General features: G+C 38.0%; 2 protein-coding genes, 1 long non-coding RNA gene and 2 pseudogenes across 8 annotated transcripts; 3 read left to right on the top strand and 2 right to left on the bottom strand.

The window, feature by feature from the left end:
• The first annotated feature begins 20,578 nt into the window (after window positions 1–20,578).
• Window positions 20,579–28,618, top strand: Degs1 (delta 4-desaturase, sphingolipid 1). Its single transcript, XM_071600034.1, has 3 exons — window positions 20,579–20,767; window positions 24,979–25,721; window positions 27,764–28,618. The coding sequence occupies exons 1-3, from the start codon at window positions 20,686–20,688 to the stop codon at window positions 27,908–27,910; spliced, it is 972 nt and encodes a 323-aa protein (XP_071456135.1). The 5' UTR covers window positions 20,579–20,685; the 3' UTR covers window positions 27,911–28,618.
• Window positions 28,619–59,555: 30,937 nt separating this feature from the next.
• LOC139707834 (uncharacterized) lies at window positions 59,556–66,921 on the bottom strand. Its single transcript, XR_011709260.1, has 3 exons — window positions 66,569–66,921; window positions 62,755–62,902; window positions 59,556–59,841 (listed from the first exon to the last, which is right to left on the bottom strand). It is a non-coding gene; the product is annotated as an uncharacterized lncRNA (long non-coding RNA).
• Window positions 66,922–67,502: 581 nt separating this feature from the next.
• Window positions 67,503–78,014, top strand: LOC139707794 (cytochrome b-c1 complex subunit Rieske, mitochondrial pseudogene; annotated as a pseudogene).
• A 30,993-nt stretch (window positions 78,015–109,007) lies between these two features.
• On the top strand, window positions 109,008–112,774 carry LOC139707833 (sphingolipid delta(4)-desaturase DES1-like; annotated as a pseudogene).
• Window positions 112,775–116,548: 3,774 nt separating this feature from the next.
• Window positions 116,549–252,987, bottom strand: Nvl (nuclear VCP like). 6 transcript variants are annotated; one of them, XM_071600028.1, is made up of 26 exons: window positions 252,880–252,987; window positions 248,862–248,935; window positions 237,632–237,684; window positions 237,454–237,553; window positions 232,302–232,359; window positions 231,267–231,536; window positions 228,109–228,241; window positions 227,836–227,912; window positions 227,160–227,294; window positions 225,215–225,316; window positions 221,921–222,038; window positions 220,164–220,308; window positions 197,133–197,382; window positions 195,567–195,785; window positions 194,190–194,294; window positions 192,587–192,667; window positions 187,736–187,798; window positions 185,649–185,768; window positions 180,568–180,667; window positions 155,740–155,846; window positions 143,487–143,563; window positions 140,115–140,203; window positions 137,332–137,402; window positions 128,220–130,558; window positions 126,178–126,351; window positions 116,549–120,782 (listed from the first exon to the last, which is right to left on the bottom strand). In XM_071600028.1, exons 1-24 carry the CDS (start codon window positions 252,934–252,936, stop codon window positions 130,514–130,516), a joined length of 2,649 nt encoding a protein of 882 aa, XP_071456129.1. In that variant the 5' UTR covers window positions 252,937–252,987; the 3' UTR covers window positions 116,549–120,782; window positions 126,178–126,351; window positions 128,220–130,513. The 6 variants fall into 6 exon arrangements, with proteins under 6 accessions (XP_071456129.1, XP_071456128.1, XP_071456130.1 ...); XM_071600027.1 differs by having other exon boundaries at window positions 126,193–126,351; XM_071600029.1 differs by having other exon boundaries at window positions 126,193–126,351; window positions 130,413–130,558.
• Window positions 252,988–273,301: the final 20,314 nt, after the last annotated feature.

The raw sequence follows: 273,301 nt of genomic DNA, 5'->3' as shown, positions 1-273,301 counted from the left end.
ATTCTTAGTCTCAGGGTTGGTGGAAGCTAGGTTTACCTAAGAATGGCAAGAACATTAAGTCAAAGGATAAAAGTAAATGGCTATCTTTCTAAAGGGCCTAAGATATCCCAAGATCATTTTGGCTCTTGACCTGCAGTACTCCACCTCTCTACAATCACCATGTTCTACCCAGCCAGAGTGAAACTGTCCTCAGGATCTTTAATATCCATGTGGCTTCTTAAGAGAACTTAAGCTTTACACTGTTTATTAAGGAATGCAGTAATATGATATGCATCCATTTTTAATCAACAGTTCTTTAAGTTTTACAAATGTCATCTACCCATGTCACCATCAGCATGATCAGGAAACAGAATGCTCTCAACTAATAGAGTCACTCTGATCCTTCCTAGTGGATCTCCAGGCCCGCCCCACCCCCACCCCAGCCTCAGACAACCACTGAACTGCTTTTCATCACTATAGATTAGACTTGCTTTTCTTCATGTGCATATGAAAGAAGTCAGATAGCCTGTATTCTCTGGAGTAAATTGTTCCTTTTGTTCCATATATTTTTTGAGATTCAAGCATGTGGATGCATCTCATCACTAAGTAGTTTTCTATCAGATGGATACGATGGATCAGAATTTGTTTAACCCCATCACCTACTGATAGACACCTATGTTGCTGCTAGCTTTGGTATATAAATACATAAATATTATAAATAGTATACAAATAAATCTGCCATGAACAGTCACATACAAATATTTGCACAAACATTGTTTTCATTTCTCTAAGGAAAATACCTTGAAGGGGAATGGCTGTGCCCCCTCACATGGGAAGTAAGTATATGCTAACCTTCATAAGAAACAGCACCAGACTCTTTTCTAAAATGATTAATAACATTTTACCATCCTGTCACACATGTATGAGCGTTCCAGTTATTCCACATTCTCACCAATATTTAATATTTAATCAGGTTTTTGTTGGTTTTTTTTTGTTGTTGTTGTTTGTTTTTCAAATGAGGTGATTTATTTTCCCCCCCTCAGAAACAAGTGCATTTTTTATTTTTATTTTTTTGCAGTACTGGGTTCCACAATGCTCTCCACTGAACTACATTCCCAGTCCTTTTTATTGTGAGACATAATCTTGATAAGTTGCCCAGGCTGGCCTTGAACTTGGATCCTCCAGTCTCAGCCTCCTGAGTTGCTGGGGTGACTGGCGTGCACCACCGTTCGCCAGGAGTCTATCTGGTACTTGGTTCAACACTGGCTTGGCAATCACAGCAAACACGGAGCCATCTCAATAGTGTTGATCTGGAGGACAGTCTGTGGGACCACAGTGATTCTTTTCCTCCTGAAGTTTTTCCTTTTCTAGAATTTCATGTTGACTTTAGGCCATGATTCTCTTCTCAATGACGGTGGCTTCCACTTGAACGAGAACTTTTCCAAGGAGTGGCTCGCCAACAAGTGGGAAGCTGTCCACCCCAACCAGCAGGACCCGTGTGGTGTCTGGACTCCTCAACTGGGTCTGGCAGAACGTCTTCTGGCCATGGTGGTGAACTCAGAGACGTTTCAGGAACGTACCCTCATGTCAGGATGGGCCTATGCCAGCCGCCCCAGGGGGCCGTGAGGCTGTGGCTACTACATCTTCGCGTCTCAAATGAATGACTTATTAACCCAGCAAGGTTTGTTCTAATGTTTGTTATCAGCAGCTGCCTCTTGTCTGCCTTTCTGTACACATTTCTTTGTCCCTGGGTATCCATTTGTGGTCCCCATGTTGGTCCTTTCCCACTATTTCCAGGAGTATCTGGCAGACCACAATTTTCTCTCTCTCTCTCTCTCTCTCTCTCTCTCACACACACACACACACACACACACACACACACACTCTTACTCTCTCTTCTTTTTATTCCATTACAATACTTTTTTGAAAACCAGTAGACCATATGCCTGCAATCTATTTATAGACTGTTTTGTTCCACTGATGTATCTACTTTTTTTTTCCTTGTGGTAAAATACACAAAAAACACAAAACATAACATTTACCATCTTAACCATTTTGAAGCATACAATGCAGTAGTTTTGAGTACATTCACATTGTTGTGCAGCCATCACGACCAGGCCACATTCTTGATGACTTGGCTGAAGTGGCTGGGCGTGATGCCATTTCTCTGATCTTTCCTTTAGAATGTAGTCATGGAGCCAACTCTTGCACCACCCCCAGAGGTCCAGGTGTCCTGATATGGAAACAGCTGATGTGAAGAACCAATTCTTATTATAGGGAACAAGTTGTTTGTGCTTGGCCAGCTGGACTCTGTCCACCCACTCGAGGACCTTCAGCTTCCTGGATTTTTAAAGAAAGGCTGCCAGAACTCTGATGAACTCTTGCTGGTTTACATCTTTTACAGGAATTCTAAGTTTCACGTGCTTTCTGGACTACTGACCAGGGGAAAGGGCATCAACTTTTGTTTTTTTTTAAGCCAGTATAGAGGATATAAGATAGTATTTCATTGTGGTTTAAATTTGCACTTCTCTGATGACAAATGATGCTAAGCAGCTTCTCGTGTGCTTGCTAGATACTTTCATATCTTCTTTAGTGGAGTATCTTCAAATCTTTAGTTTATATTTGGAAATTATATCTTTTTATTGAACAGGAGTTCTATCTATATTCTACATATAAGGCCTTTGTCATATATATACATTGAAAATAATTTCCCACAATCTACAGCTTCCTTTATTTTCATAACAGTGTGTTTTGAAAAGTAGCAGTACTTAATTTTGATAAAGTTCAGTCTTTCAAGTTTTTTTCTTTTTTTAATATTTTTTTTAGTTGTAGTTGGACACAATACCTTTATTTTATTTATTTATTTTTATGTGGTGCTGAGGATTGAACCCAGCCCCTAGCACAAGTTAGGTGAGCACTCTACTGCTGAGCCATAATCCCATTCCCTCGTTTTTCTTTTATAATTTCTATTTTTCTTCATTCTAAGAAATCTTACCCCAAGATCACCAAGGTTTTTCTCTTAGGCCTTCTACTAATAATTTCATAGGGTTTGAATCATATTTTCTAAGGTTTAAACATGCTTTGATCAATTTTTTGTGTATTGTGTAAGAAATAATAGGTTTTATTGTTTTTCTATATAAATGTCCATTTGTTCCAGAAACATCATTGAAAAACACCTTTTTTCTATTCAATTTCATTGTCCGTTTGTCAAAAACAAATGGGCCACTTACAAATTCTATTCTGTTCAGTTGATCTGTGTGTCTATATTTACACTATACCATTCTGTCAAATTACATTAGCTTTTAAAAGATTTATTATAATTTAAAAATTTAGCATGATACATCTTCCAACTTCTTTCTCAAAACTGTCTTGTCTAGTTTAGATCCTTTGCATTCCTTTCCAATTTTTAGAATCAGTTTGACAGTTTCTGGAATGTTCAGTGGAATCACATTCAATCTAAGTGCATTTGATATTTAATATCTTAATAATTCCATGAGCAATGGTATATCTTCCCATCTATTTAGGTCTTCTTTAATTTATTCCAACTATACTATGAATTTTCACATACAGGTCTTGCACATATTGCGTTAGACTTACGACTAAGCATTTCATGCTTTTGATGCTGTCATAAATGGCTTTTAACTTCAATTTCCAATGGCTTGTTGCTACCTTTGACTGTTGCCATTGATTTTTGTATTTTGGCCTTTTATTCAATGACCTTGCCAAACTCATTTACATTTACAGAGTAGGAGTCTTTATAGATTCCTTACAATTTCTAAGTCATTTTAACATAACATTTTACAATTTCCTTTCCCATCTGTATACTTTTATGTGTCTTTTTCCTTACTGCACTGGCTAAAATTCCTATACAATGTTGAATGGAAATAGAGTGAACTTTCTTGCGTTGTTCTTGATTTTTAAGGGAATGCATTCATTCTTTCCTGCTAGCTGGTGGGGGGGGGGAGTGCGGAACACTGTATTATTGCCTTACTGTGTGACAGGAAAACCTCTTGTCATCATCCGGTTTCCTCCCTATTTTGTTTATTTTATAAATTCTGAGCTCCAAGTCTGTGAGCCTATTGCTCAAAATATTTAAAGGCAACCCTCAAAAATATCCTTAACATTTAGATGACATACTGGTGGAAAACATCCCATTTATAATAGCAAAATAATAATAAAATTTGGTAAAGGGAATTTTCAGGTGAGCTTTCCACATCTGAGGATTAGTATTTATTTCAGACCAGCAGAAAACGTGGACCAGAACCCAGGTCACAGCCTCCCAGTATGCTGTCAGAAGTCACCATTATCCAGACCCTGGTCCTTTGCAGGCTGGCTGCCCTGATGTGGTCTTATCTGAGACTACTTTGGGGGCATCAGCCTAGTTCCATTTTCTGGTCTCTTTCTGTCTCCCCACATTACCAAAACCCATTTTAGCTTCCATATTATCAGGTAGAGGTTCTTTATGGGTACTGTGAAAAGTTAATATTTTCCTACAATTAAAAGAGAAAGAGGAGCACTGAGGGTTTAGCTCAGTGGTAGAACATATGCTAGCTTGCCCTGGGTTCAGTCTCCAGAACAACAACAACAAAAAAGAATCCATGTGCTGCTCTGAAATTTTAGCAATTGTCATGAAAACATTACCCTTAAGTGCTGTCCTTTCCACCTTGATTATAGATTAAGGGCTCTTTCTACATAGCTATCCATTTTGCCTGAGCCAATCACATTCCTGGTAAACATTTAGACCCTATCAGAATCCCTTCTGCTTCGAGGAAGAAGTTTCACTTTTTAAGACATTCTTATCAACAAATGTGAACAATACAGTGTTCTCCTCTCCACCTCCGGCCTTCATCCTGGATATCTGCCCAGAACATTCAGAGAATCCTATTGAACTCTTTCAAATTCAGTCTTCTGTCCCAGTTTTCTACTGCTTTAAAATCAGCAAAGACCTCAGAAAGCTTTTAGCACTTTCCCACAAGGTTAAGGCCTTAGCTGCAAGATGGTTTGATTTTCTAATTTCAGTCTAGGAATTTTTTTAGTGAGCCAATAGTGCAGACATTTATTGTACAAAATAAAATTTTTATAAAATTTATTCTTTTTAAATGTATTGTGAAATATAGTATAGCATATATAATATTATTTCCTCTCATACTAATTTTTACAAAGGTATTTTTTTTAGTTGTTGATAGACCTTTATTTATTTATATGTGGTGCTGAAAATCGAACCCAGTGCCTCACACATGCCAGGCAAGTGTGCTACCACTGAGCCACAGACTCAGCCCTCATACTAATTTTTTAAAAAAACTTTTTACTTAGTTGTAGTTGGACACAATAACTTTATTTTATTTATTTATTTTTATATGGTGTTGAGGATCGAACCCAGCGCCTTGCACGTGCTAGACAAGTGCTCTACCGCTGAGCCACAACCCCAGCCCCTCATAGTAATTTTTACATTTAATTAATTGTGAAAGGTAGCAAAGTAGTGTATGAAAATTTATATTTACAGAGTAAAAAATAACAAGTAAAACAAACACTGCATGCTAAAGAAGAAACCAACCCTTTATACATAATAAAACTCAGCTTAAAGGTTAAAATGCTGATAACAATAACAAAATCTTTATCTACAACCATCATGACCCTTTCATCCTTTGCCTTCTTCTGATTGAATAGTGTGACTTCCCTTGTTGATATATATATGTTTGAATATATTCTCAAATGTTCTGGCCCTTTGAACTTTGTTAATGATGAGCACAAGGCCCTCCCTGTTGTGTGGATCCCAAAGCAGTTCTAGGAAGAGGTATGTATAGTTAGGGGAAGGAATTGTAGGTGGTTAAAGGAAGAAACTGATGTCCAGCCTTGAGATGTTCTGGTCCCTGGACTTACTGGTTGGTCCCCTCATTTCTTTCTGCATACAGATCTCTAATAAGTGACAAACACACATTTCAAAAATGTGAGTTTGTGGTCTTTTGTACAACTGCATGTACTGCTCTGTCCACGGAGGAGAAATGATTAACCCCAGAAGCCCTGTGTGTTCCTCAGAAATTATGTCCCTTCCAGTGGCCCTATGGTTTGCATCTATCCCCCAAATTTCATGTGTTGGAAACTCAATCTCCCAATTCAAATTTTAATGGTATTTGGAGGTGAGCCTTTGGGGAGGTGATTGGGTCATGATGGCACTGCCCACATTAGTGAATTCACTGACATATGGATTAATGGGTTACTGAGAGAGAGAAAGCAATCACTTTCTGACTTGGTGGCTCTGTTCCACCAGGTGATGCCCTCTACCATGTTATGATGCAGAAAGAAAGACTCTCACCAGATGCTGAGTATATACCTGTGCCATGCTCTTGGACTTCCCAGCCTCACAACTGTGAGCTAAATAAACATATATTCTTTATAAATTATCCAGTCTATAGTATTCAGTTATAGTAACAGAAATTGAAGTAAGACAAGTGGTAACCAATATTCTGAGTTTGGTATAGTCATTTCCACATTTTTCTTTAGATCTTTTCCTATCTACGTGCTAGACAGATATACATTCAATGGTGGGCTGGCAAATGTTCTACAACAAACTTGCATGGGAGGAAGAAGCCATGATGTATAGTAACTGCAGATTTCTATGCTTAAATACTCCTATGGTGGTCAATTTCAAGGGACCAATGTGACATCAACTGACTCACAAGTTTGTAATGATTTAACTTTCAGTACTTGCATACTGGCCCTAATACATCACTGTTAATGGCTTCAAGATGATATATAATCCATTGTCTATATATACCACATTAAGTAGTCATATTTTGATGGACACATAGGCTGAATCCATAGTTTGACTATTGTGAAAGTGCTGCTATAAACATGAGTGTGCATGTATTGCTCTAGTATGATGACTTTCATTCGTTAGGATAAATACTGAAGAGTATTACAGCTGGGTCACATAGTCGTTCCATGCCTGGCCTTTTGAAGAACTTCCATGTTGATTTCCACAGTGGTTGTACTCATTTACAATCCCACCAACAGTGTAAAAATGTTCCTTTTTCTCTATATCCTTTCCAGCATTTATTATTATTTGTTTTCTTGATATTCTTGATGACTGCCATTCTGACTGTGTGAGATGAAATCTCAGTGTAGTTTTTTTTTTTTTGGAGGGGGTACCAGGGATTGAACCCAGGGGTACTCAATCACTGAGCCTCGTCCCCAGCCCTATTTTGCATTTTATTTAAAAACAGAGTCTCACTGAGTTGTTTAGGGCCTCACTTTTGCTGAGGCTGGCTTTAAACTTGTGATCCTCCTGTCTCAGCCTCCAAGCCCCTGGGATTACAGAAGTGCCTGGCAATCTCAGTGTAGTTTTGACTTGAATTTCCCTCATTGCTAATGGTTTGAACATTTTTTTCATATATTTGTTGGCCATTTGTATTTCTTCTTTTGAGAAGCATCTGTTTAGTTCATTTGTCCATTTATTTATAGGCTTAATAGGGTTGTTTGTTTGGGTTTTTTGGTGTTAAGATTTTATATATTCTAAATATTAATTCTCTGCCAGAAGAATAGCTAGCAAAAATTCTCTCCCATTCTGTAGGTTCTCTCTTCAAATTCCTAATTGTTTCCTTTGGTGCATAAATGTTTTTAATTTGATGCTATCTCACTTATTAACTCTCGACATTATTTCCTGAGCTTCAGGGGTCCTGTTGAGAAAGTTGTTTCCTGTGCCTATATGCTGCAGTGTTGACCCTACATTTTTTTCTAGAAGTTGCATAGTTCTGATCTAATTCCTAGGTCTCTGATCTATTTTGAGTTGAATTTTGTACATGGTGAATAATGATCTAGTCTCATTCTGAATCTATGAATAACCAGTTTTCCCGGTACCATTTGCTAAAAGGGCTGTCTTTTCTTCAAGATATATTTTTGGCAGCTTTGTCAAGAATCAGATGATTGTAGATGTCTAGGATTTGTCTCTGTGTCTTATTCTGTATCATTGGTCTATGTGTCTGTTTTTATGCTGGTATCATGCAATTTCTGTTACTATAGCTCTGTAGTATTTGAAGTGAGGTATTGTGTTGCCTCCAGCGTTGCTTTTTTTGGCTTAGAATTGTTTTGGTTATTTTATTCTTCCAAATGAATTTTAGGACTGTTTTGTCTAATTCTGTGAAGAATGCCAATTGGTATCTTGATGGAGATTGGTAGAATGACCAGCTTAACAATATTAATTCTGCCTATCCATGAACATGGGAGGTCTTTCCATTTTCTGAGATCTTTTTCAATGTCTCTTCAATGTTCTATAGTTTTCATTGTAGAGGACTTTCACCTCCTTAGTTGATGGTGTAGCCAGAACCACAGAAGACCAGGTTCCTGCTAGGAGGTGTGAGCTGCCTGGGAAAATAAAAAGTCTGAAATAATCAGTAAGAAAGACAAATCCAAAGATTAGATTTAGGAAGTGGGGCACCTGATGGGTCTTCTAGCCTTGACAGCAACTGGAACTGAAGGACTGAAAAAGGCCCCAATTCTTTATTTAAGGGGAGGTACATCAAAGCCAGGGATAAGGTTTCAGTTTGGGAGGAGTCTTGTTTACATGCTTGGCAGGTTACTCCTATCTCTGGGCGGCTGTGAGGTAAGGCAGGGTGCCTGCATGATCTGGGCTTTCTCAAACCCAAGAGTATTTCCCAAGAGTTCCCAGAAAAGCAGCTTCCCTGCCTTATGTTTGCTCAAACAAACCCAAAATTCATATATGGTTCCAACACTTAGTTAAGATTTATTCCTAGGTGGTTTCCTAGGCAGCATACAGATGGTTGCCTCCTTGTATGCTCACATAGACTTTCTTCACTCTGTGTGTGGGGGGCGGGTGTGGATAGAGCTCTTATAACTCTTCTTTTTCTGATGAGGACACTAATTCCATTGAGGTGGCTTCACCCTCATGACCTCATCTAATCCTAATTACTTTTCAAAGACCTCACCACCAAGCCTGGCTAGATATAAAATTCTTGATTGACAAGGTTTTATTTCAGCACATTTAATTGCCTATTGTCTGCTGATAATGACACAATACAACACATTGGGTAAATTACAAAGAAAGGGGTTTAATTTGGCTCATGCTTCTAGTTGAAGGTCTAAGAGCTTTGTGTGAATCAGCTTTCTGTTACTGTAACAAATAAACTGATAAGGAGGAAAGTTTTATTTGGGCTCACTGTTTTGGAGATTTCATTCCACGGTCAGTTGGCTGATTGCATTTGGACCTGTGGCAAGGCAGCACATTCTGGTGGGAGCATGTGATGGAAGAAGTTGCTCACCTCTTGGTGGTCAGGAAGCAAAGATAGAAGAAGAGAAAGGACTGTAATTCTACTGTCTTCTTCAAGGGCTCACCCCTGTGATCTAACTTCTTTCCACTAGGCCCCATCTCCTAAAGTTTCCACCACATCTCAGTAGCACCACAGGGTGGGGACAAAGCCTTTAACAGATAGACCTTGGCGGACATTCAAGATCCAAACTATAGCAGGCCACATCCAGTAATGGCCTTCTTATTGTGAGGCAGCACAGGGCTTTGTATGGTGAGAAACAGGGAGCACATGTGTATGTGCCTCCTTTAGTCCATTTCCTTCTTTTTAATTAGCCGCCATGGGGGATACGTCCTGGTGACATTACCTAATCCTAATCTCCTCCCAGAGGGACCACCCATAAATCCTATAGTCAGATTGGATTTCTACCCTCTTAATACCTTGCAATGGGGTAAGTTTTGGAGGAGTCAAATCATATTTAAACCATAGTACTGTATCACTGCCTTCTAGCCTTCATTGTTTCTGATGAGTCAGCTGTGAATCTTATTGGGGTCTTCTTATCAGTGGTGTAATTTTTTTCCCCTTGGTGCTTTAAGATTTCATCTTGGTCTTTGGCCTTCAGCCTTTGATTATGTTGTGTCTGGGTACAGACCTCTCTTTTGTGTTCATCATACTTGGAGTTCACTGAATTTGTGAGATGTACAGATTAATGTTTTTAATCAAATATAGTTTACACCTACTTTTTCTTTCAATTTTTGTTCTGCTCCTTCTGTCCTCCATGTCTGGTACTCTCATTACATGTATGTTGATGAGCCTGATGAAGTTCCACACTTCTTTAAGGTGTTATTTTTGTTGTTTAGTTTTGCCAACACAGGATTTTACTATGTTGCCCAGGCTGGCCCCAAACTCATGGGCTCAAGCAGTCTTCCTATCAGTAGCTAAGACTACAAGCATGTACCACCACACCTGGCTCATTTTTTTTAAATTGTGGCAAAATATATATAACAAAGTTTACCATTTTGACCATTTTTAAGCACAGGAGTCAGTGGCACTAGGTGTATTCACAAAGTTGCACAATGTCACCATCTATTTCCAGAATTTCTTCATAATCCCAACAGAAACTCTGTATCCATTAAAAAAAAAAACCCTCATCACTCCCCTCATCTAGTTCCTATTAACATTTATTATTCTTTCTGTCTCTACATCTGGTCAATTTTTATATTTTAATCACAAGAATTCTCTTTCTATCAGGTTTTCATAGAGTATAGAAGGGAAAATTCTTTGGTTTAAAATATAATTTGAAGAAAATAGGTGCTTAGGAGAAAGAAAAGAAAGTCCTTCCACAGGTGAGGATAGAGAGGGTGATGATTCCTTATGTTTTTATTGTCATTAATGGGATTAGTACCCTTTAAAATAGCTCCTAGAGAGGTGACTACCTGCTTCCACCATGTGTAAGGACACAGTGAGAAGATGCCCATCCATGAAGCAGGAAATAGGTCCTCACCAGACTTTGAATCTGCCAGTAGTTTGATTTTGGACTTTCCAGCTTCCAGAAATGTGACAAACAAATGTTACCTAGTTAATGGTATTTTGTTATACCAGCCCAAACAGACTAAGACACCTAGCATGCTCTACATAAACCATCTTGCTCCTGCTGTTCAATTTTTGGAGCCTCTGATCAAACTTCAGAACAAAAAGAAAAATCAAGCTTCTATCCAGTTGTGATATAATTAGTTTTGTACTTTCATGCTTGCCACCTGAAATTTTTCTCATGAAACCATACATTCCACAAGTTTGAATTCCTTTTGATATCCTATGTGCAAATAAACAAATAAGATTAACACTGCTTCCTGCATACACTAAAAATGCATCTGTAGTTTTGTGAGATCAGACCAATGAGAAGCATAGGTGTCTGGCTCCTCAGCAGAAGGAAGTGAAAGATCACTCACCACATTGTCCACTACAGTAGGAGTCAGAATTATGCCCCCAGACCCTTCTCCGAAGACTGCCTCCTGACTCAGATATTTTGCTTTGGTTTATAAGCTGGATGTCTTTAATTCATCTAGGAGTAATTGAAATACATGTGGGAAATATAAGAATGGCCTTTTCTACCATTCGGCTTTGTCAACAATTTTACAACATGAATGGCTTCTTTCAAAAGTATTTTTCCACAGAGAAGTATAACTTAAACTCTATTTAACAAATGGTGATACATTAAAAGATGATGCACACAAATCTGTTTTACATCTTCTGTACTACGCATGGACTCATCACGGGCAAGTATTTTTTGTTCACTATACTATCACTTCAAAGATGGCAACTGCTGCCACCCCGGCCCCAAATTGGATGTCCTATTACCTGAGTTCAGAATTCCTGTTTATTGCTGAATCAAGTTTTATGTTAAAAAATTTTCAGACTTATTTGGAAATCCTAGCAGCTGATGACAAATGGGTGCATACATTCGTTTTCTGGGGGCAAACCCATAAACTGGGTAGCTTAAATAACAGAAATTTACTGTTTCACAGTTCTAGAACCTAGGAGTTTGAAATCAAGGGGTTAGTGACTTGTGGATGGCTGTGACTTGTGGACGGCTATCTTCATGTCCATATGACATTTTCCTTGTATGTGCTCATTTATGTTTCTTTGTATTTTAAAACTATTCTTTAATGAGTTGCATCATCTCTGAGTTTGACAGTGTGTCAGGTCAAATCCACTATGGAGCCTCCCTAGTGAGTTTGGCATTTCAGTTATTGTACTTTTCAACTCCAGAATGTCCCTCTGGTTCTTTCTTTTCTTTTTTTTTAAGAATTTTCTTTTTATTGACATTCTCTATTTGATGAGAGATGTGAACATAACTTCCTTTATTCCTTTTGCCTGGTTTTCTTTAAACGTATTTAAACTGGCTGCTCTAGAGACTTTTTAAAATCTGAAATCAGGGCCTTCTCAGAGTGTTCTACCACCTCTTCCCACTCCTGCTGCCCAATTTCTTTGGATGTCTGCTATTTTTTTTCTCAGTACACAACTTAGATAACATATTGTAGCAATCTTCACCTCCAGTTTGTGTGATTTCAGATAGCTTGATTTTTCAGTGCAGGGGCACTCTACCACTGAGCTACATCTCTATTACCTCCCCCTTAATTTGAGAGGGGGGTCTCACTAAGTTGCTAAGACTGGCCTTTGAATTTGTGATCCTCCTGTCTTAGCGTCTTGGGTCGTTGGAATTATAGGCATATGCCACTATACCTGGCACTTGATTATTTTTATTAGGTGACTTGCCTGGACTATTTTAGTGAATCCTGTATCCCCCTCAATGTGACCTCTCAGACACTGCTCCCCAGGGGGCCTTGGCCATGCTCCAAGTAATCCTGAGATAACAGTAGGCTCTTCGATTACTCCTTCCCTTGGTCTGTTAAGAGGGCTTTTTCTGCAGGTATAACACTGAGTTAGTTGGGCTCCTCTAATTGCAGGCTAATTGCTCTATTGTTTTTGACAATATTCTGGATCATAAATTGTCCCACAATCCGATCCAATAAATTTGAGCTATTTTCCAGGAATACTTTTTGAGGCCAGTCTTTGAAATTTGTTCTGACCCTTGGAGGGCTCTTTATTGTTATTACTGGAAATTGAATCTAGGAGGTACATCCCCACCCTCTTTTAATTATGAGACAGGATCTTGGTAAATTGCTGAGGCCCCAAACTTTAGATCCTCCTGCCTCACCCTCCTGAGTCACTGGGATTAAAAGCATGCACCACTGTGCACAGCCCCTGGAGGACTTCTCTTAGCAGACTCTTTCCCTAGTTTTCTATGGTAACCTAGTTGGTGCAGGGTTTAGTTTGTTGCTCTTATGGATCTGCCAACTCCTTCTTTATTGCCTACCACGATATGCCCATTAATTTTTCATGCATCCTTAGGCTTGAATTTCCCCACCTTCTGTCCTAAATAGGACCAGTTCCATAGGGACAGCGTAGGAGCTCTCTTTTCTTGTGGCCTCCCTCTTCCATTCTCCACTGGCAAATCACTCCAGAATTGAAGACTGGACAGTTGCTTGCTTCACTCTTTAAGGACACCCTGGCTTTATAAGCAAGGTGCTAAGCCAGGCTGGCCACCTCTGGTCTTCTTGGCATGGCATTTCTATTGTGAAACATCCCTTTATAGAAAGTGAGGTGAAGGTAATGGTGTAGGAGCCTCCACTTTTGAATGAGTCAGAAATGGGAAGGTGAACGAAGCCCTTGACTATGTGGCTTCACTCCCCTGTAATTTAACCTCTGTGACACAGAGCATGTAGACTGGATGAAAAATGCTGGCAACCCATCCCGTTAGGGAGACTCTGTGGTCCCTGATAGGGAGCTGAGGAGATAAGGAGCTTTATCTTTTAGGTCACACCTGCCTGGTGTCATGCCAAGCTGGAGTTGAGGGGAGAGACAGCAGCTAATCTGGGGCTGAGGGACAGAGAGAGCCATAGACCTTGCTGCTGTTACCAAAATTTAGGTTTTCTTGGATAAAATTTTTTTTTAAAGATAGACTTTATTCAGAGAGAGAGAGAGAGAGAGAGAGAGAGAGAGAGAATTTTTCAATATTTATTTTTTAGTTTTCGGTGGACACAACATCTTTATTTTTATGTGGTGCTGAGGATCGAACCCAGAGCCCCGTGCATGCCAGGCAAGCGCGTTACCGTTTGAGCCATATCCCCAGCCCAATAAATATTTCTTTATTTGCTATATACCCTTAGGACAAATTATAGAGACTTTAAGTAGTTGTTGTAGCAGTTTTGTAAAGTATTCACCAGTTAAGATGGGTCCACAAAGCTACTCACTCCTCCATTCTGGAAGTGAGAATTTCTGTAATAGTATTATATTGTGGATTTTATTTACATGTCTGCTATAATTTGAATCTCGAATGTAACACAAAGGCACATGTGGCTTGGTCTCCCAGCCTGTGGTACTGTTGTGAGGTGGTGGAACCTTCTGGAGGTTTTGCCTAGTTGGAAGAAGTTAGGTCACGGGGGGGGGGGGGGGGGGTGCTTTGGAAGGGGATATGGGACATTGGCTTCTTACTCTCTTTTTGCTTTCTGGCTAATGAAGTGAACGATCCTCCACCATGCACTCCCACTATAATGTACTGAGATGCCACAAACCCAAAGCACCAAGGTCAACCAGGGACTACAACCTCTGATATCATGAGTCAAACATTTCCTCCTTTTAAGTAGCTTTATCTCAGATATTTGTAAAATAACAGAAAGTTGACTAACACAGTGTTCTTGATAAGTAACACTTTTCCCCACTACACCATCCTGGGCCATTTGCACCAGTTCACACCTATTTTCCCTCCCTGCACTGTCCCCTGTGAGTTATTTTCTAGGCTCTTATGCTAGCTGGATTCTGGCTGACTCTGGCCAATGGGAGATACTGAAGGAAGAAGAAAGGGAGAAGTCAGTGATTTCTCCCTTCCTTTGTCTACCTTAGGCTTCACCAATTGCAGTTTCTGCTCCAGTTCTGGCCAGGCCAGGCCAGGCCAAGCCTCTATGGCTTCCACTTTCACTGGGTAATGCAGTACATTCTCCTACCTGAGAAGGCCTTCCAACTGAGGGATTAAGAGTGGCTTCCCACATTGTCCTTCCTGTCCCTATTACCTCTCAACTCTTGTCCCCTATCTAACCAGTGCCCTGCAATAAACTCCTTCTGTTACAAATACCTAGAATGGTGTCTATTTTCTGGTTAGACCTTGACCAAGACACCATAGTACTTCCTTTTCTCTTCAATCCTTTATTTATTCTGCTATTTTCTATTTTTCCTTTTTGGGGGGGATCGGGGGGTGGGGATGGAACCCAGTACCTCTTAGCTACATATATCTCCAGCCTCTTTTTCTTCTTATTCTAAAGTTCTTCATATCCTTTAAGCACTAACCCTTTATTAATTTTTTTTTGGTAGTTGTAGATGGGCATCATGCTTTTATTTATTTATTTTTGCAGGCGGTGCTAAGGATTGAACCCAGTGTCTCACACATGTTAGGCAGGTGCTCTGCCACTGAGCCACAACTCCAGCCCATAACCCTTTATTGATTTTATGTCCTGGGAATATCTTCTCTTAAGTTTGTTATTTGTCTTTTCATTCTTCTTTATGTTGCATTTTGATGAACAGTCCTTTAATTACATAATTTAGTTTTCAAATTCTCTTTCTTGATGGTTTGTGCTCTTTACACCTTAAGAAATCCTCCCCTGAACTTCCCTCAAGAACATATTCTCCTAAATTCAAAAGTTTCTTAGTTTCATCTTATACATTTAAGTCATAAAATAACTTGAATTTACACAAGGTAGGTCCAATTTCATGTGAAAAGTCTTCCTTCTCTTTATAGATCTTCTAGTTCTACAGACTTACAGGCTTTATTTCTGGACCCTATTCTGTCCTATTACTATATTCTTTGTTCCTGAATTACTGTTTTGCTAGCTGCTATAGACTAAGAGTTTGTGCTGCCACCACAATTCATGTGTTGAAGTCTAATTCCTAATGTGATGGTATTAGGAAGTGGAATGCTTAAGAAGTGATTACATCATGAGGGTAGAACCCCCATGCATAGGTGGTGAAGGCATTCCTCTACCCACTGTCTGAAAGGGTCACAGCATGGGGGATGCTGTGGCAGGGCCGCACAATCTGGAAACCAGAACCATGGGGAATGTTAAGTGTTTTGTTTATGATACTCATGATATGGATAATAGGGCATATGTCAATCAATAATAAGAGTACGTATTGCCTGAGATTGCAGGAAAATTCCCAGAATGAAACTAAGGATACAATTAAGACATGCCACAAGGTGTGTTTCAATATCTCTCAGGATACAATCAATAGTGTTATTCCTCAAGAAATTTACGGGAAAAAGATTGCAAATCGAGGTTCCTGAGGAAAGCTTAACAATTTACATTAAGCCCCCAATTCTAAAGCCACAACCTCTGCAACATACACCCCCCCCCCCAAGACGGTCCTTTGCTTTACACAGGAATTTATGATGAAAATGGGAAACACACAGTTAATATAAATAACAAATGGGTTGAGGTGCAAAGCCTGCCCTTTAGTTAAAGATTACAAAGACATAAGAATTGGTGTGCTTTGACCAAGGATCAAGGAAACTCGGTAAGAAAGCAGTAAAATAGGTCATATGAAAAAAGGAAATTACCTTGGAAATTAAAAATAAAATAATGTAAAATTAACATAGATATATTTTAGAGGCACTTCAGAATAGTAGGCTTTTAAAGTAATAGACTTTCACTATTTTAAGTGTGTTTTACTGGGATTTTAGTTTAGAAGTAAGAAAGTTTACCAACAATCATAAGTATGTTTTAAAGTTAAAGGTTAATGAAACAAAGTATGCTTAAAGTGAATAATAGGTCAGGAGACATGTAGTCTTGTTGCCTAGTCTAACACCTAGTGATTGAGGTAAAAACGTAAAAGCTTAATCATGATTGGCTAAGATTATAGAAAAATATTTTGAGGGGCTAGGGTTGTGGCTCAGTGGTGGAGTGCTTGCCTAGCATGCTCGGGGCACTGGGTTCTATCCTTAGCACCACATAAATGTAAAATAAAGATACTGTGTCCACCTAAAACTAAAAAATAAATATTTTTTAAAAAGAAAAATATTTTGAACAATGTACTCACTATCAATGTATGTCAGAAAAGATTGTAACTCTTGAAAATTATGTAAATCAAATAAGTTTAGGGCTTTGAAGGTCTTCATTAAAAAAAAACACTTGTAAAAAAGATATAAAAATATATTCTTCTTTCGCCAACGTCACTCCTCCTTCAGGACCCCTGGATCCCCCGCCGGGGCTGGACCCTGGCACATAGGATTAGTGCCCTTATGAAAGAGACTACACAGAGATGTCTCCTGCATTCCACCTCAGGAGGACAGGGTAAGAAAATGCCAGGAAGAGTCTTACCAGACACAGAAACTGCCAGTGCCTTCATCACACACTTGTTGGCTTCCAGAACTGTAAGAATACATTTCTTTTGTCTATCAGCCACCCCCAGTCTATGGCAATGTATTAGAAGAGCCTGGACAGACTAAGACACTGTCTATATTATAAATTAAAGCTCTACACAAACCTTAGTATTTGGCAGGGTAAACCCTCTTACCTTGTTTTGTCCTAGATTTGTCTTAGGGGTTCTTGATCCTTTCATTCTTCCATATCTGCCCTGATACGTGTGTGTGTGTGTGTGTGTGTGTGTGTGTGTGTATACACATTTATATATATAATTTGATCTTGAAGGTCTCATATATCTTAGATTTGTTTCTAGGTACATTTTTATGTTATTATAAGTGCCTTCTTTCTAATTAAATCTTTGAACTGGTTGTTGCTGGTATATTAAATTACAAATTTTTTGTACATTAATTTTCCAGCTAACAACCTTGTGAAATTCTCTCATTTTATTCCAAGACTTCAGTTCTACTGGATCTTCTACCCAGTTGTTGCCAATAGACATTAAATTTTATCAAACCTTTTTCCTGCTTCTTTTGAGACCACCACACAATTTCCTCCTGCCACCTGTGCTTCTACCAATATTGCATTCCTGGTAAGTTGAGACACAGGCAGGCAAAAGGTATGGTTGCCTGCCTGGCTCTCTTGGTATAACCAGAGAGCATAAAGTCTCAAAGGGTAGCCCTGTTTGCAGTGCATTTAAGCAGTACATTAACAATCAATAAGGGAAATGTCTAACTGATAAGCCTGAGGACAATCCCACAGAATCCTGCAGAACCCCTCATGGATAAGGAACTCAGCTGAGGGTGAGTATCCCTCCAAAGAAGGGAGGCCCAGAGTCCTGAGAAGGCCGTGTACTGGAAGGACAGGGACCTCGAGGAGACAGGCCCAGATTAGACTCTGAGAGTAAAGACCACATGGGACTAAAGATGCTAGCAGTAAGTGGGAGTACACAATGTCCCCTGCTACAGAGTGAGACCAGCAGGACAGAGAACAGACAGGCAAGGTGGAGTGTATTTCCTATTACACTAACTCCACTTTAGTTAAAAACAAATCTGTGAATGTTTTAATTGCAAAATCAAATGTGCTAATTTTATAATCCAATAATACATTTTAAAATATGTAAGAAAAGATATAAGTTGGCAACTAACTGCTGACTGGGTTACTTGATGTCCAGAAAAAGATGATATATTATTATTGTGGTTCAGGTTTGTTCATAGTGAATAAAGGATGTTTAATTTCTCTTCTATAAATATGACAAAGCTTCCTGTGGCTACTACCTTTCAACATCATTACTAGATCTCAATTAAATCATTATTGAAATGGTCATAAAGATTATTTGCGTATTCAAAGATTAAGCAAATGGAAAAGAAAACAACTGTGTAGAAAAATGTGTCAATTTCAAAAGTGTGTTGCTCTCATCTGAAATTTCCTAATGTCATCTGAAACTATTCAGATTTACCACAGCTTTGAAAAGTAGACTGGACAGTTCTTTCCAGAATAACTGGTATGATTGCCTCACTGAAAATTACTTGACAAAAGTAAGGAAAAGATGTGAGAGCCAGATAATGTATTAAAAATCTTAAAACTCCAAAGCATTGTATTTGTATTCAGTTACCTTTTTGATTGTGCTTACACATTAAGAAATTTTAAAAATGAAAACTAAAGCATGCCTAGATGTTAAGTAACTGTCAATCCCTACAACAATTCTATAGCTCAAAATCTCTCCTTTTTCTACGAATGTCAAAAATCCACATTATTTTTTCACTTCAAATGTGACAAAGTATTCAGTGGGGAAAAAATCCCTTCCACACTCTCTCCCCTACTTACTTACTCTACCACAAAGTAATCATTTCTTGTTTGTCCTGATAAACATTTTATGCATATCAAAGGAAACACGTATTATATATACACACCCCTCCCTTCATACCTGCTGTTTTGCAATTTAACAGTATATTTTGTAGCTCAATTCATATAAATATATAAAGAAATGGTACATAGTCGTGTCTTGCATTACATTGTATGGTTAATTACATGTACCATAATTCAGTTGTAGTTTAGTTTTTCTTTTCTGGTATGAATCTGTAAGCAATAAAAGCTCTTTAAAGATGCAATAACCATAATGCTATCATCACGCTTAAAAGTTAATAATTTCTTAATTCACCTATCCAATTGATATTCAATGTTTGCATATCAAACTTTTAAAAATGATTATTTGAGTCAGAATCTAAGTGAAGTCAACATATTGCAATGGGTTGATTCATCTTTTAAGTCCCAGTTAATTTGTAGGTTTCCTTTCTTTTATTTATTTAAAAACCAAGGAGTCTTGCTATAGGGTTCCCCAGTCAGATCTTGCTGATTTGGATTCCTGTGGTGTGGTTTAACATGTTCATCGGTTCTTTCCAGCTTCTATACATTAACAGTCCAATTTAGGGACCTGATCAGATTTGGATTGTATATGCTCTGGTATGTGTATGGGTGGGGCGTGAGTGTGGTTTGTACGTGTGTTATGTGTTCACAGTGTGTTCTTTAATTAGGAGGCACACCACGTCTGGTTATCTTTGTAATCTTAGTACAATATTTTTTTCCTTGTTTTCTTTTCTTTCTTTCTTTTTTTAAGTGCTGGGGCTTGAAGGTTTGAACACAGGGCTTTTCGCTGTGCTAATGCGAAAAGCCCCCAAAGTTTCTTTTTTGATGGAGAAGTGGTAACTAATTTTAAAACAGAATGTCCTGTCTTTCAGGAAGAGGTTGTGGTTGATGACTTCAGTGATACACAGGTGCAAGGTTGAGCAATTACTTTGTAATGGAAATAACATTAGAATGACAAATTCCATACCCTTTTCCCCCTCAAAAATTGAACTTTCTACTCGATCAATTTCTAATTGCCACACACTTCACATTTCCCTCGACGTATCATTTCCAGAACGCAACAACAACAACAAAAACACACACACACACACACACCTCAGTGGATAATTTAGTATTAAATATCAAACAAAACTTGTCCCAGCAGCCAATTATTAACGCCAAAGGGCCTCAGGTCGCGGTGGAGCTGCAGCACCTTGGGGTACTTACCCACCCCCACCCCCACCGGCGCTAAAGCAGCAGCCTCGTCTAACTGGAGCTTTATTCTTCCTTTTTCACCTTTTCCTGAGTGCGGACGTGGGCACCTGCAGGGATTCGAAGTGCTCCGCGAGTCCCAGAACCTCAGAAGCCGGCGGCCAAGAACCGTGGAATCCCGGTTCCGCGTAGGGGCCTCGGAGTACGGCGCCCGGAGGCAGCCTCTCCCCGAGAGGCCGGGGTCGGGCCGGGGCGGGCCGGGGCGGGGTCTCGGGGCTCCGCCCCTGGTCGCGTCTTGGACGCTGCGCCTGCCGCCCTCAGACACAAGCCTAGGAGCTGCCGCCAGCGCAGTCGCTTCGACAGATCCCGGCGGGGAGCGAGAGCCGAGACCGGGCCCGTGAGTCGCCGCTGCCGCCGCCATGGGGAGCCGCGTGTCCCGGGAAGACTTCGAGTGGGTCTACACCGACCAGCCCCACGCTGACCGGCGCCAGGAGATCCTGGGTGAGGACCCGGCGCCCCGTTATGTGCGTGCACGGCCTTCCGCGCGGGCCCTGCGCGGCCGAGGGCGCCCGAGGCCCGTTACCAGCCCGCTTCCCGCGCGTCCCGCCGAAGCTCCGGCTTCCTGCTCTTCCGCTCGCGCTGGAGAGGCCGGGGTGAGGCGCCGGGCCGGGCTGCGGGCCCGGGAGCGCCGGGAGGCAGGGGGTCCCGCGCGTCGCCGGTGCCTTTCCGAGAAGAGGCGCGGGCGCGTCCCCGAGCGCAGGCGCCCACGCGGGACCCCAGCGGACCCGTTGGGGCCAAGGGCCCCAGGGCCACCCCTGGCCATCCCTCCAGCGTGAAGATCATGTGCCCTCTGTGGGCGCCGTTGCTGCCGCTTGCTCCCGGGCGAAGCCGGCGTGTGCGGTGTAGGGCGTGGTCCTGCGGCATCCCGGGGCCACTTGAACCAAGTCACGTGGTCCAGTGCCGAGGGCCGTCAGGGCGAGGGACCGGCACCTGACCCTATCACCCAGGGTCTTCTCGGATCGCATGGGACCCCTTGTGCTTTTCCCGCAAGAAGGGTAGAATTCATAAGACGTTTTTCATGCATCCCGATTTTGTGGATGAAAAGACTGAAATATGGAAGACTTGCCAAATAAACAAGATGTGCAGCTTATCCTGCTGGTTTCCCAAATGATTGCTAATTTAGGCCTTTTAGGCCAAACTAACTAGGCCTTACCCAACTCTCTGGAGTATTTGGGCCTTCTGTGTAAACATTTTTTCTTATCCCTTGCAGGCTGCTCTTAATGATATGTTAGGCACTGGGTTAAATGCTTTACAAAAATGAAAAACTGGAGTTTAATCCTCTCTCAGAAATTTGGCTAGGTCTGTAGTTTAAGTGATGAGTTAATGCAAAAAGGAGGATTCTAATCCGGTTTAGATTACCTCCAAAGAATATGTTTTTTAATTTTTAATAATTCTTGAACTAATGGTTGGAGAATTCTCTCATATATACATATTTCTCTCGTTTTACTTTTGCCCAGTGAAAAGAAAAAAATCAAGATCCTTATTTTTGCAGGAGTATCTGAAGTTAGATATTTGAGGTTTTCACAGATAAGTGTTGGTAAATCCCATTGAAATGGTTTTTGTTTTTCCCCCCTTCCCTTCCTGGTAATCAGACTCAGCTAGGCAAGCACTACCACTAAGCTACAGCCCCAGCCCCTACAATAGATTTTAAAAATTGAGTCACTGATTAGGAGCTGAACTTTTGAATTTTTTTGTAGTTATAGATGGACAGCATGCCTTTATTATATTTGTTTTTTTATGTGGTACTAAGGATCGAACCAAGTGCTTCACACATGCTAATCAAGCGCTCTACCACTGTGCTATAGCCTCACTCTGGGAGCTGAATTTTTACAGTTGCTTATTAAGGGTAGTTCTTTAAGTAACTGAGTTTTTAGATTTCTTTCTTTTTTTTAAATTAAAATGTATATTTCTCAAATAACTTACAATACTTGATATGAGAATGCATATGTTACATTTTTTCTGTGCCTTATCTAAATGTCTCATAGGAATTAAAAAAAAAAAAAGGACGGTGGCTGTGGCTCAGTGATAGAGCACTTGCCTTGCATGTGGGGCACTGGGTTCTCCACTCAGTATTGCATAAAAATAAAATAATGGTCCATCAACAACTAAAAAAATATTTTTTAAAAATGACTCCCAAATACTGGAATTTAGTTATCTATTCAATAGTCAGAAAATCAAGGAAGCAAGAAGGTGCAAGTTGATGCAAATTTCAACCAAAAGCTTTTTTTGTTCCCCACAAAATTACTATCATTTGAATCTTTTCAGTTGAAAGGACTACATATTTCTCAATGAAAATTCATTTCCAAGCAGGTGATTGGAAATTCTTCAAGGGTGGGAGATGGAATAAGCTTAGGAAAAATAAGAATCTGGGGATTAGTTTAAACTTTTGTTTAAATGAAAAGAGATATTTCTACAATTTCAGGGTTTGAGGGGGTAGGGAAAAGCATATTAGACCATAGACATATTTAACAATCACCTCTCTATAGTTTAAATTTATATTTAGAGGGCTGAAGATGTTACCTCAGTGGTAGAGTACTTGCCTAGCTTGCAAGAGGCCCTGGGTTCAGTTTCTAATACCTCAAAAACAAAACAAAATCCTGAAGGCTCGGGACTAGATCATTATCAGTGGGTCAAATAAGAATAAGTCACAAGTAATGCCTTCTTTACTTTTTGTACTTTCATAGGGAAGCAATTTTTTAACAAATTTATTGAAATATAAATCACATAAATTCACCCATTTAAAGAATAAAATTCATTTTTTTAGTATACAGTTATGAAATTCTCCCTGTCATCTAATTTTAGAACATTTCATTATCCCAGAAGAGGCTCTGAACCCATAAGCAGTCCACATCTGTTTCTACTCCTTTCTCCAGTAGAAAGCAATTTACTTCTGTCTTGATTGATTTACCTAATTGGGACCTTTCTTATAAATGAAATCATACAATGCTTGATCTTCTCTGAGTGACTTCTTTCACTTCCTTTAATATTTTTGGACAGTACATCATCCTCTTTGTAGCTAAATAATTGTCTTTTTAGGGATATACCACTTTTTACTTAAGTTGCTAGGTGTTTGGGCTGTTTCCCTTCTTCAGCTATTTCATATAATGCTGTGAACATTGATGTGCAAGTTATTGAATGGATATGTTTTCATTTCTTTGGGGTAGATATGTAGGACTGGAGTTGCTGGGCCATTAGTCATTTTGAAAACTGCCAAAAGGTTCTCCAATTTACACCATTTTATATTCCCACCAGGAGTGTATGAAATTTCTAGTTATGGGCTGGGATTGTGGCTCAGTGGTAGAGTGCTTGCCTAGCATGTGTGCGGTACTGTGTTCCATCCTCAGCACCACATAAAAATAAATAAATAAATAAAGGTATTTTGTCCATTTGCAACTAAAAAAAGAAAAACTTAAAAAAAAATAGTTCCAGTTTCTCCATATCCTCATTATTGCCTCTTTTTATTTTAACCATTCTAGTGGGTGTGAAGTTGAATTCTGTAGTTTGTTTCTGTTTTTCCTACTAATTATGTTAAAATCTTTCACCTGCTTATTAGCCTTTTGCATGTTTTTTAATTTTGTTTGGTTGCCATGCTGGGGATCAAACCCAACGCCTTGCCCATGGCAGGCAAGCACTGTAGCACTGAGCTATACCCCTAGCCAAGTTTTTTTATATTCTGAATACAGTTCACCTATGAGATAAATGATTTGCAAACATGATTTCCCATTCTGTGGCTTGTCTTATCATTTTTTTGATGATATCATTTTCAACAGAAGCGATTTTGATATAGTCCAGTGTATCTATTTTTTTCTTTTGTCACTTGTGCTTTTGTTTTAGTATGTAAGAAACCATGAAAGTTGAGAAGATTTACTTCAACGACTTCTTTTGAGTTTGACCGTTTTCTTATAGTTAGATCTGTGATCCACTTTTAGCTAATTGTTACGTATGGCCTAAGGAAGGGTCCAACTTCATTCTCTTGCGTGTTGATTCCAGTTGTTCCACCATCATCTGTTGAAAAGATTATTCTTTCTCTCCATTTCCTTATTTGGCTTCCTTATACTACTTTTTTTTTAAAAAAAATATTCTTAGTTGGAGATGGATACAATACCTTTATTTTTTTTATTTTTTTATGTGGTGCTGGGGATTGAACCCAGTGCCTCACACATGCTAGGCAAGTGTTCTACCACTGAGCATAATCCCAGCCCAGAACTAACTGACTTTTATATACTATTACAGCTTTGTGAAATTTCATTACAGAATTACTTGGGGTTATTTGAGAGAAATGTGAAACTAAGTTTCATGGTTTTAAAATACCTACAGAATGTATATTATGTTCTATCCTTTGTCAAATGTTGATTTATTTTATAAGGTTAAGATGCTGAAGATCTGTATAACATAGATAAAATATTTAATACAAATGAATACATCTATATTTAGGAGTAATTTTTCTTGCATGAATATTAAGTTGTTGTGTCAGTATTTTAAACTTTACTATCAGAATATACTCTTTCCTTGTAGTAGGTAAACATTTGGTAAAGTCTTGAATAGAGGGAATATTATCATTTGGAAGTGAAAATGTCTAGTTAATGTGTTAATTATAATTCATGAGTAACTAGGTACTTTTCTACATTCCTGATTTTTTTTTTTTCTTACAGCAAAGTATCCAGAGATAAAATCCTTGATGAAACCTGATTCCAACTTGATATGGATTATAATTATGATGGTTCTCACCCAGTTGGTTGCATTTTACTTAGTAAAAGACTTGGACTGGAAATGGGTCATATTTTGGGCCTACGTCTTTGGCAGCTGCATTAACCACTCAATGACTCTGGCTATTCATGAGATTTCCCACAATTTTGCCTTTGGCCACCACAAGGCACTGTGGAATCGCTGGTTTGGAATGTTTGCCAATCTTCCTATTGGGGTTCCATATTCGATTTCCTTTAAGAGGTATCACATGGATCATCATCGATATCTTGGAGCTGACGGTATCGATGTGGATATTCCTACTGATTTTGAGGGCTGGTTCTTCTGTACCACTTTCAGAAAGTTTCTATGGGTTATTCTTCAGCCTCTCTTTTATGCTTTTCGACCTCTGCTCATCAACCCCAAACCAATTTCTCATCTGGAAATTATCAATACTGTGGCCCAGATCATTTTTGACATTATAGTTTACTACATTTTTGGAATTAAATCTTTAGTCTACATGTTGGCAGCATCCCTGCTTGGTCTGGGTTTGCACCCAATTTCTGGACATTTCATAGCTGAACATTACATGTTCTTAAAGGGACATGAAACTTACTCATATTATGGGCCTCTGAATTTACTCACCTTCAATGTGGGTTACCACAATGAACATCATGACTTTCCCAATGTTCCTGGAAAAAACCTCCCACTGGTAAGTAAAGGACTTGATGCATATTCTGATTTCTGATTAGTGTGTAAGAAAATCAGTTTGACTTGCTTATTTTAAAGAGTCCACTATATTTTATCAATCTAAGCTGCTCATCAAAGAAGGGGGAGAAAAGGGAAAGATGTAAATCCTGTGTCTGCCAGCTTAATTCTACAAAGAGTTAACTATCCTAATGCTTAATTTCTGAATTTAGGGTTCAGAAATGTTGAAAGATATATACATATATATAAAAAAGTAATTTGGAGATAGAAAACTAAGTCCCTTGTGATCATGATCACCATTATACCAGTGCTAAGACTTATTTAATTTATGATGAACAGATAATCTGCATAATTGGTCTGCAAAATTAATGAACAACAGTTTCCAATACCATAATCTTTCTTAATCAGGAACTCTTTCTTTTGACCAAAGATTTTGTATAATGTATTTTTACTGTAATACTGTGGTTTTGTAGGAAAATGTCGATTGGTGATACATGTTGAAATATCTAGGGATGATAATATTAGGGCTAAGTTGTCACATAATTTCTCCACCTTACAAAAAGTTCAGAAAAGAACAAAGTGTGTAGGTTTATTAGATATAATACAGTTTTCATAGTACACAGAGAGAAAGCAGATTCATAGAGTTAATCAGTGGTAAAATAGGTGAGGGCACATTAGTGTTCATTTTATACTTTTTGACTTTTGAATAGGTTTTACATTTTCAGAATAAAATGCATGGGAAAAAAATTAGCACACAACTGCCTGAAGACAGTTTGAGCCTGTGCTGCGATGCAGTGTCATGCAGATGTCATGCTGACCATATGGTGGCCTGAACAGAGTGTGCAGCCTTTGTTTGCCTTTTCTGTGACTAAGAAAGTGATTATTATATAACTTGTTAAAAGGAATGTGGTTTAAGAAGAAAGCCAGTCACCCTTTGAATAGAGGGGGTTTTTTTCAACATAACTGATAACTTTCATTTTTCTAGAACAGTTCCAGAATTGAAAACTTAGTTCAGTCATCTCTTGACTTAAGGCCCAAAGTACATCTCTGACTATTTACTTCCCTCTCCCTTCCATGTTGTCTTCTTATTCAGTTATCCCTAGAGTTCCCTTGTCTTGCCTTTCCTATTCTATGCTGTGTATTGAGGAATATCTTCTTTCCTCAATAACTACCTGATATTTGCTACATAAATTATAGTAGTTACACTATATATAACTATTGTATGGTTAGTAAGTATGCAATATGGAGTGTTTTTTTTTTTTTAACATCTATATTAAAATCACTCATATCATTTCCCCCACTTAAAGTATACATTTCAGAGATTTTTAGTATAATCAGAGTTGTGCAGCTATCACTATAATTAATTTTTAAAAGTTGTTATAGTAAGATTTTTAATTTAATATCTTCATTTTTTTTAAGTTTAATTTTCCCTTATTTTTGGTGAGCTTTGCATGTTTTTCCATTCTCTCACAACTCTGTAGAACACATACATAGAAAGACATCCAGAGATTTATTTTGTTAGCATTTGAATATAACTAGACACATTGGCTAATAAATTCTCAGGTTTTTTAACTCCTAATATTAAAGAATTTATTGATTTTTCTCTTCATGTCTTTGAAACATTTACAAATTATCAACTTTTTATTTTCATTATAATCATAATATTTCAATATGATTTGTTTGATTGCAGTGTTTGTATTCAGAGTCTAAATTGGCAGTCATTTTACATTTTTGGAAAGATGGTATCTTTCTGTTCTATTTGATGGTATCTTTCTGATCTAGCCAGTAGTGATCACTAAAATTTATTGACATAAATTCACTGTGGATTATGATCAAGGTTTATTTATACATATGTGTGGACTGTAGATCATCCTTGTTTATGAAAGAATTTTAGGAAGTTTGGAAGGACTAGGATCAAAGTTACCTCCCCTTGGAGGGGGATTTGATATTTCATCCTTTTCTGTTTGTGTCAGACATTCACCAATCATCCTTGATAGGCCCTAGTGTAACACTTGCTATCATCTTGCTGTATTTTGTCCCTTCCAGGTGAGGAAAATAGCAGCTGAATACTATGACAATCTCCCCCAGTACAATTCCTGGGTGAGAGTACTGTACGATTTTGTGATGGATGATACAATAAGTCCCTACTCAAGAATGAAGAGGCATCCAAAAGGGAAGGAGATACTGGAGTAAATATCACCACAGCCAAAGGAATTCCTCTCTGAAGCTTTAAATAGCTGACAAAGTGGAATTTTCGCTGAAAACTGAAGATCAGTGATGCTTAGAAGCTGTCATGACACAATTTCAAACTAGGATCTTCCTGCTGTTAAGAAACTAATCTGGGGCTGGGGATGTATCTCAGTGATGGAGCACTTGCCTGCAACATGCCTGAGGCCCTGGGTTCAGTCCCTGCCATCAAGAGACAATAGAAGCAGCAGCAGCAGCAGCAGCAGCGACTCAGGCTTCAACAGGCAGCCTTACCCCTTCATGCTCAGCTTTGCTCACTCACTGTATTGTCGTACCTGGAGGATCTTCACCCATTTCTGTCATTTTGTAAACATATCATAAAGAGTATTTCTAGTATATTATTTTCACTGTAAGGTTTTATTTTATTAAAATAGCTAATGAACTGAGCTATTAATCACAGTATATTAGTATTTGTTGCATTTTTGTATTTTTCTGTCTTTATAATATGGTTACCTGGGTATTAGGGGCAACTTTCTTTAAAATTTCACTCCAAAAATAATAATTTAAAAAGGCTGCAAGTTAATACAGTATAAATGATTGAGACAGAAATGTTGCCAAACTACTTAAATTTTTTACTGTTGTACATGAGACCTCAGTTAGATTCTGCTGAATTCTGTACAGCCTACTCATGAATAAAGTACTTACTGAACTTAATCATGACCAGCATCCAACTTCCTTTCAGATGTACTGACACTCTCACACATTAGTAACGGCTTAACTGATAGTCTTCCATGATCTTCATTCCAGGGGAAACTGATTGTAGGCTGATGGCAGGTATTTAGTATAAGGAGCCAGTATCATGGGCTATTAGACCAGCAGTCCTGGTTTTCTCAGATGGGTCACTTGGGGTGAATATGGTATAATATGGGAAACTATTATTAAAATATATCAGCTAATTATGGTTTCATGTAGTGGCAGGCAAATCCCAGGCAGCTAAGTGTGAAGAGCAGAATCTTCCAGGGACTGGCAAATGTGCTTTACAGTTTCAGCCCACAGTGCTTTGCTTTGCTTTCCTTTCCTGAGTCCCTAGCAAGGGAAATTCCTAGTAACATTGAATCTGCTGCTTAAATAACCATTGATCTAAAGTATAGAAGGATAATAGAACCAATTTTGCAAATCAGATTTATTCTGTCACTAAAAAGGTATTTGTGAAATATATCCATGGATTTACTACTACTTTTAAACAGACTGTATTTTTTTGCCCCTTTGATTCCTCTCACCTGTAGAACTCTAGCCTAAAACTCCCAAATCTCCTCTGAATTCCACTACCTACTAGATATAAAGTACATGATCATCCCTCCCCATAATTTCTGTTTCCTGCTGGGAGCCATTAGCCAAGTAGGTATGACAATTTCCTTGCCAGCGTACCCCATGTTGCTGACATGTTGCAGCGACATTGAATGTAGGTGACCTTGCTCAAGGACCAAGGCAGATTAGGGTGTTCCCGGTTTTAAGATAATCGTGTTTAGGGCGTTCCCAGTTTAGGTTCCAGGTTTAAGGTTTAAGATTATTCCTGCTGGGAATAGGGCGTATCCTGCTGCCTGAGTTCCCCTTGAGTTCTCACGGGATTCAGACAGTATATTTTGGAGATAGAAGCCCAGTGGGTGTGGATTTGGGCAGAGAACGTGGATTTGGGCAGAGAACGTGGATTTCCCCAGAACGTGATTGTAGACGGCTGGTGTGAGTTCGGGAATAAAGAGTTGCTGTTTGAATCTACAAGCTGTGTGGTGGCTCGTGATTTTGTGCCCAGCCAGACTGTGGCATTTGGCGGCTCGTACGGGGAACTTCTAAAGCTTGGAGGTAAGTGAAATTGCTCGCCGCTGAGGAAGAGCGAAAGAATGGGTGACCAATTCAAAAAACAATGTGTTATTGTTTTAATTTATCTTGTTTTTGTTTCAAGCTGCCTATCCCTAGAAATTTCTCAGGCAAACTGGAAAAAATGGTTGACTAAAGGTTTGAAGTTTGTCGGCCCTGAGGAAGAGAAAATTGATACAATGATTTTTTATTCCGTTTTTGTTTCATTCAGTTTCGGTTTTGTTTTGTGTTATCTTATTGGGTTGCGTTATCTTTATAGTAGATTAGAAATTAGTAAAAAACAAACCGAAAAGATGTTAAGTAAATTGTTAGAGGTTCAGACCATGGAGAAAGACATTTTAGATCAAGCAAAAGAGAAGGTCTCTCGAGCTAGTCAGACAGAGGAAGAAAATTTAAAGGAAAAGGGGTTGTTAGGAAAAAGGCCACAACAGGAGGCTGTTACTAACTCCGTTTTATCACAAGAGGGCGTAATTCAACCAACAGCCCCGCCGATGGAGACAGCTGAGTGGCCCTCAAACCCCGTAGTTGATAAATGGGATCCTGAGACAGGACCTCAAAGATTAGCATGCCCTGTACTTGAACAGGCAGGAGGGCAGCGAATTCACCGTGCTTTAGATTTTAAAACAGTGAAGCAGTTAAAGGAGGCTGTAACAACCTATGGCCCCCAAGCTCCCTTCACGGTAAGCATGGTCGAGTCCATTACTAACTTGGACATGACGCCAGCAGATTGGGCTAGCATGTGTAAATCTGTACTAAATGGAGGACAATATTTGTTATGGAAGGTTGCCAATGAGGAATTTTGCGCGGAGACAGCTAGGCGAAATGCAGCAGCCGGTTACCCTCAAAGAAATCTAGATATGTTGTTAGGAAAAGGACCTTATGAGGGTCAACGGCAACAAATTGAATATGATCCTGCTATATATGCACAAATTGCTGCAGACGCAGTTAGGGCATGGAAGACTTTACAAGGACATGGAGATTTACAAGGTCAGCTATCTAAGGTAATACAGAGAGCTAATGAACCTTACGCTGACTTTGTAGATAGGCTAATTCAAACGGCTGCCAAAATTTTTGGGGATACAGAACAAGCAATGCCATTAATAAAACAACTGGCTTATGACCAAGCAAATCGTTGCTGCAGAGAGGTTATTAGACCATGGAGACATGAAGATTTAAACACATATATTAAATTATGTAGAGATATTAATGAACAAGGGCAGGTCTTGGCAGCTGCAGTACAACAGGCTTTAGATGCCAGGCCAAAAACATGCTATGATTGTGAACAAACAGGACATTTTAAAAGGAATTGCCCCATAGGAGGAGGGTTTAACAAAAGTAGGTATCAAAGGTATAGAATACCGGGTATTTGCCCACGATGCCGTAGAGGGAGACATTGGGCTAATGAATGCCGTTCTCAAACCACCATAGAAGGTACTCCCTTATCAAAAAACGGACAAAGAACAGGTATTTATCCACGATATCGTGGAGAAAGGCATCAGGCTCCATTGCCAAAAAACGGACAGGGGGGCCCAATGCTCCGGGGCCCACAAGCACAAATCTACGGGGCAGTGGAGGAACCCAGCAACACCATCAGGCTAGTGCCCAGGACACATTGTCCATTAAATCCCTCATCAGACAAACCCGAGGGAGCGCAGGGTTGGACATCTGCACCTCTGCCAGAGCAGTATTAACTCCAGAGATGGGAGTTCAAATCATTCCCACAGGAGTAAAAGGACCTCTTCCCCAAGGAACAGTAGGCTTATTATTGGGACGTAGTTCATCTACATTAAAAGGACTTATGATAAGTCCTGGGGTAATTGATCCCGATTATGTAGGTGAAATAAAAATTATAGCTAGTTCTCCAAGAGGTATATCAGTAATTTCACCTGGAGATAGAATAGCACAGTTGTTAATAATACCCAGCCTACATAATAAATTTCCTAGTCATAGTGTAGAAAGAGGTTCCAGGGGATTAGGCTCCACAGGTGTAGATTGGGCTATGTTGTCTTTAAATTTAGATTCTCGCCCAATGCTAAAACTAAATATTCAAGGTCATGAGTTTAATGGGCTACTGGACACAGGAGCTGACCTTAGCATCATATCTCGTCAAGAATGGCCAAAACATTGGCCATTACAACAAGCCACTCAAACGCTTCGAGGCCTAGGAGTGGCGACTAATCCCCATAGAAGTTCTATGATATTAGATTGGAAGGATCCTGAAGGATGTGAAGGAACTATACATCTTCCTATAAATTTATGGGGACGAGATGTCCTAGATCAATTAGGTTTGACGTTAACAAATAACATCAATCCTAATGCGCCCACTACTAGGGCTAGACAAGGCTTTAGGAAAGAAAAAAGATTAGGAAAACAAGGGCAAGGTATAGCAGCACCAGTACAAATAGATCAAGGAACAGACAGACATGGGTTGGATTTTCAGAAAGGGCCACTGAGACAATCAAAATTACTTGGAAATCAGAAAGACCAGTGTGGGTTCCTCAGTGGCCCCTGACTAAAGAAAAGAAACAGGTAGCCCATGATCTGGTCAAACAACAATTAGCGGAAGGACATATACAACCTTCCATATCTCCCCATAATACTCCCATTTTTGTCATCAAAAAGAAATCTGGTAAATGGAGATTATTGCAAGATTTAAGAGCCATTAATAATGAGATGGTTATTATGGGACCTGCTCAATCAGGGATTCCTCAATTGTCTGCTTTGCCAAAAACCTGGCATGTTTTAGCTATAGATATTAAAGATTGTTTTTTTTCAATTCCAATTCATCCCGAGGATAGTCCACGTTTTGCATTTACTATCCCTGCATTAAATCATGAAGGTCCTGATCAGAGATATGAATGGAAAGTACTCCCTCAAGGGATGGCTAACAGTCCAACTATGTGTCAAATATATGTTAACAAAGCAATCCAGCCACTTAGAAATCAAAATCCTGAACTACAAATATTTCACTATATGGATGATGTATTATTGGCACATAAAGATAAAAACATATTGCTGGAATGTTATGCCACACTTACAAACTTATTAAAAAATTATAATCTAGAGATAGCAATAGATAAAGTACAATTAAATTTTCCAATTAATTATTTAGGAGTTCTATTATCCTCAACCATGGTCTGTCCACCAAAAATTCAAATACGAGTAGATCAACTCAAATCACTTAACGACTTTCAAAAGTTATTGGGAGACATAAATTGGATAAGGCCTTATCTAGGTATACCAACAGGAGAGTTGGGACCTTTATTTGATATTCTAAAAGGTCCATCAGATCCAAATTCACCCCGCATGTTAACTCCTAAAGCAAGAAAGGCATTAAAAATTATTGAAACATATATGGAAAATATGCATTTGGATAGAATTGATATAAGTTTGCCTTTATTATTTATTGTACTACCAACAAAAAATATTCCTACAGGAGTATTTTGGCAAGAAGGTCCATTATTATGGATACATTTATCTTATTCTCCTAACACTATTCTTACTAGGTATCCTGAGGCTGTAGGACAATTAATACTCAAAGGAATAAAAGCAGCGAAGGGAGTGTTTGGAATTTCTCCCAATAAAATTATTACTCCATATACTATGGATCAAATTGATGAGTTAGCTAATGAGTTAAATACTTGGGCAATAATCATGTGTAAATCTAATGTTTCATTTGATAATCATTTACCATCTAATCCTTTGTTGTCTTTTTGGTCTAAGCATCCTGTAGTTTTTCCTAAAATGACAAGAAAAACACCTATCATGAATGCTCCAAATATATTCACTGATGGGTCAAATAATGGTACAGCAGCAGTAGTTACCCCAGATCGAACTTTTACATTTTTAGTACCGAAACAATCAGCTCAAAAGGTAGAGCTTAATGCAGTTTTACAAGCTTTTTTGATGTTTAAAGATTCTGTATTTAATTTATTTTCTGATAGTCAGTATGTAGTTAATGCTATAGTATCTCTTGAAGATGCTGGTAGGATTTCCCCTTCTTCTACTGTTTTCTCTTTGTTTTCCACTATACAAAGTCTAATCTGGGACAGAAAAGATCCATTCTTCATAGGACATATTAGGGCACATACAGGATTGCCTGGAGCCCTTAGTTTAGGCAATGATTTAGCAGATAAAACTACACATGACATACATATTTTCTCTACATTTGAAGAAGCTACAAATTTTCATAAAAGGTTTCATGTTAATGCTAATACTTTACAAAAGCGTTTTAAAATAACTAAGGAACAAGCCAGACATATAATAAAACAATGTCAAAATTGTGTGACATTTTTACCACAAGTTAATCTTGGAGTCAATCCTAGAGGACTGATACCTAACCATATTTGGCAGATGGACGTCACACACTTGCCACAATTTGGAAAATTAAAATATTTACACGTTACAGTCGATACTTCTTCTGGATTTTTGATGGGCTCCCTTCATGCCGGAGAAAAAACTAAAGATGTTATAGCTCATTGCTTACAAAATTTTGCCACTGTGGGCGTTCCTAAACAGTTAAAAACCGATAATGGTCCTGGCTATACCTCTACCTCTTTTAAACAATTTTGCTCATCATTTGGTATTACTCATATAACAGGAATCCCATACAATCCACAGGGATAAGGCATAGTTGAAAGAGCTCATCAAACTATTAAAACATACTTATTAAAGCAAAAAGAGGGAATTGGAAGGGGGTATATATCCCCCAAAGATAAACTTAAAATAACGCTTTTTACTCTAAACTTTTTAAATTTGGATTCATCAGGACTTAGTGCTGCGGAAAGGCATATGTATCCAAAAAATGTACATAAGCCTAAAGTACTTTGGAAAGATATTCTAACAGGACAATGGAAAGGTCCTGACCCAGTGATTGTCTGGAGTCGGGGGTCTGTTTGTGTTTTTCCACAGGGAGAACAGCAGCCCATTTGGATTCCAGAGAGATTAACTAAAACAGTTTCTACAGATCGAAAAGAAGATGATTTGACTCAAATCCATAACAGCTGATATCCAGAACTCCAGCTTGGCCATTCTTACATCTGCGACAGTGATTAACCAGGATGCTTTTTTCAATAGCTATTTTATTATTGCATTTTTCCACATCATAAGGTTCTATTTTATTTTTTGAGCTCATACAAACCTAGGTTAATGTTTTTCTGATCAGTTTTATTTTTTAACTGTGGAGTTTTTAAACATTGCAATGGAGATTTCACCCAGGTAAAGCTACAAGGCCTTTACTATTTTCTTATGTGTTGTACGTTTGTGTACACTCTTGTGTTTTGTGTTGTATGTCTGTATGTGCGTATGTCCATATTTCTTATATGAGGAGCGCTCATGAAAAAATGGATCCGAATTATTATTATTTTTTTTTATTCACGTGATTTAAATGGTTTAATTTAAATTAGGTAAACAGCTGTTAAAGATTGTTTTTAAAGTAGGTTAACAGATCTGTTTGTTTACTTTCACCTTTCCTTTTCATTATATTTAATAATTCTTTTCAGGATAATGTCTCTTTAGCATCATTGCCAGAATTCCTATCTCCATCCCAGTGCCGGTGAAGAACTCAACAAGTAATGCTCAATCAAAGAGTCAACTTACTTTGGGAGGAAACGGATTTTGGAAGGAAATGGACATATTGATAGATTCCTCTGCTTTGAACTGCTTGCAGAACTTGCCTGGACTATGTAACTATCGTTTGGTGCAGCGAATTGTGGTAATGCTGGCATATCTTTGCTGATGGTGTCACTAGTGATGCAATTTTTATTTCCTTGCCAGCGCACCCCATGTTAATTGTGGTAGTGCTGACATATCTTTGCTGATGGTGTCACCAGTGATGCAATTTTTTCCCAAGGAGCCGTCAATTGGCTTGGTGTCGTGGCATTTCTGTATCCTCCTCCCTTCTGCTAGTGATGGTCTAAAATTTGGGGGCCAATGGCTTATGCTGGACCGGTAGTCAGTGACGGGTATGATCCAATTGCAGTGGTATCAACCTAAGACAGGAGGCTGACGCCTAAAGGTCAGTTTTCCGATGACGGGTAAGAACCATATGTTGAATTGGACAACCTACCAGGCACGGTCCATAAGCCACATTAACCTCACTCCCCCACTGGCACCAAGGCCAAATTTGGGGGCCAAAAGAGGTGAGGCAAAGAACCTCACCCCCCCACTGGTGCATAGACCTATCCACAAGTATGGCTGTATGCTGGACCGGTAGTCAGTGACGGGTATGATTCAATTGCAGTGGTATCAACCTAAGACAGGAGGCTGACGCCTAAAGGTCAGTTTTCCGATGACGGGTAAGAACCATATGTTGAATTGGACAACCTACCAGGCACGGTCCTTAAGCCACATTGCTTGTTGTTTAATTAATCAGAAGGGGGGAGATGCTGGGAGCCATTAGCCAAGTAGGTATGACAATTTCCTTGCCAGCGTACCCCATGTTGCTGACATGTTGCAGCGACATTGAATGTAGGTGACCTTGCTCAAGGACCAAGGCAGATTAGGGTGTTCCCGGTTTTAAGATAATCGTGTTTAGGGCGTTCCCAGTTTAGGTTCCAGGTTTAAGGTTTAAGATTATTCCTGCTGGGAATAGGGCGTATCCTGCTGCCTGAGTTCCCCTTGCGTTCTCACGGGATTCAGACAGTATATTTTGGAGATAGAAGCCCAGTGGGTGTGGATTTGGGCAGAGAACATGGATTTGGGCAGAGAACGTGGATTTCCCCAGAACGTGATTGTAGACGGCTGGTGTGAGTTCGGGAATAAAGAGTTGCTGTTTGAATCTACAAGCTGTGTGGTGGCTCGTGATTTTGTGCCCAGCCAGACTGTGGCATTTGTGCCCAGCCAGACTGTGGAAGTTTCCCTTACATTATCACTTTTTGCTGGTTAGACATTTCACAGTTGTAGCAGGCCTACCTAGTCTGGCTCCCATGCCAGCTCATCCATTCTTTAAGAGATCTGCCATTTGGGGCAGCAGGAAGGTTAAGTCCTGAAACCTTCAAGAAAGTAAGCTTGAGGAATCATGCTTTCACATGCTTCACACTAGCTCGCAGTTCTGTCTCATATTCCTTCACTTTTCTGGTCTGATAATCTTGTCTCAAGGCTCCAAGGCCTTCCCTGGACCATCTCCACCCTAGAGCAGGTACCACTTTTTTGGACCCTGAGGACCAATGATTACCTCCTCCTCATCTTGTCTCCAACCACACTGTTTTGTAAATAGACAGTTTGTTTTCCGCCCCCCTGAGGTTTCAACTCTTCAAGGGCTGAGGGATCTTCTGTAGTTATGTTCTTAAAGCTCACATGATCAGTGCTGGCCTTGGAGTAATTGCTTGATAAAGGAATAAGACCAGCAGAGAATCTTTGAACTTGAGAAGCTTTATCTAAAACAGCCAAAACAGGGTTTGTAAAACCTTCAGGTAAGTATGATATTTTAAAAACAACAGACATTTCTTGGGAATTCTTACTTTTCACCTACACCAAGTGTTTACCTGCATAATCTTATTGAAGTCTCAACAATTCTATGATGTATTAATATCTTCATTTTGTAGATGAGAAAACCAAGGCTAAGAGAGATTATGTAACTGGTCCAAGGTCACACTGAGTACATTGCAGAAACAGAATCTAAAAATCACACCGTGACTCCAAAATCAAAACTCTTGACCAGGCTCCCCATGGCTTGTGTGGCGAGCCTGCCCAGGGAGTAGCAAAGACAATCTAAAACATGTGTTCCATTACCAAATAGGTGCTCAGTCCACTTTTATGTTCGGGAGAGATGTCTCTGGTTTTAACAATGTTTACTAAATCCTAATATGAAACATTCATGTTTAAATCCATAGCAAAGTTGCATTTATTCATTTTGTAGATTCTTTATCAAATGTTGCATTAGAAAATGAGGACTCAAAGTAGGATCCCAAACCAAGGAGCTGGGCAATGCATATCCCATTCAGCAGAATTCAGTAATAAGGGACTTCACAAAATAGGATTGAAACATGGCTGGAACCAGTGCTTTGTCAGTCAGTACGTACAGAATGATAGATAGTATTCTAATCCTCCAGCCTGACAAGCTAGCTATTACCTCCACACTTTCTATGTGGAGATATTGCTGAAAACTCAGTCCTTGTCCCTAATGCCAATCCAATAACGAGAACACACTATTGTCATGTATGAAAAAGAAAAGTTTCATTGCTAGCAAAGGAGAAACACAGAGGACTCCTGTTCCAAAGACTGATTCTGCCCATCAGCAGGAAGGGGTCAAAGAGATGATTAAGAGAAAATGAGGTTAGGGAGGAGAGATCAGGAATAGAAGATTAGGGAAAAGAAGATCAAGGAGGAGAAGGTTAGGGAAAAGATGAGGCAGAAGAAGTTTGGGAAAAAGAAAAAAAAGTTTCAAAGCCACAAGTGGACCCCTATTATGGAGGAACTGAATGTCCATGTACTGGGGATTAACCTGAAGCCACCTCTGTCAAAGCTTACTCTGTTTTGCTATAATACTTGTCCCACTGACTTGAGCTTTCACTGGACAAGAAAATGTGCTGTTTCTTATTAGGCAAATCTTCCTGGAGCGTCAGTCATTTGGAATGAAGCAAGAACAGTCTGATGACCTAAGGCTGGGAAGGCCCTGAGAAAACTACCCTCAGAAACCCAAGAGTGTTAAGGTACTTTCCATACTCAGTTCTGAGGACCAGCATGGCTAAAGCCTGTAGAGGAAAGAGCAGGCAGTGAACCATCAGGAGGTGAGGCCTGAGGCTGACGAGCTGAAAGCCCTGAAGTGGCTACAGTGTCAGCAGTGAGTGAATGGATAATTATTCCACTATTGCCATGTATCAAATAAATAAATAAAAAGAATCTGGGACATCATCCAAAAGGGACACCTTTGCTTCTGCCAAGTTTCATCTGTATTGACAGATGGCTCAGGAAGCCAGTAACTGGACTCCACCCAGGGGAAGTTTCAGGTGGCACTGAGTGGACACCTCATTGTATTTCTGAAGGCAGTGGCTCTCACAAACGTGAATTGACGAAAAGACCCAATGCGAAGGCAAAGTTCAGTTAGGGCATCCTGGGGAACTGTGGCTGGGTGGGGCTGCTTGTATAAACAGCACCTTCTAGGAAGGAAGGTGGAACCCAAGGAAACACAAGGTGCCCTTATATCACAAGCAGACCACTGGTTAGTAAGCACACATCTCTATCCTTGCAGTTCCTGGGGGAAAGGACTGAATGGATGCTGTGTGAAAGATGGAGGAATCCAACTGCCAACAGTGAGATGATAAATCCTTGTGGAGCTGCAATCTCCAATCTAAGCAGGGCCTCTGTAATCCCCTCCCCTGTGAGCTTATTCTCAAAGGCTGCCCCAACAGACCTTTGGGGAGAGTTTCATAAGACCCAGAATGACCCTTCATTTGTCCAGGTAGTGGTGTGAGCCTCAAATGAGCAGCCGAGAATTCTTTTGGCTTAAGAGGGTGTCACCCTCTCCACCCCACCCCCTTTTCCCTTCCCACGCTGAACAGTAATCCCGCTCTTGGCCATAACCACACACTGAGAAACCTGTTTCCCCTCCAGGCTGGGCATTCCATAAGCCAGAAAGTGGGTTCCTTTCTATCTTCTTCAGAAGAAACACACTCATGTGATCTCTCCTATTTTTAAGCTCATGTCTGCTTCAGCACCAATAAGGAGAAGGCCCTGCCTACTCACACAGCCCTATTAGAGGCCTCCCTGTCCACACTCACTGAACTCTGAATCCCCACCTCTCAGGGCTGAGTTCTTCCCTCTGCACCCACCTCTGCCTCCCAGAGTGGGGTCCCTGGGGAATTTTCCTTACACCTTCACTATCCAAGGATTCTCAACCCAAGGGGTCAGAGGCCTCAGGGAAGTACCCGGGATCATGAGGGGATTACTTTACAGAGACATGATCATACATCAGTCTGGCATCTCCTCACAATACCCGCCACATACACTTTGAAGACCCTTTTCAAGTGAAAAGAACAACTTCAGATTCTAATTTAATTCTACCACCTTCAATTTTGTAATAGCAATTCTTTATTTCCTGTTACCTTCTCAAAAATACATATGTGAAAACAAGTCAGGTCATCAAAAATCAAGACCAAATGACAAACTCAACCCATGTGAACATTGCCACTCAGGCCTCATATCCCTGATGTTTTCTGTGTGCACAGGTTTGCTTTCCCTTAGAGCACCTGTTTCTGTCCTTGCTCAGTCCCATCCCAGCCCTGGGGCCATCAGGGGAGATCTCTTTGACTGCTTAAAGCAGTCTGCAGCCCTTTGTTTCCACTAGGAGTCGGGGTGGGGCAGAGGAGAGGGTTAAAGGAAAATTTCAGAAACCTCAGTCCTTTGGGAAGTGAGTTGGCCATTAGCTCCTCAGCCTGGACACCCAGGAAAGCCCCTAAGCACTTTGTATTAAAACATCCATATTCCTTTGATTCCTGTGTTACTTTTTCACAGGCTCAGGAACAAGATGTCTTAGGAAAATAACCTTCCTATTTCAATCCAATTTAGTATCTTTATCTCCTTTTAAAATGCACAAGGTTAAGTACATAATCATATTACCATTTAAAGGAAGAGAAAACTGAGACTCCAAGATGTTAGGTTACTTGCCTTGAGTTGACCAGCTTGATCTCAGGTGGAGGCCTAAGCAAAACCTGAACTGAACCACCCCTATCCTAAGTCTAAGCACTGGCCACCACCCCCTTACAGCATCTTCAATTTGTGGTCCACAAAGAACTTCTATTTATATATGCAGTGTGGGGTTGGGCAATAATGTGTCCAGGTGGGAATTAAGAAGTCTAAAGTTTCAGTCAGAGATGGTATAATTGGGAAAATATTTTGTGGTGAGGGCTGGGCCCCTTCACTCCTGTTGTCTCCCCACTGTCCAGGAGACACAGTGAGCTATTTCTTGCAACCAGCTGAAGCTCATGGCTGCAATAGAGGAGAAGCAGTGACATTGCTCCAGGCCTGTTTAGACTTGGCTGCCCTGAGGTTACCTTGGCTTTGGAAAAGTTTGCTGAGTAAATTAATAACATAAGCAAGGGTGTAGAGAGAACTTTAACCTACCTCACAGACTTATACAATTAAGAAGACAGACTATTTTAGGACTAAAAGACTATGTACACAAGTGTGCCAGCTTATCCTCAGAGAACCGTAACGGGGGACTAATGAGCCTGATGGGGTTGCTGCCCTGTGTCAGGCACTGTGCTAGTCTTCTTTAACTTTTCAAGCTTTATTTTTTTTAATTTTTGTATTTTTTATAAAGAACAGAAATTTATTCCCTCATAGCTCAGGAGACTGAGAAGTCAAGCTTTATTTAAGTGCAATGATCCAGGAAGGATATTAGATCTCATTAAAGACAGCCACCTCTGTGGGCAACACATAGTCCTCAAAAGGTGTGATCTGCTCCAACTTCATCATTTTCACCATCTCCTTCTGAACCACTCCCAGGAATAAGGGCAGCAGGCCAGCCATGGCTCTCAGCAAGGGTGAGAGTGTGTCACGGGGTATGCAGTCAACTCCCCAAGCTCTTTCCACACTCAATTGCTCAGAAAATGCTGAATCAGAAGCTAGGTCAGGAGCTTGTGGCCTGGAGCTCACATTTAACTAAACATTTTCAGATCTAGCCTAGACACATGGGTTTTCCAAACTCCACAGGTCTGCAAAGCCAAGTTTCCATCATCCAATTGCCATGCTAGGAAAAGAGGCCAAACCAGGGAGGCCCAGGTTGTCAGCAAGAAAGAAAGGTGGACATCTGTACATTGTGAGATCCTAAATCAGATGACTCCTTATGACCAGGAGGATGATTAGCTGCTGTTTAACAAGCCTCAGCAGTCAAACCCAGTCACAGGGCACAGGAAGAGCTCTGGTCTGTGAGTGCAGTCGGAGGCAGAGCAGCCATGGGGATGAAAGACAGGATCTGCATGGCCTGTGTGACTGGAGCAGGTAGGTTCTCTGAGTTTATCTGCCAGCCTACTCCCAGGCTGTGCCTGGCTTGGAGATCACAGGAGAAAGACACAGTTCTTTCTCCCCTGGGTGGGCTTTAGTTGTGCTGGTTCTCATTGCCAGGGGATATTGGAGCTGTCATTTGGGACAGGTCCAGCAGCAAGTGGTTAGGTCACAATAGTTCCAAACTATAGCAGTTAATGCTTAATGTCCAAACTTTGGTCTGAGTTTTTTTGCGGTGTGTCATTTTTTTTACTTTTTAAATTTTTTTATTTTTAATTTTTTTATTTTTTAAATAAAATTGTGGTAGAATATTCAAAGCATAAATTATACCATTGCCACACTTTTTTGTTTTTTTATATATAGATGACAGTAGAGTCTATTTTGACATATCATTCACACATGGAGTATAACTTATTCTAAATAGGATCCCATTCTTGTGATTATACATGATGTGGGGTTTCACTGGTCATATATTCACAAATGAACACAGGTAAGTTATGCCCAATTCATTTTACTGTCTTTCCTATTCCCATCCTCTCTCCTTTCCCTTCATTCCCCTTTGACTAATTCAGTGAACTTCTATTCTTCTCTCCCCTTCTCCCCATTGTGTGTTAGCATTCATATATCAGAATATTCAGCCTTTACTTTTTTGGGGGACTGATAGTCTCCAATTCCATTCATTTACCAGCAAATGCCAAAAATCCATTCTTATTTATGGATAAGTAATATTCCATTGTGTTTATATACCACTTTATGGATAAGTAATATTCCATTATGTTTATATACCACATTTTCTTTACCCCTTCTTCTGTTGAAGGGCACCTAGGTTGATTGCATAACTTAGCTATTGTAAGTTGAAGGACTATAAACATTGAAGTGGCAGCAACACTATAGAATGCTGATTTTAAGTCCTTTGGGTATACATCAAGGAGTGGAATAAATGGGTCAAATGGTGGTTCCATTCCAAGTTTTCTGAGGAATCTCCATACTACTTTCCAGAGTGGTTGTTCCAATTTGCAGTCCCACCAGAAATGTATGAGTAGAACTTTTTCCCCACATCCTCACCAATATTTATTGTTACTTGTATTCTTGATATCTGCCATTCTGACTGAAGTAAGATGGGATCTTAGAGTAGTTTTGATTTACATTTCTCTAATTGCTAGAGATGTTGAACATTTTTTCATATATTTGTTGACCATTTGTATCTCTTCTGTGAAGTGCCTGTTCAATTCTTTTGACTATTTGTTGATTGGGTTATTTGTGGCTTTTTGGTATTAAGTTTTTTAAGTCTTTATATATCCTGGAGATATATTTCTCCCATTCTGTAGGTTCTCTCTTCACATTCCAGAAGATTTCTTTGTTGTAAAGAAGCTTTTTAGTTTGATACTATCCCATTTATTAATTCTTGATTTTACTTTTTGCATTTTAGGAATCTTATTGAGGAAGTCAGTTCCTAAGCCAAAATGATGAAGAGTTGGGTCTACATTTTTTTCTAGTAGGTGCAGGGTCTCTAGTCTAATGCCTAGTTCTTGATCCACTTTGAGTTGAGTTTAGTGCAGGGTGAGAGAGAAGGATTTAATTTCATTTTGCTACATATGGATTTCCAGTTTTCCCAGTACCATTCGTTGAAGAGGCTATTTTCAATGTATGCTTATGGTGCTTTTGTCTAGTATGAGATAACTGTATCTATGTGGATTTGTCTCTGTGTCTTCTATTCTGTTCCATTGTTCTTCATGTCTGTTCTTATGCCAACACCATAGCATTTTTGTTACTGTAGGTCTGTAGTATAGTTTAAGGTCTGGTATTGTGATGCTTTCTGTTTCACTTATCTCACTAAGGATTGTTTTTGCTATTCGGGGCCTCTGATTTTTCCAAATGAATTTAATGACTGCTTTTTCTATTTCCATGAAGAATGAAATTAGAATTTCACTAGAAATTGCATTAAATCTACATAATACTTTTGGTAGTATGGCCATTTTGACAATATTAATTCTGCCTATCCAAGAACATGGGAGATCTTTCCATCTTCTAAGGTCTTCTTCAATTTCTTTCTTTAGTGTTCTGTAGTTCTTATTATAGAGATTTTTCATCTCTTCTGTTAGATTGATTCCCAAGTATTTTATTTTTTGAGGCTACTGTGAATGGGATTGTTTTTCTAACTTCTCTTTCAGTTGCTTCATCTTGGCATATAAGAACACAACTGATTTATGATGTTAATTTTATATCCTGCTACTCTGCCATTGCTAGACCTCAAAGTGTAATAGAGTAGTATTAAAGGTACTCACACTATTGTGCAACCAATCACCAAGACATTTTCATGCTGTAAATTTGAAACTTTGTACCCGTAAGTATTTCTCCATCCCCTCCACCAGCACCTGGAAACCATTTAACTTTTTTTTTTTTTTTTGACATTTTCAGAAACTCTGTTTCTATATATTTCCATGAATTTGACTACAGGATTTTTTTAAAAAAATACATATTTATTTTTTATTTGTAGTTGGACGCAATACCTTTATTTTATTTATTTATATGTGGTGCTGATGATCGAACCCAGGGCCTCGCACATGCTAGGCAAGTGCTCTACTGCTGAGCCACAACCCCGGCCCTCACTAGAGGATTTTTAATCTGGCAAAACTCTTTTAATTTTTCCCATCAATATACACTTCAGAGCGGCCTGCCGGCAGGGTAGACACGTCACCCCAATTGGAGTAGGCGCAGAGCAGAGCCGCTGCCCGCGCCCACAAGGTAGGCAGACCACGCGACCTGGAGAAGGGGCCCAGTGGCCCGCCGGCATGATAGACAGATCACCCCAATTGGAAGAGGAGCACAGCCGCCGCCCGCCCCTGCAAGGGAGACTTTGCAACTATACAAGAGCAATATAAATATATAGGGGGAAAATTCAATAACACAACAGTTTCACCAAGCAGAAAGAAACGCGAGCAGTATGAAAAGACAAGGAAAGAAAGGACCACAAGCAATGCAGGTCAACTCAACTTTAGAAGAGGTAATAGCTGCAGCAGATGGAATGTCAGATAAAGAATTCAGGATTTACATGCTTCAGATGATCTGGAGTATCAAGGAAGACATTAGACAGCAAAATTAGACAATGAAAGATCACTTTGACAATGAATTACATAAACAAAACCAAGAAGCAAAAGATCAACTAAACAGGGAGATAGAGGTTATAAAAAACAAACAGAAATCCTAGAAATGCAGGAAGCAATAAACCAACTTAAAACCTCAAATGAGAATATTACCAGCAGAGTAGAACACTTAGAAGATAGAACATCAGACAATGAAGACAAAGTATTTCAACTTAAAAAGAACATAGACAGCTCAGCGAGACTCTTTAAGAAACCATGAGCAGAACATCCAAGAAATATGGGATAACATAAAGAGACCAAACTTAAGAGTCATTGGGATACAGGAAGGATAGAGGTCCAAACCAAAGGAATGAGCAATCTGTTCAACGAAATAATACAAGAAAACTTCCCAGACATGAAGAATGAGACAGAATCCCAAATCCTAGAAGCCTACAGGACGCCGAATGTGCAAAATCATAAGAGACCCACACCTAGACACATTATAATGAAGATGCCCAACATACAGAATAAGGAGAGAATTTTAAAAGCTTCAAGAGAAAGGAAGCAGATTACATTTAGGGGTAAACCAATCAGGATAACAGCTGATCTTTCAACACAGACTCTGAAAGTTAGAAGATCCTGGAACAACATATTTCAAATGCTGAAAGAAAATGGGTTCCAACCAAGAATTGTGTATCCAGCGAAATTAAGCTTCAGGATGGAAGACGAAATTAAAACCTTCCACGATAAACAAAAGCTAAAAGAATTTGCAGCTAGAAAACCATCTCTTCAAAACATCCTTGGGAAAACATTACAGGAAGAGGAAATGGAAAATAACAATGAAAACCAACAGTGGGAGGTAGTACAGTAAAGGGAAAAAATAATCAAAGAGGAAAAACAAACCATGTTAAGTAACATAAATAAACAAATATGGCTGGAAGAACAATCCATATCTCAATAATAACCCTAAATGTTAATGGCTTAAACTCACCAATTAAGAGACACAGGCTAGTAGAATGGATCAAAAAAAAGATCCAACAATATGCTGCCTACAGGAGACACATTTGATAGGAAAAGACATACATAGACTGAAGGTGAAATGTTGGGAAAAATCATATCACTCATATGGACTTCGGAAACAAGCAGGAGTGTCCATACTCATATCAAATAAAATAGATTTCAAGCCAAAGTTAATCAAAAGGGATACAGAGGGACACTACATACTGCTCAAGGGAACCATACACCAACAAGACATAACAATCATAAATATATATGCCCCAAACAATGGTGCAGCTATGTTCATCAAACAAACTCTTCTCAAGTTCAAGAGTCTAATAGACCACCATACAATAATTATGGGAGACTTCAACACACCTCTCTCACCACTGGACAGATCTTCCAAACAAAAGTTGAATAAAGAAACTATAGAACTCAATAATACAATTAATAACCTAGACTTAATTGACATATATAGAATATACCACCCAACATCAAGCAGTTACACTTTTTTCTCAGCAGCACATGGATCCTTCTCAAAAATAGATCATATATTATGTCACAGGACAACTCTTAGACATTATAAAGGAGTAGAGATAATACCATGCATCTTATCTGATCATAATGGAATGAAACTGGAAATCAACAATAAAAGAAGGAAGGAAAAATCATGCATCACTTGGAGAATGAACAATAGGTTACTGAATGATCAATGGGTTATAGAAGACATCAAGGAGGAAATTTAAAAATTCTTAGAGATAAATGAAAACACAGACACAACATATCGGAATCTATGGGACACAATGAAAGCAGTGCTAAGAGGAAAATTCATTGCCTGGAGTTCATTCCTTAAAAAAAGGAAAAACCAACAAATAAATGATCTCACACTTCATCTCAAAATCCTAGAAAAAGAAGAGCAAAACAACAGCAAAAGAAGTAGAAGGCAAGAAATAATTAAAATCAGAGCTGAAATTAATGAAATCAAAACAAAAGAAACAATTGAAAAAATTGACAAAACTAAAAGTTGGTTCTTTGAAAAAATAAATAAGATCGACAGACCCTTAGCCATGCTAACGAAGAGAAGAAGAGAGAGAACTCAAATTACTAGCATACAGGATGAAAAAGGCAATATCACAACAGACACTTCAGAAATACAGAAGATAATTAGAAATTATTTTGAATCCTTATACTCCAATAAAATAGAAGATAGTGAAGGCATCGATAAATTTCTTAAGTCATATGATCTACCCAGATTGAGTCAGAAGGATATACACAACCTAAACAGACCAATATCAATTGAGGAAATAGAAGAAACCATCAAAAGACTACCAACTAAGAAAAGCCCAGGACCGGATGGGTATACAGCAGAGTTTTACAAAACCTTTAAAGAAGAACTAATACCAATACTTTTCAAGCTATTCTAGGAAATAGAAAAAGAGGGAGAACTTCCAAATTCATTCTACAAGGCCAACATCACCCTGATTCCTTAACCAGACAAAGACAATTCAAAGAAAGAAAACTACAGACCAATATCTCTAATGAATCTAGATGCAAAAATCCTCAATAAAATTCTGGCGAATCGGATACAAAAACATCAAAAAAATTGTGCACCACGATCAAGTAGGATTCATCCCGGGATGCAAGGCTGGTTCAATATACGGAAATCAATAAATGTTATTCACCACATCAATAGACTTAAAGATAAGAACCATATGATCATCTCGATAGATGCAGAAAAAGCATTCGACAAAGTACAGCATCCCTTTATGTTCAAAACTCAAGAAAAACTAGGGATAACAGGAACATACCTCAATATTGTAAAAGCTATCTATGCTAAGCCTCAGGCTAGCATCATTCTGAATGGAGAAAAATTGAAGGCATTCCCTCTAAAATCTGGAACAAGACAGGGATGCCCTCTCTCACCACTTCTGTTCAACATAGTTCTCGAAACACTGGCCAGAGCAATTAGACAGACGAAAGAAATTAAAGGCATAAAAATAGGAAAAGAAGAACTTAAATTATCACTATTTGCAGAAGACATGATTATATACCTAGCAGACCCAAAAGGGTCTACAAAGAAACTATTAGAGCTAATAAATGAATTCAGCAAAGTGGCAGGATATAAAATCAACACGCATAAATCAAAGGCATTCCTGCATATCAGCGACAAATCTTCTGAAATGGAAATGAGGACAACCACTCCATTCACAAGATCCCCCCAAAAAATAAAATACTTGGGAATCAACCTAACAAAAGAGGTGAAAGACTTATACAATGAAAACTACAGAACCCTAAAGAGAGAAATAGAAGATCTTAGAAGATGGAAAAATATACCCTGTTCATGGATAGGCAGAACTAACATCATCAAAATGGCGATATTACCAAAAGTTCTCTATAGGTTTAATGCAATGCCAATCAAAATCCCAAAGGCATTTCTTGTAGAAATAGATGAAGCAATCATGAAATTCATATGGAAAAATAAAAGACCCAGAATAGCAAAAACAACTCTAAGCAGGAAGTGTGAATCAGGCGGTATAGCGATACCAGACTTCAAACTATACTACAGAGCAATAGTAACAAAAACAGCATGGTACTGGTACCAAAACAGGTGGGTGGACCAATGGTGCAGAATAGAGGACACAGAAACCAATCCACAATATTAAAGCTATCTTATATTTGATAAAGGGGCTAAAAGCATGCAATGGAGGAAGGATAGCATCTTCAACAAATGGTGCTGGGAAAACAGGAAATCCATATGCAACAAAATGAAACTGAATCCCTTTCTCTCGCTATGCACAAAAGTTAACTCAAAATGGATCAAGGAGCTTGATATCAAATCAGAGACACGCCGTCTGATAGAAGAAAAACTTGGCTACGATCTACATACTGTGGGGTCGGGCTCCAAATTCCTCAATAGGACACCCATAGAACAAGAGTTAATAATTAGAATCAACAAATGGGACTTACTCAAACTAAAAAGTTTTTTCTCAGCAAAAGAAACAATAAGAGAGGTAAATAGGGAGCCTACATTCTGGGAACAAATCTTTACTCCTCACACTTCAGATAAAACCCTAATATCCAGAGTATACAAAGAACTCAAAAAATTAAACAATAAGAAAACAAATAACCCAATCAACAAATGGGCCAAGGACCTGAACAGACACTTCTCAGAGGAGGACATACAATCAATCCACAAGTACATGAAAAAATGCTCACCATCTCTAGCAGTCAGAGAAATGCAAATCAAAACCACCCTAAGATACCATCTCACTCCAGTAAGATTGGCAGCCATTATGAAGTCAAACAACAACAAGTGCTGGCGAGGATGTGGGGAAAAGGGTACACTTGTACATTGCTGGTGGGACTGCAAATTGGTGCAGCCAATTTGGAAAGCAGTATGGAGATTTCTTGGAAAGCTGGGAATGGTACCACCATTTGACCCAGCTATTCCCCTTCTCCATCTATTCCCTAAAGACCTAAAAAGAGCATGCTACAGGGACACTGCTACATCGATGTTCATAGCAGCACAATTCACAATAGCAAGACTGTGGAACCAACCTAGATGCCCTTCAATAGATGAATGGATAAAAAAATGTGGCATTTATACACAATGGAATATCACTCTGCATTAAAAAAAATGACAAAATCATAGAATTTGCAGGGAAATGGATGGCATTAGAGCAGATTATGCTAAGTGAAGCTAGTCCTAAAAAACAAATGCCAAATGTCTTCTTTGATATAAGGAGAGTAACTAAGAACAGAGTAGGGACGAAAAGCATGAGAAGAAGATTAACATTAAACAGGGATGAGAGGTGGGAGGGAAAGGGATAGAGAAGGGAAACTGCATGGAAATGGAAGGAGACCCTCAGGGTTTTATAAAATTACATACAAGAGGAAGTGAGGGGAAAGGGAAAAAAAACAAGGGGGAGAAATGATTTACAGTAGATGGGGTAGAGAGAGAAGAGGGGATGGGAGGGGAGGGGGGATAGTAGAGGATAGGAAAGGCAGCAGAATACAACAGACACTAGTATGGCAATAGGTAAATCAATGGATGTGTAACCGATGTGATTCTGCAATCTGTATACAGGGTAAAAATGGGAGTTCATAACCCACTTGAATCAAAGTGTGAAATGATATATCAAGAACTATGTAATGTTTTGAACAACCAACAATAAAAATTAAAAAAAAATATATACACTTCAGTCCATAGAAGGCCTATTTCACACACACACAGTAGCAAAGACAAATATTACTCATGGGTGGAGTCACAGACTCCCCTGCCTTAGACGGGCTCCGTTGAACACCCTGATTCACCATCTGCTGGAAGTTGGAGAGACCTGTGGGCTGGCTGCAGGTGCTGCTGATGGGGTTGGCAGGAGGCGCTCAGCTCACAGGGCCCTACTCTGCAGCTACACCCACCCTCCCCATGCCTCCCTTTCAGTGGAGCTTCAGGCCATGAGCTTTGGCAATGGGAGCTGGGCTTCCATAATCAGCCAACATGACAGTCATTAGAGCTGGATCCAGGCAATTCAACCTGCGCATTTCCTGGAGCCCATGTGGACAGGATTTGGTCTTTTAACTGCTTGATCTGCACAGACACTTGTCCAGGACTGGAATGGCCACATGAAATGGGTTTTCAAAACTGAACCTCCCATGAGTGAGAGGGCGATGTGTCAGGAGGCAGTGGGGTGGTGAGAAGGAAAGAGGAAGAGAGGCCTTTCCTGCCACGTCCCACAGGATGGGAAGCCATGAGGACCTGGCTCCTGCCTGTCTCTCCCATGTGCCTGCCCCTCCCCACACAGTGTCCTAGCAAGGCAGGCTGCTTTTCTGTTGTGTACACACTCAAGACCACTGAGAGTCAGGAACTCCACAGCTCCCTCCATGAGGACCCCTGCACAGCAGCTCCGTCCCCACACTCAGCTCTCAACACCTATCTTTGTCCTCAGCAACTGGCTGAATTTCAGCTTTACCAGAAAGTGTTCACTTAGACAACCACTGGGTAGTGACTTCTTTGGAAGATATCCCAAGACAAGGGTTAAGGAGTGGGAAGAAGTCAGAAGAGGTGGGTCTGTAAAGGAGCAGGTAACCATGGGACAACCAGTCATCTAGACACCAAGTCCTGGAACAAGACACCCTGTCAGCAAGGGGGGACACTGAGGGGAATGCACCTCACAACAGTCCCACCAATGGTTATGCAAGTGTCACCTTAGAGTACTTCATGGGGCTGCACATTTGCTTTGTGTATTATCGTGTATCAGCACTTTACAAGATTCTTTAAAAAGTCCTGAGGAGTGACGAAGGCTAGGTGTATACTCACCAACCCTGTCCATCTTTGTTAAGAGCCACTGTGGGGACACTTCTGGTCTGCTGGGTGGGGGTACAGGGAAATCCCTTAGGCAAGGAGACCCAGGAAGGCCTTTGCACAAAGAGTCACTATCCTTCGAGGAGAGAAAGCCCTGCAGATCTGCTGTGCCACTTCCTGGTGTCACACCCACCTCTCCTGTGCCTTTCTGTGAGTCCTAGAGGCCTAAGCTTCAGGGTCCCTCACTGTCCCTGGGATGGAGGTGTCACTAACCTCCTGTTTGCCCACTGACAAAGTGATACTAAGCAGTGAAAGGAACCTGCCCAGAGCTAGAGAGGCAGAGTAAGTACGGCTAGTCCTACCCCTGAAGCCCTTTCTTTAAGGAAACAGAGCACAATGATGAAAAGGTTAGAGGTTTAAGTCTTACACAATACCCCCTGTGTGGCACAAGGCAGAAGTGGGTGTCCCTTGAAAGGAGAGAGGACTTAAATGCTCTTAATGACAGGTTTTGGTTAGTACAGAAAGAAGTGCAAGGAGCCAGGGACAGGTTGCCAGTTTAGGTTCTAGAAAACAGTCTGTTAGTCTGCTCGGGAGCAAGGGTTCACTTCATTTTTCAGTTGCTAAAGTAACTCGTCAAATTCACAGAAAGGTAGCAAACAGGTGTACAGGTCATTGAGAATCCCACGGCTGCAAGACCACGACTCTGAATGCTTTTGTAACATTTGCCTTGAAGCTTTTCACAGGTCAGATCCTTTGGTGTTTTTTTTTTTTTTTAAAAACACAGGGCTTCACTCTGCTGCCCAGTCTGGCCCTCTATATCTGGACTCAAGCCATCTTCTGGCCTCAGCCTCCCAGTTAGCTGTGCCCCACTGCACTCTGCTCAGCTGGGGTGACTTTCGTCTGTCATCAAAGGTGGTGGTGAAGGAGGTCTTTCTGGAACCCCTCTCTTGGCCCCCGCTCCCAGGTGCTCACTCTGATTGTAAAATCACCACCTCATGAGGAGAAAGGGCACCAAGGTGGAAAGCTCTGGACAGATGCCAACGGCTGGATCCCCTCCCAGCTGTGCCACTTTCCCTTAGCCTTCCCACCAGCTGCTTCATCAGAACCACATAAAAAATACTGGTACCTGGCCCGCCCCCACCTTGTGCAAGGGTGACATGCAGCTCCCTGACCTTCCTTTCAAGCCTGTCACAGGCCAGCATGGTGGTCTATAACTGCAGCTCTGTCCTCTTCACTGTACTGGAGACATCTCCCTGGTGGGACCTTGCCACTCACTGCCCAGCATTCAAGTTCTTGGCTCCTGTGGGTCACAGTGAAGGGCAGATGAGGGATGGTGGCTGAATGATACTCCATGTGTCAGTCACCTAGGGGTTACTGTAACCAAGGGAGAGAAATAAACCCTCATCTTCTCTTGCTTTTATTTGTTTTACTTCCAATTTTAGAGGTCACATGGCTAAGCAATGTACTCTCATTAAAGCTTTGCTGTAGATAGCACTTCTGAAGTGTTGGTCAGGAAGGTAACAGCTGCCTGAGTTGCTTTTCAGGAACTTGGAGGTAGCTCAAGCCAGTTGAAACCACCCACCTCTCACACAGGTGTCCAAAGAGTCACTTGTGAAATTAAAGGGCTGGAAACTCCATCATCAGAGCCCACAAGGCGCCATCTTCTGTTCAGGTGTTCAAGGAAAACAGCTGAGCTTGACCATGCATGCGCAGAACACTTTCTGCCAATCATTTCCCCAACAAATTCTCCACAGTTCCCTAATGCTTCATTCCAAAAATGCTGGAGATTGGATTTTCAGGGAGGTGTTTTGAAACCTGGGGCTCCCATCTTCTCACGTTTGATCACCTGCTGAATAAACCCTTTCTCTTTGCAAAATTTGCTCCTTCAGAGTATAGGTCTCATCACAGCAGGCCTGCCCAGCCTCCTTTAGTAACATTACTTTAACAAATGCCTGAGATAAATCAACTTGAAAAAAGGAAAGGTGTATTTTTGAGAGTGCTGGGTATTTCAGGGCTCCACTGATCTACCCCATTGCATTGGGCCTTGGCTCTACAGTACAGCATCGGGGTGGTGCTCCAGGGGCTCCAGGCGCTAGGCGCCCATTCACCTCACTGCTATCCTCCCCCTTGAAAAAGGAGAGAGGATGGAACGGGGGTCCCACAATCCCCTTTGAGGGCATGTCCCCAGTGACCTAACCTCTTCCCATGGGGCCCCATCTCCCAGGGTTCCACCATCTCCCAGTAGTGCCATGGGATGGGGAAAATGCCTCCAAAAACATGAGCTTTGGGGGGCCTTTCAGATCCATATTATGGCACCCCATATCTGTGTCTGTGCAGAGTGTCTAGTGGTTAGCCCTTGCTGTTTCCTCTGCCCAGTACACTCAGCCACAAGAGTTGCATAATATTCTTCCACTTCCTTCAGATATCATCTTGCCAGAGGACTGTCCTGACCACTCTCTGTAAAATAACCACCACTACTCACACACGCAGCCCTCTCCAAAGCCTAAGCACATGTCCTACATATGGTTATAATGACTCACCCTTCTCCTTCTCTCTCCTCCCACAAGGAAGGGACTTTGGTTTGGCACATAGCTCAATTGCCACCAACCAGCTCAGGTGCCAGTCAATAAATATTTGTTGAACAGATTAATGAAATTTCTCCTCCCACGTACAATAATGTTCTTCCAGTTTCTAATTTCAAGGTACAGGTGGACGCTGAACTGTAAATTACCATACTGTGACCTGATGCTAATTTTAAAAATCACTAGAACCACTTGAAATGAATACTGCTTAATTTTAACTGCTACCAAACACATTCCAGGTTCCAGGGGGAAGCAAATACAGAATTCTTCAAGATTGAGACCTTAAGTAATTCCTAAGTAGTTTTTTCTCCACATTTATTACATGCTAAGCAGAAGTAAGGAGGGTTCCTGGAATTTGTTCCTTATCCTCTTGAGTCTTAATCACACAATGCTTCCTATTCAGGCCAATCCCCATTGCTGCCCGACTTCAACCTTCAAAATATCTCAATCCAGTCCTTCTGTGAGTGGGGGTGGGGTCCATGTGAACAACACTGGAGAAAAGTTTAATTTTAGCGTGCTGACTCACCAAATAGCCAGCTGATTGCATGTAGCTAAAGGGCAAGGAAAAGGAGAAGGAAGGAAAGGTGCAAAGCGTGGGGACAAAGGCTTCTGTTTTCAGATTTTCTTTCTTACCTCTGACAAGTCTTAGAATGCATTTTGGGTTGAGACGGACGTGAGCACAAATGCTTGTCTGAATTATACATACCATGAAGGTGGAGTCATTTGCTCAGTGAGTCAAGTTTGGCAGGAATCCAAGGCCTGGCATTTGCTTTCTGCTAGATGAGCTGAAGCTGTCAGCCACTCACATAAAACCATCTAGACAATTCAGAACATAACCACTTCTGCCTCAGCCAATTATTTCAGTAAAAAAGCACTTCCCAACTTTTAAAAAAACTTATTGTGAAATATAAATACAGAAAAGAGTACTAAATACATATGTACAGCTTAGAAGATAAATAAAGTGAACCCCGTTTGCCTATCATGGATTAAGAAAAAGAACAAGCACTTTCAAATGAAGACCCCTGGGTGCACTCCATCATATGCCTTTTCCCACCAGACACAAGTGACCACTATCCGGACCTTGGTGTTACTTCCTTGATTTCTTCTTAATTATCTTCCTTATAAGCAAATCTCCAAAAACATTATTTAGTTCTGAGAAGCTGAACAGGAAGCATAGACCTAGCTTGTTCAAAGAAGGGCAATTGCGCCCTGCTAGGTACAAGCTCCCAGCAGATGAGCTGAGCAGAGGTAGGGGCTCCAGCTCTTCTCAGTTCTCCAGAGGCCCTCTGGGGAGTGGGCAACAGGGAGGATGTGAATGAGGTGCTGCTTGTCCAGCAAAAGCAGTCAAAGGGCAATGGCTGCTGTGGAGTTTTTGCCTTGATTCACAACAGTGGCAGTAGAATGAAGCTATATGCCCAGAAGGGACACAAGTGTCCCTAGGTGCTCTGAGAAGCAGGATGTGTAGTGGGCTGGGTGCACCTGAGCATTTTGTCTTCACATACCAATAAAGCTGGTTGCTCTGTGGTCATAATTTGAGTTATGTCTGTCTCCGGATTCAGCCCCAGCTGCCCTCTGTGGGGGAGCACAGCCATTCTCTCCCAGGTTCCTGTAACCCCTCTCTGGAGATATCTTCCTTTTTCCTTGGTTGACTTCCTCATTTTGATGAGACACATCCTCCCTTAGTTTCCTGAGAATGGGTGGAAGGATGTAGACAGACAAGGCTGCCTAGAGGCTATCAGCTGGGATTCCAGGTGTCTCAGAGAAGCCACTAAAGGCCTCTGGACTCAGCAGAAACCATCAAAGTGGATGGAGTCTAAGAAAACTAGAAGAGTCACGAATTGATCCTGTATGAACTTAGGTCAGCAATGGCCTGCCCTTGGGATGCCCCCAGGAAGGCAGGAATGGGAAGCCTGCAGGCCCTGCAGCGCAGACACAGATATAGGGAGTCCATCTAATGCTAGTGGCAAGCATCCAGGACTAGAATCTGTACATTATGCCTGGGCTGGGTGCTCCCCAGTGTGGGAGACCAACCTAGCATGTGACTTGAGTTAACTCCCCTGCTGCTAGACTGCCCAGCTCTTCTAGGGTTTGAGTGACTTGTGTCTTCCTGCCCAGGCTTCCTACAGCCCCATGGGTGGAGCTACGCTCACCTGTTCCTTTGTAATATAACCTCTTGCTCTGTTTAGGATAGAATCTTCCATGGAAGTGCCTTCTGTATGTCCCCTTCTCTTACTGTATCCTTGGGTGTGGCCTACCTAGATGTCAGTCAACCTGCTGACAGTGGACATCATGAAGATAGACTCAGCCCCCTGAAATCTGACCCCTTGCCTCATTTGAATAGCTTCTCCTCAATAAAAGGGGTCAGTGTGCGTGTGTGCATGAGCTCGCGCCCTCTCTCTCTCTCTCTCTCTCTCTCTCTCTCCTCTCTCTCTCTCTCTCTCTCTCTCTCTCTCTCTCTCTCTCTCTCTCTCTCTCTCTCTCTTCCTGTGGACCCTTAAGGTCAGAGAAGCCATCACAGCGACCCCAAAGAAAAAGGTATTTGTGTCTCTTGTGTGTTACTTTGCGCAGCCCAGTCAGCCCAGTTTACCTGGAGTGACCCCTGAGCCTTTTAGTTGCGAGAACAGAATCCCGGCACCCCAGCAGGAATATCAGAGCCTCACATGGTCTTGTAAGATGTTTCTGAGTGCTAAGGACACTGAGGAGAGGAGAGGCAGCAATCCCACACCACTGCTCCCCACCTGGCAATCTTCTCCCTGTCCACTGGCTAAAAGACACGGCTCTCTGGCAGTCAGTGTGTGAGATTTGAGGGGGGCATCAGGAGTCACACCCCACGTATCTGGATTCATCATGGGCACTACCCACTTGTTCCTTTGGGAGGACAACAAAGCAAAAGCAATCTGAAATTGAATCCAAGTCATCATATGCCCCCCTATTCACCCCTGTCCTGAGATCCAAGGCAGGTTATTGTTGGGCCCTGGGTAAAGATCCTTATCTCTAAACTGGACGAGTGGATCCTCTGGAATTCTCTGTCATGGGACATGGGAATCTCATGAGGAGACCAAAAATGCTGAGGCCACACTGCCCCAGCTGGAGACTCTAATATAAGGTTCTGCAGCAAGGTGCAGGGAGTGTCGTTTTGAACCCTAGCTAAATCCTGTATCATCCAGTTAAGACAGATGTTTAAGGCCTTTTGTGGCATTCAATCATCAGTTTAAGGAGATAGCCAGAGGTAATATTTTGCAAAATAAACTCTAATGGTAACTAACTTGGGGCATGTAGTCTTGTGAAAGAAATATTCGTTGTTCTCTAGAATCTATAAGATTAGAAACTACAAAGCCAGCTCTGGCTACTAACTATGCCTGAGAAGAGATGTGAGCATTTACTACTGTCCCTAGAATTACAGATTTGCCCATTTTGTAAAATTTTTTACTCCTGAGACTGAACAATAGGATTAGGTTATTTCTTCACCTTCCACCCTACACATTTAAAAATAACTTGTTTAAAATACATGAGTTAGGGAAGGGAGGTAGAAGTGCTGGGAAATATATTGGCCAAATTATACTGTTATAATGTGTATTGTGTGCAAGTATGAATATGTAACAACAAATCCCATGGGTGTGTATAACTATAATGTATCAATTTTAAAAATGGGGAAAAAGAATTTTAAATACACGCACACACACAGAGAGAGAGAGAGAGAACTTTGCATGTAGTGGGATGCATAAAACCTGTGGGGGCATGATAGCCCTTTGAAGAAAGCCTAGAATAAATATCCACATTATTCTTCAAAAATAAAATAATATGGATTAAGCAATACCTTGTCTGGGATTTGCTTCCAAACAAGCCAGGATGAGGTGTAGTAAGGAAGAAAGAGATGAAACAAGAGATGTGTGTAAGATGAAACAAGATGTGTGTAAGGTGGTCATTGGTAAAGCTGGGTGACAAGGCACATGGGGGAATCATATTTAGCTGAACCTGACACTGATCTTTTTTTTTTTTTTTGGAACTGAGGATTGAATACAGGGGTGCTTAACCACTGGGCAACATACCCCAGCCTTTTTGTTTGTTTGTTTTTTTGAGATAGGGTCTCATTTAGCAGAATAGTGTTTTATATATATTTGAAAACATCGGTAATAGTTAAATCATGCATTCAGTTTTGGTGTACTTTTAAGTTGATGTTCACAAATCCAGTTTTGACAATGATAAGCTAGAAAAACCTCCTGAAGTTTGAAAAGATGACCTATTATCTGCTTACAAGGCTCAGGATCAGCCAGAGTAGAAGAGCAGGTTTTGCTGTCTGTACAAAAGAAGTTAGTTAGAATGTCAGTTGTAATAAATATCTACAATTTTCTCTTTCAAGCTGTCTGTTTTACAGAATGCTTATGTAGGTAAGGATCTTAGAAACACTTTCTTTTGAATATTCTGACCATCACAGGCCCATAGACCCCACAGCACAATAGAATTGCTACTGCTGTTCCAACCGGCAATGACTAACATCAGAGGAAGCTTCTCCAAAATCTGGCTAGCTTCTCTTCAGGCAGCCTTAAGATGCCAGTTTCATCAAATCTCTCCAATATTAACCACTTTGTGCCTCAGGATTAACTGATTCTGTTTTCTAATTAAAAAACAACTTCATTCTATTGTCAACTGCTACAGATATACAAAAACGCAGGGACCCTGCCAATAAGAGTCTCAATCTTGTGCTTAAAATAGCCGACATATAGGAGTGGTGAGGTCAGCACAAAATGCAGATTGCGCAGAAAGCAGAGGGACAGGGCAAAGTTTCTCAGGTGATGATATTTTAGTGAAAGCTGGCCCTGTGGCTGGTAAGGAGGAGGCATTCTGGGAAGAGGAAACTTAATGAGCAAAAGCCCAGATGTGAAAGAACATGGTGTTTTAAAGGAAAGGCAATAAATCTAGTCAAGGAAGGAGGAGGGACAGGTGCCAAAGGTGGGCTGATGGCGGTTACAAAGTCCATGTGCCATCAGATGATGAACTCAAGACGCTGAGGGCTATTCAGGAGACAGTGACATCATCCGTTTATATTTAGGAAAGGCAACCTGATGTCAGTGTGCAGGAGACTGGCTGAGATGAGCTGGGAGCCACAGTGGGAGTCGTGAAAGGTGGTGACAGCCTATGCTAGGGTGGTGCTGTGAGAACCAAGGGGATGGATTTCAGGAACATTTCTAAATAATCGGTGACTGAGGACCAATCAATAGTACTGAAGATCTCTACCTGGGTGACGTGGATGTGAAAGCAGAGCAGCTGTGCAGATGGAGGTGGAGGAAAGCTCCTGAAGTCCATCTGGTTTTCCCATCCTGACACTGTGGACTTGGAAGACTGAATGACTGTGATGTCACATGGATTTTTTAGTTTCACTTCTAAGGAAGAGTTCTCTGGAACAAACCTTGCTGTGTCATTCCTTTTTCCCGTCAGGGGCAAGGCTTACTTGGAAGACGGAGCAGATTGCACATTGTCACATGCTATCTAAAGAACATTCCAGAAGGTGACATTTACCCAGGTAACCTTGCAGGATGCATAAGTCTTTGAAGTTCATGTTCACAAATGGAGTTTGCCCATGAAGAGAGAATGGCATTTGAAGCAGGCCAATCCAATTAACAACATCCAACCACTGCTTGCTCCCCCGACCTCATTTTCTCACTGCTATCAAGGTGCAGGATAATATAATAGCATGCCTGACACTGGGGGTGGAGGGAAGGGGGAGGAATGCTGCCTAGTTTAGCCTCTAACGTGCTTTGTAGTGTTCTTTACTTTTAAGAAACCTAAAATTTCAACTCGGACATTCCTGTCACTTTTGACTCTTTTTTCAAAATCAGTGGAAGAATCAAGAGTTGTACATACTACCATACCTGGCTTCAGTTTTTTACCTTTTTTTAAATGCTACAGAACATACTTGCAGAAAAGAGCACAGATGAGCCTCTGGCACCAAGAACTCTCATGAAGGAAGCATGCAAGTCCAACCATCACTGATCAGGAAAGTGCAGCCAGTACTCCAGGAGCCATTTCACATGTGCTCCCTTCCAAAAATAACCATCCACCTGGTTTCTAATGGTGATGATTAGTTTTCTGCCTTCTTGGAATGTATACAGATGATGTTCTTTCACTTATGATGGGGTTTTATCCCAAGAAATACACCTGAAATTGAAAATAGAGATAGGAAATACATTTAATACACTTAACTTACTAAACATGTTGGCTTAGCAGGATAGGACACTGTAGAGTACTGCTTGTTTACTTTGGTGATAGCTGGCCTGACTGGGAGCTGTGGCTCACTGCTGCTTCCAGCATCCTAGGAGAGTACTGTCCACTATCGGTTGGCCAAGAAGAGATTAAAATTCAAAAATCGAAGTATGGTTTCTATTGAATGTGTGTCATTTTCACAGCATGGAAAATTTGAAAAATCTTAAGCTGGGGACCGTCTGTATTATTAAGTAGACTCATACAGGATGATCCTGGGGTCTGGCTTCTTTTCAGCACTGGTGAGCATCAACTCTGATGTTGCGTACAGTCTGTCATTGCTGGGTCATATTCTAGGGCAGGAAAACATCACATTGATCCATCCCACTTTTGATGGATGTTTGGGTTAGGTTGAGTCCAGTTTTGCTCTGTGACTTTTTAACAACACACTCAGAGCCTTTGCTTATGGGTTATGATCGATGAGTGCTGCTCCACGTTAATGACTCTGATTTATAGTCCAACTCTATTTTTGTAGGCACTGGGGATTGAGACCAGGGGTGTCTACCACTGAGCTGCATTCCCAGATCTCTCTCTTTTTTAAGACAAGGTTTCATCAAGTTGACCCAGCTGGCCTTAAACTTGTGATCCTCCTGCCTCAGCCTCCCAAGTCGCTGGAATTACCAGCATAATGAGCCACTGGCCCAGTCAATTCTCCTCAACAGACTTTAAGCACATGACCAAAAGCTTCATGCATTGCGCCTGTGCGCATCACACCAGCCAGACCTTCATTACTCTTCTAGCAATCAAATCCCTTCACACCAAAAGGGAGAAGGAAGAATGGGTATTGTGGGACAATTAGTTGTGTCTGCCACACATACCAAACTTGGCAGGAAGTTCTGAGTTCATTTACCATTATATCAGAGGTGCTTGCACACACACACACACACACACAAATGCTTTGATAATGAAGCTTTGATAATGCTAGAATAGCAGATATAGTTCCAGATATTTCTGAACACAGGATTGGGTCTTTTTCACAAGAGAAAGGTTAAACAGCTGAAGACTAGAATTTAGATTGCTCTTGGATTAGCAAGTCACCTTGAACTAGCTCAACCTTGTGTTTTTGATAAAACGCAGATGATGCTGTATGATCCTTTATATGAGTCGGGAGCATTACATAAAACACGTAACAGTGTCTAGTAGCACACAGAGCATGCTCAAAAATTATCTTCTCTTGAATTTGGAAAAGTGCTGGCAATATCCATTGTGACATTAACTGGTCCTTTTTCTGCCCAATAACTGCCTGCGGTTCAAGCTGCACAACTGCTGATTTGCAGAACTGTTGGACATGAAAATTAGGTAATCCAACGCATTTAATCCCTTATGCACTCTACATCTATGTCTAGACTAAGCAAAACTACCAGAAATTTGCTACTTAGACCTAACATTCACTTGTCAGGAAGATTTTGGCTTTATCTTTGGTAAGCCAGTCTGTATTTTGATCTGGATGATACCAACCACAGAGTAAAATTTGTTATTCAAATTTAATACTACTTAAGACATTCTGGCATGTACTTCTGATTTTCCCTTCAGTCTTTTTTTTTTTTTTCCCGGTACCAGGGATTGAATCCAGGGGCGCTTCACCACTGAGCCACATCCCCAGCCCTTTTTAATATTTTATTTAGAGACAGGGTCTCACTGAGTTGCTTAGGGCCTCACTTATTTGCTGAGGCTGGCTTTGAACTCACTATCCTCCTGCCTCAGCCTTCTGTGCCACTGGGATTACAGGCGTGCGCCTCCACACCCAGCTCCCTTCATTCTTAATCATCTATCTCTTTTACATGATCCTGGTTTCCTGGCTTATTCGTTTTTTTCTTTCTGGTGCTGTTTCTTCTGGGGTTCTATAGTACCCTTTCATTGAGTATTGAATACTCTGTCTAGATATCTGTATTCTTCATCCTCAAAAAAAGGACTGTTCCTTATTGACCTTTGTAACCCTGATTTGCTTTTCTTTATTCATATTTTCTCCATTTTAGCAATTATGTTCTTAAAAGTTGCCTAAAATGTTTTGTAGAATGAAGTGGAATAAAAACTCAGAAGAAAATTAGTTATCCCAACCCATATGTATTACAGCCTCAGAATATATTGTAAGCAACACTAAATGGGTAAAATATAACCCTATAGTATAAGAAATCTGGCAGAAGCACCTGAATCAATGGATCAGAGTGCAGGAACAGATCAAGTCACCTGACAAGACACAGGAAACACGCATTACTTCAAAATAATCCTCATAAAGATGCATAATTTGAGTCCAATCAGGAGAAAACATCACAGAAGTGCACACTGCAGGCATTCTGCAAAGTAATTGGCCTATGACCTTCAAAAGTCATAGGCCAAAAGAGAATCCAGAAGAATTCTTCCACATCACAAGGGGCCCGAACAGCCTCAGCAACTCACTGGAATGGCTAATTTTAATTCTAAACTGGATTCTTTTGCTATATGGCTTCTCATTAGGACAGCTGGAGAAACTCGAATGGGGCCCGAAAATGAGATAGCAAGGTGTCAATGTTAATTTCCTGAATTTGATGGTTGGTTATGCAGAATATCCTGGTGTGTAGGAAATCTACATGAATGTATTTGGGAATGAGGGGACATGAGATTGGCCACTTACTCTCAAGGAAAAAATTTCTTTGTAACTTTTGTGTATGGTCAAGATGGTTTAAAATAAAAAATTTATTTGAATAAAGTATTATTTTGGCAGTTTTAAAAATTTCTTTGTCTTAAAGTAGGGAATTTTCCCACAAGGTCATCCAGATGAGAAGAATCTTCAGCTCTAGATTGACTTCATTAATTTCAAAATCAAATGCTTACATGAGACCACATCTGTGTCAAGCTGAAACTGAACACCTCAGGGCAGGTGGTCTTTTCTGCTGGCTTGATGGCTGGACTTCTCCAAGCCAGCTGCTGGATATGTCACTGGCTGAGGGAGCGATGCAGAGCTTCCCTACATAATTTGACCCTGAGAGAAGGGGAGAAAACAGAATATAGACCTGATCACAGTTGGTTGTATTTTGAGGAGTGTTCCCCTCAGATGTGTAGGTTGAAATCCTAACCCCAAGACCTCAGAGTGTGTCTGTATTTGGAGACAGGGTCCTTAAGGGGGTTATTAAGGTAAAATAAGTTTACATAGGCAGGCCCTAACACAAATGACTGGTGTCTTTGTAAGAAAAAGGAAGTTAAGACATAGATGTGCACAGAGGGAAGTCCACATGAAGACACAGGAGAAGAAGCCATCTGCAAGGGCAGAGGCCACAGCAAAACCAATTCTGATAACATCTTGACCTCAGACATGGTCTCCAGAATTGTGAGAATATACAAATTCTGTTGTTCAAGCCCCTTAGTCTGTGAGAGCCCAACTCACCTCCCTGTATCTAGATCCTACATGGGCTCCACCTCAGGGAATGTCCATGCCTCTCACTGTTGTCCACTAAACTTTGCCTTGAAAAAATCAACCAAGAGATTCTTATGCCTATATCTAATTAGTAAAGCAAGCACAATCTAAACTATCATGATTCCAGATGGAAACACAGGCAAAAGCAAAGGCTTCTTAATGTATATTTACATTTCCAAGACATTGCCAGAATGTTTTCCATTGTACTTGTACCATTTGTGTTTATAAGCAATGATGTATGAGACTTCTAGTTACTTCATATCCTTACCACTGTCTGGTGCTGCCACTCTTTTCAATTTTGGTCATTCTGGCAGGTGTGTAGCAAAATTTCACTGAGGTTACATTGACCTTTAAATGCTGGGTGGCAATTCCCCTCCAATATATTTATCCCAAGGAAATAACTGCAGTATGATTTGTTTGTTTTCAGGCCCTTTAAAAATCTGTATTAAAAATAAAATTCCACTTCAGACATGGTAGCACACACTTGTAAATGTGTTTTTAATAACCAGCAGCTCGGGAGGCTGAGGCAGGAGGATTGCAAATTAAGGAAAGCCCCAGCAATTTAACCTTAATCTTGGCCTTCTTAGACTCCAGAAGAAATAAATGTGTGTTGTTTATAAGCCATCTAGCTATGGTATTTTTGATATAGCAGCCCTGACAAACTGAGAGCAGGGAAAAAGCCCATACAAAACACAAAATCATTTCCTGGAAGAGGTAAACTTAAACTTTTCAAGTACCTTTCAGCTTCAAAAGCGGACATAAAACGTATTAGTGAAACACTGAACTAACTCTGAAATAAAATAAAATAGGGCCTCTGTTTCTTACCATCAAAGCTAGATGACAAAGTAAAGATAGCTTAAGCATGTTTTGTTTATGGTATGCCAAGAAAGGAAAAAAGTCTCTTGACCTTGACATTATTCCTTATTTTTTGAAAGATCTAACACAGAGTCAGCTTGGTAGTCTGCTTTATAATATTTATTAAAAATTAGCAGCCACATCGATGTAGCAGCTCAATTCACAATAGCTAAACTATGGAACCAACCTAGATGCCCTTCAACAGATGAATGGATAAAGAAAACATGGTTCATATACACAATGGAATATCACTTAGCCTTTAAGAGGAATGAAATTGTGGCATTTGTAGGTGAATGGATGGAACTAGAGAATATCATGCTAAGTGAAATAAAGCCAATCCCAAAACACCAAAAGCTGAATGTTGTCTCTGATTAGCAGATGCTGATCCATAGTGGGATGGGGGATAGGGAAGAATGAAAGAACTTTGGTTTGTGTAGAGGTGAGTGAGGGAGGGGTGGGGCTGTGGGGATAGGAAGGGTAGAATGAGACAGACACTATTACCCTATATACATGTATGATTACATTACTGGAGTGACTCTGCACCATGTACAGCCACAGGAATGAGAAGCTGTGATCCATTTGTGTACAATATGTCAAAATGCATTGTACTGTAAATAAATTTTAAAAATTAGTATTATGTCATTACCAAAAAACCAAATAATAGCTCCTTATTCATATTTTTTTCAGAAATTAAATATGTAAAGTGTAAAGACATGACCCTCAAAGATATTACAAAAATATAATGGAATAAAGTTGTTTCCCTAGGACATACATGTATCCTTCCAAGGGGATGTTCCTAAATTCTGCCACATGACCTACAGGGTCAATGCAATCCCAGTCAAGAGTCCATCACCCACCAGACCTACCCTCCACCCCAGTACTAAGGATTGAATTCTACCACTGAGCTACATCCCAGATCTTCTTTTAAATTTTATTTTAAGACATGTTCGTGATAAATTGCCCAGGCCAGCCTCCTGTATCAGCCTTCCAAGTAGCTGGGACTACAAGTGTTCATTATATGACCAAAACAGCAGGCTTTTTTCTGTATTAATTGATATGCTGATTGTAAATGTTTAATTAAATGTTTAATGAAAATGCAAAGGGCCAAAAATAAAATAAACAAAACAAAACAAAAAAAAAACAGGAGGGGGATACAAATTTAGAGCACTTATGTTATCTGATTCTGTAATCATCAGCATAATGGCAAAAGGACACAGTAGCATTAAGAATAGATATAAAGATGAATGAACAGAATAGAGTGATAAAAATTCATGCACATACAATCAATTGTCTTTCAAGAGGATAGAAACTTTTTAATAACCAGAGCCAGAGTAAATACTGCATGGATAAAAAATAACTACAATCCCTACTTGACATCAAACAAACAAAAAAATTATGCCCCATCTCTTTTCCTTAGATTCCTCATCCATGGATTCAACCAACTGAAGATAAAAAATATTCTAGAAAAAAAAGTGCATCTATACTGAACATGTACAAACATTTTCTCCTTTCATTAGTCCCTAAATGATACAGTTTAACAATTATTTACATTGACATGTGTGTTGTATTAGTTAATATGTATAATCTAAAACCAAGTTAGAATATATGGAAGGACTTGAATGAGTTATATGCAAAGACTATGCCAATTCATAAGACATAAGTATCCATGATTTTGGTATCCATGGGGGTCCTGAAACCAATTCCCCACACATAATGAGAGAGGACTGTAAAATGGATCACAGACTCCAATATGAAAGCTAAAACTACAATACTTACAAAGAAGAATGAAGGAAAACACAGTAAAAAAAATTGCAAGCTTGGGATAGGCAAAATTTCTTATGACAAAAATACACAAAACAGTAAAAATAAACAATAGTCAGGCATAGTGGTGCATGCCTGTAATCCCAGCAACTCAGGAGGCTGAGGCAGTAAGATAGGAAGTTCAAGGCCAACCTTGGCAGTTTAGCAAGACTCTAAGCAATTTAGTGAGACCCTGTCTCAAACTAAAAATTATAAAGGGCTATGGATGTAGCTCAGTGGTAAAGCACCCCTGGCATCAATCCCTGGTACCAAAAAAAAAAAGTGGAGGGTGGGGAGACAGAAACATAAATGATAAATTGACTATATGTCAATTTATCATTTTAAAAAAAACACCTGTTTTTAAAAATTTAAAAAAAAACACCTGTTCTTCAAAAGGTGCTTTTAATGTATAAAATACTAAATCACAGATTAGGAGGACATATCCTCAATATGTATATTTGATAAAAGAAATTCAATCTAGGAACAAATAAGAATTTATATTAAAATTCAATAATAAGGGAAGAAGCAATTTTTTAAAAATTTAAAAAGAGCAAAAGATGAGGACATAAAATAAGATACCTGTTTCAGTCAGCTTTTTCACTGCTGTGATGAAAAGACTCTACCAGAACAACTGTAGAGGAGGAAAAGTTGATTTGGGGGCTCACAGTATTAGAGGTATCAGTCCATAGGCAGCTGGCTTCATTCCTTAGGGCTTGAGATGAGGCAGAACATAATGGCAGAAGGGTGTGGTAGAGAGAAGCAGCTCACGATGATGATCAGGAAGCAGAGAGAAAGACTTTTACTCTCCAGATACAAATATATACCCTACAGGCGCACCTCTAATGACCCACCTCCTCCAGCCACACTCCACCCGCCTTCAGCTCCCACTTGGTTAATCCCATCAGGGGAGCTATTCACTGATTGAGTTAAGGTTCTCATAATGCAATCATTTCTTCTCTATACCATCTTACATTGTCTCATGCATGTCTCACACCTCACATCTAAACCACAACAATATCCAAGTGATCAATAAGCATGTGAAAATATGCTCCACATTTCAATCAAGAGGGAAATGGAATTTTAAACCACAATGTAATACTAGATATTTCCATTCAGTAGAATGGCTAAATGGCTAAAATTAAAGACTCACTGTATCCAAGTGTTAGTGAGAAAGGGGAACAACTAGAATGCTTGAAAAATGTAAAATGGAACAGCCACTGTGGAATACAGGCCATCAGTTTACTTTAAAGGGTATGTATAAAAACATACACTCACGACATGACCTAGCAATTCCTCGCCTACTTTTATACTTGAAGAAAATAAAAGCATGTGTTCACACAAAGAGGGAGTGTGTGTGTGTGTGTGTGTGTGTGTGCGCCCGCGCGCACAGAATATCCACAGCAACTTTATTCATAAAAGCCACATCTGGAAACAACCCAAGCGTCCACTAGTAGGTGAAAGGATAAGAAAACTTGAGGCATATTTATACAAAGGCATACTTCTCAGCAGCAGAATGGACTCAACTACTGAAAAACAGAACAACAAAGAAGAATCTCAGAACATCACACTGAGTGAAAGAAGCCAGACAGGACTATTGGCTGTTGGGGATGCAAATCAAGTCAAGATGGGGCCTGGCATTTTGCCAGAAGGAGTGGTTTGTGAAGTAACGCCATCGAGCCATTAAGATGATGAGGATTCCTTATTGGCTGACTGCTGTATCTAGATGATGTTAATTAAGTTAAGCTGTGTGTAATTAGTTGAGTATATGTACCTCTGCTGTCCGGCAGAGAGGCGGCTCCTGCTACCTTGGGTGCCTGCTACTTTGAGTTCTCGCTCAGTTCCCGCTGAGTTCACTCGCAATAAAGTAGTTCCCATTTCAACCTTCAAGTCGCTTGTCACCTCCCAGTTATTTGTGCCCAGCCGGACTGCGGCAATTGGCTTTACGATCCCATCTATAAAATGTCTAAGACAGGCAAAGTGAGAGTATGGTGGCAGAATCAGATCAGTGGTTGGTTATGGAGTTGGGTTTTGTCTACAAAAGAACACAGAAGTTTCTGCACTGATGGAAATGTTCTGTACTTTGACACTAGTGCTGGTAACAATGTCCAAGACTCAAGGAATGGTACAATTAAGCTTGTACACTATTGTATATGAATTAAATTTCAATGTAAAAAGTAAGGCTAGAGCTGAAGAGTGACAAATGTGGAGCTAAGTCATATGTCCTAACAATTTGACAACTAAAACTCAGTTCCAAAGTAAAAAATAATTTCCACTAAAATAAAAAAAAAATTATACCATCAAATCTTCTCAAGGACAATTATATCCCTAGTCTTGAGGGAGATGCAGAAGGGCTTAGGCAGCCAGGGAAGGATGGAAAGTGAGGAGGTTGGGGGCAGAGCCAGACAAAGGAGCATGGAGAGGGTCTTCTGATGAGGTCAACTTCCTACTTGATGAAAGCACTCGTGGACACAAGCGAGGACCCAGTCAGACAGACACTTCTGTACTAGTGCTCCTAAGTAGGGGATCCGGTAGAAATACTAAAACACACACGTAGACAGAGGGGACACCAAACAGTAATACTGAGGAGAATATGGACAGGGGAGGAGAGAAGGAAAGGAGGCATTCCAGAGACCATAAAAAGAACAGGCCAAAACTTCCCCACTGGATTCCCAGCTCTGGGGCTCCTTCTCTTCAGGGAAATCTATTTCTGTTGATTTTGCAATAAACCTGATGCTCGCTTGCTATTTCTGTGTTCTGTTCTTCAATTCTTTGCTGGATGGAGACAAAGAAACGAGTATCCCTAGACAATAACAGTCACTTGTTGATCAGAATGTAAAGGGCCAACAGTATTACCAGCAAAACTGATTCTGATTAAAATTAATAAGACTATATTTTACTCAAGGAATTACAGTTAAAAAACAAATTCCCTAGTACACAAGATGCTGAGAATTCAAGGCAGACTTGCTTTCCAGACATGGTGAAAGACTAGTCCAGGTGAAGCCTGTTCTTCCTTATTCCAGCTGAAAAAGTCATGTGCCCACAAGATACCACACCAGCCCAAACCCTTAACAGGCTACTCACTATAGTAAAGTGATAAGAAGGTCAACTAACACAACACGTGGACCACAGGGCACTGAAACACAGCATCTCAATTCATGCAACTGCTTTGACTCAATAATCATAATGAGAATGGCTAAACTTGGTGATAAATAGTTAATGATTTAAAAGAAGTTAACAGCCAGCAAACAGGTTTTCATGGCTAAAGCAGATTCCGGAAACAGTTATGAATCCCAAGTAAACAAATAATAATAGGGTTAGATATTTTTATTTCAACCCTCAGTAGTCACCACAATAATCTAATTTCATTTATAGCAACCATTTTAACTTATTGTAAATAGAAAGCCTGATTACAGTAGGAGATATGTATAACCTGGCATTTATGTAAGGAAAAATCAGAGTGTTTATTTTTAAACTCTCTTCCTACCTTCTAGTGAAAGTATTTTACTCCCTTTAAATGTATAGCTAAATCTCTACATCTTAGTTTTAGTACAGTCTAGCTCCAAGAACATAAGAAACCATCTGTCAAAAAGGGTGGAGTAGGTCAAATAATACTTGAATGAGATTGATTAATAATTCTGAGATTGCGGCCAGGTGTGTGTGTGCAGACTGTAATCCCAACGATCTGGGAGGCTGAGTCGGGGACGGCAAATTCCAGGTCAGCCTCAGCAACTTAATGAGACCCAGTCTCAAAATTAAATAAATAAATAAAAAAGACTACGGATGAGGCTCAGTGACAAAACACCCAATACTCAAAATAAAGCAACAACAACAACAAAGATAGATTGTGAAAACACACACAAGTAACTGTTCTACCAGTGCCCAAGACACATGCAAAATTAAAATCTCAAGAACACTCTCATGAAGGACAAATGTGGCTTATTTTCAGGTCAAAACATACCAGGAAATTTCTTTAGAAAGTAGAAATGGTTTAGAAGACACTATCTGTAAAATTGAATTTTATGGTTCATGAATAGCTGTCACTTCTAATGCCCTTTTCTAGGTGCTAAAGAGTGTTCCTTACCTTTCCTGACATAGATGGTTTCACTTTCTTGAAAGCTTCTACAAAGTATGACTAATCTTGAGTTGACCTGTGGAGAAATTCACAAATAGACACACCTCAATAGAGTCCATTGACCATAGATTATTAGTTTGTCTTGAAGGGTGTTCAAGGCTTCAAGGGAAAACTGAGGAGATGAGTAACGAAATGAGCTCTTTTCCAGAAGAATATTCAAGCATGATATATTCTGCTCATCAATTTTTTGTTTGTTTTTTTTTCAGTACTAGGCCTCGTACATGCTAGGCAAGTGCTCTACCACTGAGCTACATCCCTATCCCTGCTTATTAGATTTTAATCCAGTGCTGACCAAGGAGAGTTACCATACAAAAACAGTTAACACTTTGTAGGACTTTCTTGTGCTGTTTAATTCAACTCAATAATGATGTTTATGAAGAATCTGAACTTTTTTTTTTTTAGGATACTTCAAATAAATTTAACTGGGGATGGATAGTAGAATCCCATTTAAGACTGCATAACATAATTAGATACTAAGAAGTTAAAATATTATGACATATTTTATATTATATAAAATAGCACAATACTGGATCAGATGAGGATTATATTTCTTTATAAGTTTAGGGGCCATTCACAAGTAACTGAAATAAAGGAGCTAAACGTTAAACATGGCTTAGTTTAGAATGTTAATATGACAATTTACATGATAACAAGTTATACTTAAAATATAAAACTTTCTATTCAGATACTACAGTATATTTACCTAAAAGTAAAATAAAATACATTGTTGAATATATCAAATGAATCTGGATAATATTATTGATTTTGGCTTCATAAGATACTAGTACAAAGTCCCTAAAGGCCAGGTAGCTAGAAATGAAAACTGTAGCAAAACAGGGATGTCAGAATTTGTTATATGTAAGACAACACCCAAACAAAATTATTAATAGAAACCCAATATATATGCTGGGGTCTGTTAATTTTATTTACTAAACATACATCAGAAAGGCAATTCAGCTCTTGGGTAGTATACCTGATTTTTATTTTACAAGATATTCTTATTTTGCTTATTAATATATCACCTACTTCTAAAAGGCATGGAATGTAGCTTATAATAAATGAAGTTCAGATCAGTGAAACGTAAAGTTAACCACAAAACAAAACACCTGGGGACTTCATAATGAAGATGTGTGTTGACACATCTAGGCAAAGCATGTGTTGCTATAACTGTAAACAAACTTAGCTCTAAGATTTTTGGTAGCCAAAGAAAAATGGAAAGAACAGTACAAATATAAAAGGACATCTTTTGAATAAAAGGAGAGCACTACAGAATTAAAGTGCACATAAATACATGTATTTTGGTTTGTTTATGTTTTTGTGGTGCTGGGATGGACCTCAGGGCCTTATGCATGCTAGCCAGCCCATTTTTGTATTTTGAAAAGAAAGACTCAATATATGGAAAGTTACTCAATTTTCACTTCTTGCATGTGTTTCTAACCTCTCTAATTTAGGTTGCTTTTTAACAGGCAAGAAGATAACACTTTAGATGAGTGCTTCCAGAATGGATAAGTGGAACAATCATGATGGAGACAGTGAATGGACCTATCTGCCCCTACTTAATCACTTGTGTATGATAAGATATAATTCTGTTGATTTTAGAGAGGCACTGATTAACTTTGCTATTATTATACTGTCAATAACATAGGTTATATAATATTCCAGAACAGCTTCTAAAGGTCTCATTTTAAAACGTAAGCTTTATTATCACAGAAAATAGATCCTAGAAAATAGTCATTTTCCAGTACACTTGTGGTTTTAACTATTCAAAGTGATACATTAAATTAAGAGATTGTGGAGAGAATTGTACCTTTTCCATTTCCCTCATCAGTCTTGCTAGTTCCAATCTCAGTGCAGAGAGAAGCTTCTTCTACCAAAGCAGAGAGGTCTGCACTCCTGAAATGAAATAAGTGTTCTTGTTTTATTTATTCTTAGATACTGCAAAAGCCCAGGAAGAAATCAGGTGGCAATTTTATATTGTCATATATTAAACAATCAGGAACCAAACTGATGACCAATAAAGTTGGGACAAACTGATGAGGACCAGTAAGAAAGAACATTTAGCTTTCACTTAAAATGTTTCTAATCTTTAGAAAAAGGAGAAGCATGCAGGAAGCAATGCAATGAGAAATAAACCTTTTCATCCTAAGTGCCACAGAAACTAAGGTTCATATAAACTTTCCACTAGAAGGACTGGAAATGTGATGGCTGGAGCCTCTTGGACTAAACATGGAAATCAAATATATGGATGTTTGAGCAACGATAGAGAAAAAGCCAGAATTTCTGACACCCAACAGCAGTATTTTCCATGGACTGCTTATATCTGGACTATTATACAAGGGAGAAATAAACTGCTATCTTCTTTAATATACTGTTGTTGTTGTTACTAAGCTGTGTTTTTACTAATGAAATTTGGATAGTTTAGGGATGAATAAGCCTATGTTGAACCTATGCCATGTGCCCCTACTGTATATAACCTGCAAGAAACGAGCATCTCCTCCTCTCTTCCCAGTACACTAATCTGTTTGCAGAGCACAGTGAGAATCTAAAGCCCAGGACATGAAGGATAATTAGTTTTTCAGGAGAAAAATCTATGCTGACACAGATTGATATTAAGTTTTGTTTGTTTGTTTTTGGTACTGGGTATTGAACCCAGGGGTGCTTTACCACCAAATTACATCTCTCAGTTCCTTTTATTTATTTTTTTGTTTTGAGACAGGGTCTCACTGAGTTGCTGAGACTGACCTCAAACTTACGATCTTCCTGCTTCAGCCTCCGAAATCACTGGGATTACAGACGTTGCATCACGGCACCCAGCAGTATTAAGTTATTATCTGTCGAGTTAAAGGGCTTTGCTTGTGCTATTGGCAAATATGGGAAAATGAGATGCTATGTAATGATAATTATAAATGGAAGAATGCCAGTTTCTCAGCAAAACATAATAAAAAAGTAAAAAATCCAGCCAATAAAAACTTACATGCAATTTATTGTAGCATTTTCCCTTATAAGAGCTGTGCTAAAGTGATGAGTAGCACCTTTGTATGTTACATAATGCCTAAAGTAAGGTTATATAAAAAATCATTGAGATGGCTCCAAGTGGAAAAGGGGAAAACAAAGCCTAGAAAGTCTTTGAAGCACTTGATTCAGCTCAAGTTTCATGGAAACACCATAACAGGCCTTCATTTATGTAATTAATTCACGTAACAGCAGCGAGTCAGCACAGCATGAGGTCAATGAAAAACATTGGTGTTGATAGGTTTTGCAACATTACAGCTTTAAAATGATTCATAAAGGTTCTTTGAGAGAGAGTTTGAATTTTGCAATTAAAAACATTTCATTTCTGGACACTGAACTTATTTATTATACAATTCACACAATATATAACGTTCGAGACTAATAGAGCTTAACTTACTAACCAAATACAACATTTCCGTTGGCTAATGCTGGGAGCCATTAGCCAAGTAGGTATGACAATTTCCTTGCCAGCGTACCCCATGTTGCAGTGACATTGAATGCAGGTGACCTTGCTCAAGGACCAAGGCGGATTAGGGCGTTCCCGGTTTAGGTTCCAGGTTTAAGGTTTAAGATTATTCCTGCTGGGAATAGGGCGTATCCTGCTGCCTGAGTTCCCCCTTGAGTTCTCACGGGATTCAGACAGTATATTTTGGAGATAGAAGCCCAGTGGAGGTGGATTTGGGCAGAGAACGTGGATTTCCCCAGAACGTGTTTGTAGATGGCTGGTGTGAGTTCGGGAATAAAGAGTTGCTGTTTGAATCTACAAGCTGTGTGGTGGCTCGTGATTGTGTGCCCAGCCAGACTGCGGCATTTGGCGTCCCGTGCGGGGAACTTCTGAAGCTTAGAGGTAAGTGAAATTTCTCACCCTTGAAGTAGAGCGAAAGAATGGGTGACCAATTCAAAAAACAATATGCTCTTGTTTTGATTTATTTTGTTTTTATTTCAAGTTGCCTGTTCCTAGAACTTTCTCAGGCAAACCGGGGAAAATGGTTGACTCAAGGTTTGAAGTTATTCGCCTCCGAGCAAGAGAAATTGTTAGAGGAAGGAGGCACCCCAGTGAGACCAAGAACAATTAGGGCATATGTTGATACAATACAAAAATGTAGCCCATGGCTTTTTAAAGACGAGTTATTAAGTATATCAATGGGACCATCATGGTATCCTGTAGAAGGATTTTTCTTCAAGAAAGAGATGGCTAGTTCTGTTTACTACATTTGTCTAAGATCTTGGTATTTACAGACATCTAATTAATTTACAAAGCTAAAGTGTTAAAATATCAACCACTAAATATAAGATCAAGTACTCTTTACTTATTAAGTTCCATAAGGTAATATATTTAAACATTATGTGTGTTTTCATAAATTGGTAAATGGAAAAAAGGTTTAATATTGCTTTGTGTCCGTCTTTGCTAAAACAAGGTTACTAAGTGTTAAGATTCTATCATGTGTAATTTATATACAAAGAGTAGAAAAATTTTCAGTTGGGTTTCAATTATAGTATTATAGTATCATAAAAAACATGAAAGTCTTTCATCTTATTAAAGTGGAGTAATTTGTCTAAATCAGAAATTTTATAAGAGTTGTTTCAGAATGTAAATTTATAAAAAGGGTTAACAGTTAAAAAAGATATAAAAAGATTCAAGATGTGGAAATATATTTTAATATGAAAGGTTAAAGGAGAAAGAAATGTTTCTAGATGAGATAATCTCTGTGTGGTAAAGTAAAAAGTTGTAAAATGCCATTTAAAAAGATTTTGAGGAAACTAGACTTACTTTAAAAGCTTGAGAAAGGAAGAAAGAAGAAAAAGGTATTTGTACATGGCAGATTGAGACAAAGCTTCTCAATGGAGTTAAAAAAAAAAAAAGCCTTTGGTTGAAGGGCAGCCATGTAAACTAACATTGAAGCGATTTAAACAAAATCTAAGCCTCATTTAAAAGAGTGAAGTTGTAGGTGGTGAAAAAGTACATTTAAAAGTACAGTATAGATGATAATTAAAAGGCTTTAAAAGGTTAAATTGAAGGTGGTCGAGATACCTTCATGGCGGAAAAAAGATTGCTTTATTGCATCATTCGAAGCCTAGTTAATCTTAAAGGCATTACTTTAAAAAAAATGGGAAGATAATAGGATAAAAGATACTTAGATAAAGAAGATTAAAAATTTAAAGTGAAAAACTTTAAAGACAGAAGTATAGAAAGTTAAAAAGAAAAAAGATAAAGAAGATGTAGAAAGATAAAAAAAATGTAGGAAGACAATAATTTTAAACCCACAAAATAGGAAACAAGAAAACAAAGAGGAAAAAAAAGCAACTAAGGGTAAATATACAAACCTTAGAAAAAAAACTAGAAGATAGAAATAAGATAGAAAATGGTTGAAAATGTCAAGTAAAGGTATTTCAGATAGAAAATGCAAGAAGCTAAGACAACTATTAGATACAGACATATACTTATTAAAGCAAAAAAGAGGGAATTGGAAAGGGGTATATATCCCCCAAAGATAAACTTAAAATAACCCTTTTTACTCTAAACTTTTTAAATTTGGATTCATCAGGACTTAGTGCTGCGGAAAGACATATGTATCCAAAAAATGTACATAAGCCTAAGGTACTTTGGAAAGATATTCTAACAGGACAATGGAAAGGTCCTGACCCAGTGATTGTCTGGAGTCGGGGCTCTGTTTGTGTTTTTCCACAGGGAGAACAGCAGCCCATTTGGATTCCAGAGAGACTAACTAAAACAATTTCTACAGATCCAAAAGAAGATGATTTGACTCAAATCCATAACAGCTGATATCCAGAGCTCCAGCTTGGCCATTCTTACATCTGCGACAGTGATTAACCAGTGATGCAATTTTTATTTCCTTGCCAGCGCACCCCATGTTAATTGTGGTAGTGCTGACATATCTTTGCTGATGGTGTCACCAGTGATGCAATTTTTCCCAAGGAGCCGTCAATTGGCTTGGTGTCATGGCATTTCTGTATCCTCCTCCCTTCTGCTAGTGATGGTCTAAAATTTGGGGGCCAATGAATGGCTTATGCTGGACCGGTAGTCAGTGACGGGTATGATCCAATTGCAGTGGTATCAACCTAAGACAGGAGGCTGACGCCTAAAGGTCAGTTTTCCGATGACGGGTAAGAACCATATGTTGAATTGGACAACCTACCAGGCACGGTCCTTAAGCCACAGTAACCTCACTCCCCCACTGGCACCAAGGCCAAATTTGGGGGCCAACAGAGGTGAGGCAAAGAACCTCACCACCCCCCCCCCACTGGTACATAGACCTATCCACAAGTATGGCTGTATGCTGGACCGGTAGTCAGTGACGGGTATGATTCAATTGCAGTGGTATCAACCTAAGACAGGAGGCTGACGCCTAAAGGTCAGTTTTCCGATGACGGGTAAGAACCATATGTTGAATTGGACAACCTACCAGGCACGGTCCTTAAGCCACATTGCTTGTTGTTTAATTAATCAGAAGGGGGGAGATGCTGGGAGCCATTAGCCAAGTAGGTATGACAATTTCCTTGCCAGCGTACCCCATGTTGCAGTGACATTGAATGTAGGTGACCTTGCTCAAGGACCAAGGCGGATTAGGGCGTTCCCGGTTTAGGTTCCAGGTTTAAGGTTTAAGATTATTCCTGCTGGGAATAGGGCGATCCTGCTGCCTGAGTTCTCCTTGAGTTCTCACGGGATTCAGACAGTATATTTTGGAGATAGAAGCCCAGTGGAGGTGGATTTGGGCAGAGAACGTGGATTTGGGCAGAGAACGTGGATTTCCCCAGAACGTGTTTGTAGATGGCTGGTGTGAGTTCGGGAATAAAGAGTTGCTGTTTGAATCTACAAGCTGTGTGGTGGCTCGTGATTTTGTGCCCAGCCAGACTGCGGCATTTGTGCCCAGCCAGACTGCGGCAGGCTAAGTGTGAGATTATTATATTATTGAAGAATTATGACCAGATAGTGCACAGGGGTTCATGCCTGTAATCCCACTACCTAGGGAGCTGAGGCAAGAGGATCACAAGTTTTAGGTCAGCTTCAGCAACTTAGTGAGACCCTAAGCAACTTAGCAAGACTCTCTTAAAATGAAAAAATAAGGCTCAGGTTCGGTCCTGTCGCCCATGTCCCGCAGGGTGGTGGGTGCACTGCGACCTCTGGTGCAGACCGCAATGCCCACCATCCCCTGAGCCGCCTGAGCTGGACGTGAAGCAACCCTTCCTGTTCCAGGAGTCGCTGAGTGGCCAGGCCTTGGGCCGACCTTTGGTCGCCTGCGTGGGCCTCAATGTACCTGCTTCTGTTTGTTATTCCCACACGGATGTCAAAGTGCCTGATTTCTCTATCATCACTCCGAAGTGTTAGATAGCACAAAGTCTTCAAAAGAGAGCAGCCAGGCTAGAAAAGGTTTCTCCTATTTGGTGACTGCAACAGCTACTGTGGGTGTTGCATATGCCGCCAAGAATGTTGTCTCCCAGTTTGTTTCCAGCATGAGTGCTTCTGCTGATGGATTGGCCATGTAGAAAATTGAAATCAAGTTATCCGATATTACAGAAGCCAAGGACATGGCTTTCAACTGGAGAGGCAAACCCCTCTTTGTGCGCCACAGAACCAAGAAGGAGATTGACCAGGAAGCTGCTATTGAAGTGTCCCAATGGCGGGACCCACAGCAGGATTTGGATGCAGTGAAGAAACCTGAATGGGTTATCCTAATAGGCGTTTGTACTCATCTTGGTTATGTACCCATTGCAAATGCAGGAGATTTTGGTGGTTATTACTGCCCTTGCCATGGGTCACACTATGATGCATCAGGCAGGATCAGGAAGGGGCCTGCGCCTCTCAGCCTTGAAGTTCTCTCCTATGAGTTCACCAGTGATGATATAGTGATTGTTGGTTAGAGATTTTGAACTAAAGTCCTAGGCTGCCTTCATTTTTCACATCACCTCAGAAGAGTTGAGGGCAAGCTTCCTGTACTTCTAAGTTGGTTGATTTGAAATATTTAAGAATTGTTAATAGTGTACTTGCAAATATGAAGTAAATTGAATTTAATATTGAATGCTTACAAGCATTCACTTAATAAAGCTACTGTTAAACATTGTTAAAAAAATAAAATATAAAAAGGGCTGTGGCTGTGTGCTTCAGGTTTCAATCCTTAGTACCTTCCCCCCCCAAAAAAATCATCCTGGGGTATTTGTACCTCCCGTAATATTAAAGTTAATATTGGTGCAGACACTATTAACTAAGGCAAACAGGTAGCTGAAGCCTGTGGTAGTAAAATGCCTCTCAAAGAGTGATGACAATAATAGTAAAATTCAAAATTTGTATCATCAACTTTAACCCTACCCTCTTTATGAACTGACACCCCATTTGGTATAATCCTCAAGACTTGGCACAGGGTAATTTCTGACATCAAAACTGCCTCAGTCACTCACAGAAAACTACAAACAACTCGTTTAAATCTTCTCCTACTCAAAGAAGTGAGATCATTTAATCAAAGACTGCTATTGTAACAAGGACTTAGAGGCTGCTTTTGCTAAAAGCACTGACTCCTGAATTTATTTGGATGCCTGATGGTTAACTGGAAACAGGATACAAACTTGGCATCTCTGCCTCCATTTTGCATCTGTCTCCTTTTCTCTGAGTCATTCTCTCCCACAGTAACTTTGGCTTCCAGGAATAACAGGTCTGCTGGATAAATATCTTGTGACAAGAGTTTAAACTACCTCTAGGCAAGAGCAATTTTTCTACCTCAGACAAGGCCCCACTGACCAATCCTGAGATAATAATCAACCAGACCAAGTTTGCTTGATTATATACTTCTGCCTACTCCCTGCCCCCCACTATCCCAGTCTTGCCATATAACCTGGCAGCTCCTGGGATGCCTACTTCTGCTTGTCTTCCTGATAGAGCTACACTGATAACAGTCCTTTCCTGACTTGCACTGCTTGTCTCTTCCATTGGCATCTTGGTACAGATGGTAGAACCTAGTCCATGGGGACCCCAGAAGCAGTGCATTCATTCTAAAACTCCCATAACAATTAGGGAGTGGGAAAGTGGGCATGGTGATACAAGCCTGTTAATTCCAGCAACTCTGCAGTCTGAGGCAGGAGAATTGTGAGTTCAAGGCCGCTTCAGCAACTGAGCAAGGCTCTAAGCAACTTAGTGAGACTCTGTGACAAAATAAAAACAAAAGGGCTGGGGATGGTGCTCAGTGGTTAAGCACCCTGGGGTTCAATCCCCAGTACCAAAAAAGAAAAAAGAAAGAAAGCAAAATAAAACAACTAAGGGGTGAGATGTATTCTCCTTCATTTACATAAACCCCACACAACCCCTGCCGGAGAACTTACCATTTCCCATTCATTGGATGAATGGATAAAAAAAATGTGGCATTTATACACAATGGAGTATTACTCTGCATTAAAAAATGACAAAATCATAGAATTTACAGGGAAATGGATGGCATTAGAGCAGATTATGCTAAGTGAAGCTAGCCAATCCCTAAAAAACAAATGCCAAATGTCTTCTTTGATATAAGGAGAGTAACTAAGAACAGAGTAGGGTCGAAGAGCATGAGAAGAAGATTAACATTAAACAGGGATGAGAGGTGGGAGGGAAAGGGAGAGAGAAGGGAAAATGCATGGAAATGGAAGGAGACCCTCAGAGTTATACAAAAGTACATACAAGAGGAAGTGAGGGGAAGGGGAAAAATAATACAAGGGGGACAAACGAATGTCAGTAGAGGGGGCAGAGAGAGAAGAGGGGAGGGGAGGGGAGGGGAGGGGGGATAGTAGAGGATAGGAAAGGCAGCAGAATACAACAGACACTATTATGGCAATATGTAAATCAATGGATGTGTAACTGATGTGATTCTGCAATATGTATATGGGGTAAAAATGGGAGCTCATAACCCACTTGAATCAAATTGTGAAATATGATATATCAAGTACTATGTAATGTTTTGAACAGCCAACAATAAAAAATTAAGAACAAAAAAAAAAAGAAAATTGCTCACTGCCTTTTACCAAGACATGACTGCTGGCCACCATGTATTATGTCTCTCAGGATCATTGGGGTGGCAGAACCACTGAGATTCCCTATTCTAGACGACCATATATAAAAGAAGTGGAGATTAAATTTTGTATCCTACCACATTTCCCCCAAATCATCTGCATGTTCTCAAGTGGAAATATCTGAATAAGAGAGGGTTAGATGAAATTCCACAATAGGAACAGAAATAACTCGGAACCTTAATTACTACTAGTGGATATGCCATTCGATTCAAATTTACGCTGCTGAAAAACAGATCCCCCAAAACTCTCAAAGATAAAGACATAGACTACTGGCTTGCCTTGCCCTAGAGGTATAACCTGAAACCAACATATCAGGGACAATCAATGGGCTGGGCTGGGGGGGGGGGAATGTCTTTGTTAAAACATGTCTTCCACTTCCTTCATTGTGTCCCCAAATTGGGAAAGTTAACAAACAAATTTACTTAAAAATATATGAAGAGGCCTGGGGTTGTGGCTCAGAGGTAGAGGGCTTACCTAGCATGCGTGAGGCACTGGATGTATGATCCTCAGCACCACATAAAAATAAAATAAAGATATTGTGTTCACCTATAACTAGAAAATAAATATTTAAAAAACAATATATGAAGAGCTGGGTACAGTGGCACACACCTGTAACCTCAGCAGCTCAGGTGGCTGAGGCAGATGGATCACAAGTTCAAGGCTAGCATCAGTATCTTAATGAAGCCCTAAGCAACTTAGCCAGACTCTGTCTCAAAAGGTCAAGGAGACAGGCAAGGATGTAGCTTAGCGATTTAGGGGGCAAGAAAGTGCTCCTTATGTTTAATTCCTATTTCTCCAAACACAGAAAGATACATATTTGTCTGTTCCCCAAACTACAACAACCATATGAAAGCTGAGGCACATGTGTCAGATTTCCTGCTGTGACTGCAGGCTGTGTGGCTGTGAGAGGTGTGTTGACAAAATGCATTCTGTGGTTGTGCAGAATGGAGAATGTAGCACTTATATATTAGTCACTTCCAAAGGCACCTGGATAATTTGGCAGCCAGTCATGAGTATAATATCTGTTCAAATAGTCTTAAAGCACAATGTATGACGGACAGCAATGTGGTTGGGGAAGTTTCAGTACCAAGAGGCAACATGTGACCTGAATACCCCATTCCCAGGAATTCTATGAAGAAGAAGCAAGACCAGCCAGACCCTACATCAGAAGCTTCAGAGGACATGTCATTAACCTTCCCAATAACCTGGGAGATGGGCATCATTCCCCTCCTTCTGCACGTGAAGAAACTGAGCCCCACAGAGTTACTGACTTGAGATTTAAATACTTACGTATAGCAATCACAGCGAAGATCACCAGCAATTGCTTCCAAATTTACATCTGCATCCAGGGGAGGTTTGGTGCCATCTGAAGAAGACAGAAACAAGAGCTTTCATTGGGGCTTTAAAGACCCTTATGCATCCACATCACAGGCTCTTATGGAAGAGGAGTAGCTGCTGAACTCAATGAAGATAGTCAATTCCCAAACCAATTTTACTCCCAAACCAGTGTGCCACAAGTTTCAATTCTGAGAAATGAAGGTAAGGAGCAGACTCCAAATGTGGGAAAGCTAGAGGAAAGCCATTTATGCTTATGAAGTTTCAAGAGTTCATGTGCACTCCTAGTAAAACCACCTCCCAAACAAGAAGAAGAAAACCCAGCAACTCAACCTCTCCACAGGTAAAGTAGTACTTCCGTTCCCTGATTAACCGTGGTGGTCGCTGGAGCAGTGCTGAATTCCGGTCTGAGGCTGGCTGTGATGGGAGAATAATACTGAACCCAGGCAGGTGGGAATGATCACTAACCCACCTGCTCTCCACTGAAAGCCCCAAGGCCTCTGTGCCCAATACACTCTTTCTTGATCCTGTATCATAAACAACCCTGACTTTGGAGCCAATTCCCATTCAGCCCTTATCAAGAACTTCTAGAAATGACATGGATCAGAACATCTCAGCATTAACACTTAGCAAAGCACCATGTTACACAACATATTCAAAAACATTGTTTGTAGCTTACACAACAAAGTAAACAAAACACAGTTTTAAATGACTTATAATGTATAACAGCTAGATGATATGCTCCTCAGTGTTGGCTCATTGTTCTGATAACATCTATATTGTACACTTTCTTTCCTTTCTAGCATATATTAACTCGTGAAATAAATATTGTGAGACGAATCATACACCCAAGTGCATTAATATGACATTAAGTTATCTTAGTGTGAAATATCAGCCCTGCTGGGGATTCTGTCAGAAAGCCAGGTCAGGGGTGGAGTCATCACCTTGTCCAATCACCAGCCTTTCAGGGCCCCCCAGCAGGGCCTGTTCAAGACCTGCATGGCACACCTATCCACTGCTATGTGAGGCCTCATCTATATCAGGAAAGTGTTCGTTGCCCACTCAATCCCTTTTGGGAAACAAACTCTCTCTGTACTGAGGTGAAGGATGCTGTGCTAAAGGGTCAAACCACATGAGCCCTAAGCATTTTTTTAGTGTAAATGATTTCCAGTTTAGTCAGGCTAGAGAGTAACCCTGCAAAGGGTAGGGGTGTAATAGTGATGGAAGGAAGCAAAAGGGAGCTTTTGTGGATCTGGTAATGCTTTCTATTTTTTAATATGTGGTCAATGTACATAACATACAATTGTACCATCTAACCATTTTAAGCATTCCATTCAGTGGCATTTGATATGCCCACATTGGTGAGCAACCATCAACACTCTCCATTTCCAGAACTTTTTTCTGTCTTCCATAAATGAAATTTTGTCCCTATTAAACACTAGGTCACCTCTCACTCTGGCCCCTGTCCCCAGTCCCTGGCAACCACCATTCTACTGTGTCTTTCCATGAACATCCTTTCTTGATCTAGAGGCTTCCTTTGTAACAATTTATAAAGCTGGACACTTAATGTTCACTTTTCCCCATGTCCATTGTGCCTCAATAAAGAAGACCTAAAATGCAGAAATTATATTGGACTTGGCATCAGAAATTTGAGTTCTGAGTTTCAGCTGAATGCATCTTTGGTAAATCCCTTAATTTTTATTATTTTTAAAATGTTTTGATTGTTGAAGGAGATAGTACTTTATCTCCAATCGAGTGCATATAATTTCATGTTATATTTTGGGGAGACGTGGGGAACTGCTTTGAACAGTGATGGTGAACATATCACAGGGATTATTGCAGTGGAGAAGAGCTGAGACCTTCCAAGCAATTACTGAGATAGAAAGTTCTGCTTTGCTGGAAAACAACTCATTGATCATCTCCAGCCACCACTGGAGGAGGTGTGGAGTGAGGGGGTGGGTGCTATCTAGGAAGGCATGAGCTGTTATGAGGGGTTTAATGTTCATAAAATCTTTCAGCCTTACCTTGACTATCACATAGCACACGGTTCTTTCCAATGCATATTCCATGTGCTGTCTGCTGCCTTATTTAATCAAAAGTTCAATCACAAGAAATAAGTTCACCAGGGATAATTCTTCTGTTCTCCTCAATATAAATTCTACTCCTAGGTTGAGCACTAAACTTTCACAAAGCCTTGTGTCCCTTCAGAGAGCATTTCTCTGGCCTTTCATAACATTGTTGTGTACGAACTGGCTTTGGGTCATGTCTTCACAGTTTACATAAGAGAATGATCCGGCTCAATCCGAGGGATTGAGGATCTTCAGAGATATTGTCAAAGACACTGTACATAGCATTTTCACATGCTCTTCAGGAAAATCCAGAGGAGGAATTTTTCTTTACCATTTGCATACTGAGAGCAGCTATGAGTTTTCAATACTTAGGGTACCCTTTGTTTAAGTAAAATATTTTTCCAAAGAAAGCTCAATATATAAAGAGACATCATAAATAAATGAGATGGGTTTTGAACTTTTTAAGAAAACTACTTATCAATTTAGACATTCTTGGAATTTTTCTAATTCATAGCAAATTAATCATTTAGACAAACAAATAGTTTGAAAAATACCCTCACTTAAAAGAAAGTAACAAACTGCCCTATCTTGGAAGCATGAGGGATGGTCTACATGCCACACCTCCAAAAGTTTCCAAAGCAACATTATTTTCTCGTTAGTAGAAATAAGGGCTGGAAATCTTTTTTTTTTTTTTGTACCAGGATTGAACGGGTGCTTATCCATATCCCCAGACATTTTTATGTTTTATTTTTGAGACAGGGTCTCAATAAATTGCTGAGGGCCTCACTAAATTGCTGAGGCTGGCTTTGAACTTAAAATCCTCCAGCCTCAGCCTCCTGAGTTGCTGGGATTACAGGCATGAATCACCATGAAGTGCTGAAGAATCTTTGTGTCATTAAAATCTAAATAATCTTAATTGAAATGTGGCAATGTTTCCAAACTGTAATAAGAAGGAATAAAACAAATGAATTCTACTTATTCTCCAGTGAGGGCAATCAGAAAAAATTTTAACGTCATATTTAAAAGTTTATAGGGCTAGTGCCTAAAATCCCAGCAGCTCAAGAGGCTGGGGCAGGAGGATCACAAGTTCAAAGCCAATCTTAACAATTTAGCAAGTCCCTAAGCAACTCAGTGAGACCCTGTCTCTAAATAAAATATAAAAAAGAGCTAGGGATGTGGCTCAGTGGTTAAGCACCCCTGGGTTCAATCCCCAGTACCAAAATTTTTTTAATTTTTTTTAAGTTTGTAAGTATTTTGGGGAAATAGTTATGGTATTAGAATATGAAATATTAAGAACTTTTTGTGATAACTTGGTTTTCCTTCACTATTTGTTTTACTATATATATTTTAATAAAGGCTCTAATGACATTTCAAGTTGGGGACTACATAAAGCTGAGCCAAAGGAATTGTAAGAAGAAGAAAATAGTCTTTTGGTAAGTATGGTCCAAAAATATTATATGAGTCTACTTGTCTGGGGTGCATTGAGAAGGCAAATTCAGAGACACAAATGCCAAATAAAATATCTGAAAGAGTAGAAATGTCACCCTTGTTCTTCTTGAAGAAAGTTAGATTCAAAACATACTCTCACCCATAGGTCTTTCAGACTTTAAAGACTGAATCTTGGTGGGACTGCAAATTGGTGCAACCAATCTGGAAAGCAGTGTGGAGATTCCTTAGAAAACTTGGAAAGGAACCACCATTTGACCCAGCTATCCCACTCCTCGGTTTATATCCAAAGATCTTAAAATCAGCATAGTACAGTGACACAGCCACATCAATGTTTATACCAACACAATTCACAAAAGCTAAACTGTGGAACCAACCTAGATGCCCTTCAGTAGATGAATGGATAAAGAAACTGTGGTATATATACACAATGGGATATTAGTCAGCAAATAAAAGAGAATAAAATCATGGCATTTGCAGGTAAATAGATGGAGTTGAAGAATATCATGCTAAGTGAAGTAAGCCAATCCCCCAAAAAACCAAAGGCTGAATGTTTTCTCTGATAAGTGGATACTGATCCATAGTGGGCGGGGGTTGGGGGTGGGGAGGGGACCTGTAGGAATGGAGGGAGGAACTTTGGATGGGGCAAAGGGGAGGGAGGGGAAGGGAGAGGACCTGGGGGTAAGAAAGATGGTGGAATAAGATGGACATCATTATCCTACGTACATGTATGAAGACACTAATGGTATGACTCTACTTTGTGTACAACTAGAGAAATGAAAAATTATGCTTCATATGTTTACTATGAATCAAAATTCATTCTGCTGTCATGTATAACAAATTAGAATAAATAAATTAATAAGAATTTTATTCTACTCCCTCTGTAATATTTTAGATATTAATAGAAAAAGGGAAAATAACATAAAATAATGTGGGGAGTGTTAACATAAAAAGATGGAAAACATTGAAACCAAAGGGTTTAAACATTGAAAAGGCCAATTCTTCTCATTTTTGTTTGATTCACAAAGAATGTACATGAACAGAAACCTGACTTATGGGCTGTCCCCTTGGAATGACATCTTCTCTTTCCTCTACCTGTGCCATGCTTTAGCCATCAGAGATCTTTAAACAAAAGCATTTGTGGCCTCTGGAGGGAGGAGGGTAGATGAGAATGTAGCTGCAGTGTAAGCCACTCTCCTCAGAGGCACCAGGGCCAGGTAGGGCAGGAGGTGTGGCTAGGTATGTGTCCTGTGCCTCCTGAGCAGTTCTGTCTAGTGGGGTCCTAAGGGTAAAAACATCTGGATTTTTTTTTTCTTGAATAGGGATTGAACCCAGGGGCATCCTACCACTGAGCTACATTTCTAGTTCTTTTTATTTTGAGACAGAGTCTTGCTAGGTTGCCCAGGCTGACCTTGAACTGTGCTCCTCCTGCCTCAGCCTCCCAAGTATCTGGAATTACAGGTGTGTACCACTGTGCCTGGCTACACATGGAATTTAAGCATTAAAACAACAACAACAACAAAAACACTCTAAAGTAAAAGAGAAAAAATTCTCCAGAACCCACACGTGGTTATCACACACAGATGTTGAGACTGAGAAGGGCCTAAGCCACAATGCTACAGAAGTTGCTTTCAAAGCCAAATTGATTTTCTATGAAAATGTCTCTTTGGGGTTTTTCCTTCCTTCATATTCAAAACTCTGTGGTTGGAGGCTGTAGGCCTTTTCCATCTAATTCTCAGCTCCTCTCTAACCTCCACATTTATGCCAGGTGATTCTTCTTGCAAACAAACAGAATATGCACATACATGCTCAGGATAGAAAATCTAGAAACATAAAGCAGCTGAGAAAGAGAAAAGCAGCCCCCAACATCCAGCAAATGGCCTGAGATGATCAGGTGGGCCCTGCTGGTGCTCTAGGCTGGCTGTGCCCTCACAGGCAAACTGTGGCATCCCACTGACTGGAAATAATCCCTCAAAACATGACTTCAGACAAGGCCACCATGTGACCCTGATGGATCAAGACAACAAGACCACTCTGTAATGTCTGAGCATGGACACAAAAGATAGAAATGACCAAACAATCCCCCACCGTAGCCAACAGAAAGAACTGCTCTTTCTTTACCAATCACAGGTCTTTCTCCCTTCTAGGTAACTTAAGAGGATACCAACCCACAGAATGACAGCTGCTTTCTGACAACAATTCAGAGCAAGGCCCCATAATAAACCCTCCCCAAATCTAACATAAACCCCAACCATTTAAGTCCTTTCTAACATGCTCTTACTCAAATGCCTCTTCCCCGGTTCTCTTGGAGTGTGTTCACCCTCTTGTAACAATAGGCCTCACATGCTCAACTATGTTCCTAGTGCTCATTGGTTGGACAACACGGACACAGCCAAAAACAAAAACAAAAACAAAAACAAAAAACGCCTATAATCCCATCCAAACAGCAAGCACAATTAATATTTCAGTGTATTTTCTTCTTGACTTTTTTCTTTATACTTCTACAATAGAATTGAAATTTCCTATATTAATCCATGTTTACTATGAATTAATATGTCTGCTGTTGTTTCATTCATATGATTTTTTTTCATCTGAAAGCAAGCTCCTTATTGCTAAGGACTATGTCTTATGTTTCTTGGTCTGCTCAATGGTACACACAGAATCAAGGATATACTGAATTTTTAGTGAGCACTTGTTGATTGACTAAAACAGTACTCATATTAGATAAGTATTCTATTATCTTTTTTTTTCATTTTATCTTTTTTTTAATCTTTATTTTTTTTATGTGGTGCTGAGAATCGAACCCAGTACCTCATGCATGCTAGGCGAGTGTGCTACCACTTGAGCCACATCCCCACCCCCTCATTTTATCTTTGATGTACATACTTTGTGCATTCACCCCTTGTGTGAGGACTGACAATTTTGGCAAGTAGCACTGAAATATCCTTACAGATGAACGAAGTATAAAGTTGCTTCATGGGGTGAGTACTACTGAGGAAATGAAATGTATTTGTAAGTATGAGATGATCATACTTTGGGGTCCAAATCTGTACGGCTTGAAATAGCACAGGCCTCTCCTTTGGCATGTGTAGAAATGGACAGCACTCTATTGGTTCTCTTTAACTGGTGATGTCCTGCAGGCAAGTGTGTCATCTTCATTATGTTATCATGACTACAGGAATTTCATAGGAACAAACTGGGAGTGTGTGTTTGTGTGCTTACTTGTATAAGCATGCATTATATACACATACATTAACCAATGCAAACAAAATCTCATTACCAAAGTTCCCAATGACAGAGCCAGGGAAAGGGAGAGAGGAATGCCAGGATGCATTGCTCATCAAACTTGCTTGATACAGAGAAACAAGTATGCACAAGAAAAGCAGGCTTTGTTGAACTTGGCATTATTAGCACTTTGGATTGAGTCATTCTGTGGGTTGTGTTGGCTCTCCTATGCATTATAGGATGATTCAAAGCAGTACCACTCCCCTTTCTAGTGACAAACTAATATCCCCGGACAGAACCAAATGTTTCCGAGCATGTGAAGTGGGATGATATTACAGTTTGAATCTAGAGATTCCAAAAGTTCTCATGTTTTGAAAAGTTCTCCTGTTTTAAAAACATATTCTCTAATACAGAAAGGTTCAAAGGTAGGTTTTTAGGTAATGATTAAGTCAGAAGCGCTGTTATCTTTGCAGTGGATTAATCCATTTGATGGGTCAATAATTTGAATGGATTACTGGGTGATAACTGTAGGCAAATGGGGCATGGTTGGAGGAAGAAAGTCATGGGGGGGGGGTGGCGGGTGTGCCTTGGAGATTATATTTTGTCTCTGGCTCTCCTCTCCCTCATTCCCTCTTTCCCTCTCCCTCTCTCTCTCTGGTTCCTGGCTGCTATTAGCTGATCAGTTTTCCTGTGCCATGCCCTTTTACCATGATTTTTTGTCTCATCTTAGGCTCAGAGCAACAGAGTTGGACTGAAACCACAGAGCCCAAATACACTTTTCCTCCCTAAGTTTTTCTTCTCAGATACTTTGGTCACAGTGATGCAAAGCTGACTAACACAGACGGTGATAAACTGTCCTGACAAATAGTGAATAAAGCAACCTGTTCTTATGGCTTAGACTACCTACCAGCAATGTGGTGATGACAGGAAAAATTATAATCCAACCAGAGGACTCTCCCGATCTTTTAGCCATGGAGCCAACCTCCTGTTAGACATCATCACTTGGGTAATATTCATGCTTCTGAAACTCCAGTAGCTTATCTTGCAGATCTCTGATCCTGGTGGACACAACTCTCAGTCATCCAAGCTGAGAATTTACCTGCCTTCTTCTCCTCCTTCAACTCAACACTTTATCCAATGTCCTATTAATCAAAACCTTTAAACAGTTTCCGTCTGAGTCCCTTTTGCTAATCTCTGACACTGCCTTAGTTCTGATATGCTGAATTTCAGTTTGGGGTTGCACCATCTTGTCCTCCATTAGTGGGAGCTTTTTAACCCACAAAGCTGATCAGCCTTCTCATCTGTCCTCCCTTCTCTTGGAGATTGTTATGAACACGATTACATGCAGTTTTAGGTTATGATGGCCCATGAAAATTGGATCATAGTCTTCCCTTGCCAACACCCAAAGAACTAAAAAGTTAAAAAAAAAAATTTACCCCAAGCAACCAAATAAAGAAAGGGGAAAATCTACATGTTGCAAATGTTGAAAGAGGAGGGGAATAAAAAGAGAAACTTAGGGGATGGCTCATAACCAAGCCTCCATCCCTGGAAAGAACACTGTGGAAAGAGAGTAAAGTAGCAAAATCTTGTGACTGTCCACTGATATTCAAATATGAAGAGAAGCAGCCTGAGGAGAAGATATCCCTAGGAAGGTTAAAGAAAGTTCTCAGACACACCCATCACGGGATTTCAACAGAATCAGGAGGAATTACCAAGTTATAACATTCCCCATGGCGTTGTGCAACCATGGAGCACAGTGCCAGATGAGTGAGATCACCAGAGTGGGGCAGGCATAAGACCTCTGTAACATGGGCAATGGCCAGCCTCTCATTGGGGGGTTCTTCTTCCTGCCCAGGAAGATGTAAGCCACCCTAAAATTTAAAGTCTCAAGTAATTAGTGAATAACACATATAGCCAGGAATATATTTACAAAAGGCGAAGCCCCTGAATAGATCTAGTCCACATGGGGGCTGGAACTTGGAAAGATGGCTCAGATGGTTTATTGAAGGGGATACATCAAAGACAAGGGTAAGGTTTCAAGCGTAGAGTCTTGCTCCACGATGTCTAGTAGTGAGCAAGTTGATTGGCATCTTCTCAGGTCCCACCCATCTCAGGTGCTTTGTGGGATCTTTGGCAGAGCTTGAGGGGGATGTTCCCCTGCATCACGCAGTCAATCCCTGTGGGGGGTTCCACGGGAAGTTCCCAATGCCAGACTTATCCCTCACGAGGCTACAATGCATAACATAGTCCACACACAGCCCATGGACATCTCATGACACCTCTCAAGGGGTATCTCTCAGAAGACAATAAGCTCAGGCCTCTTCCAAAGGGGTTACCTGAGCAGCTGTGCTCCCTTTCCTGTCCCAAGCCTATAAAGATGAGGATGAAAAGCAGTTAGCCAGGCCTTAAACCATAATGTCTGAGCAATAGGAAAACTATTTCCAAACAGTGATGAATGGGACCAGAGAACTCATTCACTCCCTATTAGGACAAAGAAGGTCTGAATGGAGTAACTGCAAAGATAAAAAGGGAATGGGAAAACCCATTAACAGAAAGAAGCATGGCAATGGAAGGAAGGAAGGAAGAAAGGGAGGGAGGGACGGGTGGAAGAAGACCAGCTGTTCATAATGCAGTAGGAAAGGACAAAAATTAAAACCTATAGACAAAAAACGTAGAGCGTCAACAGGATCTAATATAAGAACAACTGGTGACCTTGCACAAGTAAACTCAGTATATGAGTAAAAGAACATTCAATTCAGAAAATTTTCCCTGGTACGAAGGAAGAATCAAATCTACAAAATAAAAAGAAGCACCAGATGTTAGCTCCCCACCACTCTAAATAAAACACCACCACCAGAAACAACAACATAAAGTACCTGGCACTGACATGTCTTTCTTTAGTCATTACACTTCAAATATAAGAATATTGTGGGGATCTCAGTAGAAAAAGCAAGTCACTGACCAAGAGGAAAAGAAAGCTCAGACTGGCCTCAGACATCTTTATAGACACAAAATCCAAAAATAACACTGCAATATTCACAAAGGCAATAGGAAAGATTGTGTGACCAAACAAAAATTATTCCCAACTAATCTGTTGTTCAAGTATAAAAACAACAGACAGATGTGTTTAATCATGGAAAGAACTCAAGTAATAAAATTGAATACACTTTTTTTTTTTTTTTTTTTTTTGTACTGAGGATTTAACCCAGGAGCACTTTACTACTGAGCTACATCTCCACCTTCTTCTTCGTGACACAGGGTCTTGCTAAGTTGCTTTTGGCCTCACTAAATTGCTAAGGTTGGCTTTGAACTTGGTGTCCTCCTTCCTCAGCCTCCTGAGTAGACTGGGATTACAGGCATTTGCCACCATACCAGGATGAATACACTGTTCATAAACAGAATAAATCTAATGAGCAAATAGAACCAGAAGTTGAACCAAAATAAAGAAAATAGAAAAAAATTAAAACTATGCAAAAGAGCTACCAAGGGTACAGGATCTATTCAAATATGAAGTTAAGATTATTGCAACAGACCAAAAAACAAATGTGACTAACTGGAAATATATATATATATATATATGTGTGTGTGTGTGTGTGTGTGTATATGTTATATATGTATGTTATATATATACATTACATGTATGTATACATGTGTGTATATATATGTACACATGAGATCATGTGTATATACATATATGTCCATGTAATATATACACATATGTATATGTGTTGATGCATGTATATACATGTATATATGCAAATATTATACATATATATGTTATATATATATATATATATATATATATATATATACACACATGGAACAAAATCTGGGCACTGGAAGAAGTGAAGTACAAGAATGCTGATTATCTGATTAATTGAACTAATGTCCATTAAAAAAATATGTGCCAAAAAATTATGTCTTTATCTGTTCATTGGCTTTCTTAATTTTTTTTAAAGAGAGAGAGAGAGAGAGAGAGAATTTTTTAATATTTATTTTTCAGTTCTGGGCGGACACAACATCTTTGTTTGTATGTGGTGCTGAGGATCGAACCCGGGCCGCACGCATGCCAGGCGAGCGCGCCACCGCCTGAGCCACATCCTCAGCCCTCTTAATTTTTTTTTAATCTTTAGAGTGTTACTTTAGAAATGTGAATCTGTTGGGGCTGGAGTTGTGGCTCAGTGGTAGAGCACTTGCCTAGCATGTGTGAGGCACTGGGTTCAATTCACAGCACCATATATAAAAAAATGAATAAAATAAAGGTCCACCAACATCTAAAAAAATATATTAAAAAAAGAAATGTGAATCTGTTGTTGAAAAGAGACATTTACCAGAAGTTTAATAATCTCTTTCATTTTGTTCTTTTAATTTTCAAATCAAATTAACTTTATTTAAATAATGTGTTTAAGTTTATTCCCCCTCCTCACTCACTCAGCCATCCCCATCCACTAACCCTGCTCATGGAGATGTTTACAAAGGTGTTGTCCTAAATATCGAGATACATTATTTTGCAGTGTTGCAATCTAGGGTGCTTTGCTTCCTTCTTTGTATCTTGCATGCATTGCTTATTATTTTTTTAAACCAAACCTGTATAGGCATCTTCAAAATTGGCATATGGCAAATTAGAGAATAGAATTCAACATGGGGGTTTCAAAATTCAGTTTTTCCTCTGATGCTTTTAATGGGCCTATATCTATTTACTTTCCAGCTGCAAAAGTTTGTATTCAATTTCAAATATTATCTGGTGATAATTCTTCTAAAGCAACAAATATTAAAGGAATATGTGATCAGAATGATCTTTCAAATATAGTAGTTGAGTATTTAATTTCAAATATCCTTCTGCTAGGGGTTTAGATCTGGAATGCCTCCCATCAGCCAAAGCTCATATGTTAGGCAATACAGCAATGTTCACAGATGAAAAGATTAGACTATGAGAGTTCTGACCTCATTAGTGGATTAATAATTTGAATAGACTACTGGGTGGTATCTATAAGTGTGTGAGGCATGACTGGAAGAAGTAGGGCACTGGGGGAATGGCCTTGTGGACTGAATCTGTACCTAGCCCCTTCCTCCCTGGTTTTCTCTCTTCCCCTGCTCTCCATCTGCCATGAGCTGAGCATCTTTTCCCCACCACATCCTTCCACCATGATGCTCTGCCTTGACTCAGGTCTAGATCAGGGATGGAGATCTCTGAAACCATGAAACTTTTCTTCCTCTAAGTTGTTCTTGTCAGGTATTTTGGTCATAGTGATGAAAAGCTGACTAACACACCTTCATTTAATTTACCTTTTTATTGACTAAACAAAGATAAAAATGGACAGTGTCTTCACAACAGTTCATCTTCATTGGGAGATATAAATATTGGATTTGGCCAAGGATGAGTCTGTCAACCTCTCCCTAGACTTTTTTTTTTTTTTTTTTTTTGTGCTAGGGATTGAACCCAAGGCCTTGTGCATGCAAGGCAAGCACTCAACCAACTGAGCTATATCCCCAGCCCCTAAATTGGATAAATATTAAGAACTACAGAAAAGAAAGAATTTACTTATCTGAATTCCTACCTGTTATAACTGTAGCTATCTAGAGAAACATATCTGAAAATATGCCCTCTCCTTTACTCACTTTTGTGTTTTAAGATGGCAAGACAGTCTGCTAGGGATAGCAAACCCACAAAGAGTGTTTTAACCAGCTGATCTAGGCACAGAATGCCAGAATCAACGACATCTGGTGAATGGAGGGGAAAAAACTTATATAAATGAAATAGAATAGTTTTAAAATGTAATTAACATGAGATGGGAAGAGCCCTTTTTTAAAAAAAAATAAAAAATTGACAAAGTGGATGTTATTAAAATTCCAAGCTTTTTGCTCATGAAAAGTTCTAGCCTCAAACCTGCTCTTCCTCCAGGATTCCCAGTTTCAAAATCCCAACCCCACCCCAAAACAGCAGACTGGTTTCTCCCTTCCCTCTAAACAGGTACAAGTTCCATCAAGTCTGTCTCTGATTACCTCAACCATCCGTTCAAGAAAACGCAAGTCCTTTAACTGGTCCAGCTTGTAAACCTCCCCTATCTGGGTCCCCTTATAATGCTGCCAAGGTTATCTGCCTAAAGCACAAGTCCATTCTTTCAACTCCTGCTCCTTCCTGCAAAATGGACGCTACATTTCTAACCAGGGCAGGAAAGCCCTTAGGACCTCACCATCTTCCTTTCTAGTTTGATTTCTCCCCAAAACACTAGTTATCAGATGTCTTGCTGTTCCCTAAAAGATCCAGAAGCTTCAAGCCTCCTTCTCTGTGCTCTCAGTTCTGTCTTCCTCTGAAATGCCCTCCCCCATTCATATCTATTGCAGTTCTCAAAGGACACTGCCTTCTTTCCTGAGGCTCCTCAAAGAAAGTCTCCTGCCTTCTTTTGTGCTTGGTCTCTGGGTGCCAGCAGCACTGCAAGCCTCACACCATGCCTGACAAGAGGCTCCTTATGAACATTCCTGACTTCTCTACAGAGACTCCATTTTTTAGCTAAATCATTTCCAACAGTTAATTTAAGCGTGAAATTGAGAGCTCTTATAAGACACAAAGGTAAAACCACTGTTCATATACAAACCTAACTAGAAATAATGAAATTCATGTTTCTAATAAATATATTGCAACTTAAACAATAATTTCCTCCTCCACAAAGAGATAAATTAGTACTTTTTTGATCTGAAATTCCAGGGTAATGTGGATCGAACCCAGGGGTTCTTAACCACTAAGCCCTATCTCCAGTCCTTTTTATTTTGAGCCTGGGTCTCACTAAGTTGCTGAGGGCCTTGCTGAATTCCTGAGGCTGGCTTTGAACTTGCAATCCTCCTGTCTCCACCTTCAGAGCTCCTGGGATTACAGGTGTTCACCACCACACTCCGCAAGATAATGAATTCTTATCAAAGTGGAAAAACATTTCTAGCAGAGAAAAAAAAAAAGGGCAAAGTAATGAAGAGATTAGAGAGGGGTGACACATAGGAATTAGGACGAGCTTAAATTTGAAAATGTAAAGTTTAAAATGTTCTGGATTATTGGTCCATCTTCCCTTTACCCTTGACTCTCTTATTTTACATATCAATCAAATGTAAGAAACTGCTTTTGAGAACCTCCAGGGTTGGCAAATTTTGATGGAGGGTGCAAATAAAAAACCCAAACAACTTTTGTTTCTTAGCATTGACATCGATTCATAAAAGAAACCAGCCAGGGGCTGGGGATGTGGCTCAAGCGGTAGCGCGCTCGCCTGGCATGCGTGGGGCCCCAGTTCGATCCTCAGCACCACATACAAACAAAGATGTTGTGTCCACCGAAAACTAAAAAAAAAATAAAATAAATATTAAAAAAATTCTCTCTCTCGCTCTCTCTAAAAAAAAAAAAAAAAGAAAGAAAAAGAAACCAGCCATATCATCCTGTGCTATAGTTTGGATCTGAAGTGTCCCCCAAAGACCCAGGTGTTAAAGGCTTTTCCTCAGCCTGGTGCTATTATTAGTAGGTGGTAGGACCTTTAACAGGCGTGGCCTAGTGGGAGGTCTTAGTTCATTGGGGGTGTGGCCTGAAAGGGCCTATGAGACCCTAGTCTCTTTCTCCCTGTTTTGCTTTCCCGCCCTGAGCCCTGATGTAAATAGTTCTGCTGTGCCACCCTCTCCTGCCAGGATGTGTGGCTCCCAGAACTCCCCGCTCCACTGGCCATCAGCAGCCTAAAAACAATAGATCAGGCCAGCAATGGACTGGAAACTCCAAAATGGTGAATAAAAATAAACCTTTACCTTCCGAAGTTGATTATTTCAGGTGTTTGTGACAGTAATAGAAAGATGATAAACTCTGGTATAAATTGAAAGATATACTGTATTAAATGGAAGGTCTACACATATAAATCCTATTTCGTAATTTTTGAGTCTAGGAGCCAAAGATAACAGTTGAAGAGAGGTTCCTCCCAACCACCTGCTTGTAGCATCTTGCATTTAAGACTGTGTGAAACAAACATGAGGTTGTTGAGCTTCCCAACCATCGTAGGCCTTCTAGAGTACCTATTTTCTCTCGTGTTTTCCTCTCCTATGAAACATCTGCACTTTCAACATACACCTCAAGTGCTGAAACCTCAGGAAAGCCTTCTATGTTTCTTACCTAAGTTCCCTTTGCATCATTATTGTACTTAACGATATTGGAATTATTTTTGGAAGAGCTTATACACCTTCTTTCATCATGAATCCTTAAGGCCTTAGTAGTCTGTGGTACAATGTAAGCACTTTATCTGTTGAATGAATGAAAGTTCTTAAAACAGTTCACTCCTCTAAGTATACAATAGAAAATACATTATGGTAAAATGAAAGTGTTTTCTGTAAAAATTATAATAGTGCTGAAAATTGGTGCTTATTATTTACCTTTGAGATTAGAAAGTTTTTTTAATTTTTAAGTTTTTTAATTGATTTTTTTAAAAAAATAAATGATAGCACAATGCATTACAATTCTTACTACACATCTACAGCACAATTTTTCATATCTCTGGTTGTATATAAAGTATGTTGATTCCAATTCGTGTCTTCCTACATGTACTTTGGATAATGATGTCTATCACATTCCACCGTCCCTGCCCCCTCCCTTTACCTCCCACCCTTCTGCTCTATCTAGAATTCATCTATTCCTCCCATTCTTCCCATGCTCCCCCTCCCAACCCCACTATGAATCAGCCTCCTTATATCAGAGAAAACATTTGGCATTTGGTTTTTGGGGATTGGCTAACTTCACTTAGCATTATCTTCTCTAACTCCATCCATTTACCTGCAAATGCCATGATTTTATTCTCTTTTATTGCTGAGTAAAATTCCATTGTGTATATATGCCACTTTTTTTTTTATCCATTCATCCACTGAGGGGCTTCTAGGTTGGCTTCACAATTTAGCTATTGTGAATTGTGCTGCTATAAACATTGATGTGGCTGTGTCCCTGTGGTATGCTGTTTTTAAGTCTTTTGGGTATAGACTGAGGAGAGGGATAGCTGGGTCAAATGGTGGTTCCATTCCCAGATTTCCAAGGAATCTCCACACTGCTTTCCATATTGGCTGCACCAATTTGCATCCCACCAGCAATGTATGAGTGTACCTTTTCCCCCACATCCTCGCCAACACTTATTGTTGTTTGTCTTCATAATAGTTGCCATTCTGACTGGAGTGAGATAATATCTTAGAGTCATTTTGATTTGCAGTTCTCTAATTGCTAGAGATGATGAGCATTTTTCATATATTTATTGATAGATTGTACATCCTCTTCTAAGAAGTGTCTGTTCAGGTCCTTGGCCCATTTTTGATTGGGTTATTTGTTTTTTTGGTGCTTAGCTTTTTGAGTTCTTTATGTACTCTAGAGATTAGTGCTCTCTGATGTGTGAAGGGTAAAAATCTGCTCCCAGGATATAGGCTCTCTATTCACCTCACAGATTGTTTCTTTTGCTGAGAAGAAACTTTTTAGTTTGATTCCATCCCATTTATTGATTCTTAGCTTTAATTCTTGCACTACAGGAGTCTTATAAAGGAAGTTGGGGCTTAATCCCACATGATGAAGATTAGGGCCTACTTTTTCTTCTATTAGACACAGAGTCCCTGGTTTAATTCCTAGGTCCTTGATCCACTTTGAGTTGAGTTTTGTGCATGGTGAGAGATAGGGGTTTAATTTCATTTTGTTGCATATGGATTTCCAGTTTTACTAGCACCATTTGTTGAAGAAGCTATCTTTTCTCCAATGCATATTTTTGGCACCTTTGTCTAATATAAGATAATTATAATTTTGTGGGTTAGTCTCTGTGTCCTCTATTCTATACTATTGGTTTACCAGTCTGTTTTGGTGCCAATACCATGCTGTTTTGTTACTATTGCTCTGTAGTATAATTTAAGGTCTGGTATAGTGATGCCACCTGCTTCACTCTTCCTGCTAAGGATTGCTTTAGCTATTCTGGGTCTATTATTTTTCCAGATAAATTTCATGATTGCTTTTTCTATTTCTATGAGGAATGCCATTGGGATTTTGATTGGAATTGCATTAAATCTGTATAGTGCTTTTGGTAGTGTGGTCATTTTGAGAATATTAATTCTGCCTATCCAAGTGCAAGATAGATCTTTCTATCTTCTAAGGTCTTCTTTGATTTCTTTCTTTAGAGTTCTGTAGTTTTCATTGTATAGATCTTTCACCTCTTTTGTTTTTTGATTTCCAAGTATCTTATTTTTTTTTTGAGGTTATTGTAAATGGGGTAGTTTTCCTTATTTACTTCTCAGAGCATTTGCCACTGATATACAGAAATGCCTTTGATTTATGGGTATTGATTTTATATACTGCTACTTTGCTGAATTCATTTAGCAGTTTTAGAAGTTTTCTGGTGGAGCTTTTTGAGTCTTCTCGGTATAGAATCATATTCATCAGCAAATAGGGCTAATTTGAGTTCTTCTTTTCCTATCTATGTCCCTTTAATTTCTTTCATCTGTCTAATTGACAAAACAAAAAGTTGGTTCTTTGAAAAAATAAATAAAGTTGACAGACCCTTAGCTTCGCTAATGAACAGAAGGAGAGAGAGAAAATTCAAATTACCATATGTGATGAAAAAGGTAATATCACAACAGACACTAGAGAAATAAAGAGGATAATTAGAAATTATTTTGAAAACTTATACTCCAATAAAATAGAAGACATTGAAGGCATCGACAGATTTCTTAAGTCATATGATTTGCCCAGATGCCATCAGAAGCTTACCAGCCAAGAAAAGTCTAGGACCAGATGGATACACAGCTGAGTTCTACAAGACCTTTAAAGAAGAACTAATACCAATACTCTACAATTTATTTTCAGGAAATATAAAAAGAGGCAGCACTTCCAAACTCATTCTATGAGGCCAATATCACCCTGATCCCAAAACCAGGCAAAGACACATCAAAGAAAGAATACTTCAGACCAATATCTCTAATAAACATATATGCAAAAATTCTCAATAAATCAAATACAAAAATATATCACAAAGACTATGCACCATGATCAAGAGGGATTCATCCCAGGGATGCAAGGTTGGTTCAACATATGGAAATCAATAAATGTAACTGATCACATCAATAGACTCAAAGAGAAGAATCATATGATCATCTCAATAGATGCATTTGACGAAATACAGCACCTTTACATGTTCAAAACACTAGAAAAACTTGGGATAATAGGAACGTATCTCAACATCAAAAAGGCTATCTATGCTAAGACTCAGGCCAACATCATTCTAGATGGAGAAAATTTAAAGTCATTCCCTCTAAAAACTGGAACAAGACAGGGATGCCCTCTTTCACCACTTCTATTCAACATAGTTCTTGAAACACTAGCCAGAGCAATTAAACAGATGAAAGAAATTAAAGGGATATGTATAGGAAAAGAAAACCTTAAATTAGCACTATTTGCTGATGATGATTCTATACCTAGAAGACCCAAAAAGCTCCACCAGAAAACTTTTAAGTTTTTAGTTCACCTCATGTCTTTTACAGATTATAAGGACATTTTAAGAAAATGAGTGATTCAAGAAAACTCTTAAAAATTGATAAAATGATCTGAAGTAAGCATATGATGAACCAGGATAACTATTTATAATAGAGCATCAGGTCTTCTTCATTTTAATCAACATTCAATCTCTATATTAATGAGGAAAATAATAATGCAAATAATAAAAAACACAATAATCAAAATAGTTATTCTCTTTATAGGGTGCATTACAGGAGTTCCGGGAACAGACTTTTCTTTCTGTTTTTCTCAGGCTAATGTTAAATGAATTTATGTTTTTTTCCCAAGAAAATATCCTGGTCAGATACACAAAGAATGTAAAATTTGTTGTAATTGTACCTGCAGATAATTGAAGATTACATATACACACCCACAATATAGTAACAAACTAATCTTAGTTATCCATACAAGGTAGATAGAATTTTTTATGAAGCATTAAAGTATTCTTACGCAAGGGCTGGAGTTGTGGCTCAGTAGTAGAGCACTTGCCTAGCACATGTGAAGCACTGGCAAGTGCCTCAGCACCATATAATTAATTAATTAATTAAGAAAGAAAGAAAGAAAGGCATTATGTCCATCTACAACTGAAAAAAAATTGTTTTTTAAAATTATTCTTATGTAAGAGGTGGCAAAGTACGATGTTAAAATCTGGGTAAATGTATCTATCTCCTCAAATTGTCACCATAAGGGGTTTGAGGTCCCTCTCAAGGCAGAAAATACCTCTCCTGGGAACTTTCAGGCTTTTCAAATGTCACAGCAAAGAATATAAGGATGAGTCAGGCTTTAGCAAAGAAGGACTTAGAAAGTGAGAGGTGAAGATATATTTTCAGGGCAGAATGTGGTCTATATGGAGAGCACAAAGCAGCACTTTTGGGGTCCCAATCTCTTCTTTTAAAGGAGAATTTGTAAGGGGTGGGCCTGGGAAGGATTGTGGGGATGGCATCAGCCTGGTGATCACAAGGCAGTGTGTGCAGGTCTGATCTTCTTCCTGGATCATCAGGTTGACATGTCTCATCCATCTAGATAACGTCTGGAATGTGCCTGTTACAATAGATTTTGTAAAATTCATCCCCCTTTGCTTTATCTAATCTGAAAACACATTGTATAAGCGAACTAACTGGGCTCATAAGCATTAAAACAAGGTAATTTCCCATAGATGAGAGAACTTACAGAAACTTTTAAGATTTATAGATTTCTCAAGAATTTGGGAGTGACTGGGCAGGAAGGAGGACAGGCCTGGGGAGTAAAGGTGTGAGTACCCTTGATCCTGGGGCTTCTAGATTTACAGCTGCAGTCTCTCTTCCTTCCCTTTGTCTTCCTTCTACACATCTTTTATTTCTTTTCTACCTCAAAACTTTCATCATTTCTATATAACGAAAAGATTTCAAATAATTTCTGGCCATTTTTTTGAAATGTACAGTACATTATTGTTACTGATATTTACGCTACTGTGCAATAGCATCCCAAACATTCGTTCTCCAGCTGTAATTTGGTGCCCACTGATAACCTTTTCCCATTTCTCCTTGCTTTTTCTCTCCCCAGCTCCGCTTAGCACCATTGTGAGCCCTGATAGTTTTTTACAGCCATCATCTTTATTACCAAGCTCTGGATTTTTATCTTACCATCTTGAGTAAACTGTCAAATTGCCAGGATGTTTGTTTTGTTTTAACAACCAGAGAAATAAGATCTCTTCCCACTAGCCTTGAGGATTTATTTTAAAATACCCTTAAACTTAAAACTGACCATTAAATGGGATATTTTTGAGTTGCAAGTTATCATACATCTCCAGCACTGGTTACTAATTGTTGGGGAAATTCAGTGGATTTCTATTCCTGTGGTCACTTTCTTTTTGAATCCTAAACAAACTCTTTTGAGTCTTTGTGTTTGTGCTGTCAATCAGTGTTTCCTGAACATCCATGAAAGGAGGAGGACCACAGTGAAAGCTGTGTTTGTTTGACAGTATTGACTGTTGCTTTGCATATTTTATATTGGCCTTTGGGACGCTATTTTAATTGTCTTTGGGACCTTCTCTTTTCTGGTTTGCTTTGAACTGGTTTCAAAAATGAGAGCAAAAATAAACAAAATAGAGCCTAACAGAATAGAATACTAAAGATCAATGGAAGGTTGAGGGATATAACTCAGTAGTAAGATGGCTATGCAAGCCTCAGGTTAGAATCTTTGTACTCTCAAAAAAAATCACTGGAACAAAAAGTTTATATATTGAAAGGTGACAAAACATTAGCTAAACTAACCAAGAAACAGACAAGACCCAAATAAATAAAATCAGAAATAAAACAGGAGACATCATAGCTGATACCACAGAAATGCACAGGATCATTAAGGATCATTAAGGATTACTATGAAAAACTATATACTAACAAACTAGAAACCTAGAAGAAATTGATAAATTTCTGGACACATGTGATCTAGCAAATTGAATAAGGATATAAAGACCTGGATAGACCAATTACAAGTAATGAGATTGAATCAGTAACATAAAGTCTCCCAACAGAGAAAAACCTCAGTATCAGATGACTTCATTGCTGAATTTTACTAAACTTCTAAAAAAGAACTAATGCCAATTTTTAAAAACTATTTCAAAGAATTGAAAAGGAAGGAACCCTTCCAAACTCATTCTGTAAGGCCAGCATTACCCTATTATGAAAACAAGAAAAGGATACAACAACAACAAAATAAAACTGGAGACCAATATCCCTAATGAACATAGATATAAAACTCTCAACAAAACTAAATCCTAGGGAGTCTAATTCAACATGCATCAAAAAGATCATTCACAGGCTGGGGATATAGCTCAGTTGGTAGAGTGCTTGCCTGGCATGCATAAGGCTCTGGGTACAATCCCCAGCACCACACACACACACACACAAAAAAAAAAAAAAAGATCACCATGATTGAGATGATTTCATCCTAGTAATGAAAAGGTGGTTTGACATATGCAAATCAGTAAACACAATGCATCACATCAAAAGAATGGGGGGATAGTAGAGGATAGGAAAGGCAGCAGAATACAACAGACACTAGTATGGCAATATGTAAATCAATGGATGTGTAACTGATGTGATTCTGCAATCTGTATACGGGGTAAAAATGGGAGTTCATAACCCACTTGAATCAAAGTGTGAAATATGATATATCGAGAACTATGTAATGTTTTGAACAACCAACAATAAAAATTAAAAAAAAAAATGAAGGACAAAAAAAAAAAAAAAAACAAGAGTATCCCAACAGAGGCAGAGAAAGCATTTGATAAAATTCAGCATCCCTTCATGATAAAAGGCCTAAACAAATGAGGTATAGAAGAGTCAGACCTTAACATAATAAGGGAATACATGACAAACACATAGCCTTTGTCGTATTGAATGGGGAAAAGCTAAAAAAATTTCCTTTAAGATCAGAAACAAGATAAGAGTGTTACTGTCACTGCTCTTGTTCAATAAAGTACTAAAAAACTGGTCAAAAATAAAGAAAAAGAAATACAATATAAACAAATAAGAACAGTAGAAGTCAAATTATCCCTATTTGCCAGTGGTAGGATTCTATACATAGAACAGCCTAAAGACTCCAAAGACTGTTAGAACCCATCGACAAATGCAGTAAAGTAGCAGGATACAAAATCATATTTAAAAAAATCAGGAGTTGGGAGCTGGGGTTGTGGCTCAGTGGTAGAGCACTTCCTACCTCGTGTGAGGCACTGAGTTCAAGGCACCACATAAAATAAATAAATAAAATAAAGGTATTCGGATTGGAGTGAGATGAAATCTTAAAGTAGTTTTGATTTGCATTTCTCTAATTTCTAGAGATGTTCAACATTTTTTCATATATTTGTTAATTATTTTTATATTTTCTTCTGAGAAGTGTCTGTTCATTTCCCTAGCTTATTTATTGATTGGGTTATTATTATTATTTTTTTTTGGTGTTAAGTTTTTTGGGTTCTTTATATATTCTGGAAATTAGTGCTGTATGTGATGTGTGTGTGTAGAAAAGATGTTCTCCCACTACATGGGCACTCTCTTCACATTATTGATCATTTCTTTTGCTAAGAAGAAGTTTTTTTAGTTTGAATCCATCCCATTTATTGATACTTTTTTTTGTCATCTCACTCTAGTCCGAATGACAGTTATCAAGAATACAAGCAACAATAAGTGTTGGTGAGGATGCGGGGAAAAAGGGACACTCACACATAGTTGGTGGCACTGCAAATTGGTACAACCACTCTGGAAAGCAGTATGGAGATTCCTTAGAACACTTAGAATGGAACCACCATTTGACCCAACTATCCTGCTCCTCATGTACAATTGCTCCTCAGTCTATACCCACAGGACTTAAAATCAGCATACTATAGTGATACAGCCTCATCAATATTTATAGCAGCTCAATTCACAATAGCTAAACTGTGGAACCAACCTAGATGAATGGATAAAGAAACTGTTGTGTATATACACAATGGAATATTACTCAGCATTAAAACAGAATAAAATTATGGCATTTGCAGGTAAATGGAGAATATCATGCTTAAGCAAAGTAAGCCAATTCCCAAAAACCGAAGGCCGAATGTTCTTTCTGATAAGAAGATACTGATCCATAATGGAGGGTGGGGGCAAGGGAAGAATGGAGGAACTTTGGATTTGACAAAGGGGAGGGGGAGGAGGGGGCATGTGGGTAGGAAAGATAGTGGAATGAGAAGGACATTATTACTCTAAGGTACATGTACAATTGCACAAATGGTGCGATTCTACATTGTGTACAACCAGAGAAATGAAAAGTTGTGCTCCATTTGTGTAGAATGAAACAAATGCATTCTGCTGTCATGTATAACTAATTTAAACAAAATAATAAAATTTTAAAAATAATAAAATAAAATAAAGGTATTGTGTCCATCTACAACTATTTTTTTTTTTAATCAGGAGCTTTTTAGCTGGGTGTGATGGCTCATGAGTATAGTGGCTGGAGGCTCTAAAGTCTGAGTCAGAAGGATCAAGAACAGCTTGGGCAACATAACAAAAAAAATCAGTAGCTTTTTTATATACCAACAATGAATTTGATAAGAAAGAAAATATGAAAGCAATTCTATTCATCTTGCTATAAAAAGTTAAATACTTAATAATAAAATTAACCAGGGAAATAAAAGACCTCAACAGTGAAAATTACAAAACACTGATATAAGAAATTTAAGAAGATACCAAAAAAAATGAAAAGACCAAAAAGGAAAAAAGCCTAAAATGAGACCCATCTTACTTGTTAGACTTGCTATTATAAAAATATATATATGCTATTTTTAAAAAAAATTCTGGCAAGGATATGGAAAAAAGGAAATCTTATACACTGCTGTCGAGATTGTAAATTAGTACAGGTATTATGGAGGATAGTATGGAGATGTCTTAAAGAACTAAAACTAGATCTAGCATAGGATCCAACTATCTCACTGAGTATATATCCAAAGGAAATGAAATCAGCATACCAAAGAGATACCTGTACACCACGATTATCATGATATTATTCACAATAGCTAAGATATGGAATTAATTTAGGTTCCCATCAACAGATGAATGAATAAAGAAAATGTGGAATATATGCACAATAGAATATTCTTCAGCCACAAGCAAGAAAGAATCTGTGCCATTTGTATAAAATGGATGGAATTGGAGAATTAGATTAAGTGAAATTGGTAGCTGTAGAAAGAGAAGTGTGGGGGTATGTGTAAGTATACACATGTGTGTATGTGTATGTTTTACTTATTTTTTCAATGAAATATCAAAACTACCACTCAGAACCATCAGTTTTATACTTAGAAATTTCATTTAATTTGTCTATACTTAATTAATTCTTAGGTTGTGAGAATGTTTAGGTATACCTTTCATGCTTTGTGTTTTTGTTTCCCCTCATTACATGTCTTAGTCCATGCATAGGTAATTACAAGTTTTTTTTTAAATAATCTACATGACACTATGCATTTCTTTTTATAGTTCTGTACTAGTTTCATACATTGATATCTCATGTACATTGTCTCTTTTTGCTCAAGGATAGAGGTGTCACCTAAAAGATACTCAAGAACATTTTGTAAATGAATAAACTAATTATACGCCTTCATTATACCACACAGTGCCTCACATATTATAAGACTCAATAAATATTTACTGACTGATAAATTGGCAAAAGGTGAGTCGTCTTCTCAAGAGATGCACACTTAATCTCTCAGGTATTATTACATCCTTGTATCATTTGAAAATACTGAGCTGTTTTGCAATGGCTATAAATGTCAGCAGTAAACTAGGATGGGAGGGGAAAAAGAACTCAAAGGGCATTTGTTTGATAATAGTAAGGGCTAGGGACTAGACCATTATTAGTGGGTAAAAGAAGAATAAATCATAAGAGAGCTGGGGATGTGACTCAGTGGTAAAGTGCTTGCCTGGCATGTAGATGTAAGACGCTGAGTTCAATTCCCCAGTAACCCGCCCCCCCAAAAAAAGAATGAATCACAATATTTCCCTTACTGCTATACTTTCACAGAGAAATAGAATGTTTTTAACAGCCTTATTGAAATATAAGTCACGTATAAAATTCACCTACTTAAAAGTTTACAATTTGCTGGGTTTTAGTATAGTCACAGAATTTTTAGAGTATCACCACCATCTAATTTTATTTATACTTTTTCCATCTTTTTGTTGATTCATTTTAGTTAAACATAACATTAGGCTTTATTGTGGTATAATTATAAAAGCATGGACTATAATTTGCTCTAATTTCAGTCCCCAGTATGTCCTTTTCCCCTCCCTTTATTCTCTTCTAGAAGGTAGGTTTTCTCTATTTTGCACAGGTTGTCCCTGAACTCCTGGGCTGAAGTGATCCCCCTGCTTCAGTCTTCAAAGCAAGTGGGAATTCTGGCATGCACCACAGCACCAGGCCAAAATGTGTTCTTAAACAATTGATTTGCATTTTAATTCTCTTCCATTGAATTTTAGAACATTTTGTTATCTTTAAAAAAAAAAAAAAAACTTCTGAACCCATTAGCAGTTCTCATATCCCTCTACTACCACTTGCCAGCCTTAGGGAACAACAAATCTACTTTCTCTCTATGGATTTGCCTGTTGTAGACATATAAACAAAATCATACAATATGTAGTCTAAGTTTCATTTGTGTTCTAGTATGTGTCAGGATGTCATCCATTTTGTGGTCAAATATTAATTCTTTTGTATGGCTGTACACATTTCACTTATTCTCAGACATTTGGGTTGTTTGCTCTCTGAGGCTACTATGAACATTCATGTGGAAGGTATTGAATGGATGTATGTTCTCATTTTTCTTGGGTAGGTATCTAGGAGTGGAATTACTGAGCAATTGGTAATTCTATGCTTAACATTTTAAAGAACTGCCAAATTATGTTCCAAAGCAGCTGTATTTCCAATTTTCAATTTTTGTTGTAGTGCTGGATCAAACCCAAGGCCTTGTGCTACAGAAGTGCTCTACTACTGACATTTAACCCCAATCCAGCTGCACCACTTTACATTCTTACGGGCAATTGGGAAGGTTCCAGTTTCTCCCCATCCTTGTTATTGCCTGTCTTCTTTTTATTCTAGCCATTCTAATGGGTGTGAAATTGAATCTGTGGTTTCAATTTCTGTTTTCCTAATGACTAATGATGTTAAATATCTTTCATGTGATTATGAACCATGTATATGGCTTTTATGGAGAAATGTCATTTGGATACTTTGCATGTTTTTAAGCTGGTTTATTAATTGTAAAATTTTAAGACTACTTTGTATATTCTGGACACAATTCCCTTGTGAGATAAATGATTATTCAAGCAAAATCTCTTATTCTGTGGATTGTATTTTCAGTTTTAGGATGTATGTGTTTATGTTTGTGTGTGGGGGGGGGGGCGGTACTGGGGACTGAATCCAAGGATACTCTACCACTTGGTTATATCCCCAGCCCTTTTTTATTTCAAATTGTGTGTGTGTGTGTGTGTGTGTGTGTGTGTGTGTGTAGTGTATACCAGGGATTGAACTCAGGGGCACTCAACCACTGAGCCACATCTTCAGCCTACTTTGTATTTTATTTAGAGACAGGGTCTCACCGAGTTGCTTAGTGCCTCTTTTTTGCTGAGGCTGGCTTTGAACTTGCGATCCTCCTGCCTCAGCCTCCAGAGCTGCTGGGATTGCAAGCATGCACCACCATGCCCGGCCTTATTTTAAATTTTGAGATAGGCCCTCTCTAAATTGCCCTGGCTGGACTCAAACTTGGAATCCCCCTGCCTCAGCCTCCTGAGTACTGGGATTACAGGTGTGTGCCACCCACTACACCCAGCTGGCCCCATTCTTTAAAATTCTTTACCGGGCATTTCATCCTTATTGATTTCTTTGGAATCTGTTGCTAGAAAACTGCATTATTTTGGAGATATTATATTACCTGATACCTGACTCTCTTCACTTTTTTGATGGTATCATTTATAACAGCAGAGATTTTGATACACTTTATCTACTTTTCTATTTCATCACTTGTGTTTTTGATATAATATATAAGAAACCATGAAAGCTATGAAGATGTACTTCAATGTTTTCTTTAGAGATTTATAGCTTTCTTCAGTTTAGGTCTATGATTCATTTTGAGTAATTGTTTCATATGATCTAAGGAAGGCATCCAACTTCATTCTCTTGCAATGTTCATAACCAGTTGTTCCAGCATCATTTGTTGAAAAGATTGTTCTTTCTCCATTTCATTATAATGGCTTCCTTGTACTACTGACTTTTATATACTGTTATTGCTTGTGAAATTTCACTACAGAATTGCTTGGGGTGATTTGTCTGAGAGAACTATAAAAATATAAGTTTCATAGTCTTAAAAATACCTGTAGAATATATATTGTGTTCTATCCTTTGTCACATGTGTTGATTTAATCATGTTTTACATAAGATAAATATGCTGGAGATATAACCAAAGGTAAGACGTGTTTTAATACATTAGAATGTAGCACTTCTATATTTGGGGGCTAATTTTTCTTGCATGAATATCAAGTTGTGATGTCATAGTATTTTACAAACCTTACTATCAGAATACAATCCTTCCCTGTAGTAGGTAAACATAGAGGGAATATTGTCATTTGGAGATGAAAAAGCCTAGTTAATGTGTTATTATAATTCATGAGTAACTAGGTACTTTTCTACATTCCTGATTTTTTTTTTCTTACAGCAAAGTATCCAGAGATAAAATCCTTGATGAAACCTGATTCCAACTTGATATGGATTATAATTATAATGGTTCTCACCCAGCTGGTTGCATTTTACTTAGTAAAAGACTTGGATTGGAAATGGGTCATATTTTGGGCCTACGTCTTTGGCAGTGACTCTGGCTATTCATGAGATTTCCCACAATTTTGCCTTTGGCCACCACAAGGCACTGTGGAATCGCTGGTTTGGAATGTTTATCAATCTTCCTGTTGGGGTTCCATATTCGATTTCCTTTAAGAGGTATCACATGGATCATCATCGATATCTTGGAGCTGACGGCATCGATGTGGATATTCCTACTGATTTTGAGGGCTGGTTCTTCTGTACCACTTTCAGAAAGTTTCTATGGGTTATTCTTCAGCCTCTCTTTTATGCTTTTCGACCTCTGCTCATCAACCCCGAACCAATTTCTCATCTGGAAATTATCAATACTGTGGCCCAGATCACTTTTGACATTATAGTTTACTACGTTTTTGGAATTAAATCTTTAGTCTACATGTTGGCAGCATCCCTGCTTGGTCTGGGTTTGTACCCAATTTCTGGACATTTCATAGCTTAACATTACATGTTCTTAAAGGGGCATGAAACTTACTTCTATTATGGGCCTCTGAATTCACTCACCTTCAATGTGGGTTACCACAATGAACATCATGACTTCCCCAATGTTCCTGGAAAAATCCTCCCACCGGTAAATAAAAGATTTGATGCATATTTTGATTTCTGATGGGTATGTAAGAAAATTAGTTTTGACTGACTCATTTTAAAGAATCTAGTGTATTTTGTCAGTTTAAACTACTGGTCTACAAAAAAGAAAAAAAGGGGAGTTGGGCTGGTATGTAGCTCATTGGCAAAGCACTTCCCTAGCATGTGTGAGACCCTAGGTTCAATCCGCAATACTGCAAAGATAAACAAATAAAAAGTAAAAACATAAATCCTGTGTCTGGGGCTGTGGCTGTGGCTCACTGGCAGAGAGCTTGCCTAGCATGTGTGAGGCACTGGATTCGATCCTCAGCACCACATATAAATAAATAAAATAAAGGTCCACTGACAACTAAAAAGGAAAAATATTAAAAAAATAATCCTGTGTCTGAGCTGGGCATAGTGGCACACACCTGTAATCCCAGCAGCTTGGGAGGCTGAGGCAGGAGGATTACAAGTTCAAAGCCAGCCTCAGCAATGGTGAGGTGCTAAGTAACTCAGTGAGACCCTGTCTCTAAATAAAATACAAAATAAGGCTGGAGATGTGGCTCAGTGGTTGAGTGCCCCTGAGTTCAATCCCTGGTACACCCCCTCCCCCGCAAAAAAAATCCTGGGTCTGCCAGCCTAATGTTTTTTTAACATTTTTTAGTTGGTCCCAATATCTTTGTTTTATTTATCTATATTTTTTATGTGGTGCTAAGGGTCGAACCCAGTGCCTCACGCATGCGAGGCAAGCGCCAACCACTGAGCTACAACCCTAGCCCCGCCAGCCTAATTTTACAAAGGCTTCACTCTCATGGATCCTTAAAATTCATGGTACAAAAATGTTGAAGGATATATAAAATCTATTATCTGGTAAAATAATTCAGAAAACCTCTTCAAAGTAGGCACAGTTCATGGAACCTTCATTGCTATTAATCCTATATGCTTTGCTAAGAGTTATATATTGGTTTATGATAAAGTACAGAAACCTGTCTGGCATGGTTGCACATGCCTATAATCCCAGCAGCTCAGGAGGCCGAGGCAAGAGAATCATGAGTTCAAAGCCAGCCTCAACAACTTAGCGAGGTCCTAAGCAACTCAGGGAGACCCTATATTAAATAAAATAATAAAAAGGGTTGGTGATGTGGCTCAGTGGTTGAGAGCCCCTGGGTTAAAACCACAGTACCAAAGGGGAAAAAAAGTACAGTTATTCTGCATAATTGATCTGCAAAATTAATCGATAGCAGTTTCCAATACTATAAATTTCCCCAGGCAGGGACTATCTCTTTACCTTGACAACAGACTTAGTATATTGTACTTTTATTGTAATGGTGTTTGTTGTGCTTTTTTGGAGAATGCTATTAGGGATACATGTTGAAATATTTAGGGGTGAAATATTAGAGGTAAGTTGTCACATAATGTCTGCAATTTACCTTCAAAAGATTTAGAAAGGAGGAAAAAGTGTGTGTGTTTTTATAAATGATATAGTATACATAGAGAGAAAGCATGTCACCAGGTTAATCATTAGTAAAATGGGTGAGGGCATATGAGTTCATTATACTATTCTTTAAACTTTTCAGTAGGTTTTATATTTTCAGAATAAAAATGGAAAAAAACAGCACCCTACTGTCTGAAATGATGATGGCAGCTCCCAGCTCCTGGGTATCATTTTGCTCTGAAGTGAGAATGTAGCCTTTGTTTGCCTCCTCTGTGACTGGAGAAGTGAATTTTTTTTATCATTTTTTCAGGGGATCATGGTTTAAAGAGAAGGCCAGTAACCCTTAAAACAAAACAATTTTTTTCCATTATAAACCACATACTCTTACTTGTAATTTCTGGAACATTCCCAAAAGCAAAAACTTAGTTCCATCCACATCACTTGGCTTAAGTTACATGGTACATCAATGAAGACTTCCCTACCTCTTCCATGGTCTCTTATTCCTTTGTTAGTTTATAACAAACAGTGGTAAAGTTGCTAATTCTGCCTTTCCAGATCTTTCTGTGCAGTGTTTCAAGGAACATCTTGTTTTGTTTCCTCAGTTACTGCCCTGTGTTTATTGCATAGTTAAATTATAGTAGTCACATTGTATATAGCTATTACATCATTAATAGATACACATAATAAAGTGGTTTCTTAACAGGTATACTGAATTATAACTGAGTATTATAACAATCTACCCATTAATAGTATATAATTCAGTGGTTTTTAGCATATGCAAACTTAAGCAAATATTACTTATCAATTGTGGAACATTTTTATCACTGTCTTTCATTTAATATTCTCATTTTTAAAGTTAATTTTTTTGCTTATTTTTACTGAGCATTGCTATTCACAAAACATTCTAAGTGTTTATCTTCCCATTTTCTCACAATTTTGTGAAGTACAGAAACAGGAATTTATTATCAATGTTTAAATTCTATACATGGCAGATAAATTCCTTAGGGTTTCTAACTCTTAGTATTAGTATTTATTGATTTTTCACTTCATGTCTTTGAAATACAAACTATCAAATTTTAATTTTCATTATGATCATAGTATTGCAGTATGATTTTAGTGTTCAGGAGTATCTCGACTAGTGTTTATTCAGGGTCTAAACTGTCACTGTCATTTTACATTTTTGGAAAAATGGTATCTTTCTGTTCTAGCATTTAAACTGATCACTTATGGCTTTGACATAAGTTCACTATGGATTATGATCAAAGTGTTCTTATATGTGTATGGACTGTAGATCATCCTTATTTATAAAAGAATTTTAGGAAGTTTGGAAGGAATAGGATCAAAGTTACCTCCCCTTGGAGGGGGGTTTGATATTTCATCCTTTTCTGTTTGTGTCAGACATTCACCAATAATCCTTGATAGGCCCCAGTGTAATACTTGCTATTATCTGGCTGTATTTTGTCCCTTCCAGGTGAGGAAAATAGCAGCTGAATACTACGACACCCCCCCCCCCCAGTACAATTCCTGAGTGAGAGTACTGTACGATTTTGTGATGGATGATACAATAAGTCTCCACTCAAGAATGAAGAAGCATCCAAAAGGGAAGGAGGTACTGGAGTAAATATCAACACAGCCCAAGGAATTCCTCTCTGAAGCTTTAAAATAGCTGACAGAGTGGAATTTTTTGCTGAAAACTGAAGATCAGTGATGCTTAGAAGCTATCATGACACAATTTCAAACTAGGATCTTCTATTGTTCAGAAACTAATCTGGGGCTGGGGATGTATCTCAGTGATGGAGCACTTGCCTGCAGCATGCCTGAGGCCCTGGGTTCAGACCCTGCCATCAAGAGACAAAAGCAGCAGCAGCAGCAGCAGCAGCAGCTACTCAGGCTTCAACAGGCAGCCTTACCCCTTCATGCTCAGCTTTACTCACTCACTGTATTGTCGTACCTGGAGGGTCTTCACCCATTTTTGTCATTTTGTAAACATATCATAAAGAGTATTTCTAGTATGTTATTTTCACTATAAAGTTTTACTTTATTAAAACAGCGAATGAATTATTAATCACAGTATATTAGTATTTGTTGCATTTTTGTATTTCAGTGTCTTTATAAAATGGTTACCTGGGTATTAGGGGAAACTTTCTTTAAAATTTCACTCCAGAGAAATTATACCTCAATTGATTCAAATGTATGAACTGCCAAGATCATTGTAATGTCATGTGTAGCTAATAAAAAAAAATTTCACTCCAAAAAGAAAAAAGCAATAATTTCAGAAAGGCCCAAGTTAATATAGTATAAAAGATTGAGATGGAAATGTCTTAAGCAATAAGATGAGCTACTTATTTTTTATTGATTTTTTAAAAATGACAGCAGAATGCATTACAATTACATTACAATGTATGCAGCACAATTTTCATATCTCTCTATATAAAGTATGTTGAAACTAATTCGTTTCTTCATACATGTACTTTGGATAATGATGTCTATCATATTCCACCATCCTTGCTAATCCCCTTCTCCCTCCCTTTCCCTCCCACCCCTCTGCTCTGTCTAGAATTCATCTATTCCTTTCTGCTCCCCCTCCCCACCCCACTATGAGTCAGCTTCCTTATATCAGAGAAAACATTTGGCATTTGTTTTTTTGGGGATTGGCTAACTTCACTTAGCTTTATCTTCTCCAATGCCATCCATTTACCTGAAAATGCCATGATTTTATTCTTTTTTATCGCTGAGTAAAATTCCATTGTGTATTATGCCACACTTTTTTAATCCATTCATCCACTGAAGGACCTGAACAGACACTTCTCAGAAAAGGATATACAATCAATCAACAAATATATGAAAAAGTGTTCATCATCTCTAGCAATTAGAGAAATGCAAACCAAAACTACTCTAAGATATCATCTCATTCCAGTCAGAATGGCAGCTATTATGAAGACAAACAATAATAAGTGTTGGCGAGGATGCAGGGGGTGGGGGGAAAGGTGCACTCATACATTGCTGGTGGGACTGCAAATTGGTGCAGCCAATATGGAAAGCAGTATGGAGATTCCTTGGAAATCTGGGAATGGAACCACCATTTGACCCAGCTATCCCACTCTTCGGTCTATCCCAAAGGACTTAAAAACAGCATACTACAGGGACACAGTCACATCAATGTTTAGAGCAGCACAATTCACAATACCTAAACTATGGAGCCAACCTAGATGAGCTACTTATTTTAAATTTTTCACTGTTGTACATGAAACCTAAGTTAGATTCTGCTGAATTCTGCACAGTCTAACTCATGAATAAAGTACTTACTGAACTTAATCATGGCTAGCATCCAACTTCCTTTCAGATGTACCGACACTCTTACACATTAGTAACGGCTTAACTGATAGAATTCCATGATCTTCATTCCAGAGGAAACTGATTGTAGGCTGATGGCAGGTATTTAGTTTAAGGAGCCAGTATCATGGGCTATTAGACCAGCAGTCCTGGTTTTCTCAGATGGGTCACTTGGGTAAATATAGTAAATATGGGAAACTATTGTTAAAATATATCAGCTAGGGCTGAGATTGTGGCTCATGATAGAGCACTTACCTAGCATGTGCAAGGCCCTGGGTTCAATCCTCAACACCACATAAAAGTAAATAAAATAAAGGTATTTTGTCCAACTACAACTAAAAAGTAAATATTAAGAAAAAAAATATATATATATCAGCTAATTGTGGTTTCCTGTAGTGGCAGACAACTCCCAGGCAGCTGAGTGTGAAGAGTAGAATCCTCCAGGGACTAGCAAACCTGCTTTACATGACCAGTTTCAGCCCAAGTGCTTTGCTTTCCTTTCCTGACTCCCTAGCCTAGGGAAATTCCTAGCAACACTGAGTCTTAAATAACCATTGATCTAAAGTATAGAAGATTAATAGAACCAACTTTGCAATTCAGATTTACTCTGTCACTAAAAAGGTATCTGTGAAACATATCCATGGATTTACTACTACATTTAAACAGATCGTATTCTCCCCTACCCCTCAATTCCCCTCAACTATAAAACTCTAGTCAATGGCAACAACTGCCGTATTTCTGTGTGCTGAAAACTCCCAAATCTCTCTGAATTCCACCACCTGCTAGGTACATAGTGTACGTTAGAATACCTGCTCATAATTTCTTTTCCCCTTACATTATCACTCTTGATGGGTGGAAGTTTCAGAGTTCCTCCCAGGTCTAACTAGTTTGGATCCCATGCCAACTCAAGTCTGCCAGTTGGGGCAGTGAGAAGGCTGGGCCCTGACACCTTTAAGGAACAAGGCTTGAGAAATCATGCAGTGGCTGTACACTAGTGCTCCCTTCTGTCTCAGCTTCATTCCCCATTTCTGGTTTGATTATCTTGTCTCAAGCCTCAAGGCCTTCCCTGGTCCATCTCCACCATACAGCAGGTGCCACTTTTTTGGACCCTGAGGACAATGTTTACATCCCTTTTGTCTTGTCTTCAACCCCACTTTCTGTAAATAGACATTGTTTGTTTTCCCCTGAGGTTGTAACTCCTCAAGGGCAGGAAGGATCTTCTGTTTCTCTATTTCGAAACCTCACAAGGTCAGTGCTGGATTTGGAGTAATTGCTTGATAAATGATTGAGACCACCAGAGAGAGTCCTTGAACTTGAGAAGCTCTATCTAAAACAGTCCAAACAGAGGGTATATGTATATATTAAAAACAACAGAGATTTCTGGAGAATCCTTACTTTTCACCTATACCAAGTGATTACCTGCATAATCTTATTGAAGTCTCAACAATTCTATGATGAATTAATATTTTCATTTTGTAGATGTGAAAAACCAAGGCTAAGAGAGATTAATAAGTAACTGGTCCAAGGTCACACTGAGTACATCAGATTCTGCAGAAACAGAATCTGAAAAATCACACTGAGACCCAGAATTAAAACTGTTGACCAGGCTCCCCATGGCTTGTCTGGTTAGCCCAGGGAATGGAAAAGAGAATCAAAACCTCATGTTCTGTTACTAAATAGGTGCTCACTCCCACTGCCTTGCTGACCACTGTAATCCCAGCAAGTATGAGATAGGAAGATCAAATTTTCGAGGCCAGCCTCAGTGACTTAGCTATGTTCTCAGCAACTTAATGAGACCCTGTCTCAAAATAAAAAAGGCTGAGGATGTAGCTCAGTGATAGAGAACCCCTGGGTTCAATTCTAAGCCCCAAACAAAAGAGAAAGACGATCAAACACATTCCCCACTATCAAACAGGTACTCAGTCCACTGACTTCCCATAGAAAAACATTTCTGTATAGATGTCTGTTTTTTTCCCCAATGCTTAACAATGTTGTAAGCAAAAATAACCAAAACAGTTTCGATACCATAATGAAAGCACAAATAACCAAGACAGGAGCAGACTTCATGGATCAGCAATGCCTTTTATTCATCAGCAGAGTCAGACATCAGAGGGGCTCACTTTCTGGGTAGAAAATGGCCCCTGGTTACAGAAGGGGTCTGGGTTTTCATGGGTTACACTGAGAGTTAATCTTAGCAGATTTAGTTACACTAAACAGTGTAACTTAATCATTAGAGACTGCAGACATGCAATTAGGCAGTCAGGAATAGTTGTGCAGATTAAAAATTTAACTCAGGAAAACAACTATAAAAGCTTGAAATTTATTGTCCCTGGGGTAAAAATTTAGAGCCCAGAGTTCATTTGTTTGCCTTCCCTTCAGGACTCAATGTTACTGGGAAAGAATAAAAGCCCAGAGCATGAAGCTCATTGCTTATCTTCTTCCTTTGGGATCCATTGTTACCCAGAGCTTCACTATTTGGTTTTCTCCTTCCAGGACTCATCAGCAATGGGAAAGGGTGAGAGTTCAGGGCCCAGTGTTCAATATTCACCTCCTTCCTTCAGGACTCATCGTCAATGGGAAGGGATGAATATTTGTGTTCACCACCCCCCCTCCTCCCAGGCCACAATGTCCTCCTTTCTCTCTGGGAGTTGTCTTTGGGGATGTTATTTTAATATCCTTCAAATATAAAATTCAACTATGAAATAGTCATGTTTGAATCCATAGTAAAAGCACATCCATCCATTCATTCATTTTGTATATTCCTCACCAAATATTGCACTAGAGAATGAGAACATAAAGGGGGTGCCAAACAAAGGAGCTGGGAAATGCATGTCCTGTTCAGAATTCAGCAATAAGGGACTTCACGAAAAAGGGAGAGATGACATGTGGCTATGATGGGGTGGAGGGTGCATATCTGGACCTAGTTCTCTGCCAGCCAGTACATATAGATTAACATTCTAACTCCTGTCAGACTAATAAGCTAACTCCACACTTTCCATTTAAAGAAACTGAAGCTCTATGGACAGGTGATTAGCCTGAGGACACAGGATGACAGCCAGGGCAAGAACCCATGTCCGGCAAACCTTACACTCCTCTTCTATGCTACCTGCCCTGCTGACTTGGAAGGACTTTCATTGTACAAGGAAATGTGCTGTTTCTTGTTAGGCAAATCTTCCTGGAGCTTCAATAATTTGTAATGAAGCAAGAACAGTCTGATGACCTAAGGCTGGGAAGAAACCCATAAGTGCTACGATCACCTTAGATCCTTTCTGTATTCAGTTCTGAGACTAAGGACCAGCCTGCAGAAGCCTGTAGAGGGAAGAGAGGGCACTGAACCACCTGGAGGTGAGGCCTGAGGCTGATTAGCTAAGAGCCCTGCAGTGGCTATAGTGTCAGCAGTGAGTGGGGAGCATTAGCAATGGAAAATTAGGACAGCTGGGGATTCCTGACTAGGGAAGAGGTGTAGGACTGGACAATATGTGGATATACAGGTCAGATCAGGGAGGTACTGTTTGCTTGGAAAGCTACTAATAACACAGGAACAAGAATTGGGAGTATCATCCAAAAAGGGACAGCTTTAATTCTGCCAAGTTTCAACTGTTTTGACAGATGGCTCAGGAAGCCAGTAACTGGACTCCACCAACGGGAGGTTTCAGGTGGCACTGAGTGGACACCTCACTGTAGTTTTGAAGGCAGTGGCTCTCACAAACGTGAATTGGCGACAAGACCCAATGCGAAGGCTAAGTACAATTAGGAGATCCTCGGGAACTGTGGCTGGGTGGGGCTGCTAGTATAAACAGCACCTTCTGGGAAGGAAGGTGGAACTCAAGGAAACACAAGGTGCCCTTATATCACAAGCAGACCACTGGTTAGTAGGCACACATCTCTATCCTTGCAGTTCCTGGGGGAAAGGACTGAATGGATGCTGTGTGAAAGATGGAGGAATCCAACTGCCAACAGTGAGATGATAAATCCTTGTGGAGCTGCAATCTCCAATCTAAGCAGGGCCTCTGTAATCCCCTCCCCTGTGAGCTTATTCTCAAAGGCTGCCCCAACAGACCTTTGGGGAGAGTTTCATAAGACCCAGAATGACCCTTCATTTGTCCAGGTAGTGGTGTGAGCCTCACATGAGCAGCCGAGAATTCTTTTGGCATAAGAGGGTGTCACCCTCTCCACCCCACCCCCTTTTCCCTTCCCATGCTGAACAGTAATCCCCCTCTTGGCCATAACCACACACTGAGAAACCTATTTCCCCTCCAGGCTGGGCATTCCATATGCCAGAAAGTGGGTTCCTTTCTATCTTCTTCAGAAGAAACACACTCATGTGATCTCTCCTATTTTTAAGCTCATGTCTGCTTCAGCACCAATAAGGAGAAGGCCCTGCCTACTCACACAGCCCTATTAGAGGCCTCCCTGTCCACACTCACTGAACTCTGAATCCCCACCTCTCAGGGCTGAGTTCTTCCCTCTGCACCCACCTCTGCTTCCCAGAGTGGAGTCCCTGGGGAATCTTCCTTACACTTCACTATCCAAGGATTCTCAACCCAAGGGGTCAGAGGCCTCAGGGAAGTACCCCAGATCATGAGGGGATTACTTTACAGAGACATGATCATACATCAGTCTGGCATCTCCTCACAATCCCTGCCACAAACACTTTGAGAACTCTTTTCGAGTGAAAAGAACAACTTCAGATTCTAATTCAATTCTAACACCCTTCAATTTTATAATAGCAATTCTTTATTTCCTGTTACCTTCTCAAAAGTACATATGTGAAAACAAGTCAGGTCATCAAAAATCAAGACCAAATGACAAACTCAACCCACATGAACATTGCCCCTCAGGCCTCATATCCCTGCTGCATGATGTTTTCTGTGTGCCCAGGTATGCTTTCCCTCAGAGCACCTGCTTCTGTTCTTCCTCAGCTCCAGCCCAGCCCTGGGACCATCAGGGGAGATTTTGACTGCTTAAAGCAGTCTGCAGCCCTTTGTTTCCATTAGGAGTTGGGGCTGGGCAGAGGAGAGGGTTATAGGAAAATCTCAGAAACCTCAGTCCTTTGGGAAGTGAGTTGGCTCTTAGCAAATCAGCTTGGAGTTACCTGACTATGTGTTTCTGGACACACTCAAGCCATAACCCCCTGGACACTTTGGAAAAGCTCCCTGAGTTGACCATAGGAGAACCATATGGATACATCCCTTTGATTCCTCTGTTGTCTCCTTTTTCACAGATTCAGACAGGTGTAATCATATATAGGAAAATGACCATCCTATTTCAATCCAATTTAGCACCATTATGTCCTTTTAATTTACATAATAGAAAATAAATTATCTTATCCCCTTTTAAAGAAAGAATCCAAGAATTTGTTACTTGCCAAAAGGTGACTAGTTTGATCTGACGCTGGAGGCAGAATCCTAACATGAAGTGAACCACCCTGTTCTAAGCCCAAGCCCTTGCCAATACTCTCTTATATCCCCCTTCAACTGCATCTACAAAGAACCTCTGTCTGTTCATGTATGCAGTGAGGAGTTGGGCAATACTGTATCCATGTGGGAATCCATAAGTTTCAGTCAGAAATGGTACAATTGGGAGAATATTCTGTAGTGAGGGCTGGGCCCCTTCACTCCTGTTTGTCTTCCCACAGTCCAGGAGATACAGTGAGCTATTCCCTGTAACCAGCTCAAGCTCATGGCTGCAATGGAGGAAAAACAGTGACATTGCTCCAGGCCTGTTTGGACTTGGCTGCCCTGAAGGTTACCTTGGCTCTGGGAAACTTTGCTGAGTAAATTCATACATAAACAAGGGTGTAGAGAGAACTTTAGCCTACCTCACAGAATTATATATTAAGGATCCAAACTATTTTAACTAAAGCACTAGGTACAGAAATGTGCAGCTTATCTTCAAAGAACTGGGAACTCAAGTACCTCACTTCTACCCTGTGCCAACCACTGTGTCAAGTCTACCTATGGTCTGTTTAACCCTCACACAGGTATTATCCTCATTATGCAGCAGAAGAAAATAATAGGAAAGAATAAGCAACCTGTCTAAAGCAAAACAGCTAAAATTCAAATTCAGGGTCAAAATTTTAACTCCGTTAATTTGCAGAAAGGATCCGACAATGAACATTTTCCTCAAATTCAGAGTATTCTTCCTAAAAACTCCAGCACATGTGAATTTTGTAGTCATAGTATCAGTTCCACCATTCCCAGGAATAAGGGCAGCAGGCCATCCATGGCTCTCAGCAAGGGTGAGAGTGTATCACGGGTTGTGCAGTCAACTCCCCAAGCTCTTTCCACACTCAACTGCAAGAAAATACAGAATCAGAAGTCAGATCAGGAGCTTGTGGCCTGGAGCTCACATTTAACTAAACATTTTCAGATCTAGCCTAGACACATGGGTTTTCCAAACTCCACAGGTCTGCAAAGCCAAGTTTCCATCATCCAATTGCCATGCTAGGAAAAGAGGCCAAACCAGGGAGGCCCAGGTTGTCAGCAAGAAAGAAAGGTGGACATCTGTACATTGTGAGATCCTAAATCAGATGACTCCTTATGACCAGGAGGATGACTAGCTGCTGTTTAACAAGCCTCAGCAGTCAAACCCAGTCACAGGGCACAGGAAGAGCTCTGGTCTGTGAGTGCAGTCGGAGGCAGAGCAGCCATGGAGATGAAAGACGGGATCTACATGGCCTGTGTGACTGGAGCAGGTAGGTTCTCTGAGTTTATCTGCCAGCCTACTCCCAGGCTGTGTCCTGGCTTGGAGATCACAGGAGAAAGACACAGTTCTTTCTCCCCTGGGTGGGCTTTAGTTGTGCTGGTTCTCATTGCCAGGGGATATTGGAGCTGTCATTTGGGACAGTCCAGCAGCAAGTGGTTAGGTCACAATGGTTCCAAACTATAGCAGTTAATGCTTGATGTCCAAACTTTGATCTGAATAATTTTGGAGGTTTTTTTTCTTTTTTTATAATATTGTGGTAGAATACACGAAACATAAATTATACCATTGCTACACTTTACTTATTTTCATTTTTTTTAAAGATATAGATGACAGTAGAGTGCATTTTGATACATTATTGATACATGGACTATAACTTGTTCTAATTAGAATCCCATTCTTGTGATTGTACATGATGTGGAGTTTCACTGGTCATGTATTCATATATAAACATATATATGTCCAATCATTCTATTGTCATTCCTATTCTCATTCCCCCTCCTTCCCTTTGACTAATTCAATTAACTTCTGTTCTTCCCTCCCCTTTCCCCCATTGTGTGTTAGCATCCACATATCGGAAAGAACATTTGGCATTCAGATTTTTGGGACTGGCTTATTTCACTTAGCATGATAGTCCCCAGTTCCATCCATTTACAGGCAAATGGCATAATTTCATTCTTCTTTATGGATGAGTAATATTCCATTTGTATATATACCACATTTTCTATACCCATTCATCTGTTGATAGGCATCTAGGTTGGTTTCATAGTTTACCTAATGTGAATTGAGCTATTATAAACATTGATGTGGAAGCAATATTGTAGTATGCTACTTTTAAGTCCCTTGGGTGGGGCTGGGGCTATAGCTCAGCGATAGAGTACTTACCTAGCACATGTAAGGCCCTGGGTTTGATCCTCAGCACCACATACAAATGAATAAATAGAATAAAGGTGTTTTTTTAAAAAGTCTCTTGGGTATATACCAAGGAGTGCAATAAATGGGTAAAATAGTGGTTCCATTCCAAGTTTTCTGAGGAATTTCCATATTGCTTTCCAGAGTGACTGTACCAATTTGCAGACCCAGCAGCAATATATGAGTGTGCCTTTTCTCTGACATCCTCTCCAACATTATTGTTACTTGTATTCTTTTTTAAATATGTATATTTCTTAGTTGTGGAAGAACCTTATTTTTAATTTCTTATTTGTATGTGATGCTGAGAATCAAACCCAGTGCCTCACACATGACAGGCAAGCGCTCTACCACTGAGCCACAACCACAGGCCTGTTACTTGTATTCTTGATAACTTCCATTCTGACTGGAGTGTGATGAAATCTCAGTGTAGTTTCCATTTGCATTTCTCTAATTGCTAGAGATATTGAAATTTTTTTCACATATTTCTTGACCATTTGTATCTATTCTGTGAAGTGTCTGTTCAGTTTCTTTTGCCTATATATTGATTGGGCTATTTGGATTTTTTTGGTATTAAATTTTTTGAGTTTTTTATATATCTTGGAGATTAATGCTCTATGTGAGGTGAAGGCAGCAAAGATTTTCTCCCATTCTGTAGACTTTCTCTTTACGTTCATGATTGTTTCCTTTGCTGTGAAGAAGCTTTTTAGTTTGATACCATCCTATTTATTGAGTCTTGATTTTACTTCTTGCACTTTAGGAGTCTTATTGAAAAAGTCAGTTCCTAAGTCAATATGATGAAGAGTAGGGCCTATATTTTCTTCTAGTAGGCACAGGGTCTCTGGTTTAATGCCTAGATCCTAGACCCACTTTGAGTTTTGTGCAGAGTGAGATATATGGGTTCAATTTCATTCATATGGATTTCCAGTTTTCCCAGCACCATTTGTTAAAGAGGGATCTTTTCTCCAATGTATTTTCACGGCACCTTTGTCTAGTATGATACCTGCGTTTATGTGTTTGTCTCGGTGTCTTCTATTTTGTTCCATTAGTCTTCATGTCTTTTTATACCAATAGCATGCCATTTCTGTTACAATAGCTCCGTAGTATAATTTAAGTGGATGCCTCCTGCTCCACTTTTCTCACTGAGGATTTCTTTAGCTATTCTGGGCCTCTTATTTTTCCAAATGAATTTCATGACTGCTTTTTTATTTCCATGAAGAATGACATCAGAATTCCACTAGAAATTGCATCATATCTGCATAGTGCTTTTGGCAGGATGGCCATTTGGCAATATTAATGCTGCCCACCCAAGAATGGGAGGTCTTTCCATTTTCTAAGATCTTCTTCAATTTCTTTCTTTAGTGTTCTGTAGCTTTTATTATAGAGGTCTTTCACCTCTTTAGTTAGATTGATTCCCAAGTATTTTATTTTTTGAGGCTACCATGAATGGGATAGTTTTCCTAATTTGTTTTTCAGTTGCTTCATCATTGGCATATGGGAACAAAACTGATTTACTGGTGTTAATTTTATATCCTGCTACTCTGCCACTGCTACAGTTTATAGTGTACAGCTCAGTAGTATTAAATGTATTCACACTATTGTACAACCAATCACTGAGTTTTTCATGCTGTAAATCTGAAACTTTGTACCCATTAAATACTTCTCCGTCCCCTCCCCCAGCACCTAGAAACCATTTCACTTTTTTTTTTTTTTTTACATTTACAGAAATGTATTTCCCATAAATTCGACTAGAGGATTTTTAATACGGTAAAACTCTCTAATTTTTCCTATTAATATACACAACAAACAGTCCATAGAAGGCCTATTTCACACACACACAGTAGCAAAGACAAATATTACTCATGGGTGGAGTCACAGCCTCCCCTGCCTTAGACGGGCTCACGTTCAACACCCTGATTCACTGTTTGCTGGAAGTTGGAGAGACCTGTGGGCTGGCTACAGGTGCTGCTGAGGGGGCTGGCAGGAGGCGCTCAGCTCACAGGGCCCTACTCTGCAGCTACACCCACCCTCCCCATGCCTCCCCTCAGTGGAGCTTCAGGCCATGAGCTTTGGCAATGGGAGCTGGGCTTCCATGATCAGCCAACATGACAGACATTAGAGCTGGATCCAGGCAATTCAACCTGCGCATTTACTGAAGCCCATGTGGACAGGATTTGGTCTTTTCACTGCTTGATCTGCACAGACACTTGTCCAGGACTGGAATGGCCACATGAAATGAGTTTCCAAAACTGAACCTTCTGGGTGGTGAGAAGGAAAGAGGAAGAGAGGCCTTTCCTGCCACAGGATGCACACATCCCACAGGATGGGAAGCCCCAAGGACCTGGCTCCTGCCTGCCTCTCCCATGTGCCTGCCCCTCCCCACACAGTGTTCTAGCAAGGAAGGCTTCTTTTTCTGTTGTGTACACACTCAAGACCACTGAGAGTCAGGAACTCCACAGCTCCCTCCCCACACTCAGCTCTCAACATCTATCTTTGAAAGACGGTTTGAACTTCAGCTTTACCAGAAAGTGTTCACTGAGACAACCACTGGGTACAGTGACTTCTTTGGAAGATATCCCAAGACAAGGGTTAGGGAGTGGGAAGAAGTCAGAAGAGGTGGGTCAGTAAAGGAGCAGGTAACCATGGGGCAACCAGTCATCTAGACACCAAGTCCTAGAACAAGACACCCTGTCGGCAAGGGGGGATACTGAGGGGAATGCACCTCACAACAGTCCCACCAATGGTTATGCAAGTGTCACCTTAGAGTACTTCATGGGGCTGCACATTTGCTTTGTGTATTATCGTGTATCAGCACTTTACAAGATTCTTAAAAAAGTCCTGAGGAGTGAGGAAGGCTAGGTGCACACTCACCAACTCCTGTCCATCTTTGTTGAGAGCCACTGTGGGGACACTTCTGGCAGGGAAAGTCCTTAGGCAACAAGACCCAGGAAGGCCTCTGCACAAGGGTCACTATCCTAGATGGACAGAAGGCCCTGTAGATCTGCTGTGCCACTCCCGGATGTCACACCCACCTCTCTTGTGCCTTTCTGAGAGTCCTAGGGGCCTAAACTTCAGGGTCCCTCACTGTCCCAGGGACGGAGGTGTCACTAACCTCCTGTTTGCCCACTGACAAAGTGACATGTAAGCAATGAAAGGAACCTGCCCAGAGCTAGAGAGACAGAGTAGGGCTAGTCCTACCACTGAAGCCCTTTCTTTAAGGAAACAGAGCACAATGATGAAAAGGTTAGAGGTTTAAGTCTTACACAATACCCCCTGTGTGGCCCAAGGCAGAAGTGGGTGACCCTTGAAAGGAGAGAGGACTTAAATGCATATATATATTTTATTTATCTATGTGGTGCTCAGTATTAAACTCAGGGCCTCTCACATTCGAGTCGAGCACTCTACCGCTGAGCCACAACCCCAGCCCCCAGACTTAAATGCGCTTAATGACAGGTTTTGGTTAGTACAGAAAGAAGTGCAAGGAGCCAGGGACAGGTTGCCAATTTAGGTTCCAGAGAACAGTCTGTTAGTCTCCTCAGGAGCAAGGGTTCACTTCATTTTTAAGTTACTAAAGTAACTCATCATATTCACAGAAAGGTAGCAAACAGGTGTACAAGTCATTGAGAATCCCACGGCTGCAAGACCACCACTCTGAATGCTTTTGTAACATTTGCCTTGAAGCTTTTCAGAGGTCAGATGCTTTGAGTGTTTTTTTTTAAAACAAAAAAAACACAGGGCTTCACTCTGCTGCCCAGTCTGGCCCTCTATATCTGGACTCAAGCCATCTTCCGGCCTCAGCCTGCCAGTTAGCTGTGCCCCACTGCACTCTGCTCAGCTGGGGTGACTTTTGTCTGTCATCAAAGTTGGCGGTGAAGGAGGTCTTTCTGGAACCCCTCTCTTGTCCCCCGCTCCCAGGTGCTCACTCTGATTGCAAAATCACCACCTCATGAGGAGAAAGGGCACCAAGGTGGAAAGCTCTGGACAGATGCCAACGGCTGGATCCCCTCCCAGCTGTGCCACTTTCCCTTAGCCTTCCCACCAGCTGCTTCATCAGAACCACATAAAAAATACTGGTACCTGGCCTGCCCCCACCTTGTGCAAGGGTGACGTGCAGCTCCCTGACCTTCCTTTCAAGCCTGTCACAGGCCAGCATGTTGGTCTATAACTGCAGCTCTGTCCTCCTCACTGTACTGGAGACATCTCCCTGGTGGGACCTTGCCACTCACTGCCCAGCATTCAAGTTCTTGGCTCCTGTGGGTCACAGTGAAGGGCAGATGAGGAATGGTGGCTGAATGATACTGCATATGTCAGTCACCTAGGTGATACTGTAAATGAAGGGAAAAAATCAGAAATTCTTAAGCTTCATTTGCTTTTAGTTATTTGCTTTGTTGTCAAGTTTAGAGGTCAGACAGTTATGCAACGTAGTCCCACTGCTTTACTACAGACAATATCTTTCATGGGTCAAGATGGTAACAGTTGTCCAACTTTTTATCAGGAACTTAGAAGTATCTCAAACTGACTGAAACCACCCACCTCTCACACAGGTGTCCAAAGGGTCACTTTTGAAGTTAGAAACTGAATATTCCACCCTGAAAGCACATAAACACACCATTTTCTGTGGATGTGTCCCAGGAAGATGCCCACACTTGATTACTCATATGCAGAACACTGATTACATCACTTTCCCCTATTGCCAATCACTTCTCTCCACAACTCAGACCACCCTGCTGCTTTATATCACAAATACCTGAAACTGTATCCTTGGGAGGTGTTTTGGAAACCTGGGACTACCATCTTCTAACATTTGACCACCTTGTGAATAAATATTCTATTCTTACTGTATCAGGGTAGAGCATACAACATACAAAAGGGATTCCATTCCTTAATAGTATAACAAATACCTAAGATATAGCAATTTGAAAAGAGGAAAGGTAGTTTTTTTTGCTTGTTTTGCCCTGTTGCTTTCAGTCTGTGGAGGCTCAGTACATCATAGGTTGAATTGACATACATCCATTCACTCCATGGCTGCTATGAAAGTAAAGAGGAAAGGGTAGGATCCCACAATCCCTTTTAAGGACCTCCCCTATATCTGACTTTTTCCAGGTAGGCCCACATCTTACAAGTTTTACCATTTCCTAATAGCCAAACATATGTACATGTGTGTATATATTACATACATATATATAGACTGTACATGCTGAGGCAATTTATGTGACTAACACAGAAGAAATTCTTAGTGTGCTGACTCATCAAACAGCCAGCTAATTGGACTTGATTACAGGGGAAGAAGGAAACATGCAAAGCATGGGGACAAAAGGTATCAGTTTTTAGTTTTTCTTTTGTACTTCTTACATTTACCAAATGTATTTCATATTGAAATTGAGGTGAGCACAAATGCTTGTCTGAACTGCACTTGGGGGTGGGGGCTGGAGTACTGAGGATTGAATCCAGGGGATACATTACCACTGAGCTACATCTTCAGACCTCTTTTTCTTTCTTTCTCTCTCTCTCTTTTTCTTTTAATTAAGACAGGGTATTGCTAAATTACTGAGGCTGGCCTCAAACTTGTGATCCTCTTGCCTCGGCCTCCAAGGTGTGTGCCATGCCTGACTAAACTGCACATATTCCTGAAGGCAAATTCATTTGCTCAGTGAGTCAACAGTGGCAGAAATCCAAGGCTTACAGGACTGATGACTGCTTTCTGCTAGTTGAGCTGAGCTAAAGCTGTCAGAGGCTCACATGAAACCATCTACACAATTAAATCACTTCTGCCTCAGCCAATTATTTCAGTAGAAATAATTATTTGTATTTATTCTTCCAAAAGCAATATTCAACTTTTAAAAATTGCTTTTATTGTGAGACATAAATACAAAAAAAGAGTACAAAATACAAATGTACAGCTTAGAGAAGTAAACCCCATTTGCCTACCACAGTTTCAGAAAAAGAACATTTCTTTAAATGTTATTGTATTTTTTATACCTTTATTTATCTTTATGTGGTGCTGAGGATCGAACCAGTGCCTCACACATGCTAGGTAAGCACTCTACCACTAGGCTACAACCTCAGCCTCAAGAACAATCATTTTTAAAGAAAAAAATCACATGCCTCTTCCTACTCACCACAAGTGACCACTATCCAGATGTTACTTTCTTGCATTTCTTCTTAATTATCTTCCTTATAAGCAAATCTTCAAAAACACTGTTGAGTTTTGAGAAGCTGAGCAGCAATCACAGACCTGGCTTGGTCAAGGAAGGGCAATTATGCTCCCACTAGGTACAAGCTCCCAGAAGACGAGCTGAGCACAGGTGCGGGCTTCAGCTCTTCTCATGTCTCTGGAGACCTTCTGGGAGTGCCAACAGCGAGGGTGTGATGAGGTATTGCTTATCCAGCAAAAATGTGGTCAAAGGGCAGTGGCCACTGTGGATTTTTTGCCTGGAAGGAATATCAATGTCCCCAGGTACTCTTGAGAAGCAGGGTATGTAGTGGACTTGGTACACCTGGGCATTTTGTCTTCAAATACCAAAGCAGTTGGATCCTCCGTGGTCATAATCTTAAATGAGTCTGTCTCCTGAGACAGCACAGCCTGGAATGGCGGTCCTCTGGGGAAAATACTGCTATCCTCTGTCAAGCTTCCTTATCATCTCATCTCTCTGGAGATGTCTTTCTTTTCCCTTCACTGACTTTCTCATTTTAGTGGAGGCACTTCCTCCCATAGTTTCCTGGGGATGGTGGAAGGAGGTAGATAGATGAGGCTACCTGTATGCCCTGGATGGAAGGCTTCAACTACTTCAGACCACTTTTCTAAGGGCCTGTTGACTCCACAGAACCCATCAAAATGAATGAATTCTCAGAAAAGAAGGAAGGGCCGAAAATTAGGTGAGTCAAGAGTTAACTTTAGGTTAGCACTTCCCTACTCTTGGGTAAGAGTAGAAAGATAGAAATGGAAAACCTGGGCTTTGCAGTGCAGATGCAAAAAAGGGGAATTTGGTGCAGCAAAAGTTTCCAGGCTAAGGATCTGGACATTAGGCCTGAGTTCCATGAAAATAGAAGGAAAAATTTAATAAGTCCTTCAGTCTCACTTGATTCCAGGTTCTTGCTTCTATTGTCAATTTTACAGATCATACAGCTAAACAACATACTCCCACTAACTTTAGGCATGCTATAGGTTAATACCTCTGATATATGGGTCTCAGTAATAATAGGTGCCTAAGTTCCTTTTCAGGAACTTCAAGGCTGCTTTTGTCTATTTTAAATAGACAAAATAACCAAATCCTCACTTAGGCCTGTGTGGGTATCTGGTAGGTTACTCTTAGAATTCAGAGGACCAGAACACCCCATTATCAGAGTACACTAATACTGTCCCCCACCCCTTTTGTTACTGGGGATTGAACCCAGAGGTGCTCTACTATTGAGCTACATCCACACCTTTTTTAATTTTGAAACAGAGTCTCATTAAGTTGCTTAAGGCCTTGCTAAGTTACTGAAGCTGGCCTCCTGGCAATCCTCCTACCTCACCTCCTGAGAGCCACAGCAGGAATCTTGAAAGGTAATGACAGCCTATGTTAGGGTGGTGCTGTGAGAACCAATGGGATGGATTTCAGGAACATTTCTAAATAATCAGTGTCTGAAGACAATAAGAGAAGCACTGAAGCTCTCCACTGGATGGATGTGGGAGGAGGATGTGGGAGAAGAGCCGCTGTGCAGATGAAAGTGGAGAGAAGCTCCTGAAAGTCCACTTACTTTTCCCATCCTGACATTTACCTTGGTCTTGAAAGACTGTCTGTAATATAACATGGGCATCCACTTCTAGGTCAGTGATGGAGCATGTGCTTAAAATGTATGAAGTCCAAATAAAGAAAATAGGTATGTGGGGGTGTGTGTGTATGCAAATGTCAAGGTAGAGGAATGCTTCCACATTATAAGACCAGAGAGACTCAACAACTCACTCAGATAGCTAGAGAAACTTGAGTAGGGCCTGAAGATTAGATGGCAGCAAACTGCTAATGCTAATATCCTGATTTTGATGGTTGGTTATGTAGAATATCCTAGTGGTTAGGAAGTCTACATGAATGTACTTGACGAGGAGGGGCATGGGCTGGACATGTACTTTCAGGGAATTCGGGGGAAAAAATGTGTAGCTTTTGGGTATACTGATTCAAAATAAAAATTTCATTTGAATAAAGTTTTATTTTGGCAGTTTTAAAAAAATTTCTTTGTCTTAAAGAGAAAATAGAGAATATTCCCACAAGATTGGAACAGATGAGAAGAATCTTCAGCTCTAGCTTCAGTTCATTAATTTGAAAAATGCTTACATGAGACCACATCTGGGTCAAACTGAAAGTGGGTACTTCAGAGCAGGTATTTTTCTCTGCTAGCTTGATGTCTGGACTCCTCTAAGCAACTGCTTAATATGTCACCGGCTGAGGGAGCGATGAAGAGCTTCATACATCATTTGATCCTGAGAGGAGGAGAGAAACAGAATATAGAGCTGACCACAAATGGTTATATGCTGAATGGTGTACCCCTCAAATTCACAGGTTCAAGCCCTAACACTCAGGACCTCAGAATGTATCTGTATTCAACATGACTCTCATCACTGTCTACTAAGCTTTGCCTTGAAAAATCAATCAAGAGGGGCCGGGGTTGTGGATGGGTGGTAGAGTGCTTGCCTAGTACTTGTAAGGCACTGGGTTTGATCCTCAGCACCATATAAAAACAAATTAAAAATAAAGCTAAAATAAACAAACAAAGAGATTCTTATGCCCATATCTAATTAGTAAAACAGGTATAATTCTAAAGTATCACAAATCCAGACGGAAACACAAGGCAAAAGTAGAAAATTCTTAAAGTGTAATTTACATTTCCAAGAAAGTACGAATGTTTTTCAATGTGGTTGAACCATTTTATGTTTATAAGTAACAATCTAGTTGCCTAACATCTTGGTACTGTTTGGTGCTGCCAATCTGTAAAATTTTATTTCACTCTGAAAGGTGTGTGATGGAATCTCTTAATCTCTTAAGCTGGGTGGTAATTCTACTCCTATATATTTATCTGAAAGAAACACTTGCTGCATGTTTTTGTTTGTATCCTGGCCCTTTAAAATCTATTTTAAAAGGCAACTGTGTTAAAGTTTTCATCTGGATAAGTATATAATATTTATAAGATTTAAAAATATATAAAAATATGAATGGAAAAAGACTCTCCTATACTTCCCTCCCCTACAACCAATGTAATTTATCTTTTCAGATTCTCCTTCTACATATATAAGCAAATGTTATAATTTATTATTTTACCCTTTTTTTGGTACAAAAAATACTACAGTACTTTCTAAATACAATTCCTAAATTTTTTATTTAATGATATATTTGGGAGATATTCTTTAGGTTTTAGAAAAGTTATATCATAATTCATAACACAAATACTTAAAGTTTTAATCTTTACTATATTTTCTTGAGGATAAATTAACAGAAAGCTGGGTCATGTATTGTTATAATTGTGATTTTGGCAGGCAAGCCAAACTGCTATCCATAAGGGCTGGAATGATGGATAACCCACCAACTGAGTAAGAGTATGTCTATTTCCTTACACCATAGCCAAATGCTTGTTGTTTATAAGCCAACAAGTTTATGGTATTTTTGAGACAGCAGCACTGACAGTCTGAGACAGAGACAGAGTAAATATTTCATTCAAAATAGAAAACCATTTCCTGGAAGAAGTAAATTTTTCAAGTAACTTCCAAATTGTTCCAGAGGGAACTAAGAAAATACTGATTTAACTCTTAAATAGGACTAAAGGGCCTTTGTTTCTCAACATCACCACTAAATAACATAGTAAAGTTATCTTAAGTGTCTTTTGTTTAATCAGACTAAAAAAATTCCTTTTTTACAAGTAACTGTATTACAAAACTATGTCTATACTGGGTGCGGTGGTGCACGTCTATAATCCCAGCAGCTCGGGAGGCTGAGACAGGAGAATTGTCAGTTCAAAGTCAGCCACAGCAACAGCGAGGTGCTAAGCAACTCAGTGAGACCTGTCTCTAAATAAAATACAAACTAGGGCTGGGGATGTGGCTTAATGGTCAAGTGCCCATGAGTTCAGTTCCTGATTCACCCCAACCCCCCAAATCTATTACAAACATATTAGAAAACACAGAACAACAGAAATAAAAATAATCCTTCCCAGAAATAACTCTCATTACCTTGGTCTCCTTCAACTTACAACTGTGTTTTTTTAAAATTGTGATTTTAAAATATGAAATGTCATCCTCCACTCACTCAGTCTCCCTCCCCATGAGCAACCATTATGACTACTCTGAGAAGGATCTTTAAGATTAGTTAAGTAAGCCAAACAAGGAAAGAAGACTCTTGACCTTGATGATACTTCTTATTTTTAAAGGTTCAAACAATAATAATCCATTTAAGTTATCTTCTTTACATTATTCACTCAAAATTAATACTATGCCTTTTTCAAAATAAATAAATAAATAGTAGATCCTTACTCACTTGATGCTTTCCAAAACAATATGTAAAGTGTAAGACATATTCCCCAAAGATAGCGAAAAAACAACAGAAGCAAGTCACGTTTTACTAGAACATACATATACCCTTCCAGGGGATGTTCCTAAGTTCTTGCAACTGATCTACAGATTCGATAAAATGTCATTCAATATCCCATCAGGTTTTTTTCTATAAAAATTGATAGGCCAATTGTCAACATTATATGGAAATACAAAGGACCTAAAATAGATAAGGAAAAAAGGTGGGAGTACAAACTTGGGGCATGTACTCAACCTACTTTCAAGACTTATTATGAATCTGTAATGACACAGACAATGGCAAAAAGACCTAGTGGTATAGAGATGAAGATCAATGAACAGAAGAAATAGTGCCAAAATAAATTCATACATATACATATGTGATCAATAAATAGAGAGCATGATAGTTCACTGAAGGACAGAATCATCTTTTTACCAGAGCCAGAGTAGATAGCTATGTGGGAAAAAGTAACTACCATCCCTACCTGATATCAAATACAAATACTATATCTCACCCCGCAAAAAAAGGAGTCTGTACGACATATGAACATATAAGTTCCTTAACTATACACTGCAACATCTATTTACATAGCATTTTGTAATATAAATGTTCTAGATTTGATTTACAATATATGGAAGGGTGGTACACAGTTTACAAACAGTCATTTTATATAACAAACTTGATTTTGGTACCTATGGGGGTCTTCCCCCACACATACTGATGGATGAATGTAATTTGAAATGGAAATACATACAAATGTAAAGCTAAAACTATACTATTTCTTTTTTTTTTTTTTCACAATACCTTTATTTATTTATTTTTATGTGGTGCTGAGGATCAAACCCAGGGCCTCACACCTGTTAGGAGAGCACTCTACCGCTGAGGCACAACCCCAGCCCCTAAAACTATAGTATTTCTAAAGGAAAAAAAAAATACAGGATTAAAAATTTTAACCATTTGGGATAGCAGAGATTTCTTATGACATAAGAGATTTCTTAATACATAAGCCATGCAAAACAAATAAAAATTGGACAGCATTCAAACAATAAAAATCCTGTTTTTCAAAGGTACCTTTAAAGTATAAAGATAAACCACATGTTAGGAAAAAATGTCCTCAATGTGTATTTGATAAAAGACTTCAACCTGGGAAAAATTAAGAATCTATCTACACTTCAGATAGAGCCCTAATATCCAGAGTATACAAAGAACTCAAAAAATTAAACAATAAGAAAACAAACAACCCAATCAACAAATGGGCCAAGGACCTGAACAGACACTTCTCAAAGGAGGATATACAATCAATCAACAAGTACATGAAAAAATGCTCACCATCTCTAGCAGTCAGAGAAATGCAAATCAAAACCACCCTAAGATACCATCTCACTCCAGTAAGATTGGCAGCCATTATGAAGTCAAACAACAAGTGCTGGCGAGGATGTGGGGAAAAGGGTACACTTGTACATTGCTGGTGGGACTGCAAATTGGTGCAGCCAATTTGGAAAGCAGTATGGAGATTCCTGGGAAATCTGGGAATGGAACCACCATTTGACCCAGCTATTCCCCTTCTCGGTCTATTCCCTAAAGACTTAAAAGAACCTACTATAGGGATACTGCTACATCGATGTTCATAGCAGCGCAATTCACAATAGCTAGACTGTGGAACCAACCTAGATGCCCTTCAATAGATGAACGGATTAAAAAAATGTGGCATTTATACACAATGGAGTATTACTCTGCACTTAAAAATGACAAAATCATGGAATTTGCAGGGAAATGGATGGCATTAGAGCAGATTATGCTAAGTGAAGCTAGCCAATCCCTAAAAAACAAATGCCAAATGTCTTCTTTGATATAAGGAGAACAACTAAGAACAGAGCAGGGAGGAAGAGCATGAGAAGAAGATTAACATTAAACAGGAACGAGAGGTGGGAGGGAAAGGGAGAGAGAAGGGAAATTGCATGGAAATGGAAGGAGACCCTCACTGTTATACAAAATTACATATAAGAGGAAGTGAGGGGAAAGGGAAAAAAAACAAGGGGGAGAAATGAATGACAGTAGATGGGGTAGAGAGAGAAGATGGTGGGGGAGGGGAGGGGGGATAGAAGAGGATAGGAAAGGCAACAGAACACAACAGACACTAGTATGGCAGTATGTAAAAACGTGGATGTGTAACCAATGTGATTCTGCAATCTGTATATGGGGTAAAAATGGGAGTTCATAACCCACTTGAATCAAATGTATGAAATATGATATGTCAAGAACTATGTAATGTTTTGAACAACTAATAATAAAAATTTTAAAAAATTTAAAAATAAAAAATAAATAAAACATGTCTGAAACTGGAAAAAAAAGAATCTATCTACAATTCATTAAGAAAAAAAATCTAATTTTTTAAAAAGAGCAAAAGATGAGAAAACAAAATAAGATATACAAATGATCAATAAGCATGAAAATATGCTCCACAATTTAAATGAAAATTTAAATCACAATTTGATACTAGATCTTTCCATTCAGTAGAATGGCTAATCAGTTAAAATTAAAGATTCACTGTATCTAACTCTTAGTGAGAAAGAAAAGCAAATTGAAAGCTCCAAAAATATAAAATGGAACAGCCACTGTGAAAAACAGGCTGATGTTTACTTTAAAGTGTATGTATAAAAACACACACTTACTACTTGCCCCAGCGATTCCATCTAGTTTTTTTACTTTAAGGAAATAAAAACACATATTCGTGTAAATAGGTGTGTGTGTGTGTGTGTAGGTATGTGTGTGTGCAGAATATCCACAGCTGCTTTATTCATAAAGGCCACATCTGGAAACAACCCAAGTGTCCACTAATAGGTGAAAGGATAGGAAAACTTGTGACATATTTATACAAAGGCATATTGCTCAGCAGCAGAATGGACTCAACTACTGAAAAACAGAACAACAGACAAGAATCTCAGAACATCACACTGAGTGAAAGAAGCCAGACAGGACTATTGTTTTTACCATTCCATCTAAAAAATGTTCTAAGACAGGCAAAGTGAGAGTATGGTGGCAGAATCAGATCAGTGGTTGGTTATGGAGTTGGTTTTGACAATAAAAGAACACAGAAGTTTCTGAACGGATGAAAATGTTCTGTACTTTGACAGTAGTGCCGGTGACAAAGTCCAAGACTCAAGGAATGGTACAATTAAGCTTGTACAATTTCAATGTAGAAAGTAAGGCTAGAGCTGAAGAGTGACAAATGTGGAGCTAAGTCATATGTTCTAACAATGTGACAACTAAAATGCAGGATCAAAGTAAAAAATAATTTCCATTAAAAGAAAAAAATGTACACCATCAAATCTTTACAAGAAAAATTGTGATCTACTCTCTTGTAGATCAGAATGAAAAGGGCCAACAATATCCCCTACAAAACTGATTCTAATTAGTAAGACTATATTTTACTGAAGGATTTTCAGTAAAAGAAAAACATTTTCTCTAGTACCCAAGATGCTGAGAATTCAAAGCAGACTGTTGTTTTCTAGCCATGGTGAAAGTCTCAGTCCAGGTGAGGTCAGTTCTTACTCCAGCTGAAAAGTCATATGCCCATAAGATACCACACCAGCGCAAACCCTTAACAGGTTACTCACTTCAGTTAAAGCTATAAGATGGTCAACTAAGATAACACGTAGAACATGGGGCATGAAACATAGCACCTCAATTCATACAATTGCTTTGAACCCTGATGTAAAAAGAGTTTCAATCAACAATCATAATGAGAATTGCTGAATCTGGGGTGATAAATGGCCAATGATTTAAGGGGAGTTTTAATACAGTCAAAAAACAGGTCCTCATGACTAAAGCAGATTCTGGAAACTTATGAATCCCAAGTGAACAAATAAAACATCACAACTGTGTCCAATTCAGACATTTCTTAGGGTTAGACATTTTCATTCCAACCTTCTATAATCACCACAATAACCTAATTTCACTTATAGCAACCATTTTAGTTTACTGCAGATAGAAAACCTGAATATAGGACGAAACATGTAAAACCTGGCACTTTATGGAAGAAGTCAGAGTGATTTTTTTTAACACTTTTTCTCCTTGTGGTGAATGTATTTCCACCTGCCTGAAATATAAGGGTAATCTCTATGGGTTACTTTGGGTACAGTCCATCTCCAAGAAGATAAAAAACTATTTGTCGAAAATGGTGGGGTAACTGGGCATGGTGGCGTATGCCTGTAATCCCAGTGACTCCCGAGGCTGAGGAAGGAGGCTCTTGAGTTCAAAGCCACCCTCAGCAATTTAGTGAGGTCCTAAGCAACTCAGGGAGACCCTAATAAAACATTAAAAAAAAAAAAAGGACTGAGGATGTGCATCAGTGGTTAAGTGCCCCTGGGTTTTTTTTAAAAAAGGGGGAAGGTGGGTAGATCAAATAATATTTGAATATCAATGAGTAAGAATTATGAGACTGTGGGAGCATACATGAGTACTCATTATCTCTGAAATAAACAGGGGCTGGACATCTAATGTGTAGAACTATGATTCAGTAAAAATTAAAATTTCCCCAAACATAAAGGTCATTATTTAGCTTGTTTCCAGGTCAAAATTTAATATGCAATTTCTTTCAGAAGAAATGATCTATAAAATACTTTATGAATCACGAGTTCAGGTTTACTGCTTTGACCTCAAATCTTTTTTTAAGATACAGAAGAATGTTTCTTACCTTTACTGATATAGATGGTTTCACTTTCTTGAAAGCTTCTTCAAAGTGTGTATGATTAATCTTGAGCTCACCTGTGAAGCAAATGCACAAATATATACTTCTCAGTAAAGAATACTAACTGTGAGTTAAAACTTAGTTTCTCTTGAAAAATGTCAGCTTTCAAAGAAAACTGACGACAATGAATGAGGAGATGGGTTCTATTCTTTACCCAAAGAGTATTCAAGCAAGAAATATTCTACTCATCAGTTTATAATGCAGTGCCAACCAAAGAGACTAATTACTCATAAATAATCCTTTGTTGGCCATCCTTGCTCTGCTTAACTCAACTCAATGTTGACATTTATAAAGAAGGAGCAAAACTATTCTCTTTCAGGATGATTCAAATATATTTGACTAGAAAAGGAAAGTAGAATGTCATAATATTTAAGAGTGCAGGGCTGGGGATGTGGCTCAAGCGGTAACACGCTCGCCTGGCATGTGCGGAGCACTAGGTTCGATCCTCAGCACCACATAAAATAAAATAAAGATGCTGTGTCCACCAAAAACTGAAAAATAAATATTTAAAAATCTCTTTCCTCTCTCTCTCTCTTTAAAAAAATAAAAGAGTGCACAACATAGTATGATGTGACTTGAAAAATCATTTATATTTAAATACATATACCAAAGTATCAAAATACTGAATTACACACATTAAATAAGGAAATGAAATAAAATACATAATGTTAAAATACAGTTTTGTTTCTAATGTTAATATGATAACTCGTGTGACAATTTATAATTAAAAATAACAAGTTTTCTCCATAGAATTAGGATAGAATTATTACCTAAACAAAAAGTAAAATGTGTTGCTGAGGGGCTGGGGTTGTGGCTCAGTGGTAGAGCTCTTGCCTAGCGCATGCGAGGTCCTGGGTTCGATTCTCAGCAACATATAAAAATAAATAAATAAAATAAAGGTATTGTGTCTGACTACAACTAAAAAAATTTAAAAAAAATTTTCATAAACATACATAAAATAAGATACAAACAAAATTAATACTAGCAGCACCAATATATGTGCTAGGGTCTGTTAGTCTTTAGTGACCAAATACACACCAAGAAAATGATCAGATTCATTTTTCAGATAGAATACTGATTTTTCATGTTACAAAATATTCTAATTATCTGGGTGTGGTGGTTCATAGCTGTAATCCTACCAGCTCAGGAGGCTAAGGCTGGAGAATCACAAATTCTGCTAAGCAATTCAGTGAGACCCTGTCTCTAAATAAAATAACAAACAGGGCTGGGATGTGGCTCAGTTCAATCCCTGGAAACTCCCCCATCCCCTCCCAAAATTCTAATTTTGCTCATTGATATATTACCTATTTCCAAAATGAAATTTTAAAAATTCAGGGGCTGGGATTGTGGCTCAGCGGTAGAGCGCTCGCCTCACATGTGCGAGGCCCCGGGTCCGATCGTCAGCACCACATAAAAATAAATAAATAAATAAAAGTATTGTGTCCAACTAAACTAAAAAATAAACACTTTAAAAAAAGAAATTCAGATAAATCGTTTCCTTTTCTTTTTTGGGGGGGGGGCGGGGAGGTGGTACACTGGGTAATGAACACCGAGATGCTCTACCACAAAGCTGCACCCTCAGTCCTCATTTATTTTTAATTTTGAGACAGGGTGTTGGTATGTTGTTAAGGCTGGTCTTGAACTTGTGGTCCTCCTGCCTCAGCCCTCTGAGTACCTGGGTATACAGGTGTGTGCCACTACACATGACTAGATAATTTCATCTTAATGAAGATATGTGTGTTGTCAAATCTAATCTAAGTATGTGCTGCTTTAGCCATAAAAATAACTCAGCTTTGAGATTCTTGCAATGCAAGAAAAAAGAAAAATCAATATAAATGCATAAAGACATTTTTTAAAAATCTACAGGCAGGCATGCAATACACACTGGACATTCCCATGAAAGTACAAGTACAGAGGACAAAATACCTCTTGTGAACAAAGGTATTCTGCAAAATTGCAGAAACACTCATAAACTGCAACTGGCCAAACTACTGTTCACAGCAGACAAGCAAAGTAAAGAGTACATGGCATGGTTGGAATGAAGGTCACAAAACTTTTCATCCATAACACACTTTTGTCAAAAGTGAAGGATGCTGCAAAGCTGTTGAAATGTTCCCAAATGAATGCATAGTGGACTACATGGATTGATTAGTAACAGTAGGTTTTCATTTTGTTTGTTTTTTTGATGCTGGGATATAGTGCTGGATGAAATGTAGGGTCTATGTGCAAGCTAGACAAGGGCTCTACCCTGAGCTATACGCCCAGCCCATCTTGTATTTTGAAAGGAAAGTCCCAATATGGAAAGGTCTCTAATTTCCACAACTCACATATATTTCTAACCTTTGCAATTTAGGCTGCATTTTTTTTCTTTCCTACATTGTATTTTAACAGGAAAGGAGATGATACTTCAGCAAAAGGATGAGGGCTTCCAGAATTGATATGTGGAACATTCATAATGGAGAGAGTGAATAGACTTGCTTCTACTTAATCACTTGTGTATGATGATAAAATATAATTCTACTGATTTTAGAGAGACAATGATTAATTTGTTATTATTACATTATCAAAAACAGAGGTTATATAATATTACAGAATAGCTTCTAAAGGTTCATTAGAGAATATAAGCATTATTGTAACAGAAAATAGATACTAAAAGCTGGTCATTTTCCAGGGCAACAGTGGTTTTAACTATTCAGTGATAAATTGAAATATTGTGGTGAGAATCATACATTTTCCATTTCCACTCTTCTGTCTTGCCATTTCCTGTCTCAGGGCACAGAGAGAAGCTTCTCGTACCAAAGCAGAGAGATCTGCACCCCTGTAATAAAAGAAGTGTTCTTATTTATTTATTCTTAGATACTCCAAAAACCCCTAAAGGAGAAGGTGACAATTTTCTAAGGCCACATATTAAGCAATTAGGAAAGACACTGTTTTTATAACTGTATGGAGTACGCAATCCAATGAGAAATAAACATTCCTAAGAGCCACAAGCAAATATTAATATAAAAGACCTTGTCAGAAGAAATTCACATATATTTACCATAGTACTTTTACTTATAAGGGCTATGTAACTAGCCCTTATAAACTCATATATTATATAATATCTAAAGTAAGCTTATATAAAAAGTCAATTATGAGCCAGGAATAGTAGTGCAACCCTATAATCCCAACTACTTGGAAAGCAAAGACAGAAGGATCCCAAATTGAAGGCCAGCTTGAATAACTTAACCAAACCCTATCTCAACAATAAAAAATAAAGGGGCTGGGGATGTGGCTCAAGAGGTAGCGCGCTTGCTTGGCATGCGTGCGGCCCGGGTTCGATCCTCAGCACCACATACAAACAAAGATGTCGTGTCCGCCGAAAACTAAAAATAAATATTTAAAAAATTCTCTTTCTCTTTAAAAAATAAAATAAAATAAAAAGGACTCTAGATACAGCTCAATGGTAGAGCAACCTCAGGGTTCAATCCCTAGTAGTGCAAAAAAATAAAGAAAGAAAAAAGAAAAAAAAATCCATGATTCCAAGTTGAAAAGGGGGAAACACAAAGCCTAGTCTTTCACGTGATTCAATGTCAAGCTGAGTGAAAACATCATAACAATACCTCATTTATGTGATTATTCCGTGGAATAATATGCTTACTTAGCACATTTACAGGATAAAAAGCATTGGTGTTAGGATTTTACCACATTCAAAGCTTCCTTTCTTTGTGTTTTGTTTTGGTACTGAACATTGAACTCAGAGGCACTTTATCACAGAGCTACATCCTCAGTCCTTTTTGAGACAGAATTTCACTAAATTGCCAAGGCTGGTCTGAAACTTACAATTGTCCTGCATCAGATTCCTGAGTCACTGGGATGACAGGCATATACCATGGTCCATGGCCCATTATAGCATTAAAATAATTTATAAAGAATCTTTGAGAAAAAGCATAAATTTCATAATTTAAAACCTCATTTCCAGACACAATCTTTATTTATTATATGATACACAGAACACATGAACCTAAAGACCACCAGAGGTTAAATTACTAACCATATACAATGTGTTGCTTGGCTAAGTGTGAGGTTTTAACATTATTTGAGAATAATATATATCCTGGGGTATACATTCTTGTCCTCTAATGTTAAATCTACATTGGTCAACTGATGCAAACAGATAACTGGAGGCAACAATAGTAAAGTCTCTTTCAAAAAGTGATAAATATTATAATACCAGGTGTGGTGGCACATGCCTGTAATCAAAGAAGCTCAAGAGGCTGAAGCAGGAGGATTGTAAATTAAAAAAAAACCAAAAAACTCAGTAGTTATGCAGCCCTACGTTTAATCTCCAGTATCAAAAAACAAAAAACAAAACTAAAATAAATAAATAAATTAATAGATAAGTAAGCAAATAAATAAGTAACAAAGAAAAAGTGATGCTAGGGGGCTGGGGTTGTGACTCAGCGGTACAGCGCTTGCCTACCACGTGCGAGGTCCTGGGTTCAATCCTCAGCACCACATAAAAACAAACAAACAAAATAAAGGTATTGTGTACAACTAAAAAATAAATTTAAAAAATATTTTAAAAAATAGAAAAAAGAAAAAGTGATGATAGTACCACTAAAATCCAAAATGTTAACTCATGAAAACCAGCCTCTTTATAACCCGATATCCTATTTGATGTAATCCACAAGAACTTTCTGGGGTAAATTCTGCCATGAAAACTGTGTTTATCATTCACTACTTGTTTAAATCTTTTCTCCTCTCAAAGAAGCAACATCATGTACTAAAACAACATTATAGGTATGATTGTAATTAGACGGTGAGATGCATCCTACCTCAGTGGAGGGAGACCATTTATAACCCCACACAACCCCTGCCTGAGACTCTTACCATTTCCCTTCACTGTGAATCATTGTCTTTCACTCTATGAGACATGATTGCTGGCCACCATGTATTATGTCTCTTAGGATCACTGGGTTGGCAGAATCACTGAGATTCCCTGTCCTAGATAACCATACATGAAAAGACTGGAGATTAAACTGTGTATCCTGACCACACTCCCCAAAATCATCAGCATAATCTCAAGTAGAAATATCTGAATAAGAGAAGATTACATGAAATTCCACAATTAGAACTAGAACAACTGGGCACAATAATCACTACCAGTGGATATGCTATTAGACATAAATTTACACTGCTGAATAACAGATCCCAGAAATCTTCGAAGATGAAGACACAGCCTGCCTTACATGGCTGGGAAAACCCCACATTTTGGCCATGCCTTAGAGATATGTCCTAAAACCAAGCATATCAGGGACAATCAACGGGCTAACAGGTGGGGGCAATGTCTCTGTTAAAACATGTGTGCCATTTCCTTCCCTGTGTCCCCAATTGGGAAAGTTAACAAATTTACTTTAAACATATGAAGATCAGGCTGGGCACAGTGGTGCACACTAGCAACATCAGCAGCTCAGGAGGCTGAGGCAGATGGATCAGAAGTTCAAAGCCAGACTTAGCAACTTAGTGAGGCCCCAGGCAACTTAGCAAGATCCTGTCTCAAAATAAAACAAAAAAGAGATAGGGATGTGACTCACTGCTAGACCCTCTGGGTTCAATCACTGGTACCAAAAGAAAATGAAAAGAAAAACCTCAAAATTACCAAAACCATAAGCATACGAAAGCTGAGGCAGAAATGTCATGATTTTCTGATGGTATGGCAGGCTATGTAGCTATGAAGAGGTAAGCTGACAAAATGCTTTCTGTGGTTCTGCAGCATGAAGAATGTGGCACTTGTATATTAGTCACTTCCAAAGGCACCTGGATAATTTGGCAATCAGTCATGAGTATAATATCTGCTCAAATAGTCTTAAAGCACAATGTGTGACGGACAGCAATATGGTTGGCACTGAAACTTGCCAAAAGGCAACATATGACCTGATTCCCCATTCCCAGAAATTCTATGAAGAAGAAGCAAGGACCAGCCAGACCCTACATTAGAAGCTTCATAGGACATCTCATTAACCTTCCCAATAACTGGGAGATGGGCATCATTCCCCTCCTTCTGCAGGTGAAGAAATTGAGCCCCACAGAGTCTACTGACTTGAGATTTAAATACTTACGTATAGCAATCACAGCGAAGATCACCAGCAATTGCTTCCAAATTTACATCTGCATCCAGGGGAGGTTTGGTGCCATTCTGAAGAAGACAGAAACATGAGCTTTCATTGGGGCTTTAAAGACCCTTATGCATCCACATCACAGGCTCTTATGGAAGAGGAGTAGCTGCTGAACTCAATGAAGAGAATCAACTCCCAAACCAATTTTACTCCCAAACCAGTGTGCCACAAGTTTCAATTCTGAGAAATGAAGGTAAGGAGCAGACTCCAAATGTGGGAAAGCTAGAGGAAAGCCATTTATGCTTATGAAGTTTCAAGAGTTCATATGCACTCCTAGGAAAACCACCTCCCAAACAAGAACAACAAAACCCAGCAACTCAACCTCTCCACAGGTAAAGCAACACTTCCATCCCCTGATTAAACACCCATTTCACAGGTGAAGCAGTACTTCCACTTCCAGTCACTGGAGAAGTGCTGACTTCCGGTCTGAGGCTGGCTGTAATGGGAGAATAATACTGAACCCAGGCAGGTGGGAATGATCACTAACCCACCTGCTCTCCACGGAAAGCCCCAAGGCCTCTGTGCACAATATGTTCTCTCTTGATCCTGTATGGAAAACAACCCTGACTTTGGAACCAATTCCCATTCAGCTCATATCAAGAGATGCTAGAAATGACAAGGATCAGAATATCTCAGCATTAACACTTAGCAAAGTACCATGTACACAATAGTACATATTCAAAAATATTTTTGTAGGTTACATGACAAAGTAAACAAACACAATTTTAAATGATTTATAATGTATGGCAGCTAGATAGTATGCTCCTCAGTGTTGGCTCATTGTTCTGATTCATAACTAACATCTATATTGTACACATTCTTTCCTTTGTAGCATATATCAACTTGTGAAATAACTATTGTGAGAAGAATCAAGAATACATTTAAGTGCATAAAACATGCCATTAAGGTTATTTTAGTGTGAAGTATGAAATATCAGCCCTGCAGATGCTCCCAACGTGGCTCTGATTCTATCAGAGCCAGGAGGCCAGGTGTGGAGGCATCACCTTGTGCATTCACCAGTCACTCTGCCCACTCACACACAGGCCTCTCAGGGTTTCTGAGCAGGGCCTGTTCATGACTTGCAAAATCCATAGCTCTGGTAGTTGCTGTGATCTGATAAAACATGAAGCTTCTTGTATATCTACAATGGTGGGCAATCAACATTCTCCATTTCCAGAACTTTTTCATGTCTTCCCAAAACGAAACTTTGCCTCCATTAGACATTAGTTCACCATCCCTCCTGCTCTGGCCCCTGTCAACTACCATTCTAATGTCTCCCTCCATGAACACGAAGGGCAATATTCTTTCTTGATATGAAGGCTTTCTTTGTAACAATTCGTGGAGCTATACACTTAATGATATGTCCACTTTTCCATATTTCCATTGTGCCTCAATAGAGAAGATCAAAACCACAGAGATAGCATTGGACCAGGCATCAGAAACCTGAGTTACAAGGTTCAGATTTGCAACTGAATGCATCCTTGGGAAGTTCCTTAATCTCTATTATTTTTCAAATGTTTTGATCATCTTATTTCATGCTACACATGGGAAGGGAGGGGGGAAATGGTTTAAATAGTGATGGTGAACATATCACAGGGGAACTGCAATGGAGAAGAACTGGGACTTTCCCAACAGTTACTGCGCTAGAAAGGTCTTGCTAGAACACACCTCATTGAGCATCTCTAGCCACCACTGGAGGAGGTATGGGGTGAAGGGTGGGTGCTATCAAGGAAGACATGAGCTATTATGAAGGATTTAATGTTCAAAGAACCTCTCAGCCTTTCCTAGACTATCACATAGCACATGGTTCTTCTAATGTATATGCCATGTGCTGTTGGAGATATTTCCCTCAAACTATCTACTGCCTTGTTTAATCAAAAGGCCAATCAAAAGAAATAAATTCACCAAGGATTACCTGAGCACAATTCACTTATTCTTCTCAACATCTAAATGAACTGTCACATCCTCATAGCTTACATAAGAGAATGATCTGGTTCATTCTGGCTCAATCTGAAAGGATTCTGTGTTTACTTCAGGGATTCTGTTGAAGACATAGTCATCACATGTTTGTGAGCTCTCCATGAGAACTCAGAGAAGGAATTTTCTACCATCTGTATATTGAGAACAGCTATAAGCTTTCAATAATTAGGGTCTCTTTTAAGTAAACTCTTTTTATGAAAGAAAGCTCAATAGACAATGAGTCATAATAACTAAATGAGATGGTTTATGAACTTTTTAGAAAACCAACTATTATCTATTTAAACAAACACAAGCTTTCTAATTCTTAGCAAATTAACCTTTAAAAAAATATCCTCACAAAGTAATCAACTGCCTTTTTCTAGGACCATGAGATGTGGTCTACACAGTATACCTCCAAAAGTTTCCGAACTAACATTATTTTCCCATTATTAGAAAAAGGGGCTGATGAATCATGTTTTCTAATGACTTATATGAGCTATTTAGAGTAGGCAAATTCAGAAAAACAAAGTAGAATGGTGGTTGCCATGAACTGCCATGGGGAGTCCAGTTTCAGTTTGGGAGGATGAGATGGTCCATGGATGGTAGTGATGGTTGCACAACAACATGGATGTGTTCAATGCCACAGAACCACATATTAGAAAACAGTAAATTTTATGTATATTGTACCACAATTTAGAGAAAAAGAATTAGTTACTTTCCACTAATACTTTCTATAATTCTGAATAAAGCGATGTGTTATGGAATCACATGTACAAAAAGTAATTAAAGATATAATACTACTTTTATTATTTTTAATTTGGTTACACAAATCTACTCTTAGTTACAGAGAATCTAGAATCAGTGATTAATTTTATTTACATAGCAGACTAAAAAACTGAAGAAGAAAAAATTAACAGGTCACATCTTCATAACATAATAATAGTAATTCTGCATTTTCTTCAGCCTTTGAACATACACATAAAACACAATTTTGTATCCTATTTTTTTGGCTATAGTTTGCCTATCAGTAAAATATTTAAGTATTCAAACACTTCAAAGGGTACAAAGTGTAAGCATATTCATAGATTAAAGTAAAAACAATACCAAAAGAAGAATAAATACTTAATAAATGCTAGTTAATATTACATCAGGTTTTTAATAAGAAACTATTACACCAGTCATAAGAATTTAATAGATAACATTTAGGTGAAATGTTAATACATGTTTTAGTTTTGAGATGATGGAGTTTTTTCTGTTCATTGAGACAGGGTCTCCCCAAAGGCTGGCCTTCAACTCCTTAGCTCAAGGAATTTTCCTCCCTCAACTTTCGGAGTAGTTGTAACTATAAAAGAATGCCACTACCTAGCAGAAGTATGTTTAAAAAAATACATCATTTTGTGAATACGGCTTTTTAGTGATATTTTTATCATGACTTTAAAGCCTATATGCTTTCTCTCAAAGTATTTGTAGACATTAAATAACCTTTGTGGTTTTCTGAAATAAGAGTAAGTTTTAGGGGCTGGGGTTGTAGCTCAGTGGTATGAGCACTTGCCTCATATGCATGAGACCCTAGGTTCAATCCCTAGCACCACATAAAAATAAACAAATAAAAATAAAGGTATCGCTATACCGCCTGATTCACACTTCCTGCTTAGAGTTGCTTTTGCTATTCTGGGTCTTTTATTTTTCCATATGAATTTCATGATTGCTTTATCTACTTCTACAAGAAATGCCGTTGGGATTTTGATTGGCATTGCATTAAACCTATAGAGAACTTTTGGTAATATCGCCATTTTGATGATGTTAGTTCTGCCTATCCATGAACAGGGTACATTTTTCCATCTTCTAAGATCTTCTTCTATTTCTCTCTTTAGGGTTCTTAGTTTTTATTGTATAAATCTTTCACCTGTTTCGTTAGGTTGATTCCCAAGTATTTTATTTTTTTTTTGAGGATATTGTGAATGGGGTGTTTTTCCTCATTTCCGTTTCAGAAGTTTTGTCGCTGATATACAGAAATGCCTTTGATTTATGCGTGTTGATTTTATATCCTGCCACTTTGCTGAATTCATTTATTAGTTCTAGTAGTTTTTTTGTAGACCGTTTTGGGTCTTCTAGGTATAGAATCATGTCTTCTGCAAATAGTGATAATTTAAGTTCTTCTTTTCCTATTTTTATGCCTTTAATTTCTTTCGTCTGTCTAATTGCTCTGGCCAGTGTTTCGAGAACAATATTGAATAGAAGTGGTGATAGAGGGCATCCCTGTCTTGTTCCAGATTTTAGAGGAAATGCCTTCAATTTTTCTCCATTCAGAATGATGCTAGCCTGAGGCTTAGCATAGATAGCTTTTACAATGTTGAGGTAAGTTCCTGTTATCCCTAGTTTTTCTAATGTTTTGAACATAAAGGGATGCTGTACTTTGTCAAATGCTTTTTCTGCATCTATCGAGATGATCATATGGTTCTTATCTTTAAGTCTATTGATGTGGTGAATAACATTTATTGATTTCCGTATATTGAACCAGCCTTGCATCCCAGGGATGAATCCTACTTGATCATGGTGCACAATTTTTTTGATGTGTTTTTGTATCCGATTCGCCAGAATTTTACTGAGGATTTTTGCATCTAGGTTCATTAGAGATATTGGTCTGTAGTTTTCTTTCTTTGAGGTGTCTTTGTCTGGTTTCGGAATCAGGGTGATGTTGGCCTCATAGAATGAATTTGGAAGAGCTCCCTCTTTTTCTATTTCCTGAAATAACTTGAAAAGTATTGGTATTAATTCTTCTTTAAAGGTTTTGTAAAACTCTGCTGTATACCCATCCGGTCCTGGGCTTTTCTTGGTTGGTAGTCTTTTGATTGCTTCTTCGATCCTCAGCACCACATACAAACAAAGATGTTGTGTCCACCGAAAATTTAAAAATAAATATTAAAAATTCTCTCTCTCTTTCTCTTTAAAAAAAAAAAAATCATCATGGCCAAAAAAATGACTGTGAATTAGGGAGAAATGAAAATTGAACTACCTTGAACATATATTATTTTACACTTGAGGTAAAATTGCATATGTATATGGTCTTCTTTAAGAATTAAAATAACCCACATAATTCACTTCTCTAGTGGAATCTATGAAGCTATGGTGAAATACATAAAAATTTTATAATTCTTTAATTTCAATATGGAAGAAACAAGTGATTCTTATTTTTATGAATAGTCTTTACTTTTTAACACTTTCCATTTAAAAATATGTTCAAACTTCCCTTTACTGTATGTCCAATACAAATCTTATGTGGAAAAAAACCGAAAATCATCACCAGAAAATATCTACAAAGACTAGAATGTCATCCTTGTCCTTCCTAAAGAAACTCAGATTCTAAAAGATACCAAGAAGTTGATCCAATCCACAAATCATTTCATATTTTTAAGACTACACAATTTTAGTCCACTCTCTCAGATATTAATAGAGAAAAAACTATATAAGACAATCTAGAGAATTAAAGTCAAAAGTCAGGAACTTTAAAACAGATTAAGCACTGAAAGATGTTTTTAAAAATGATATTGCTTTTTCTCTCACTCTCACACACAAACATGCACATACACACATTTATTTATTTTGTGATGCTGGTGATCAAACCTGCAGCCTTGCACATACAAGGCTAGTGTGTTAACTAAGCTATATGTTCAGTCCATGAAAAACCAATCTGTATCACTTTCTGTTGATATACCGAGAATATATGTGGACCTCTGTCCACATATGAATTATCCCTCTGGATGAGATATCTTCCTTCCTCTACTTGTGCCCTGCTTTTAGCTATCATCACATTCTTTTTTAGGACTGAGGGGCATTCAACCACTAAGGCACATCCCCAGCCCTTTTTTGTATTTTATTTAGAGACAAGGACTCACTGAGTTGCTTAGCACCTCACCATTGCTGAGTCTGGCTTGAACTCGCGATTCTCCTGCCTCAGCCTCAGCCTCCTGAGCTGCTAAGTCAACATATTCTTTAAATAAACTCAATCATGAATTCTGGAGGGAGGAGGGAAGATGGGAATGTGGAGCCATTCTCCTTAGAGGCACTAGGAAGATGGGGGCCAGCAGGGCAAAAAGGATGGCTGGATGAGGCTTCTGCTCCTCCTGAGCAGGTCTGTTCAGCAAGGTTCCAAGGCTGAGAACAGGGCACACCCAGGAAGTAAGTAAAAATACACTCTAAAGTAAAAGAGAATAAACTCCCCGAACCCAGCCTATGTTTAGCACACATATATGCTGAGACTGAGAAGGGCCTAAGCCACAATGCTATAAAAGTTGCTTTCAAAGTCAAATTGTTTTTCTATAAAAATGTCTCTTTTGGATTTTTCCTTCCTTCCATATTCATAACTCTGTGCTCAGAGGCTATAGGCCTTTTCCATCTAATTCTCAGCTCCTCTCTAACCTCCACATTTATACCAGATGATTCTTCTTGCAAACAGACAGAATATACAATACAGGGTCAAGATAGAAAAATCTACAAATGTAAAGCAGGTGAGAAAAAGAAAAGGAGACCCTAACATGTAGCATGTGGCCTGAGATAATTAGGTGGACCCTGATGGTGCTCTAGGCTGGCTGGGCCCTCACAGGAAAGCTGTGGCATTCCTTACAGGGAAGCTGCTGCTAAACAAAAATAATCTCTTAGAACGCAGATTTCAGACAAGGACACTATGTGACTGTGATGGATTAAGACAAAAAGGCTACTCTGTAATGTCCGAGCACGGATAGAGCATGAACACTGTCCAAGAGAGAAATGACCAAACAATCCCCCAACCTAAGCAACAGAAAGAACTGCTGTTTCTTTAACAATCACAGGTCTTTCTCCCTTCTAGGTAATTTAAGAGGATACCAACCCACAGAATGACAGCTGCTTTCTAACAACAATTGAGAGCAAGGCTCCATAATAAACCTTTCCCAAATCTAACATAAACCCCAAACACTTAGTCCTTTCTTACACCCTCTTACTTAAATGCCCCCTTCCCCAGTTATCTTGGAGTGCATTCTCCCTAACAACAGGCCTCACCTGCTTAACTGTATTCCTGGGGCTCATTGGCTGGACTACACTAACATAGCCAAAAAATTCTATAATCCCACCTCCACAGCAAGCACAATTAATATTTCAGTGTATTTTCTTCATTTTTGTTTTTTGAGAGCGGGAATTTTAATATTTATTTTTTTAGTTTTCGGCAGACACAACATCTTTTTTGTATGTGGTGCTGAGGATTGAACCCGGGCCGCACACATGCCAGGAGAGCACGCTACCGCTTGAGCCACATCCCCAGCCCTTCTTTTTTCTTTATACTTCTATGATAGAATTGGAATTGCTAAGGTACTTACTTTCCTTTTTTTCCCCTCCTCAGGAGTGGATTAATATGTCTGTTGTTTCATAAACATTCATATATCTGAAGGCAAGCTCCTTACTGCTAAAGACTGGGTCTTACGTTTCTTGGTCTGCTCAATAGTACCCACAGAATCCCAAGGATAGAATTAATTTTTAGTGAGTACTTGTTGACTAAGTAAAAGAGTGCTGGGGGCTGAGGCTGTAGCTCAGTGGAAGAGCACATGTGAGGCACTCAGTTCGATTCTCAGCACATGAGTTCGATTCTCAGCACCACATAAAAATAAACAAATAAAATAAAGGCATGCTGTCCATCTACAACCAAAGACACAAATTTTTAAAAAAAAGAGTACTAATTTTAGGTAAATATTGAATTACATTATTTCCTTTATCATTTTATTCTTGAAGCAAATATGTAGAAACATTCAAACCTTAGTATGAGGGTTCATAATTTTTGGAATGGTGATGAAATTCTAGAAAAAGAAAGTGTAAAGTTGCTCCAAGTTGTGGGTATCATATGGGAATGAACCAGTATCTGAAATGATGAGGTGATCATTCTTTTGGATCCAAATTTGTAAGGCTCCAAACAAATTTGTAAGCCTCTCATCTAGAAACGGACAGCACTCTATTCATTTCCTTTTGTTGGTGATATCCCACATGCAAGTGTGTTATTTTCATTTGTCACCATGACTATAGGAAATTCATATGAAGAAACTAGGAGAGTGTGTGTATAGACTTACTTATATACACATGTATCTAAATACATACTAACCAAAATGAACAAAATCTCATTACTGAAGTTCTTAATGATGGAGCCAAGGAAATGGAAGGAAAATGCTTGGTACAGATAACAAGTATATACGAATAAAGCAAGCTTTGTTAGCCTTGGGATATTGGCATTTTGTGTTAGATAAATCTTTGGGTAGTGTGTTTGGTTTTCCTGTTTGCTGTAGGATATTTGACAGCAGCAACACTCCCTTTCCTAGAGACAAACATCTCACAGACAATTAAAAAATGTGGAGTGGGGTGGCGGTAAAACTGTCTTGACAAACAGTGAGCTAAGCAATACGTTTTCACAGCTTTCACCAGTAATATGACGATGACAGACAAAGCTATAACTCAACCAGAGGACTCTTCTGAACTCCCAGCCATGAATCCAACTTCCTGTTAGACATCATCACTTGGGTAATGCTCATGCAGAGAATTTACCTGCCTTCATGTTCTCCCTCAACTCTACAGTAATCCAATGTCCCATTAATTAAAAACTTTAAACAATTTCCATCTGAGTCCCTTTTGTTATTCTCTGATATTGCCTTAGTTCTGGTATGCTGAATTTCAGTTTTTGGTTGAACCATCTTGTCTTCCACCCCGTCCTTCATTAGTGGGAGCTTTTTAACCCACAAAGCCCCATCAGCCTTCTTTTCTCATCTGTTCCTCCCTCCTTTTGGAGACAGTTATGAATATTACCCAATGCAGTTTTAAGTTATGATGGCCTGTGAAAGTTGGATCATGATCTTCCTTTGTTATCATCCAAAGAATCTATTTTAAAAAGTTAAAAGTTTAAAAATCTACTCAAAGCAACCAAATAAAGAAAGGAGAAAACCTGCATGTTGCAAATGTTGAAAGTGGAGGGGAATGGAAAGAGAAACTTTTGGGGTGGCTCATAATCAAGCCTACATTGCCAGGAAGGAGCACTGAGGAAAGGTAAGGTGACAAAATCTTATGATGTCCACTGATACTCAAATATTAAGAGAAGTAGCCTGTGGAGAGGATATCCTTAGAGAATGTTAAAGAAAGTCCTCAGACACACTAATCAAGGGATTTCAGCAGAATCAGGAGGAATTACAAAGTTACACCATTTCTCATGGTGCTCTGTATTCCTGGAACATGGCACCAGGTGAGTGAGATCAACGGACAGGCCTCAAACATCTTTATAGACACATTCAGAATTAAAAAAAAAAAAAAAAAATTACACTGCAATATTTACAAAGACAATAGGGAAAACTGTGACCAATCAAAAATTATTTCCAGCTAACCTGTTATCCAGATATAAAGACAACAGACAGATATATTTAATCATGGAAAGAATTCAAGGAATAAAGTAGAATATACTTAATAAACAGAATAAGAGAATAAAGTTAATAAGGAAATACAGATAAAAAGATGAATCAAATTAAATAGAAAAAACTTGTGAAATTGCTGTTGTGAGTACTAGATTTATTTAAATATTAAGCTAAGATTATGACTGCTGGACATAATGTAAGTGTTATAAAACTGGCCACAGACATATATACACGCAACAAAAACTGTGCAGTGGTGGAAGGGAAGATAAGAATGTTAATTACCTTGTTAACTTGATTTTTCTAAAATGAAATCTGTACTTAAAAAATAATAACTTGGGCTGGGGTTGTGGCTCAGTGGCAGAGCGCTTGCCTCACACATGTGTGGTGCTGGGTTCGATCTTCAGCACCACATAAAAAAAATAAATAAACAAAATAAAGATATTGTGTCCATCTGTAACAATAATAATAATAATAATAATAATAATGACTTCCTCTGCTTTCTCAGTTTTCTAATCTTTTTTTCCTTTTAACTCTCAGAGCAATGTTAGGAAAGAAAACCTTTTATAACAAAGAAACATTATAAGAAGTTAATCTCTTTCAATTTGTTCTTTTAATTCTCAAATAAAATTAACTTTCTTTAAATAATGTATTACGTTTATTCCCCCTTTTTCATTCACTCTATCACTTATCAACCCTACTGCATAGAGAGGTTTGCAATGTCTGCACTAAATGTCAATATACATCATTTGGCCATAGTACAATCTGGGATGACTTGCCTCCTCCTTTTTATTTTGTGTCCAATTCTTATTAGTTTTTTTTTTTTAAACAGAAAAATCAATTCTGTATAGGCATCTTTTTTCTTTTTTGGGATCCTGAGGATGGAACTCAGGGGCACTCAATCACTGAGCCACGTCCCTAGCCCTACTTTGTATTTTATTTAGAGACAGGGTCTCACTAGTTGCTTAGCGCCTCGTTTCTCTTGAGGCATTCTGAACTTGCAATCCTCCTGCCTCAGTCTCCCCAGGCACTGGTGTGTGCCACCTTGCCTACCTCTGCACAGGCATCTTAAAAGCTGGAAAACATATATAGCAACAGTTTTTTACTAGATGTGTTTATACTTACATTTGGGTCAAAAGTCAAGCCACTGTAATTTATGATTAAAATAATTCTTAAATATTGTACAGAGAAAATATTGTACAGAGAAAAACATCGGAGGATATTGCTCCCCACTTACTGAAAAATATTATATTCTGCTAAAAATATTGAGTAAAAATGCATGTTATTTAATTTGAAAATCACTGAGGAAATAGGATATGGTAGGTCCAAATAAGTCATTCATACCTATTATTCTGAGGGAAACTTGGGGAGGATGTGGGAAAATTGTACTCTCATTCATTGTTGGTGAGTCTGCAAATTAGTAAAACCGCTTTGGGAATCAGTATGGAGTCTTCTTAAAATACTAGGAATGGAACTACCATGTGACCCAGTTATCGCATTTCTTGGTATTTATCCAAAAGAACTATAATCAGCATTCTATAGGGATACATGCAGGGCTGGGGATGTGGCTCAAGCGGTAGCGCTCTCGCCTGGCATGCGTGTGGCCAGGGTTCGATCCTCAACACCACATACAAATAAAGATGCTGTGTTTGCCGAAAACTAAAAAATAAATATTAAAATTCTCTCTCTCTCTCTCTCTCTCTCTCTCTCTCTCTCTCTTTAAAAAAAAAAAAAAATTCCTCATAATAGGGATACATGCAGACCAATGTTTATAACAGCACATTTCACAATAGCCAAGTTATGGAACAAGTCTAGGAGCCTGTCAACAGATGAATAGATGAAGAAATTATGGTATTTACTCAGCAATAAAGAAGAATGAAATATATAATTTGCAGGTGAATGGGTAGAACTGGTACAGCACATCTTGCTAAGGAAAATAAGCCAGACGCAAAAGGCAAAGACCCAAAAGTTTTCTCCCCTATGCAGAAAGTGGAGAGAAGTAAGGATTTTAAAAATCAAAAAAACTCATGAAACTGGGAGAACAGTGGAACACAGAGGAAGGGGACTGAGGAAAGGGGTAAGGATGGGAAAGGAAAGAAACTGTAGAATAAAATTATAGTATGTGCAGGTATGAATAACAGTTGCAATGAATTTAACTTTTACATAACTATAATACACAAATTAATAAAATGATAAATACATAGAAGACAGAGCAGAGGAAGGGGATCTAGGGGAGGGGAAAGGGGAAGAACAAGGGATTGAATTGGAACAAACTAAGTTATATGTGGTTATAAATATGTCAAAATGAACCTGCTATTTTGTATAACTATAATACATTAATACAATTTTTTTAAGTTGAAATACATAAACGTGGAGGACAAAATTCAATATGGTGTTATCAAAACTGAATTTTTCTCTGGATGTTTACGTTGGACCTACATCTATTTACTTTTCATCTCCAAATGTTTCTATTCCATTTCAAACATGAACTAATGTTAATTCTTCTAAAAGTAACAATCACACATCTAAAAGAATGGAAAATGTGATGTCAGTGATATGTCTAATATATTAATTGAACATCTCCAAATATCCCTCTGCTTTTTCAGTTTTCTAATCTATTTAAGTTGCCTTCACTTTAAGCAACTAAAAATAAAAATGGAGAGGATTTTCAATGATAAAATAAAAGTTCATCTTCCTTTGTGGGAGATCTAGACTGGACAAATATTTAGAGTAAAGAAAGTATTCAGTCATCCTGAATTAATACCCGTTGTAACTATAGTTACTGAGAGAAACACATCCAAAAATATTCCATTTCCTTTACTCACTTTTGTGATAGTTTTTAAGATGGCAAGACGGTCTGCTGGGGGTGGCATACCCACAAAGAGTGTTTTGTCCAGCCGACCTGGGCGCAGAATGGCAGGGTCGATGATATCTGGAGAAGGGAGAACAAGTCTTAAATAAATGAAACAGAATAGATTTTTTTAAAAATTGAAAAATCCATCCCACCTTCTAGCCCCAAACCTGCTCTTTCTCCAGGATTCCCAATCACACATAATGAACCCCCACCCCAAAACACCAGACTGGTTTCTCCCCTTCCCTCTAAACAGGTACAAGTTCCATCAAGTCTGTCTCTGATTACCTTAACCATCAGTTCAAGAAAATATAAGTCCTTAACTGGTCTAGCTTGTAAACCTCCCCTTATAATGCTGCCAAGGTTATCTGCCTAAAACACAAGTCCATTGTTTCAACTCCTGCTCCTTCCTGCACAATGGACGCTACATTTCTAACCAGGGCAGGAAAGCCCTTAGGACCTCACCATCTTCCTTTCTAGTTTGATTTCTCCCCAAAACACTAGTTATCAGATGTCTTGCTGTTCCCTAAAAGATCCAGAAGCTTCAAGCCTCCTTCTCTGTGCTCTCAGTTCTGTCTTCCTCTGAAATGCCCTCCCCCATTCATATCTATTGCAGTTCTCAAAGGACACTGCCTTCTTTCCTGAGGCTCCTCAAAGAAAGTCTCCTGCCTTCTTTTGTGCTTGGTCTCTGGGTGCCAGCAGCACTGCAAGCCTCACACCATGCCTGACAGGAGGCTCCTTATGAACATTCCTGACTTCTCTACAGAGACTCCATTTTTTAGCTAAACCATTTCCAACAGTTAATTTAAGCGTGAAATTGAGAGCTATTATAAGACACAAAGGTAAGACCACTGCATATACAAACCTAACTAGAAATAATGAAATTCATGTTTCTAATAAATATATTGCAACTTAAACAATATTTTCCTCCTCCACAAAGACGCACAATTAGTCCTCTTTGCAGCTGACATTCCATCTGTTAGTATTACTGTTGAACCACCAAATGGAAACTGTATCTTTATTCAATGCTTTTATGAATTTTCAACTACTGTTGGAATTTCTCTTGGGATGGCAAAATGCACCATTTGAAAACGAGTTAAAATATGTATGTGTGTGTGTGTGTGTGTGTGTACACAAACCTGCCTAGTGGTCATCTTGTCTATAGTATAGAAGTTCTTAAACATTTTGGTCTCAGCATCCCTTTGCATTCTTAAAAATTACTGAGTTTCTCCTTCCTAAGTTTTCTTAGCTACCCTTCCCATTCCTAGGTATATATCTCCAAGAGAAATTAAACCAAATTAAAGCAAAAACTTGCACATGAATATTCATAGCAGCATTATTCATAATGTCCATCAATTGGTAAATAAAAACTTGTATAACTATAAAATGAATTATTATCTGGAAATAAAAAGGGATGACGTACTGAGACATTGTATAGCATGGATGAACCTTGAGAATCTTACATTAAGTAAAAGAACAGACAAAAAAGCCCTCATTATATGACTTCTTTTATGTAAAATATATAGAATAGGCAAATTTATAGATACAGTAAGTTAGTGGTTACCTAGAACTGAACATGAGGTAAGGAGAATGAATGCTGAAAAGTATAAGATTTCTTTTTAAGAATGGAAATATTCTAAAATTAAATTGTGATGGCTGCATAACTCTGCAAATATACTAAAAATCATTAGAATGCAGGCCTAAAATGGATAAAATTTTTAAAAACCTAAACAAAGATGGAAAACAGAATGAGGTATCTTCTTATGATTGATTAAACAATTATGAGTCTACTACATACCAGCTTACCTACAAATCAGGGCCCAAGTTAATTTTTAAAAAAAGTAGTACTCTGTCAAAGGGCAAGGTATACAGGCCTGACCACAGCATGTGTTCGACTGCCTCCAAGAAGCATTCAACCTTGATACAAGACCAGTCAGACTAGAAGTGAGGGAACAGGTCTGTTTAACTTAGACCTTTAGTGTCTAAATATCTTACTGTAAGAAAATAAACAGCTTCTTTTTAGTCCTCTATTCTTTTATCTGCTAAATAATTATTTAGGGCTTAGAATGAACAAAATACTTTGAACCAGAAAGTCTCAAATGTAAAAGTGCAGACCTAATTCTTGTCCAGATGGAAGCTTATTTGCTTATTTTTTCAGCTGTGCCATATCTAGAGGGCAGAAACTTTTTTCTGCTACAGGTAGGAAACAGACACCATCAAGTAGAAGAGAATGTTAAGAAGCTGGTTTGGCTATATGGGTTTCAAAGTCTACATACTCTACGCACGAGTATCTTTTTTATTTTTTTTAAACAAGTTACACAGTGCACTGAGTGCGAACAGGTAATTCTCCTACTGAGAATTAGGAGGGCTGGCATTTGAAGAAAGAAATACAAGTGTGCAGAACAGACTCAAACTAGGGTATCAGTGGCCTAGCAGTACAAGGAGCTGCATCTTCTCTAGCTAAGTACAGGCAGCTGGTTTAACTGCAGCTATACCACACATGCGAAGAGGGTTCAGAATAATCTGAGATGGAATAGTGGATAGTGCTAAGAGCCAAGTATATGATGCATGGCATTTTTGGTAGAAAGGTGACGCCAGCTAGCCATTGAGATGATATGATTATGTTAAGATTTGCATTCATATGGATATTGGACTCCTGCTGTTCACCTAGGCCAGGTACGGGACTCCTGGAGAGTTCCCATTGGTTGGGGAAGTACAGTAGGAGGGAGTTCCGGGGGAGGAGCTCTCTCTGCGGTTCCGAGAGGAGGCCGTGTGGGTGGAAAAAATCTTCCCGGGCGGTACCGGACATTGGCGGCAGTTTCAAAAAATAAACTTTGTTCCTGCTTGAGTGGCTCGTGATTTTGTGCCCAGCCAGACTGCGGCAACTGGCGGCCCGCACGGGGAACGCCTGAAGCTTGGAGGTGAGTAAAATTGCTCGCCCCTGAGGGAAGGCAACAAAATGGGTGACCATTTCAAAAAACAATGTGTTCTCGTTTTGATTTATCTTGTTTTTGTTTCAAGCTGCCTATCCCTAGAATTTTCTCAGGCAAACTGGGAAAAATGGTTGGCTCAAGGTTTGAAGTTGTTCGGCCCTGAGAAAGAGAAAATTGATACAACTATTCTTTGTTCGGTTTTTGTTTCATTCTGTTTCGGTTTTGTTTTATGCTATCTTATTGGGTTGCGTTACCTTTATAGTAGATTAGAAACTAGTAGAAAACAAACCGAAAGACTGTTAAGTAAATTGTTAGAGGTCCAGACTATGGTAGAAAACATGTTAGGTCAAGCGAAAGAGAAGGTAGTCAGACAGAGGAAGATTTGAAGAAAGAAAGCTTAGAGGAAAAACAACCATCAGGCGGGGAATTACAACAGGAGGCTGCTACTAACCCCGTTCTATCACCAGAGGGCGTAATTCAACCAACAGCTCCATCTACAGCTGAGCAGCCCTCAACTCCCATAGTTGATGGACGGAATCCTGAGGCAGGACCCCAAAGATTGGCATGCCCTGTACTTGAGCAGGCAGGAGGGCAACGAATTCACCGTGCTTTAGATTTCAAAACAGTGAAGCAATTAAAGGAGGCTGTAACAACCTACGGGCCACAAGCACCCTTCACTGTGAGCATGGTCGAATCCATTACCAACTTAGACATGACGCCAGCAGACTGGGCTAACATGTGTCGATCTGTGCTAAATGGAGGACAATATTTGTTATGGAAGGTTGCCAATGAGGAATTTTGCATGGAAACAGCTAGGCGAAACGCAGCAGCCGGTTACCCTCAAAGAAATCTAGATATGTTATTAGGAAAAGGACCTTATGAGGGTCAACGGCAACAAATTGAATATGATCCTGGCGTATACGCACAAATTGCTGTAGATGCAATTAAGGCATGGAAAACTTTACAGGGGCATGGAGATTTACAAGGACAATTATCTAAGGTAATACAAGGAGCTAATGAACCTTACGCTGAATTTGTAGATAGGCATATTCAGACAGCATCTAGAGTATTTGGAGATACAAAACAGGCAATGCCATTTATAAAACAACTGGCTTATGACCAAGCAAATCGTTGCTGTAGAGAGGTCATCAGACCATGGAAACATGAAGATTTAAACACATATATTAAATTATGTAGAGACATTAATGAACAAGGGCAAGTCTTAGCAGCAGTACAACAGGCTTTAAATGCCAGGCCAAAAACATGCTATAATTGTGATCAAACAGGACATTTTAAAAGGAGTTGCCCCATAGGAGGAGGGTTTAACAAGGCTAGGTATCAAAGGAATAGAATACCGGGTATTTGCCCACGATGCCGTAGAGGGAAACATTGGGCTAATGAATGCCGTTCTCAAACCACCATAGAAGGTATTCCGTTATCAAAAAACAGACAAGGACCAAGTGTTTACCCACGATATCGTGGAGAAAGACATCAGGCTCCATTGCCAAAAAACGGACTGGAGGGCCCAATGCTCCGGGGCCCAAAACCACAAATATACGGGGCAGTGGAGGAACCCAGCAACACCATCAAGGTAGTGCCCAGGACGCATTATCCATTAAATCCCTCATCAGACAAACTAGAGGGAGCGCAGGGTTGGACATCTGTGCCTCTGCCAGAACAGTACTAACTCCAGAGATGGGAGTTCAAATCATTCCCACAGGAGTAAAAGGACCTCTTCCCCAAGGAACAGTAGGCTTATTATTGGGACGCAGTTCTTCAACACTAAAAGGACTTATGATAAGTCCTGGGTTAATTGATCCCGATTATGAAGGTGAAATAAAAATTATAGCTAGTTCTCCAAGAGGTATATCAGTAATTTCACCAGGAGATAGAATAGCACAGTTATTAATAATACCCAGCCTACATGATAAATTTTCCAGTCATACTGTAGAAAGAGGTTCCAGGGGATTAGGCTCCACAGGTATAGATTGGGCTATGCTGTCTTTAAATCTAGATTCTCGCCCAATGCTAAAACTAAATATTCAAGGACATGACTTTAATGGGCTACTTGATACAGGTGCAGACCTTAGCATCATATCTCATCAAGAATGGCCGAAACATTGGCCATTACAACAAGCCACTCAAACTCTTCGAGGCCTAGGAGTGGCAACTAATCCCCATAGAAGTGCAATGGTATTAGATTGGAAGGATCCTGAAGGATGTGAAGGAACTATACAGCCCTATGTATTGGATCATCTTCCTATAAATTTATGGGGACGAGATGTCCTAGATCAATTAGGTTTGACATTAACAAATAACATCAATCCTAATGCGCCCACTACTAGGGCTAGACAAGGCTTTAGGAAAGAAGAAAGATTAAGAGAACAAGAACAAGGTATGACAGCACCAATTCAAATAGATCAAAAAACAAATAGACATGGATTGGGTTTTCAGAAAGGGCCACTGAGACAATCAAAATTACTTGGAAATCAGAAAGACCAGTGTGGGTTCCTCAGTGGCCCCTGACTAAAGAAAAGATACAAATAGCCCATGACCTGGTCAAACAACAATTAGCGGAGGGACATATACAACCTTCCGTATCTCCCCATAATACTCCCATTTTTGTCATTAAAAAGAAATCTGGTAAATGGAGATTATTACAAGATTTAAGAGCCATTAATAATGAGATGGTTATTATGGGACCTGCTCAATCAGGGATTCCCCAATTGTCTGCTTTACCAAAAACCTGGCATGTTTTAGCTATAGATATTAAAGATTGTTTTTTTTCAATTCCAATTCATCCCGAGGATAGTCCACATTTTGCATTTATTATCCCTGCACTAAATCATGAAGGTCCTGATCAGAGATATGAATGGAAAGTACTCCCTCAAGGGATGGCTAATAGTCCAACTATGTGTCAAATTTATATTAACAAAGCAATCCAGCCACTTAGAAATCAAAATCCTGAACTACAAATATTTCACTATATGGATGATGTGTTATTGGCACATAAAGATAAAAACACATTGCTAGAATGTTATGCCACACTTACAAATTTATTAAAAAATTATAATCTAGAGATAGCAATAGATAAAGTACAATTAAATCTTCCAATTAATTATTTAGGGGTTTTATTATCCTCAACCATGGTCCGTCCACCCAAAATTCAAATACGAGTAGATCAACTCAAATCACTTAACGACTTTCAAAAGTTATTAGGAGACATAAATTGGATAAGGCCTTATCTAGGCATACCAACAGGAGAGTTGGGACCTTTATTTGATATTCTAAAAGGTCCATCAGATCCAAATTCACCCCGCATGTTGACGCCTGAAGCAAGAAAGGCATTAAATATCATTGAAACATATATGGAAAATATGCATTTGGATAGAATTGATATAAGTTTGCCTTTATTATTTATTGTACTGCCAACAAAAAATATTCCTACAGGAGTATTCTGGCAAGAAGGTCCATTATTGTGGATACATTTATCTTATTCTCCTAACACTATTCTTACTAGGTATCCTGAGGCTGTAGGACAATTAATACTCAAAGGAATAAAAGCAGCCAAGGGAGTGTTTGGAATTTCTCCCAATAAAATTATTACTCCATATACTATAGATCAAATTGATGAGTTAGCTAATGAGTTAAATACTTGGGCAATAATCATGTGTAAATCTAATGTTTCATTTGATAATCACTTACCGTCTAATCCTTTGTTGTCTTTTTGGTCTAAACATCCTGTAGTTTTTCCGAAGATGACAAAAAAATCCCCTATCATAAATGCTCCAAATATATTCACTGATGGGTCAAATTATGGTACAGCAGCAGTAGTTACCCCTGATCAAACTTTTACATTTTTAGTACCCAAACAATCAGCTCAAAAGGTAGAGCTTAATGCAGTATTACAAGCTTTTATGATGTTTAAAGATTCTGTATTTAATTTATTTTCTGATAGTCAGTATGTAGTTAATGCTATAGTATCCCTTGAAGATGCTGGTAGGATTTCCCCTTCTTCTACTGTTTTCTCTTTGTTTTCTACTATACAAAGTCTAATCTGGGACAGAAAAGATCCATTCTTTATAGGACATATCAGGGCACATACAGGATTGCCTGGAGCCCTTAGTTTGGGCAATGAGATAGCAGATAAATCTACACATGACATACATATTTTCTCCACAATAGAAGAAGCTATAAATTTTCATAAAAGGTTCCATGTCAATGCTAATACTTTACAAAAGCGTTTTAAAATAACTAAAGAACAACCCCAACATATAATAAAACAATGTCAAAATTGTGTGACATTTTTACCACAAGTTAATCTTGGAGTCAATCCTAGAGGACTGATACCTAACCATATTTGGCAGATGGACGTCACACACTTGCCACAATTTGGAAAATTAAAATATTTACATGTTACAGTTGATACTTCTTCCGGATTTCTGATGGGCTCCCTTCATGCCGGAGAAAAAACTAAAGATGTTATAGCTCATTGCTTACAAAATTTTGCCACTGTGGGCGTTCCAAAACAGTTAAAAACCGATAATGGTCCTGGTTATACGTCCACCTCTTTTAAACAATTTTGCTCATCATTTGGCATTACTCACATAACAGGAATTCCATACAATCCACAAGGACAAGGCATAGTTGAAAGACCTCATCAAACTATTAAAATGTACTTATTAAAACAAAAGGAGGGAATTGGAAAGGGGTATATATCCCCCAAAGATAAACTTAAAATAACCCTTTTTACTCTAAACTTTTTAAATTTGGATTCATCAGGGCTTAGTGCTGCGGAAAGACATTTGTATCCAAAAAATGTACATAAGCCTAAGGTACTTTGGAAAGATATTCTAACAGGACAATGGAAAGGTCCTGACCCAGTGATAGTCTGGAGTCGGGGTTCTGTTTGTGTTTTTCCACAGGAAGAACAGCAGCCGATTTGGATTCCAGAGAGACTAACTAAAACAGTTCCTACAGACCAAAAGGAAGATGATTCCACTCAAATCCATAACAGCTGATATCCAGATCTCCAGCTTGGCTATTCTTACATCTGCGACAGTGATTAACCAGGATGTTTTTTTCAATATCTATTTTATTATTGCTTTTTCCCACATCATAAAGTTCTATTTTATTTTTGAGCTCATACAGACCTAGGTTAATGTTTTTTCTGATCAGTTTTATATTTTGACTGTGGAGTTTTTGAACATTGCAATGGAGATTTCACCTAGGTAAAGCTACAAGGCCTTTACTATTGTCTTATGTGTTATATGTTACGTGTGCACACTTCTGTTTTGTGTTGTATGTCTGTATGTGCGTATGTCCATATATCACATATGAGGGGCGCTCATGCAGATGGATCCAAAAAAATTTTTTTTTATTATTCACGTGATTTTAATAGTTTAATTTAATTTGGGTAAACAGCTGTTGAGGATTGTTCTAATATATGAACAAATAGAAGGTTAACAAATCTGTTTGTTTACTTTCACCTTTCCTTTTCATTATATTTAATAATTCTGTTCAGGATAATGTAAATTGTTCTAAATATTGTTTTCTTAGTACCTGTTGAAATGTTACATATTTTTTTTTAGCATCATTGTTAAAATTCCTATTTTCATCCCAGTGCCGGTGAAGACAAAGATAAAACCAAACTACAACTTCTTCGAGAGTTATCACAACAAACCGTGTAAGCTGATACATCAATGATTTATAACTCAACAAGTAATGCTCAATCAATGAGTCGATTTATTTTGGAAGGATATGGACATATTGATAGATTCCTCTACTTTGAACTGCTTACAGAACTTGCCTGGACTATGTATCACTTGTATGCTTTGTGATCTATTTGTTGATGCAGCGAATTATGGTAGTGCTAGCGTATCTTTGCTGATGTGTCACCAGTGATGTAATTTTTCCTAGGAGCCGTTAATTGACTTGGTGTCATGACATTTCTGTATCCTCCTCCCTTCTACTAGTGATGGTCTAATTTTGGGGGCCAACAGAGGTGAGGTAAAGAACCTCACCCCCCCACCGGCACCAAGGCCAAATTTGGGGGCCAACAGAGGTGAGGCAAAAAACATCACCCCCCCACTGGTACATAGGCCTATCCACAAGTATGGCTATATGCTGGACCGGTAGTCAGTGACGGGTATGATCCAATTGAAGTGGTATCAACCTAAGACAGGAGGCTGACGCCTAAAAGTTAGTTTTCCGATGACGGGTAAGAACCATATGTTGAATTGGACAAACCTAACAGGCACGGTCCCTAGCCAGATTGCTTGTTACTTAAACAGAAGGGGGGAGATGCTAAGAGCCAAGTATATGATGCATGGCATTTTTGGTAGAAAGGTGACGCCAGCTAGCCATTGAGATGATATGATTATGTTAAGATTTGCATTCATATGGATATTGGACTCCTGCTGTTCACCTAGGCCAGCGGGACTCCTGGAGAGTTCCCATTGGTTGGGGAAGTACAGTAGGAGGGAGTTCCGGGGGAGGAGCTCTCTCTGCGGTTCCGAGAGGAGGCCGTGTGGGTGGAAAAAATCTTCCCGGGCGGTACCGGACATTGGCGGCAGTTTCAAAAAATAAACTTTGTTCCTGCTTGAGTGGCTCGTGATTTTGTGCCCAGCCAGACTGCGGCAGGATAGTACTTTCAAAAAAGTAATAGCTGAGGAGTTGGGATTGTGGATCAGTGGTAGAGTACTTGCCTAGCATGTATGAGGCTCTGGGTTCAATTCTCAGCACCATATAACAATAAATAAATATAGATCCAAGATGGTGGGCCAAGAGAGGCAGCATTCCGTGTCACTCCATGACCTAGGACTCAAGTAGTGAGAATACTGCTTCTCTGTAGTGATATTCCTGCTCCTAGGCAGGAATCACGATTACTGTGCCCTTCCAGGGCTCCAGGCCTCAGTGTCAGGATGCCGCTCCCACGCATGACACCTGGCAGCTTCCCACATGCAGGAACTCTAGCTGCCACTCCCATGTGGACCCCCATCTACCCCCATGGGGCTCCCCTGGTTGCTGCCATCTTGGGACGCTGCAGCAGCAGATAGTCCCCTACACATAGTAGCTGCCTACACCAGGGAACTTCACACAGGCTCTGAATAAGCTGACAGCCACATACTGCAAGCCAGAGCTGTCTCTGAACTCCTTGTCCAATGCCATCACTCGGCTCCCCCCACTGACCCGACACCCAAACAATGAAAGCAGGCGCCTCCATCTTGGGTCACCTTCATCACTTTCAGTGGGAGCAAATCCCAATTTGGAACTCTGGCTGGCCAGGTACTCAGTTTCTAACTACCCCCTCTCCCCAGCACCTGCCACCCTGGCACAGTGACACCCTGGTTACCTTCACCATCCTGAGGGCAGAGATACTATCTAACAACAGATGACCCCACCTATTAGATAAAAAGGAAAGCAGGAAAGATACTGATCTCCAACTAAAAGAATCCCTGTTTCTTCCTTCAAGTTCTTTTTTTCCTCTCCCTCTATATTCTCCCGCACTCACATCCATATGTGAAACCAAGTATTTTGCATGAATTAGGATTTTGAAGACTGGGACTTTTTAAAAAATTTTTTTCCCACCAATTTCTACTATTTTAACATTTTTTATTTTTCTAAATATATATTTATATTTGTTTTATGTACTCTACTGTCTTCCCACTTACTTGTCTACTCAAAATTACTTTCTCTCCCTTCTCCTGCTACTAACCTTCCTTGTTAGATTTCTCTTTCACACTTCCTAAGAAGTGTGAAATACAGATCCAAGATGGTGGGCCTCCTACCTCCTCCTTAGCATATCATCCTACTCCTCACCTCTGGTTCTTTATCCACCATTAGAAACTGTAAACACTTTTAAAAACCTACTGAGTATATTGTAGCTAATAACTGAATTCACCATTTCTGTACATTTTGACCAAACTATAAACGTCTTAACAGCAAACATTTGTTTTTAGGGTGTATATTGGTTATATTGGAATCTGTTACCATTGTCCTTCACCTCAAAGGAGAGGTATTAGATCCCTACAGGGGCACTATAAGCCTCGGATCCACAGTGCTAGAAGGGAAGACAGATAAGCAATATGAAAAGACAAGGGAAGAAAGTGCCCCAAACATATCAAGATATCACATTATTAGAATCCATGGCCAGCACAGCAGAAGAAATGACAGAGACGGAGTTCAGGATGTACATGATAAAAATGTTCTGTGAATTAAAGAATGATATAAGAGAGCAAATACAGGCAGCAAAAGATCATTTTGACAGAGTTACATAAACAAATAAAGGAAGCAAAAGATTACTTCAACAGAGAGACAGAGGTTCTAAAAAAAAAAAAAAACAGAAATCCTTGAAATGAAAGAAACAATAAACCAAATTAAAAGTTCAATTGAAAGCATTACAAACAGATTAAACCACTTGGAAGAAAGGACCTCAGACAATGAAGACAAAATATATAATCTTGAAAAGAATGTAGCCCACACAGTGAAGATGGTAAGAAACCATGAGCAAAACATTCAAGAAATATGGGATAGCATAAAAACACTAAATTTAAGAGTTATTGGGATAAAGGAAAGCATAGAATTCCAAACTAAAGGAATGAGCAATCTACTCAATGAAATAATATCAGAAAAGTTTCCAAACATGAAGAATGAATTGGAAAACCAAATTCTGGAGGGTGACAGGGTGCCAAATGTACAAAATCACAACAGATCCACACCAAGACACATAATAAAAATGGCTAACATACAGAATAAGGAGAGAATATTAAAAGCCATGAGAGAAAGGAATAAGATTACATGTAGAGGAAAATCAATTAGATGTGCAGATTTTTCAACCCAGACCCTGAAAGCTGGAAGATACTGGAACAATATATATCAAGCTCTGAAAGAAAACAGATGCCAACCAAGTATGTTATGTCCAGCAAAATTAAACTTTAGATTTGATGATGAAATAAAAAACCTTCCACAAATTTGATCATGAAGTAAAAAAACCTTCCATGATAAGCAAAAGTTAAAAGAATTTATAACTCGAAAGCTTGCACTACCCAACAGCCTTAGCGAAATATTCCATAAAGAGGAATTGAAAAACAACAATGAAAATCAGCAAAGGGAGGTATTACAGTAAAGGAAAAACTACTAATGAATGGAGAAACCAAGTTAGTTTAATACTAAAAATAAACAAAAATGCTGGGAATAAAAATCATGTTTCAATAATAACCCTGAATGTTAATGGCCTAAACTCACCAATCAAAAGATACACACAGGCAGATTGGATAAAAACAAAAACAAACAAAAAAACCAGACCCAACAATATGCTGCCTCCAAGAGACTCATCTCATAGAAAAAGACATCCACAGACTGAAGGTGAAAGGTTGGAAAAAATCAAAACACTCATATGGACTGCGGAAGCAAGCCAGGGTTTCTATCCTCACATCAAATAAAGTAGACTTCAAGCCAATGTTAATCAAAAGGGATAAAGAAGGATATTTCATACTGCTTAAGGGAACCATTCATCAATAAGACATATCAATGAAAAATTTATATGCCCCAAACAATGGAGCATCTACGTTCATCAAACTCTTCTCAAGTTCAAGAGTCAAATAGACTACAACACAATAATTCTGGGTAACTTTAACACACTTCTATCACCACTGGATAGATCATCCAAACAAAAGCTGAACAAAGAAATTACAGAACTCAATAATACAATCAATAGGGCTGGGGTTGTGGCTCAGTGGTAGAGCACTTACCTTGCATGTGTGAAGGTCTGGGTTCGATTCCCAGCAACACATAAAAGTAAATAAATTAAATAAAGGTATCGTGTCCATCTACAACTAAAAAAAATTTAAGAAAAAAAACCTAATACGATCGATAACATAGACTTAACTGACATATATAGAATATTTCATCCTTCAATTAATGAATCCACTTTCTTCTCACAGCACGTGGATCCTTCTCTAAAATAGACCATATATTATGCCACAAAGCAACTCTTAGCAAATATAAAAAATTAGAGATACTACCCTGCATTCTATCAGATCACAATGGAATAAAATTAGAAATCAATGATAAAATAAAAAATAAAAGCTACTCCAAAACCTGGAGACTAAACAATATGGTACTGAATGAACAATGGGTTGCAAAAGACATCAAGGAGGAGATTAAAAATTCTTAGAGGTGAATGAGAACACAGATAGTATGTATTGAAATCTCTGGGGCACTACGAAGGCCGTACTACCAGGAAACTTCACTGCATGGAGTTCATTCCTTAAAAGAAGAAAAAGTTAACAAATAAATGACTTAACATTATATCTAAAAGCCCTAGAAAAAAAAAAGAACAAATTAACACCAAAAGCAGAAGACAAGAAATAATTGAAATCAGAGCTGAAATCAATGAAATTGAAACAAAAGAAATAACTGAAAAAATTGACAGAACAAAAAGTTGGTTCTTTGAAAAAATAAATAAAATTGACAAACCCTTTGTCATGCTAACGTAGAGGAGAAGAAAACCAAAACTACTAATATATGTGATGAAAAAGGAAATATCACAACAGACCCTACAGAAATACAGAAGATAATTAGAAATTATTTTGAAAACTTGTACTCCAATAAAATGGAAAATATCGAAGGCATTGACAAATTTCTAGAGTCATAAGACTTGCCCAAATTGAATCCAGATGATATACACAATTTAAACAGATCAATTTCAAGCAATGAAATAGAAGACGCCATCAGAAGCCTACCAACCAAGAAAAGCCCAGGACCAGATGGATACATAGCCAAGTTCGACAAGACCTTTAAAGAACTAATACTAATACTCTACAATTTATTTCAGGAAATGGAAAAAGAGGAAGCACTTCCAAACTCATTCTATGAGGCCAATATCACCCTGATTCCAAAACCAGGAAGAAGAGACCACATCAAAGAAAGAAAACTTCAGACCAATATCTCTAATGAACACAGATGCAAAACTTCTCAATAAAATTCTGGCAAATCAAATACAATCAGATTAGGCCCCTACTTCCTTAATAAGACTCCTAAAGCACAGAATTAATAAATGCGATGGGTTCAAACTAAAAGCTTCTTCTCAGTGAGGTGAATAGAGAGCCTACAGCTTGGGAGCAAATTTTTACAACTTGCACTTCAGATAAAGCACTAATCTCTAGGGTATATAAAGAACTCAAAAAGCTGTAACACTAAAAAATCAAATAATCCAATCAATAAATGGTTTAAGAAACTGAACACTTCTCAAAAGAGGGTATACAATCAATCAACAAATATATTAAAAAAAAATGTTCAACATCTCTAGCAATTAGAGAAATGCAAATCAAAACTACTCTAAGATATCATCTCACTCCAGTCAGAATGGCAGCTATTAAGAATACAAACAACAATAAGTGATGGCGAGAATGTTGGGAAAAAGGCACAGTCCTACACTGCTGGTAGGACTGCAATTTGGCACAGCCAATAAGGAAAGGAGTATGGAGATTCCTTGGAAAACTGAGAATGGAACCACCTTTACCCACCTATCCTATCCCACTCCTCGGTCTATACCCAAAGGACTTAAAAACAGCATACTACAGGGACACAGCCACATCAATTCACAATTGCTGAACTGTAGAACCAATCCAAATGTCCTTCAGTAGATGAATTGATAAAGAAAATGTGGTATATATACACAATAAAATACTACTCAGCAATAAAAGAGAGTAAACTCATGGCATTTGCCGGTAAATGGATGGAGTTAGAGAAGATAATGCTAGGGGCCAGGGTTATGGCTCAGTGGTAGAGCACTTGCCTAGCATGCGTGAGGCACTGGGTTCGATCCCTAGCACCACATGAAAATAAACAAATAAAATGAAGGTTTTGTGTCCATCTACAACTAAAAAAAAAAAAATTTAAAAAAAAAAGAGAAGATAATGCTAAATGAAGTTAGCCAATCCCAAAAATCCAAATGCCAAATGTTTTCTCTGATATAAGGAGGCTGATTCATAGTGGGGTTGGGAGTATGAGAGGATTAGATGAACTCTAGATACGGCAAAGGGGTGGGAAGGGAAGGGGCATGGGGGTAGAAAAGATGGTGCAATGAGATGGCTATCATTACCCTAAGTATATGTATGAAGACATAAATGGTGTGAATATACTTGGTATACAACCAGAGATATGAATAATTATGTTCTATATGTGTAATATAAATTGTAATGCAGTCTGGTGTCTACAAATTAGAATTTAAAAATTAAAATAAATAAATAAAAATAATAATTCATCCACAACCAAAAAAGTAATAGCTGAAAAATAAGGGGGGAAAATGAAGAGAAAAGGTGGGAAATGGGAGAAAAAATTCTGAGGTAAGCACATCAATAAACCAAAAATCCACATAAAAAGGATCAGATGTGACTCAGTGGATTGCCTGAGTGCACTCTCTGGTAAAAAAAAAAAAAAAAGCTTTAAAAATAAGTGAGTAAATGTGGGATGGTGGGGGGCATAAGATTAGTAACAAGAGGGTAAACAGTAAAAGAAAGCCCTGAAATAAGAACTGTTTATAACACAGGCCTAGACCAAGAAATCCAGTTTGGAGTAGGCTGGAAAGCCCCAGAAGGAATGTCCCAAGATACAATCAATAGCTGGGTGAGATGTAACCCCGCCTACTTGGCAGGCTGAGACAGGAGGCTCACAAGTAAAGATTCAAATCTCTGAGATTATTCTGGGCAACTTGGTGAGACCCTGTCTCAAAAATAATTAAAAAAAAATTATATTGTGTATTTTGAGCATGTAATAAAAAATCCAATCAATAATGTAAAACTATAATGCATCAATTTAAAAAAGTGGGAAAAAATAAAAAGGGTTGGGGATGTAACTCATTGGTAGAATGCACTTGGGCTCAAATAGAAGGATAAAGAAAGGACAGAAAGAAAGAGAAAAGGACAGAAGGAGAAAGAAAGAGAGTGAGAATAAGAGAAAGAGATAAAGAAAAATACAACCAAACAAATAACCAAAAGGAATGAATACATCATCTGGATAAATAATATTGACAGTTCTACAGCATATGTGAGAACATGAGCATGGAAAACAAAGAAACAAAGAAAAAGTTACTGAATTCAAGTCTAAAAAGTTATATGAAAAAGGAAACCTAATCAGTGTCATGCTTGGGTATCCAGAGAGAAATACTTATAGTCATAGTAATGTGGACACTTGACTAGTGGCTTTATCAAAAGTTCTGATAAAACTACAATATTGGAAGGATGGAGAAGAGGACAGACAGTGTGGGTGAGACAGTGGGGGTGAATGTGGAGTCAGGGTGCATGTGAGACACCAAATCTTCATCTTCCTTCAAAGGAAGTCAGCTAAAACTGATAAGAAATATCAGTATGAATATATATTACTTGAAAATGTAGAGGAGACAAAGGGCAAAATAGTTCAGGAATTGATCTCTGGGGCAGAAGATGAAAAACTACAGTTTTTGTTATAAGCTTTTCATGCTCTCTCATTTTTAAAATGATGTCTCCCTCTATGGCTTTCCCTTTTTCATACCATTTACTAATCAGATCTACAAACATGGAGACTTGATTCTGACCACTCTCTTTTGCAGTTTGTCAATTTATAGAACCCAAGCAATAAAAAACAGATTCTGCTCACAAGTGAACACATAACAAATTCCATTATGTGAAGGAGACTATGGTACAGAATATAAAGGAAATGAACACATGCCTTTGAGCAAGTTCAATTCAGTAGATTCCTGGGGCCACCTGATAATGACAAATTACTTAACTCCTCTGGGGGGAAAAGCAATTAGAACCTATTTCAGAATTTTTCTGTGAGGATTAAATGAATGACATAACATGGGAAGTACTTATTGTAGTAGTTAGAACACTGGAGTCAGACAGACTGAGATTCAAATCTCTGCTCCACCACTTATCAGTTATGTACCTTTTCTTGGCAAATTATTTAATCTAACTGATCTTTAATTTCTGCAACACTAATGTTTACATGAACCTTTCTCACAGAATTACTGTGAGGTTAACATGGTAAAGTACTTAACAAAACATAACATTTGGTAGGTGCTCTAGGAACCTTGTTCTCACTATTGATGAGTTTTTAATATGAGTTTTCAAAAAAAACTGAATAGCATCTCCTTGAAGTTATTTTTATAGCTAAAAATAAACTTATCCCTCGTCCAGTCTTTCCTATCTCAGTGACAAAACTTTTTACCCAGTTTTGTTGGCCAAAAATCTAACTGTAAGTACTACTTATTTACTTCCTTTTCATATCCCACATCTAATTCCAGCAACTGTTATTAATTTAGCCTTCAAAATATATGCAAATTTTACCACTTCTGACCTTTTTTTTTTTTTTTTTTTTTTAGTATTGGGGATCGAACCCACGGACATTTTACCACTGAACTACATCTCCAGTCCTTTTGTTTTCTATTTTGAGACCAGGTCTCACTAAGTTGCTCAGGGCCTCGCTAAGTTGCTGAGGCTGGCCTCGAACTTGTGATCCTCTTGACTCAGCCTCCCAAGGTGCTGGGATTATAAGTGAGGGCCAGCACCACCTCTTACTTCTTCCACCAAGCCCCCACCAATTCTTCTCTGGACCATTTTTCTTCTAATTCAGGATCTTTTTAAAAGGACTTCTTTTAAAATAGTAAAGTTTATGAAATATTTTTCAAATATTTTTAAACACATAAAAGGAAAATATGTACAAATGGTATAATATCTACTGTATCCAAAGAAAAGCTACAAAGACATATACTTAAACATACAGATACATCAAAATAGTATTCTAAAAAATGTTCCAATAATCCACATTAAAACAGATAAAAGAAAAATGAGGATGAAAAACTGAACAGGAAACAAAATGACAATCTAAAGCCCTAATATATCATATGTACAATAAATGTACTGGTATAAACAAACCAGTTAAAAGAGAGAAATTGGTACAGTGGATTAAAATAAATGACCAAAAAAAAAAAAATTCTTATTTACAAAGAAAATCAATTCTATATAATTTTGTAAGTGTAGGCTGAAAGTAAAAGAATGAAAAAAGGTATACCATATAAACATTTATCAAAAGAAAGCAGGTGTGGCTATATTAAAAGCAGATAAAATGTACTTCAAAGGAATGAAGACATTCAGGAACAAAAAGAAATATGAATAATCAATCCACAAGGAAGGCAACAATTCTAAACAGGTATGTACAACAGAACAGAAAATGTGTGAAGCAAAACTGACCGAAATGAAAAAAGGAACTGAAAAATTCACAATTATAGTTGGAGACTATATGATAAAAATTTGTTTAGTTTTGTTTAAAAAATCTGACACACTGTCTTCCAAAGTAGCTGAAACATTTTGCATGTCTACCAGCAACGAAAGGGAAGTTCCTGTTGCTCCATATTCTTGCATTCTGAGTCATCTGTATTTTGGAAATTGAGCCATTCTAATAGTTATGTAATGCTATCTCTTGTTTTAATTTGCAATTTCCTAATGACATATAATATTGATCATTAGCATAAGCTTATTTACTATCCATCTTCTTGGGTGAGGTTAGAATTTTGGCCCATTTTTAAAATGGTTTTAGAGATCTTTGTATATTTTGACTTTTTAAAAAAATATTTTTAGATGGACACAGTATCTTTATTTTTTTATGTGGTGTGAGAATGGAAACCCAGAGCCTCACACATGCTAGGCAAGAGCTCTACCACTGAACCACAACTGCAGTCCTATTTTGACGTTTACAGATGCTTTGCAAATATTTCCTCCTAGTTGGTGGCTTTTTTTTTTTTTAATTCTCCTAATCATGCCTTTTGTAGAGCATAAGTTAACCAACTGTAATGAAGTACAATGTATCAATATTTTCATTCACAAACTTCATTTCTGGTGTTGCATCTAAAAGTTATTAACAAAGCCAATGTCACTTAGGTAGCCCACGTTACCTTCTAAGAGTATTGTTTTTCATTGCACACTTAGGTCTGTGATCCATTTGGAGTTAGTTTTTGTGAAAGGTGTAAGGTCTGTGTGTAGATTATTACTTTTCTTTTGCATGTGGGTGTGCAGTTGCTCCAGCACCATAAAACTATCTTTTCTCCACTGAATTGCTTTTGTTCCTTCGCCAAAGATCAGTTGACTATATTTGTGTGGGTCTATATCTGGCCTCTATTCTTTTCTTGATCTATTTTTCCAAACTATCTTGATTACAGTACCTTATGTACTAAGTCTTAAAGTTGGGTAACATCAATCTTCCAACTTTGTATTACTTAAACAATGTGTTGGCTATCCTAGGTCTCTTACCTTTCCACATAAACTTTAGAATGTTTGTCAATACCACAAAATAACTTGTTGGAACTTTGGTTAGGATTGTTTTCAATCTATAGATTGTTGGGAAGTATTGATATCTTGACATTACTGAGTCTTCCCACCCAAGAACACTGAATATCTTATCATTTATTTGTCTCCTCTGATCTCTTTCATCAGTTTTATAGATTTTCATCAATTTTATAGATTTATAGAAAATCTATAAAACTGATGGGTATATATTTTGCTAGATATAGGCCTAAATTTTTCTCTTTCCCTCCTTCTCTAGCCTTCACTCCCACTACTGCTACTGCAAATGGTATTGTACCTTGAACTTCAATTATTCATTCTGGTATATACCAAGTGCTTTTTGACAAAGGTATAAAAATAGTATGTTGAAGGAAGAATAGTCTTTTTAACAAATGATGATGGAATAGTTGAATAAAAATTGGCCCCAAAATAAACTTTAATCTAAACCTCACATAAGTCAACTAAAGTACACCACAGATTTAAAAATATTAAGATGTAAAAACCAGGGGATGAGCTTGTGGCTCAGTGGTAGAACGCTTGCCTAGCACATGTGAGGCACTGAGTTTGAACCTCAGCACCACATAAATAAATAAATGAATAAATAAAATAAAGGTGTTGTGTTCATCTATAACTAAAAATATATTTTTTAAAAAATGCAAACCATGAAATTTGTAGAAGAAAACACTGGAGAAAAACCACTGAGACATAAGGTTTGGTGAACCATTCCTCAACATGAAACTAAAAGCATAATATATAAAAGAAAAACCTCAAAAATTGGATCTCTTCGGTCAAGAGGATGAAAAGATGAACTATATACTGGGATAAAATACTGCAAATCACATATCTGACATAGGAGTTATATCTAAAATATATATAAAAACTCTCAAGGGGCTGGGGTGGTAGCTCAGTGGTAGAGAGCTCACCTAGCAGTGTGAGGCATGGGGTTTGATCCTCAGTACCACATAAAAATAAAGGTACTGCGTCCACCTACAACTAGAAAATATTAAAATTAAAGAACTCTCAAAACTCAGTGACTCCAGCATACAGCCACAGCAACAACTTTCTCAACAGGACCCTTTAAAGTTCCGGAAATAATGCCAGGAGTTAATGGAATGACACCAAATTAAATAGCTTTTGCACAGTGAATGAAACAATGAAGAATGTAAGGAGAGAACATACAGAATGGGAGGAAATTTTGCTAGCTACTCTTCTGACAGAATTGATATCTAAAATATATAAAGAACTCAAAAACCTTACAAAAAAATTTAAAATCCCACTTAATAAATGGGCAAATGGACAAAACAGATATTTTCTCAAAAGAAATAATACAAATGGCCAGCAAATAAATGAAAAATGTTCAACATCACTAGCAATTAGGGAGATGCAAATCAAAACTACACTGAGGGCTGGGGTTGTGGCTCAGTGGTAGAGCGCTCACCTAGCGCTTATGAGGCCCTGGGTTTGATCCTCAGCACCACATAAATATAAAGGTATTGTGTCCAACTACAAAACTAAAAAATAAATATTAAAAAAAAAAAAAAACTACACTGAAATTTCATCTCATAACTAGTCAGAATGGCATTCATCAAGAATACAATAATAATAAATGCTGGAGAGGACATGGAGAAAAAGGAACATTTTTACACTGTTCATAGGATTATAAATGAGTACAAAATAGGGCTGAGGATGTGACTCAGTGGTCAACTGTCCCTGAGTTTAATCCCTAGTACCAAAAAAAAACAAACAAACAAAAAAAATGTGGGGTAAAAAACCAAAACAACAGTAAAGGGTTGGTGGCACCCACCTATGATCCCAGCAACTCAGGAGGCTGAGGCAGGAGGATTCCAAGTTCATGAAGTTCAAGGCCAGAATCAGCAACTTAGCAAAGCCTTGTCTCAAAAAATAAAAAGAGGTGGGAATGTAGATCAGTTATAAAGCATTCCTGGGTTCAATACCCAGTACCAAAACAAAAACACAACAACAAAAAACCTCAACAGTGAAAAATATATGCAGCTTAATTTTAGAAAGCAAGTAAAGGACATTAAGTGACATTTCACCAAAGAGAACATAAGGATGGCAAATAAATACATGAAAGAAGTTCAATCTCATTAGCCACTAGAGAGATATAAATTAAAACCAGGATGTTTTTATTCACTATACAGCTTTTAAAACAGCTAAGGTAAAATACAGTGATGACATAAAACACTGGTGAAGATGCAAAGAAATTGGAGCTCTTCTACCATTACTAATAGGAAATATAAAATGGCACAGCCACTTTGCTAACCTCTTTTTAAAATTAAACATAATTACCATACAATCTAGTAATTATGCTCTTGAGTATTTACCTCAGAGAAATGAATTGCAGGTCTACATAAGAAACTATCCACGGATGTTCCTAGTAGCTTTATTTGTAAGTCAAAAACTGAAGTTTTGTTGCCAATGAGTTAATCAAATCCACATCCAGAAGCAAATCCACATTCCTTACTGTGGCCTATACATCCCTTGCATCTGTCTCTTCATAACTTTTCCCCTCACCTACTTCACTTTGGGCACACTGGTTTACTTCCTGGTAAGAAACCCACAAGCAAAGATAAAGTATATATGTATTTTGAAGGAGAGGTTTTAGGGAAAATCTAGTGACAACCAAAAATCTATTCTCTAATCTACTGAGATTAAATTAAAAGACAAAATTCTTTACAATAAACAAACATACATAACAAACCCACCCAGAAAACTCGGGTCACCAAATCTTGATTACACTTCCCAGTAGGTGAATACACTGATTTACGGGAAGGGTGACACACATTCTGATGCCATAGGGTGGAACATGGAAGTTCAATGCTCCTTTCAGACAACACCCTATGTATATGCTTTATAATGAAACTATAACTGTAAATATAGCTCTTTCGTGAGATCTATAAATTGTCCTAGTGAATTATTGAAACTGCGAGAGTCATGGGAATCTCCAAACTTGGAGCAGGCTGATCAGAATTGCAGGTATCCCAAGAAGACCACTGGCACGTAAAGTCTTCCAAAGGATTCTCATTAACTGATGAAACTGACACAACTCCACTAGTGACAGAATTCAACTGTAGCCTTCCTAGTTGGTGTTAGACCAGTTGGGGTTGAAACACAACAGTTAATAAGATATAAAATGGGGGACTGGGGTTGTGGCTCAGGGGTAGAGTGCTTGCCTTGCATGTATGAGGCACTGGGTTCCATCCTCAGCACCAAATACATACATACATACATACATACATACATACATACATAAAGGTACTGTGTTACGTACAATTTAAAAAAAAGATATAAAATGCTACAGCCAGGACTAAAACCCTGTTCTGTCAGATCCAAAGACAGCTTTTCATTATTACCAGGGTCAAACTATTCCAATTCTCAATTTTTCATCATAAAATGGTAGCAAATTCATGAGTTTCTATAGTAACTTACAGGAGAGGAAAATATTACACCAGCTTAACAACTGGTATTGTTTAAATCCATTTAAACAACTAATGTACCTTATCATTACTAACAGACACGGTTACTACAAACATCATAGTAGGAACATCTATGAAAGAGTGGCTTATACCAAGGGCAAAGCATTAAGAAACATGAAGAGTATTTAGGATAAAAATAAAAGATATATTTGGAACTTTTGAAGTCTTGAGCATTGTTCTATTTCCCTCATAGAATGCTAAAGATTGAAAACAATTTTAAATCATAATGCAGGATAAGTATAGAAACATGACTTCAGTTTAAAATCTTTTTTTTTTTTTTCAATTTTTTTCAGTTTAAAATCTTAAAAACCTATTTTCAACTTTATAGTGAGTGTGTAGTTCTGATTTTCTATAAGCTTGAGAGAAACCACAGGACAAACTTTTAGAATGCTTTTGGGGTTAAAAATGTGTTTCAAGAAACAATAATAAATGCTGGAGAGGATGTGAGAAAAAAGTACACTCATAAATTGTTGGGAGGTCTGCAAATTAGTATAACCACTATGGCAAGCAGTGTGGAGAACCCTCAAAAAACTAGGACTGGAACCCAGCTATCCCACTCCTCGGTATTTATCCAAAAGAACTAAAATCGTCATATAATACATATGAAGCCACTTCAATATTTATAGCAGCACAATTCACAATAACCAAATTATGAGATAAACCCAGATGCCCATCAATAGATGAATGGCTCAAGAAAATGTGCTGTGTGCATACACAAACACACACACACACACACATAACAGAGTTTTACTCAGCCCTAAAGAAGAATGAAATAATGGTATTTGCTAGTAAATGGATGGAGATGGAGAAAATCATTCTAAGTGAATTAAGCCAGACTGAGAAAATCAAAAGCCAAATGTTTTCTCTCATGTGTGGAAGCTATAGCAAAATGAGGAAAGATGAATACATGAAATGAAGAAGACTGAATACATAAAGATATAAGGCAGATCAGTAGAGTAGAAGAACAACAAGAGGTAGGGAGGAAGAAGGGAAAGGGATTGAAATATGGAATGAATTTAACAACAGCATGTCATATACATATATAAATGTACCAAAAAGAATTTCACCTGTTTATATATACATAGAAAATATCAATAAAAAATAAATAAATAGTTGGGCATGGTGGCACACACCTATAACCCCAGTGACTCAAGAGGCTGAGGCAGAAGGACTGCAAGTTCAAAGCCAGCATCAGCAATTTATTGAGGCCCTTAGCAACATAGTGAGACCCCATCTCAAAATAAAACTAAAAAATAAGACTGGGGAGATATAGCTCAGTGGTTAAGCACCCCTGGATTCAATCTCTGGCACCAAAAATGAATGAATGAATGAATGAATAAATAAATAAATAAAATATTAATAGAGGAGAGAGAATAGGGGGAGGGAGGAGGGATGCAAAAGGGAAGATGGGAATTAAAATCAAATTCCTGGCAGTGAAATGTGATGGACATCATTATCCAAAGTACATGTATAAAGAATTGAACTGTGTGTCAACATACTGTATATATAAACAGAGATATGAAAAATTGTGGTGTATTTGTGTAATAAGAATTGTAATGCAAAAAAAAAGTACATGTATAAAGGCATGAATTGGCATGAACATATTCTATACAAAGATATGAAAAACTGAACTCTATGTGTAGTAAGAATTGTAATGCATTCCGCTGTCGTGTATTTAAAAAAAATAAAATCAATAAAACTAAAAAAAAAAAAATCAAATTCCTTCCTTGCATGTATTTTGTCAAATGAACTCAAATACTATGTATAATTATAAAGCTCTAATTTTAAAAAACAATGTGTATTTCAAGTGTTCTGCCAGCAAAACAACTTTCTGAGCACTAACAGAGAAAAACAATCTCATAGAATCTAGGCAATAATACTGTGGTTTACTGTAGCTTATAAAAAAGCTTTCTAAGGTTTTATTTCAACCTATGAACCAAAAGGGAATTGCTAAAATTTAAATATTCCTTTACTAAGATGTACATAAAGTAAACTGTAAACAAATGCTGTGAGTTTTGAGACTCATTTGTGTGATGTTCTTCTTTCTTACCTGGCCTATTAGTGGCTGCCATAATAAAAACCTGCTGACGTGCTTCCAGACCATCCATCTCTGTAAGCAGCTGATTCACCACCCGAACACTTGCACCTGTCTAAAAAATAAATAAATAAATCAAGTCGCTCTGCTTCCTGATTATCATATCATGAGCTGCTTTCCTCCAATACACCTCTTGTGTCATGATGTTCTGCCTCACCTGGGGCCTAGAGCAATGGAGTTGGCCGTCTACAGACTGAGATCTCTGAAACCCTGCCCTAGGGCACACCTCTCATACACTGATGAATAATGTCAGAGACTGTGAACATTTGGCTGTGTTCCTGATCTTATTGAAAATGCCTCTATTGTTTCCTCATGGAATAAAACACTGGCTTTAGAACTAAGATGAATAGTGTGATTTACTTACTACTGACACTCTCATACTGAGTCCCATCAGAGAGGCCAAGGCTTTATGACCTTGGAAATAACACGAGCCATCACTGTAGCACTTCTAGCCTCAAACCAAGGAATGTACATTTTGGAGTATATCAGCAGCACAAGACAGAATTGTTCTTAGATGTATTTCTAAGCATATCTCTTTTCATAACCCTCAAAATTCTCACTGCAAAGAGCACAGAAATATACAAATAGAAGGAAAAAAAATTTAAATAGCCAACCAACCAATTAAACATTGTGAAATATGAATTCTCATAATATAAAAGAATAACTTTGTTGGGAAGCTTATAGAAGAAGATTCATAAGACTTCATCATAAAATTATTTCTATTTTCCTGTGCCTTTGCTCTGTCTCTAGGGAGGATAGACCATTTTCTGCATGGAGGTAAGATGGTGGGAGAACAATGGATGGTGGGAAATCCTAGAACATCCTAACTTCTGAGATGTAAATCATACAACTGATACAAATCCAGAGATCATTCCTACCATACAGATATTGTTTGCAAAATCTCTACTAATTACAAAAGCCATGCTTTCTATCCAAAAACTATACCAATAAAAGTGTAGCTGTAAGTAAAGTTAGTTTTCAACTTTAAGAAAGAAAGAATAGTTCCATTGGCCCTCAATACAAAGAAAGGACAATTTTTCTGTACAAAATAATACATTTGCTAATCTGAATGAAGGCTTTTGATGACATATAATAATGGCTGGGCACAGTGGCATGTGCCTATAGTCCCAGCTACGCTGGGGGCAGGGCTGAGGCAGGAAGACCACTTGAGACCAAGAGTTGGGGCCAGCCTGGGCAATATATTGAGACTTTTTCTCCTTAACTGGACGCAGTAGTTTATGCTCATCTGGAATACCAGCTGTAATCCCAGACACTAGGGAAGCTAAAGCAGGAAGATGGCAACTTCAGAGCCAGCTTGGGCAATTTAGTGAGACCCTGTCTCACAATGAAAAATAAAAAGGGCTGGGATGTAGCTCAATCCTCAGTTTCAAGAGAGAAAAAGAGAAAGAGAACAATGACCACTTCAATATATGGCAACATGGTATAAAACGGGTTGTAATCAGTGGACTCCCTAGCAATCCTGTTATTATTCACAAGCTAGATGAGGAAACAGAAGCTTAGAGAATTTCTCCAAAGTCTCATCACTAGATAAGGGGAGACATAAAACTTATTCAAAGATCTAACAGGCACAATAAATGTGTTTGGGCAAAAGTAAACTCAGCTTCTAAACTCCAGATTCCCCAGTACATCACATGTTCTAAATCTTTCAACACAATACAGAGAGGAGCATATAGGGCACTAAAGTTTTTTCCTCTTTTTCTTGAAGCAAACAGCAGTAAGGCTATTCAGGGCAATAATCCAAGAGAAAGGTTAAGGGAAAAATCACCTAAACATAGAAACAAATAAACAACAACAACAACAACAAAAAACCATGTATGATGGTGGAAATGAGAAAAAATGGTGCTGTTTCATTTTGTCAGTACTGCTTTTTTTCAATATAACTTATGCACACAGGTGGTAGCTGGTTTAACCACTGATTATTCTAGAAGGAAATATTTGGTAAGCCTGCTTTTCATTCATTCCTTGGTGACATAATAATTAAAATATGAATAGAGTCATAGTCTAGACTCAAAAATATTAAGTGGTACTAGGTAAGAATAAAACCTAACATTGTCCTTTTTAAAAAATTTTCTCTATTTTTTTATTGGTGCATTATGACTATAAATAATGGTGAGATTTGTTGTTACATATTCATAGGTACACACAATATAACTTGGCTAGTATCATTCCCTAGTATTTCCCTTTTCCCTCTCTTCTTCCCTCCCAACATTGTTCTTCTTAAGCAAGAGAAAAATATCAGAATCAATATACAATGGGGCTGGGGTTGTAACTCGGTGGTAGAGCACTTGTCTAGCACACGTGAAGCACTGAGTTCTATCCTCAGCACCACATAAATTTTTAAAAAATAAAGGTATTGTGTCCATCTACAAGTAAAAAAAAAAAAAAATCCTTAAAAAAAAGAATCAATATAAGAATGGTTGATAGTTTATTAAAATTATTATATTCTATAGAAAAAAATTAAGATAAATGAAAAGACTGGGGTAAATGGTATCAGTACACATAACTGGACAAAGGACTAACACCATTATACATAAAAAGCTCTACTAAATTGCCAGGTACCAGTGGCAAATATCTATAATCCTAGCGACACAAGAGTTACAGCAAGAGGATCACAAGTTTGAGGCCAGCCCAGCTTCAGCAATTTAATGAGACCCTAAGCAAATTACCAAGACCATCTCAAAATAAAAAGTAGAAAGGGCTGAGGATGTAACTCAGTGGTAAATTGCCCTTGGGTTCAATCTTTAATACCAAAACAAAAAGCTCTAATAAATCAATTTTAAAAATTCCAGGGCTGGGGTAGTAGCTCAGTGGTAGAGCGCTTGCCTACCACTAGGTATGTGAGGTACTGGGTTCAATTCTCAGCACCACATATAAATAAGTAAAAATAAATAAATAAAATTCCATCAACAACTAAAAAATAATTTCAACAGCAAAAGGGTCAAAAGATATATAATAAGATTAATGTATAAAAGATGAAATGCAAATTTATTGAAAATTATTAACCTCCCTGGTAATCAGGGACATGCATACTAAAGTTTAGTGTTTTGCCAGTAAAACTGACAAAAAAAATAAAGATCCTTTGTTAAAAAAAGTATGGGAAATGGTTATTTTCATGCAACAGTTGGTTGGCATATGTGACTGTAGTTTTGTGAAAGATGACAAAATATTTGTTATATTTTAAAATTTAACTCATATACATCTTCAACCATGATTTACACTTCTCAAACTCCATCACACATATTCATACATGTATACACAAATATATAATACAAACATTTAATAGTTCTGTCTGTAAAAGAAACAACCAGACACCCATGTAAATGTCTAAAATAATTAAGTAAATTCTATAATAAAGTTATTAAGTACATAGGAAAATAATCAAGATAGAATAACTACATTTACACAAAAAGTGAATTTATGGAAAAGGTTCTAGTTAAGGATATGTTTACCCTTAACACTGAATAATTAGCAGTAGCAACCTCCAAGAAAAGCAATAAGGAGAACAGAAAGGAAGGACTTCTTCCCTGCTCCCCACTTCTGTTTTTGGTACTGGGGATCAAACCATGGGGCACTTTACCATGGAGCTACCTCTCCAGCCCTTTTTATTTTATTTTGAGACAGGGTCTTGCTAAGTTGTTTAGGGTCTTGCTAAATTGTTAAGCTGGCCTCAAACTTGCCCTCCTCATGCCTTAGCCCCCTGAGTTGCTGAGATTACAGGCATGCACCACTGGCATCTATCTGACTTTTACTCTTCAGACAAAGTTGTTACAAGTATGTATTCATGTATAATTAATAAAATTTAAAAGGAATACATTCAAATTTGAAATGTTTTTAGAATCCCTTCAGGGGAAAATGTTGAAAAAGCAACCATATACACATCAGAGTACAGAAATGTATGACAGCAGATATCCAATAGATAACCTAGAAATTAGAAATCCTAATTTACACTTTATGTGGCTACAGAATTCTTTTGAGAATAGTAATTGCCAATAAACCTTTCCAAATTTAGATTTACCAGCTGGTAATAGCTGCAAACCATTGAAAGGCAATGGACAAATGAAATATTTATTTACACTAAAAGAGCAAAGAATAAACAGGAGCAAAATCCAGAGCAAATCAAGCCTTAACGAGCTGGACATATATCAGGGAACCATGAAAAAACTATAAGATGACCTGTTATGGTACTGATGATTATTGAATGAGGAGAAAAAATTGTTACATGAGTTAAAATCATATTAGTCAACTTTTGTTTTTCCAACTTTTGAATGCTTTTGAAGATTTTTAGTGAAATGAGGTATTTAATGTTTCACAATCTAAGAAAACACAGAATAACTATTTGAAATTAAATCACAAAGATGTCCCAGGTTTTAGAAGGGCAGTCACTTCCTCAGTGATCATGAAATAAATGTATTTATTAATAGTTGTTTGCTTGTTTCAAAAGGTTATATATTCTTATTCTATGTTTTACTAAGCTTCAAATTCTTAAATTATAGTACTCCTGATAACAAGTGCTTCCTCTACTCTCTGTAGCGAAGTGTGAAAGAACTGTGATTCAGTGTGGTTTACACAAGTAGTATTCAATGCAGGTCACTTATCTTCCCCAGATGGTAATGGTGTTCAGTCTTAAAAATTAATAATGAGACACTATTTTAAGTGTATGACGTCTTAAATTATATGTTGTCTCAAGAACCAATATAACTGAAGAGTACCATAATTACAAGATTCAAGGCAAAGTATCCAAGGCTACTATCACTTCCATTCCCAACTACTCATTTGTGTGAATTGGGATTACTATACACTGTGCAACCAAAAGAATATACATCATAGGGAAAAAAATTATTATGGAATATAACTGTTATCTCTAAACTCTGATTTCAAATTATTAAGTTTCTTCATTTAAAGAATTGCAATGTTCCCAAGCAATGACTTCATAAAAAGTACCTGACTTGGAAACTAAAAAATATTTATGGTATGTAAAAGAAAAAATCTGCAAACCAACAATCTATGATACTTACCTCTTGGTCTGATCTTCGAGGACATAAAGCATCTACTTCATCAAAGAATATCACACAGGGTGCTGAGTTCTTAGCACGCTGAAAAACCTGTCGTACAGCACGTTCACTCTCACCAACATACTAAACATACACAAAAAGAAAATAAAATGCAGCACTGTTCAACTTGGGGTTTGGGCCAAATGATAGTAAAAGTAGTTACAAATGACACTGCTCCAAAAAAATTGTCCAAAAAAATTATTAGACTAAACATATGCAAATGTTGATATTAAACCACTGTTGACCTATAAAAATAACCAAATTCATAAAGTTCAACTTCTTACTAAAATTAACTGTTATTTAAGTTTATTAGGAATTTCCTCATTCATAAAATGAAGACTAAGTAGGATGCAAGGTTTTCTCTAGCTCAAAAAATCCTTTGTATTCTACTGTATTTTAGAACTGATCTCCTATGCTTTGCGCATATAAAATACCCAGCAATAATTTTCATTAATTCAACAGTATTTTAAACACCCAAGTCAATTACTGTTCTATTCTTTTATATATATATATATATATATATATATATTTTTTTTTTTTTTTTTAGTTGGACACAATATCTTTATTTATTTATTTTTATGTGGTGCTGAGGATCAAACCCAGGGACTCACATGTGCAAGGCGAGCACTCTACCGCTGAGCCACGACCCCAGCCCTCTATTCTTATTTCTATACATCTTGCTAAAAAAAGGGAAAAGATGTCCTATAGCAACAGAGAAGTCAAAGTGAATCAGTTAGGCTTCTCACAGGTTTCACAATGTCTTAGTGTATGTTAAAACTAAATCAAAATATAAAGGTCAAGAAATAAGGCTGGGGATGTGGCTCAAGCAGTAGCGCACTCGCCTGGCATGCGTGTGGCCCGGGTTCGATCCTCAGCACCACATACAAACAAAGATGTTGTGTCCGCCGAAAAAACTAAAAAATAAATATTAAAATTCTCTCTCTAAAAAAAAAGAAATAGAGCAATTCACAAGTAGCAATAATATTTGGACTAATTAATATACAAGTTATACATAAGTATATGGTTTCAGTTTTTAGTTAGACATAAGAACTTGTTCTTGTACAACCACAAGAATGGGAAGTTATACTCCAATCTATGTATGATATGTCAAAATACACTCTACGTTATGTATAACTAAAAAGACAAATAAAAAAAGTAAGAGGAAAAAAAAGAACTTGTTCTCATAGGGCTATGAGTGTAGCTCAGTGGTAGAGTACTTGGGTTCAGTCCCCAGGATCATTATTAAAAAAAAAAAAGCAGCAGCAGCAGCCTATAAGTCAAATACCATTAATTTCTTCTTTGTCTGTATATATTACAAACATTGAATGAGAGTTTTATACTTACATAGGAATGGACTAGAAATAATAAATTCAAAATCTCTTAAATTTGAGGCATAAACTGCTTAAATGTAGAAAGAAGATGTCACTTTAGTGACTTCTTTCCCCTGAAGTACTTTTATTTACTAATACTTAACTTATTTGAGTCACACAAGAATAGGATAGGGAAGCATATCAGGAACCAGACAACCTGGGTTCAAATCTCACTTCTACTATCGTCCTTCCTAGCTGCCACCCTTTGGCAAGATACATCAGCATTCCGAGGTTTCCTTATTCAGAACAAAGAATACGTCATATCACAGGATTTTTCAAGAATGATAAATGTGAAGCATATGACAAATACTTGGTGCTAGGTAAACACATGAAAATGTCAATAACTGTAATAAATTATTTCTCTCTGTAGGTATGAGGATTCAGGGTCAGAGAGGTTATCAGATTCAATCAAGGAAGCATTTATGGGTTGGGGTTGTGGCTCAGTGGTAGGGTGCTCACCTAGCACATGCAAGGCATTGAGTTCGAGTTTTAGTACCACATAAAGAATAAATAAGTAAAATAAAGATATTTTTTTAAAAATCATTTAAAAAAAAAGCATTTATACACTCCTAGTAGTGAGCAAAGCTAAATCACCTCATTCCTATAGCAGTGATTAAGAGCTGAGGGGGTTTCATACTGTAATTTTCCCAATTAAAATAATGGCTAATGCCAATGACTTACCATATTTAGTAATTCAGGGCCTTTGACTGATATAAAATTCAGTCCAGACTCATTTGCCACAGCCTAGAAGAAGAAACAAAAAGACATCACCAAAAAGACAAATACTCAAAAGAGTAATAATAATTTGGCTTTAACTGTATTTCTTCCTTTTTATAGTTGCTTATTTCTCATCAGAAGGAAAAGAGAAAAATGGGAAAAGGAAAAATACAAAAGGAAAACCAAAGAAAGTAAATGTTAGCCTACAACTTTCTAAGAATTGCTAAGACAACTACAAATCAAATGGGAATAACAAAAATATTTATGAATATATTGTTTGTATAAACATGCTTTACGACACTGTAAATAAAAGTATTTAGAGTCCTAGCTTAGAATGTCAGTGAGATCTCAAGCTTTGCACTTAAGAAATGCCTTGTGCAATGAAAGCAATCACCCATGAATCTACAAACCAAAATATAGAAAAACCTCAGTATGATCAAGGGACTGAGAAAGTAACATCACAAAGCTCTGTCAGATTGGGCAACTTGGCAAGACCCTATCTCAAAATAAAAATAAAAGAGTTGGGGGGCATAGCAGAGTGGTACATCCCTGAGTTCAATCCCCTGTATCATGATTAAAAACAAAAACAAAAACAAACAAACAAAAAAACCCTTAGAATCAGTCTTTACTGAGAAACACATATGTGTAGAAGAATCTAAGAATAAATAAGATAAAACTAGAATAAATCACTCACTGCAACTTCAAAATGACCACGAAACAGTTCTTTTTTATTCCTAGATCCTGGAATCTAAAATCTGAGCTCCAGATCTATATTCAGCATCTCTACTCCAATCACACAAGTATTCAAACCTATCATTTACACAACAGAAATCCTGTTTTTTTCTCTCCCAATTTCCTCCAAAACTCACCTGCAAACTCTTATACCTCATCTCAGTAAATATAATTTTGGGGCCAAACCCTTGGTATTCCCCTGGTCTCATGTCTTGCTTATCATGTTACCCCAACCATCTGTTAGTTCTATTAGCTATAATGCTAAAATATACATGGGTCTGATACATTTTCTACATCTCTACATCACCACCCTCATCTAGACCACCCACCATCCTTTCTTGCTGGAACCGATTAGAAAACCCTTAACTGGTTTTCTTTCATTCTTGCTTTCCTCCAATCTATTTACTACACAGCAGTTAAGAGTACTCCGCTAAAGAGCTGGGCTTGATGGTGCATGCCTGTAATCCCAGTAGCTCACGAGACTGGGGCAGGAAGATCCTGAGTTCAAAGCCAGCCTCAGCAACTCAGCAAGGCCCTAAGCAACTCAGTGACACTCTGTCTCTAAATAAAATATAAAAAAGGGCTGGAGATGTGGCTCAGTGCCCCTGGGTTCAATTTCTGGTACCAAAAAGAAAAAAGAAAGAAAGAAAAGAAAAAAAGAGTACTCTAGTAAAAATGCACATGAGATCATATTATTTTACTACATGTCCCATTCATCTTCAATTACAATTTGAAATATTTACCATGGCTCCTGAGCTTGCATCTTGGGACATGACATCTCCTTAGTCTAACTACTTATTCCTTCCCTGTTTCTCAAACTCATCAAGTCCTTAACCACCTTACGGCTTCTATAACTGTTCTTCCTTCTATCTGAAAAACTATTCCCCTACTTTGCCTGCCTCTTCATGCTGGTTCTTTCACACTGTTAAATGTCACCATTTATTGAACACCATTATCTAAAGTAGCTACCAATCATTAATCACAACACTATTTCCATAATAACTTAGTGAACCTGAAATTTTATTGTTCTACTTGTTTACTGTTATTCTCTTCCAAGTAGACAGCAAATTTCATTAGAAAAGTCATCTTAACTAGTTTATCCCTAGTACCTCAAACAATTTCTGACAAAGAACAGGATTAACAGATTCCTGGTGAACCAATGACATGCATGAATGCTCTGCTATAACAAAGGCTGTTCAATACATGGATTATCTACATCTCTCAATCCTTCTCTTGTCTTCTGCCAGTTTCATAACTTTCCTATCTCTTGCTCAAAACTATAAGTAAAACAGGATACACATCTAGCAACTCATGCATAGTAGGTTTTCAACACCTATATGCCAGCTAACTTGGGTTAAAACCATTGAAACCCCAAATAATTCCTGATATTGGTGGAAATCTGTTCTAAATGAAATATAGTGAACAAAAATGTTTTTCACTATGATGAATTCTGCACATAATGAATCCTGCACTATGGTGTCAGCAGGTCTCTGCTTCCATGTTATATATCTCCAGACAACTAAATGGTTCCTACTATTTATTCTCTTTTCTATTTCCCTTTCATCACTCATTAATTTCCAGGGTGCTGGCTCCAGCAATTGCATGCCTTTACTTTATGCTATTTACTTACTTATACATGCTGATGCTTTGGAAAATTATATCATTTTATTGTTAAGACTATACAAAACAACCAAGATCAGCCAACAACGTAATTTTATATTCAACACTTAAGTTACCAAGTAATGACTCATAGATGGTTCCATAATTTTACTATAGGTAACATTTTGTCTCTCCCATTCAAGAAAATTTTCTATTATTCGTTGACTTTCTGGCATATGGTTATTCACTCCTTGGAGAATCTAATGAATGTTGTAACCATTCTTTCCCAGAAATAACACACATACATACTGACTGGGCTTATGGACAAACTGAAGCTTTGAGTCTATCCATGGAATCCTAGGTAAAATTCACTGCTCTGTAAAGTCAGGTATTAAGAATATGACTAAACAAAGTGGTATCAAATTGTTGGTCATTTGGTATAGGGAAAAGAGAGGAAAATTTGGATCTTTGATATTTTCTGTGACTTTCAAATTATACACACCTCTCCAGTCTTGCTGTGAACAAGACTAATTAAAGAGATGTAACCATGACATGAATGACTTCCTTTCTAGCTGTTATTCTGAAATTGTGAAAAATGTAAATACTGAATTGTTTTCTTTTTTTCTCCTCTGCCCCTACCTCCTGACAGGAATACTGTAAGAGTAATGAGAATATTAGGCAAGGAAATTTAGTAATATAAGTAAAAACAAGTTTTGTACATGGGACAATGGGTATTTGATATATAATAAAGAATCAAAAAAATTATTGAGCTGCTGTGGTACTTGCTTAAAATGTTATTAATCCCTAAGATGCTTAGGGCCTTGCTAAATTGCTGAGGCTAGCTTTGAATTTGCAATTCTCCTACCTCAGCCTACTGAGCCACTGGGATTACAGGCATGCACTACTGCACCCAGCAAAACTGTTATTATTTTTTATGTCTTGTTTGTGATCTTGAAAGAAAAAAAAAAAATCACATAAATTTGCCCACACAGGGGCTGGAGTTGTGGCTCAGTGGTAGTGCACTCTCTTAGCACATGTGAGGCACTGGGTTCAATCTTCAGCACCATGTAACAATAAATAAGTAAAGATATTGTGTCCAACTACAACTAAAAAATAAATCTTTTTTTAAAAATTTGGCCAAATAAAAATGAAATAGGGGATGCAGATCAGTTGTGGAGTACTTGGCTAGTATGCACAAGACCCTAGGTTTGATCTTTAGTGCTGGAAAGGAAGGAAGGAAGGAAGGAAGGAAAAAAAGAAGGAAGGAAAGAAGAAAGGGAGAGAGGGAGGAGGAGAGGGAGGGGGAGAGGGGGAGGGGGGAGAGAGAGAGAAAGAAAGAAAAGTGAAATAAACAAGAAAAACCAATGTGTCAAAACATGACTAATAAAGTTAAAAAAGTAAAAATGAACTGAAAAACATATTTACAAATACAACAGATCTTAAAATATAGTGCTTCTAGAAGAATCATAGCCATGATAAGAATTATACCAGTAGAAGAATAGGTAAATGGTATTAATAGACCATTCAGGAAAAAAAATAAACCAATAAATATAATTTTTGAAATGCAATTTAAAAACTCTACGATATCACTTTTATACATCAGATTGTCAAATACTAAAAGCAATTTTCATGACTGTTGCATATTTAGAATATGGGGAAAAGAGTACTCATACCTTATTGACATATGGATCTGGTACAAACTTTTAGGAAGACTACACTATTTGTCTGTACCTTGATAATAGAGTTCAGCTAGGCAAGCAGCACATGGTTATAATCCCAGCTATTCTGAAGGCTGTAGGAGGGCTGCAAGTTGAGAGCAACCCTAGGTAATTTATCAAGATCCTGTCTCAAAACTTTTAAGAAAAGGGCCTGGGGACACTGTTCAGTAGTAAAGCACTTGCGTAGCTTGACCAAGGAACTGGATTCAAACCCTGTAAACACACATACACACAAAGCTTTTAAAACGTGCATTCTAAGCTGGGCATGGTGGCACACACCTGTAATCCCAGCAATTTGGGAGGCTGAGGCAGGAAGATCATGAGTTCAAAGCCAGTCTCAGCTACTTAGCAAGGCACTTAGCAACTCTGCAAGACCCTGTCTCGTGGCTCAGTGGCTAAGTGGTTAAGCACTCCTGGGTTCAAACCCCATACCAAAAAAAGAAAAAAAAGTGCATTTTAGCCAGGTGCAGTGGTGCATACCTGTAGTCCCAGGGCTTGGGAGCTGAGCTAGGAGGATCACAGGTTCAAAGTCAGCTTCAGTAATTTAGTGAGGCTGAGACTCTGAGACAGAGTGAGACTCAAAATTTTAAAAAAATATAAAAAGGGAGCTAGGGATGTGGCTCAGTGATTAAGTGTCCCTGGGTTAAATCCTTGGTACAAAAAAAAAAAAAAAAAAATTGTGCATTTTGCTGGGTGTGGGAGCACATGCCTGTAGTCCTAGCTACTCAGGAGGCTGAGGCAAGAGGATCAAAACTTGAGGACCAACCTGGACAACACAGTAAGACCCTGTATCAAAATAAAAACTAAAAGAAGGACTGTAGAATGCTTCTGGGTTCCATTCCCAGTCCTGGAAAAAGAAAAAAAATTCATTTTTCTTAACTGAAAAATATTTAGAAATGCATTATTTTTTCTTAAATATTTATTTTTTAGTTATAGGTAGACACAATATCTTTATTTTATTTTTATGTGGTGCTGAGGATCGAACCCAGTGCCTCAAACATGCTGGGTGAGCACTCTGCCTCTGAGCCACAACCCCAACCTAGGAATGCATTCTAATAAAATTATTAGCCTGGAGTACAAAAATGTAGGCAAAGATTATATAAGGTAGTGTTCTAATGCAGAATCATTATCATAAATTATAAAACATCTTTTATGGTAGAATATTATCCAAGCACTAAAAATGTAGAACAGGCTTGGTGGCACATACCTATACTCCCAGTGGCTTGGGTGGGTGAGGCAGGAGGATTGCGAATTCAAAGCCAGCCTCAGCAAATTAGTGAGGCCCTAAGCAACTCAGCAAGACCCTATCTCTAAATAAAATTTTAAAAAGGGCTGGGGACGTGGCTCAGTGATTAAGCACCCCTGGATTCAATCCCTGGTACCAAAAAAAAAATTGATGTGTAACTATATTGACATGGGAAGATGTTCAGAAAATATTGCTAAATGAGAAAAGCATATCTAAAAACCTTCTATTTGTAAAAACCAATATATATTATCTTTTATATACTCTTTAGATATGTATGTATAAAAAAATATGTGGAAGGACTGACACCAAAAGGAAACAGTAGTTGGTAGAAGGTATTAGTGGAAGAACTATAAACAATGCTTTTCCCGTTTGTTTATTTATATTTCCTTCTATGAATAAAAATTTTAAAAATAACTTATAAGATACATACAGGATTATAGTAAAATACTTACCTACACCATAGTAGAAAACAAAGTTGGCTATAAAGTACAGTTATGTAAAAATACTTACTAAAAAGCTAGAATAGATGAGGTACAATGGCACACACCTATAATTCTGCCATTGGGGAGGCTGAACAGGAGGATTGCAAGTTAGAGGCTAGTCTAGACAACGTGGTAAGACTGTCTCAAAACAAACGATAAGGATATAGTACACTCAATATCCCCCTGCAAAATACTAGAATATTATACACAGAAATATGATAAATGATGTGTGAAAACTGGTGAGGTTATAATTGATTTAAACATTTTTCTTTCTTTTTTTTTTTTAAATATTTATATTTTAGTTTTAGGTGGACACAATATCTTTATTTTATTTTTATGTGGTGCTGAGTTCAAACCTGAGTTACAAGTAACTTTTTAAAAAATTATTTATTTTTTAGTTTTAGGTGGACACAATATCTTTATTTTTATGTGGTGCTGAGAATCGAACCTAGTGCCTCATGCATGCTAGGCAAGCGCACTACCACTTGAGCCACATCCCCAGCCCCCAACATTTTTCATTGATTTAACTTTTGTAAAACTTCCCTGAGAAAAGTTACCATCTTTGCTAAAATGAATTTCTAACAGAAATTATGCAAAAGATTTATCTCATGGTAACATTTAAAGTTAAATTCATACCATACCTTTGCCAGCAGAGTTTTCCCACAGCCAGGAGGACCAGCAAGAAGGACTCCTGCTGGAGTCACCAATCCAAGAGCTTTGAACTGGTCTGGGTTACGTACTGGTGCCTGGAAAGAGTAATGCAGAGACCCATGATGGCTTTCTCTTTCATACTATATGTTCAAATTCACCTCCAGACATGTATTTTCAACACTGACTATGAGGCCTGAAGATAAGAGCAGTATCTGGCTTAACTGTTTCAAACATGAGTTTCATGATGATAAACAGAAGTTATTACTCTTGAGAAATTTTCACTTAAGTGTTACATTCTAAGAACATTTTATAAATAAAGATACAATATTTCAACTGGCTCACGCCTATAATCATAGCTACTCAGAAGGCCAACACAGAAGGATCTTAAGCTCAAAGCCAGCCTGGGCAACTTAGTGAGATCCTATCTCAAATTAAAAAGAAAAAGTGCTGGGGATATAGATTAGTGGTAGAATGCCCGTCTAGAGTGTGCCAAGGGCAGAGCACCGTGGCAGAAGACATCAAGAATGTGCCTTTTTACGCATAAAGTTGAACATCTTTTTATGTTACCAGTCACTGTTTTTTCCTCTTCTATGAAATGTATATTCATTTTGCTATTGGTTCATGTGTCTTTTTATTATTGTTTTAAAATTATACAAAATACTAACTTTTTTTTGTTTTAACCAATGTGTTAGAAATCTATATTCTTCTAGTTTGTAAATGCCCCTTCTGACCTAGACACAGTGGTACACACCTGTAATCCCAGGTACTCGGAGGAGGCTAAGGCCGGAAGATCATAAGTTTGAGGTCAGTCTCAACAGCTTAGCAAGATTTCTCTCATAAAAAGGGTTGAGGATGTAGCTCACAAATAGAATACTATTGGGTTCAATCCCAATACTCAGAAAACACAGAAAATGAATACCCCTTGTGACAGCCACTTCCCCGCACAGAACCTCACCAGGAACTGCTGGCAGAACTACCTGAATTTCTACTGCCGTGATAAGGGAGTGATAGCATGATCTCTGTATGAGTGGTACCAAAACTTGTGCAAGTCCCTCTGCCCTCCTGGGGTCTCAACCTGAGATAACTGCCAGACACAAAGTTGTTTCCTGGGAAAATATGAACTGGCTCCATCCCACTGCCCCCATCCTCTTACCTTTACAGGTGGTAAAAGTGTTCATGGTGATCCCTATCCTGGGACTATGAATCAGAATTTAACTAATAATAAAACTCATTGGAAAAGTAGGAAAAAAGAAAGAGAACATATAATCCAAGTCACTTTAGACATACAACCTGGTCAACATGCATGTAGCTTTATGTCCCTCAACTTATCAAACATACCAATAGCATTTAGCAGCTGATATACCTACCAATATTGCCATCGTGAGCTCTTCTCTAATATCTTCTAGGGCACCAATATCTGCCCATGTCACATTTGGGACAGTGACAAAGCCTTCTCTTTTGGCAGACGGTTGGACTGAAGCTAGAGCCACAATGAAATCATTCAATTCAATGCAAAGTCCTTGCATCTGCTCCTTTGAAAGGGGATCTTGGTCTCTTAATAACCCCAGAAGCCTTTGCAAGTCATCCTTAAAAGGAACAACAGGGGTGGGGGGGTGGAGGGGATATGTTATAAGGTTTTGTCACAGTTTGTTAAAAAGTTACAAATTATACTTTTAAAAATTATTACTCCAATATTCTGTAAGTTACAGTGAACTTCATAAATAACTTTCTCGCTTTGACAGAAGACATGTTCATTTATTCTAAACAGATCAAGTAAAGGTAAATCAACTATAATCAAATATAAGAATAATTTCCATGTACTATACTAGGGTTAGATATAGCAATCACAAGCAGTTGGCAAATATCCATTTCACCAATCATGATATTTCCCATTTCATTTATAAATATTCATGAAGCAACTAAATTTTGATGAAATTAAAGCAAAGTTATTTACTCTGGTGACAGTATAATTTCATTATATAGTTCCCTGATGTTTTATCAACTAAATATAGAGCAGACTATTTTCCTAGTATTATGAATCTTGAACTTCAATGGCAGGATTCTTGATTTGGAAAAGTACATGAAAGGATAAATGTAAAAAAATGAGTAAATCTAGGGAATTCAATTTTTAAAATTCTAACTTTGAGTGGGGTGCAGTGGTGCACACCTGTAATCCCAGTGGCTTAGGAAGCTGAGGCAAGAGGATCATGAATTTGAAGCCAGCCTCAGCAACTTAATGATGCCTTAAGCAACTTAGAGAGACCCTGTCTCAAAACAAACAAACAAATAAACAAAAAAGAGCTGGAGATGTGGTTCACTCGTGAGTTCAATCCAGGGTACAAAAAAAAATTCTAACTTTGAGATAAAAAATCCTAACTAACATGCAATATTATAAAAAAAATGAACTTGTTGTGATTTTTAACAAAAACAATGTTAATTTCAAATATGCAAGGGAAAAAACAAATGATTTAAATAGGAAAGGCCTGGATTTAAGTCTCTGCTTTATAAAGCAGAGGCTATGTAGCCTGGGGCAAGTCATAACATATTAAGCTTAGTGTCTTGGATGATAAAATGAGGAAAATAATATTTTCTTCACAAGATTATACAGATCAAATTATATCTAGAAGTCATCTGTGCAAAGTATAAAAATGATATATATATTACACTAAGATTTTACTCAAAAGTGTAACACTGATCTTGGACTGATAAATATTCCTCTCATATTCACAAAATTGGTCTCCAGAGCTGAGAGCAGCTAGAAACAAGGATTTGGTTATGTCAGAAAACTATCATTAGTTCACCTACCGAAAAGTTAACTAGGAAATATATGTCAATGTCCTAACATAAGCTGGCAAACTTTTTCTGCAAAGAACTAAATCTCATCTATACTAACACGTACTTGAATTTAATATAACACAAACATTTATAAGTACCTGAGTTTCAGATATGGGTTCAGTTCCCAATCTTTCTTCTTGGCCTCCTTCAGATGACAAACATTCAATCTCAGGATCTTTCTTCTGCTGTTCATGTAGCTTCATCAAGACCCTGTTGACTGCACACATAGCTGCCTCTCGGCAGAGTGCCATCAGATCAGCACCAACAAAGCCTGGCGTTAAGTGTGCTAAGTGACAAAAGTTAAAAGTCTCAGGAAGTCTTAGTTTTCGGCACAAAGTTTGAAGTATCCTATAGAAAGGACAAAGAACAAATTTCAGATTCATAACCTAACAGAAAAGAAAGTAATCAAATGTATTTATTTGAAGTCCTTTATCATGTTAAATTCGGTAAACAGTATCATAACAAGTAGTAATATCAAGTAATTCCTTCATTTAACAAATGCTAAATCACTACTACATGTCTGATATTATTCCAGAAAGAATTATGGTAATATCTACTTGCTAAGAACTATCCTAAGTGTTGTGAGGAATACAAAGACTTTTAGAATATTTTTCTTTTAGAATTTTACAGTATAACAGAGGGAATAAGATAAATAACTTCTGGGGATACTTATAGAGTAGACTAAATGGGCATCTACCAGATATCAGATATAAAAGCCTCCACACACTCCAATAAAACATTACTTCTATTTATCAATAAAAGTTATCTCTTTTTTTAAATTATTTTTTTTAGTTGTAGATGAAAACAATACCTTTATTTTATTTATTTATATGTGGTGCTGAGGATCTAACCCAGGGCCTCACATGTACTAGGCAAGCTCTCTACCACTAAGCCACAACCCCAAACTATAAAATGATATATATATTACAACTAAAAGTTATCTTTTTTTTTAAAGTTATAGGTGGAAATAATGTCTTCATTTTACTTTATGTGGTGCTGAGGATCGAACCAGAGCCTCACGCGTGCCAGGCAAGCACTCTACCTCTGAAACACAACCCCAGCCCCTAAAAGTTATCTTTTTTTTTTTTTTTAAATATTTATTTTTTTAGGTGTAGATGGACATAACACAATGCCTTTATTTTTATGTGGTGCTGAGGATTGAACCCAGGTCCCACCCATGCTAGGCGAGCGCTCTACCGCTGAGCCACAATCCCAGCCCCTTTAAAAGTTATCTTAACATATACTTTAACATCCAATTTTACATTAAAACAGTTACTTTTCCAATTTTACCTTTATCAACTGTTCATTTCTTGTATTCATGTGTTAAAATTTTTGTTCAACCCAAGTGGCAAGATGGTATGTGTCAAATAATATCTGGACTCCTAGATAATTATTATTAAAGGAATATCTTAAAACTTCTGATAAGACATACTAGATAAGAATTTAAAACAAGTAAAGACACTCAGGATGACAGATCTAAAGCCAACTGTATGAACTTGATACCAGTTCTGTCACTCTTTATAACCTGGGTCACTTTTTGCCTCTGTGCCTTGATTTTCTCATTTGTTAAATATGCACTAATCATAGCACTTTCTCATAAGATTATTGTTATAAATGCATACATGCAAAATACTTAGAAGAGTGGTTGATTAACATTGTCCAATGTTAATTATTAGTTATACACTGTGATGTTATATATTAAGTGGGATAAGTAAATGTAATGAAAAATTTTGAAACTTGTATGGGAGACTATTATTTTCAAATGTTAAGCTAATACAGACGAAATTATGAAAAATTATTTGGGATCATGCAAATAAACAGAATAGAAGCAGAAAAACATTACTGACAAATGAAAAATAATTTACTTAGATACTCTAAAAGACGGGAACCAAAAAGATTCCATTATATACCTATTTCTAAAAGACATAAACCCAAGTTGCTATTGGATAGGAGTACTAAGAAAATTTTACATGATATAAAAAAATGGCTAACAATATAAATAGCATCCTTTCTTAGTTATAATCTAAAGAGACAAGAACAAGGAAAGAAGCATAAACTCCACAGATAATCTATAGCCTTTACTTCCCCTAGTCTATTCTGGAAATACTACAGAAAATGTACGTCAAGAAGAGTGAAGCAGGTAACATCACTATACCAGACCTTAAACTATACTACAGAGTAATAGTAACAAAAACAGCATGGTATTGGCACCAAAACAGACTGGTAGACCAATGGTACAGAATAGAGGACACAGTACAAAATTACATTATATTAGACAAAGGTGCCCAAAACATGCACTGGAGAAAAGATAGCATTTTCAACAAGCGGTGCTGGGAAAACTGGAAATCCATATGCAACAAAATGAAATTAAACCCGTATCTCTCACCATACACAAAACTTAATTCAAAATGGATCAAGGACCTAGGAATTAAACCAGAGACTCTGCATCTAATAGAAGAAAAAGTAGGCCCTAATCTTCATCATGTGGGATTAGGCGCCAACTTCCTTAATAAGACTCCTATAGCACAAGAATTAAAACCAACAATCAATAAATGGGATGACATCAAACTAAAAAGTTTCTTCTCAGCAAAAGAAACAATCTGTGAGGTGAACAGAGAGCCTACATCCTGGGAACAAATCTTTACCCTTCACACATCATATAGAGCATTAATCTCTAGGGTATATAAAGAACTCAGAAAGCTAAGCACTGGAAAAAAAAAAATAACCCAACCAACAAATGGGCCAAGGACCTGAAACAGACACTTCTCAGAAGAGGATATACAATCAATCAACAAATATATGAAAAAATGTTCATCATCTCTAGCAATTAGAGAAATGCAAATCAAAACCACTCTAAGATATCATCTCACTCCAGTCAGAATGGCAGCTATCATGCAGACAAACAACAATAAGTGTTGGCGAGGATGTGGGGGAAAAGGTACACTCATACATTGCTGGTGGCACTGCAAATTGGTGCAGTCAATATGGAAAGCAGTATGGAGATTCCTTGGAAAGCTGGGAATGGAACCACCATTTGACACAGCTATCCCTCTCCTCAGTCTATACCCAAAAGACTTAAAAAGACCATACTACAGGGACACAGCCACATTAATGTTTATAGCAGCATAATTCACAATAGCTAAACTGTGGAGCCAACTTAGATGCCCCTCAGTGGATGAATGGATTAAAAAATGTGGCATATATACACAATGGAATTTTACTCAGCAATAAAAGAGAATAAAATCATGTCATTTGTAGGTAAATAGATGGCGTTGGAGAAGATAATGCTAAGTGAAATTATTCAATCCCAAAAAACCAAATGCCAAATGTTTTCTCTGATATAAGGAGGCTGACTCATAGTGGGAGTGGGGTGGGGGGGAATGGGAGGAATAGATGTATTCTAGATAGGGCAGAGGGGTAGGAGGTAAAGGGAGGGGGCAGGGGATTAGCAAGGATGGTGGAATGTGATGGACATCATTATCCAAAATACATGTATGAAGACACGAATTGTGTGTCAACCTACTGTATATACAGAGATATGAAAAATTGTGGTATATATGTGTAATAAGAATCGTAATGCAAAAAAAAAACCCAAGTACATGTATAAAGACATGAATTGGCGTGAACATACTTTATATAAAGATATGAAAAACTACTCTATATGTGTATAAGAATTGTAATACATTCCGTTGTCGTGTATTTTTTAAAAAATTAATTAAAAGAAGGATATGCATATATGCATTATTTGTAAAGATATAGATATATATGTCTTGCTAAGTCACCCAGGTTGTTCCCTAATTCCTGGACTCAAGCAATCCTCTAGCCTTAACCTCCTGAGTAGTTGAGACAACAAGTTGGCACCACTGTGCCAAGCTTCTAATCTTTAGTTTTTGAGACAGGCTCTTGCTATTTTGTCCCAGGCTGGCTAGTCCATAATATTAAGAGGTCTTTAAGCTACTAACATTATCTCAGATGGCACTAAATAGAGAGGTGTTTTATACTGATATCAGATACTCCAGGAAACACATATTATGAGGGTCCTCATATATGCACATTTTACTTTGACCTTCAGTCTTTTCATGTCATCTCTAGATGATGTGCTAAATACTAGAAACACCAAGAAAAGTTCAAAATATACGGATTTCTAAGCCTAGATGTCCATTAACAATAAATGAGGAAGTTAAAGGTTAGAGTCTCAGGCGCGTGCTGGGAAACGAGGAGATAGCGACGCAGGGATACAGCGCTGCAGTTTCTGCCAGCGGTGCAAGCACCGTACTCAGTGCTGAATTCTGGGCTCGAGACGGGGGAAGGAAGCGGTCCAATTCGGTTCTCCACGCCAGTCAGACCACAGAGGAGGCCAGTGGCCACCATCTTGGAGAGCTGACGTCACCATCCCTGTTTTCGACTGATCGCAGCTCATTCAGCCATACAACAGGTAATTTCAGGCTGCCATTTGCCTGCAGCTTGCAGACAAATTACTCAGGCTCAGTGCTAAATAACCCGCGGAAACTGCTTCTTGGAGCCTGCTCTTATCAGAGCATACACCGAGCACGGAGCGGCCGAGTTCCGGCTCCCAGAACTGCTCAGGCCCAGGGCTAAGGAGCCCGCGGAAACTGCTTCTCGGTCCGGGTCCTGCTGAGTACTGTGGAGGTAAATACCAACCCAGCCTTCGTGGGCAGTGGCAACAGGACTGAGACGGGGCCTGTGAGGGCCGGTCAGGACTCACCAGTTGCTTTTGGTCACCCGGCAAAGGGAAAGAAATGCTGCCATTCGCATAGGATACCAACATGGCAGAGATCTGATGTCATCAGAAAGCGGCGGAGGAGAGAACTTCATCAATACCAGCGGCGACAGAAACAGTTGGTCTCCTGGTAGGGAGGGTGAGTCACAGACACCCGAGTCTCTCTCGCTTTGTCGTCGAGCCAGAGGGGAGGAGCCGGGCCGCAACCCAAGGCCCGGAGCAGGCCTAGCGGCTCGCCGGCGTAGTGGTCGTGTGACCCCAATTGGAGAGGGGGCGGAGCGGAGCCACCACCCGCGCCCGCAAGGTGGGCAGACCTGCAACCTACCGGAAGAAAAGGCCCAGTGGTCCGCGGGCGTGGTAGGAGGGGCAGGGCAAAGCTGCCGCACGCGCCTGCAAGGTAGGCAGACCTGCGACAGACTGGCGGATCAGGCCCAGCGGCCTGCCGGCGTGGTACACACGTCACCCCAATTGGAGAAGGGGCAGAGCAGAGCCGCCGCCCGCGCCAGGAACAGGCCCAGCGACCTGCCGGCGTGGTAGTCATGACACCCCAATTGGAGTAGGGGCAGAGCAGAGCCGCCGCCCGCGCCAGGAACAGGCCCAGCGACCCGCAGGCGTGGTAGTCATGACACCCCAATTGGAGTAGGAGCAGAGCAGAGCCTTAGCCCGCGCCCGGAACAGGCCCAGCGGTCCGCGGGTGTGGTAGACAAGTCACACCAATTGGAGGGGGAGCAGAGCAGAGCCGCCGCCTGCGCCTGCAGGGTACGCAGACCTGCAACCGACCGGCGGACCAGGCCCGGTGGCCTGCCGGCGTGGTACACACATCACCCCAATTGGAGTAGGGGCAGAGCAGAGCCGCCGCCCGCGCCCAGAACAGGCCCAGTGATCTGCCGGCGTGGTAGTCACATCACCTCAATTGGAGTAAGGGCAGAGAAGAGCCGCCGCCCGCGCCTGCAAGGTAGGCAGACCTGAGACTGACCGGCAGAACAGGCCCAGGGGTCCGCGGGCGTGGTAAACAACTGACACCAATTGGAGGAGGGGCAGAGCAGAGCCGCCGCCCGCGCCTCCAAGGTAGGCAGACCGCCACCCAACCCTGCAAGAGAGACTTTTCAACTATACAAGAGTAATATAAATATATAGGGGGAAAAAATTTTCAAAAACACAACAGTTTCACCAAGCAGAAAGAAATGCAAACAGTATGAAAAGACAAGGAAAGAAAGGACCACAAGCAATGCAGGTCAACTCAACTTTAGAAGAGGTAACAGCTGCAGCAGATGGAATGTCAGATAAAGAATTCAGGATATACATGCTTCAGATGATCTGGAGTCTCAAGGAAGACATTAGACAGCAAAATCAGACAATGAAAGATCACTTCGACAATGAATTACACAAACAAATCCAGGAAGCAAAAGATCAACTATACAGGGAGATAGAGGTTATAAAAAACAAACAAACAGAAATCCTAGAAATGCAGGAAGCAATAAACCAACTTAAAAACTCAATGGAGAATACTACCAGCAGAGTAGAACACTTAGAAGATAGAACATCAGACAATGAAGACAAAGTATTTCAACTTGAAAAGAACATAGACAGCTCAGCAAGACTGTTAAGAAACCATGAGCAGAACATCCAAGAAATATGGGATAACATAAAGAGACCAAACTTAAGAGTCACTGGGATACAGGAAGGTATAGAGCTCCAAACCAAAGGAATGAGCAATCTATTCAATGAAATAATACGAGAAAACATCCCAGACGTGAAGAATGAGACAGAATCCCAAATCCTAGAAGCCTACAGGACGCCGAATGTGCAAAAACATAAGAGATCCACACCTAGACACATTATAATGAAGATGCCCAACATACAGAATAAGGAAAAAATTTTAAAAGCTACAAGAGAAAGGAAGCAGATTACATTTAGGAGTAAGCCAATCAGGATAACAGCTGATCTTTCAACACAGACTCTGAAAGCTAGAAGATCCTGGAATAACATATTTCAAACACTGAAAGAAAATGGGTTCCAACCAAGAATTGTGTATCCAGCGAAATTAAGCTTCAGGATGGAAGATGCAATTAAAACCTTCCATGATAAACAAAAGTTAAAAGAATTTGCAGCTAGAAAACCATCTCTTCAAAACATCCTCGGCAAAACATTACAGGAAGAGGAAATGGAAAATAACAATGAAAACCAACAGTGGGAGGTAGGACAGTAAAGGGGGGGAAAATAATCAAAGAGGAAAACAAACCATGTTTAGTAACAGAAATAAACAAATATGGCTGGAAGAACAACCCATATCTCAATAATAACCCTAAATGTTAATGGCTTAAACTCACCAATTAAGAGACACAGGCTAGTAGAATGGATCACAAAACAAGACCCAACAATATGCTGCCTATAGGAGACGCATTTGATAGGAAAAGACATACACAGGCTGAAGGTGAAAGGTTGGGAAAAATCATATCACTCATATGGACTTCGGAAACAAGCAGGAGTGTCCATACTCATATCAAATAAAATAGATTTCAAGCCAAAGATAATCAAAAGGGATAAAGAGGGTCACTACATACTGCTTAAGGGAACCATACACCAACAAGACATAACAATCATAAATTAATATGCCCCAAACAATGATGCAGCTATGTTCATCAAACAAACTCTTCTCAAGTTCAAGAGTCTAATAGACCACCATACAATAATCATGGGAGACTTCAACACACCTCTCTCGCCACTGGACAGATCTTCCAAACAAAAGTTGAATAAGGAAACTATAGAACTCAATAACACAATTAATAACCTAGACTTAATTGACATATATAGAATATACCACCCAACATCAAGCAGTTACACTTTTTTCTCAGCAGCACATGGATCCTTCTCAAAAATAGATCATATATTATGTCACAGGGCAACTCTTAGACAATATAAAGGAGTAGAGATAATACCATGCATCTTATCTGATCATAATGGAATGAAACTGAAAATCAACGATAAAAGAAGGAAGGAAAAAGCATACATCACTTGGAGAATGAAAAATAGGTTACTGAATGATCAATGGGTTATAGAAGACATCAAGGAGGAAATTAAAAAATTCTTAGAGATAAAGGAAAACACAGACACAACATATCGGAATCTATGGGACACATTGAAAGCAGTTCTAAGAGGAAAATTCATTGCTTGGAGTTCATTCCTTAAAAAAAGAAAAAAACAACAAATAAATGATCTCATACTTCATCTCAAAATCCTAGAAAAAGAAGAGCAAAACAACAGCAAAAGAAGTAGAAGGCAAGAAATAATTAAAATCAGAGCTGAAATTAATGAAATCGAAACAAAAGAAACAATTGAAAAAATTGACAAAACTAAAAGTTGGTTCTTTGAAACAATAAACAAAATCGACAGACCCTTAGCCATGCTAGCGAAGAGAAGAAGAGAGAGAACTCAAATTACTAGCGTACGGGATGAAAAAGGCAATATCACAACAGACACTTCAGAAATACAGAAGATAATCAAAAATTATTTTGAATCCTTATACTCCAATAAATTAGAAGATAGTGAAGGCATCGATAAATTTCTTAAGTCATATGATCTGCCCAGATTGAGTCAGGAGGATATAGACAACCTAAACAGACCAATATCAATTGAGGAAATAGAAGAAACCATCAAAAGACTACCAACTAAGAAAAGCCCAGGACCGGATGGGTATACAGCAGAGTTTTACAAAACCTTTAAAGAGGAACTAATACCAATACTTTTCAAGCTACTTCAGGAAATAGAAAAAGAGGGAGAACTTCCAAATTCATTCTACGAGGCCAACATCACCCTGATACCTAAACCAGACAAAGACACTTCAAAGAAAGAAAACTACAGACCAATATCTCTAATGAACCTAGATGCAAAAATCCTCAATAAAATTCTGGCCACTCGGATACAAAAACATATCAAAAAAATTGTGCACCATGATCAAGTAGGATTCATCCCTGGGATGCAAGCTGGTTCAATATACGGAAATCAATAAATGTTATTCACCACATCAATAGACTTAAAAATAAGAACCATATGATCATCTCGATAGATGCGGAAAAAGCATTCGACAAAGTACAGCATCCCTTTATGTTCAAAACTCTAGAAAAACTAGGGATAACAGGAACATACCTCAATATTGTAAAAGCAATCTATGCTAAGCCTCAGGCTAGCATCATTCTGAATGGAGAAAAATTGAAGGCATTCCCTCTAAAATCTGGAACAAGACAGGGATGCCCTCTCTCACCACTTCTGTTCAACATAGTTCTCGAAACACTGGACAGAGCAATTAGACAGACGAAAGAAATTAAAGGCATCAAAATAGGAAAAGAAGAACTTAAATTATCACTATTTGCAGAAGACATGATTATATACCTAGCAGACCCAAAAGGGTCTACAAAGAAACTATTAGAGCTAATAAATGAATTCAGCAAAGTGGCAGGATATAAAATCAACATGCATAAATCAAAGGCGTTCCTGTATATCAGCGACAAATCCTCTGAAATGGAAATGAGGACAACCACTCCATTCACAAGATCCTCAAAAAAAATAAAATACTTGGGAATCAACCTAACAAAAGAGGTGAAAGACTTATACAATGAAAATTACAGAACCCTAAAGAGAGAAATAGAAGAAGATCTTAGAAGATGGAAAAATATACCCTGTTCATGAATAGGCAGAACTAACATCATCAAAATGGCGATATTACCAAAAGTTCTCTATAGGTTTAATGCAATGCCAATCAAAATCCCAACGGCATTTCTTGCAGAAATAGAGAAAGCAATCATGAAATTCATATGGAAAAATAAAAGACCCAGAATAGCAAAAACAATGCTAAGCAGGAAGTGTGAATCAGGAGGTATAGCGATACCAGACTTCAAACTATACTACAGAGCAATAGTAACAAAAACAGCATGGTACTGGTACCAAAACAGGCGGGTAGACCAATGGTACAGAATAGAGGACACAGAAACCAATCCACAAAACTACAACTATCTTATATTTGATAAAGGGGCTAAAAGCATGAAATGGAGGAAGGATAGCATCTTCAACAAATGGTGCTGGGAAAACTGGAAATCCATATGCAACAAAATGAAACTGAATCCCTTTCTCTCGCCATGCACAAAAGTTAATTCAAAATGGATCAAGGAGCTTGATATCAAATCAGAGACACGCCGTCTGATAGAAGAAAAAGTTGGCTACGATCTACATACTGTGGGGTCGGGCTCCACATTCCTCAATAGGACACGCATAGAACAAGAGTTAGTAACTAGAATCAACAAATGGGACTTACTCAAACTAAAGTTTTTTCTCAGCAAAAGAAACAATAAGAGAGGTAAATAGGGAGCCTACATCCTGGGAACAAATCTTTACTCCTCACACTTCAGATAGAGCCCTAATATCCAGAGTATAGAAAGAACTCAAAAAATTAGACAATAAGATAACAAACAACCCAATCAACAAATGGGCCAAGGACCTGAACAGACACTTCTCAAACGAGGATATACAGTCAATCAACAAGTACATGAAAAAATGCTCACCATCTCTAGCAGTCAGAGAAATGCAAATCAAAACCACCCTAAGATACCATCTCACTCCAGTAAGATTGGCAGCCATTATGAAGTCAAACAACAACAAGTGCTGGCGAGGATGTGGGGAAAAGGGTACACTTGTACACTGCTGGTGGGACTGCAAATTGGTGCAGCCAATTTGGAAAGCAGTATGGAGATTTCTTGGAAAGCTGGGAAAGGAGCCACCATTTGACCCAGCTATTCCCCTTCTCGGTCTATTCCCTAAAGACCTAAAAAGAGCATGCTACAGGGACACTGCTACATCGATGTTCATAGCAGCACAATTCACAATAGCAAGACTGTGGAACCAACCTAGATGCCCTTCAATAGACGAATGGATAAAAAAAAATGTGGCATTTATACACAATGGAGTATTACTCTGCATTAAAAAATGACAAAATCATAGAATTTGCAGGGAAATGGATGGCATTAGAGCAGATTATGCTAAGTGAAGCTAGCCAATCCCTAAAAAACAAATGCCAAATGTCTTCTTTGATATAAGGAGAGTAACTAAGAACAGAGTAGGGACGAAGAGCAGGAGAAGAAGATTAACATTAAATAGGAATGAGAGGTGGGAGGGAAAGGGAGAGAGAAGGGAAATTGCATGGAAATGGAAGGAGACCCTCAGGGTTATACAAAAGTACATACAAGAGGAAGTGAGGGGAAAGGGAAAAATAATACAAGGGGGAGAAATGAATGACAGTAGAGGGGGTAGAGAGAGAAGAGGGGAGGGGAGGGGAGGGGAGGGGGGATAGTAGAGGGTAAGAAAGGCAGCAGAACACAACAAACACTAGTATGGCAATATGTAAATCAATGGATGTGTAACTGATGTGATTCTGTAATCTGTATATGGGGTAAAAATGGGAGTTCATAACCCACTTGAATCAAAGTGTGAAATACGATATATCAAGAACTATGTAATGTTTTGAACAACCAACAATAAAAAATTAAAAAAAAAAAAGAAAGAAGTTAAACCATTTGAGGTTTAAACCATTTGAGCATATTTCTTTTATTTGAAGGTGATGATATTTAAACTTGCCACATTTGTGATGTTCTGCTAAAGCTGGGAAAGATTTCAGTACAATGGCTGATTATTTTAGAGTTATATTTTTTCAAACACAGTACTGATGTCTGATACTAAGAGTCATTTTATATATAATACTTTGTACTCTTATGCTGACTGACATGTTTTATGTTTTCAGGTTTTATTTTGTTAATTCTTAAAGATAAGTTTTCATGAATACATGTAAATATTCTAGTTGAAAATTAACAAAATTGAAATTCTTCAGGAAATATATATCCATATATAATATACATGTGAAATGACATATATTTTATTGGTAAACATAAGAAAATATTCCTTTTGATGACAAAACAAAAATGTAAACCAAAAATGGGATTTGAATTATTATTTATTAGCAGACATAAAAAAAATAGAATACTGGAGATATTGTATTACTAGTGGGAGAAATTTTATAGCTTCTTTGGAAAATAATCTGACAATATAGAGAAAGGATCTTTTAAATTTCCAAGTTTGAGACAGGTAATTCTAAATCTGGGAATCTATCCAAGGAAAATCATCTTAAGGACAGAGAAATTTTGCATACAAATGTACTTATTGTAGTACTTTTTAGAATAGAAAGGAAAACAAATTGTTGAACAATAAAAGAAATTCAAGTAAATAATTGCATATCCACGGTAGGACTATGAATGTAGATATTAAATATGCTAATGATTAATTGTAGTAATAGGTTATAATACTTAGTAAAAGAAGCACTGCATAAAATTTATATATATATGCGCATCATGTATGCATATATACATATGTGGCATAAAACTATGTAAAAGCAATGCTTAGGAAAAACACTAAAATACAGTAAAATATTAATTAAAAAAACCAATAAGTGAATAAAGAAAATGTGCTATATGGAATAATGGAGTTGTATTCAGCCTTAAAGTATGAAATTATGTCATTTATAGAAAAATAGAACTAGAGAATATCATATTAAGTAAAATAAGCAAGACTCAGAAAGTCAAAGGTCTTGTGTTTTCTCTCAGATGTGGAAGCTAAAGACAAAAAGGGGAAAAGAACACCTCAAAAAAAAACAAAACAGAAGATCAGTACAGTAGAGAAGAGAAAAAGAGGAAGAAAAGGGGACATATTGTAGAATGAAATTGACCACATTATGCTATGTACATTTATGAATATATCACAATAAAACCCACTATTATGTATATTTATAATAAATCAAAAAATTTTAATTAGGTTTCCCAAATTAAATAATTGGTTTTTTAATTTATTTAACAAGATGAATTTTAACTACATTTTTTAATAAACTTTTAGTTTACAAACTTATTGTAAAGACAGTACAGAAAATTCTGTATACCCCAAACTCCTCTTTTATTATTAAGGATAGTTTTTAGAATTATTGGTCCAATATTTTATAGAATGTCCTTCAACTGGGATTTGTCTGATATTTTTCTCATGACTAGACTAGGCTAAGGTATTTTGGGAAGAAGACCACAGAGGTAAAGTGGCATTCTTATCATATCACATTAAGAACACATACTGATTTATCATTGTGGATGTAACTGCCTGGTTTCAGATAATGTTTGAAAGATTTTCTGACTGCTGGGCCTGGCAGCACATGCCAATAACCCCAGCAACTCCAGAGGTTGAGGCAGGAGGATCACAAGTTTAAGGGCAACCTCAGCCACTTAGTAAGACCTTGTCTCAAAATAAAAAGGGCTGTGAGGTAGCTCAGTAGTAGAGTGCTCCTAGGTTCAATCCTCAGTTGGAGGAGTGGGGCGGATGAGAAGAGAAGAGGTAAGGAGAGGCAAAGAAAGTCAAGGCAAAACAAGGCGAAAGGAAGCAAAGCAAAGGCAGGCCACTATAAAGTTACTCTTCCCTCCCAACCTTCCCAAACTATATACTCTTTAAAAAGAAGTCACTATGAATAGCTTATAGTTAATAAGTAAGGAGTTATAAACCACATACTCCAAAGAGATGAATCTACAAAATTTATTTTAAATTCTTCTTCTTCTTCTTCTTATTTTTTTTTTTTTGAGAGAGAGAGAGAGAGAGAATTTTAATATTCATTTTTTAGTTTTCGGTAGTCACAACATCTTTCTTTGTATGTGGTGCTGAGGATCAAACTCAAGCACGCTTGAGCCACATCCCCAGCCCCTATTTTAAATTCTTCTGAACCAGATATTCTCAATCACTTATTTATTTACTTATATCACTATAAACTAACAGACATTTGATTAACTGTAATCCTGAACCACAGATTATAAAGAGTATGGAGAATGGTAAATGACCTAGCAGAGGGAACCAAGTGAAAATTAACCTTCCACAAAGAGATGCACTAATAAGACACAGATATTTGCTTGATGTAACTCCAAAGACTCAGAACTAGAGAAATCAATGTTAAACTACAGAAAGAAAAACCAAGGAAAGGAAACAAAAACACAAAAATTATCTGAAAATTGCAAAAGAAGTACCAAGGTGGCTGGGGATATAGCACAGTTGGAAAAGTGCTTGCCTTGCATGCGCAAGGCTATGGGTTCAATCCCCAGCACCACAAATAGATAGATATCTTTCAAATAGATAGATAGACAGACAGATAGATAAATTGTTATTGAAAAGAAAAATTCATTAAGAAAAAAAATTAAGGGCTGGGGATGTGGCTCAAGCGGTAGCGCGCTCGCCTGGCATGTAGGCGGCCTGGGTTCGATCCTCAGCACCACATACAAACAAAGATGTTGTGTCCGCCGAAAACTAAAAAATAAATAAATAAAAAAAAAGAAAAAAGAAAAAAAATTAAGATCCCACATGCTCTGCACACTTTCAACCAACAGAACACCAGAAATTTGCTCTTGTATATAACTTAACCAGTTAAGGGATGCTCCAGGTTTGTGGACCATAAAATCAACTCCATCAGGAAAATAGGTCTAAGTCTAATGTATCATGTATATAACTCTTTAGCCTCCTCCCCTTGCACATATCAGAAGACCAGTAGTTAGATTTATAGTCCCATAGTATTGTCTGAAGATACTTTTCTGAAAATTCTGAACTGACCTAACACAAAATGTCTACAGAAACTGATATTTTAAGTTTTCCATCTAAAACTGATATTTTAAGTTTTCCATCTAAAAGTTAGCTGGTTATCAGACTGCTTTATAATAACATTCACCCTACAACAAAGCAGCTTGTATTACAGATGTCTAATCAGCCTTTTACAATATGGAGAGCAAGGACTGCCAACATGAGAAAAGCCACCAAAAAGATGTAACAATAATCATAACAGTGGTTAATTATCAAGACTTATTACACACCAAGTAATGCAGTTTGACTTTACATTTTGTCTCTCACTGCTTCTCAATAGAATGAAATATACAAGACAGACCAAAACAAACATACACACATGCAGTGGGGAAAAAAGAAACTCAGGAAATTAAGAGAATGCAGAAAACAAAAAGCAACAGAAATACAAATTTATAAACATGGAAAAGACAAAAAAACTAGAGAATACAAAGTCCAGAACTGGAATAAGAGGAATTTCCAAAAGAGCAAATAGAAAAAAGTGTATGGAGGAAATTATTAAGACACTGTGTTTGATCCCCAGGACTGTAAAAAACAAACCAAAATAATAGTAATTAAAAGAAAAAATTAGGATTAAAAACAATCTGAAAAACTCCCAGAAAGGAAATCACATTATTACACAGTAGGACACTGGATTTCTCAATATTGACAATGAAGCAATGAAACTTTGCTGTCAAAATGATTAAAGAAAATTATTTTTGACAGTTTTTCTAGGCAGGGAATTCTACATTAAGCAAGTGAAAATAAAGGGAGAAAGAAAGGAGAGAAGAAAAGAAGGGGGAAAAAAAGAAAGAACAGAACTTTTTGCACACAAAAGGTCCCACAATTTGGGCTGGGGCTGTAGCTCAGTGGTAGAGCACTTGCCTAGCTTGTGAGAGGCACTGGGTTTGATCCTCAGCACCACAAATAAATAAGTAAAGGTATTATGGAAAAAAATTATTAAGAAAAATCCCACATTTTATCTTCACACATCATATCGCATTAATAAAGATGTACTCTGGCAAAAAAAAAAAAAATGGAATAAACTAGAAAAAAAAAAAAAAGACTAATATGGGTTGTAGGAAATAAGTAAACCAAGATAGAAAACAGACCAGTGGAATTCCTTGAATGACAGTCAGATATCAGGACAATTACTGAGGTCCAGTGAGCTATCACTCCAGACTAAACACAAAAACAAAAGCATTCTCCTAGGGATGTCTCCAAGAGGGAAAAATGGAACCTGTAGTGGGTTAGTCAGCTTTCTGTCACTAAAACAAACACTTGAGATAATTAGCTGATAAAAGAGAAAAGGTTATTTTAGTTCACAGATTCAGTCTATGATGAGGTGGACAAAGTGCTTTCAGGCCTTTGATGTGTGGCAGAGCACATCATGGCAAGAGCATGTAGTACAGGAAAACTGCTTCCCTAGGGCCATGAAACAAAAACTAGGAAGGAGGAGGGGAAAAGACCAGGATCCCACATTCCCATGTGAGGGCACTCCCTAAATGACCTGAAGACCTCAAACTAGCCCCCACCTCTTAAAGTTTCTACAACCTCCCAAAAGCACCAAGCTAGGGATCAAGCATTTAACAAATGGGCCTCTTGGGAACATTCCATATCCAAATTGTATCACTGAAAATTATGATAAGTTTGACCAGGCAAAAAATAAAATGAATTGATATTTAATAGCAGAACAAGAACATCAGAGAATAAAATAAACAAAGGACAATCATGAATTCTAGAAAAAAGGTGAAGAGAGGGAATGCAGTCAGAATATTTTACTTGAATCTTTAGTAAACAATTACATAGATGAGAAATGAAAATGCAAAATGTGGGTATAGTCAAAATTCATAAAATATTTGAAAAAGGGGGGAAAAAAGGCTATATTTTGAAAAGGTAAGCTGTTCACGTAACTTAACGGAAAACCAATGGGAAACAGCTAATGTTACTGGACAACAAGAAAAATGACCAGAAGGTATAACTTTGAAGTGATTAATTCTGTGGTACAATATTAGAAGAAGGAAGCAGGTAGGGAACTATTGTGTTTTGTTAAAAGTTTATTTTCACTGTTTGGCTTTTGACTAAGTAAAATAAGTACCTTCATTTTCCAAACAGTAAGTGTTGGCGAGGATGTGGGGGAAAAGGCACACTCATACATTGCTGGTGGGACTACAAATTGGTACAGCCAATATGGAAAGCAGTATGGAGATTCCTTGAAAAACTGTGAATGGAACCATTATTCGACCCAGCTATCCCACTCCTTGGTCTATACCCAAAGGACTTAAAAACAGCATACTACAAGGGATACCACCACATCAATGTTTACAATTCAGAACAGCTAAACTGTGGAACCAACCTAGATGCCCTTCAGTAGATGAACGTATAACGAAAATGTGGTATATACACACAATGGAATATTACTGCTGAATAGTATTAAAAGAGAATAAAACAAGGAATTTGCAGATAAATGGATGGAGTTGGAGAATATAATGCTAAGTAAAGTTAACTAATCCCAAAAAACAAAATGCCGAATGTTTTCTCTGATATAAGGATGCTGATTCATAATGGGGTTGGGGCAGAGGAGCATGGGAGGATTAGACAAACTCTAATGGTGGAATGAGATGGACATCATTACCCTAAGTACATGTATGAAGACACGAATGATGTGACTCTATTTTGTGTACAAACCAGAGATATGAAAAATTGTGCTCTATATATGTAATATGAACTGCAATGCATTCTGCTGTCATACATAACAAATTAGAATAAAATTTTTTTTTAAAGTACCTTCATTTACAAAATATCAATTAAGGAAAAAAAAACTGTAAGAAAAAATATATTTTTATATGAAGCCTGATTGAAAAATAACAACCCTTGTCCCTAATTCAATAAATATGAAACAAGAATTAACTATGTGCTAAATGTTGGGCCAAGTGAAGATGAGAAAAGCATGGTTTCTATATGAGACTCACATTCTAGTTCCACTGTAAAAGAGGGAATGGCAAATTTTGCATTAAATGTTAATATTAGCTTAATACTAAGGAAATACTACAAACACCAACTTTAAAACCTCTTCAAACTTAAGGAACATGAAAATATTACCCTCTCTTAAACTAATTGAACATTGCCAAGAATGAGCCAAGTGATTCTTTACCATGCAGTCTACAAAGTTCAGGGAAAATAAACTCAAAACAGATTATAAATACATTAGGAGTAATTTTTAAGTGTAAGTTTGGAGTATCAGCTTATCTTGAACCACTGTTGGTCTAGGGTCTCAAAATATCCAGATCCAGAAATGAGAATTTCTCAGATTTCCAAAATGTGGCTTGAAATAAGATTCACCAAAAAGGAATTCCAAGACTTCTTTACATTTTACTTTACATTTACTATACAAAAGACTGGTTAACGAAAAAGAAACCAAAGGACTCAAATATTTAAAACCATAATCCGAACTAAGGTCACTAAATGCATGAGAACAGACTACTTCTGACATGATTCACAGGAAATACCAGTAGCACCTAAGGAAGATTGTTGCTAAAAGAACAAAGCTTCATCTAACCAAACCCTTGTATTTAACGTCCAGTTTGTAGGAAAAACAAGAATAGAAGAACAGGTTAAATGACATATTAACGATACAATGAAGGGCTGGCTGGCATTGTGGCTCCACGGTAAAGCACTGGCCTAGCACATTCAAGGCCCTGTGTTTGATCCTCAGAACCACATAAAAATAAATAAGTAAAATAAAGGTATAAAAAAATATTTAAAAAAAAAAAGGATACAATGAGCCAAATCCAGAAAGTAGGAAATTCTACAGAATAAGGACCTGTTTCTTCTATAAATAAAATGGTAAGGAAAATAGAAAGGGAGAAAGTACTAATTCTATTGTAAAAACAAAACCAGGCATAGTGGCACACACCAGCAGCTCTGGAGGCTGAGATAGAAGGATTCTAAGTTCAAGGCCAGGTCAGCAATTTAGTGAGGTCCTAGATAATTAAATGAGACCCTTTCTCAAAATTTTTAAAAAATAGCTGAGGATGCAGCTCAGTGAAAAATTGCCCTGTGTTAAATATCCAGTCCAAAAATAAAAGAAAGAAAGAAAACAATTAAAGATCAAACAGTATACTATAAGACTGTGGAAAAACAGACAATCCTGTTCAGTAATAGTCAATAATAGTGGAAATGTAAAGATGGCCAGGTTCATAGTGCACACCTATAATCCCAACAACTAGGGAGGCTGAAACCAGAGGTTGACAAGTCCAAGACCAACCTCAGCAACTTGGTGATTCTTTCACAAAATTAAAAATTAAAAGGGCTGGAGATGTTGTTCTGTGGTAAAGCGCCCCGGCTTCAATACCCAGTACCACTTAAAAAAATAAATAAATAAAAATGGCACAAACCTATTGGGAAATAAGGTGCTATCTACCAAAATTACATATACATCTGTCTTTGACTCATTAATTTTGCTTTAAGAATCTATTCCAAAAATATACTCACAAAACTACAAAAAGATGCATCAGAAGATCAATGAATTAAGTAAAAATCTGGAAGTCCTGAACAAGAATTGAAAGAATCAGTATAAACTCCTCTTGTATTTTATTAAATATATACACATTTCACACATATTTTTTAACACTTCTATGAATGTGTGTTTCCTACCTCATTCACTGAATGGTGTACAAAAAATGACTAAGTTCAAAGTAACAAGCATCCCTAGTGCCCAGATTATGATTACAAAGTACCACTTCAAACACAAAACAAAACATACACCCCCCCTCCAAAGTACCACTTCCTATTAAAAGGAACCAATACCCTTAAGAACTATGTCTAATACCAAGTCTGGCACAGAAAATACTTAAGTCTGGATCTTCTTGTTCATTTTGATTCTTCTTATAGTTCATAAAGACTGTAAAAATGTTAATTGTTGAAATTGGATAGTAAATACATGGGGGTTTCATTATTGTAATGGTTTTTTAAAGCATGTCCACTAATAAAAAAAATGTTGATCCACATTTTATTATGACAGAGGGTCTGTGTATCTTCCCCTTGAATTTGGGCTGACTTTAGTGACTAATCAACCATCTAATATGGTGGAAGTGATGGTATATGATTTCTAAGGCTAGGTTTAAAAAAGCAATGCCACTTTGGCCTAGTCAATGAAACCCTCAAACTATAGCCCCAAGCTGTCATGTAATCACCCTACCACACTGAGAATACCTGGCTGTTAGGAAGCCCAAATTAGGCATGAGAAGCCCTAAATTGACAAGAAAAAAAAAAGGAGAGAATCACAGTCTCTGGGACAGGAGTTCCCTATTTTTCTCCTTTACTAGAAGAGCAATAAGCCTTCTTTTTCTAAAAAAGAAGAAGAAGGGGGTAGGGGGAGCAATTAGATAGGTACACAGATAAAAAATGGGTTGAATAAATAGGTAGATAGATCAATGAATATAAAACCATGGCTCTGATACCCCAATATTCTATCTCTAACTACCAGAACCATATAATACCAGACAGAATAAGCCTCTGACTGAGGCTTTTTAAAATTCTTGACATACAGAAATTATGAAATACAATGAAATGACTATTATTTTAAGCCATTAAGTTTTGGAATAGTTTATTTTGGAACAATAACAACTAGGCTGGGTATGTGGCACACACCTATAATCCCAGAGGCACAAGAAACTGAGGCAGGAGAATAATGAATTCAAAGCCAGCCTCAGCAACTTAGTAAGGCATTAAGCAACTCAGTGTCTCTAAGTAAAATACAAAAAAGGACTGGGGATGTGGCTCAGTGGTTAAGCAGCCCTGGGTTCAATCCTGGGTACCAAAAAAAAAAAGAAACTAGAACAATTATATGAATCTCCTTTTATGTGCACTGAAAATTTTCCATAATAAAAATGCTTTTAAAGTTCAGAAGAAAAAGCCAGATGTGGTGGCACAGGCCTATAATCCAAGCAACTCTGAAGGCTGAGGCAGGAAGATCACAAGTTTGAGGCCAGGCTCAGCAAAACCCTAAGCAACACAGTGAGAACCTGTTTTAAAATAAAATTAAGGGGGGAAAAAAAGTGGGGGGAGGGGGGCTGGGGATGCAGCATAGTGGTAAAGTGCCTCTTTAGTACCCGTTCCCCACACTAAAAAAAGTTCAGAAAAATATTAACAGCGCCCTTAAACATTTTTTCTAGGCCTGAAGGTGAAGTTCAGTGGTAAAGTGCTTGCTTACTATATGTGAGGGCCTGAGTTCAATTCCCAGGACCTGCCAAAAAAAAAAAAAAGATGTGCGAGGTTACATTAATTCTATACTCATAAGAAACCTTTAAGCTAAGGTATTATTACCATCTTACAGATAAATTATTATTACTGTAATACAAATAAATAAACTAAAGCTTAGAAATGTTTAATAGCTAGAACAAAGATACCATGAGGCAGAGCTGGGATAACTTCCAGCACTGACTCAAAGTCCTGGCACCTACTCACCGACACTCCACTCAGTTATGCCCAGTCCACTATTTCCCACTTCATTTACTCTCAGTTACACCTCAACCTTATCATCACCTGGATCTGGCTAACCCCTACAATCACTATTTAAAATACCTTAGTCTGTCCAGAGTAGTCCCTACCCTCTAGCTTATGTGCTCCATTACTCCCACTCACCTGTTCTTGGACCTCACAAGGTTCTTTGGTTTACAGCCTCATCAAATACTATTTTTACAGTTTGGAGTCCACAATCTTTTCTTTTCTTCTTCTTCTTCTTCTTTTTTTTAATCTAAACCCTAAATCTCTATTTCTCCTTGCCTGGACCTAGATTGTTCAGCATCACAGGTAAAGAAAAATCACAAATCTGCCTACTGGTACCATTCTATACTTTAATCCTGAACAAGGCCAGGCAATCTTATCATTATTCTAGTCAACTAATCTCAATTTTCCAAAAATAATTTCAGATCTTTTTTTTTGGTACCAGGGATTGAATTCAGGGGCGCTTAATCATTGAGCTACACGCAATTATTTTTATTTTTATTTTGAGACAGGGTCTCACTAAGTTGCTTGGGGCCTCTCTAAATTACCGAGACTGGCTTTGAATTTACAATCCTCCTGCCTCAGACTACCAAGATGCTAGGATTATAGGCATGTGCCACCATGCCTGGCTACTCAGATCTTTATACTCTGCAAACTTCTAACTCATCCACTATGTATCTTTCCTTCATCAGACAATATCACTCTTTTAACTCAGAGGAAACACCCTCAGTTTTCCAGTACAATATTGATAAACCTACGTATTTCATATCCTTCCTTCTTCCCTTTTGTAAGGCCAATAGAATGTACAAGCACTGAATCCCCAAGCCTCCCATCTGCTCCTTCCAATCAACATTTCAATATACTCAAGTTTTTACTACTCTAAAAAGAAATTCCTCTTTATACATCCCATTGTCTACAAGGAATTGTTTTTCCTAGGAAATGGAATTGAATGTTGATAGAGCAAATATCAAACAGACATCCACCGATAAACAAAAGGCTTCTTACAAGCTCCTTATTTCTCTCACTGTGTTGTAAGCACCTTGAAAGCAAGGACTTAAAACTCTTTATATACGCACAATACTTGCCAAGGTAGTATATAGACTTACTATACCTTTATACATGTTTACTGAATAAATATGAGCAACTTAAATATTAAATATTATTTTGCCTCAGATATAATAAACATGTTAGTAAACAAAGCCAAGTGGCTGATTAACTGTTTAAACAGTGTATGTGTGTACAAGAGGGTGGCCGAATGCAATTAGCATATGTAGATATAACAGCTTAAGAAGAAAGTGCCAAAAAAATCCTTGGCGAACAAGTACTGGGAAGAAGTGGAGGATGGCAGGGCCCCCTCCAAGCCTTTCTCCTACCCACAGTGCTTTCTGATCACTTCTTCCATCCTTCCCCTTCTTCACTGTTCCTATGACCATTTTCTTTCACTATTTACCACTTTTTCCTAAAAGAGCCTAGTAACACGTATACCAATTTTTAGTGTCATTAACTTAAGGCAAAGCCATTATAAATGTGACACTTCAGAACATTTCTTCACTAGACTCCAAATGTACTTCTTGAGATATTTTTGTTTATTGATGGACATTTATCTATTTGCTCTGTGGACATTCCACCCCTACTAGTGGGAAAGGCTGACCCTGCAGCAAACACAGACAACGTTCAACTAACTCTCTGGCTGCCATTTCATTTTTTTGTCATGGGACCATGGTCTAAGTCAGGTTACTATTAAGGGTTAAAGCACTATACTCAATGTGAACTAGATGGCACTGCTCTATTCCATAGCTCAAGACACTGTCCCTAAGCTGGTCAGCAAAAGACACAAGCCATCATTAACAAGACTAGACAAATGAATATGAATATGTAAATTCATCATTACTACTGAAAAACAACCTGAAACAATATCCTACTGATTAATCAGTAAGTTGTATTCTTAACCATAATTTGATGTGGGATTTTTTTTTTCTTTTTTCTTTTCTTTTGTGGTGCTGGGGATTGAACCCAGGGCCTTGTGCATGTAAGGCAAGCACTTTACCAACTTAGCTATAACCTCAACCCGAGATTTTTTTCTTAACAAATCAATTTCACTGACAGAGAGAGAGAGAGATAAGGCTACATAGTATTTCTCACCCCTTACTTTCAAAGAATTTAATATGTAGATGACATAGTGGCATACAAACATCATTCTATAAGAATATACCTTTCTCTGGATGCTTCATCAGGGATACCTAGGCATATTTCTCGGTCGAACCTTCCTGCACGTCTCAAAGCAGGGTCTAACGAATCTGGTCGATTAGTAGCTCCAATAACCAGGACTTGAGCTGTAGCAGCCACGTTATTCAAATCTAATAAGAACCAGACACAAAACAGTGGTGACAAAGACATCTATCACATTACACAAATCATTTAATGGTTAGAGATGAAGTATTACACACTTAAATGTGTAATATGTCTCATAGAGACAGACATTATTACCCTATATACATGTATGATTACATTACTGGAATGACTCTGGACCATGTATAGCCAGAGGAATGAGAAGTTGTGCTCTATTTGTGTACAATATGTCAAAATGCATTCTACTGTCATGTATAATAATTAAAAAACTTTTTTAAATTAAAAAAAAGTTTAGAGATAAAAAATGTCTTATATCTAAAAAGTATCTTAGCAATTCATAATGTATTCAGAAATATTAAGTGTATAATTAAGAATACAGGCTGTAAGCCAAGTTTTATGAAATATAATTATTGGTAGTATAAATGAAACACCACAGTAAAACAAAAAAGATATTGTGAATTCCAACTGAGGAATAAGGGAGGGTTTGTGAAAGAGGTAATATTTCAGGAAACACCAAAGGTGAATATGATGTTAAATTTAAAAGCAGAGATAGATGCTAATTAAATTCTATGGAGAAGAAAAAGCTTGAGTGACAACACAGAGTTGGAAATTGCATGGTACATTTAGGCAAGGTCATCAATCTAACCACAGGGAGTCTGGGGAGGTCAGTAACATGGATTTCCGGGGATGAACAGAATGTAGGCCTTAAAGTTTATCATTCCTAAGTTTATTTCTCTAAATTGAACCAGGATTGAACAGCAAGGAGTCAGGTTATTCTCCCTCACAAGAAATAAGAAGGTAGTAAGATACTAATTAAATCATGAGTTTATGCAGTATATTCTTTAGCTAGCAGAAAAGTAATGAAGGACTTTTCTCAGAACACAAACCTCAAAAACACAGCAGAAAAATTTTAGATATATATAAAATAGAATAATAAGCAACTTGCAACCTAGAATGGCAAGGAACACAAAACATGTACTACTTCAAATTTTCTTGTGTACACAAAACATGTGCTGTTTCAAAGTAGGCAGACTCTACTTTCAAAAGCTCTAGTTGATTCTTATGTAATGCTAGTGGAAATAAAAATTGCAAAGTCTTATGGAATGTAATATGCATGAAAAACTAAAAATATATAATTTTCAATTACCAATTCTACTTCTAGTATTTATCATGGAAATCTACATGTGCACCAAAAAGACTCTTTTAATGATATTCTCCCTAACTTACTGCAAAAAATTGAAAACAAACATTCATTAATGTGGGAATGTTTAAGTACAATATAGTAAATCTATCTTAAGAATATCATGGCATCAGTTAAAAAAAGATTAAAATGGGAACATTTCTTAAGATGAACTGTTAAGGAACAAATGGTAAGTTGAAGAATGTCTATGGTGCAATCTCAGAATTATAAAAAGCAAAATATGCTAGCATATATATGTAAACACATTAAAAATAACGATAATATATACTTTAAGTTAAATTAACGCTATAATCTTTTGTGATAAAGATTTCTTAATTTACACTATGAGATTTATGGTTTAAATATTTTATCTTTGTGTATGACTTAAACTATTTTAAGAAATTTATTATCTTAAAATGAATTCATTATTTCAAACTGACCATCCATGCAGGTTAGGAGCTGGGCTACAATTCTTCGTTCCATATCTTTTGAAGCAACTTCTCTTTTGGGAGTAATAGCATCAATTTCATCGATGAAAACAATACAGGGTGCATTTGACTAGAAATAAAAATATCACAAAAAGATGACTATGAATACATTTCCTATATTGATGCATAGTTAAATACATACATCTTTTCTTTCTTTTTTGAAGTACTGGGGATTGAATTCAGAGGCATTCTACCACTAAGCTATATTCCCAAGGCTTATTTGTTTTGTAGTACTAGGGATTAAACTCAGGGGTGCTCTACCACTGAGTTACATTCCAGTTCTTTTTTATTTGTTTTTTAATTTAGAGACAGGGTTTCACTAGACTAGGCTAGCCTAAAACTTGTGATCCTTCTACTTTAGCCCCCAAATAGGCAGGATTATAGGCATGAATCTATATATAATTTTTAAAATCTTAGAGTTCAAGGACCATTCACCAAATGAATAATCACCCCTCAAGAAGGCAGTTCACAGTGTTATTTCTGACTTATCTATCTGAAGATAACCACAATATTTAAAAGAGGACAATAAATGACTACAGATCTGGTAGCACATTTATAGTCTTCATCAATTCATGTTTTGTGCCAAATTTACTGAAATTCTTTTATAAATCAGACATGTGTGCTATGCTATGAAACATAAACAGTAAGTCTAAAAGGTTTAAATTAGAAAACCCAACTTTATTAAGTGTTTTATGTTTCTACCAATATAAAAATGTCCAAGCTTTTCTTTCAAATCTGCTATAAGAGGAAGTTGAGAAGCAGCAGAGCCAGGTGGCACATGCCTGAAATCCCAGCTATTTGGGAGGCTAAAGTAGTAGAAGAATCAAATTCAAGGCCAACTTAGGTAACTTAGTGAGACCCTGTCTCTAAATTAAGGAGTAAAAAAAAAAAAAAAAAAAGGCTGGGGATGCAGCTCAGTGGTAAAGTGCCCCCAGGTTGAATCCCCAGTACCACCAAAATCTAAAATCAAACAAACATACAAAACACCCAGATAGGGTTCAGACTGAATAAGTTAGGAAATAAGCTAGTTACCGAATGTCAAATTCATTAAGGCCTAAGTTAGAATGTTTGTAGAATTGCAGGTAACAGGGGAATGGGGAATTATTGTTTATCAGATACAGCGTTTCAGTTTGGAAAGAAGAAAAAGTTCTGGAGGTAGATACTAGTGACAATTTACACAAAAATGTAAATGTACTTCATGCTACTGAATTGTACACTTAATAACGGCTAAAATGATAAATTTTATTATGTATATCTTAACACAAAAAAGGAGACATAAACATTAGTTAAAATGAAAAATTTAAATAAAAATATCTAGATGTTCAATCTAAATCATTCTCAATTATTTAATCCTGAAGGGTAACATTGACTATGCTCAATCAGACTATCAGTCTGGCTAAAACATCTCAAAACCACATGATAGAATCATTCCTAGCTGGCTCTCTTCCCCAATCCTTGTCATGACAATGTCTGCAAAACATCATCTAAGACAACTGGAAACGTTATCCAGTTACAAAAGAGTAAAGTTACAGAGAGCAAAATTCTCAGAAAATAAACACATACGTATTTGCCAGTGACCTAGAAAATTGGGAGAAAAGGAAGAATATGAGAAGGTCATCAGAATTAGCCTTTAAAGCAGCATATAGTTTTCTGCAAAGAACCACCTGATGTGATTTGAATCTGTTCTCTAAACCACATACTTTATTGTACTCACTTTCACTACGAAAGAGGAGACCAGGGAAAGGTGGTATGTATAGTGTTATACCATACATTCTCTGAACACATACTGTCAGACATCATACTGGTTCAATACTGGTTTACAAAGAAACTTTTAACACAACAATCTACATGCAATTTACTACCGTCCTTTGGCTCTACATGCCAAATCAAAAACTGAATCAGGCAGGTTTTGGAAAGCAGGTGACATCTGAAAGAATTAGCTGTGCAGACTGCCTTTCTATCCTTTCTTTGCATCTTCCTTGTGCTGCCCATACCTTTTTCATTGTCAGTTAACAAACCAAGCAAACAGCCTCTGCATTCTTGCCATTTTAAAATACTTTTCTCAATGACTATTGAAATACAATTTTTCTTCTAATTTCACATCAGCATCTAGTAGTTGTATTGGTCATGTTCAGCCATCATACACTTTGAATATAAATAAAGACATAAAATTAAACCTTTCATCACTTTTTAGTTTTAGCTACAATGACTTATGTTTGCTCCAGTGTACATAATAGATGTCTAATATTTACAGGGCTCTTGTGTATGTGCACAAAGCATTACATTAAAGGTTTTAAAAGAATTTTCAAGTGGACAGTGGTGGCTTATATCTATAATCCCTGTGACTCAGGAGGCTGGAGCAGGAGGATCACAAGTTCAAAGCCAGCCTCAGCAATTTAGCAAAGTTATGAGCAATTTAGAAAGACCCTGTCTCAAAATAAAAAGGGCTGGGGATGTGGTAAAACACTCCTGGGCTCAATCTTTAGTACCAAAAAAAGAGGGAGTGGCAAAGAAGAATTCTCTCATTTAATACTCTCAACAACTCCATGAAATTAAGGTATTATTATTACCCTATTTTACTAGTAAATAAATAGATGGTAGAGTGGTTAAATCTCTAGCTCAATATCACATATAATAGCTAATAGCACAGGACTTGAAGTCATCTTCCTCACTGAAAGAACAGACATATAACTACTATCCCATCTGAAAATAAAGCTTTAATAGGATGTAAATATCATCATCCAAATTTTAACAACACAAATTACACTTCGGAAAAATCAAATCTGAAATTTCTCTCTCTGGTAAAAGAATTTTCTTTTCAGAGCTTTCATATACAAATAGAGAGGAGTTTATCCTGCCATGTTTATGGCTGCTTTTATAATATAGTAATTCTAAATATAACAATTTTCATATTTCTTAGTAATTGTTTGGTATAACCAAAGTTGGGAAAAGTATGTTAATGAAAATATCATAAGGATAATATATTTTCAATATATGACTACTGGGTATGAAAGCCCAAAACTTCCCATCAATTATCTTTATTTAATTTCAGATGAAATAGATTTTTTATCCAATAGTCTATATCATTAAATCCATTTCAAGTATCTAGCCAACATGCATAACAAATTTCTAAGCTTATAAAATAAGAGCCAGTGAATGAGTAACAAGTACCAGCATCAGAAAAGCAGGATCTTTAAATATAAGTTTATAAGATCTGACAATGATGTTAGTCATTAGCTGACTCACCACAGCTTGCTCAAATAAATCTCTGAGCTTCTGCTCGGACTCCCCAGAAACTCCCGACACAATCTCTGGAGCAGCTACTTTCAAAATTGGCAGGTCAAGTTCCTGTGCACAAACACATAAAAGAATAACCAAAGGCAAAGGGCTGGAGATGTGGTTCAGTGGTCAAGTGCCCCTGAGTTCAATCCCTGATACCAAAAAAACAGAATAACCAAATATTCACATTGTAACCTCCCAACTTTTTCCTCATGTTCTCTACTTAATCAAAATCACATTTTCAAAATGACCATTTTCCTGAGGAACTTCATCTTTGTGTGTGAGCCTTATAAAAACACTATTGAAAAATCTATGGATTTATGCAAGCACATTAAGCAGATATTTTCTACTTGTTTTCACTTTACAGATGTCAGTATAAAACTCTTTTCTCTCTTGAATCTCAAGCCCTCCACCTTAGGGCTGAATCAAAACAATTGTATCTATCATTTACCTACTGGACAGGAAATAGCAAGAGCTGTAACACAGTTGCTTTCCATATATTCAGCTAGCATTCCTCTACTTGCTAACCCAGAGAACCACTTACTACTAGTCAGAAGAGGCAGACTTTTTAAGAAACAGAAGAAAAACTATTGTTGTTCCATCAATATGATTGACAACAAATCTGGCTAACTTGTACTCTTTCTTCTGGCTATGAAAATTTCACTTCTTCAACAATATATTCTTTGACTCCAGTTATAACTTAGGTATCCCAATGGTCTACACAACATTCTGCACTTCTTTCTACCACTTTATAGAATTGTTACTATGTACAACATTTATTCATCTGAATAACTTTAATGTCTCTCTCATATTAAAACTAGATTTGTGATACTTATCACTATATAACAAAGTCTGCCATGCAGGAATTATACAAAAGAAATACTCAACAAAAATGAGGCAAACAATCAAGTTCCCCTTTAAAAATGATTTTGTTTCACAAAGTATAAATTTGTTAATGATTAGTATGCTATTCTATTAACTGAAGTTACCTGGATATTTTGCATTTTACTACCCAATATAGTTTCTGAAATGTCTGACAGGACTAAAATAAGATTGCTAACTTTTATTTTGCAAAGCAAGTGTCTTTCATGATCATCAGAAAGAATATTTTCATACTACAAATCATATAAGAACATGACTCAATGGAAATTTTGAATTAAATGTACCTCTATTAAAAAAAATCAATACTATGCTTAGCTGGTTTGTTTTGTTTTGTTTTGTTTTTGTTATTGGAGATTGAACTCAGAGGCACGCAAACACTGAACCACATCCTCAGGCCTGTTTTTTTTTAATATTGATTTTTTTAGTTGTTGATAGACCTTTATTTATTTATATGTGGTGCTGAGAATCAAACCCAGTGCCTCACACATGTCAGGCAAGTACACTATGGCTAAGCCACAGATCCAGACTGGGCCCTATTTTTGTACATTGTATTTAGAAACAGGGTCTCACTGAGGTGCTTAGTGCCTCATCATTGCTGGGGCTGGCTTTGAACTCTGGATCCTCCTGCCTCAGCCTCCTGAGCCACTGGGATTACAGGCATGTATCACCGTACCTGGCTATTTTACTGTTCTTAAGAACTATCAAGTTAAAGTGAAGGAGAAATAACTAAAGCCTAAATTACATATTTAAAAAAGGGGTTTATTTGCTTCCGACCCAACTTTTATCACATATACAATAAATGTATTCACCTGTCTTACATTTTAGTTTTAGTTGTAGATGGACACAATACCTTTATTTGTGTTATTATTTGGGTTCAATACCCAGTACCACCAAAAAAAAGTGGGGGGTATCATTTTTCATTGATCATATTCTCTTTCAAAGAGATACCAGGCCTGGCTGAAGTTGATCAAAGAGGAAAAAACAAATAATAACAAAAACAGCAAAAGCAAACGAGTGTCAGAAACCTCACCCCAGCAATTGCATGTGCAAGCAATGTCTTCCCACAGCCTGGTGGTCCATGAAGAAGAACTCCACGTGGGGGCACAACACCCAAGTGCTGGTACACTTCTGGATGACGCATGTGAATGAGCATCTTGCAGACCTCCTAGCAGGGAAAAAGAACAAAAGATGTCTTCTTTTGCCCAAGACAGAAAGAATCAAAGTACAATGAAATGTCATAGTCTTAAGACCAGCAAAATACAGTAGATAAGAGAACAAGTTTTAGGTCTTTACATTTGAATCCTGGCTCTGATACATACTGCATGACTTCAGCAATGGCCTCTTGGGCCACTATTTCCTAAGCTTTAAAAATACCTACCTCTAAGATATAACAAAAAGAAATTAGCATAGTAACTGGAAAAGAGAAGACACTAAAACAGTAAACCTAATTATTAGTACTATTAAAGAATATTATTTATAAAACATGACTCTTACGTACAATCTAATTTTAAAAGGTGATAAGATAAAGGATAGTATGCTTCTTTTCTCTCTCAATACCCTAAAAGGTGTAAGCCATGTCTGCCATTCTTACCTTCCCAATCTCCTTTTCTATTCCCAGTTCATATCAGAAACAAAGAGGTAGGCTTTGTTTGTACAAGTGATTAGTAATATACCCACTTGAGGTAAAATTCTGAATTTGACCTAACTTTTAATGTAGTATCATTGCCTCCAACATCTTCAAACTTCACACTGGATATCTGCAGTTCTAGCGCCCTGGCTTTGGCTGGTAAACAAAAAGAGAGGAGATGAAAAGATTAATGATTGTATATAAACTAATAATTAAAGGTCAATTAGACAAATATTTTCCCATAAGTGTTTCTGCACACAGAAGGTCTCCTAAGCAAAACAGCTTGGGGAGAAGAGTGATGACTCTCTCAAAGCAAACATAACTTCTGCTACCCACAGGATATGCATTTCACCTTTCTTTTGCAGGACAGCTTCTATTTCTCCATCCACTTCCTGAAGATCTTCCTTCTTTCTTTTGTTTCCTTTGCCTTTTAGCCTACCCTTCCTTTTATTATCACTCTCCAGGAAAGAAGACTCTTTTGAATCCTAGAGAGAAAATAAATTTAAATATGCCATACTTTCAATCACAATGCATATTGAGAAGGGATTTAAGGCTAGTGGTAGCTTGGTGGTACAACACTTGCCTAGCATGAGCAGGGCTCTGTGTTTGATTCCCAGGACCACAAAAAAGTCCATTCCTGCCTTCATGATGTAGTATTTTTCTGTTAATGATTCCCAATCTCACTGCTTAAGGATGCTATCTGCTGGTGATGGCCTTCTTTCCCATAACCTTACAGATAGGTTTAAATCCTAACATTGGAAAACCTTCTTTCCATATTCTTTTAATTACATTTAATCTCTTCCTTACACTCCCAGAATATGGTGTTTGTAACTATATTACAGGCTACCATAATCAGTTTTGTATTTGAGTGATTAATTTGTCTATGACTTGTTCCTGAATTGTGAGCTCCTTGTTTTGACACTAAAATCATCTTTTATTCTCACTGAGTCTCCTTATAGTTGTAAGCCATGTTTGCCATTCTTACCTTCCCCAAAAATTCCATTCCTGCCTTCATGATGTAGCACTGATTCATCCATGAATGAATAAAGTGAAGACATTTGGAAAAGGCACATTAATAAGTCAAAGTGAAATGTTTTCCCCAAATCAGTGGCTGTGTGTTTGGAAACCAATTAATGCAACACAGTCCAAGAGAAATATAAAGCAAGCCACATACATAATTTTGTATAATTTAGTAGCCACATTAAAAATGGAGCTAGGTGGGGCAGTGCATGCCTGTAATCCCAGTGACTCACAAGGCTGAGGCAAGACAACTGATTGCAAGTTTGAAGCCATCCCCGGCAACTTAGTGAGACCCTGTCTCAAAATTATATAAAGGAAAATAGAACTATGTCAAATTCACTTAATAATTTTTTTTTTTTTTGGGTGCTAAGGATGGAACCCAAGACCTTGTACATAAAGCACTGGCTCTATCACTGAGCTATACCCCCAGACAATAATCTATTTTATTTAACTCAGTATATACCAAACAATCTCATTTCAACACAGATTTAACATAAAAAATTATTAATGAGATGTTTTACATTCTGTTTTATAGTAAGCAACAAAATATAATGTGTACTTTTATGGCACATCTCAACTTTTGACACTAAATTTTCAAAGGAAACACTTGATTTGTACTTTATAAAATTTACCCCTAAAATAGATTGAAATACCTACATTGTTTCAAAAATATTTAGAGACTTCCCAAAAACCAAATTAACTATAATTTTAACTTTAAATTTACATTTAAATTAAAAATTCACTTCCTCATTTGCACTAGTCATGCCTCAAGGGCTCAATAGCCACATGTGGCTACTAGTACTACTTATACACCCAGTCACTATATCATGGGATAGTTACTTTAAACCCTCTCTCATTCTACTATGCATTAAAATAATCATTAAGAAAGGAAGAAAGGGAGCTGGGGTTGTAGCTCAGTGGTAGAGCACCTGCATCACATGAGTGAGACACTGGATTCAATCCTCAGAACCACATAAAAAATAAATAAAAAAGAAAGGAAGAAAGGTACCCAATGTGTTCATTTTGTGATAATTATGCATTTTTTAAGTTTCATTTCAAAACTTTTTAAAAAGATATCTGCCTACCAGATGCAGTGGCACATGCTTCTAATCCCAGCCACTGAAAAGGTTAAGGCAGCAGGATCTCAAGTTCAAGACCAGCCTGGGCAACTTAGCATGACCCTGCCTCAAAATAAAAAATAAAAAGGGCTACACATGTAGTTCAGTGGTAGAGTGCCTATGGATTAAGACAGAAATAAAAATGAACAAACAAAAAAACCAAAAACAAAATAAAGGCACTTGCCTAGTCTACATATTTTCACATACATCTACTTATTAGGATTTAAGGTGTTATCCTGAACTGAACTGAACATAAACCACATTGCTCTTTCAGCAGTAATCATCCCTTCTTCCTAAATTTATCACCTGTGCAACATATAACCAAAGCACTTATTTTTAAACTCTCACTAGTAAATGTATGTTGGGAAGTTCATTTGGCACTATTAATTCAATAAACTGACTGGCTATCATATGATAGACATAATTTAGCCAGGGACACAGTACTAAATAAAACAAAGTCCTTACTCTCCAGGAACTTACATTCTAGTGAAGGAAAACAAAAGGGTGAGTTTAAAAAAATAAAAATCACACAAGCTAAAATGACTTTGACTTTAGGTAGTTAGTAAGTAAGTAAGTAAATAAAATAAGGAAACAGTACTTAACAATGAGCTATCTCCTGTGTGAAAAAAGACCTCTCTACAAAGATTACATGAGAGGGGCTGGGGATGTGGCTCAAGCGGTAATGCGCTCGCCTGGCATGCGTGCGGCCCGGGTTCGATCCTCAGCACCACATACAAACAAATGTTGTGTCCGCCGAAAAACTAAAAAATAAATATTAAAATTCTCTCTTTAAAAAATAAAAAAAAGATTACATGAGAAAAGAGATGTGAAGAAGTGATGAAGTGAACCATAGAAATCTGAAAGTTTTTGATAGAAAGTGCAAATGCTAATGCCCAAACAGAAGATGACTTAGTGTGCTCTAGAAACAACAAGAGGCCACTGTTGCCAAAGTAAAGCAGGGAAGTGAGGGAAGACAATGGTAGAAGATGAGATTAAGAGACAGCAGGACACCCCAATAATACAGAGCTTTATTTTTGGGTTTGAAAGAAGCAACTGAAGGGTTGTAAAAGAAGAGTGGCAATGACCTGACTTAACTCAAAGAAGGTATCTCTGCGTGAAGAATAAACCAAGGGGAACAAGAATGGATGGATTTCAGTTGCCTGTGCAATATATAACCAAAGCATTTATTTCAATAATTAAGGCTAGAAAGATGCTCAGGCTAAGAGGGCAATGACAGCAGAAGTGCAAAGTATACTCCGTGCATTACAAAGTTCCTAAGACCCATAAAACACAAGTGTCTCCTTAATAATTCAATGAAAAGACTGAAACATATTCCAACTACATAGGGCTAAAAAGTTCACTATGAAAATACCTGGATATCAGATACTGGCTTCTTATGGTTACTTTTATTATCTGATAGGTCCAAGAAAAAACTGTCTCTTTTTCCATATGGGGTTGTATCAATAAACCATCCTCCCTCAGATTCTCTTGCAGGAGTCTTCAAAGGAATGGAACTTGTTTTAGTTAGTCGTGGTGCTGAAGCAGTAGTTTCTCTTTGCTCCACCTCCAGAGTATTTGAGACAGAATCAGGATTTCCTTTCCGATATAAAGAGAGCAGCGAACTGTTCATGTGATTTGCTGACTGGCAGAAACATGATTTTACCATTATTTACTCAGGTATTCATGAAAAGTTCCATTAACCATACTAATAAGGTTTCTACATTTTGCTTTCACCAACTTCTGACATTTATAGTCAGAACAAATGGGTGTTCACAATAAGATGATTCACAAACAAGCATTTAATATTCAAAAATATGCACACCCACCACCACTCCAAGTTAATGGAGGGCCAGTTCATAATTGATGATTAAATAAAATAAGCATGGTTACTTTTAAAAATATAACAGAACCAAGTATGGAAATGAACAGGTGGTCACTGGGAGTCACTACTATTCCATCAATTCAAAGAAGGATCAAATATAATTGTGTGTCATAATTTCTTGGTTAATATATCCAAAAACTGATTTATCAAGGGAAAAAACAGAAGGCAAATTATGACTAATTTGATGTATTACCTTCATATCTCCTTAGTCAAGCCCATTCACTGGTAAATCCTAGACAGAAAATATATTCTTTGCTCCAATTTTACGATTAATTCTCTTTCTATTTGTTTGCCCTTATTTCTGGCTACTCCCTTCTTTTTCTCTTTATAACTAACTATAAACACAAACACTGGTAGGATGGGTTAATCCATCATCAACAGAATATGTAACACGTATTTTATTATTTATTGATAAAGATGTCCAAAATCTCTTTTTCCACTTTTTTAATCATTTTTTTTCCCTTAAAAAGTCTCATAATTTTAAGGAAAAAGAATCACAGTGAGCCTGTTAAATGTCTGGCTTACCTGTGGATCTGGGTAATCTTCCACAATTGAATCATCTTCAGAATAGCTTTCAGTATACCTCAGCAAAAAGAGGGAAAATGTTTTAAATGCTTTTCTCCTAAAAAATTACTACCCAAAGCAAGTTAAATATACTATGATAACATATTATGGTGGTAAAGAGTTCAAGTTTTTGGGCTGGGTTGCGGCTCAGTGGTAGAGCACTTGCCTAGCATGCATGAGACACTGGGTTCAATCCTCAGCATCACATTAAAAAAAAAAAAAAAGGGGGGGCTGGGATGTGGCTCAAGCGGTAACGCATTCGCCTGGCATGCGCGGGGCACTGGGTTCGATCCTCAGCACCACATAAAAATAAAATAAAGTTGTTGTGTCCGCCGAAAACTGAAAAATAAATATTAAAGAAAAAAACAACCTAAAAAAAAACAAAATAAAGGTATTGTGTCCATCTACAATTTAAAAAAAAAAATTTAAAAAAGAGTTCAAGTTTTAAAATCAGAGAAACTGGGATACAAAAATCTAGAATAACCAGTTAGTAGACTATATGTACTAATGTCTCTAAGGATCAGTTTATCTATAAAATAATAAATAACATCCATCTCAAAATTCTTAGTACATAGTAAAGGCTAAATAAATTGCAGTTATCTTTATTCCAGCAACAAATAAAAGTGAAATACAAATTCCCATCAGACCCAAGGGCCTCTTTTTAAGAATCTCAAACTCAGCAAGCTAATTAAGCACTTCGAATAACAAATTCACAATTCAAGCCATGTAACCAATTGCAACTTTGTGTTTGTTCAGAAGGGAAGTCATGAAGAAATTTTTCATACAATATATCAAACTAGTTTAGCTCCTAATAACTACAAACTGAGAATATAGTCTCAGTTCATTATAACTGAAAATTGATATCTAATAGTTTCTGCTTCTATTTAATGGTTTCTCTTTTTAAAAATATTTTTAGTTGTAGATGGACATAATACCTTTATTTTATTCATTTATTTTAATGTGGTGCTGAGGATCGAACCCAGTGCCTCACATATGCTAGGCAAGCGCTCTACCATTTAGCTACAACCCCAGAATGGTTGGTTTCTTTCTTTCTTCTTTCTTTCTTTCTTTCTTTCCTTCTCTCTCTCTCTCTCTCTTTCTTTCTTTTAATTTTTTTTTTGTTGTAGTTGGACACAATACCTCTATTTTGTTTATTTTTATGTGGTGCTGAGGATGGAATCCAGGCCCTGCACGTGGGAGGCAAGTGCTCTATTGCTGAGCCACAACCCCAGCCTCCTCAGCATGGTTTCTCTAGATGCTATTTAAATTAACAAAAAGACTATTCCTACTGGGCATGGTGGCCACATCTGTAATTCCAGTGACTATGAAGGCTGAAATGTGAGGATCTCAAGTTTAAAGCCAAGCTCAGTAACTCAGGAAGACCCTCAGCAACTTAGTGAGACCCTAATAAAAACAAAAAGGACTGGGGATGTAGTCCAGTGGTAAAGCGCCCCTGGATTCAGTCCCTAGTACCAAAGGAGTTCAGAGCCAGCCTCAGCAACTTGGCAAGGCCCTAATCAACTCAATGAAATCCTGTCCTTAAATAAATACAAAAAAGGGCTGGGAATGTGGCTCAGTGGTTGAGTGCATCTGGGTTCAATTCCTGGTACCAAAAAAATAAGGCTGAGTGGTAAAGTGTTTGCCTAGCACGCACAAGGTTGTAGGTAGTATTTCCAGCACCAAGAAAAGAGAGAGAATAAGAATAAACTGCAAAGCATTATACCAATAAATTCTACACTTCAGATGAAAGGACAAATTTATTTAAAAACACAACTCACAGGGTATGGTAGTGCCTGCCATTATCCCAGCTACTTGGGAGGTTGAGATGAGAGGACTGCAAGTGTTAGGTTAGCCTCAGCAATTTAGTGAGACCCCGTCTCACAATAAAAAATAAAAAGGCCTGGGGATATAGCTCAGTGGTAGAACATTTCTGGGTTCAATTCCCAATACCACTCAAAAAAAAAAAAAAAAAAAATCACCAAAATTGACATTTAAGAAGAAAAAGGGGGCTGGGGTTGTGGCTCAGCAGTAGAGCACTCAGAAAGCACATGCGAGGCACTGGGTTTGATCCTTAGCACCACATAAAAATAAATAAATAAAATAAAGGTATTGTGTCCAACCACAACTAAGAAAAAAATTTTTTTTAATTTTTTTAATGTAAATTTTTTAAAATGTATATGACAGCAGAATGCATTACAATTCTTATTACATATATAGAGCACAATTTTTCATATCTCTGGTTGTATACATAGTATACTCACACCAATTCGTGTCTTCATACCTGTACTTTGGGTAATAATGTCCATCACATTCCACCATCATTTCTAATCCCCCACCACCTCCCTTTCCCTCCAACCTCTCTGCCCCATCTAGAGTTGTCTCCCATGCTCCCCCTCCCCATCCCACTATGAATCAGCCTCCTTATATCAGAAAAAACATTCAGCATTTGGTTTTTGGGGATTGGCTAACTTCACTTAGCATTATCTTCTCTAACTCCATCCATTTACCTGCAAATGCCATGATTTTATTCTCTTTTATTGCTGAGTAATATTCCATTGTGTGTGTGTGTGTGTGTCTGTGTGTGTGTGTATATATATATATACACCACATTTTAATCCATCATCTATTGAAGGACATTTAGGTTGGTCCCACAGTTTAGCTATTGTGAATTGTGCTGCTATAAACACTGATGTGGCTGTGTCCCTGTAGTATGTTGTTTTTAAGTCCTTTGGGAATAGACCGAGGAGGGGGATAGTTGGGTCAAATGGTGGTTCCATTCCCAATTTTCCAAGAAAACTCCATAATGCTTTCCATATTGGCTGTACCAATTTGCAGTCCCACCATCAGTGTATGAGTGTACCTTTTTCCGCACATTCTCACCAACACTTATTGTTGTTTGTATGCATAATAGCTGCCATTCTGACTAGAGTGAGTGATTAGAGTGGTTTTGATCTGCATTTCTCTAATTATTAGTGGTGATGAAAAAAAGTCACCAAAATTGACATTTAAGAGGAAAAGGGGTCTGGGGTTGTGGCTCAGCAATAGGGCATTCACCTAGCACGTGCGAGGCACTGGGTTTGATCCTTAACACCACATAAAAATAAATAAGTAAAATAAAGGTATTGTGTCCAAACACAACTAAGAAAAAAAAAATTTTAATAAAAAAAAGAAGAAAAAGAATTGAGAAACCATATCTATTAAAATTTATAAAAATTCTTCATAAAAGGAAAACTCTAAGCCTAGATGAATTCTAACATTCAAGAAAATAATTTTCACAGTTCTTTTTCATAAAACCGAGAATAACAGAACAGTTTCCAATTAATATCATGACAGACAGGAAACAAATCAGTGGCTGCTTGGAAACAGGAATGGAAGGAAAAGTGAATTATAAATGAGGAGCCAGAAAACTTTTGAAGTTAATGGGCAATTTTGGCATCTTGCTTATGGTGATGGTTTAGTGAGACAAACATGTCAAAACAAAACAAACACTTTTAAAATATACAACTTATTCTATCTCAATGATAACTTAAATTACTTTAAAGCACTCAACATTATTTCTTCCTTCTTTTTATTTATTTATTGATTGATTGCAGTAAAGGGGTTTGAACTCAGGGACCACACTAAAACTGAGCCACAAGCTGAGCATGATGGTGCACATCTATAATCCCAAAAGCATGGGAAGCTGAGGCAGGAGGATTGTAAAAGCCAGGATCTAAGCAACTCAGTGAGACCCTGTCTCTAAATAAAATACAAAATAAGGCTGGGGATGTGGCTCAGTGATCAAGTGCCCCTAAGTTCAATCCCAGGTACCCAAAAAAATATAAAACAAACAAACAAACAACAACAAAAAAAAAAAATTGGGCAACATCCCCAGACCTTTTCTTACTTTATTTTGAGACAGGGTCTGGCTAAACTGCCCAGGTTGACCTTGAACTAGGCAATCCTCCTACTTCTGCCTTCTAAGTCACTAGAATCATAAGCATACCCACATGCATGGCCTTGACATTATTTCTTAAGTGATAAAATTAACTGACAACTTTTAATATATCTGGCATTATATTTGGGCAGAGAAAAGCAAAAGTAACAAAAGACAGCTCTGTTGATAATGCTAAAAGGTACTCAAATAATTTGAACGCAATACGATATACTAATGATTATAATAAGTATCTATAACCAGGAGATAAGGAAACATTAAAGAGTGTTTAAGAATGCCAGGCATGGTGGCACACAACTGTAATCCCAGAAACTTGGGAGGCCAAGACAGAAAAATCACAAGGATAGCCTGGGCAACTTAATAAGACCCTATCACAGAATTTAAAAAATAAATAAAAAGGGCTATGGGTGTAGATCAGTGATAAAGTACCCCTGTGTTCAATCTCTAGAACCCTCCCAAAAAAGATTGTTTTAAGAACATCTTGCTGGGTATGGTGGCACACACCTATAATCCCAGCAGCTTGGGAGGCTGAGCAGGAGAATCATGAGTTCCAAGCCAGCAAAAGCGAGGAGCTAAGCAACTCTCTGTCTCTAAATAAAAATACAAAATAGGGCTGGGAATGTGGCTCAGTGGTCAAGTGCCCCTGAGTTCAATCCCTGTGCCACCCCCCCCCCAAAAAAAGAAACAAAAAATCGTTTCAACCGCTCCCCTCCCCCCTCCTTTTTTACAATACTGGGGATCAAAGCCAGGATTTCACATATATTAGGCAAGTGCTCTACCACAAAGCTACATCCCCAGTCTCCCTTATAAAGATTATAAAACAGACTTGACAAATTGCCATGGCTAGCCTCAAACTTGTGATCCTCCTTCTCAACCTTCAGAATAGCTGGGATTACAGTTGTGTACCATTGCACCTAGCTTCAACTGACTCTTCAAGCTGAGTGGGAACTTATGAAAGGAAAATGAATACCACACAGAAAATCACCCTAAAAAAGCACAAAAAAGATATGTGAAGTCTTTGGGGAGCTGTAAGCATCCGATAAAACTAGAAGATAAGGTATGGAGAGATAAGTTAAGTATTATGCAGGGCCAGACTGGCAATGAAGTGCCAATAAAAGTTTTACAAGTATGGATATGACAATTCAAGGGGAAAAAAATCCTCCATTTTATAATACATACTCATTATCCTCTTCACCTTGCCTTGCTCTTTTTGCCAGATGTTCATCTTCTAATTCTGCCAGATTCTTCACTTCTTTCTCATTACTGATTATGCTGAATACTGAAAGAAAAAACAAAATGCCATGAGCCAAAACAGTTCTAATAACTATTGATTTAGCTCTAACAAGAAAAGACTCACCTTTTTCTACCTGAATCCTAAAAGCATTTCTTTTTCTTCGACCATAGTCTATACTAAAAAAAAAAAAAAAAAAAAAAAAGTTTAGTACAGTGGTCTCCATCAATATTTTTTTCATTGAGCTCAATCTAAATGGTCACATGATTTTGCATAAATATTTAATCATGCCACTCTTCACATTGCCATGAACCAATTTTTAAAGAATTTTTAAGTTCATATTTTTACACTGCATTCTCTCAGTATTATTCTGTACTTACTAGTTGATTTTCTTTGAATATTTTTAGTTTGCGATTTCAAACATCCCAAAATTTTGAAAGAATGTAATGAATATCCATATAATCTTTACCTAAAGTAAATCTTCACTTTGCTACATTTACTTTATTTCTCTCTGCACTGACAGAATTTTTTTGACAGAATCATTTGAAAATTAGTTACTGGCATTACACCTCAAAAATCAGTATGCCTCTTTGTAAAAAAGGACATTTAACTACATAACCATAGTAAAATTAGCACACACAAGAAATTTAATATTGGGACTGGTTGTAGCTCAGTGGTATATCGCTTGCCTTGCATGCGTGAGGCACTGGGTTCAAATCTCAGCACTACAAAAAATAAATAAATAAAAATACTGTGTCCATCTACAACTAAAAAATATTTTAAAATGAAATTTAATACTAATAAAATATTATTTAATAAAGTCTATATTAAAATTTTTCAAACTGCTCCCCCAAGATGTTCTTAGATGGCTGGGCGCAGTGGTGCACGCCTGTAATCCCAGAGGCTCAGGAGGTTGAGGCAGGAGGACTGCAAGTTCAAAGCCAGCCTCAGCAAAGATGAGGCACTAAGCAACTCAGTAAGACCCTGTCTCTAAATAAAAGTAGGGCTGGAGATGTACCCTGAGTTCAATCCCTGGTACCAAAACCAAAAACAAGCTGTTCTTGGATTTTTATTTTCTTTTAATTAGGGTCTAATCAAGGTTCATACATTCACTTTGTTCTCTTTAGACTCATTTAAATTATAATCATCTTTTCTTTGACAGATGTTTTTATTATTTTTTTTCTCTTTCACCTTTTTTATTGGTACATTATACTTGTATATATAATGAAATTGTTACATGTCCATACATGCACACAATATAACAATGTTATTTGGAATCACTCACTCCTCAGCACTTCCCCCACTTCTTCCCTACCTCCCACCCCCTATCTTTTTTCCCTACTGATGCCCCTTTTGATCTTCATGAGATCACCTTTCTTTTTCTTTTTCCTCTCTAGCTTCCACATACAAAAGAAAACATATGTCCCCTGATCTTCTGAGTTTGACTTATTATGCTTAACATAATGGTCTCCAGTTCCATTCATTTTCCTGCAAATGACATAATTTCATTTTTCTTTATGGCTAAATAAAACTCTATTATCTATATATATACACCACATTTTCTTTATCCATTATCCACTGATGAATACCCAGGCTGGTTACATAGTTTGGCTATCATGAATTGTGCTGCTATAAACATGGGTAAGCATGTATCACTGTAGTATGACCGCTTTAATTCTTCAGGATAAATATTGAGGAGTAGGAAAACTAGGTCATGTGGTGGTTCCACGCGTAGTCTTTTGAGGAACCTCTGAACTAATTTCCAATAGTGGTTATACTCAATTTCAATCCAACCTATAGTGTAAAGTTGGATTTTTTTTTTCAACACTTTTTTCTCCAACATTTATTATTATTTGAATTCTTAATGACTGCCATTCTGATAGGTGTGAGATGAAATCTCTAAAGTTTTGATTTGCAATTCCCTAATTGCTAATGATGTTCAACATTTTCTCATATATTTGTTGGACATTTGTATTTTTTCTTTTGAAAAGTGTGTGTTTAATTCATTTGCCCATTCATTAATTGGGTTATTTAATTTTTTGGTGAAAAAAAATTGAGTTCTTCATATGTTCTAGATATTAATCCTCTGCCAGAAGAGTAGCTAGATTTTCTTCCATTCTGTAGGCTTTCTCTTCACATTCTTAATTGTTTCCTTTGCTGTGCCGAAGCTATTTAATTGGATGCCATCCCATTTATTAACTCTTGGCATTATTTCCTGAGCTTTAGGGATTCTTGAGAAAGTTGTTGACTGTGCATATATGCTGCAGTGTTGACCCTACACTTTCTTTGATCCATTTTGAGTTGACTTTTGTGCAGGATGAGAGATAGGGGTCACGTTTCATTCTTCTACATATGGATAACCAGTTTTCCCAGCACCATTTGTTAAAAGGGTTAAAAGGGTTGTCTTTTCTCCAATGTGTTTTTAGCACCTTTCTCAACAGATCAGATGACTTTAGATGTGTAGGGTTTTTATCTCTGTGTCTTCTATTCTTTACCACTGGTCTATATGTCTGTTTTTTATGCCCGTTCATGCAGTTTTTATTACCATAGCCCTGAAATATAATTTGAAGTCTGGTATTACGATGCCTCTAGTATTGCTATTTTGGCTTAGAATTGCTTTATCTATTCTGGGTATTCTTCCAAATTAATTTCAGGATTGTTTTCTAGTTCTGTGAAGAATGTCATTGATATTTTGATTGGGACTACATTGAATCTGTATGTTGCTTTTGGTAGTATGGTCATTTTAATAATATTAATTCTGTCTATCCATGAACATGGGAGGTCTTTCTATCTTCTGAGGTCTTCAATTTCTTTCTTCAGGATTTTATAGTTTTCACTATAGAAGTCTTTCACCTCCTTGGTTAGATTCATTCCTAGGGTTTTTTTGTTTGTTTGTTTTGTTTTTGTTTTGAGGCTATTATCAATGAAATGGTTTCTTGATTTATTTTTTAGCAGATTCATTGTTGCTATATAGGAAATATGTTGCCTACTACCTTGCCAAATTTGTTTATTAGCTCTAGCAGTTTTTTGGTGGAGTTTTTTTGATCTTCTGCAGACAGACGCTGACATTTTTGAAAGGCTCAGACCAGTTAATTCATAAAATTTCCTGTAATCTAGATTTATTTTGTATTTCTTCACTATTAAATTCAAGCTAAGCATTTCTAGCAAGATCATATAGTAAAGATGACCGATGAAAGCTTGATAAGGAAAAGAATATTTATATAACTTCAGAGTAAATTCTTAAAAATTATATATATATGCATGTGCTGGGGGAAAGGGAAATGCAGAAAAATCCAAATGTAGGGATTTAAAATATAAAAACTATGTTGTAATCTTCAAGTGTCAAAATCATGAAAAACAAGGAAAAGCTGAGCAACCAGTACAGATTAAAGGAGACTAAAAAGACAAAACAACCAAGTATGATCTTGGATTGCATTTTGGTGTAGGGAAAAAACCCACAAAACAATAAAAGACATTAATGGGACAATAGGCAAAATATAAATACAAATTAGATAATATTATCATATAACCATTATTTTTTCTAGTTTTAATTAATGAACTACAGTTATGTAATAGAAAGTCTTTATACTGTGGTAGTAGAAGCAAATGTGACTCCATTTTGTTTTATGACTTCATCCTGTAAAACAACCATGCGAAGTAAAAGAGTCATGACTAGGGCAAGATGTTCTTTTCCTTTTGCTATAGAAACCTTTAAGAACCCGGAACTACCTAATGGGGTATTGTTTCTGTAACTAGAGTAATGAGGCTCTGTTTCTGTAACTGGGGTGACTGGGATAACTGTGATTGGTTAGGCTTCCCTACGCTTGACTGCACTGTCCCGCTTCTGTAACCTGGCTTGCTTGCATTGACTAGACCCCCAGCCCCCAAACATCCCTTTTGCGGTTTTCAGGCTTATAAGGAGTGCCCTTGCAAATGTTCGGGGCTGATCAGGGGAACAGCTTTATGTTCTGGTCAGCCGCCACCGGTGTGCTTCAATAAAGGCTTGATTCGATTATACATGAGTGGTCTGGAAGTCAGTTTATGAAACCCTGGGACGAAGCTTTGACTATAACAGTTCTACTAGAGGCACAGACCAGCTACTTTGCTGGTTGAAGCAGAAGGATCCACATTTGAGGCTAGCAACTTAGCGAGACTACGTCTCAAAAAATTTTAAAAAGGCTACAAAGTGTAGGTCATTAACGTGTTTGCCTAGCAAACTGGAGGTCCTGGATTCAATTCCATATTACCCCCCCACACACACATACACAAATCTTTGTTCTTTTGAAAACAGACAATAGGTAAGGAATACATGGGTTTTCTTTGTATAAGCTATTCTTTCAACTTTTCTTTAAGTTTACTATTCTTTCAATTTTTTTTTAAGTTTGAAAATATATCAAAATAAAAAGCTTTAAATAAAGCAAATATTGTACTAAATCATGGCCATTTAAAAAAGCAATTTTTGGCAAGGAGCAGTGGTGTACACCTTTATTCCCAGAAGCTGGGAAGGCTGAGGCAGGAGGTTTGCAAGTTCAAGACCAGCCTCAGCAACTTACAGGGCCCTAAGCAACTTGGACCGTCAAAAAATATATATAAATAAAAAGGATTGGGGATGTGATTCAATGGTTAAGGGATCCTGAGTTCAATACCTGATGTAAAAAAAAAAAAAAAAAAAGGGCAATTTATCGGTTGGATTGTAACTCAGCAGTACAGCACCTGCCTACCATGTATGAAGCCCTAGGTTCAATCTGGAGTAATGCAAAAATAAATAAATTAATTTAAAAAGCAACTTTTTTTTTTTTTTTATATTGCAAACCACCTTATAATTTTTATTTTCCTCCCTTGCAATTTTTCACTCCTTTTGATTCTGGAAGACAACAGAAACATTGTTTACTTGTAATAATACAATGTCATCAAGGTCTTGATCTCCCAATGTGTGTTATTTGCTAGGGCTGCCTTTAACAAGATGCCATACGCTGAGTAGCTGATTTCTCATAGTTCTGGAGGCTGGAGTCCAAGATCAGGTGCCAGCAGGGTTGAAGTCCTCCAAGACCTCTGTCCTGGGCTTGCAGAGGGCCACCTAGCTGTATGGCTGACTCCCTGGACCAGGCACATCCCTAGTCCATTTCTTCTAATCACATGGGTCCCTTTGGATTTGTGTGTACCCCAATAGCCTCAATTAACTTAATCACACCCATTTCCAAATATGTAAAAAGCAACTTAATTGGGAGGCTGAGGCAGAAAAATCACAAATCTGAAAGCCTGGATAACTCAGTGAGACCATATCTCAGAAAATAAAAAACTCAATGGAAAAGGAACTTGAGCAAAATATGTTAAAGTAATACGAATATATCAATACAAAGTTTTTCCTTCCAAACAGGTTTATACTTTTAAAAATCAATTAACTAATTTAAATGGGGAATGGGCTATAAACCATTAAGTTGAAATACTTCTATTAGCAGCAAATCATATGAAAATTTGAGAAAACTGAAAACACAAACCTTAAGACAATAAAAAAGACTAATAATAGTCACCTACTAAACCTTATATTAAGGAAAAAACACCTACCAAGTGACAGTCAATATTCAGAACACTAATCCTTACCTCTTTCAACAGAATTACTCTTCTGAACTGAACTTAATAAAACTCAATCAAAAGCATCTAGCAATCAACATATACCTAACACTAAAAAGAGAACTGGAAAATGATTGTAACTAAAAACACAAGGTACAACCATGAATCTAAAACAAAAGATCTAAAACAAAACCATTTTACTAACCTAATTTAAAAAAACAACTAAGAATATATATAGATAGCATAATTTATAGTACTGCTTATGTGATATTCAAATATCAAAAACTAAGGATTATATATTGATACACAAAGTTTTTTTTCCCTTCAATCCCCAAGACCAAAAAAAAAAAAAAGTCTCCTCCATGCTGTCATAGAACTTAATCCATGGGCCTAACCTTTGTTTTATAGTTACTGGTGACTGTTTATCTTCCTCCACTTCTGGACTGTGAATTTCTGATTTACATTTATTTTCATATCTACTATAGCATATGAAACTGCCCTTATATAAAACAGGCAATTAATAAGTATCTGTTATAATATGAAAAATCAAAAGCTCCTGATATCTGATAGGAATGCTACAGTATAAAATGGAAAAATCTGCATGACTCACAATCTGGTATAAATCATATATTATTCTGCTATATCTCACTAAATATAATCACTAACATGAGACAAAGCAATTTCAATGTCTCTGAAAATGAGCTAGATTATTCTGCTTCTAAATGAAGATCCAAGAATCTACTTCTATTTTTGGCACACATTTTTCAACCTATCAGAATAAAATCTTGGTATGATTTGAATGACAAAGACGAAAGAAAAAGCACTTTCCATACTGAAATTAGCAATAATGGCTCTAATGTCTTTGAGATCCCATTTTTGAAAAGCCATAAATCAAGCATGTAATTCTACACCCTACTGGCTCAGCAAATTTTTACTTATAAATTATTCATAGTAGGTGAGCATAATTTCAGAACTATGTAAATATATTATCTGGTAATAAAAAAAGGAAAGAAATGAAAGTACTAAAGAAAAACTTAAATGACTAAGTAAGGGCACAAGAATTCCTTACAAATGAGTACTTCAAATGCTCTCTCCAAAGCCACTGTGCTATCTTACAATATTAACATGAAGTTCCTCAATAAACCTCTCCATCAGACCCCTTACCGTTCCCTGAAAAGAACTAATCTTGTCCCCTCTTTTGATAATTTCACTTTGATAATTAAGCTGTCTAGGAACTGACAGTTATTTATTCACTCAGTCACTTATTCATTCAACTCCTCTGATTTTATCAACAAACAGAGTGTTGACCTCCCTTGGAGAACTAGCCAAGAGCCTAGAACCCAAAGAAGATACTATTCAGGCACTATAAAAACTCTGCCTTTATGCAGGGCACTGTGGTGTGCAACCTGTCAACATATCCTAGCAACTCCACAGGCTGAGGCAAGAAGATCTCAATCTGGCAACTTTGTAAGACCTTATCGCAAAACACAAAATTTAAAAAACAAAGGACTAGGGATGTAGCTAAGTGGTAAAGCACCAAAAATAAAAATAACTCTTCCTAGTTGGACAAACATATTACACACACATATTATGGTGACATGCAATAACAGAAAGCAATCATGACAATTATGGGGTATGTATATATAAGAAAGAGAGGAGAGACAGAGAGAATGTGTGTGTGTGTGTGTGTGTGTGTGTGAGAGAAAAAGAGAGAGATTACAAATTGTTATTAGATATTACAGGCACATGTAATACAAGGCAGGCAAACAGGAAGAACTAGATCATGAGACCTTTTGTTTTTTCTTTCTCTTTTTTGGTACTGGGGATTGAACTCAGGGGCACTCGACAACTGAGCACATCCCCACCACTGTTTTGTATTTTATTTAGAGACAGGGTCTCATTGAGTTACTTAGTGCCTCAGTGTTGCTCAGACTAGCTCTGAACCCCCGATTCTCCTGTCTCAGCCTCCCCAGCTGCTGGGATTACAGCCCGGCCAGATCATGAGACCTTTAAGCAGTTGGAAAAAAAAAAAAAAAAAATCACTGGTACATACAAAAGACAAGTGAAGGCTCTGAAGGCTTATAAAATAGGGGCATAACAAGGTTGAATAAGCACTCTAAAGAGATTACTTTGAGACCAATGTGATTCTGCAACCTGTACACTCAGAAAAATGAGAAATTATATCCCATCTGATTTAAATGTATGATATGTCAAGGTCATTGTACTGTCATGTGTAACTAATTAAAACACATAAAATTTTTTTTAAAAAATTAAAAAATTTTTAAAAAGAGATTACTTTGATAGCTGTGGTGTGGCTGGTTTAGAAGAGTAGTTTTCAGTGGAGGTGGTAACACATCTAGAAGACATTTTGAAAATCAGAGGGGTGATTTAAGTGTCACATGTTGGGGAATAGTATGGCAATTTAGTGAGTGTGGTCATTAATTGCTGGATACTCTATGTGCTAAACAATCCCACACTTCTTCATGACTTTCAGTTGTTCTACCAAATATTTGTGATGGTGCAAAACTTGTTTATATAGTTCACTGAGACCACCAAGAACATTGTGGTCATGGAATCTGAGATGCCCACGGAACACATTTATATCAGTCTGCACTTGTTGTTATCATAGTCATACTTATTCTATCAATAAACTCAATCTTCTGACTGCCATTATATTTTCTATTGTCGCAATAGGCCTGAGCACCTATGGATTTGAGAACCAGTGTATTAAAGCAGGGGCCAGCAAACTCTGTAAAAGGGCCAGATGGCAAATATTTAGGCTTTAACGGCCATATTGTCACTGATGAAACTACTGAATTCTACCTTTATAGCACAAAAGCAAAAACATAAAAAATAAACAAAACCACTTAATTAATGGACACAATTTTCATGTATCCTAAAATATTCTGAAACATTTTTTCAACCATTTAAAAATGTAAAACCGGGCTGGGGATGTGGCTCAAGAGGTAGCGCGCTCGCCTGGCATGCGTGTGGCCTGGATTTGATCCTCAGCACCACATACAAACAAAGATGTTGTGTCTGCTGAATACTAAAAAATAAATATTAAAAAAAATATATTCTCTCTCTCTCTCTAATAAATAAATAAATAAATAAAAATGTAAAACCAAATCCAAATGCAGTTACACATGCCTATAATACCAATTACTCAGAAGCTGAGGCAGGAGGGTCACAGTTACAAGGCCAAACTCAGCAACTTAGCAGGACCCTATCTCAAAATACGAAATGAAAAGGGGTAAGGATGTGGTTCAGTTGTAAAGAGCCCCTGAGTTCAATCTCTAGTACAATAAAAAAATTTTAAAATAAATACAGTAAAACCATTCTTAGTGCATTAAAAACATGGCAGGCTGGTCTGGCATAAAGGGCCATAGTTTGGTAACAATGAATTAGAGAGGAAGGCAAGCTAAATGTATAAGAAGTTGAAGCCAGGCACATGCTGGTAATCCCAGCAACTCGGGAGGCTAAGGCAGGTGGATCACGAATTCAAAGTCAGCTTCAGCAACTTAGCAAGGCCCTAAGCAACTTAGAGACACACTGTCTCAAAATGAAACACAAAAAGGGCTGGGGATGTGGATCAGTGGTTAAGTGCCCCTGGGTTCAATCCCTGGCATTAAAAAAAAAAAAAAAAAAAAGCATGAGAGGTTGAAACGAAGTCTAAACAAGAAATATAGAGGCTCTGAATTAAACCAATAATGGGTGGAGAAGAGGGAGAAAAGCCACCATCAAATATTTAAAAGATAATAGGAAGGCTTGGTGACTTACTGTAGATGTGCATGTAAGAGAGGATGGCTAGATAGAAACAGGAAGACAAAACAAGGTATTTAACCTGAGTGATTAAGTGAGTGACTGTACTATCAACTAATTAAAAAGAAAAAAAAAAAAGAGTTACCTGGGAGCGAAGGTAACATTCATGATCTGCTCTCTTTTGCTGATACTCCAAACTCTGCCCCTTTATGCCCTCTCCCAGTGACACCACCTGCTTTTTTAGATCCACTCCCTCACTCCCATCTCTAGTTAAAAAAAAAAAAGTCTTTATTAAAAAAAAAAAAAAGTGGCAAGGCAATTCATACATTTCATTGAATGAATGGTGGAAACAGCAGCAAGCTTAAACCACTCATGAAATAAATTTTGATGAAAAAAAGAAGAGATATTGAGCAAAATCAAAAGTGGAGTATATAAATTTTTTAAAAAGTCTTTTTAGTTATCTTCTTTTCATACTTCTTAAAACAAGAGTTGGTACTGGGAAGCCTGCCTTCCTCTCTAATTCAGTTACCAAACTATGACCCTTATGCCAAACCAGCCTATCACATTTGTAATGCACTAAGAATGGTTTTACTGTATTTATTTTTTAATTTTTTTTATTATACTAGGGATTGAATTCAGGGGCACTTTACTACTGAGCCACATCCTCACCTCTTTTCATTTTGGACTTTGAGATAGGGTCCTGCTAAGTTGCTACTGTTAACAAATATCTAAAAACGTAGAAATGGCTTTGGGACTGGGCAAAGGGTAGACGCTACAAGAATTTTGAGGCATATGTTAGGAAAAAAACCTAGAATGCTGACCAGGCACAGTGGCACATGCCTGTAATCCCAGCTACTCAGGAGGCTGAGGCAGAAGGATCACAAATTCAAGGCCAGCATGGGCAACTTAGTGAGACCCCATATCAAAATAAAATTGCAAAAGAGCTGGGGATGTAGCTCAGTGATAAATCAGCCCTGGGGTCAATCCATAGTATCAAAAGAAAGCCCAGAAGAACAGAATTTGAGGAATAACATGAAGAACTTGTGCAATGAGTTGAACGGGTATCTCCCACAAACTCATACGTTGAAGAACATAAATGTACTTGAGAACATAAATGTACTGGAGACAGAGCATTTAGAAGTGATTAAGATAACATGAGGTCACATGGATGGGCTACAATTCATTGTGATTGGTGTGCTTATAAGAAAAGATTAGGACACAGATAGGTATTCACAGAGGAAAGTCCATGTGAAGACAAAGAAACAAACCCTACTGATGTCTTCATCTTGGACTTCTAGCCTCCAGAACTGTGAGCAATTAAACTTATTATTTAAGTCATCTAGTCAATATACTTTGTTACAGCAGCCTATAGCAAACAAATTCATAGACTAAGGAGGAAAAGAAAATAAAGACACTGAAAACAAAGCAGAGTCAATGAAAAATAAGACAGAGAAGATGTGGGATTAAAAACAAAAAAGAATTTAATCTTCAGTGGAAAGTCTAAGTGAGTGATATATTTCTAGATTAAAACACTGAAGGAGGGCTGGGGTTGTGGCTCAGAGGTACAGTGCTTTCCTAGAACACTTGAGGCACTGGATTCGATCCCCAGCACCACTTAAAAAAACTAACTAAATAAAGATATTGTGAACATTTGCAACTAAAAATATTTTTAAAAACCACCACCACCACCAACAACAACAACAAAAAAAAAAACTGAAGGAGATAATTACTGATAGTTTTGCTTTTCTAATGAAGCCGGAAAGAAAGTAATATCTCTATCTCCTGACCAGACAGTGTCAGAGGCTGAAAGGTAAAAAGTAGCCATCACCCCTAGTGAAAAGGACAGCTCACTGCATATAATAGATGCTTACAGACTTCATATAACATGAATTGAATTCCAGAGCATATGGATTAAAGAGGTAATGCTACCAGTCATTGATGTCAACTGGAAATTTAAGCGGGATGGAAACTTTTACAATGGTATAAGTGGGGAAGAAAGGATCTAGAAACTACATTTTTTTACCTGTACATTCTTTGCAAATCAGATGCTAAGATTCCAGTGTCCACATATTTGCCACATCTATTACTGGTGAGGTACTAAAACAGAAAATATGAAAAACATAAAACACTCAATATTTCAAGAAACAAGAGACCAAGCTATTAAAACATTATACTTTAAATTCTTCATTAATAAAGTATACCAAAATAATTTTTTAAAAATCACCAAATAATTGTCAATTTGAAATCAGAATTTAATCAACAATATTAATCACCATTACAACACAAGAATATTAATAACTAGACAGCTTTATAGTAGTGAGTGTGGGCTTACTATAACCAATGTTCCCAAATACAACAGAATACAGCAGTAAACTGTTGAGAATGAGAAAGACAGTAGAATGAATCAGACATAACTTTCCTATGTTCATATATGAATACACAACCATTGTAACTCCATATTATGAACAAACAACAAGAATGGGAAGTTATACTCCATGTATATATGATATGCCAAATACATTCTACTGTAAAGTATAACTTAAAAGAACAAATTTTAAAAAAATTTTTTTTTTAAAGCCAGCCTCAGCAACATAGCAAGGCTCTAGGCAACTCAGCAAGACCTTGTTTCTAAATAAAATATCAAAAAGGGCTGGGAATATGGCTTAGTGGTTAAGTGCTCCTGGGTTCAATCCCAAGGCTACTCTCTCCCCCCAAAAAATAACTGATTATTTAAGAATGAAATATAAATATATTAATTTTCATTTGATTTTTGTATATTGTTTTTCAAAAAGTTAATAAAGTTATTTGGACTAACTTCTTACTAAGTTACTTGAACATCACTACTTAACAGACAGATTTCCTATTATTGGTGACCGAGGGGTATTATGAAAAAACTATTGAGACCCTAAAGTCCATGTGAACCAAAAGAGTTTGGGAACCTCTAACTTAGGCACTGTTCTCAGGCCTTTTAGTTTCTCTTAAAACACTCTTATGAGGTAGATATTAGCCTCCACATTTTATAGGTAAAAAAGTTTAAATGAGGCTTAAAAAGTTTAATTACTTGTCAAGCAGCATATAATATATTGAAGGGGCAGAATTTAAGTTAGACTGTCTATCAGCCTATGTATTTCAATATTTGCTAATATCCAGTCTGACTTTCTCACTTCATACAACTTTTTTTCCAAGCACATGGCAACAGATTCAGTACCCCAAACTGGATCATTCTAGCTCATCTTGCCCTTTTCTGGCCTCCTACAGCATGTTGCCATTTGCTACAGTTATTTTAAATTATACTTAATTATGTGTATCTCATAGCTGCTGTAAAAAAAAAAAAAAGTAGCTGGGATGTAGCTCAGTGTATAGCACTTACCTACAATCTGAGAGGACCTGGATTTGATCCCTAGCACCACAAAATATAAGTCTAATTTCCATTAAAAAAAAAAAAAAAGAGAGAGAGAAAGAAAGAAACAGAGGGGCTGGGGTTGTGGCTCAGTGGTAGAGTGCTCGCTCACCCAGCACGAGCAGGGCACTAGGTTTGATCCTCATCAGCACATAAAAATAAATAAATAAATAAAATAAAGGTATTGTGTCCAACTAAAACTAAAACTTAAAAACATTTTTTTAAAAAAGGAAAGAAACAGAATAGAAAGATGTCTAAAATACACCACTAAGTGGAAAAAAAAATCAAGCAGAAGAAAATGTCTTATTAAAAAAAAGAATAAATATATAAGTATGTATAGGCATACAAAATCTTTAGAAAATACAATAGAAACTCTCCATGGTCACCACTAGAAAGAACACAGATGATAGGACTTCTTTTCATTTTAAGTCCATCTGTCCCTTTTTTGTTTTGTTTGAAAGATGGAATCTCACTACATTGCCCAGTCTGGCCCAAAACTCCTAGGTTCAAATGATCTTCCTGCCTCAACATGGTGAGTAGCTGCTACAACAGGCCTGGACCACTACACCCAGCTTTGCACCTTTCATTTTAAGCCATAAGACCTATTATTTTTACAGTGAATCAAAGTGAAAACTATAAAGTTGATAATGTCAAGAGTTGAAAAGCAGTCAACTGTGGGCAGGACTGAGAAAAGACCACTTGATTCAACAGTGTTCAGTGACCTGAATACAGTGAAGTAGTCTAAGTAGTGGGACTATCTATAGGAAGAGTAATTCAAGAGTGAGTAAACAGCAAGAACAAAGGTCTTGTGCTTGGCATCTATAAGAAAGTCAATGTGGTTACGACTGAGTAAATAAGGGAGAGAGCAAATGGAAACTATTGGGACAGAAAAATAGAGGCACTTTTTTAGATTGGATTTTACTCCAGGTGTCCCAAACCCCATTAAAGCATTTTGTTTTGTTTTGTTTTTGGTACCAGGGATTGAACCCAGGGGCACTTAACCACTGAGCTATATCCCCAGTCCTTTTTTATATTTTATTTAGAGACAGGGTCTCTCTAAGTTGCTTAGGCCCTTGCTAAATTGCTGAGGCTGGCTTTGAACTCACAATCCTCATGCCTCAGCCTCCTGAGCTGCTGGGATTACAGACATACACCATTGCACATGGCTTATTGAATGGTTTTCAGCAGAGCTCTGACAAGCTCCAATTTAGCCTTTAAAACAATCTCTGGCTGCTCTGTGGGGAATAGATTTTAGGTAAAAGAAGAATCAAAGACATCAGTTAGATGGCTATTTCAATTATATAACAAGGAGATTGGTGGTTTGGAATTGCATGGTTGGAAGAAGAGATTGTAAGTGCTTGGATTTGGAATATACACTAATTTAAAGGTAAAGCCAACCAAATTGTTGATGAATTGGATATGGGAGTGAAAGAAAGGAGTTAGAATGATCCTTAAGGTTTTTGTTAACAAATGGGATGGAGGGTGCAGTCATTTCCTGAAATCCAGAACACTTACATACATTTGGAGGAAAAATCAAAAGATTGGTTCAGACATGTTAAGTTGGAGATAGCTATTGGACAGACATTCAAGAAAAGAATCAACTAGGCAACTGGATATACCAATCTGGAATCCAAGATTAAAACCTGGACTGTAGATACAAATTTAAGAATCATGAATATGTAGATAATATTTGAAGGTATAAAACTGGATGAGATAACCACGAAGTAGAGAAGTAGAGAAAGATAAGTGAGGAGAATGTGGAAAGAGAGGTAAGAAACCAGAGTGCAATGAGAAGCTGAGGAAGGAGGCCGGAGGTTCAAGGAACCAGAGGCTGGGGCCACTTCCAACATTTCGAGGCGGGTAGAAAAGGATCCAAAAAGGAGATTGCAGAATGACTGACAAGGTAAAGGCAAAACAAATTAAGTATATAGATCACAAACTCTGATGTGAAAGAATATATCTCCCTTCTTTTAACTCAGATTGTTTGCTGACCATACCATTTGCCACATATTGCTTTCTACTAATGGTAATAAAAATGAAAAAAAAAAGTGGGAAGGGAAGAGAGGCGGCATGGGGTTTGAAATGATAGTGGAATGTGATGGACATTATTATCCAAAGTACACGTATGAAGACACGAATTGGTGTGAATATACTTTGTAACAACCAGAGATGTGAAAAATTGTGCTCTATATGTGTAATAAGAATTGCAATGCATTCCGCTGTCACATATGAAAAAAAAATATTTTTAAAAGTAAATAAAAATAAAAAAGCCAAGTAAGGAACCTATTATAATCGTCTAACCCGTGCTTCCTTTTTTACTGTTTCACAATTTGACAGCTACCTCTCTGAGAACCGCTCATTAACGTTTTCTTTATGACCCTCTGAGGGCGTCAGAAGAAAAGTTTGTGTACAAGACGTGGTGGTATCACTGTCAGGCGAATTCCACTCTTCCCCCCACCGTAGTGAGAGAAAGCCATGTCTCACCCTCAAAGGAGTAGAGCTGTCGACAGACTCCATGCCCGAACCCAAACTAGGAGGGAATAAGGCAGGAAGCTAGTCGAGTTCGCCCTTAAAAAGAAAAGCAACGCCCTGGGGTGGAGACTAGAGACCGCTGCGAGGCACAAACAAGCAAAATACACACCTGGATGATTCGCTGCTTCAGTTTATTATCCACGAACGATGCGGGTCTGGGCTTCATTACGTCTATCTGGAGGCCTCGGTTCCGGCCGCCAGTACCACATGAACCGGGGGCCTTCTCGAGGCTGTCCGCAGCAATCGCCGTCCTCGCCGCACCCGAAATGTTCCCCGCCTGGCCTAAACTGCGTCGTTTTCCTCAAGACAAGAGTACTACGAGTGAGGTGGGTGAGGACTACTATGGAAAAGAAAACGAAAACCTCAGGGAGTTCGTAATATTATTTTTTTCAGGCTTATCCAACACGCCTTGGACGATTAGGCCCCCTTTGAATATGCTCAACTTTATTGGTTCCCACCTAGGTGGACAAAGACCCGCGGCTGCGGAGGAGTGATTCCATCCTAGGCCCACCGAGATTCTCGCAGCTGGTGGTTAATTTGGTTTCTTTTGTCATGTCCAGCCTTCCCAGCCACACCCTTTTCGAATACAGAATTAGTCTTAGGGGAGAACTTGAACAAAACCAAAGATACCATGGATGGTTAAGTTAGGATAAAAGAGTCTGGGTGTAAAAAGGAAAGGAGCTGGGGCGCGGTGGTGTACGCCTGTAATCCCAAATGTTTCAGGTCTTATTTGATTTAAGCAATATTAAGTGCTGCCTATTATGTTTGTCACTAGGAAAGCTGAGACAGGAGTATCGAAAGTTTGCGGGACCTCTCCGAGTTCGAGACTAGCCTCAGCAATTAACGAGATCCTGCCTCAAAATCTAAAAAATAAAAAGAGATTGGGATGTATCTCCACTGGTAAAGCTCCTCTGAGATAAATCTCCACTACCAAAAAAGGAAAGGACTAGTTTACCAAGATAATTAGGGATTTGGCTTTGGTGGTTTTTAAATTAGGTAGATTTATAGATAGATATAGAGATATATTTTGTAGTTGAACACAATACCTTTATTTTACTTATGTTTATGTGGTGCTGAGGATCGAACCCAGGGCATGCACGTGCTAGGCGAGCATTCTACCGCTGAGCCATAAGAGTGCATAAGAATTCCAATTACTCAATATCCTTGCCAACACTGATTATTTTCTGTTTTTTTTTTTTTAAATACTAGTCAACCTAAGTGGTATAAAATGTTATCTCATAGATTTTATTTTCATTTCCCTAATGATTGTCAATTTTGAACAACTTTTCATGTGCTTATGGGCCATTTGTATATCTTTGGAGAAAAGTCTATTCAAGTTTTTGTCTATGTTTGAATTAGCTGTTTTCATTATTGTTGAGTTTGGGAGTTCACTGTATGTTGAAAGGACTGTCTTTCCCCCACTGAATGGTCTTGGCATTCTTGTCAAAAATCATTTGACTAACTAGACATAGTGGTGCACACCTGTAATCCCAGCTGAAGCCAGATTTAAAGTTAGGTAGTCAGTGTAGTTAGGTAAATCGGGTCTAATATGGGTCTAATATCAGTGAAATCTAAAATGGAGGCCGTTCGGAGAATGACTCAGGGAAAACACAGGACAACTCATGGAATGTTAATGAAGTCCTGAAAAGGCCCTAGGCCAAAGTCCACCTCAAAGAAATGTCAATGAACAGCCCCAAGCAAAAAGGTGCTGACTCAGAAGTCCTTCCTGACCAGATTACTTCTTTGGCCCACCTGTGTCCCACCCCTCGGGCCTTCCCACCTACATTCCATCACTGAAAGAACTATAAAAAGGGGAGACAACATCCCTTCCACGGATTCCACCTATTGGGTCCCCTTCTTCCTCCAGGAGAAGTCTTTTCTGCTGTCCTTTAATAAACTTCTAATTTCTACTCTGACCTTGCCTCGGCGTGCTTCTTTGGTGTTATTCTTCAACATTGGGGAAGCAAGAACTCGTCACCGGTCAACAGCGGTAACACAGCTACTCAGGAGACTGAGGCAGGAAGTCCAATTAAGTTCAAGGGCAGCCTCAGCAACTTAGCCTTGTCACAAGAGCATATCTCCAAAGAAGTGTCCAAGGAGTTTCCAGAGAGGGGTGGGGAACTTGACTCAGGATGGACCAGCTTATGTGACTGAAAGAACTTCAGCAAGTGTCCGTCAAAGACATTATTAGAAGTTTATTTAGGAAGTAAATACCTGTTTAAAGAAGAAAGGGGACAATCTCAAGAGAGAGGCCTTTGGGGTTAAAAGAAGAATGTGAGGCTGAGGCTGTAGCTCAGTGGTAGAGCACTCGCTTTGCATGTGTGAGGTGCTGGGTTCGATCCTCAGTACCACATAAAAATAAAGTAAAGGTATTATTTCCATCTACAACTAAAAAAAATTGAAGAAGGAGAAAGAGAAGAAGGAGAATAATAATAATAATAATAATGATGATGGTTATCTCCAGAGGAAGAGACAGCAACCCCTCTGGTGTGGGGTGTTAATGCTTACTGGGCTAGAGGTGGAGGCAGTGTGAAGCTACACACTTCATGCCAGTTTCCTTGTGCTTGCACTTTGCCCACAAGGGCATGGGTCAAGGGAACTGGCCTAGGTCGTGTAACTCAGGAGTTATAATTATTTGTGGATGCTTTCTACATTTCAGTCACTTATGGGCACTTCCTTTGAGACTTAGTATCTTTCCCTTTATTCTCAAATTCCTATCTCAACCCTGTCTCAAAAAATAAAATATCACTGTGTGTAGCTTGGGTAGAACCAAGTTCAATCCCCGTTATCACAAAAACAAACAATCATTTGACTATATAGGTAAGGGAACTTTTCTAGGCTCTTTATTCTTTTCCATTGGTCTATATATTTTTATTTATATAGACCAATATAAATAAATGTTTTAATTATTGTAGCTTTGTAGTAAGCTAAAAATCAACAACTGAATCCTCCAGGTTTTTTTCTATTTCAAGATTGGTTTGACTATTTTATACAAAAAAAAAAACTTTGCGATTTTTGATAAGTTATGCATTGAATCTATAGAACACTTTAGGTAATATTGATATCCTATAACAACATAAAGGCTTCCAATCCAAGAACATAGGATTTGTTTCCATTTAGTTATATCTTTCAATGATATTTTGTAGTTTTCATAGTATAGATTTTGGCCTCCTTGGCTAATTCCTGAGTATTTTTATGCTATTCTAAATAGAATTCTTTTCTTAATTTCTTTTTTAGACTGTTCATTGTTGGTGTATAGAAATGCAATTAATTTTCATGTGTTGGCTTTAAATCCTGCAATTTTGATGAATTCTTTTATGAGGTCTAATGTTTGTTATGGAATCTTTAGAGTTTTCTTTATATAGTCAGGCACAGTGGTACATGTATGTGATTCCAGCAACTCTGGATGCTAAGGCAGGCATATTGCAAGTTTGAGGCCAGCCTCAACCACATAGTGAGACCCTGTCTAAAATTAAAAAAAGAAAAGGGATGGGGATATAGTTCAGAGGCAGAGTGCCTCTGGATTCAATCCCCAGTAACTGAAAAAAAAAATCATACATGAACAGAGATAGTTTTATTTCTTCTTTTCTAATTTTAATGCCTTTTACTTATTTTTCCTTGCCAACCACTGCAGCTAAAACTTCCACTCTTATATTGAATAAAAGTGGTGAAAGTGGGAATAGTTGGCTTGTTCCTGATTTTAGAGAAGTTAACTTTTCATCATTGAATTTGATAGTTGCTGTGATTTTTTTCATATCTAACTTTTTGTTATTGTTGTTTCGCAGATTGAACCCAGGAGCACTTAACCACTGAGCCACATCCCCATGCTTTTTATTTTGTTTTGTTTTTGTTTTTGTTTTTGGTACTGGAGATTGAACTCGGGCACTCAACCACTGAACCACATCCCCAGCCCTATTTTGTATTTTATTTAGAGACAGGGTCTCACTGAGTTGCTTAGCACCTCACCGTTGCTGAGGCTGGCTTTGAACTTGCAATCTTCCTACCTTAACTTCCTGAGCTGCTGGGATTATAGGCCTGAGCCACTGCACCTGGCTTTATTTTGTATTTTGAGACCTTGTCTTGATAAGTTACTTAGGGCCTTGCTAAATTGCTGAGGCTGGCTTTAAACTTGTGATCCTCCTTTCTTAACCTCCCCAGTTGCAGGGATTACAGTCATGCACTACCACACTTGGCTCATATCTGACTTTTATTATGTTGATGCAATTTCTTTCTGGTCCTAATTTGTTGAATATCTTTATTGTGAAAGGATGTTGAATTTGTCAAATGTTTTTCTCCATTAATTGAGATGATAATGAAATTTTCCTCCATTCATCCTATCATATGGTATATTACATTGGTCAAGTTTTATATCTCAAACCATCCTTGCATTCCAGGAATAAGTTCCATTGCTGTATAATTTTTTTTCAATATCCCTTTTAGTTGTAGTTGGACAAATATCTTTATTTATTTGTTTATTTTTTACGTGGTGCTGAGGATCAAACCCAGCACCCCGCATGTGCTAGGCGAGCTATATATGCTGAGCCACAACCCCAGTCCCTTTTGTTTGTTTTTTTTTTTTAGTTGTAGTTGTACACAATACATTTATTTTTATTTATTTATTTATTGTGATGCTAAGGATCCAACCTAGTCCCTCACACGTGCTAAGTGAGTGCTCTACCACTGAGCCACAACCCAAGCCCTGTATAATCTTTTTAATATGCTGCTAAATTCATTTTGCTAATTTTTTAAAGAATTTTTTTTACCAGAGAGATTGAACTCAAGGGTGTTACTGAGCCACATCACCAGCCCTTTTTATACACACACACACACACACACACACACACACAAAGAATATATATATTCCTTTTTTTTAACTTGTCAATGGACTTTATTTATTTGTACGTGGTGCTGAGAATCAAACCCAGTGCCTCACACATACTAAGGCAAGCACTCTACCACTGAGCCAGCCCTTTATTTTTTATTTTGAGACAGGGTCTTGTTAAGTTGCTAAAGGCCTCACTAAGTTGCTGAGCCTGGCTTTGAACTTGTGATCCTCCTTCCTTAGCCTACTGAGCCACTAGATTACAGGCATGCTCCACTGCTCCAGGCTAAATATAGTATTCTAGATTGAAAGGTTTTTTTAAAAAAAATTTTTTAGTTGTTGATGTTTATTTATTTTATTTTTTTGTTTGTGGTGCTGAGAATTGAACCCAATGCCTCATACATGCCAGGCAAATGTGCTACCACTGAGCCCCAGCCCCCGCCCTAGATAGAAAGTTTTTGTTTGTATACGTTTGTGGTTCTAGAGATTGAACCCAGGGATGCGCTACCACTGAGCTATATCCTCAACCCTTTTTATTTTCTTTTTTTAAATATTAAGATAAGAGCTTGCCACATTACTAAGACTGCTCTTGAACTTGCAGTCCTCCTGCCTCAACCCCCTTAGTTGCTGATGTTTGCTTCTACCCTTAACTAGGCTATTTTCCCCCCAACACTTTGAATATATAAACCTAGTATCTTCTGACTTCCATAGTTTCTGATAAGAAATTTGTTAAATATTTTTAAAAATATTTTTGTTGGAGATTGACACAATACCTTTATTTTATTTATTTATATGTGGTGCTGAGGATTGAACCCAATACTAGGCAAGCGCTCTACCACTGAGCCAAAACCTCAGCCAGAAATCTGCTAAATATCTTATTGAGGATCCCTTGTGTGTGATGAGTCTCTTCTCTATTGCCACTCTTTTTCTTTAGAAAGTTTGACTACGATGTTTTTTGGTGTGGGTCTCATTGGAATTCCTTGAGCTTCTTGGTTGTGTGTATTCATGTGTTTAATCATATATGGAAAAATTTCAGCCATTATTTTTTAAAATATTTCCTCTGCACCTTTCTCCTCTGCCCCTCTTTTTCCTCAAGGATTCCCACAAAGAATATGGTGATTTGTTCAGTGCTGTTACATGGATGGGTCCCTTAGGCTTTTTCACTTGTTTCAATCTTTTTTTCTTTCTATTCCTCACACTCAGCAACTTCCATTGTCTTAGTTTCAACTTCTCTGATTCTTTTTTCTGCTTGCATGAATCCACCTTTGTATTCCTTAAGTGAATTTTCATTCGGTGGTTGTACTTTTTAGCTCCTATTTGGAGTCTTTTGAGTATTTATATCTGTTGATATTTTCATTTTGCTCATACATAATTTTGACTTTCTCTAATCCTTTGAACATGTTTAACACAGTTGTAGGTCTATTCCTGATAGATAAGCTATGAGGTCTTATTCAGGGACAGTTTCTGTTCATTTACTTTGTTTCCTTTGAATGGGTCATACTTTCCTATTTCTTTGTGACTTTGATAAAAACTGGATGTTTTAACCTAATAATGTGGTAACTGTGGAAATCAAAATTTTTTGCTCCCCAGTTTGCTGGTATTTGTTTTTTGTTTGCTTTTTTATTTTGTTTGTAATTGTTGTAGGCTGTCTACATGCCCAGAATCATTTGAGATGTACAATTAAGGTCTTCTCAAGTCTATTCTGAGGTTACAGCATGTGTAATCACTTTCTACTTTTCTCCATATATATAATTGCTTTTAGATGTCCTACTTTAATTTCTGGCTCCCGAAAGGGGAGAAAAAGAAATAGGGGGAACAAAAAGCGACACTGGACCTTTAAATTTCCTGGAAGTCACTTGATAATGAGTAGTGGTTATTGTACTAAGAACTGAAATTGACATAAATTTCAAAATTTATTGCTCAAGTCTTCCCCTGGAAGTGCAATCCTTCAATAGACTTCAGTGTTCCAAAATACTGGTAGTGTGAGTGTGGTCTAGGTGGGGAGACAGTCCTGGTACTTCCTATTCTTTCATCTTCCCCAAATCCTCCTCCATATGTCCTCTGCTTTTAGCTTAGAAGCATTACCTGCATTTAGTCAACAGGTATTTATTAAAGGCCTACTGTGCCATAGGCACTAGGAAGAGCTATGAAGAAAGAGAACAGACTCCTGTACTCATTGGGCTTATGGTTTTATTGGAAGATAATAATAGTAAATAATTTTTTAAAAAATACACAACACTTTAATTTACTGATATTTCTTTTTGACTATAGTGCCCTTCCTGATCATCCTATGACATTCAGAATCTTAGCTAGCCATATCCCTTTCAACATTTCCTGATGTTTTCCTTTGATAAAAATCTCCATCTATTGAACACTTCTTATACTCATTTGAAGAGTATCTATTGAGTACTTACCAATTCCATTTCCTGCCTTGCCCTTTAGTCTTGTGAGGAAAAGCAGAATAATTGAGAATAACTATAATTGTGCCTTGTGTGTGTGTGTGTGTGTATGTGGCACTGGAAATTGATCCCAAGGCCTTGCACATGCTAAGCATATGCTCTACCACTGAGAAATATCTCTAGCTTCTCTAATTGTAACTTAGTAAAACATCATTTTTATTAGCTTATATATTATGTTCTTAACTATATTATACATTAGAAAAGATTCCCTTCAGCAAAAAGCACAAATATAACAAATACCTAGTAATTTTTTAAAATGTAATTTAATTTTGTGCATTTCAAGGTACCATATAGATAAAAACACAAGTAAGAGGCTGATACCATCACAGTATATGCCAAGCAATAGTTTCTACAATTTTTAATTGGCTACTATCCTACACTTAGAATTGACTTCATGGATATGTGACCTAGGCATTCACACTGGGTCATATGCCCAGAAAGGCATACACTTGGTTTAAGACTATCAACATCTTAAAATACTTAATACTTTTTGAACAAGAGGCCGCCTCTTAATTTCATTTTTCACTTGTAAATTTTGTAATGACTCCTTCCCACATGGACTTGAAATTCTCTGGAGTGCCTGCTTCTCAAAGGCAGGAGAGTGGGATTTTTGTTTGTTTTTATCTTGTAACTCCATTAAGAGCAGTAGGAAACAATTGAGAGTGATTTAAAAATAGATACCAAAAAGCTGGGTGCAGTGGTGTAGTATGCCTATAATCCCAGTGACATGAAAGGCTGTCAGACTGAGGGTAAGGCTTAAGCCTGGGAAGCAAGGATCAGGGATCCAGAATTTGAAAGACTATGCAAGGCACAGGTTAGAATATTGGTCATCCTTTATTCAGAGGCAGCAATAGCCCATAGCCAATCCCCAGCCATTTCCACAGGTCTTTTTTATATGCAGGCCAAACAAAGGAGGCACAGTGCCAACAGGTTACATAAGTGGGCATATGCTCGAAAGCAAACATTTATAACCTTGAGTACATATGTGGAATCCTGGTGTTCATTACATTACTACACACTGACCATAACATGGCGAATTCATGGCTTCAATCACACGTTAAAAACATAACACAATCTCAGCAAAGGAACTTAGCTGTGGACATTTGGGACCTGCCCCAACAGAGGCTGAAGCAGGAGGCGCACAAGTTCAAAGCCAGCCTCAGCAACTTAGTGAGACTCTATCTCAAAAAATAGAAAGGATTAGCTGGGTGCAGTGGCTCATGCCTATAATCCCAGCAGCTCAGGAGGCTGAGGCAGGAAAATCGCAAGTTCAAAGCCAGCTTCAGCAAAGGCTTAGCAACTCAGTGAGACCCTGTCTCTAAGTAAGATACAAAATAAGGCTCTTGTCAAGCGTCCCTGAGTTCAATCCCCAGTACCTACCCCACCAAAAAAATACAAAGGACTGGGATGTGGCTGTATAGTTTAAGTGCTCCTGGGTTCAATCCCTGGTATCAATAAATAATAAGAGATACCAACAATAAAATGCTTTAACATTTAATATTGAAATTATTTCTAGCAATTATTGCCCTGAAGATAATTTCACATTATTTCCAATGTTCAGATTTACAGTACCATACATCTAAACCAGAAAGGTGATTGAATTGTAACCTATACACCTCACTTACTACAGTTATTGAAATGGTGTTGGTTCTTTAATAGTGCAACCCCACCTAGTGGTAGTGGCACATTTCACCTTCTATTCATACTTCTAAACTTTGTAATTACTAGCAAACTGCCTTTTGTTTACTTGTATTTTATAATTAGGATGAACTATGTCCCAATTTTCTCAGTAAAGTCCTGATTTTTGCCTTATTTTACTCCCAGCATAATTATTAGTAGTATACTCTGTAGAAATAAATGAAAAACAACCTGATGGGAACAGGCACAGATAGAAAAGTTAAAATTATAATTGTTCTGCTTTCCCCCATAAGACTATTTTCTATAGTAATAAAGTCAGTTATCATCACTTGGATTTTGGCAGTGACTCAAAAGCAGGCAGAGAAGTGGGAATGCTTTATAGGGAGAAAATGAACGTTTTCAGGTGTCTGTAGTTGAAGAATATTGGCTAGATATGGTTAACTAGAAGCAAGACACCCTAGATTTTTGGTTAGAGATGAATACTTGCTCATATGTTTGGAACAGGGACAAAAATTAAGGAAACTATCAGTTATTAATGGAGTCTAGGCCCTTTTGGGCCAATGGATATAAGGGATACCGTTTGGCCTGTTACCAGTGATAGTGGTCTGACTTCAACATGTCTGATAGTAGTTTGGCTTTGCGGGCTGGTTACTATAGATAACAGGTTGGTTTGCTGGGATGGCTACTGCAGATTGTGAGTCTGAATTCTGTTTTTACATATGGTCTGGCTTTTATTCACTTATATATTCAGTATCTTGCCTTTCTTTCTCAAGAGTTTCCAGTTTGGGCAAATAAATTATATGGCCACCCTATGTATAAAATGAATCTGAGAAAAAAAAAAAGAGGAGAGTGTACATGCCAGAGGTTCCTTACTGAAGTTTAAAAACAAGGTTGCCTCCTTGCTGGAAGGTAGATACAGAGTCATTGTCATCTTCTCCTTCTTCCTGTTAATTCTATTCAGGGATCCTCTCTCACTTAGGTATATTCCCAATCCTTTCAATTTTTTGTTTGAGATAGGATCTTGCTAATTGCCCAAGTGATATTCCTGTCTCAGCCTCTTGAATAGCTGGGATTATAGGCATGTGCCATCTCACCCAGCTAGAGATATGAGTTTTCTTTTAAAAAAAACAAAACAAAACATTTTTTTAGTTGTAGATGGACACACAATATCTTTGTTTATTAATTTATTTTTTATATGGTGCTGAGGCTTGAACCCAGTGCCTCATACCTGCAAAGCAAGCGCTCTACCACCAATCCATATTCCCATATATGAGTTTTCTAAGGTTAAAAAAAGAATCTTTGAGGGCTGGGGTTGTGGCTCAGTGGTAGAGAGCTTGCCTTGAATACGTGAGTCACTGGGTTCAATTCTCAACACCACATATAAATAAAAAATAAAGGTCCATCAACAACTAAAAATAAATAATTTTTTAAAAAAATCTTTGATTTATTTAACTTGTTAAAGGGCACCAATTTCTTTTTTTATCAAATTTGTTATTATTTGTGAGGGTTGCCTTATTCACATCCCTTTCCTAAATAGAATTAAAATTATACTTCTATCTTAGCATGTTATACATTCATTCTACAAATATTTATTGTCTGTCATGTGCCAGTTACTATGCTGAAGTCAGGAAACAGAAAGTGATCAAAACATATGGTCTTTGAATTTATATTCTAGTGACAGGAATAGGACTGATGAGGCAATAAACATTTATTATAATTATGAGAATACATGGGCTGGGGGTGTTGCCCAGTGGTAGAACCCAGTGGGGTTCTGAATTCTGTCCCAAGCACCACAGTAACTAGAAGAAGGAATTAAGATTTCATTGCCCATAGAATAGAATCTTTCACATAGAAGATTTTCAGTAGGTAATTATTGTGAAAATTATGAAGTGAATTATCTGGGTACTCTGTTTGAAAATAACAAAGGGAACCTACCTCAGCCCAAATGGACAGGGGAGGTCTGTCTGAGAATGTGATGGTAAGGACCATCAGGACAGCAGAAGCCAGTTGTAAGAGAGAAAGGAAGAGGGTTTCAGGTATAGAAAGAAGCACATGTGCAAAGATCATAATGCAAGGGGAAAAACTGACCTATTCTAGGAACAGAAAAAGATAAAAAGGAATTCTTTGTTTTTATTTTGTTTTTGCTGTGCTGGGGATTAAACCCAGGACTTTACACGTTCTAGGCAAGCACTCTATCATGAGCTACATCCCAAATGTTTTTATTTTATTTCGAGACCTGATCTCACCAAGTTACCCAGACTACCTTGAATTTGAATCCTCCTTCCTTAGCCTTCTGAGTAGCTGGCCATACAGACATGAGCCACCATGCCAGCTTATTTGTTGTTTAAAACATTATTTGAGGCCAGGTGCGGTGTTGCATACCTGTAATTCAAACAGCTCAGGAGGCTGAGAGAGGAGGATGGCAAGTTCAAAGCCAGCCTCAGCAAGGCAAGGTGCTAAGCAACCCAGTGAGACCCTGTCTCTAAATAAAATACAAAATAGGGCTGGGGTTGTGGTCAAGTGCCCTAACGTCAATCCCCCATACCCCCCAAATAAAACAAAAACATTATTTGAGATCTCTGTCACTAAAACAATATAAATTTTAACAAATTTAGGTTATTTGGAAGAATTTCAATATGTGAGCCTGAGAAAGGAAAGGGACAAGAAGAGCCCAAGTATTTGTAAATAAGAACCTTATGTTTTTACTATTTTTTTAAACTATGGAGGTGTAATTTATCTCTATTAAAAGGCATCCTTTTTAAGTGTATAATTAAATTATAATTTTATTTATTTATTTATATATTCATTTTTGGTACCAGACATTGAACCCAGGGGTGCTAAATCACTGAGCCACATCCACAGTGCTTTTTATTTACTTTTAAAATTTTGAGACAGGGTCTCACTAAATTGCTTAAGCCTTGCTAAATTGCTGAGGCTAGCTTTGAGCTTGTAGTCCTTTTGCCACAGCCTCCCAAGCCACTGGGATTATAGGTGTGCACCACCCTGCCTGGCAATTATTATTTTAAATTGATGAAAAGTTTATTGCCACAGTCTGGCTGGGCACAAATGCTGCAGTCTGGCTGGGCACACAATCACGAGCCACCACACAGCTTGTAGATTCAAACAGCAACTCTTTATTCCCGAACTCACACCAGCCGTCTACAATCACGTTCTGGGGAAATCCACGTTCTCTGCCCAAATCCAAATCCACTGGGCTTCTATCTCCAAAATATACTGTCTGAATCCCGTGAGAACTCAAGGGGAACTCAGGCAGCAGGATACGCCCTATTCCCAGCAGGAATAATCTTAAACCTTAAACCTGGAACCTAAACCGGGAACGCCCTAATCCGCCTTGGTCCTTGAGCAAGGTCACCTACATTCAATGTCACTGCAACATGGGGTATGCTGGCAAGGAAATTGTCATACCTACTTACTTGGCTAATGGCTCCCAGCATCTCCCCACTTCTGATTAATTAAACAACAAGCAATGTGGCTTAAGGACCGTGCCTGGTAGGTTGTCCAATTCAACATATGGTTCTTACCCGTCATCGGAAAACTGACCTTTAGGCGTCAGCCTCCTGTCTTAGGTTGATACCACTGCAATTGAATCATACCCGTCACTGACTACCGGTCCAGCATACAGCCATACTTGTGGATAGGTCTATGCACCAGTGGGGGGGTGAGGTTCTTTGCCTCACCTCTGTTGGCCCCCAAATTTGGCCTTGGTGCCAGTGGGGGAGTGAGGTTAATGTGGCTTGAGGACCGTGCCTGGTAGGTTGTCCAATTCAACATATGGTTCTTACCCGTCATCGGAAAACTGACCTTTAGGCGTCAGCCTCCTGTCTTAGGTTGATACCACTGCAATTGGATCATACCCGTCACTGACTACCGGTCCAGCATAAGCCATTGGCCCCCAAATTTTAGACCATCACTAGCAGAAGGGAGGAGGATACAGAAATGCCACGACACCAAGCCAATTGGCGGCTCCTTCGGAAAAATTGCATCACTGGTGACACCATCAGCAAAGATATGCCAGCACTACCACAGTTAACATGGGGTGCGCTGGCAAGGAAATAAAAATTGCATCACTGGTTAATCACTGTCGCAGATGTAAGAATGGCCAAGCTGGAGTTCTGGATATCAGCTGTTATGGATTTGAGTCAAATCATCTTCTTTTCGATCTGTAGAAATTGTTTAGTTAATCTCTCTGAAATCCAAATCGGCTGCTGTTCTTCCTGTGGAAACACACAAACAAAACCCCGACTCCAGACAATCACTGGGTCAGGACCTTTCCATTGTCCAGTTAGAATATCTTTCCAAAGTACCTTAGGTTTATGTACATTTTTTGGATACATATGCCTTTCCGCAGCACTAAGTCCTGATGAATCCAAATTTAAAAAGTTTAGAGTAAAAAGCGTTATTTTAAGTTTATCTTTGGGGGATATATACCCCCTTCCAATTCCCTCTTTTTGCTTTAATAAGTATATGTCTGTATTTAATAGTTGTCTTAGCTTTTTGCATTTTCTATCTGAAATACCTTACTTGACATTTTCAACCATTTTTTATCTTATTTCTATCTTCTAGTTTTTTTCCCCCCTAAGGTTTGTACATTCACCCTTAGTTGCTTTTTTTCCTCTTTGGTTTTTTTTTTTTTCTATTTTGTGGGTTTAAAATTATTGTCTTCCTACATCTTTTCTATCTTCCTATATCTTTTTTTATCTTTCTACATCTTCTCTCTTTTTTTACCTTTCTGTACTTTTGTCTTTAAAGTTTTTCACTTTAAATTTTTAATCTTCTTTATCTAAATATCTTTTATCCTATTATCTTCCCATTTTTTTTAAGTAATGCCTTTACAATTAACTAGGCTTCAAATGACACAATCTTTTCTCCGTCATGAAGGCATTTTAACCACCTTCAATTTAACCTTTTAAAGCCTTTTAATATCATCTATACTGTACTTTTAAATGTACTTTTTCACCACCTACAGCTTCACTCTTTTAAACGAGGCTGAGATTCTGTTTAAATCTCTTTAATGTTAGTTTACATGGCTGCCCTTCAACCAAAGGCTTTTTTTTTTTTTAAACTCCATTGAGAAGCTTTGTCTCAATCTGCCATGTACAAATACCTTTTTCTTCTTTCTTCCTTTCTCAAGCTTTTAAAGTAAGTCTAATTTCCTCAAAATCTTTTTAAATGGCATTTTACAACTTTTTACTTTACCACACAGAGATTATGTCATCTAGAAACATTTCTTTTTCCTTTAACCTTTTATATTAAAATATATTTCCACATCTTGAATCTTTTTCTTCTTCTTTTTTAACCGTTAACCCTTTTTATAAATTCACATTTTGAAACAACTCATAAAATTTCTGATTTAGACAAATTACTCCACTTTAATAAGATGAAATACTTTCATGTTTTTTATGATACTATAATTGAAACCCAACTGAAAATTTTTCTACTCTTTGTATATAAATTACACATAATAGAATCTTAACTCTTAGTAACCTTGTTTTAGCAAAGACACAGACACAAAGCAATATTAAACATTTTTCCATTTACCAATTTATGAAAACACACATAATGTTTAAATATATTACCTTATGGAACTTAATAAGTAAAGAGTGGTTGCTGTTTCAACACTTTAGCTTTGTAAATTAATCAGAACTTTGTAGAAACCAAGATCTTAGACAAGTGTAGCAAACAGAACTAGCCCTCTCTTTCTTGTTGAAGAAAAATCTTTCTACAGGATACCATGATGGTCCCATTGATATACTTAATAACTTGTCTTTAAAAAGCCATGGGCTACATTTTTGTATTGTATCAACATATGCCCTAATTGTTCTTGGTCTCACTGGGGTGCCTCCTTCCTCTAACAATTTCTCTTGCTCGGAGGCGAACAACTTCAAACCTTGAGTCAACCATTTTCCCCAGTTTGCCTGAGAAATTTCTAGGGATAGGCAGCTTGAAACAAAAACAAGATAAATCAAAACAATAACACATTGTTTTTTGAATTGGTCACCCATTCTTTCGCTCTTCCTCAGAGGCCAGCAATTTCACTTACCTCCAAGCTTCAGAAGTTCCCCGTACGGGCCACCAAATGCCACAGTCTGGCTGGGCACAAATGCTGCAGTCTGGCTGGGCACACAATCACGAGCCACCACACAGCTTGTAGATTCAAACAGCAACTCTTTATTCCCGAACTCACACCAGCCGTCTACAATCACGTTCTGGGGAAATCCACGTTCTCTGCCCAAATCCAAATCCACTGGGCTTCTATCTCCAAAATATACTGTCTGAATCCCGTGAGAACTCAAGGGGAACTCAGGCAGCAGGATACGCCCTATTCCCAGCAGGAATAATCTTAAACCTTAAACCTGGAACCTAAACCGGGAACGCCCTAATCCGCCTTGGTCCTTGAGCAAGGTCACCTACATTCAATGTCACTGCAACATGGGGTATGCTGGCAAGGAAATTGTCATACCTACTTACTTGGCTAATGGCTCCCAGCAGTTTATATATAAAATTCTCCATTTTAATCATTTTAAAATATAAAGTTCAGTGACTTTCAGTACACTTACAGTGTTGTATAAGCATTACCACTATATAGCTACAGGACATTTCACTTGTATCTGTGGTCTTAAGAGTGGGAGTGCCACTACAAATTCCCAAATACCAGATCTACCACCTCACTAGCTTCAGTGCTGAACAGGTCCTCACACATTTCATGGGTGGCTTCCAGAGTGGCTTCCTGCCGCCTTGCTAAGGTTATTAAATTGCTGAAGCTGGCCTCAAACTTGAGATCCTCTAATTTTTCTAAAAGTCTATATTTTTTGTCTTGTTTGGCCACTGCCTCCATCTCCTGTCTTGCTGGAATTACAGGCATGTGCCACCACATCTGGCCTTTCTAACCCTTTCTTTCTTCTCCTTTTTTTCTTAGATTCCTATTGTACACATGTGGCTACTTTGTGTCCCAAAAGCCTCATATACTCTTGATTTTTTTTTTTTTTGGTACTGGAAATTACCCAGATATTTACCACTGTACTATATCCCAATCCTTTTTTTTTTTTTTTTTTTTTTTTTTGAGACAGATTTTGCTAAATTGCTTAGGGCATTACCAAATTCTTGAGGTTGAAATTAACTTGCAATTCTCCATCTTAGCCTCTTAAGTCACTGGAATTACAGGCCTGTAATTCTGCAATTCCAGGACCTGTCTCTCGACATTTTTATTCATTCTTTTTTCTTTCTGCTTGTTAGACTAGAAAATTGATCTATTTTCAGGTTTGCAGATTCTTTTGCCAGATCTCATCTACGGTTGAAATCCTCTAGTGAATTTTTCATCTTAGTCATGCTTTTTACATCCTGCATTTCTATCGGATTCCTTCTTATAATTTCTCTTTATTAATTTATCTGTTTGGTGGGGCATTATTCTCACAATGTCCTTTATTTCTTTGCACATGGTCTTCTTTAGCTCTTTGAGCATATTTAAAATAATTTATTTAGATTTTTTTGTCCAACAAATCCATTATCTGGGATTCCTTAGGGACAATTTATATTACTTTTCATCCTGTGAATGAGCCATGCTTTCTTATTTCTTTGCAGTTTTTTTATTGTTGTGGAAAACTGGACATTTTGAATATTGTAATATGATAACTCCCTCCACAGTTTCTAATGTCAATGCTGGTTATAGTTATCAATTCTTTTTGGTTACTTTTCTGAACTAATTTTCAAGAAGTCTACAGTTTTTGTCTTGTTTGGCCACTGAAGTCTCTGTTCCTTTAACTGGGCAGCTAGTGTTTCTAGATTTCCTTGAATGTTGAGATTCAGCTGTTTTTCTCCATTAAGCAAATTTGCCTTGGTGCTGTAATCTTTTGATTCATTTCCAAAGCTCTGATAAAGTTGATTCTGATGGTTGTTCCTAGCTTGTTGTAAAGAAAAGACTCTTGGAATTCTTTACTCCACCATCTTCAATGATATCAGTTCAATCTTATTAGTTTTTATAATACATATAATCCTGCAAAAGCAACAACAAGATGTAGAACATTTCCATTAACTCTGAAATATTGTCTTGTGCCATTTCCCGGTCTATCTACCATCCTCTATGCTTAGGCAACAATTGACAAACTTTCACTTACTATATATATGATTTTAAATTGTCAGCTTTCGTGTAATAGAATCAGATAATATGTTCTCTTTTATTTCTAGTTTCCTTTGTTCAATATAATATCTTTCGGATATATCCTTGTTTTGCACATATCAGAAGTTTATTTTTATATTGCCAGGTAGTATTTCATTGCATGGTTATATCATAATGTGTTTACTCTATTTGCCTGTTCGTAATTGTTGGGTAAATTCCAGTTGAGATTTTCTCCACTGTTTATATTTTATTATTTATGGTGCTGGGAAATGAAACCAGGTATATAGAATGCTAGGCAAGTGCTCTACCACTGAACTACATCACTAACCCTTTTTATTTTACTTTGAGACAGGTCTCACTAAGTTGCCTAGTATAACCTCAAATTTGTAGTCCTGACTATACTGGGATTATAGTCGTGCACTACCATACCCTGCCTGATTATTGTAGCTTTTAGTACATCATGAAATCAGGGAATGTGAGTCTTTCAACTTTTGTTTTTTATTTTTAAAATTGTCTTGTTTTAATTCCTTTGCATTTTCTATAAATTTTATCTTACTTTATTTATTTTTTTGTGTGTGTTTGGGATTGAATTCTTAGCCTTGCCTATTCTAACTACATGCTTTATCACTGTAATATACCCTCAGCGATGGGGGGGGTCCATGCTAGCGTCTCATGGGGGGGTTCTTCTTCCTGCCCAGGGGAATCTAAGCCATCCTAAAACTTAAGATCTTAAATCATTAGTGAATAACAAAACATAAATACTTGGAAACATATTTACAAAAAGCAAAGCCCCTGATCTAGTCTACTTGGGTTCTGGAACTAGACAGAGATGACTCCAGTTGTTTATTTAAGAGAGTACATCAAAGGCAGGGGATAAAGTTTCAAGGGTAGAGTGTTGCTTTGTGTTGATTTGCAGTCAGCAGATTGATTGACATCTGGTCAGGTCACACCCATCTCAGGTGCTGTGTGGGATCTTTGGCAGAGCTTGAGAGGGATGTTCACCTGCATCAGGCAGTTAATCCCTGTGGGGGGTGCCATGGGAAGTTCCCAATGCCAGACTTATTCCCTCATGAGGTTACTATGTACAACAGTCCACACACAGCCCATGGACAGCTTGTGACACTCAGACTCCATATAAAATTTAGAATAAACTTCAGAGTTCTTAAAAAAAAAAGATGCTACTATGGTAGCATAGTAAGATGCTACTATGGATTTGGATTGCATGAAACCTAAAGATCAGTTTGGGAAGAATTGATATCTTAACAATATCGAGTTTTCTAACCCACAAACATAGCATAGCTCTCCTTGTTATTTAGGTTTTTGATTTATTTCATCAGTGTTTTGTAATTATCACATACATATCCTGAAGATTTTTTATTCAATTTATTCACAGGTATTTCATGATTACTGGGGATATTGTTAGTGGCATTGTGGTTTTAAAATTTTGATTTCTGCCAGATGCCATGATGTACCTGTAGTTCCAGCTGCTTGGGAGACTGAGGCGGGAGGATTACTTGAGCCCAGAAATTTGAGACTAGCCTGGGCATCAAAGCAAGATCACATCTTTTTTTTTTTTTAAAAATAAGCACTCTACTGACTAAGCTATATTCTCAGCCCTGATCTGTAATCTTTTTTTTTTTTTAAATATTTTATTTACATTTTAGTTTTCGGCAGACACAACATCTTTGTTTGTATGTGGTGCTGAGGATGGAACCCGGGCCGCACCCATGCCAGAGGAGCGCGCTACCGCTTGAGCCATATCCCCAGCCCTGAAAGATCATATCTTAAAACTAATTAACTAATTAACCAATTCATTCATTCATTTCCCTTTTTTCTTTTCTTTTTTCCCCCTGATATGGGCCTGAACCCAGGGAAACTCTACCACTAAGCTACATCCCCAGTCCCTTTTATTTTTTAAGACAGGATCTCTCTAAATTGCCAAGGCTGGCCATGAACTTGTGATAGCCTTGCTGACAAACTTGCTCCTAATTTAATCCACCAAACCATCAAAATGATATTTTCAAGATGTAAATCAACTACGTATAATGGCACATGTCTGTAATCCAAGTGACTCTCAAGGCTAAGGCAGGAGGGTTGCAAGTTCAAGGGCAGCCTCAGCAATTTAGTCTCAGCAAAGTACTTTAAAAAGTAAATCAGATCAAGGTCTTTTCTTGCTTAAAATTCTCCAGTAGTTCCTCATCATATTAGAAGAAAATTTAAACTCTTTGCTAAGGGTCTATATGCCCCCACCGTATGACCTTGCCCTACCTACTGCTGACTTCTCAAAATTCTCTTATCACTGATTCATTGTGTAATAGCCACAATAACTTTTTTTTTTTTTTTTTACTGTTTTTTAAGGATATCAAACTTCTACTGTAATTGGGCCTTTGCAATCATTGTCTGAAACACTGCATGCAAATCTTCAAATTGCTGTTATTCAGATTTCTGTGTAAATGTGTTTCTCAGCTTGGCCTTCTCCTAAGTATTTCCCCATCCCCTTCAATCAATCTCCTTCAAGGTACTTATAACTGCTTTTTCCCTCCTCCTCCTCCTCCTCCTCCTCCTCCTCCTCCTCCTCCTCCTCCTCCTCCTCCTCCTCCCTCTCTCTCTCCCTCTCTTGGTACCAGGTCTGAACCCTGGCACTTAACCACTGAGTCATATCCCTAGTCTTTTTTATTTTTTTGAGACGGGGTCTCCCTAAATTGTTTAGGGCCTTGCTAAGTTGCTGAGACTGGTCTTGAACTTGCAGTCCCTGCTTCAGCTGAAATTACAGGCTGTGCCACTGTGGATGGCCTTATAACTGCTTTTTTTTAAAATATATTTTTAATTGTAAATGGATCTTTTATTTTTTTTTTATTTATATGTGGTGCTGAGGATCGAACCCAGGGCCTCACACATAACAGGCAAGTGCTTTACTACTGAGCTACAACTCTAGCCCCAGAACTGCTTTTTTTTTTTTTTTTTAAAGAGAGAGTGTGAGAGAGAGAGGGAGAAGAGAGAGAATTTTTCAATATTTATTTTCTAGTTTTCGGCGGACACAACATCTTTGTTTGTATGTGGTGCTGAGGATCGAACCTGGGCCGCACGCATGCCAGGTGAGCGCGCTACCGCTTGAGCCACATCCCCAGCCCCATAACTGCTTTTAATTAATAGATTTGTTTTGTCTTCTGCCTCCCCCACTGTTATGCAAGATATAGACTTGTAGAGATTTTTCTTCTGTTGTTCATTTGTATTCCTAAGGTTTAAAACATATAAGAGCTGTTCAGAAAATATTGGTTGAGACTCAGGAGTCTGAGGCAGGATCACAAGTTCAAAGTCAGCCTCAGCAATTTAGGGAGACCCTGTCTGAAAATAAAAAATCAAAAGGGCTGTAGGTGTAGCTCAGTGGTAAAGCATCCCTGGATTCTGATACCAAAAAGAAAGAAAAAAAAAAAGGAAAGAAAGAAAAAGAAAATACTGGTTGAATGAATGAGTGGAG

This window comes from Marmota flaviventris, chromosome 12 (genome assembly GCF_047511675.1).
Source record: "Marmota flaviventris isolate mMarFla1 chromosome 12, mMarFla1.hap1, whole genome shotgun sequence".
Lineage (NCBI taxonomy): Eukaryota > Metazoa > Chordata > Mammalia > Rodentia > Sciuridae > Marmota > Marmota flaviventris.
The sequence above is the reverse complement of the archived record's forward strand: the minus strand, read 5'-3'. Positions and strand labels throughout refer to the sequence as shown.

What these genes read in the sequence shown, in the direction of transcription:
- Degs1 (XM_071600034.1), top strand. Translation starts at nt 20,686, where the DNA reads ATGGGGAGCCGCGTGTCCCGGGAAGACTTCGAGTGGGTCTACACCGAC. An exon ending in CCGGCGCCAGGAGATCCTGG is followed by an intron (nt 20,768 to 24,978) that starts GTGAGGACCCGG and finishes TTTTTCTTACAG; the next exon opens with CAAAGTATCCAGAGATAAAA. An exon ending in CTGGAAAAAACCTCCCACTG is followed by an intron (nt 25,722 to 27,763) that starts GTAAGTAAAGGA and finishes TGTCCCTTCCAG; the next exon opens with GTGAGGAAAATAGCAGCTGA.
- Nvl (XM_071600028.1), bottom strand. Translation starts at nt 252,936, where the DNA reads ATGAAGCCCAGACCCGCATCGTTCGTGGATAATAAACTGAAGCAGCGA. An exon ending in GAAGAGTGGAAATGGAAAAT is followed by an intron (nt 137,403 to 140,114) that starts GTATGATTCTCA and finishes TTTGCTTCACAG; the next exon opens with GTGAGCTCAAGATTAATCAT. An exon ending in AACCATCTATATCAGTAAAG is followed by an intron (nt 130,559 to 137,331) that starts GTAAGAAACATT and finishes TCCTCCTCTCAG; the next exon opens with GATCAAATGATGTATGAAGC.